General features: G+C 43.4%; 5 protein-coding genes and 1 long non-coding RNA gene across 26 annotated transcripts; 4 read left to right on the top strand and 2 right to left on the bottom strand.

The window, feature by feature from the left end:
* The first annotated feature begins 231 nt into the window (after nucleotides 1-231).
* On the top strand, nucleotides 232-108,344 carry SPECC1L (sperm antigen with calponin homology and coiled-coil domains 1 like). 6 transcript variants are annotated; one of them, XR_006172490.2, is made up of 17 exons: nucleotides 232-467; nucleotides 19,622-19,811; nucleotides 23,726-23,882; nucleotides 24,943-26,576; nucleotides 27,459-27,666; nucleotides 40,629-40,702; nucleotides 41,367-41,542; nucleotides 44,524-44,687; nucleotides 47,174-47,265; nucleotides 61,732-61,822; nucleotides 65,633-65,716; nucleotides 67,673-67,829; nucleotides 75,523-75,625; nucleotides 96,668-96,784; nucleotides 98,554-98,613; nucleotides 100,601-106,987; nucleotides 108,024-108,344. XR_006172490.2 is itself a non-coding variant. In XM_005288605.5 (16 exons), exons 2-16 carry the CDS (start codon nucleotides 19,659-19,661, stop codon nucleotides 100,688-100,690), a joined length of 3,360 nt encoding a protein of 1,119 aa, XP_005288662.1. In that variant the 5' UTR covers nucleotides 232-467; nucleotides 19,622-19,658; the 3' UTR covers nucleotides 100,691-108,344. The 6 variants fall into 6 exon arrangements, 5 of the variants coding, with proteins under 5 accessions (XP_005288662.1, XP_042697553.1, XP_065423995.1 ...); XM_005288605.5 differs by having other exon boundaries at nucleotides 100,601-108,344; XM_065567923.1 differs by lacking the exon at nucleotides 24,943-26,576 and having other exon boundaries at nucleotides 286-467; nucleotides 100,601-108,344.
* On the top strand, nucleotides 106,854-163,959 carry ADORA2A (adenosine A2a receptor). 4 transcript variants are annotated; one of them, XM_042841610.2, is made up of 4 exons: nucleotides 122,788-125,193; nucleotides 140,798-140,977; nucleotides 147,134-148,064; nucleotides 157,581-163,959. In XM_042841610.2, the coding sequence occupies exons 3-4, from the start codon at nucleotides 147,715-147,717 to the stop codon at nucleotides 158,545-158,547; spliced, it is 1,317 nt and encodes a 438-aa protein (XP_042697544.1). In that variant the 5' UTR covers nucleotides 122,788-125,193; nucleotides 140,798-140,977; nucleotides 147,134-147,714; the 3' UTR covers nucleotides 158,548-163,959. The 4 variants fall into 4 exon arrangements, with proteins under 4 accessions (XP_065423997.1, XP_042697544.1, XP_005288657.1 ...); XM_065567925.1 differs by lacking the exons at nucleotides 122,788-125,193; nucleotides 140,798-140,977 and adding an exon at nucleotides 106,854-106,987; XM_005288600.4 differs by lacking the exon at nucleotides 140,798-140,977.
* A 25,534-nt stretch (nucleotides 163,960-189,493) lies between these two features.
* UPB1 (beta-ureidopropionase 1) lies at nucleotides 189,494-234,225 on the top strand. 9 transcript variants are annotated; one of them, XM_065567931.1, is made up of 12 exons: nucleotides 192,990-198,415; nucleotides 199,122-199,270; nucleotides 199,583-199,754; nucleotides 203,476-203,563; nucleotides 204,666-204,760; nucleotides 210,157-210,318; nucleotides 214,150-214,319; nucleotides 220,534-220,615; nucleotides 224,225-224,267; nucleotides 226,511-226,665; nucleotides 229,930-230,053; nucleotides 230,469-234,225. In XM_065567931.1, the coding sequence occupies exons 2-11, from the start codon at nucleotides 199,170-199,172 to the stop codon at nucleotides 230,011-230,013; spliced, it is 1,152 nt and encodes a 383-aa protein (XP_065424003.1). In that variant the 5' UTR covers nucleotides 192,990-198,415; nucleotides 199,122-199,169; the 3' UTR covers nucleotides 230,014-230,053; nucleotides 230,469-234,225. The 9 variants fall into 9 exon arrangements, with proteins under 9 accessions (XP_065424002.1, XP_065424000.1, XP_065424003.1 ...); XM_065567932.1 differs by having other exon boundaries at nucleotides 193,011-193,438; XM_065567930.1 differs by lacking the exon at nucleotides 192,990-198,415 and adding an exon at nucleotides 189,494-189,599 and having other exon boundaries at nucleotides 229,930-234,225.
* GUCD1 (guanylyl cyclase domain containing 1) lies at nucleotides 232,954-245,503 on the bottom strand. Of its 5 annotated transcripts, XM_042841615.2 has the most exons (7): nucleotides 245,305-245,461; nucleotides 244,729-244,782; nucleotides 242,498-242,582; nucleotides 240,812-240,977; nucleotides 239,951-240,042; nucleotides 237,870-238,111; nucleotides 232,954-237,377 (listed from the first exon to the last, which is right to left on the bottom strand). In XM_042841615.2, the coding sequence occupies exons 3-7, from the start codon at nucleotides 242,506-242,508 to the stop codon at nucleotides 237,286-237,288; spliced, it is 603 nt and encodes a 200-aa protein (XP_042697549.1). In that variant the 5' UTR covers nucleotides 242,509-242,582; nucleotides 244,729-244,782; nucleotides 245,305-245,461; the 3' UTR covers nucleotides 232,954-237,285. The 5 variants fall into 5 exon arrangements, with proteins under 5 accessions (XP_042697549.1, XP_008170244.1, XP_008170243.2 ...); XM_008172022.4 differs by lacking the exon at nucleotides 244,729-244,782 and having other exon boundaries at nucleotides 234,090-237,377; nucleotides 245,305-245,498; XM_008172021.4 differs by lacking the exons at nucleotides 244,729-244,782; nucleotides 245,305-245,461 and adding an exon at nucleotides 244,587-244,718 and having other exon boundaries at nucleotides 234,090-237,377.
* Nucleotides 245,504-248,375: 2,872 nt separating this feature from the next.
* On the top strand, nucleotides 248,376-251,245 carry SNRPD3 (small nuclear ribonucleoprotein D3 polypeptide). The gene is made up of 3 exons (XM_005288594.5): nucleotides 248,376-248,511; nucleotides 249,776-249,968; nucleotides 251,072-251,245. The coding sequence occupies exons 1-3, from the start codon at nucleotides 248,386-248,388 to the stop codon at nucleotides 251,131-251,133; spliced, it is 381 nt and encodes a 126-aa protein (XP_005288651.1). The 5' UTR covers nucleotides 248,376-248,385; the 3' UTR covers nucleotides 251,134-251,245.
* LOC135975748 (uncharacterized) lies at nucleotides 249,837-258,039 on the bottom strand. The gene is made up of 2 exons (XR_010592765.1): nucleotides 257,820-258,039; nucleotides 249,837-250,046 (listed from the first exon to the last, which is right to left on the bottom strand). It is a non-coding gene; the product is annotated as an uncharacterized LOC135975748 (long non-coding RNA).
* Nucleotides 258,040-266,966: the final 8,927 nt, after the last annotated feature.

The following is a 266,966-nucleotide window of genomic DNA, read 5'->3' on the forward strand; positions in this document are numbered from 1 at the left end:
GCCAAAACCGTTCTGCCATTTGCGGCAGTGGGTCCCCAACGCAGCCGGGGCCCGAGCACGGCGGGGACCAGGCCAAACCGGTGCGAGGTCCTCGCTCACTGGGCATCAGTAAGTGGGAGGAGCCAACACCATGGCGCCTTCAGTGGGCCTGGCTCCGCCCCTCACCGTGGACCAGAGAAACAGGCGGCGCGCGCTAACGTTCCAAGCGGACCTCACCGGACGGAGTGAGACGCCGCGCATGCGCTTTTCCAACGCGCGTGCTGCGTAGTCTTGGCCTGGGCCCCGCCCCCATCCTAGCTCGGCGCTTGCGCAGTGTAGTGGCTCTGGTGAGGTGAGGGGAGGGCAGGGGAGGGGGAGTGACGACCGCCGTGACCACCCCTCCCTGCCCGGTCGCTGCTGTCGGGTCGCGGAGCGGCTTCCCCGGAGCCGGGCGTGTGACGAAGCGAGAGTGGAGGCGGCGCTGCCCGGTAAGGACCGAGCCCGGGAGCCGCCCGCTTTCCCGGAGGGGGCTCCGCGCCGTGCCGGCCACAGGCCCTGCCAGGCCCCGGGCAACTGACCGCTTCTCTGTCCCGCCCGCCGCTGCGCTGGGGCCCCTCCGCGACCTCCCTCTTCTCTGCTCCCCGCCCCGCCGCCTCGCAGCCTGCTCCCCGCTCCGGGAGCCCCCCGGCCGCCCCCCATCTTTGTCTCCTCGCTCCAGCATGTCCCCTCCCCCTCGGTCCGGGCCCAGCCCTCCCCCTAGGGCTGTCCTCCACCATCGCGCTGACAGGCGCCAGCCGGGGCTACAGCTGCCGCTGCCCGAGTTCCCTTCCTGCCGGCACCGGCACCAGTACCCCCTGGCCCGGCCTAGCCTCACTGCCCCTGCCCGGCTGTCATCCTCACCTGGCCCGGCAGACACGCGGCGAGCTCCCGCTGGGGCCGAGGGTGTCACCGCTGCCCGGGACAAGCATTCTGCACCGGGTAGGGCGTAAATAAACCATGCAGCGACAATTGAACCCAGATAGCACCATAAAGCCGGGTTCTCTACCTGTGATAGTGCTTGTGTACACTGTCATGCCAGTCAAGGTAGTGAACTCTCCCCTTCTACTCTGTGCCCTCCTTCCTCCCCCTTAACGCTCTCTGGCTGCCCTCGCTATTTCCTTACTCCTTCCACCCATCTCTTGTTTCCTTTCTTTCCTCGAGATCTTTTCCCTGGCCCCTTACTCCTTTCCCCTTATCTGTTTCTTCTCCCTCCTGTCCTTACTGCTCTTACCTGTATCCCCCTTGCCCATGTACGACTCCTTTCCATCTTCCCCGGCCTCTTCTATACAGCTATTCCCAGGGGACCTGCTGCCTAACAGCATGTGGGCTCTAGAACACTTAACTCACACATCACACTGTTTAAAAAAAAAAAGACATTAAATGAAAAAAGGTTCCTTAGTTATTAACGAAACAAAATCGACATACCCCATGGGCTACTTGTGACTTGATGGAAATAGTTATTACAGTTCTATTTAAATATTTTTATTAAGCAGCATTGTTTTCCCCAAGGTGTTGTTTTTTCCCCCCAAAGAGGCAAAGTTAGCTGAATATGTTTCCAAGAAGAGCAGTATGTCCTAATTCTACCCTATTTGTAGTGGGATTACTGTGTAATGAAGTGAAATCATCACTACCAGGACTCTAATTGTGTGTGTGGCTGCCTTTGCATATTTTTGCAGATGGGGATTCCTAAACTTTTCATGCTGTCTGAGCAACAAATATAGAGAGCAGCCTTACACACATAAATGGCAAAGAACGTACACGCTAAAGCTCATGCTCACTGTATTCCCTACTCTCGACACATTATCAGAGAAGAAATCAAGATGGTGGGGATTCAGCACCCTGCTAAGCACACCGCACTGAACTCCCTTCTCCTTACCAAAAAGCCTGGAATAGGTTGTGGATGAAGCATTCTGTCTGTGCTGGTGGTTGAAATGGTTGGCACCCTCAAAGAGAGCCTTTCTGCTAGAATGGAACTAATTATATTGTGAAGTGGTTTTACAGTGTGAATTTTGTGTGGACCGAGCCCGGGAACCACCCCCTTTCCCGGAGAGGGAAAAAGGCTAATGTAGTGCCCATCTTTTAAAAAAGGAAGGAGGAGGATCCAGGGAACTACAGGCCAGTCAGCCTCACCTCAGTCCCTGGAAAAATCATGGAGCAGGTCCTCAAGGAATCAATTATGAAGCACTTTGAGGAAAGGAAAGTGATCAGGAACAGTCAGCATGGATTCACCAAGGGGAAGTCATGCCTGACTAACCTAATTACCTTCTATGAGGAGATAACTGGCCCTGTGGATGAGGGGAAAGCAGTGAAAGTGTTATTCCTTGACTTTAGCAAAGCTTTTTATACGGTTTCCCACAGTATTCTTGCCAGCAAGTTAAATAAGCATGGGCTGGAAGAATGGACTATAAGGTGGATAGAAAGCTAGCTAGATCATCTGGCTCAACGGGTAGTGATCAATGGCTCCATGTCTAGTTGGCAGCCGGTATTAAACGGAGTGCCCCAAGGATCAGTCCTGGGTCCGGTTTTGTTCAATATCTTCATTAATGACCTGGAGGCAGGGCCTGCGCTTCCACTAGGCGACCCTAGGCGGTCGCCTAGGGCGGCAGGATTTGGGGAGGTGGCATTCCGCCATCCTCGGCGGAAATTCGGCGGCGGAGGGTCCTTCCGCTCTGGGTCTTCGGCGGAAATTCGGCAGCGGGTCCTTCACTGCTCTGGGACCCGCCGCCGAAGTGCCCCAAAGACGCGGAGCGGAAGGACCCCCCGCCGCCGAAGGCTCAGGAGCTCTGCTGCCTAAGGCGGCAAAAACCCTGGCGCCGCTCCTGTCTGGAGGATGGTGTGGATTGCACCCTCAGCAAGTTTGCACCCTCAGCAGATGACACTAAACTGAGAGGAGTGGTAGATAGGGTAGGGTAGGGATAGGATACAGAGGGACCTAGACAAATTAGAGGATTGGGCCAAAAGAAATCTGATGAGGTTCAACAAGGACAAGTGCAGAGTCCTGCACTTAGGAAGAAAGAATCCCATGCACTGCTATAGACTAGGGACAGAGTGGCTAGACAGCAGTTCTGCAGAAAAGGACCTAGAGGTTACAGTGGACAAGAAGCTAGATATGAGTCAACAGTGTGCCCTTGTTGCCAAGAAGGCTAACAGCATTTTGGGCTGTGTAAGTAGGGGCATTGCCAGCAGATAGAGGGACGTGATCATTCTGCTCTATTCGGCATTGGTGAGGCCTCATCTGGAGTACTGTGTCCAGCTTTGGGCCCCACAGTACAGGAAGGATGTGGAAAAATTGGAAAGAGTCTAGCGGAGGGCAACAAAAATGATTAGGGGGCTGGAGCACATGATTTATGAGGAGAGGCTGAGAGAACTGGGATTATTTAGTCTGCAGAAGAGAAGAATGAGGTGGGATTTGATAGAACAAAGAGTAATGGTCTCAACTTGCAGTGGGGGAGGTTTAGATTGGATATTAGGAAAAACTTTTTCACTAGGAGGGTGGTGAAGCACTGGAATGGGTTACCTAGGGAGGTGGTGGAATCTCCTTCCTTAGAGGTTTTTAAGGTCAGGCTTGACAAAGCCCTGTCTGGGATGATGTAGTTGGTGTTGGTCCTGCTTTGAGCAGGGGGTTTGACTAGATGACCTCATGAGGTCCCTTCCAACCCTGATATTCTATGATTAGGGCTCTTGAACATTTTTCTCCCCATGGTTGGTAACACCAGTTCTTCTTCATCAAAGTAAACAACTTTGGGAGACATAGTATAGACTGGCTATTGCTGGTGTTAACACCATGTTGACTATAAAATAGTCCTGAAAGTGGCTTCCCCACCCTTGCTTGGGTTTTTTTGTTTTTGTTTTTGTTTTACCTTAGCAACATAAGGAGTATCAAGTCCAGTCATCCTTGATTTTGTTGGAGGACCTTTGAGGTGTCTTGGGGATACTTGTGAATACCATAGGTGTTGTATCTCTAACAAAGTTTTCCTTTTTTCCAAAAAATGAATTATTGTAGATGTTAATAGAAAAACCCAAACCAGTTTTAAGTAGTTTGCCTAAGAATCCATCTCCCGCTCAGTTTTTACTCCCTTGGCTCTTGTAATGTCACCATTTTGTTATTTCTCCAGTCGCTTTAGTCAGCAGCCTGGGATTTGAATTTCTGTGTAAAACAGAGTTGCATTGGGGTGCATTATATTTAAATGAATGGATTTGGAATTATTATGAGACATGATTGCATGCAAATTTCCCAATTCTGGTTATGCAAAAATCCAGCCTTTTGAAGCAAATGCCCTGAGAAAAGGGTTTTTGCTGATTACCTGTTACCAAAAGCTAAGATCAAAGGCCCAAGCTGCATAAAGAAATGCCTGATCTTCCCATCCTGTGTTCTGGTTTTGAATCTGAGACAGTTATGAACTTGTAACAATGGGAAAAACCCATTTGTGTGTTTTGAAGGACTGAAACCTACCAGAGCCAGGGGTTGCTGTTTGGGTGACCTCTGGTATGTATGTCTAAGGTTCTTTTATTGTTTTTAATGGTTCTCTGTAATGCATTAAGAATAAATGTGCTTGCTTATAAAGAGCTGTGTGATAACTTATATGTAGGGTCATGATGCTGTTAGCCTTTGGAAAGAAAGTAAAGTGCAGATGCTGGCCTGTTTAGGCAGTCTGGCTTGCTGGGAACATCACAGTGTAGGCAGAGAACTGTGCAGACTGGAAATACCCCGGTCCGGAGGGAAAGAGACATGGGTCTCTAGCCAAGAGAGGTGATAGCTGGAGAGCCAGGAACCCAGAATGGGTGCCCTTGAGGGTCCATGGAGGGGGAATACAGGTTCAGTTACCGTGAACTGTGATGCCAGGATCTTTAATTTTTCATGGATTGCTTTTTGTGTTGTACGGTGCTATTCACCTGCCCTGGAATTTATCCCCACCACTCCAGTGTGAACTAGCCCAAATTTTGTAATCTTCTAGGCACTTTGTAAAAGACATCTTTTTGATAGGGTTTGAGGAGAGGGCTGAAGGGTGTGCTTCCCATAATGATGAAGGGTTGGAAATTAGTTTATGTATGTGCCTGGCAGGCCAAGTTCCTGTTGAAATGATTATTTTAGTTCTTCTGGAATTTCACTGTATTGTATAATGTGTTAGGGCACCTAGAGCATTTCATAGGTCTGGTCTCTGTTACCTTTTTAAGTTTAAATAAATAATAGTACTTGTAGGTGATCTGCTTTTTTGGCTGCTTTGTTTTCAAAAGGAGTTTTCTGGTTGCTTTTTACTTTTTAAAGCAAGGAATCCTTTACTATACTTCTGTTTAGAAATTCTGTTCTTTATTTGGCCTCTTGTTTGTACCTTTGGATTCTAACTAGCAAATATTGGCTCTAATCCTACAAATGCTTAAGCAAAGGTGTAACATTACTATTGTGAGTAAACCCATATGCTTCAATGGGAAAAAATCATGTGAATAATGTTAAGCGTGTTCTTCAGTGTTTGTTTTTGATTACCCTAAAGATTTAATCTTTTTTAGTAATACACTTATAATGAAGAAGAAAAAGATAATTGGCTGTAGAGATTGAATGAGTTTGAGGCTATGATTATGTGTATAGTCACAAGGAAAGTGTACTTATTCTGCTTTGATGGACTAATTTAAATTAAAATTACTTGGGAATTCACCATTGGGAGTACTTATTATTTAATACAACTTGCAGGTGGTGGTTGGCTGCTGCATCTGAGCAGACACTGCAAATAATGTGGCGTCTAAACTTTTTACACGCACACAATTACATTCCTCTTCATAAGTAAGAGGACAATTGTGTTAATCATTTTTATTCTCTTATGTGGTAACAATAGTTACTTTGATTTTTATCTTTGTACCTAATGTCGGAATACGTCAGAATTAGTTCTTGTATATAACCAACATTATGTTCCAAAGAAACCACAGAGCAAACTACCCAGAAATTAAACAGGGAAAGAAATGTTGTATGGGTGTAAATTACAGGATCAGATCCTAGGTTTGCTCACTGCATAGAAAACAGGGAAGATTCTAGGATGAGGCACTTCTAACATCTTGTTAGGTGCTGTAAAGAAATACGATCTTCTAGGAAGAATATTTAGGTGAAGCACACCCATGTTCCTTACATACTTAATCTTTTAAACTTGGCTTCATTGCTAAGACTTAGACAAAATTTACATCTGTTTTCATACTGAATGTATGTCAATTTTGCAACTCTTCTTGCATCTTTTTGCAAAATTGCAGTCAAACTAGTGGACATCCTGGCATAAATTGGTGAGTGTGAGTGCATATAAATCAGCATGCACTCTTTTACTGTCCATTCCCTACAGTTGAAATGCTAGATTGTCATATTTTGCTACATTCACATTTTTGATCATGTTAAAAAAACCTAGACATCTGAATAACTATCAGAGGGGTAGCCGTGTTAGTCTGTATCCACAAAAACAACGAGGAGTCCGGTGTTAGTCTTTAAGGTGTTACCGGACTTCTCGTTGTCTTTCTGAATAACTATGTATCTTGAAGCCAATTGAAATGGTTGTTGGTAATTTTGTAATTAGACATCAGTTATGTTAGTTTAATTTTCTTTGTGTTCCCTTTTTTAATCTAAAAGTTTACTTGACTTGGATCATTGCTTGAACCAATGTTCATTACAAATTAAGACATTATGTAATCAATATACACAGAGACTGATGGTCTCTTCATTAAACAATGAAAAGGAATTTATTTTTTCTTTCCTTTCTGCACTCTTGTACAGGGGAACTACTTTTTTGTCAGTGGAAAATAAACCTTTGGCTGCTTGAAAACAGTCTTGAAAAGACTTTTGGCCAAGAGTTTGAAATTCTTAGAACTCTTTGTTTAAATGTATAGGAAAGTTTCATTCTTAATTAAAAGCAGACATTGGTGTTGACACATGGGGCATTCTTTAAAAACTGTGATATGGAATTTCCTCAGTATTTTGGGGGGGAATGGATGAGAGTCTTCAGCATATTTTCCTGTACAAAGGACAATGCTAAAACTTGGGCAATCTTAAAATTAACAAGCCTTAACTGAAATAGAAACGTCTGTAAAAATGATCCAGTAAAGTTTGACGTTTCTAGGGTTAGAGGTAACTGGTTTTACTTTTTCTTGCATTACTAAGTTCCAATGATCTTTTTTCAGCAAGCAGTCCCTGAAGTTTGACAGCAGTTACTTTAACTGCGTATCCATCGAGCAGGAGAATTTTCTTACCTTTTGTTCTTACCCTCCCTTGCTCACTAGATATGGCTTTGCTTTTCCTAAACAAATATCCCTCTGTTTCTGTAATTCCCTACCTGTTGGACATCACAAAGTCATATGGTAAATATTGTCATCATATGGAGGGATTTGTTAGTGCAGTCCCTCAAGTTTTCTTTGGGAAAGCCCATGTGGTATGTTCTACTTTATGGGCATCATGGTCATGCTGTATTGCCACAAATTGATAGAACAAGTTTACTTGCTTGCTCTTCACTGTGATTTGAAGATGAAAAAAATAAGATGAGTTGACCTCTGTTTCTCCCCCTACCCAAAGAAAAAGCAAATAGAATTTTACAAAGCAGCTTTGTCTTGGCTTGATGAGAGTGGGTAAAGACTTAAATATGGGTCTTGAAGATGGTGTATTCGCTTTATTATGGATTCAAATGTTGGAAGCTATACCATCAAATTCCCTTTGGACCCTCTCATCTTAATGATAATCTAGCACTTAGACAAGATAAATATTAGATGGGGTGCACCTCTAGATTCTGTTATTCCTTTGCTCTTTTTGACAAAAATTAAGATATTACAAATGGCTTAATTCTCTTATGTACACCTTCCACTGCTGCCCCATTCTCTCCTGCTTATCTAGTACAGAATTAGCAGGGATGATTTTCTCAACTGTAAGGTCATCCTTTATTCTTTCCTGTGAGAAGGATGAGCCTCCTCTTGGGCTGAATAAAGTTTTAAAGGTGACCTTGCACTACTGCTGAAGAATGGAGGCATATATCATTATTCCACTTTACAAATGAAAACCAAAGCACAAAGAGATAGTGATTTGCCCAGGTTCTTAGAGAAACTCATAGCAGAGCTAGGAACAGAACCCTGTATTCTGCTGTAATAGTTTATATGTAATGATGGAATGCCTCATGTCTCATATGATAGTGCTTATGAGAAAAATTACTTCAATATATATGCTTAATTACACTAAATTAGGTCACTCAGGCCTACCCTCCTTTGTCCATTGCTTTGAATTTTACAGATGTGATAGTATAAAATATTAGGCCCATATTATAGAAAAGAGAATAGTCACTGAAAGGCTGACTGACTTGTCCTGTGGGATAGTACATTAGGCCTCTGCCTATAAGCCAAAAGACATGTTCTACTCCTCAGTCTGATGCTTACTTCCTGTATACTCTTGGGAACCTCTTACCCCATTTATAAAATTAGGATATTTTTATGAGCTGGATGAACCTTGTTATTGGTTCTTAAAACCTTATTTAAGTTGATAAGTGTGAACTCGCCCTTCAATTAACTGTAAACATAAGCCCCACCTAGGACAAAAGGTGTGTGTGAACCTGCCTAGGAGCTTTTGGGCTGAGTATCATTTTGGGTAGGTGTGTTTGGGAATGTGAGAGAACACACAGATACTGAGGTCACAGACAAGAACAGAGAGAGAGGCATAGGAAAAGAGACAAGGAAAAGCCAAGCAGAAGTATGGAAGATCTAGGGAGAATGATTTTTGGGTCTGATGTTGGCTAAAGGGGCCTTGGGGGGCTGGTAATCTAAGAAACTGTTCTTGGTTGCTTCTGCATTCAGAGACCGAGGACTTTGAAATAGTCTTATATACAAGAACTGTACAAAGAAATACCTAGCTACCACCAATTTCTACACCTAACTGGAACATCCCCAGAGGCCCCAACTTTGACTAGCTGCTCAGGTCAAAATGGGTGTAACAATATTAATGCTTTACCAGGGTCTGAATATTAAATAGAAATATTTTATAGTTCTTAATAAATTCAGCAGTTGCCTGCCCTCTACAGGTTGGAGGAGTACAGAACACCGCATGGTATAGTATCAGAGGGGTAGCCGTGTTAGTCTGAATCTGTAAAAAGCAACAGAGGGTCCTGTGGCACCTTTGAGACTAACAGAAGTACTGGGAGCATAAGCTTTCATGGGTAAGAACCTCACTTCTTCAGATGCAAGACATGGTATAGTACTGTACAAACATTCTTTAGCATGTCCTATGTCTGTTTCCTTCCAGACAATCTGGAGGAGGTGGGAGATTTTTATGTTATATAAAAGAGAATAGATTAGGTTTCAGGAAGAGAGTGTTTTTTTTTTTTTTATTAAGAAAATGAGAAGCTATCCATAGAAAAGGAGTGTTCAGGCCTTGTTGGAGGAGATTGTGTAGTGGTCTGAACATAAAGCTTGCTAAGGGGTTCCAAAGAGGATGGATCTAGACTGTTCTCAGTGGTAGCAGATGACAGAATAAGGAGTAATGGTCTCAAGTTGCAGTGGGGGAGGTTTAGGTTGGATATTAGGAAAAACTTTTTCACTAGGAGAGTGGTGAAGCACTGGAATGAGTTACCTAGGGAGGTGGTGGAATCTCCTTCCTTAGAGGTTTTTAAGGTCAGGCTTGACAAAGCCCTGGCTGGGATGATTTAGTTGGGGATTGGTCCTGCTTTGAACATGGGGTTGGACTAGATGACCTCCTGAGTTCCCTTCCAACCCTGATATTCTATGATTCTAAATATTTACTCTCAATGAATCAGTCAATAAAGATATGCTTTATGGGGATGCAAACTAAGCCCAGGAAGGGTTTACTTGCATTCTCAAGTTAGACACAGTAAGTTCCAGGCTGTTTACTATGTAGATTTTTCAGATCAGGCTTTAAAATATGAAAGTCTGTTTGCTGTTTGTGAAGCATTCTGCAAGAATGGGGGTTTGCTTTTGTCATTTCATGAAACTTTTTTCCTCTCCAACTGTTGTGCAGTATTCTGTGTCAGTTGCTTCTACTCCTAGAGTTTCATTGCACTGTATGTACACCTCTACCCCGATATAATGCGACCCGATATAACACGAATTCGGATATAACGTGGTAAAGCAGTGCTCGGGGGGGTGGGGGGGAGCTGCGCACTCCGGCGGATCAAAGCAAGTTCGATATAAAGTGGTTTCACCTACAACATAAGATTTTTTGGCTCCCAAGGACAGCGTTCTATCGGGGTTGAGGTGTATATATAACTTGTAAAGTGTTTTAGGAAGAAAGGTTCTATGTATGTTTAAAATACACTTGCAGTATACTCCATAAGAACAGAACACGTTAGGCAGCTGTTACAGTTTCTCCCCTCTCTCTCCAAGGAAACTCTTAGGCTAACGATAGTGATTAGTAATTACTAATTCTAAATTGGGGCAGTACTGGCATGAATGTAGCTAAAACAAAGCAAGTTACTGGTGAGTAACCAGAGAAGGCCTCTGTCATGGGCAACTAGATTCCAGTGGCCTCGGTTAAGGATCATGTTCTTATGGAATCAGTAAAATAGTTCTAGAATATGGAATTCGCATACACTGTTGTCAGTTCTTTGCCAGCCAGAAATTCCAAAGTTCTGGAGACTGTGGCCTCTTCTTTTTTTTTTTTTTTTTAAATGGAATTTCCTTTCACTTCCTTCTGCAGGGCAAGTTAGAGAGATGCTGGAGGAGGAGCTCAGTGGGTTTCTGTCAGCTCTGTAAGCAGCAGCAGGAGGGAGCAGGGAGCTCAGAGCTGGGTTCAGTAACCAATCTTGAGCCCCCCTACAGTGTTCACCCTCCCTTCTTTGCCATCTTTTTTTGGGGGGGGGTGTTTCTCCCCTATTCCCCAGTCTACACAAAAAATATATCTGCATGTCTGCATAGTGGTGGTGGTGATTTACAAATGCACCTTGCTAGACCTATTTCTCTCCCTTCCCCAATTCTGGGATGGGAGGAGATCATAGAATCATAGGCTTTAAGGTCAGAAGGGACCATTATGATCATCTAGTCTGACCTCCTGCATAAAGCAGGCATAGAATCTCACCCACCCACTCACTCCTGTAACAAACCCCTAACCTATGTCTGAGTTATTGAAGTCCTCAAATCGTGGTTTAAAGACCTTAAGGTGCAGAGAATCCTCCAGCAAGTGACCCGTGCCCTATGCTTCCCATTCCCTCCAGACTGCTCCAGGTTTTGGGATTGGGGATGGCACAGGTGGTCCGTTTACCTGATAAGTCTGTCACCTCTCCCTTGTCGCCCCTCTACAACCTGCATCAGATTATTTTTTTGGCACAAGTGCTCCTTTTACATTGGCCTTAGGGCTGCGAAAGCCTGTTTAGGCAGCAATTGCTGCTCATGCTGGCTTTGCCCCTGCTGCTGATATAGGAGTCTGCCTGGGTGGGGCTTCAGACTGGAGAAAGGAGAGGTTCAGGTATGGGGCCCTTAAATACAGAAATAAAATTTCTTAAAAGGTAAACACTGGCCACTTACTCTGACCATTACTTTTGTGAGGAGTTATGTCAGTGAGTGAAAATCACACTGTAAAGGACATTGTCAGCTTGAAGTCTAGTCATTTAAAAAACGAATTTAAAGTTTTAGTTTTAAGTCCAGCACCTGCCCCTGAGTTATCCTGCCAGTTTTTGTGGTCTTACAATTGCATATTTTTATCTTTTAAAAAATGCTTCTCTTTCAGTTTTGCTGTGTAAAACACTCATACCTGCAGGGGGAATTGACAGCTGGTAAGTGGGGACCTGACTATACACACAGTGCAGTAAGCAATCAAATGAGCAAAAGTGGGGTGGGAGGGGGAGTACTTTTCTCTCTCCTGGTTACCTGATGCTCATCATCACTCATCTTAGGTGTTACTTGTAACAATAGAAAGAAAAAACATTTTCAGAGTGTAATTTTTAGGTTGACCAGGTCCTTTATTAAATTAACAACTTTTTTAGCTAAAGCAGGCCAGTCAGTCATTGGTCAGATGTGTGTTAACATGCTAAAACTGGAACTCTTTTCTACCCACCAGTGCTATTAACCCAGAAAACCCAGTCTTCAGAGTAATCGTTGATTAATTTTCCATGAAAATGCAGCCTAAGGCTCTTGCTGAGGACTACATTTTTTGTTGTCTGTGTAATACTTTCATGACCTGAAATGGAGCTGTAACTGATATTCTGAAACTGTGTGTATGATTTCAACTGCTGGCCCATTTTTGCTAGTTTGAATATAACTTTTAAATCTACCAATGGGATATGGAAAACAATAACATTAAACAGAGCTTTGTTTTGCTGTTGGTATGACAGAAACCTTAAAGGAGAAACATGCCGCACTTTACATTTCTTCCTTCTTGTTACTGTGGGTTTTTGACCATTAAACTTTATTGTTTCAGTTTGCATTATAGTGGGCTTATATATGCATTCAAATACACCTACAAATCTGTATACTAGTTTTGTACTGTGGACTGTATTCTAAGTCACTGGTGTAGCACTTTTGAGTAATAATTATTCCTTAGTTCCATTAACTCACTTGGAATTTTTTCCTCATCTCCAGTTTTAATTCCAGCAAGAAATGGATTTGTTAGTGTTCCCTATCAAATTTTCTTGGAAAATCCATTCAGAAACAAAAGGAAGCCTTCTGTAATAGTTTCTACTGGTGCACTTCCTATCTACAAAGCTGTTATAGGGATATAATCATCTTAAATTTGTTTTAAAATAATATACATTTGGAATCCTTTTGTGAGCATTCTGTATTTTGAAATTCAGTTTCCAGAAAAATTAGCTGAACTTTTTAATGGCAGAATTTGAGTTAACTAGAAGCAGTCACTCTTTTTTCTCCAGTGTCTTGAAATACCTGCTAGTTAAAATATAATACCATCTTAAAAACAAGAATGAATTATTTTGTTTTATTAAAAGATAGAACACAGTTCATCATAAGCTAGGCAGTCCTTTTGTGAATGTTTCTATCACTTGTCTGGAATGCTAAGTATTAGCAGCCGTTAAACATTGCTCACAGTGACATGGGGCTTAAATTTTCTCCAAACAAGGAGTAAGGAAATCAGGGTGCATAGCGTCTAGTTTTTGCGCAGTGATTATTCCACAATTTATAGAGAAATGTACTTTTTAGTTTGTGCCCCCAAAATAAGTAGTAATTCAGACACTTCATTCTTAATTTGTATTTTCTGAAGTCTTGGTTCCCTGTACAAACCTATTAAAAAGAAACTACATGAACTTCTAGGGAGCTCAGAAATGATGAGAGTTTCTTCCTTCCCTGTCTCTCTACTTAGAGGCAAGGTTCAAAGTACTTGTGGAGCTCATGGGCTGAAAGTATAAGCTACATCTGCAACAGCACTAAGAGCTGGAATTCATTGCATTTGTGTGTAGTACATGCAGTCCTTGACTTTACTACATTCGACTTATGATGAACGGCACTTGTGATGTTTCTGAATTGACCCCGATTCAACTTACAGCAATTGGTTTAGACTTTACAATGCTCGGTCCCAGATTGGAGTGTGTTGCGGTTCCAAGTTACAATGTTTCAACTTAAAACACAATTTTCAGGAACCAATTGTGTCATAAGTCCGAGGACTGCCTGTATATCAATTCACTGGGAGGCCCATAGTTTGCCCAGAAATTCCTGTCTATGTTCCTGCATGGGGAGTTTCAGCAGAATGTGGCGCTCTATTGTGAAGGGGGCTGCAAAACCTCCCGTGCCTAGACTTTCCTTCCCCCACCTCAGTAGCCTTCTGTGACTGCTCAGTTGGCCACAGTTTGTCCTTAATTGTTTATTTTGAAATTTTACACTGCTAGAGGTGAATGGCTTTTGGGGCAGGGAATGTATGGATGTGCATATGAAATGACAGTTACTCCTGGGGGAGTTCTGCGCCAGTGCACATATGCAGAATTCCTGTCCGCTGCAGATTTCTTTGCTTCCCTGCAGAAAAATTACTTTCTGACGAGGAAACAAAGGGAAGCCATAAGAGTGGTCACATGCCCCTCCCCAGCAGCATGGGCAAGTCGTTTCAGGCACCTGAAGCAGCTGGTGGATAGGTAAATCGCTGCTGGGTGGGCGGGGCTTGGGATGGCCCAGCCAGGGCTGAGTCAGACCCACTGGGAGCCAGGGCCAGGTCAGATCAATCCCTTGTCCTTCCTTGCCAACTTCCACCCCTTCACCGAGATCACCCCCTGCATCCGGACCTCCCCCCCGCCGATTCCCACTGCTGCACCCAGGCCACCCTCGCTTAGCCTTCCGCACTCAAACTCCCACCCCAACGAGCCCTACCCCCTATGCATCTGGACCACCCCGATGAGCATCCTGCCCCCCTCCCACCCTACTGAGCCCCAACCAGCTGTACCTGGACCCCCATCCCACCAAGCCCCACTCCCACAGCACCCAGAACCACCCCTGCTGAGTGAGTTCCCCCACACCCAGACCCCCCCCCCCCCATACTCAACCCTAACCACCTTCACCTGGACCCCCTGCAGATTCCCATTGCCCCTGTGCATCCAAATCGTCCCGGACTCCCCACTGAGCCACCTGCACCCAGATTGCCCCACATAGAACCCTCTCACCCCACACCTGGATCCTCCCCACACTTGGATCCTGCTGGGCTGAGCCTGCCTGCCCACACCTGGTGTACCTGGTGCAGAGAGCCAGGGCCCTGGGGTGTTTCTGGGGCAGGCCTGGCCCTTGCACTGTCAGGTGCAGCCTCACTGCTGAGTCTGTTTCGGGGGAGAGAAGGGAGCTGCAGGGTGATCTCCCACCTCCATGCAGCCAGTGACCTGTGCTCCCCACTGCCATGCTGGAGCCTCCACATTTATTTATTGACAAAATTTGCAGAATTGTTATTTTTTTGGTGCAGATTCTTTTTTGGCACAGAATTCCCTCAAGAGTCAACAGTATAGTGGGGCCAGCACCCTTAATGGCTTGGGAAGCTCTGTGACCCTTTGTATTTGGTAGGTGTTTTATAATCTGTTTCTTCTTGGACTTTTCATAAGATACTGTTAATATACTCAGTGGAATTTGGGTGGTCTCTATTTTTTTTTCTGCTGTGATTCATGGAATTCTCATGAAAAGGCCATTCTGCCTTTGTCTTAATGGTTCTTATGTAGCTAGAACTATTGTTCAATAATTAGTTAATTTCATATATAGAAGATGTGATATTTTGTTCACTAGGCAAAGGAATATCTCTGGCACTTTTTTCCAAGGTTCTCCTATAATGGCATGATTGACATGAGTAATCTTGTATAATAAAATGGATGAGATGTAGATTACAGCAGCAAAGCCAAGAACTGTTGAAATAAACCACTTGTTAAGCTATAAGTAACATACTTTTAGTATTCATAGGGAAAGATGCCCCTCCCCTACTCATTTACAGATTTCTGGAATGGAACATTTTAATTGATGTCCAAAAAGTAACTCTGAAAGAATCTCGTGCTGTTGGGCAGCCTTACCATATCAGTTTGTAGTACAGAGTCGTGCCTTCTTATTGGGCAAAGCATTTTAAAAATGTTTCTGGAGTTTTATTTGCAGCTGATATAAAAGTGTAGAACTAACTGTTCTAGTGAAGACAGATGCAGAGAGAACACACTAAGAGAAGTCTGGCAAAGGGTACAGGTTAGAATGAATGTTCACATTCTGCTTATTGTGACTTGTTCTTTCCCTCTCTTGCTAACACTAACTTATTTGATGTGATTATTTTTGGCTTGTTTTAGTCTTCCTTTTTGTTGTGATTTATGCCCTAGTTCATAATTCATGCTTGGTGTTGACACTCTCTCTTAGTGCAACATTAACAAACAAACAAAAATCTCATCCTATGATGTCACTTTGGATTTAGCTATATACCTCTTGCCTCTCTCTCTCTCTCAGAGCATTTTTTCGTTCATTGCTAAATCCACACTAGATTCTGATTTACATCTAAAAGAATGAAAAATGGGTAAGTAGACATTTTTATTTTCAGTTCCCTTCATGAGAAGGGGATGTTGCAAGTTTTGATCCTTAAAAGATAATAGCAAAGTGCCTGCATGTGCTTTTCATAGTACGCTCTGAAACTTGTTAATCTTGAATTCCTATTTGAGTGCAGTCTTTGGGTACTTAGAGCATCATAACTGTCTTTCTATTATAAAATGTTTTGGAAGGATTTTTAACTGCCATTTTTAAACAGTAGTGTTGCACTGAAACTTAGTATTTGAGTTTTTGGCTAAGACAATATTTACATAATAAATTCATTTTTATCTCTCTTAATTCAAATCTAAAGCGAGTAAAAATAATTTCAGGTGCTTTTTTTAAGTATTTTTCTTTTTTTATGTTGAAAAAGGAATCTGTGCTTATCCAATGACATTTTTAATCTACATGCGATTTTTATCGACATAAAATGTTTTGAAACAGTTTTCATTAATACTCAATGTTATAATAATAACCAGTGACCCCAACTAGGACTGGGGCACCATTGTGCCATACACTGTATGATTATAGAAGCAGGCATGATCCCTGATCTGAAGGGTGTAATTTTTTGAGTCCTATCTGAAGGTATTTATTTTTTTGGGTGTAAAGTTCTCTTTCCAAATACTGTAGAAATATTTAGTTGCATTACCTTGGTCATGTGGTTGCTATTCTTGGAGCATATACTAGTAATTTTTTAATGAAAATTACAGCAATATGTTTTCTCTGAACATCACTATGAATAAGGACTAATCTGACGTTGAACAGATACTTTATTTTGTTATATTTGCTCTCCTAGGGCTAGATCCTACGCCTATTGAAGTCAGTGACAAAGCTCCCATTTACTTTAGGGCAGGATTAAGCCATAATTCAAATTCAGAAAGTCTAAACTGCATCTTTCTGTGAAAATGTTTTGACAGGCTATATGCGTATCTTTTTTTAGTCTAGTCTGGTAATTTTATTTGCTATGTAATTATATACAAATAGTAAAATCCAGAATGCTGTAAATCTGAAAGGGGCATTGGCTACAGAAAGACCCACACAATTTGGGATGGGAATACTAACACATTTTGAATAGGTATTCAAACTTTACATTTATTTTAATTTCAAAAGAGACTTCAGATTAACCAGGTTTTTTTTAATAGATTAGCAGTCCCTTAAGGCTCATCCTGTCAGTTTCCTTGTTTTTAAATTGTTCATTTCTTCCTAACCATTCTTAGAAAAGGCTAATAACATGAAATTATATCTTCCACATGCTCTTTTGTTACCACCACAGAAGGTACTCTAGATTTCATTAGAGCAATGAGATATTGGCTGTATAAGGCGCTTGTCTTAGATCAAGATATAACTTGAATTTTGCCTGCAACCTGTTTTACAGGTACACAGGCGAAGCTTGTATGCTTCAGAACAATAAACAAAATTATAAGAAGAGATCCCATACTTCATCATAGTGCAAAAGCTTGCTCAAGAAATAATTATCCTCACAGCTTGATTTTTGCCTGTGCCATATATTTTCCACAATTTAATAAAGCACAATCTTTTGTCATAAATGAAAGGATAAGAATATTTCTCATCTTGAATGTGCATATGTAGTTAATATTTGTCATATTTTAAATAGTTGCAAATTATTACTTGATAAATGACAAATGTAGGTGTAACAACTTGATCTTAGCTCTGAGCATTTAAAGGGTAAGGTTTAATGCAGTCTGAGGAATTGGCAAGGTCCATATGTCTCGGTTAACTTTGACTGTTGATTCAGAGTAGTTTCAGTCTCCACCTACAGATCAAACAAGGCGCTTGTAGCAATTATAAATCACTGGTAAAAAATGTAAAGTTGAGAAGGCTGTAGTATCTGTAGGTTTTACCCTGAAATTGTAATTTTTAAAAAATATTTGTCCTTTGAATTCTTCTGTCTTGTGCATATTCATTCTGAAAGGTCTTTCATTGATTACATAATGCTGTCTGTAAAACAGAGCAGAATTTGTTGCACAAATGTGGTGGTAGTTGAAAGCTTTTTTGGCTTTCTGATCCTTCAAAAATGGACAAACTAAAATGTTCAAATTCAGGGATGGGAGAAGAATCTTGCTGTAATCAGCCATACCAAATGACCACGAGGAAGCTTTAGTTTGTAAACAACCATTTAGTTGCAAATTTCTCTTACTTTCTATTTGCTGATCACATATAATTGCCATGGGACTAGAAGTACACTTCAGTCAGAATGGTCAGTTGTAGTAAATTTCAGTAGTTTAAAAATGAAAAGTGCTGCTGCTAACAGTATCTACAGATTTGAATGCATCCAAATAATATGTAAAGGTTTTTAAGTTGTAAGAAATTAAATTTAAAAAGTTGTTTGTGTGCATGTTGAGAGAGGGGAGTAGTGTAATGTTTTTAAATGTTGTTAGTAGTCCTGATCACTGCATTTATATGCAGCATTTCTCCACACTCTGAATCCCATCTAACCATTTGCGTCTTTCAAATGCCCTTTTTTTGTAGAAGGGGAGAAAGATATTCTTGTTCCATATTTCCTGTAAGCACTAGATAATGAGACTCCGATAAATCTGAACACCTACTTCCCTTATTCCCTTGACTTTATGGCTGCCTGACGGGAGTGGAAGCTTTCTTTTCCTTCTCTTCTTCCATTCCAGAGTCTCTTGACTGGGAGAGTTGAGTGGTAATAGCTATTTTTATCACTGATTGGCTCTTGAAAGAGTAAGAATGTTCCTTCCTTTTCTAATCCTCACCCAGCTCCCTGGCTGGTGAGAGTGGTGGATCTCCATTATTCTGCCTTTCCCTCAGTCTCTATTTTGAGTTGTCAGCCCTTGTGAACAGCAGTAGTGCTCACCGCCCCTGCTACTCATAGGTTTGTCATGCCCTAGAGGGTGAAATTGGAATTCTCATATGCTCTCAACATATTGGGAATTGCAGTAGTGAAACTGATTGCTTTCACAAGCAACAAAAGACTATGAGCAGCGACAGAAGCATTGAAGTGGCCTATCTGCAAACTCAGGAAGACGGTAGTGCACTGATTTATGTTTGGCTCCCATTCAGAAGGAAATCTTCCTAATAAGAGCTAGGAACATAATTTCTTCTAAACTCTACATGACTGGACCTCCACGCAAGCCAGAGACAACTTTCTCTTCACAACTGTTTAGAGGGAGAGTGGATGTTCAAGCTTTGAATTTTATATATTAACACGTCTTTCCTCTCTAACTGCCAGAATTTTTTCAGCACTTTCCTTTCAGCTTGGCAGATAGAAACTTCTCTTTCCCTAAGGCCAGTGTTGATGATAAATTATCAGATGATTGGTAGAGAGTACTCCTATTGTATTTTTCTTCCCTTCAGTCAGAGATCAAAAACATCACTATCCTGATGAGCCTTGTTTTTGCTGGTAAGGAGGCAGGATTATGTGGGTCATTTATAAAATGCCATCTGTTCAATGCTATTTGTGGGAAGAGACTTTGAAGATATTTTTTATATATAACCTGGGAGTCCAGTTGCTTTGAACACTTAATTTTTTGCAAAAATCTCTCTACTCTTCTGCCTCAATCATGTGCATACCATTTGGCTCTGGCTTATGCTTGTTTTATCATTGGGGTACTGATTTTAAACAAATCATTCAAAGAACTATATTACATCTTACTTGTCTTGTATTTAACACTTCTCTAACTTGTTTTTGTGTTCACAGATTTGTTTGTAAATGCATCACAAAGAGACAGCCCAGAATGAAGAAAGCAAGCAGGTCTGTTGGCTCAGTGCCCAAAGTGCCCGGGATAAATAAAACTCAAACAATAGAAAAAATCAAACCAGAAAACGGCTCCTCAGTGTCTGCAGTAACAAAACTCTCAAAAACTGGAACATCAACATCCCTGCTGAAGGTAAGCTCTAATAGCCTTGATTTTTTTGGACAGTAAAGGATTTGGAAGGATAGAATTTTAGAATACGTATATTGATGCAGTGGAAAACTGGGATTCATAATCTCTCAGTGACTGAAGAGAATTTCAGTAGTTACACAATGCAGGACAGAATGAGAGATTACTAATGCTGTGGTCATTAAATATTGCTGCTTTTGATGTGTTTATATGTACCATGGTGGAAGGCAATGCACCTTGTGAAACTTAACTTTCCTGACTTCTCTGTAAAAAGGGCAGAGTGGGCACTGAGCTGCCTTCCACTGGGCATCATTAATTGCTCTCTCAGACAGGGAGTGTCATGTGTTGCTCTTGAATGACTTTCTTTGACTGTGGGGGTAGGATGTGATAAGCTCTGTCTCAAGATTAAAAATTCCAGCTGAAATTTCTCAAGAGGGATACTTCAGTGGGGAATTGAGAGGACTATATTACTTTTAAGAGATTGCCTGATTGGTATACTTAAGGTTGGTGACTGGTGTCCAGTCCATGCAGCCACACTGTTCCTGTAGTTTTCCATGCTTTCTCCATTTTGTGTCTGGAGTGGACCTTCAGCCCAACTGGTGTGTGCTGCTCCTACCTTCCATCTTCTTATTTGTCTTGTAGGTTTCTCCTTACTCTCAGCATAACAAGGCACCAGGCTTTGGAGCATATGTGCCCATCACATTGCACCTTTTACATCCCCTGGGCCCTTTAAAATTGAATGGTGTAGTCTCAGGGAACATCACTGGGAGCAAGCATGTGACTTACAGGAAGCCAGGTATAATATTTCCTGCCTCTTAGATGGGTGGCAGACAGGCAAGACCCACGATCAGGGAGATCCATGTCCAAGGGTCTCCAAATTAACTAGACAGGATTACCGAAATCAAAGGGTGTTCCTCTCCCCTACCAGCTGATAGAAATTAGAAAAGTCTTGGATAGATACTACGCGGAATTTTGTGGTGTTTGTTTTGGGATGTTGTTTTGACAATAAAATGAGCCTTGAATACAGGGACGTGTGAAGTGCCTTGTACTTGGGACTTTATTTTCTCTCCCCAGCTGGTGAATCTGCACATAATCTTATGTTTAGAAATAGATTCCTGACAAAACATTGTTTGTATCTTGCATCCTGTTTAATACAAAACCATCATGTGATACGTAACCATTCTGAATAGTGTCCAGTGTCATCGACAACTGTCCTTTTAAGAGCTGACTGGCATGTACTTCTGACTGTGGTGTGTAGCTTACTCATCAAGAGTTTCCAGCTGTCATACCTCTAATCAAAACAAAGAAGAGAATGATCTATCTATCTCTGAAAGGATTTGGCCTACTGTGTGTTTACAATTTTCTCTTTTTATCAGTAGCACTTCAGGCAACTCAAGTGTACAGTTTTAAAAAGTATTATGTCAATTACACGCATCTTAGGCACAGCAAGAAATTCCCTTCTTAACTAGTGACTGAGAGTTGTTGCACCTTAAGGGTTTTAGCTAGGTTTTAGTGACATAGTTGAGTGACTCATTCTTGTGCGGTTGTCATCATGCCAGCTGTGTGAAATAAAACTACGTACATCTTTCAAGTGTTCCCATATGTAGGAGAAGCTGGAAGGTTGTAGTTTGTAGACTTAGGCACGCTGGCGATTTATATGTCTGAGGGAGTTAAAATATCAGTAAGCAACTGTCATTTTAAAAGGAACGTATCTATGTAATTTTATCATTTATGGTGTTGTCTATGAAGCCTCTGGCATGCTGTCTTCTTCACATAGAAAATGTGTCATCTAACCTTTACATTTATTGGAGTCTTCTGTATTTTTTTGGGAAGGTTAATAAAGATTCCCAGACAAAAGTTGTTTAGCTGGAGTTAAGATTGAGAACATAACAGTAATTTAAGTTAAAATTAGGGCTGTCAAGCAATTAAAAAAATAATGGTGATTAAAAAAATTAATTGCAATTAATTGCACTGTTAAACAATAATAGAATACCATAGTTAAATATTTTTGGATGTTTTCTACATTTTCGAATATATTGATTTCAGTTACAACACAGAATACAAAGTGTACAGAGGTCACTTTATATTTATTTTTGATTACAAGTATTTGCACTGTAAAAACACAAAAGAAATAGAATTTTTCAGTTCACCTAATACAAGTACTGTAGTGCAATCTCTTTATCATGAAAGTTGAACTTACAAATGTAGAATTAAATAAAAATAAAAACTGCATTCAAAAATAAAATTTACATTCAAAAACTGCTTTCAAAAATTGCTCAGACAAACAAGTTTGTTTACATTTGCAAGAGATAATGCTGCCCGCTTCTTGTTTACAATGTCATCAGAAAGTGAGAACAGGCATTCTCATGGCACTGTTGTAGCTGGCGTCGCAAGATATTTACGTACCAGATGTGCTAAAGATTCATATGTCCCTTCATGCTTCAACCACCATTACAGGGGACATGCGTCCATGCTGATGACAGGTTCTGCTTGATAATAATCCAAAGCAGTTCGGGCGACTCATGTTCATTTTCATCATCTGAGTCAGATGCCACCAGGAGAAGGTTGATTTTCTTTTTTGGTGGTTCGGGTTCTGTAGTTTCTGCATCGGAGTGTTGCTCTTTTATGACTTCTGAAAGCATGCTCCACACCTCGTCCCTCTCAGATTTTGGACAGCACTTCAGATTCTTATCTCTTGGGCCGGGTGCTGTAGCTATCTTTGTGTTTTGTCAAATCTGCAGTGAAAGTGTTCTTAAAATGAGCATGTGCTGGCTCATCAACTGAGATTGCTGTAACATTAAAATATATGGCAGAATGCAGGTAAAACAGAGCAGGAGTCATACAGTTCTCCCCCCAAGGAGTACAGTCATAAATGTAATTAATGCATTGTTTTTTTTAATGAGCGTCATCAGCATGGAATCATGTCCTCTAGAATGGTGGCCGAAGCATGAAGGGGATACGAATGTTTAGCATATCTGACACGTAAATTCCTTGCAATGCCAGCTACAAAAGTGCCATGTTCTCACTTTGTGGTGACATTGTAAATAAGAAGAGGGCAGCATTATCTCCTGTAAATGTAAACAAACTTGTTTGTCTTAGCGATTGGCTGAACAACAAGTAGGACTGAGTGGACTTGTAGGCTCTGACGTTTTACATTGTTTTGTCTTTGAGTGCAGTTATGTAACAAAAAAAATCTACATTTGTAAGTTTCACTTTCACAACAAAGATTACACTACAGTACTTGTATTTTTCAATTCACCTCATACTATTTCTTTTATCATTTTTACAATGCAAATATTTATAATAAAAATAATATACACTTTGATTTCAATTACAACACAGAATACAATATATATGAAAATGTAGAAAAACGTCTGAAATATTTAATAAATTTCCATTGATAGTCGATTGCTTAATTATGTGATTAAAACTGCGATTAATCACGATTAATTTTTTTTAGTTAATTGCATGAATTAACTGCGATTAATCGACAGCCCTAGTTAAAATACCTAAATAGAGGTGATGTAATTTATCATACATCATTATATAAACCCAGAACACTCAGTTAAAGTTAAACTTAAAGAAATCCAAACATATTAAGGTTTGGAAATGCACAGTTAAGGCACTAAAACACCAACCTGTAGTGACACCATGTAATTAATCATACAATTATTATGGTTCATAATTTTTTTGGTTCCAGATCAGACTGAACTCATTAAGCTGATACTTAATGACACACCTCACTCACCTTGTGTCTCAAATAGTGGATTAACTATTAGTGCATGTTATCTAAGCAACAATGTATTGAATGTGTTTTTAGATCTTAAAATATATTTTGTAATAACAGCAGCTTTGATTAGTTAACATTTCCGGTCCTGCACTTCATATCCAGTCATGTTAATATCCTTTTCCCTTTTCAGACAAAAAGTAATGATGACCTTTTAGCGGGAATGGCTGGTGGTGGGGTGACTATGACCAATGGTGTGAAGGCAAAGAAGAGCAGCTGCACATCCACAGCATCTTCAGCTTCAGGGACCACCATGAACAACCTGGAGAATAAGCCCAAGACTATTACAGGTACAAGGAGATATTAGTCTCAACGGGTTGTTTCCTTGGCTTTTTTTTGTTCTGTTATGAAACCATTGCAACTCTTCCATAGGCAGGGTCCAAAGCACCTAACGAAGAGCTCAGCAAAGGCCAGGCCAAATAGAGCACTCTGCCAGTGACCCATCTCACACAGTTTGTATTGATAATCCTTGTATTGCAAATCCTTACATATACTATTTTTTATATTGGTCATTTAGCTTTTTCTGTAGTGGTATTCTCTGGGACCAACAGCTAGTGTAGACTTATGCTGCTAAAATAATCCCTACTTTGGGCATTAAAGGTTTTAGGTAAGGGATGAATATCTTCAATACTGGGTGTTGTGTTAAGCTAGTAACCTCTACTGATGTACGTAATTAAGGAGAGAGAATTTTGTTAAGCCTTCAGGCAAGTGTGACATTCCGTAGTGTTTATCACAACACAATTAGTAGAAATATGTTTGTTATCCAATTGCTAGTTTTGGGGCTCAGTAAAGTTAATAAAATTGTAAGTCACCTTGAAGTAAAGAAGTGATGATCCTGCTCTCTGCTTCAGCATTTCTGAGTGAGAATGGTGAGAAATTGAATTTGATGGTGAGAATATTTAAATACTTTGATTTCATTCTTGGATCAGAATATACATGTTTATAAAAAGTACTCAAATGGGAACTGTGTTCCCACACCTAAAAGTGAAGATGTATCTATGATCTGTGAACTTAGAGAGAATATCAAGTATCTTACATATAGTTACTCTTCATTTTTTATACAATTTATTAGAAACTTTGGGGGAGAATCTCTTTCCCTCTTGCAAACAGTAGGTTTTTTAATCCTTGTTTGGGGGGGGCTTAACATGTCTTTAGACACTATAAAGACTGTTTAAACCTTTTTGAGACTCTCATAAATAGATTACATATTTCATTTTCAAAAATGTGGTTTAGAATGACAGCCATTTTATAATAGCAAAATATATAGTCTTATATATGTAACTTCATACATGTACTCACATTGCTGATTTTTTTTAAATGAATTAAAATTAAATTTTTAAAAACATACAGGTACAAGCTCCACAGCCAAGCGTAGCACTTCATCTGGAAATAAAGAATCTAGCTCTTCTAGGGAAAGAATACGCGATCGTTCCCGTCTGAACCAAAGCAAAAAACTGCCTTTGACAGGACAGGGGACTAATGATACCATTCTGGCAAAACGCTCCCGTAGTCGTACTAATCCAGAGTCTGATGTTCGGATGAGTAAATCCAAATCGGACAATCAAATCAGTGACAAAGCTGCTTTGGAAGCTAAAGTGAAAGATCTTCTGACTTTAGCAAAAACTAAAGATGTGGAGATTTTACACTTGAGGAATGAACTCAGAGATATGCGTGCTCAGCTGGGCCTTAATGAAGATCAGCATGAGAGTGATGAGAAGTCTGAAGAAAAAGAGGCCATTGTTGTACACCAGCCAACTGATGTAGAGTCTACATTATTAGTGTTACAAGAGCAAAACACTGCCATCCGAGAAGAGCTCAACCAATTGAAGAATGAGAATCGAATGTTGAAGGACAGATTAAATGCATTGGGCTTTTCTTTGGAACAAAGGCTAGACAACTCTGAGAAACTCTTTGGCTACCAATCTTTGAGCCCAGAGATCACAACTGGTAACCACAGCGATGGTGGTGGCACTCTTACATCTTCAGTGGAAGGTTCTGCTCCTGGTTCAATGGAAGATTTGTTGAGTCAGGACGAAAACACTTTAATGGACAATCAGCATAGTAACTCCATGGATAATTTAGACAGTGAGTGCAGTGAAGTTTATCAGCCACTTACATCAAGTGATGATGCCTTAGATGCTCCATCGTCTTCAGAGTCTGAAGGAGTACCAAGCATAGAAAGATCTAGGAAAGGAAGCAGTGGCAATGCAAGTGAAGTTTCTGTAGCTTGTCTGACAGAACGGATACACCAGATGGAAGAGAACCAGCATAGTACAGCTGAGGAGCTTCAAGCAACACTTCAGGAACTTGCAGATTTACAACAAATAACTCAAGAGTTGAACAGTGAGAATGAAAGACTTGGAGAAGAAAAAGTAATTCTTATGGAATCCTTGTGCCAGCAGAGTGACAAGTTAGAACACTTCAGCCGACAGATTGAATATTTTCGCTCCCTTTTAGATGAACATCACATCTCGTATGTTATTGATGAAGATATGAAAAGTGGGAGATATATGGAGTTAGAGCAACGTTATATGGACCTTGCTGAGAATGCTCGTTTCGAACGAGAGCAACTGCTGGGTGTCCAACAGCATCTGAGCAACACTTTGAAGATGGCAGAGCAAGATAACAAGGAGGCCCAAGAAATTATAGGGGCACTGAAAGAACGGAACCACCACATGGAACGAATTATTGAGTCAGAGCAGAAAAATAAGGCAGCATTAGCAGCCACCTTAGAGGAGTACAAAGCCACAGTAGCCAGTGACCAGATTGAGATGAACAGGCTAAAGGCTCAGCTGGAGCATGAAAAGCAAAAAGTGACTGAACTGTATTCTATACACAACTCTGGAGATAAATCAGATATACAAGATTTGCTGGAGAGTGTCAGGCTGGACAAGGAAAAAGCAGAGACTTTGGCCAGCAGTCTGCAGGAAGAGCTGGCTCTCACTCGCAATGATGCCAATCGATTGCAGGATGCCATTGCTAAGGTAGTGTTCAAACAATTATCATTCTATATCTTATACATATAAGCCTCCAAGCCTCCCTCTACTGTTCATTACAGTTTTTCACTTTGTTCCTTGGAGGTATGTGACCAGTTATGAGCTTTGCCAGAATGTGCCTGTATTCAAGATTTTTCTATTGGATCTCATGTACAAAAAAAGTGTATCCTTTTATGAAGCTTTTTACACCTAAACTCAGTTGTACTGGATTACTCGTATAAATGACACGTTTTTAAGGGGAAGAAACCTTAGTTGGAATTAAGCAAATCATTGGTTTTTAAACATTGTCATTGTGGGACATCCTTAAGCAGGTGTAAATAATTTATAGCTGATTTACCGAGGCGGTGCCTCATGTATTGTACTATAATATTTTTTCTCAATAATTGGCATAAAATGATGAAAAGATTAGCTCAGGGCTTAAACCTTGTTCTTGCAATCACGTTTGTGTGTGTGTGTGTGTGGGATGGGGGAAAATTACTCATTTTTTTTGGCTGCTTCTCATTTCAGTTTGTGATTCAGTATTATTCTGTTACTGCTTCACTTGTCATGTGGTGGGATGCTTGGTAGATTCTGAAATAAATTCAGCTCGGAAATAAGAGCTTAACTGTGAAAGTGGTCCAACTTGATAGTTGCAGTGCAGTCAAAAGTTACGTATCACATATCACACCTTGGTCCAGATATAGCAACTCCTAATGAATTCACATAAAGCTTCTCAATTCACATAACACTTCTTGATATTAAATTTAGTTCTTATGAGATTTAAAAAAATATTTTAAGGATGATGGCTGTGGCAGTGAAATGCAACCAATTTTTATTTTGAGTTCATCTTTGTCCTGAATTCATTATGGTCATTTAATGGTTTTTCTTCAGGTTGAAGATGAATACAGAATCTTCCAAGAAGAAGCCAAGAAGCAAATTGAGGATCTCAATATGACTCTAGAAAAGCTTCGGGCAGAGCTGGAAGAAAAAGAGACTGAAAGAAGTGACATGAAAGAAACCATCTTCGAGTTGGAAGATGAAGTAGAGCAGCATCGAGCTGTGAAACTTCATGACAACCTCATCATATCTGACTTAGAGAGTAAGTGATATGAGTTCCTCTTGATGCATAATATTTTAACTTGAAAACAGCTGAAACAGGATAGTAAAAGTATTTTAATTGTAGTTTGCACATGTGTGATTTGAAATCAGAATAAACCTTGCAGAAAGAAAGAATGAATCTTAGGAAGAACGAACTCAGCTTGACTTTGGGCTTGCAAGACTAGTAGTTGGGGATGGGGCCGGCCACATGTAAATTGAGAAAATATGAACTGGCAATCTTGAGAATAAATATGAAGCCTCAGTGCCATTTGGAGTCAATTTTCAAGCAGAACTGCATGTAGTTATAGATTCAGATTATGGCGTATTACCTGTGATACACCTCTACCCCGCTGTCCTCGGGAGCCAAAAAATCTTACTGCGTTATAGGTGAAACCGTGTTATATCGAACTTGCTTTGATCCGCCGGAGCGCACAACCCGCCCCCCTCCCCTCCCCCAAGAAGTGAGGTTCTTACCCACGAAAGCTTATGCTCCCAATACTTCTGTTAGTCTTAAAGGTGCCACAGGACCCTCTATCGGGTGTATTTGATTTAATTCTGTCTAGGAGAACCCAAGTTCTCTTATCTCTCCAGTACAGCAAAGCTATATAAACTTCCAAAAGTTAAATATATCTACATCTGTGGATAATTTGGTTGTTCCTAGACCAAGAAGTCTCCCTGTTGAAGAAAATGTATTTTCAATGGAGAAATTGGACAGGGACCCTAAATAATTTTGCATATACTGTTGTCTTCATGGTCACCATCCATGTGTACTTGCTCAAACTGTGAAACTGAAAATGAATTTGGCAGCTCTGGTTGGGGAATTTGGCAGCTCTAGTTGGGAAAACTTTCTATCCTGCTGTCTCTTAGCGTCCATTTCCTGAATAGCGTGGCTCAAGACTCACTTGAAGCATCCAGCAAAAATCATGCCTGCCAGTCTTGCCTAGTAGTTCAGTGGGGAGTGTGTCTGTCTGAAAGTCTGAATATAGACTGTCATGGTTACAGAGCTGCACCTCTGTCCCTCTTCTGGTCTTTCACAGTGCATTGCCGCAAGTGTCAGGCTTCATGCCTTTTACGTATCTTGGTATGGAAGTCTGCATTTGCCCCACTCTGAGTCCAAGCCCTGGGCTACAGTACCTTGTGGATTAACCATGCTTACCCAGCACATCTGACTGAGTTCAGAGACCTGCAATTCTTCCTTTTGGGAGCCTGTGACCAGTAGTATACAGTGACAAAACATTCTTCTTAGCATCAAAATATATTTTGCTTCAACAGTAGGGACAAAGCATTTAAAGAATAAGGATTTTCAAATCAACATTCTATATGCATGTCTGTCTTACCTAAAGATTTAGTCTTGTGAATGTAACTTCAGCAGGCATAACATCTTTAGATGTCCCAGCAGGTGTCTTCATATCAGTCTACTTTCCCTGAACTGCCATAGTTTTTTATTCTTCTGTGTTCTTGGGCTTTGGTCTTTCTGGATTAAATCAGTCCAGTAGGCTTAGCAGAAGATCATGCCAGAGTTCTTACAGCCAATGGCTCGGCTGTTGTCACTTAACGTCCCTGAAATATTTCCTTAGTGGTAGCTTATCTTGAGCCATTCTTTATTTTCCTTCTTGTTTTGTCTTTACAGTCCCCCATTAAGCAAAATTGTATGGTAAACACTCCAATAATCAGGTTAATATACAGTATCCATATAATATTACCAAGCAGTTCCAATTTTGTCACACAGACCTGTCTCAAAAGGGCTGTGGGCAGTCATGAGGCTGCATACCTCAATTCAGTCAGTTAGCAGACCTATATCTTACTAGGCTGAAAGCTCCATGAGAAATTCCAGATCTTCTTTGATCTGTTATCTAGATACTAATCTGTTGTAGTTGAATTTTATGGATAGTAATCTGATGTAATAGCTTCAGGAAGCAACCTGTATTGTAAGTATAGGCAAGAAGGAGAGTGACACCTTGAGGTAGCTGTAAAGTGTGGTAACCAAATAATAGTATAATTAAAACTTGCCTTTTTGTTAATATTCTTCTCATAAATCTGTACCTTTAAAAACTCTCAGCTCTTCATGGCTTCAAAACTAAAATTCTTACAATAGTTCTTTGGTGACACTGCTTCCCATAGGAAAAAAAAGAGCAACACCTTGAAGAGGAGGAACAAATCTCTTTAGGACTTGTGCTCAGAGCACGGATCTAGAACCTAAAAAATTTAACAGATGGTGGTATTAAAGTGACAGAAAAATGCATCATAACAGCAAATTCTCTAATACTGATAGATTAAGCAATTCCTTTGGCCTTGAATTAGTCTGAGATGCGTGGCCAGATACATGGTGTCCATGTTAATGGCTTTTTAAATGTAGAGAATTCTTCATTACATGTTTCTGTATATAGCACCATTCAGAAAAAGCATGGTTCTCCACATTAAAACAACTAAACCATAGTAAAGAGTAATAAGAAAGAAAAGTCTTTGGTTTAGATTTAAAAAATAGGATAGAGTGACTGCTGTAGCTCTTTCAGGAGAGAATGTGCTGAGTGTCGAGCGAACTGGAAATAAAGGGGATGATGTGAGAAGCAATAAATAGTGGCAGAATATTAATGAACAATTGGAGAATTCATAGAAACAAGTCCATAAAAGTAGGAGGGTGTACTTCATAACTGAAATTAGTAGTAAGACCTTGAAATGAATTCAGTTTAATGAGCAGCCAGAATAAATAATGGAGTGACATATGAGGAAGCTCAAATGCAGGAAGTTGGATGTCATTGCTTTGAATAGCTTCTAGAGACTAGAAAGACGAAACTGGGAATATAGCAAGAAGTGTATTACAACAGTCTGGGCATGAAATACAAGCTTAGTTTCATGAGGAATTTAATTGTAGATAATGTTCAATAGCTTGCGAAACTAAATGATCTAATCAATATGAGCAGTAAAATTCAAATCACTGTTGAAAAAGATTCTTACTATAGGTTCTTGTTTGAGAGGACCAAAGTTAGCACTAGGAGAAAGTGAGGACAAGGAAAAAGTCCCATGCCATCGTGTCTTTAAAAAACAAACTGTGTTTAATCATTGTGACATGACTTTTCCCTTCAACTTAAAAAAAAAAAAAAAAAAAATCCTATTGTATAAGGATGTAAAATTACTTCAAAAGAATGTTAAGGTTCCCAGGTCGCGCACTAAAACGTTAATAAATTTCAGAATAAAGATTGCATGTGTATTTTTTACACCAGTGCAGCATGTTTATACTAGGTGCAAAAATTCCCAGTATAGCTAAGCCTGTATTTTTTAGAAACATTACACTAGGTGGCGTTTTTGCTCTGGTTTTGGATGCTGGCTTTGAAAAATCAAATGAACTGAACTGAAAGTCTTTTGGTAAAATAAGTATGCTAAATTGTCTAGTAGCCGTTTGTTTTTCATGTAAAAAACAACCCCCCTATCTCTCTAAAACCCAGCCAATAAATGTTGAATGAACACTTGAAACACACGCTCTTGGTGAATTTTGTCTTTGTAACAGAGATTAGCTATTTAAATTAGCACGTCAGTTGTCAGATTTTCTTCTTAAAATCAAGATGTTTGTATATACATTTAATGCAAGATATTTTGAAACACATGATGATGATGATCTCTAAAATCTCAGTGGAATTCAGTCTTCTTCACCCTTGCTGCTGATGGGTTATTTATACCACTTTTATTGTATGGCACACAAAATGATTCAGTTCATTCAACGCAAGTGAGTTTTACTAATAGTCACCTGTGTTAAAATCTCAAATTTTACTTTCTACTAAAATTTGACACTGAAAGTGTTAATCTCTGCCCAGTAAGACTGATCACATGGACTTAACACCTTTGTGTGACAATAACAGAAACTCCGACACAAAATGGATAAGCAAAAAGCCCGTGTTTTGATGTATTCATGATCCAACCCATTTTCCTACTCTAGAAAGCTGTATTATTTAAACCGTTATTTTATTATTATTATTTGTATTAATTTAGCACGTAGGAGTCCTGGTCTTGGATCTAGAAACCCATTGGGCTAGGTGCTGTTCAAACACAGAACAAAAGATTGACACTCTTTGGACAGGCACTATCTTAGAATAAGACAAAAGACACCAGAAGGATACAGGCAGAGTACAAGGAAACAATAAGACCGTTTTGGTGAGCATAATAGACAAGTGGTCTTTGAACAACAGTGTTACAACTATTGTCAGGTTCAGCAATATACCAACATAATTATACTGGTATAACTCTGCTAGTGTGATTGCAGTTATACTGGTATAAAGATACTCTACTTTAAGGGAAATAGCTATCCCAGTAAAAGGCTCCTTTATACCAGTATAATGCATGCACACTAGGCTTGTAGCAGTGTAAATATATTGGTAAAAAATCATACCAATAACAGGCAGTTTCACCAGTACAACTTTCAAATATAGACCAAGCCTACATTGAACATCCACAATTCAAGAAAGCTGAAAAGCTTCAACCATGCTGTACTCCTCTGTCATGATTTGTATTGACTGTATATCTTCTCTTGAAACACTTAGGCCCTGTCTACATTACAGGAGACAGATTGATCTAAGTTGCGCAACTTCAGTTACATGAATAACGTAGCTGAAGTCCATGTACTTAGATCTACTTATTGCGGGTTCCAAACTACGCTACGTCGACTGGAGATGCTCTCCTGTCGACTTGCCTTGCACTTCTCATTTAGGTGGAGTACAGGAGTCGACGGGAGAGCGATCAGCGGTTAATTTAGTGAGTCTTCAGTAGACCCACTAAATCGACCACCGATGCATCGATCACCGCACGTCAACCCCCTGGTAAGTGTAGATAAGCCCTAAATCTAGAAGACTAAGGTCAGGTCTACAGTACAGACTTCTGCTGGTATAGCTATATCACTCAGGAGCTTGAAGAGATATGGTCCCTGATTGACATAGCTGTGCCAGCAGAAGGCCCTAGTAGAGATGCAGTTATACTGGCAAATCTGCACTTTTGTTTCCTTTGTGGAGGGTGTATTTGCTATGTTGGTACTTGGCTGGTATAATCTGCGTCCACACTAGGAGCACTGTTCTAGTGTAATATTCTGGTGCTTCTATTGTAGGCATAGCATATGTGTCTTCGGAAACTGAGTGCCTGTGTGTGACTATAGAGGTTTGGTTTAAGTTTAACAACAAGCCTACACTAGAACCTCATGAATTGAGGTTGTTTGTAACTCAGAAATCTTCATAACTTCAAACAAAACATTATGGTTGTTCTTTCAAAAGTTTAGAACTGAGCATTAACTTAATACAGCTTTGAAACTTTACTATGCAGAAGAAAAATGCTGCTTTCCCTTTAGTTTTTAAAAAGTTTACGTTTAACACAGTACAGTATTTGTTTTTTTGTTTGTTTGTTTGGTCTGTGTTGCTGCCTGATTGTGTACTTCTGGTTCCAAGAGAGGTGTGTGGTTGACTGGTCAGTTCATAACTCTGAGGTTCTACTGTATTGTGTTACAGTAGCTACTCAGGGAAGTAATGTTTACTTGTGGGACAAGCATTTATCTTCAGTTGTTCATATTCATCTGTTCTACAATTGCTAGTGTTTCTCAAAGAGTGAGAGGAAGTAAATGCCATGTAATTTATTTTGTGATAAACAATGCAGCCAATATGGCTAAGATTAGGAAAGTTTTGCAAGAAAATACGTGACACATGACTACACATATTTTAAAATTATTGTCAAAAGACTTGAAAAGAGCAAATATCATGACCCAAGAAGAAAGATGGAATGCTTTTGCAGATTGCCTATAAGATTTTGTTTTAGATTGGCCCAAGGGAATAAGAATAATTGACACATACACAAGATATAGATGTGACCAGTTTCCCCCTCCTTGCCCCCTCAGGGTGCCACCTGATGTACTGACGTACCACTGAGCCCACCTGTTCCACCAGCCTGGGCTCCCTTACACTGTCCTGCCGAGCCCAGCCCTCAAGTCTCCTCCAGCCCACACACAGGTAGGGACACACCCAGCTGCAGAAAGACACAGACACTGAAATCAGCTCTGCCTGGGTAGGCTTCAGCTAGGGAATTGCCACCACTCCAGTCCCCCCCCCCTCTGGAGTGTAAACCCAAAATTGTATCGTCTGGCGCTGCACAGAGAACTGTACAGTGTACGCTCGTGACATTCACCTCCTCCCCGAATGTGGAGGAAGATATGCACAGCTTTTGCCCCCCCCTCCCCCCCCCAATTATGAATTACACAAACTGGCTTTAGAGAAAACAAACAAGCTTATTAACTATAAAAGATAGATTTTAAGTGATTAAAAGGTTAGCAAACAGATCAAAGCAGATTACCTACAGGGCTGATTCCCCCGAATCGGGCCCCGTGCCTAAGAGGGCCCCACACCCTAAATTTCTTTCTAATTTCTTTACTCACCTGGCAGCAGTCCTGGACTTCGGCGACGGATCCGTCACTCACTCCGGGTCTTCGGCAGCATTTTGGCGGCAGGTCCTTCAGTGCCGCGGAAGACCCAGAGCAAGTGAAGGACCCACCGCCGAAGTGCCGCCAAAGACCCGAACCGCCGCCGGGTATTCGAATCAGGCCCCGCACTTCCTAAAGCCAGCCCTGTATCAAATGAAACAAATGCGCAAACTAAGCTTAAGATACTAAAGAAACTGGTTACAAGTAGTAATTTCCTAAATGTTGTTTTAGGCAAATTGCACTGGTTCTTGAAGGCAAGCTGCTCTTGTTTGCAGATTAAAACTCCAGGTATTTTTCACAGGCCAGACACCTTTCCAGTCTGGGCTCAGCTCTTCTCCTCTCCCCTCCACCCCCCTTTGTTTCTTAGATGTTTCCAGCAGTCATCCTGGGCGGGGATTCAGTGAAGAATGAACGCTCTTTGTCACTCCCCTGCCTTAAATAGGTTTGGCATATGGCGGGAATCCTTTGTTTTCCGGTATCGAAGGGGTAGCCCTGTTAGTCTGTATCCACAAAAACAACAAGGAGTCCGGTGGCACCTTAAAGACTAACAGATTTATTTGGGCATAAGCTTTCGTGGGTAAAAACCCCCACTTCTTCAGATGCGTGGAGTGAAAATTACAGATATTTATGCCTGCATCTGTAATTTTCACTCCATGCATCTGAAGAAATGGGAGTTTTTACCCACGAAAGTTTATGCCCAAATAAATTTATTAGTCTTTAAGGTGCCACCAGACTCCTCTTTGTTTTTGTTTGCCAGTGTGGTTCTCCCTCCTCCCCCAGTGTAAAAATACTGGTATTCTGTTATGGAGTCCAGTACCAGGCGACTTGATCACATGATCCTGCAGTGTCAAAGCATCCCTGGAAAACTTCTCAGGAAGGTGGGAGCATCTTCAAAGACCTATTGTTCTCCCTAATGGTCCATTCATTGACTTGTTCACAGCTAGCTAGCCAGATAGACTGATTGCATTCTGTCTGGTGGGCAAATACATCGATTTCAATTACAACATAGAATACAAAGTGTACAGTGCTCACTTTATATTTGATTACAAATATATGCACTGTAAAAAACAAAATAAATAGTATTTTTCAACTCGCATCATAAAAGTACTGTAGTGCAATCTCTTTATCATGAAAGTGCAACTTACAAATGTTGATTATTTTTGTTATATAACTGCACTCCAAAACAAAACAGTGTAAAACTTTAGAGCCTACAAGTCCGCTCGGTCCTGCTTCTTGTTCAGCCAGTCACTAAGAGAAACAAGTTTGTTTACAGTTACGGGAAATAATGCTGCCCACTTCTTAATTACAATGTCATCTGAAAGTAAGAACAGGTGTTCGCATGGCACTGTTGTAGCTGGCATTGCAAGATACTTACATGCCAGATGTGCTAAAGATTCATATGCCTCTTCATGCTTCAGCCATCATTCCAGAGGACGTTTCCATGCTGATACCACTCGTTAAAAAAATAATGGGTTAATTAAATTTGTGACCGAATTCCTTGGGGGGTGAACTGTATGTCCCCTGCTCTGTTTTACCTGCATTCTGCCATATATTTCATGTTATAGCAGTCTCGCATGATGACCCAGCACATGTTGTTTGTTTTAAGATTACTTTCACTGCGAATTTGACAAAATGCAAAGAAGATACCAATGTGAAATTTCTAAAGATAACTAGTGCACTCGACCCAAGATATAAGAATCTGAAGTGCCTTCCAAAATCTGAGAGGGATGAGGTGTGGCGCATGGTTTCAGAAGCCTTTAAAGAGCAACACTCTGATGCGGAAACTACAGAACCCAAACAACCGAAAAAGAAAATCATCCTTCTGCTGGTGGCATCTGACTCAGATGATGAAAATGAACATGCGTCAGTCTGCACTTCTTTGGATCATTATCGAGCAGAACACACCATCAGAATGGACACACCTTCTGGAATGATGGTTGAAGCATTAAGGGACATATGAATCTTTAGTGCATCTGGCATATAAATATCTTGCAACACCAGCTCCAATAGTGTCATGCAAACACCTGTTCTCACTTTCAGGTGACATTGTGAACAAGAAGCGGGCAGCATTATCTCCTGCAAATGTAAACAAACTTGTTTGTCTGAGCGATTGTCTGAACAAGAAATAGGACTGAATGGACTTGTAGGCTCTAAAGTTTTACAGTGTTTTGTTTTGGAGTGCATTTTTTTTGTACCTGAATTCTACATTTGTAAGTTCAACTTTCATGATAAAGAGATTGCGCTACAGAACTTGTATTACGTGAATTGAAAAATGCTACAGGTGTATTTGTTTTTTACAGTGCAAATATTTGTAATAAAAAACAAATATAAAGTGAGCACTGTACACTTTGTATTCTGTTATAATTGAAATCAATATATTTGAAAATGTAGAAAACATCCAAAAATATTTAAATAGTATTCTATTATTGTTTAACAGTGCGATTAATTGCGATTAGTTTTTTAACCATTTGACAGCCCTAATTATGACACAATCATATCCTAATATTACTATAAAAATATGGGAAGCAGTGTCAATAGACTCCATGGTTTGTTAGAAGATGACAAATTGGTTTGAAGAAGCTTATTGAGTAATTGATCCATATATCAAAGCCAGTAAAATAACCTTTGATTCTGAATTCATGTTGAAGCTGGTGAGGACTTAAAAAAACCAAATAAAAAAACAACAACCCTGATTTGAAATTGCAGTTAAATGATGGCAAAATTGATGTTGAGAAAGCATTAGCTGGACATTATACCATGTCATTTTCCAGCATGTGATCAGTCATCACATGCTAGTTTCCAGTCACAACAGAGGAATCAGTACTTATTCTTCAAAATGCAGAAGTTTATGTTGAAAGGGGGGTTCTGCCATCAGTAATTCATCTGCAAGCCTTGTTTCCATTATTTCTTGTTCTCCAATGAAACACTGAAAAATGTAACCACTATTTAGTAGTGGAAATCTAGAGTAAACGTCCTGGGAGAAAACAAGGTTATGATCGTGACAGTAGCTGGTGTAGAATTACTGTTTTCATCATGTGGCTTGGGGCATTCAAAACCTAGAAACCTGCATGCAAACAGATAAAACTTCAGAATTAGTTTTTTCAGCATCTTAATTTAGAAAGTCTTGAAAGTATCCTCGGTGGATCTGAATAGTTGGATTTGGCGGTAACTGAATTGTGATTATTGTTCACAGATTGTAATTTGTTTAAAATGAAGTATTATGAAATAATATGGATGTCTTAGCACTGTAATATTTTTAACAAATTTGAAATGTATTAATGTATTGAAATTAATCAGATTGGGTGTTAACATTAAAAAAACTTTGTTTATAGTGACAGTTTTTGTGCCAATTTGGATTTATAAAAAATTATAGATAAAAATACAATTAAGTATTTTTCAATATTTTGTTCTTTACCTTCCACAGTTTTGTAAAATTCAAGTGAAATACTCGAACACTGAAATAAGTCAATTTAAAACCCAGCATCTATAACCTAGTTCGTTACAAATTGTAATCTAAAATTGCAATAGCACTTAATTTCCAGTTACATCATATCCTTGTACAACTGACTTACATATTGATTTATTAAAGCAAGTAATTAAAAATAGAAATAACCATCTCACATAGCGAAAAATGCAGGCGGCTCAGGAAATTTGAGTGATCTAACTCCGGTTTCCCTTTTCTACCTCTAGAAGCTATAGCTGCTGCCTGCGTTATCACAAGGTCCCTATACTGCAGTAGTCCCTTTTTTGAGCTTGGCGGCAGCAGCAGCCTCACTCTCTCAAACCCTGGAGATTGTTGAGGGTCAGGATGGGCTCTGGATAGTGCATGGGGACAGAAGGGGGTTAGCCCAGAGTAGGTACACAGGGAAGTTGGTGCCTGTATATTTTATGTATTTAAATGATGCGCACGCATTTGGGATAGCTAAGGGGAGTATAAAAACAGAAGACAGAAAACCATGATTTTCTTTTCTTAAATTGCATGGTGTTTTAGAGTGCTCACTCCTGATTTTTGAATTTTGGGTGTTGGCAATTCTATGTTCTTCTCCCATCCCTTGATAGAATTTAGAAAAAACTAAACACTGTTACTGTAAAATGTTCTGTACTGTTTATAGTAGCTGGAGAATATTCAGGCCATTGTTTTGAACTTCAAAGCACAAATGTACTAACATTTAATGATGTGTCTCATATCTCACAAACAGCTCAAAACAATGGCATTATCCAATCTTTAACTCTAGGATGCATTTAGGTTTTCTGGTTTGTTGTGATTATTTTTCTATTTTTTGTTTATTTTTAGACAAATTATGACTCATTTTTAGGAGTAAAAAAACAATTGTTTTTAAAAATGAAACCCATTTCCCTTGAGTTGTCTAAAAAAATAAATGGCCCCCCACTGGAGTTCCACACTCCTGGAATCTACTGCAAACAAGTGTGGGGAGCTTGGTAGGGCTTGCTGGCTCCATCAGTAGGCAACTTTCAATATTGAAGAAATTGTACATTTTAAGTAATCTTGAAAATTCTGTTCTCAAATTCTTCAGTTGTACTTTGTCACTTTTAATCTAAAACAGGCAACCTTGCAAGTTAGCTTCAGCCTAATAAGAGTATCAATGCTAATTCCTCCTTTTGTACTAAGACTAGCAAAGGTTTCCATTTTTTTGTAGTTTAAGTAACATGGTACCATGTGATTTGAGTCACCCTCATTGTTAATTAGCTTACCACATCCAATGTTAAAAGGTCAGCTAGATGTGAATCTTAGAATATGTAGTCCTGTGAGATAGCTATAGATGTAGAAAATTGTCTGGTTTGAAGTGTTTGAACTTTTCCAAGCCTGAAATACTGTTTTTCAAGCCACTTAGGGGCTTATGTCATTCTTACAAAGAAATTAGCTGTGGCATTAAAAGTGTCTGTAGTTAGGACTATTGGCATAACAAAGCTGATGAATCCAAAGTTGTCAGCCTCCAGAAGAACTATAGATCAATCTGTCTTTGCTCAAATAGTGTCTCCAAATTAGTATCCAGTTTAAATGATGTGAAATGGAATATCCTCATGTGAATAAGTGTGTGGTTTTGCTTGGCATTTTGATTTAGTCTACCGTACGCTATTTTAAAAATATCTCGTAATGTTAGAAAACAGCTCTCCGCCAAGAAATCAAGGGGATTGTTCTGGGTACCAAAATATAGCATTCAATTTTAAAAATGGGGGGAAGCAGGCAAGAGCATTGTTAGAATTTAAGGTTCTAAAAAGAATCCCGTGTTGCATAATTATCCCTGAAACTAATTGTAAATGATTCCAATGTGTTTATTTGGTTAAGTTAAGTTTCACAACAGAACAAGAACCACACAATTTTACCTTCTGTCAATTTAGTTGTTTAAATTAATGTACATTAAGTGTCTGAATAATCAGAAAGCATGTGCCTACTACTCTAGTTTATGCCAAGGTTTTGGATTTTAAACAGCTTAATACATTGGGTACCTGCAGCCTTCATGTGAGGAAAAGTGCTGCCAATATACACAGAAGATATTTGCTTCACAACTGCTCCTGGTATAATGAACCTGAACTAAAAAACATAATTTATCATAGTTTGCCCTACAAATCAAGAGGCCCTTAATCTTTACAGTTTACATATGCATACAGTACCATAGAAATAGAATGCCCCTAAGAACCAAGGATCAGTGAAGTGGTACTGAATGAGAAATGTATTCCATGTGTATCTTCATCAGTTACTCAATTATAGGAATGGAATAATAAATCATGCTGTTCTCTTGTGCATTGAATAACACAACAAATGAATAATAATCACTGGAGTCAGTCTGTCAGACGCCAGATTAGGAGTTGGTAGTGGTCAAGCTGCATACCCTTTGTGTAGCTGCTGACCTATTTAAATGAACATCTTACTTCCATATTATGATCTCATTGAATATACTGTAATGTTTGCCCCTCATGCTTTAAATACGGCTTATCTCAAACAGTGCTGTGATACACAAGAATCGGAGCTTTTTCAGGGCTAGAATAGGAATTTTATTCCTGTTGAAATAACAAGGAATGGAATCATTCCTGATGGCAGCTATCTTGGAGCAGGGAAGTGAAGTGTGAATCCGTAGGTGTGGTAACGCAGCTTTTATTTTTATTTTTAAATGGGAAAATCCATTTAAACGCTGATGGCATCAAAACCTGTATTCAGCATCCTCTGATGTCACTGTGCTTACCTTGCAGGTAACATTTTAGTGACTAAGGTTTTTTTTTGTTTGGTTTTTTAAAGTTGTGCATGGTAAGGCAGAGACTGGAATCCTAATACCCATCAAGTTAATTTACACTAATTTCCCACTCTCAGGAGTGTGTGCTTTGTTAAATAACTTCATGCTTAGACATTCATTTAATAATTATATAATAAATATAATTTGAAAAATATAAGTGGTGATTTCAGGAAGTCTTAAAATTGCACAAGTGGCTTCAGTTGCTCTTTCGTAGACAAATCACTGAGTAAGGTGTTATCTTAAAGTGGATTTGACTTATCTTTCCAGATACAGTTAAAAAACTTCAGGACCAAAAGCATGACATGGAAAGAGAAATAAAGACTCTTCACAGGAGGCTACGGGTAGGTTAACACCTACAACCCAGTGTGCAACTAAGCACTAAAAGAGGTGGGGGGGACACCGTAAGAGTGGTACATGAGACATCACCCAGCAATAAAAATATATAGTACAGTCTGCCTGTCTTTCCCTGCACAGTGCTCTAAAAATATTCCAGAAATGTTTCAAGGCTGTATAAGAGTGTTGGGATTTCAATATGTAGAGGTAGAAACTGGTCTTACTGGGCATTATTGGTGGTGTTAGATACCAAAGACAAAGCACATGGCAGACTTACTAATGGGCGGAAAAGTGAATATTACTGTGTTTAAAAGCGTTAGAATAATTCTGGGGAGAGGGGCATCAGCTCAAGGATGAAGTTAAATGCTTCATCTTGGGATAAATTTACTAAACCATTAAAGAATTAACTATATCTTTTCTTTTTTAGAGAAAAGGAAATTTTAGGACCTCCCCAATGCTCCTGCTCCAAAACCCCAAAGCTGATTACTGATGAAATTATCTTCATATTTAAGATTTGTAACTTTAGTGTTTTACTTTTGGACTGTCAAATCTGAGTACTTTTACCACCCACTTAAATCTTCCACTCTGAGAGTTCAGTGGAACTTTGCATCGGGATAATTCTTTGATTTCAAACTCCTAGTTGCTGCTGTTTACAGTTTTGGTTATTTATAGGAGGAGTCCGCAGAATGGCGTCAGTTCCAAGCTGATCTACAGACTGCCGTGGTCATAGCAAATGATATCAAATCTGAGGCCCAAGAGGAGATAGGGGACCTAAAGCGTAGACTGCATGAGTCTCAGGAGAAAAATGAAAAGCTCACTAAAGAGCTGGAAGAAATAAAGTCACGCAAGTATGTTAATGAAAATGGAGTTATGTATTTCTATTGCTTTTACACAATTTGAGACGTTAATTTCTTAACTGTCACTGTTGAGACTCATGGAAAGTCACAGAGCGAGACTGTCATTTTGAGGCAAGATCATTTCTGCCTAAGATCTCTCTGCATACTTCTAGGAACAATTCTGAAAGAATGGGCAAACCTGTAAGAGAGTGGTTTTTTCATAGCTGGCTTTTTAATTTTCTGCAATGGAGGAAATGTACCTGTTTTGGCACTTTCGCGCACACACAAAAAGGAAAGTCATTTGTCTGTTTTTAGTCACAAATAAGAGTCCATGACTTGGGCTTAGCTTCCCTGAGTAGAGCATGGAAAGCAAGCAATGAATCTCTCTTCTGTGCTGTTGCAAGTATATTTTGCTTAGCTGCCAGGCTCTTTAGAGGGGAGCAAAACACAAGCTTATCTTACTATGGAGAAGAGAGGGTTTGTTTCTTGACAACTAGGCTACTCAGATAAAAGATGTTAGATTCTCACTTGTGACCTGTTATAGCTTGAATTGAGACAGAAATCCCTAGGAGTTCTACAAGAGATGATTACTTCTAGGTAGTCTACATAGACTGGTAATGTGAACCATATCTCTTGGAATATTAGAAGGCATACAACCTACTTAAACCAGGGCATTCTCGCATCTGGTATTTGATTTCTACTTATGGCCTTGATTTTTTTGAGGCTAGAGTTTACAAATGACTATGATCAGTCAGTTTCAAAGGAAAGGAGTTTGTCCCAGTCAGATACGTAGTGCTTAGTTTCTTTGGAGCAGGGGATAGGCTTTTTGCTGACTTTATACAGTGACTAGCACAGTGGTGCCTGTAGTTGCTACTGCAGTACTTAATTTCTGCAGTAATTAATTTTTTTTCCAAAAATACCATCAGAAAATAATCTTAGTATTACTGCATAGCTCATTCCATGAACTTCCAGCAGTGTGCTATTTAAGAAATATAATGAGAAACCAATCACTAAAAGCCTCACCTGTAAAAGAGACTTTCCTATATATTGAACAGAAGCTGAAACAGTATGCTTCTTATCTAAAATTAAATATACTTACGGCACTTTGGAAAACAGGCAACTAGGATTTTATGCAGTTGCTGTCAACTTTCTTCAATAATAAGCCTTTGCCTCATAATCAACTGGTTGTGGAGGTTTTTCTGTAGTAGTGATTTTTCAGTGATCCTAATTACATCAGTCGGGCATCTTTCAAAAAAACACAAAATTCAGTCTTCAATGAATCCATAGCACATACAGCATACAGCTCAGACACAATCCATGTTTTTCCCAGTCCTGCCAATCTACCTGAATCCTGACTACTAGTCCTCTCTAGGAGTTGAAGAGTTGTTTGGATCCATGGCTATTTGGTCCTTTTGATTCAGACTGGAGACTCAGCAGTTACAATTACGATGTTTGTGATGTGTATACATGTTCCCATTATTAAAATCTTCGATAAAGTGCCATGTAAATTAACACTGATAAACACTTTGTAAATACAGATATAAATCTTTGAGGCAGGAAACACTTGAACACCAGAGTGGGCTGAGAGAGATTATTTTTGCAGTGGAATTTTGCACAGGCTGCATATGTGAGATGTAGAGAGCAGACTGGAGGAGGATATAATTGAAAATAAGAGATGACCTGGATGGTGAGGGTAAAGCAGATTAATTTGAAGTGAAGCTACTCCTGATTACTATTGGCCTAGGAGATACTCATACCAGGAGTTTAGAGAGATTAATGCCTTAAGTCAAAATGTCATAGCACCCACTTTTGATAGGAATTTCTAACCTAATCTTTGAATTTTCAAAATAGGAAGTTTGTAATTTATGCTTTGCATTACAAGGATCCGTCATCTCTAGAAAATCTGTTCATTAAGTTGAAATGAATCAGACTAATTGTGAGGTGTTTGAATCCCCTTGTTGACGCTAAGGCTTGACTTTGCAGTATCAATTCACTACCCTGGTGGGTAAAATATATTGCAATAATAAATGTACTGGCTGCAAATCGGCTAGAATCGATTTCTCCTTGGAATCAGTGTTAACAATGTAACAGAATCATCTACCAAATGTCAACTTGAAAACAAGCCTTTTATGCAGTAGTCACGCTTTTGGATGTCGGAAGCCTATTGCTTGGTTTGTTCTGATACTGTTTCCAGAACGGCTTTCTAAATCCATGTTGCTTGCAGATAAATAGGTAAAGGAGGTAAAATAATCTACCGGTAATTGATTTCCTAAGAACAAAGAACTCAAAGGTAACTGAAAATGATTCTTAAAAAACTTGTTGTAAGATTCCAAAAGAAGAGAAATGGTATAGCTGCTGTTGAAAAATGTAGTTAGCATGGTATTTGATCTGAAACTGAGGCAATGAATAACCCCTCAGATCCGCGCCGGGGGGGGGGGGGTGGCTTTCTCCAGACAGAAGGATGGTTTCTCCATCAGAGTGACAGTGAATGTCATAACCAACATAAACTTAGGTTGAAAGGTCCCTTCCATTCTAAAACCTTAGTGTCCTTTGGGTTGCAACTAGAGTTTAGTCTCAATTCAAAGCTGAACTTTAAAAATATATTCCCCCCCCCCCCCCCCCCCCCGGCATAAAAAAGTTTGTCCCTTTCAAAAATAATTGTAAAGGTGTTTCTTATTTTGATGATTTCAGTGGATTAGTTTTTAATCTATGGCAAATTTGAAGTTTAACTCACTAGAAAACACAAGACCCTAAACTTGACTCTTGATAGGTAAAAAGCCTTTCAGTTCACTTAGGATCTCTTGTTGACAGATATTAAAGAAGTTGACTGGTATTTAAGGCTGTTAATCTAAACCTAAATTACAACAAATAGCAAAGTAGGTTAATATAATGAGTAGAGTTATGAGCTCAATTCCTGTGTTTACATTTAAGCCTTTTGACATAAAGAAAATATTTTTCTGATGTGGCTAAGATGACCTAGCTTTTGTTTACAGGCAGGAAGAGGAACGTGGCCGGGTATACAATTACATGAATGCTGTAGAGAGGGATTTGGCAGCTCTGAGACAAGGAATGGGGCTGAGTCGCAGGTCATCCACTTCCTCGGAGCCAACTCCCACCGTAAAAACACTAATCAAATCCTTCGACAGTGCCTCACAAGGTAATTACTTCTAGCCAGTGTAGTAGCTATACAAAGTTAGAAGTTTGTGTATGCTGACATGTATGCTTCTGATGTTCTGGCTGATTCAAAATTCAGCTGGATGATCGTACAATAGCAAGGTCTGAAACAAACCCACGTACACTAAATTACATTACTGGGGTACATTACTGTTAAGTAATTATCCTTTCTCTTCCTCTTTTCTCCTCAACCCCAGGGGTTGAATGTTCTCTATCCCTCACTGTCACTTACCTAGTGATTTGGACACTAGAGGCTTTGTGATTCAGCACTGTCACTCAACAGGAATATAATACCAATTGTACACTCAGCTGTGTCCCCAGCTTAAGGATATTCAGTACTCCCATTAAGACACTGACATTAATACATGCCCCCAAATGAGCGTCCTAGAAGCTATATAATGACTAGCACCAAGTTTTTTAAAAAAAAAAAAAAAGCCTGAGCTCCTAAAATCCATATTTTAGTGCCTGTCAGAGAACTGTCGACCCTACTTCTCCCATTTAGCTCAGTGGGAACTATTGGGCACTCAGCACTTTAGGAAATGAGACATGTAGATTTAGAGCCTGACTTTAAGGTCCTGTTTGTGAAGTTGTTATACAAATTTAGGGCTTATCTACATGGTGAAATAATGCATTTTCTGGGCTTGTGATTTCCAAATCACACTAATGCATTGCGCATTAATTAGTCTGTGTAGCTCCTGCTGGTGTGTACTAAAAGTTTCCTAGTGCACTATACCAGTGCTTGAAACAGTATTACATTAAATTGTACTAGGGAACCTTCAGTATGCACCAGTAGGGTCTACACAGACCAATTAACGTACAACGCATTAGTGTGCTTTAGAAATCACATCCCCTGTAGAGAACATTACCCCAATGTGTAGACAAGCCCTTAGTCTCATTTACATTAAGACAGCTTTACGTTGCTCTGGTAGTATAAAGGGGCCTTAATGTGGGTGTAAATTACATTTTAAATTACATTTACATGCACTTTAAGGTCCCTTAGCGGTACCAGAGTGATATAAGCAGCCGTAATGTAAATGGCAACCCACTTTTATGCTCACCGCCTGAAGACCTGTCATATGATTCAGTATAATCTATAAATTGTATGGAGATTCTGTAGATTGTCATATTTCTACATTTGTGTTCTCCCTGTTAGTGTTTGTCTTTGTCGTGTTCAACCTCCTCAGTTCTAATTTGAGGGCTGTTCATGTTTTTGTTCATAATAATTGTGCAAAAAATTCTAGTAAAAGGAGGAAGTAACATGAGTGAATTAGCAGAAAACTTGCTCATCTGTGGCTTTGGATAAGGATCCGATTGCTCAGACAAATAAAAACTATCCTTCTGGTAAGAAATTTACATCATTTGCTAGTCATGCAATTAGGGAATCAGCTGACTGGCTTGGCAAAATGAGGTTTATACACAAGTTGATGGCACTTGTATCTGAAATTTGGAAAATTTGGAGGGGGGAGATGAAGGGGACTCTCAGTTCCTTGCATCTGGTTAGCAGACCCAGCAACTACAACTACCTCTGTGATCGTTTGTAGATGAAATAACTGGTTGGTGACAGCCGTTAACATCTTCCAGCAGAACAGTATCCCTTATCTTAGCTCTAGCCTTTTTCCCAATATAGTGTGAAAATGCTAACTCCCTGAATGCTTCTCCAGAACAGAAAGAAAGGAAATTAGAATGGTGGAGAGGTAATAGGTGGCATGGTGGGTGCAATGGAAGTGTTCACAGAGCTCCTACCATGTAGAGAGAGGAAATAGGGTTCCCTGGTGATGGAAAATGGGGGACCCTGATATGGGGGTTAGTAGGGAATGAGGGGGGCACACAGCCCTTGGCATGGGTGGCGAAATGGGGGTGATGGTATGTGGGGAGGATGACATGGGGGATAATCCAACCCCCTGAAATGCTGCAGAGGGGTTAATGAGTGGGGAATGGAGGACCCTAGCATGGGTGAATGTGAGTTAGAGGCTCTGGCATGAAGGCTGGTTGCAGGGAGTATCTGAAATAAAGATGGATGGGTGGGTGTCACAGACAATTTGTGGGGGAAAGGGAGGAAAGTATGGAGCCCCGATACGTGCAATGTACACTTCCTAGAGGTGCAACGAAGAATGTAACCCTCTAAATTAGAAAACCAAAGCCACTTTTGGTATGTAAAACTTCCAGTTAAGGGGGGGAGCGGAGGGATTTTTTTTGTGAACAGCTAGATACTGTAAATAGTTTTATATGGTTTCTATTTTTGATATAGTGCAGGCTCATGTTAGGAGGTGACCAACATAGTACTCGAGCATTTTTGAAACTTTCAAAGTTGCTTTCCAAAAAATGAGCACTGCACAATGTAAGCAAACAAAACACTTGTTAGGTTCTGCCCTTAAACAGTTGTCTTGACATGTGGCTATACGGCCACTTCTCCATTTGACTGAAAACCATGCGGCATTTGGGATAGCTTCCTTTTTATTTTTCCATTAGTTCCAAGCCCTGCCACAGCCACAATTCCTCGCACTCCTCTCAGTCCAAGCCCGATGAAAACACCCCCAGCAGCTGCAGTGTCTCCTATGCAGGTAAGTCCATGTGCTGGTATTTAATCCTTTATTTGTCAAAGAAATCATGCAAAAGGTGATGATGGTATTATACAGACACTGATTGACTTTGTTGGCAACTGTAGTAAAATATTGCCTCAGGTAAATAGTTTCTGAAATGTAGAGTTGGACAAAGGGACTGATACAGCCTAAGGGCACTTTTAAAAAAATTATTGCCCTTAAAGCCCAATTCTGTTAGGGTGAAACAACTTCTCCCCCATATCTTACTGTTGATACAGAGGCAGTCTGTCTCTCTTCCCTCCCCATTTCCAAGGATGTTGTCAGGGCCAACTTTGCTTCCCATGTCGACAAATCACTTCTGACTGCCCCTTTAAGCAATAAGTTACTTTCTTTGGGGGTATATTATAATGAAGGAACATCTTATTGCATGCACTGTTTGGTTATGTGCCATCTTTAACCAACTGGAGTACTAAAAAAATTATCAAAGGTTTGTTTAATGCATGTGTAACTTGTAGAGGTTTTTTGGGGGGAGGGGTGGTGGGCGGGGGGGTCATTGAGTAAGAAACACTGAAAAACAAAATTCTGTAGTTGGATACTAAGTATTCCTGTGCTACTGTGAATTGATATTCTTGTAACATGGAAGGCTAACTTCAATCTTTCTGAACCCATCTGTCAGTTTTCAGTCCTTTGTCTCCTTTGGGCGATAGAGGTCATGCATCTGTGTGGGATTGGTCATCAGCCTTTGATACCAATTTATCAGTGTTGCGGGCCTCACTATAGGATCTGTATTAGGGGGATGAAGTCATAAGTTGGCTATTTTTATTCATTATATAGGGATACAGAGAGTTATGTTCAACGTGTTGATGTACCCTAGATTCTCTGTCCCCTTTCCAGCCTCCCACCCCTTCGTTCAACTGCAGGGGAGAACATCAAGTATCACAGGATTGCATAGTTATCAGTATACTGAGCATGTTGCTCGGTCTTGCTTTCTATGAACCTGGACACCATTGTTTTGTTTTCTCAGTATCAGGATGAGGTGTGGACGTGGACGAAAGCCAACAGGGTTAGGCTCAGAACAGATAAGAGTAAAGGTAGAAGTTGCTGGCAGGATGAAGCATTTTGAGGAACTGGCAGTGCTCATTTCCTTCAGTGACAGTGTATGCTCACTTATCAGTACTTCTTCTATTAGATTCAGAGTATCGCAGGCCAGAAATGCTACCAATTTATTGTAATATGTGGTGGCACAATTTTACAATTGTTGACGTGAGAGGAAGCACCTTTTTGAACCCTGACTTGTGGCAGTGAAAGAATAATGTTTGAAACCTGTTGTCCAAACATGGCAGCATTTTATAGTGCAGTTATTGATAAGTCATATCCCTTCACACTGAGACTCAAATAGCTTCACAACAAAAGGGGAGAAATTAGGTTTTTTTAATCAGAAAATTTGTTGCTTTCTGTGGTTAAGTCAGCAGTGACAGTGTTTTCAGAAGACAGCTGGATCTGACTAGCTTTGTGTCAGCTGGGGGTTCAGTCGGCATTTATCTGCCTTTATATTTTTTTCTTTGTTCATGAAATGAGCACACTTAATTTCACATTCTGAAAGGCTAGACTAGAAGTTTGGCAACACCAAAGTCTTTTCACTGTAGCCTGAGGCTTATTTGCTTTATTTATTCATAAATTAACCATGAACCTCAGTTCTTTGTAACCAAAATAACATCTTAAACTAGTGGGGAGCTAGCGCATGCTGCTTGCTACTCTTCATTTGAGGTTCTTTGTCTGCCATAATTTGAATCTTGAATTGCACTTCTGGTGCACAAGCAGAATGTCAGAAGTGGGATGTTCTCTGGAGTGGAAGTAACTCCCTGGAAAAGGAACGTAATAGTGTAACAGAGCAACTTTGCCTCTAATTTCTTTTGAAAATATGTGGTTTTACTGATTGTGTGTAACTATGCAAAGAGAATTTTCTGTGTTGACCTTATTTATGTTGTATTATATCTAAACAGCCAATTATAGTGAAGGAATGATGTAATGAGGTTCAGAGAATGTCCATCATGTTACCACGTTGATTTCTACGGTCTTCCCCTTCAAGGCACTAAATAATTCAGTTCAGCCTACTTCTTAGAATTTGTCTTCTATCAAGTCTCCCCTACCAGTGATGTCAGCCTTCATATTCTGTTCATTATTCATAGATTCATAGATTCTAGGACTGGAAGGGACCTCGAGAGGTCATTGAGTCCAGTCCCCTGCCCGCATGGCAGGACCAAATACTGTCTAGACCATCCCTGATAGACATTTATCTAACCTACTCTTAAATATCTCCAGAGATGGAGATTCCACAACCTCCCTAGGCAATTTATTCCAGTGTTTAACCACCCTGACAGTTAGGAACTTTTCCCTAATGTCCAACCTAGACCTCCCTTGCTGCAGTTTAAACCCATTGCTTCTTGTTCTATCCTTAGAGGCTAAGGTGAACAAGTTTTCTCCCTCCTCCTTATGACACCCTTTTAAATACCTGAAAACTGCTATCATGTCCCCTCTGTCTTCTCTTTTCCAAACTAAACAAACCCAATTCTTTCAGCCTTCCTTCATAGGTCATGTTCTCAAGACCTTTAATCATTCTTGTTGCTCTTCTCTGGACCCTTTCCAATTTTTCCACATCTTTTTTGAAATGCGGTGCCCAGAACTGGACACAATACTCCAGCTGAGGCCTAACCAGAGCAGAGTAGAGCTGAAGAATGACTTCTCGTGTCTTGCTCACAACACACCTGTTAATACATCCCAGAATCATGTTTGCTTTTTTTGCAATAGCATCACACTGTTGACTCATATTTAGCTTGGGGTCCACTATAACCCCTAGATCTCTTTGTGCCGTTCTCCTTCCTAGACAGTCTCTTCCCATTCTGTATGTGGGAAACTGATTTTTTCTTCCTAAGTGGAACACTTTGCATTTGTCTTTGTTAAACTTCATCCTGTTTAACTCAGACCATTTCTCCAATTTTGAATTATGACCCTGTCTTCCAAAGCAGTTGCAATCCCTCCCAGTTTGGTATCATCCGCAAACTTAATAAGCCTACTTTCTATGCCAATATCTAAATTGTTGATGAAGATATTGAACAGAGCCGGTCCCAAAACAGACCCCTGCAGTACCCCACTCGTTACGCCTTTCCAGCAGGATTGGGAACCATTAATAACAACTCTCTGAGTACGGTTATCCAGCCAGTTATGCACCCACCTTATAGTAGCCCCATCTAAATTGTATTTGCCTAGTTTATCGATAAGAATATCATGAGAGACCGTATCAAATGCCTTACTAAAGTCCAGGTATACCACATCCACAGCTTCACCCTTATCCACAAGGCTCGTTATCCTATCAAAGAAAGCTATCAGATTGGTTTGACATGATTTGTTCTTCACAAATCCATGCTGGCTGTTCCCTATCACCTTGCCACCTTCCAAGTGTTTGCAGATGATTTCCTTAATTACTTGCTCCATTATCTTCCCTGGCACAGAAGTTAAACTAACTGGTCTGTAGTTTCCTGGGTTGTTTTTATTTCCCTTTTTATAGATGGGCACTATATTTGCCCTTTTCCAGTCTTCTGGAATCTCTCCTGTCTCCCATGATTTTCCAAAGATAATAGCTAGAGGCTCAGATACCTCCTCTATTAGCTCCTTGAGTATTCTAGGATGCATTTCATTAGGCCCTGGTGACTTGCAGGCATCTAACTTTTCTAAGTGATTTTTAACTTGTTCTTTTTTTATTTTATCTGCTAAACCTAGCCCTTTCCCATTAGCATTCACTAGGTTAGGCATTCCTTCAGACTTCTCTGTGAAGACCGAAACAAAGAAGTCATTAAGCATCTCTGCCATTTCCAAGTTTCCTGTTACTGTTTCTCCCTCTTCACTAAGCAGTGGGCCTACCCTGTCTTTGGTCTTCCTCTTGCTTCTAATGTATTGATAAAAAGTCTTCTTGTTTCCCTTTATTCCCGTAGCTAGTTTGAGCTCATTTTGTGCCTTTGCCTTTCTAATCTTGCCCCTGCATTCTTTGTAATCTGTCCTAGTTTCCATTTTTTATATGACTCCTTTTTATTTTTTAGATCATGCAAGATCTCGTGGTTAAGCCAAGGTGGTCTTTTGCCACATTTTCTCTCTTTCCTAACCAGCGGAATAGTTTGCTTTTGGGCCCTTAATAGTGTCCCTTTGAAAAACTGCCAACTCTCCTCAGTTGTTTTTCCCCTCAGTCTTGATTCCCATGGGACCTTACCTATCAGCTCTCTGAGCTTACCAGAATCCGCCTTCCTGAAATCCATTGTCTCTATTTTGCTGTTCTCCCTTCTACCCTTCCTTAGAATTGCAAACTCTGATTTCATGATCACTTTCACCCAGGCTGCCTTCTGCTTTCAAATTCTCAACGAGTTCCTCCCTATTTGTTAAAATCAAGTCTAGAACAGCTTCCCCCCAGTAGCTTTTTCAACCTTCTGAAATAAAAAGTTGTCTGCAATGCAGTCCAAGAATTTGTTGGATAGTCTGTGCCCCGCTGTGTTATTTTCCCAACATATATCCGGATAGTTGAAGTCCCCCATCACCACCAAATCTTGGGCTTTGGATGATTTTGTTAGTTGCTTAAAAAAAGCCTCATCCACCTCTTCCACCTGGTTAGGTGGCCTGTAATAGACTCCTAGCATGACATCTCCTTTGTTTTTTACTCCTTTTAGCCTAACCCAGAGACTCTCAACACTTCCATCTCCTATGTCCATCTCTACCTCAGTCCAAGTGTGTACATTTTTAATATATAAGGCAACACCTCCTCCCTTTTTCCCCTGTCTATCCTTCCTGAGCAAGCTGTACCCATCCACACCAACATTCCAATCATGTGTATTATCCCACCAAGTTTCAGTGATGCCAACAATGTCATAGTTGTATTTATTTATTAGTACTTCCAGTTCTTCCTGCTTATTCCCCATACTTCTCGCATTTGTATATAGGCATCTAAGATACTGGTTTGATCTTCCCTCCCAGTTTTGTCCTGACTCTCCTTTCTCTCTGCCAATATAGCCCACACTCCCTCTCATTTCCGAACCATCTCCCAGGTCTCCATGTTCCCCACTTACCTGTGGGCTTTGCTTACCTGTCCCCGTCGAACCTAGTTTAAAGCCCTCCTCACTAGGCTAGCCAGTCTGTGTCCAAATAGGGTCTTTCCCCTCCTCGAAAGGTGAACGCCATCTCTGCCTAGCAGTCCTTCCTCGAATAGCATTCCGTGGTCTAGGAAGCCAAAGCCCTCCTGGCGACACCATCTTCGCAGCCAGGCATTCACCTCCATGATGCATCTGTCTCTGCCCAGCCCCCTACCTTTGACAGGAAAAATCGAAGAGAATACCACCTGCGCTCCAAACTCCTTCACCTGTACACCGAGCCCTGTAGTCACTCTTGATCCACTCAGTGTCACACCGCGCAGTATCATTTGTGCCCACATGGACGAGTAGCATGGGGTAGTAGTCAGAGGGCTGGATAATCCTCGACAATGCCTCCGTAACGTCTCGGATACGGGCTCCCGGCAGGCAGCATACTTCCCGAGATGAAATGTCAGGGCGACAGATGGGTGCCTCTGTCCCCCTCAGCAGAGAGTCTCCGACCACCACTACCCCATGTTTCCTATTCGCAGTGGTGGCAGCAGACCTCCCAGCCTTAGAGGTACGAGGCTTCTCCTCCTTTACTGTAGGGGGTGATTCCTTCTTTCCTGTATCAAGAAGAGCATAACGGTTACCTATTACCACGGCGGGAGGGTTTGGAGCAGGGGTGGAGCACTGCCAGCTGCCAGTGTCCACCCTGAGCCATCTCCTCCTCCACCAGTGGTGTATCAGCAGTCCTGTGTACTGGGACAGCTACCTCAGCTGTCTCCACATGGATACTGTCCAGGAATTGCTCGTGGATTCGGATGCTCCTCAACCTAGCCACCTCCTCCTGTAGCTCTCCCACCTGCTGCCTGAGAGATTCCACCAGCAGGCACCTTTCACATTGGATGGTCCCCCCAGCCTGGATATCAGTAAGTGGAAATTGCAAGTTACAGTCTCTGCTGAACCACACCAGGATCTGGGTAGAAGCATCCATGCTCAGGCGCTCTGTCTGGCTACAGGCACAGGAGACAGCAGTAGTGCTGGCACAGGTGTTGCGGGTCTTCCTAACCATCGTAAGCCTCCCTCTGTCAAACTCCCGTCTACAGCCCCCTGTCCGCTGAAAGGGTTGTTTAAGCAAGAAGTTTTGAATGTAGTTGGTTTATAGGTTTTAAGGGGAATAAAGGGAAAACAGATAGAACCGGCAAGGGACCCTCGCCCCCTTCCCAACTCCCTTGCGAAACTCCCTGTTAGCAGCCCCTGGTCACAAAAGCTCCCTGGTCGCTTGTGCGCTGCTTTATAAAGCCCTGGCCTGTATGAATGCCCCGCCCACTGATTAAGGCTCAGCCACTTACCAGAGGCTTCTAGCTTTCAAACCTTCCTTTGAAGCTCACAGCTTCCAACTGCCAGCCACAGCACACAGTCCAACCAACCAACCAAACAGACAAACACAAGCTCAGCACACAGCAAATAACCCCCAAACACAAACACACACACACACACTACAGACAGTCACTTACCCCAAGAGGGTGCTGTATTGCTCCTCCTTCACCTGGAGAACTCCCTTGCGAAACTCCCTGTTAGCAGCCCCTGTTCGCAAAAAAAAAAATTATTCCTTCTTTAGTTACAGTGGGAAAGCTAGGGTTACCATATTTTGTGCCTCCAAATGGAGGACACTCCACAGCCCACAGCCCCGCCCCAACCCCGCCCCCTCCCCAAAGTCTCCGCCCCCTCCCCTGCTTCCCGCGAATATTTGATTCGCGGGAAGCCTGAAGCAGGTAAGGGGGTGTGTGGGGGGAGGAGGCGCGGCCCAGGCTGGCCCCCCGGCGTTTCCAGCCTGGGTCGGCTCGGGCCCTGGGGTGCCAGCCCCGGCCGACCACCCCCGGCCCGCCCAGCACTGCCGGCCCCCGGCGGCCCGGCGCACCCCCCCCCCCCCCCCGTCTCCCGGCTCCCCGCCCCGCGGGCTCGGCTCCCCGGCTCCCGGCTCCCCGCCCCGCGGGCTCGGCTCCCCGGCTCCCGGCTCCCCGCCCCGCGGGCTCGGCTCCCCTCCCGGCTCCCCGCCCCGCGGGCTCGGCTCCCCTCCCGGCTCCCCGCCCCGCGGGCTCGGCTCCCCTCCCGGCTCCCCGCCCCGCGGGCTCGGCTCCCCGGACCCCGGCCCGGCACTGTGACCCTGGCCCGGCACTGCCCCACTGGTTCCCGGCCCGGCACCATGCCCCCGGCCCCGCGCCGGCCCCGGCCGAGCACCACCGAGCCCTCCTGATTTTCCCGGACATGCCCGGCTTTTGGGGATTTCCCCCCGGACGGGGATTTGAGCCCCCAAAAGCCGGACATGTCCGGGAAAATCCGGACGTATGATAACCCTAGGAAAGCAAGATTTAAGAGTGTAACTGCCTGGGACAGTTCCAAGGTTGTCATCGTGGCTGTGAGATCTGAGTTAAGCTAGAAGAGTTGTCCACTGCCCAAGTACTGAAATCCTTTAGAACAAGTAACCTTGAGCTAGCACACTAAAGATATTGGTGTGGCTGCAGTGGTACGAGCAGTAGCTTGGGCTAGCTGCCTCAGCTCAATCATGCCTGACCCCCTGGTTCATACTTGGGTACCTAGCCTGAGTCACTGCCCATGCTGCTGCAGCCGCGCTGCTATTTTTAGTGACCTAGCTTGAGCAGAGCTACCACATATCTACGTGCTGTGGAAAGCATGCTGTGTGTGGCAGGGTAGACATCCACACCCTTGCGGACTCAGTTTCTTTGTGGTAGCACTTAGCTGATCAAGCGGAGACTCTGGGTCAGTGTGACAATCTGTATGCCAACACAAATCCCATTTATACCCATCCTGGTATTCCGGTAAGATGGACAGACTGTCAAAACCAGGTTTTGGAGTGAGACCCATCTGCATTTAAGACCAGATGCAAACACAGGCATACCTCCCTTAACCTCCCTTGATGATCCGAGTCAGTATCATTGTGTGATAGAACATCACAGCCCAATTATAGCATGTTGCTGTTTAATATTTTCAATGCAATATCTTACTACACTCTTCCAATTCAGAAAAGGAAAATGTTAAGGTATCTCTCTTGTTCTTACTCGTATTCTCTCTTCAGTCCAGTCCTGGCTGTTGGGAGAGGTATTTCTCCTCTTTTCCTTCTTCTGCTGAGCTCCTCGTTTCCCTAGACTACTGGTAGGCTGGTGTCTGTGATTGGATCCATTTTATCAGCACTCAAACTATCTTACGTGTGTCAGGCATCCCTGGCAAATCTAATGTGTGAATATTAAACATTTTGTATAATTTAACATTTTTAATCTTACTTTATGCACCTATAAGGATTACAAAGCATAGTAATAACTGCAGCATATCTAGGAATCGTTATGACCTCCACTAAAATGCAGTCAACATGGTGGTGGAGTAGAGCAGCTGTTTAGCAGTGCATACCTATGTTGCAAAACACTTTAGGAAAAGAGGCATCTATCTATACTTCAGTGTCACTTCAGTAGGAAGATGTCACCAATATTGGGTTTAAATGCCAGTGTCATATTTAACTTTGAGCAAACTGGGGTTATGTTTAATCTAGTATTAACAACATTCAAGTCTTACATGCATTTTCCTGCTCTGTGCTGATAAGTGACATCGGCAAGTGCAGCCCAGCCTGGTGTTTCACCCCTCCATTTTCACCTCAGCCCAAAGCACATAGGCAGAGCGATAAGATTTAGTCAAAGTGGAGTATTTCTTTGATTGTCACTGTTTCTCCTTAAACTGTGATAACAAAAATTCCTCAGTTTCTAACTTTTCCCTCGCTCTACTGGTGTTTGCGACAATGGGAGCCCTAGAGTTGACTTGCTACTTATATTGTAATCATTGCCATCTAGCTCAAAGCAGGTTTAGTTGACAGCTGGCAGCCCCGTTACACTAAGGCTCCTACCATTGATTTATCTGAACTGGTGTTGACAATAATGGGGAATTTTTGCAAAATTTCCCATGTGTAGATGAGGTTTCATCTGAATGTCTGAGTGAGGCACTCAATGTAAAAGTACAAAAGATATCTCCTTCAATGGGGAATTAAGTGTAGTATATTTCCCTCCCAGTAGCTAGAAAACTGATTAAACAGGGTTAAGAGAAAAAGTGAATACATAGTTTTTTCTTTTTTTTCTTCCTGGAAAGCACTATTTTTAAAAATGTATATTTAATTCTCGTGAACCTGGACTAATAGCACTAGGGTCTTAGAGTGTAAGTTCTTCATTGCAGGGACCATGTCTGCCTCTGTTTGTACAGCATCTAGCAAAATGGGACCCAGTCCTGATTAGGCCCTCTGTAATTAGGCTTTACTGTAATATAAATATATAATAACTTACAGATAAGCAGACAGCGATTGGTAATGTGTGCTGGCTTCCCCACACACTTTTTACAGCTAACCTCAGGTACTCAGGATTATGGTTTAGCGATGTTTACCAGTGTCCACCAGGGACTTAAAATACGATCTTTGGAGGTTAACGGTCTAACTCAGTCCATCACCATTCTGCCTCTCAAATTGAAAAAACTTTGTACATACAGATTACTTTCCTTTTTTAAAAGGATCGGGTATGTTTCTATTTCTCTTTATGAATTGATTAGTAACTCCCATTGTTCCACCCTGGGTGATTTCCAGGAAGCCTAACTTAATCAAATTGTTTTCTGCATGATGGATTTCTGTATTAACCTAAGAAAGTACCAACACCATAACATTTAAAATTAGATTTTTGATGTCTGAAACTGTTAACTTAATTATTTATGCTAACAGATAAAAAGCAGGAGATCCTTACTATCTAGCAGAACTTTTGCCTTCAGCTTGGAAATGGCAGTGAGAAAAAAGTAACTGACCCTAAATGTTCTTATTGTTAGTGAGATTGTGCACTTGCTGTTCCTCTCCTAGCATAGTAAATCTTATTTGTAATTCTGAGACCACTTTTTTGTTGTTAAACATATTAGGCCAGATTCATCCTTACTCCAGGGGTAAATTAATCTGTACTTATATTTGAAAGTAAATATCAATAATACTTTTCCCCCCACTGTTAGTGTTTCTAGGCATTTTTAGTTTTGTTTTTAGCTCTCCACTGTGGTTTAGAATAAGCCTGCACCCTCACTGGCAAACAGCAATGTACATTTTTCTGACTCCCATATAGTATCTGGTATATTTATATCAAACTTATTTTTTATATAAAGAGCAAGTATAATTTTACTTTTTATAAAATACCATTACTTTTTGGGAACAGCACTGAATGGAAAGTCCAGTTTATTTAAGACCGTGGATATCTTTCATTATACAGTTCATTCAAATGAGCTTGACTTCAACGCCCCCACCCCTTTCCTCCTGCCAGTTCTTAATGTAGTTTGAAAAGTGACCAATAGGAGCTACAGAATACAGATTGCGAATAGTCTTTAATATCAATATTTAACATTTATGGCTCACATCTGTGCGCCCTTCATTGTCTATATTGAAGATGTGTGTATCCCTTTTGTCCTTTTGATAACATTTTGTTTTCGGTATTGTGGGCTTTGACTATTGATGTGTCCAGTTCCTCAGAACTGGCTTGTAGGAGACAGTTAACGTTACACTTAAAGCGCAGTTCTAGTGACAAATCTAGTCTCAACAGTGACTGGTGGGTTTTCTTTTGTTTTTTTTAAAGTCAGGTTCTGTACTGGTGTCTGATTCTATATCAAACGAGTGTAGTTTACAAGGGTGTAACACCATTCCTTATGCTCATCATAGTCTCAGTCAAGCAAAATTGTTTCTTGCACCTCATCATGTGTAATTAAGGTTCTGCAGGGCAGATTATTCCCTTTGTGACACCTATGCTGCATGTCACTGTCTTAGTAGGCTAGTACAGATGTTGCTGGTTGGAACTCGGTAAATAATTCAGTTGATCCATTTCCCCCTAAAATTTCCCAGAATATCTGTGGCCTGTCTACATTAGTGCAAACACTGGTGGGATGAATGGTTGAAAATTCTAGGGGAAATTGGCTAGAGTAGACATGGCTGGATAGAATGGTATTGGCGCTGGAGTACCAACAGAAGTAAAAAGCAGAAAACCTAACAAACTTGTTTTATGACCAGTAGAAATGACAAACATACCGAAAGTTACCAGCTGAGTAAGACAGTCACTTTCCTGACCCTATCTCAAAGAATGTTTGTTTTTAAAGTACTGTACGTAAGAGAACATGGGGGTTGGGGAAGTAGTACTGAAACATGGGTAGGTGGAGGTGTGGAGCTGTGTTCCCTTGCTTCCAGGCTAGGAGTACTGTGGAGGCTCCATGTTTATATAGGCTTTAGCAGGAGCTTTCTCCTGGAGGTGGGGGAGGTTTCCACTAATGTGGAGTCTTTGAGAATGGTAGAATTGGAAAGGGAGGTCTTCCTTCATCCTCTATGCCAGTGGTTTTCAAACTTTTTAGGCTGCGTACCCCTTTCCAAATAATATAGTCTAATACGTGCCCTCATCTGAAATAGGGTCATAATATGCCTATGCTTAGATTGCCAAGTCTTACTAAATAAAATGTATTATCCACCATGACAGGATTTTTCTCACATACCCCCTGACAAGAGCTCGCATAACCCAGTTTGAAAACCACTGCTATATGCTGAGAGGGCTGGAGTGCTCACAGGGCTAGCCCAAAGATAGGCAATGCAGCAGGCGATTGCCTGATGATCCTTGGTAGAGGAAAGTGTTTAAAAACAAGCCCTAAGAGGGTTTTTTTTTTCTTTCTTTTTGTTTGTTGTTTTTTTTTTTAAAGACGGTGAGGGGTGAGGGATCGTAGAGAAATAAGGGACAGGTTTAGGTTTAAATCTTACAACCCTTACTGCTGTACCACCAAGAGTTTTGGCTTCTCAATTTTGGCAGGCCAGATACAATTATGTTTAATATTTGGGAGGTGCATAGCCCCCAAATGATTGAGTTGAGACTGTGTGTGATCTGAGTACACAGTGCCTAGCCAAATTAAAATGTATTTATTCCTCTTTGAATTTTATCCTTTTCTTTCAGTTATAGCTGTTATTTCCTTGGTAAAATAGGGAAATTCACTCTGACGTGATGGTTAAAGTTTCTGAATAAGTGGAGAACATTAGCTTTTAAAATGAGCCATCAGAAGCAATTTCATGCATGGATTAGAACTAGCTCTTCCAGGGCTTCCTTGATCTGCAGTTGACAGCATGTTTAAATGAAGAAATATCCATCTTTATAGCATTTAGGATCCCATAGATAATCTGATAATGAAGTGATGAAATACAATTCCTCTTGCTGTATTATGGGGGTTAGACTCCTGGACACTGGCAGTTTTCTCATTTTCTTGCCAGTGCAAAAAGGTTGTTATATATGAGAGCCACGCTAGAGTCAATAGCCTGGTAATCCTGTGTATGCAAGCACATGTTGCGAACTCTATACTTAAGGTTTAATTTTTTTATCATATCTTTGAGTTTAGCTTGTCTATATGACTTGGCATGAGAAGCACCTGAGCCTTTAATCTCCTGAAGATAAGGGGGCCGACTCATTTAGCCATCTTATCTTAGCATGGGCCAGATGGGAAACTGACAGGATGTTCATTTTAAACTCTTTAGTGGGCTGATCAAATAGTTAAATGTGAGAGGGACAAGGTAAGTAAATAATGAAGGTATACTATAACTTGGATTAGATATTTTGAAACCAAATATAATTTTCCAGGAAATAATGCAAATAATTTACAGAGGGAATCAGGAAAGACTAACAGCTGGTCTCAGTGAATGTAGAGAATGATTATCGAACTGTTCAACTACTGAAAGAATAGTGTGTGCATCCAGTAGGTGTGTTTTGACTTCATTGGAAAATACTGCAGATTGACACTTCTGTAAACAAGGCAGATTCAGACCTGTAGTGGCGGAATGACAACATGCTGCATGCAAAATCCAGATTTCAGAATAAATATGTATTTCCACAATATAGCCTATTGGTTCCAAAAAAGTAGTCCATACATGATTTGCATGTGATCGGTGGAACACTATCGGATCACACAATGCTGGCTTTCCTTCTTTTCAGAGAGTAAAGATTCATTACAGCTAAAAATATGTAAATGTTTACAAAGAAAAATACTAGGAAAGTAGTTGCTGTAGTTCCTCAATGATGGTATCCAGGAGGCTGTGCTTGAAGGGAATGTGAGATCTCCCAAAGACAGTATATGGGACATACAGTGGAGTCAACATATCAAAAAAATCAACATTAAAGTGCAGCTCTACTCTGAAAGTGAGAGTAGAAATGGCATTTTGGAGTTCCCCTGGTTTTTTTCAGTGAGTTTCCATGGGTGAAACTGGTTGGAATTTAGTAAATTCAGTTGAACAAGAAAAAAAATAAAATCCAGCTCAATTTTTGTTGAGTAGGATCTGTAAAGAGCAGTGAGAATTTACTTGTATCACTAAAAAGACGGGACATTGAATTCTCACAGGTCAAAAAATCTATTAAAATTGTGCCAATTTTACATAATTACCTTTCAGAGTAGAACTGCAGTTCAGAGGACCTTCATATGGAAAATAATTAGATTGATATCATAAAGGTATGATAAATGTTTAACAAAGATATTTACTTTCAGCTGTTTGTAGAGTGCTTCAAATTAAATAGGTGGTAACAAAACCTAACTCATTCTGAATAAAAATCACTCTTTGATTCAGGTTTCAATTCCTTGGTGCCTGGAATGTCAAACCCACTATCATTTGGTAAATAAGACTTAGGGCTTGTGTACACATAGAAGTTGCACCGGTTTAACTAAAGTTGCAATATTAAACCCGTGCAGCTTTGTGTGGACTCTTTCCACATTTTATACACACAGCTGCATGGGTTTAATATTGCGACTTTAGTTAAACTGGTGCAATGTCTGTGTGTAGATCAGGTCTCAGGTAAAAAGTAACATTCAGGCCTTCTTTATATATCTCACAGAAGCAAAAATGAGCATGAATTCTCTTTGCATGTTGCCTTATACCAACCTGAACGTATTTATGCCACATTCTGACACTACTATAAGGCCTGGTCTACACTGGGGGGGTGGAATCGATCTAAGATACGCAACTTCAGCTATGAGAATAGCGTAGCTGAAGTCGACGTATCTTAGATCGACTTACTTCGTGTCCTGGCGGCGCAGGATCGACGGCTGCCGCTCCCCCGTAGACTCCGCTTCCACCTCTCACAGCGGTGGAGTTCCGGAGTTGACGGGGAGTGCGTTCAGGGATCGATTTATCATGTCTAGACGAGACACGATAAATCGATCCCCAATAGATCGATCACTACCCGCCGATCCGGGTAGATCTAGAGGTTACTTGCTTTACAGTCCATTTTGATGGTTCCTCTTTATCTTCAAATTAAATATGTTGTTATATGATATCTTGCTATTTCAGAGGCATTCTATAAGTGGACCAATATCCTCCTCCAAACCCCTTACACCTTTGTCAGACAAAAGACCAAGCTATGCAGAAATCCCTGTTCAAGGTATGTATTCTACTTCATTAGCTTTACTTCTTGTAAAACTTATGCTACTATTGGCTTGTAATTGGTATCTTTAATATAAAGAGTAAAGTGGGTAGTGGTGCTTTCACCTTTTTTTTTTTAATTGAGGAAAGAATACAAATACTGAGCATGACTTGGATCCACAAAAACTAGGAATTTCAGAGAGGCTGAAACACAAAACCTTGGTTCATTTCAGTATATATGTTCGTTATCAAAAAGATGCATGTATGATGAGGAGAGAGACTAATTCTCATGAAATGTACATTTTTCCACTGGAGTTCAAGAATTGCTATCCCGAAGCAAATAATTCCTGGTACTTTTCTGAATGTAGTAGCTATTTGCACAGTTACTCTGTCTTTAAAAAATTGCTGCCAAAGTTTATTAAACATATTCCATAGATAATCCCAGTTCAAAAGGTTGAGGGTATCCTGAGCATCTGTATATTTTTCTTTACTTTCCCTTATAAAGACCCTTGAAAGGATTCAGTTTTTGTTTGTATGGATTTCAATAGCTACCTGTTTTGTTTGAGTGGTTTTAATTAAATTGAAATTATATTAATTATTCAGAACAGTTTCATAAACGAAATCCGAATAGTCATATTTCATCATGACTTTTTCATTGTTAATTTGACATTAAAAGAATTGTTAGCTTTTTCTACAAATGCAACATGTAATTAACAGCAAATTGATTTGTGTGGAATGAACATTTACTGACATTGGCCAGTTTTACATGCAACTCTTCCAGGTCTGACTCGTGACAGTAGATGGCCTTTTTTATGAGCCACCTCGTTTCTGTCTCCTGAATGTGCAGCAATCAGCTTTTAGAAACTCTTCACTTATGCAGCTTGCGCCTGCTATTAAATTGTGATCATTCCTTTCATTTTCATTCTAACAACTTTAGCTTGTAATATATCAGAATTCTAATGTTTCACTATCAACAGCCTTGTCAATTACTGTAAGTACCATTCATTTTTATAGACTAGTACCACGCACAGGCTAGTACAGTGCGATTGGTTACCTCAGCCATTCCCAGCAGTGCATTCTTCACCCTAAACACTGGCTTCCTCCCATCAAATATTTGACACACTATATCATTAATATTTAAATGAAATTTCCAGGTGTGTATCTTCACTCATTAATTGTCTCATGGGTTATAGTTAAGGCTAAGATTTTGTCATGGTTATTTTTAGTAAAAGTCACGGACATGTCATGGGCAATAAACAAAAATTCACGGAAGCTGTGACCTGTCTGTGACTTTTGCTGCTGCGGCTCCTTGGTTTTCAGTGGCAGGGAGCTGTGGGGTTCCCCCTCTGCCTGTGGCAGCTGGAAGCTGCATGGGGGCCTCCCTCCACCCAAGGCAGCTGGGAGCTGAAGAGAGAAAACCGGACACTCCCAGCCAGTCTCCCGAACTTTTGATCTCTGTTAGTGGAACACAGAGCTCCAGTGTTCCCATATGTGTGTTTGGTAAATTGCTAAAAAAATATTTTAACAGGTTGTCTCGCCCATCTATGAATTCTGTAGAGTTGATGCTCATCTGGATTTTTGACAGAGCCATCCCATGTCCTGCTATCAGGCCTTTAAAAGTGTCAAAATGTATTGAAGTCAAATGCAAAGCCAGACCAACATGGCACTCATGACATGAAGTCATGCTACTTTGTCCCAGAGGACTATCCAAAGTCTTAAAAAGAGGACGTTTGTATGTACTTATTGTATTATTGTCCATGGTTTCAAGATTAAAAATACAGGGTACGCCATCACATGTAAATGAATTACATTTTCTTTGCTATGTTATCAGTATTCAAGAAATGCTGCTTTGACAGCAAGACAGAAAACTGAATTAAGTTAACGAGTGTTGATATCTCTATTTCCTAATAGTTCCCTGTTCTGGTAACTTTGTTTTGTCTGTCAAACTCTGTTCACAATGTGCCCTTCCTGTAAGAATGAATTATTTTCGTATGCTGGGTGTAGCTGTCTGATTTATGCCTGTTTGGGAGCTTTTTTGTAGATGTTTTCTCAAGATAATCCCCATATGACTCCAAGCGGTATATTTCCTCTTTAACGATGTCTATATATGCCAGACTTCTTTCTGTACTTTTGTTGAATGCATATTGGGGTTATTTGCTTAGTAAAGTGGGGGGTTTAATTTTAGAATACTTTGATTTTTTTTTTTAAGTAAAATTGAAATGCCTTACCAAGTAAATGATTTAGCAACTTAAATTGTTGTAACAGAATACATGGGTAGAGATAAGCATTAGAAATATATACATTCTCAAAGTAATCCGAAAGGCTTGTTGCCTGCCAGGACCTGTGTTCAGAGTTCTTTGTTTCTCCTGTAAGAGTTAATAACCTTAATATATTAAGTGCTCATAAAGGCAGCTGCATTCTTTACATTGTTTTATGCGTATAATATAATCAGCTTGTACCAGAGAGAGACAAAATTCTGAACACTAGGCATGGTAGGTAAGAAATCTGTTTACTTTTTAAATGTATATATTTGTATTTTTTACATCTGTCTATGTTGCTTATATACCAATTTCTGTTAATGAATTAGGTTCATTTATATTTTTTAAGCATTTCTGTTCATTTTTCTTCAAAAAATTACTGCCTCTTTGGATTTTGTGTACTTATTAACTATATATTGCTGTATAACTCTTTAAGCAGATGTCTTTTGTATACTCATTATTTTAAAGAATTTGATTTAAAAATTATTTTTTAATCTAAAAATTAGATCAAAATAGGTCTTATGTTTATACAAAATCCCATTTTATTGCTAGATTTATCTTATTAAAAAAATAATTTTTCATTACTTCTGCACACTGGAAGTCAGTCTTTCATCATTTTAGCATTTAAAGCAGTTTCTTGCTATTATGCATGGAATGATAAAAGACTGTTACAACAACAATGGATTTGAACTCCATAGATAGGGCCCTACCAAATTCACAGTCCATTTTAGTCAATTTTGTGGTAATATTTTAAAAATCGCAAATTTCATTATTTCAGATATTTAAATCTGAAATTTCAGTGTTGTAATTGTAGGGGTCCTGACCCAAAAAGGAATGGGGGGGTCACAAGGTTACTGTAGGGGGGTTGTGATACTGCTACCCTTACTTCTGCATTGCTGTTGGTGGGCGCTGTTTTCAGAGCTGGGCAGCCAGATGGTTGTCGCTGTTGGCCAGGCGCCCAGCTCTGAAGGCAGCTCAGAAGTAAGGGTGGCAATACCGTGACACCCCCCCCCCCCAAAAAAATAACCTTGCAAACCCTCCCTTCCCTCCACACAATCCCTTTTTGGGGCAGGACCCCCAGTTTGAGAAATGCTGGTCTCCCCCGTGAAATCTGTGTAGTGCAGGGTAAAAGCACACAAAAGACCAGATTTCATGGTCCGTGACGTGTTTTTCATGCCCGTGAATTTGGTAGGGCCCTATCCATAGAGGATGACAACAATCTACTTTAGTAGCACCTCCAACTTCCTGACTTATGGAGTAGTTTTTGGCGTGTACTAAGACAGAGTTTCTTGCCCAGCCTTGTGTTTACAAGCTTCATTATAACAAATCATAGCAGCAGTCTACTAAGGGGTGTTGTGGGGGGATGGGTAGGATGGCTCCATGGTGAACTCTATGGTAACGGACAAACCTTCGGCCTCCTTCTAGGCAGACATATAATCAATTATCTGTCACGGTAAGCTAGAGGAACCGATTCTATCATTCATAAATGACGATCACAGTCTCTGCACTAATCACATCCCTACAACTGAAATCTGCATTAGTGTCGCATCTGTTTTTTTTCTCCTGAGCAGAACATTTGTTGAGAACTTCCTCTACCAGCAGACCAGCCTCATTGCCAAGAGTACCTGCCATGGAAAATGCCAAATCTATTTCAGGTAATAACATGTATCTAGTTGCCTGATAAAAGCAGGAACCCTCTGTTTTCAGTGCTGTAGTTACATGCCCAATCTACTATTTTTAAAGAGAATTTCTGTCTTCTGACTGATAGATTCTACAACCACTTATCAATTGATGTATGCAAGCACCACTTGTTTGTTTGGAATTGTTTACTTTTAAATGTCAAAATGTAATCTTGCCTTTATACTTGAAAATAACATAAAAGCCCTTGATAAAACATTCTGACCTATTAGATTAAACAGAACTGAGCAGCTTAACTCTGTGGAACAATTTCCTCCTGTGGCATATTTTAATAGTTGTATGTATACACTAGAACCAAGATTCATGCATGACTCATCTTCAGCCATCCAGGAAATGGGTATTGCTCTATAACCTTTCTTCTCAATGTTGCACAGAATTTTGACTTGCAAGGTACACAGAAATGTGTGTTACGAGTTTTTAGCTTTTATTTTTTGGATACAGGTTTTTTAAGTGATAAAACAATGGCAGTGCACTCAGACTTCTGCCTTATCTAGCTAATTTAATAGATAGCAGTTTAATATGCCTTTCATTATTCTTTTTCAGTTATATACAGGTCTTCTCCCATTGCAAAAAATTCCATCCAGCTTATTTGTTTTAAAAATGAGACTGCTAGGTTTTGTGGTAGCATATTATCATACATTAATACATGAAATGGTTACTATTATATAAAAAAAACCCAAATCCTAGATTTAATAAAAACAAACCTAAGTAAAATATAAAACCATGAACCTATTTCTAAATCCAGTGGATATTTTCAAACAAACCTTCCCATGCAATATGTGCAGCACATACGTTGCAGCACTGAGAATCTGGAAGTAATTCAGAATACAAACAAAAAGTGGGTCTGAATATGTTCTTTTTACCATCCACGTTGAGAGAGAGATGTTGAAAATCAAGTAAATAGTATAAATGGTGAAAAGTACATAGTATTTTTAAAGCTTTCAATCTTCTGACATAGGTAAGAAAATATATTTAAATCAGGATTTTTAGATGTCTTTTAACCATCCAAAAGAGTGCTATTTTGTCATTTTTATTTTAATGTCTTCCTAATTTACGGTGTAAGGTATTTATAAATTAACATAGTCCCTGATACCAGTAGAAATTAAATCTCTCTGGAAGTATTTGGGAGCATTTTGTATTTTTCTGTCTTGCACAGATGCAATCAGTAGCTTATTTGCAGGTTTAGGAAGCAAAACTCAGCTTACCTACATTTATTTAACTCGAAAGTACTCTATATAGAGGAAGAACATGCTGCTACACAGCCATTCTGAGTTTTGACATACATTCAGGTTGTGGTGAAACGCAAACTGTTTGCCCTGTGGTAAATCACTATTTCTTTTTTCTGTGTAAAGTCACGGATTGTCTTGGTCACTTTGTAATTAAAATCTTCATTAGGCAAACTTAATGGCAGTCCATACTGTTCTAGGGTGTTACATGTGTACTTTTCATTGTTAATAAGAATCTCCCTCTGACCACTGATAAGGTCAGCTGTCAAGCTAATAGGATTCCTTCTTCACATCATCTGACAACTTTCACTCAGGTGCCTGTTTTATTTTACTGAACTTTTAATATTTGAACAAATTATGAAAAAAACCAAAATTCTAACATCATAGCTACTTTTGCATGGACCGTAAGAAAATATAATAGTTTGGTTTTATGTAATATCTCCCCTACTCAAGACATTTCCAAGACTATTAGAGAGATGGCATAAAGTCATCCACTCAGCAAATTGCCCTTGCTTCAGGTAAAATTTAATCATACAAAACTTTGGTAATTTTATCAATTTACCCCTTTCCTAAAACTCTTCATTAAGGGTGAAATATCAAGAATTACATGATATAGGCTTGTGTTTTTCTTCCTTTATGTGAGGTTATATATTTGGTTCTAGAGCGTTTGAATTTTCCCCCATTCAGTGTCTAGACGAAGTAGTGAAGAAATCAAACGGGACATTAGTGCACCTGATGGAGCATCTCCAGCCTCTCTCATGGCAATGGGAACCACCTCACCACAACTCTCTCTCTCCTCCTCTCCTACAGCGTCTGTCACCCCTACAACACGAAATCGAATAAGGTACAACCCATTATTACACAGTGTGTTTTTAAACCAGTATTAATTTCAGAGCTGTGAAACACCATATTATTCAAGCACAGAATTTAGTCCTAGCATTAAACACCAACGTTTGACTCTTATCTTTGCAATAATGCTCTTCAGTAACCTCTGGAACTTCGCATAGACTGTTTGTAGCACCATAAGGCACGGTGTCTTGGGAAGACCGGTCCCAGGCCACTTATGGCTTAATGGGTCAATATCCACACCTTAAAAACTCCACCAGGAAACCAACAGACAGCCAGGACAGATCACTGAGCTTTGAAGTCATGTGTTTGTAGTGAGAAACTACATTTAACAAGTGACCTGTAACATTCTGAACCAGCCTCAGTTTTGCGTTAATTTAAGATTTGGCAATTTTGGCTCCATGTAGAGCGTGTGGCAAAGGTATAATTCATCCTACTGATGCTGATATTTTAATATGCTAGAAAGAACAGCAGTCTTCTTTTATATGGTGGGATATCATGAGGAAAATATTCTTCACTTTTATAGGGTCTTCTATACAAGGACTCAAAACATTTTATAAATATCAAGTCCAGGGCCGGCTCTGGCTTTTTGGCCGCCCCAAGCAAAAAAATCCGGGGCGGCCAGAACGGCAAAGCAAAAAGAAAAAAGAAAAATTAAAAAAAAAACCCTGCAGCGCAAGTGCAGGGGGACCGGCTGGGTGGGGGAGGGAGCGGGCGGGAGAGAGAGAGAAGGGGGCGGCCAGGGCTACAGTGGGGGCACTGCCATGCTGCCTCTCCCGCTGCGCCGCCGCCTGCCGCGAGGGCCCCGCTCCAGTCAGCGGGGAGGGAAGGAAGAGGACTGCCCTGGTTCTCCGCGCCGCCGCCCCATACAGGGCGGCCGGAGCGGAACAAGAACAAAAAACAAAAACAAAAGCGTCCGTGCCACCCTAGGATTGAGTGGAATGCCACCTCCAACAATCTGCCGCCCCAAGCACCAGCTTGCTCAGCTGGTGCCTGGAGCCGGCCCTGATCAAGTCTTACAACACACATGTGAGCTAAGTACATTTCACAGGTTGGGAAACTTGTCCACAGAGGTTAAATGACTTTCCCAGGATCATCTGACAGTAAAACTTCTCATCGACAAATAAATAAATAAATAAATACATTATAACCCTGAGAAATTGTTTGCAGCTCTGGACATTATCCAGAGCAATGATTTCACTGAGATTAGTTGAGGCGTACTTCATCAGACCAGACTTAGTCATTCATTGTGTGAAGTTCTATGCCTATGTAGAGTTTGTCCATTTAATTGACAGGTAATTTACAAATAACACTAAAGAAACACAGTTTATTGGCAATCCCACATTTCGATTTTGAGTAAGGTTAAAAATGTCACTAAGATTCGTGTAGAAACGTTAAAGTCTGAAGATTTACACCTGCACTGTTTGCAGACCAAAGGTTGCAATGAAAGCATGCAATTATGAATAAGGTATAGATGGAGACTGACCATCACAATAGCACAACTGCTCTGTGTGAGTATGAAGTAGAGTGGTAGGCCCTGTGGGAAGAAAACCTGCTGCTATTAGAGCAGTGGAGGGGCAGTACAGTAACTCCTCATTTAACGTTGTAGTTATGTTCCTGAAAAATACAACTTTGAATGAAACTATGTTAAGCAAATCCAATTTCCCCATACGAATTAATGTAAATGGGGGCGGGGTTAGGTTCCAGGGCAGCTTCCCCTACTCTGCAAGCACCAGGGGCGGGGGTTCAACCCTCATCCCGCCCACTCCACTCCTTCCCTCAAGCCCCCACCCTTGACCCGCCTCTTCTTCTCCCTCCCACCTCCCCCCCCTTTACTTCACACGCTGCGTCCTGGCTCCTCCCCCCCCCCTTCTAAACGCCACAAGCCAGCTGATTGCCGGGTTACGGAGGGAGGGGGGAGGCGCGCCGAGTCCTCGCTCCTCCCCCCTCCCTCCTGCCTGGGGCAATCAGCTGGCTTGCAGTGTTTAGGAGGCAGGGGAGGGAGGGGGAGCCTGCGTGCCGAGTCCTCGCTTTTCCCTCCTGCCTCCAGAACGCCGCAAGCCAGCTGATTGCTGTGGGCAGGGGGAGCAGGGGGAAGGCGCTGATCTGTGGGGTCTGCCAGCGGGCGGGAGGCGCTGGCGGTGGGGGGCGCAGGGAGGCTGCCAGCTGTGGAGAAAGCAGGCAGCCAAACAACGTAAGAGTGGCACATTGCACAACTTTAAATGAGTATGTTCCCTAATTGATCAGCAACATAACAACGTTAAGCAGGACGACTTTAAGTGAGCAGTTACTGTATAATGAAAAATAGTTGCCCCATGGGAATCCTCTTCAGAAGAGAACTACTGTTGGGTTTTTAATATATTGTGTGTAGCTTGCAAAATTTTATTATAGGATGTAAAATAAGGATTTTAAGAAAATAAACCTTTGCAAATATACACAATAACTGTGGGCACATCCCTGGGCTCCAACTTGAAACCATAAATCAGTTCTTTGATTTGGAATACAGTTGGCCTAAGATATTCACTTTAAAATCTATAACAATCACAATCCATTTCTTTTTGTCTCCCTACAATTCATTTTCATGTGTTTCCTTCCACACTGTTTTCATAACAGTAAGAACTTGATATAAACCATGTGCCTTACTGGAATTTGGGAACAAGCTGTTCAGTTCCTTCATGGCTACCCAGCAAGTTTAACATGAAAAGAGAATTTTGACTCAGGTTTCTTATGTTGTCACAAATCTTATAAGGAGTTATCTCCATTCTTTTCTTAAATTATAGTGGCATTGCATAATCTTCATTCTAGTGTGAAAACACAAACTCCAAATTAATTAACTTAAGCAAGAATGTGGGTTGCTAAAGTATGTGCTGATCTGGAGATATAAGAGAAAAGATAATTCCTTAACGCCCCAGTCTAGCAGCATAGAGTCATAGAAATGTAGGGCTGGAAGAGATCTCGAAGTAAAGCCTAGCCCCCTGCTTGCACTGAGGCAGGACCAAGTAAACCTAGACCGTCCCTGACAGGTGTTTGTTTAACCTGTTCTTAAAAACCTCCAATGATGGGTATTCCATAGTCTCCCTTGGAAACCTATTCTAGAGTTTAACTACCCTGCTAGTTAGAAGGGTTTTCCTAATATCTAACCTGAATCTGCAGATTAAGCCCATTACTTCTTATCCCACCTCCAGTGGATATGGAGAACAATTGATCACAGTCCTCTTTATAACAGCCCTCAACATATTTGAAGACTGTTAGCAGGTCCTCCCTCAGTCTGCTTTTCTCAAGACTAAACATGCTCAGTGGTTTAACCTTACCTCATAGGTCAGCTTTTCTAAACCTTTTATATTTTTGTTGCTGTCCTCTGGACTCCATCAATATGTCCACATCTTTCCTAAAGTATCGCGCCTAGAATTGGACACAGTACTCTGTCTGAGGCCTCATCAGTGCAGAATAGAGTGAGACAATTACCTTCTGTCTCTTTTGACAGGTTTCAGAGTAGCAGCCATGTTAGTCTGTATCCGCAAAAAGAGTAGAAGTACTTGTGGCACCTTAGAGACTAACAAATTGCATCCGAAGAAGTGGGCTGTAGCCCACAAAAGCTTATGCTCAAATACATTTTTTAGTCTCTAAGGTGCCACAAGTACTCCTGTTCTTCTGTCTCTTGTACACAACACTTCTGTTAATATAACCCAGAATATTGGCCTTTTTCACAACTTCATCACATTGTTGCCTCATATTCAATTTGTGACCCACTGTAACCCCCAGTACTACCACCTAACCAGTTATTCCCCATTTTGTAATTGGGCATTTGATTTTTCCTTCCTTAGTGAAGTACTTTGCACTTGTCTTTATTGAATTTCATCTTGTTGATTTCAGACCAGTTCTCCAATTGGTCAAGGTTGTTTTGAATTCTAATCCTGTCTTCTAAAGTGCTTGCAACCCCTCCCAGCTTGGTGTCATATGCAAGTTTTATAAGCATACTCTCCACTCTTATCCAAGTCACTAATGAAAATATTGAATAGTACCAAACCCAGGACTGACTCCTGCAAGATTCCACTAGATACGTCCTCCCAGTTTGACACTGAACCGCTGATAACTGCACTTTGAATATGGTCTTTCAGCCAGTTGTACAACCATTTTACAGTAATTCAGCTAGACCACTTTTCCTTAGTTTGCCTATTCAGTTAAATATGACTCAATATTTGAGTCTGATTCTGTTTGTCTTTTAGTTCTAAAATAAATAGTGTATATAAGAAAGTTGATTTCTTTAGTATAACTCTAAATTTATTTATTTCTTTTCTTGTTTAGCATAAGTAGCTAACACGTTTCAAGGCACCATTCACTTTTCAAGGGGCCAGTTCACCTTGAGTGGTCCCTTGAAATGTGTTAACTACTTGTGCTAAACAATCTGTTCCACCTTGTATTTAGCTGTGACACTGAGTACCTTTCCCAAACCTGAAGAAGAGCTCTGTGTAAGCTTGAAAGATTGTCTCTCTCTCACCAACAGAAGTTGGTCCAATAAAAGATATGTCTCACTCATCTTGTCTCTCTAATACCAATGTCTGGCATTTGAGTTGCCTGGTTCTGAACAACTTTGCATTAGGACTTGATATTACACTGACTAATCTAAGAAACTCTGATTTTCTTAAATATTTAATTTGACATTGGAACATAATCTTGTTTCATCTGAAGCCAGAGTTCATTGAACTATTACACAAAGTACGTGGCATCTGGAATTAAATTAGATAGTCAAGTCATGTAGAATAGTCATTTGTACTGAGGTATCAGTGCACATGTGCAAAGAAATTCTGTGAAATTCAGATGTCAAGATTTTTTTTTTCCAGCAATGCTTGCGAAATTGTTACATTTCAGGGGCTTGTCTACTGTAGCACTTCAGTGTAGATGCTATGTCAATGAAAGAATTTGTCCATCTACCTCATGCTGTTTACCCCAGGGATTTAGGTCAGTATAGCTACTTCTCTCAGGGATGTGGATTCTTCACACCACTGAGAGATGTAGCTGTACTGATGTAAAATTCTAGTGTAAACCTGCAGACATAGGCCTGAAGTTCCACTGGAACACTATTTCTTGCTGGGGTTGAAATGGCGGGTCCTAAAGAACTCAGAGGCAAGGATTAAGTAATTCGTATGAACTAGCTGTGTTTGGAAGGCAGGTGTCTGAAGGGGTAATTTTTTGTAGTACTGATGTGGGGACCTGAGAATCTTATTTAAATATGCATAGAATTATTTCAAAATAATCCTCCTTTACCATGCAGAATACTAGATAGCCATAGCGTTATTTTTCTTCCAAATAGGGAACATTAGGATTAACTGCAAAATCTTTTGAAATATCCCTACCTCTGCTCATTAAGCTACTTAGAATGCATAACACCTCAGAGAATCATAGAAAATTAGGGTTGGAAGAGACCTCAGGAGGTCATCTAGTCCAACCCCCTGCTCAAAGCAGGACCAGCCCCAACTAAATCATCCCAGCCAGGGCTTTGTCAAGCCAGGTCTTAAAAACCTCTAAGGATGGAGATTCTACCATCTCCCTAGGTAACCCATTACAGTGCTTCACCACCTTCCAAGTGAAATAGTTTTTCCTAATATCTAACCTAGACCTCCCCGACTGCAACTTGAGACCATTGCTCCTTGTTCTGTCATCTGCCACCACTGAGAACAGCTTAGCTCCATCCTCTTTGGAACCCCCTTCAGGTTGTTGAAGGCTGCTATCAAATCCCCCCTCACTTTTCTCTTCTGCAGACTAAATAAGCCCAGTTCCCTCATCCTCTCCTCATAAATCATGTGCCCCACTCCCCTAGTCATTTTTTGTTGCCCTCCACTGAACTCTCTCCAATTTGTCTACATCCTTTCTGTAGTGGGGGCCCCAAAACTGGACACAATACTCCAGATGTGGCCTCACCAGTGCTCAATAGAGGGGAATAATCACTTCCCTCAATCTGCTGGCAATGCTCCTACTAATACAGCACGATATGCCGTTGGCCTTCTTGGCAACAAGGGCACACTGCTGACTCATATCCAGCTTCTCGTCCACTGTAATCCTCAGGTTCTTTTCTTCAGAACTGCTTTCTTAGCCAGTCTATCGTCAGCCTGTAGCCATACATGGGATTCTTCCGTCCTAAGTGCAGACTCTGCACTTGTCCTTGTTGAACCTCATCAGATTTCTTTTGGCCCAATCCTCCAATTTGTCTAGGTCACTTGGGACCCTATCCCTACCCTCCAGTGTATCTACCTCTCCCCCAGCTTAGTGTCATCCACAAACTCAGGACAGACCCCTGGGGCACTCTGCTTGATACCTGCTGCCAACTAGACATCAAGCCGTTGAGCCTGACGAGCTAGCCAGCTTTCTATCCACTTTATAGTCCATTCATCCAATCCAGACTTTTTTAACTTGCTGACAAGAATACTGTGGAAGACAGTATCAAAAGCTTTGCTAAAGTCAAGATATATCACATCCACCGTTTTTCCCATATTCACAGAGCCAGTTATCTCATCATAGAAGGCAAAGAGGTTCGTCAGGCATGACTTGCCCTTGGTGAATCCATGTTGACTGTTCCTGATCACCTTCCTCTCCTCCAAGTGCTTCAAAATGGATTTCTTGAGGACCTGCTCTGTGATTTTTCTACCTAGCCCTTTTAGTTGCATAAGAAACCCTTTATTACAGAAAGACTTACTGCAACTACAGAAATGTTAATTTCAGTAATAATACTATTAATGTAGCAGTTTTTATTTTGAGCAAAGTGATTTTTAGTCTAATAAAACTGATATTTATAATTCAAAATTGTTATGAAAACATACCAGCCCAGGAACAGTTTTCTCTCCTGATCTTTATCGTAAGGAAAAAATTAATATTTCCTTTCCCCCAAAAAAACCCTCCCTCCCTCTCTCTGGGTGAATGGGCAAACTCAATTTTCAAGGCTTTCAGTATTCTTATTTGTCTTATTCATAAATATACCAAAAATTATGCATTACTTATGGATACTTATGGGCCTATATGTATAATAGCGCTTATTGGGAATTGGACACCATTCCATTATAAGTAAGGTAAATAATAAAGATTGTCTGCATATAAAGTAGACCAGTGAGCATGTCCTTCCTACTGAAAGGTCCAGATCTTGGGACAAACAGTCTGTTAGCAGTAACTGAGTGCTATTAATATTCAAATTTCTTGCTGTTTCAAGGTTACATTCCTAATCAGCCATGAGGTGCAAAAGAGATACCATCAGGTTGTTTTAAAACACAAATTAAAGTTGTTTAAATTAGCTTATAGTTCAGGTGGGTTGTAGTGTAGTCTAGCAGGTTAGCTTAATATTATGAACTCTTAGAAAAAAATCTTGTTTGTATATACAGGTCTAGAAAGGAGGCTTTAATTTAAAATAAATTAATCCTAAAGTAAGTGGTAACTGACTAACACCAGTGGTGAAAACGCCAAAAGGTCTTAATACAGTCACAATCAGTGTTTTTGTCTGATCAATATGCACAGTGATTGCCAGTGGAACAATTGATTTGATCCCACTTAACAGAGAAAATTTTGCAGGCTTAACTGGGTATATTCCTCCTTCAGACAGCATTTTGAGCCTCATTCTTCTCACTGGGATGAGTACTCACTTTCCTAACAGTTATTGCAAAAAGTGGCATGATATCAAAACTTTACTGTTTTTCCTCTACTCTCAGGGAAGAAAGGAAAGACCCTTTATCTGCTCTTGCAAGAGAATACGGAGGTTCCAAAAGAAATGCCTTGCTGAAGTGGTGTCAGAAGAAAACCGAAGGATATCAGGTAACTGCAAAGTTGTTTAATACTGCACACTCTTAACTACAACACATGAAAATCTGCCAGAGGCACAAACCAGACTGCTCCACAGTTCACTGCATAGATCGCAATGAAACTGGCATGTGCTGTACTTTCTTACAGGAACACATGCTACAAGTCCTAACCTAACTAGCATGAATAGTTAATTAGTCACTTTTCAGCACAGTGCAAATGCTGTTTTGTTTTTTAGAGAGGCATCTGACCTTCCATTAAGGCGCTTTTAAACAGCTATCATACATATTACACATTTGAAACTCAGATAAAGGAGTAATAATAATCCAGCTATTCAGAGTTCACTCTAGATTTTCATCTGACAAATACAGCTAATGTAACACTTTTGAGTTTAAAAGTAAATTATTAGTAAGTAAATAGTGAGGTTCTATGGGCTTGTCTGCACTTAAAATGCACTCTGCTATAGCTCTTCATTGTAGACATTACCTATGCCGATGGGAGAGGTTCTCCATTGCGGTAGGTGATCCACCTCCCTGAGAGGCAGTAGTTACGTCAACAGAAGAATTCTTCTGTCAATCTAGTACTGTTTACATGGGGACTTGGATCAGCTTAATAATACCGCTTAGGGGTGGACTTTTCACACCCCTGACTGACATAGCTAAACCAACCTAATTTTCTAGTGTAGGATGGGCCTAGGTGAATCTTTCATTTAATATCACTGTTCACGGTGACAGATGTTGCTTATTTTTTGGAGATTGCATTGTTTCACATACACACTGTATTTGGTTTTCTACTGCATTTTCAGCTTTCTTTTCAATTAGTCCTAATGTTGTCAGAACCCGAAAGAACTAACAAGATAGTTCCCCACATTTCTCCTATGATTACATAATTTTTCAGAACAATAGAAGCTTCAGCAAATTGAACCAGGATGTTAAGAGTCTAGCCATGATGTATTTGTTTGGTTAATTGTATTGAAAGTGTTTTGAATTCCCAGCACAGGCCTCAGTTTAAAGACTTCACTCTTTCAGTGACTTGAAATTCACAACACAGGAGGAAGCTGAAAGCCACGTAACAGGATGGTTGACCATCCATAGGAAAAGTCGTCTTTCAGTACAATAGAGAGTCTTGTGCTATAAACCCAAGGTGCCCCTCTCCCACTTCCTGTGGCACGTCTGTGATACCAAATTGTGCTATTTCTGAGTGTAAGTTTCTTTATGGAAATGGTCCTTCCTCCTCACTTTTTTTAAAAGGCAGGATGTTAGATCTTTTTCTTTAAAGCCTGTAAGTCTAAATGGAAAAATATCTGAAGCTTGTTATCTCTAAATGAAAGATGCATCTGACAGCTTCCTTAATTTATCAAGACAAAGTTATAAAGTACTCAAGACCTTTCCTTCTCTGGCTGTGCACACAGACAAGGCCATCATCTTGTTCACATTGACTAGCTGCTTATAGTCAATCGACATGGACCCTTGTAATCACTAACAGAAGGAGGGAGGGATGACACCTCATGTACTTGCCCTGACAGCTATTACGTGACTCTCTGCATGTGCTGCTGCTGCAGGACTATATCATCTCATGTCTCTGAGCTATATAAGCCTCTTTCTGAAGGAGCCAGACTAGTACTATTGGAATATATTAAGTTAACTATCGCAGAAGAATGTATTTTGTTTAGACATCCACATTTATCATTTCTCTTTAAATTGTTGTACTGTATTAAATTTGTTTTTCAAGATCCCCCTGAAATTCAATTCTGGTGTACATGTGGGGTGTTGCTGCTATGCTTTTTGTAATGCTATAAATGTATCCTGAATTGTGCTCACTCTGAGTAGAGATTATCCAGACATCTCAGCCCCATTATCAATACCTTATAAGTATTAGGGTCTCTCTGGGAAACAAAACCTTAAACTTTTACACCACCACCCCTTATGGAGAAAAGGCCATTACATAGTAACTTAAAGATAAATAATGGATGGAGAGAATAAAAATAGTCTTTAAAAAACCTCCTAAAGAATACTACTTCGAATATTAGGACTGTAATATTAGCCCCACTTCTGAGCAAAAATTCCTTTCCCTCTATTGGGTCTGTTTGTTTTTTGTCCCTAAAGAAAACCCCAGCCTGATTTCACATCTTCTAAAAAGGGGGTATTATCAAGTATTTACAAGAATTTTTTGTAAAGTTGTGTCAGTTAGTGGGAGACTTCTAATAACAAGCCTAACCCCCCCCCAAAAAAAAAAAAAAGTTGGGAGGGATTTGAAAGGGGGGGGGGGTAATAAAGCACAGAAATCAGTACAGCCATACGTCTACCCAAAAAAGGTAAAAAATTGTATTTAGGAAGGAGAAGCTCTGGATGTCCTGAAAAAATTTAAAATGAATAGCACATACACTGCTACCTCAATATAACACCACCCGATATAACACGAGTCAGGATATAACGCGGTAAAGCAGTGCTCCGGGTGGGCGGAGCTGCGCAGTCCGGTGGATCAAAGTAAGTTCAATATAACATGGTTTCACCTATAACGTGGTAAGATTTTTTTGGCTCCTGAGGACAGCGTTATATCGAGGTAGAGGTGTATAAAGAGGGGATGTTCTAGTGAAGCCAAACAGCAAATGAGGCATTGACTTAGGGTGCGTGCTTCCACAGGAACATGAGGATCATCAATTTATTTTCCTGATTCTCCCATCTATAATATAAAAAATGTATATTCCACATCAGGAATTTCCAGATTTGTCCAGAGACTGGTAATTTTGTCAAGGATACAGATCCCAGAAGTTTATAACCCCCAGGTTGAAGAGGGGGGGACTCTTAATTAGGTGTTCAGAAATGTTAAAAATCACTATCTAGCATAATTAAAGTTGAAACAATTTTCAGTAACACATATACTCTAGATTAAAAGAATAAAACTTTCAAATATGATCCAATTTAGCTTCTAAATTGTGCTGAAGGTTTTAAACCATGATTTATAATGAAACAAAAACCTGTCTAGATCTCTTATCATGCTGTATAATTATTATTGCTTTCATCCTAACTGCATTATCTCAGTTTATAAGATTCCTTATTGCAGTGTCAAAGATCATGGTAGCACAGTATAATTAAACCAGACCATACTTTATCTGAAAACTGCTGCTGTTTCTGATTATGATGGAAAAATTAGAATGTTAGGCATAGTCTCTTCTGATTTAATTTTCATTTGTGTTGAATTAGTTATTGTGATAATGTAAAAGAGGGACTTTTAGTTCTTTTGTGTTCAATTAAAAGCATTAGCATAAGAGTAAAAGTGATTATTCAGACCCTATAAATCTGCATTTTCTTATTCTGTCACTGCTAACTTTAGGAGAGGTTTGTTCGGTCCAGCATCATAATGGTCAACAAAAATCTGCTTCTCCAATCTCATTCTCGCACCTTTTATACTTTTTCCCCTTTGAAACAGGTATAGTTTCTTCTATTAAATAAATATGGGCCAGAGCCCTCCAGGTTGTGAAGTTGATTGCCTGTAACTAGAGCAGGTATTGAAAGGGGATGTGTGTGTAAATATATAAATAAAATAACTGCAGCTGCTCACGTTTGGTAGAGAGCATAGATCCTGGCATAATTGTTGGGCATTTTTTGTTTTGGAAATATTTTATCTGTGAAGCCCCTGGGATGATTTGTCCCAGTAGAAGTGGAGAATGGTTGAGTTTGTGTATCTATAAGCTGATGAACTAGACAAACTTAACCAGAAAAAAATAGCCAGATCCAGTCTTTATATTATTTTTTATTTAAAGTGCCCATACAAAGGGTTCCAAGTACCCTGCCAATTACAAAAACAAAATCCAATGCAATCAGCTCGTCCTTTGTACCAAGCAGCAGCACATGGTCAAATACTAAAACCCTCACAGATCACTCTTCTCATCCGTTCACCTCCCTCTCTTCAAAGGCCAGATGAAAGAACTAAGCCCTGCAATATGCCCTGAAAGTATTCATAGAAAACAGGTTGGGCTGTTTCGTACCAGGGCAGGAGGATGTTCGAGTCCTGTGACTCTTACGGCGAATGTCTTACTAATATAGTTCCATTCTCGGAGTACAAAGAGTGGAGGAGAACTTTTTTGCCACTATGAAATTATTTTTGAGACTTTTAAAAAACATTTTTACCATCTGAGAAGAAGGTGGTAGAAACTTGCAGTTTGGTGGGATATAGTCTCTCATTTGCAGAGGTGCCTTTCTAATTTCAACCAAATCATAATAAATTTTCACCATAGAATAAAATGGTTTAAAAAACTTGTACATGCTGACACACTGTTTTGTGCCAGGAAGCGCATCATACTCCTATCTAGCAAGTAATTCCACATAATGGATTTTTAATTTGTCTTAAATAAAAACACTGTAGAAAGTGATACATAGAAACTGTTAAAAGAGCCTTTAGGGATCGAAAGGAAACACTCAAGTCAGGAAATGCCAATGTAAGATTGCCCTTCCAGTTTTAACTCTGCCTCTTTGTCAGTACAGTGTTAGTTTTTGGTAGGATCACATACTATTTTATCCACGGTACCTCTATTTCATTCATTGTGCAGCTTGAGTAGTGTGCAGTAATGATGGAAGGAGTGACACATTGAACAGAATAAAAACCATAACTGAACAGCTCTTATTCACTAAATCTTTTTTTTTTTTTTTTTGCCAATAAAATTTGAATCTATTTCTTACTGTCAGTTTGTTTTTGGAGATGAAAGAATTTACCTCCAGAAACATCATACAAAAAGTGGCAACCACTAGATCCCTGCAAGTGTGCTGCTGGAGGGAGTCCTCTTTAAGATGAGATGTAAAAACAGATGACTTGGCCATTTGCTGTCACTCTAGCTCTGATAAATGCATTTTGTTTATCCATAGTTCCCCCATCAGTTTCAATTAGAAGAAATTTTTTTCCATTTGCAATGTTTTTAGTGGTTCACAGTTTACCCCAGAGCTGGCAGAAGTGATCAATAGAAGTGATATCAGTGTATGGTTCGGGATGTTTCTTCTCATATGATCAGTAAAATACTTAATTGTTACACTTAAATCTTCATAAGTAGGTCTCAGAGTTAAGTCCTGTGGAGGAATGGGGCATTTTACAGCTCTCAGACCTGTTGTTCCAGGCTGCCTAAAGATTTTGGAAGACCATGTTCCATCTTACAATTTATTCACATTTAAAGTTTTCTTCAATTTTAAGGGCTAGAAATTGAATCTTTTTAATGAAAGCCTAGATTCTGAAGCACAGTTCTCGAGTGGATCTCTGACCTCAGAATACATGGAGCCTTGATAGCACACTTGTTAGCCAGTTAAATGTCCAGATACTGAATGTGATCTTACTGTCTAATTTGGCCAAATAAGATAACAAAGGATAGCAGATGAGGTATGCAAGTCCAGAGGTATCTGTAAGGAGGTCAACAATTACAGTGTGTGCAGTGCGCATAAGTTAATGTTACAATGAAGGCTTTAACTTCTAGCTTCCTTGACTGTTGTTTTTAAAAGCATAAATATGTATTAACATAATTGTATGTGGAAACTAGATACAAACTCTGTAATCCAGAAAGAGATTATAAACAACTTTAAACACAAAAAACTACATGGTCAGCACTCCACGGTATCTTGGGCCTTGTGTACATATGTCCCTGTTGCTACTAGCTTCTAAGGTACAGAAAATAATTAAGAATGTATGGATTCTTCAGTATTACTCTGTCACCAAAGCATCTCAGATGCAGACAGAAGATGGCAGTCATTAACATTCCTTTATTTCCATTTTAGAAAAATAGCAATAGAAAAAGGCATACAAGTTTTCCCTCTAACTTCTATGACCCACATGTAAGAAGAAAGAAGAAAACATGTGCTTTCTCATCAAGATACTGTCTGTCTAGGTCAGATGTTAGGACTCACAAGTAGAATTAACAATAAAGTTTCTTGGATGTTACAATGGAGTGAGCAAACTGTTTCCTGTTTGAAAGGAATTCCTTTTCATGCTTAACATAGCAGCTTGTTAAAAAGCTTTCCCAGAATCTTCTTTCACAAGCTGTCCTGTGAATTTAGTGGTCTCCAAAATTTTGACAGCAAATTTCATATCTATTCTCAGCAGGCTTATGTCTTTAAAACTCACTTCTCAGCTGGTCATTCTTTGACATTTTAAAGAGCATGCTGATTAGCATTTATTGCTGGTTCCTTTCTGCTATAGTTGAGAGAGGAGCTGTGCTCTTGTACCTGATTTGATGTATACCATACCAACTATTCCATCTCGTAACTCCCGTTAACTTTGATACAAGATAGTGCTTTCAATCATGTGGCATTATGCAGCTCAGCAAAAAAAAATAAACAAATGGATATTCTTTCTGATTGTATATCTAGTTCTTACTACTACACGTAGCAAGTACCCCATCTAGACAAGCAAACAAATTTTAATTTTCAGGCTCCATGAGTATCAGTATTTATTAATATTGACATATATTACTCAAGTATCAGAGGGGTAGCCGTGTTAGTCTGGATCTGTAAAAGCAGCAAAGAGTCCTGTGGCACCTTATAGACTAACCGACGTATTGGAGCATGAGCTTTCGTGAGTGAATACCCACTTCGTCGGATGTATCTGACAAAGTGAGTATTCACCCACGAAAGCTCATGCTCCAATACGTCAGTTAGTCTATAAGGTGCCACAGGACTCTTTGCTGCTTTTACATATATTACTGTAAGTATGCACACAAGTGATTTAAATGCATATTCTCTTCCAAGAACTTTACTTAAATAACAAACATAAACCCAGGAAAGCAGTTAGTTCTATATTCAAACAGGGCACCCAGATTATATTTAATTTGCCCCAGTACAGACACCTACTGTCTTCCCTTCTTTGCCTGTAGAGTTTCAAAAGATGTACAGGTCTGTCGCATCTTACGCGCATTTAACATGCGCAATTTCAGCTTTACGCGGTCGGCAAAAACAAAAGAGAAAAATAACAATTTTAATACTGTATCTGTAGTGCGGGCGATTCCGCCCGTCATTGAACTCGATGTAATTTTGACTATACGCGGTTTTTGCTTTACACGCTAACCGCGGAACGGAACCCCTGCGTAAGATGAGACAGACCTGTATTCCGTAATTATTAAATGTATTCTCTTTCTGTGTGAGAGAGTTTGGCCCCAAGCGTGCTGCTTTGCCACACTAACCTTTCATCTTTTTTTGTTAATGTTCTAAATCCGTGACACATGAAATTTGTTTATAGTAATACTAATTCTGTGTACTGACAATTGGATAATTGCCCGCAAAATGATGTTGGGTGCCATGAGAACCTTACAGGTTTGGGCTCTTAATAGGGTTTTGGGAATGATTGCCTCAGTATGCTATTCGTCTAATCAGGACACTGTAAAATTCTTCTCTGTGTATTGTGTGGACTGTAAAAAAAAGGCTGCAGAGCGACTTGATCACTGTGCTATTCAGATTAAGGCATGCTAGGTTTTGTGGTCCGTGGTAAAATGAAGATGTGGCTAGAGAAGATAGTCTAAGATTCTGACTCAGGGGACTACTGCAGGGGCAGAGTTGAAATAGTTTTGTGTCTGGTATGACACCTAGAACACTGTGCATTAGAAACATGATGAAGTGGGGAGTGTAAACTAGTTGGGTTTATTTTTAAAATCTGTTTGTGTACAAGGGAAGTCTTTGGAACACTAAACTAGAATGTAAAATAGGGAAGAATGAAATGGGCAAATTTCTCTGTCAACATAAGGCTTTATTCAAATAAAAATATTTTAGGGTTTCACATAACTTTCCTTGGTCCTGGCTGGCTGATTCATCAAAGTATTCAGACTGCCAAAACTCCACTCTCTGCATTTCCATTTATGATGTTCTAGTCAAAAACTTCCAAAAAAAGAGACTACTCCTAATGGGTCTTGTCTCACCCAACTGGAGTGTAATGAGTCTTCGGCATGAAAAGAAACACCAGTGGGGTAGTTAATATTGTAATAGGGAAAGATAAGACAAACAATGGCTCTGGCTTGGAATTTGCCTTCTTTCAGACTGCCTATCTGCTGCTTACTTTCATGGCAGATGGGAATAAGGTGATAACTGGGACTGCTCTGGATCCCAACAGTAATTTCCAGAAATGTTTGTTTCTGCTCCCCCTAATGTCTGCTTTTATGTAGGGATTGGGAGCCAACCACTCCCAACCGAGTAGAGATTGGATAACAGTTTGCATTAACTGCAGACGGTCACCCTTGCAGTATCCCAGTGCAAGACTGAACATGGAAAACAGACAAACTCAGGGACAGTTGTGAGGACTGACAGGCAAAAGAATCACATCAAGGTTTAGCAGCAGGCACTCCTGGCTGGAGTCTGAAATAAAAGGGTCTGGTGGTGATAGTTGAATCTGATCCCAGCAATGGAGGGAAGTGGTCCCAAGCATGAATAGCACCAGGTGGGAGAAGGGAGGAAGTTTTAGGGGTTGCAGCACCCAGGAGCCTAATGGATAATGTGCTGTTGGACCTGCAATAGGAACAGGTGGAAGCACAACTCAGAGGAATACAGGATTGATCAAGCTGTTGGTAAATGAAGTGTGGTGTCTTGCAGTCATTCTGGATGTGTCCGAGGAAGTTGGAAAATAAATCAAAAACCATAATGTACCTACCTGGTTGTTTGGTATTAAACATTGGTGAAAGGCCAAAAATTACTTCCTAACCTCTCTGGAAATTGTTTATGCTGTGAAGCATGAGATTGGATTTTCCCTTATTTTAACATATCTTGCAAAACTATACATGTTGGTCATAAAATTATTGAGCTCAGCTGGCATTGCTGGTTAATGTAGTAATGGGGTTTCTTAGCCTGTGCAGAGTTAGGTGTATACCACTGGCAAAGCTGTCATTTTTAAAATGAATCATTGATTTCCAGTGCCCTATCACCAGCTCCCACAATGTGGGCAAAGGGGAATGGAGCCTTTGTCTTTTACTCATTCCCTTCCATCTCCTAAGTTAGGAGCCAAGTTCAGTTGTGTGTGGGAGTCTGGATGGTGCCTTGTCTCCCCTCGCCTATTTACACAGAGCTGGGTTCAGAAGACTAGCTGATGTGTAAGCATGTCCTCCCTCCTCTCCCCTTACCACACACACACACACACACAATCAAAGTATAGTTAGTATCTGTAGTCAAGTGAGACTGAAGACAGCTGTGGATATGTACTGAGGAAATAGTTTACCACGTTTCCTGCTTGGTTTGTAACTTGCAGCTATGAACTGTGTGGGATCCCCATGGTTTTTAGCCGTGGAGCTAGCCAAAAAGAGGCTATCACTGGATAACCTACTTAACATCAGTCTTTCATAAATAATGCTGTTCTGCTCCTTAGAAGTTATACAAGATACTATTACTTTTAAGCATACATAGGGCCGAAGGAGAAATGTGAGTGAGACCAGTCGCTGATTGCCTTTGCTGCAAATTTTAGAATTAGCACTATGTTAATGTGGTATTTTGTACATGTAAGATGATGTAGTTTAAAAATAGTTCTGTTGTTCATTTAACCAGTAAAATGCATTTATCCACAGGTGACCACACATTTTGCTTTTCATTCTTGTCGGAACAGCTTCCGGTCTCTTTCTGTGTAAGTGTGCTGCAGAGCAATGTTTCGCTTCAGTCAGACTGCTGCTTTGCCTTGTACCGTTAAACAGGAATTTTGGCTCACAATGGAAATGCTTGAAATTTAATTACTTACGAGAACCGCAGACCCATTGATTAGAAGCTTTTCAAATGTGATGTGCTATAAAAACTGTTACCTGTTTGAAATGTTAACTCATATTTTCTCACATGGCCCTGCCCCCAGTAAAGATTTTACAAAACCAGAACTTAAGTCTGTTCTTTCATCCCCATTTTATATATGCCCTCCACAGAGAGCCTGTTACAACATCCGTTTTTTTGAAGACTAATCCCTTTTAGTAGAGTTGATTTTTTTCATGAACAGTCTGTCTCAAATACTAGAGATGATTTCACATAACTACTAAATATTACTTAAACTACAATACAGTTGCTAATTCCTAAAATGCCAATAATACTCCTACAGATGCTCTCCCGTCTTTTTTATGTAAATATACTCCAACCACCCTGACCCACTTTCTCTATAAAAAACATCCAGCTCTGAAGAGGCTTATTTCTCGATTGACAGCTTCCTTGAAACCCAGCTCTTTGTAGTTATTGCTTTAACTCTGTATGGTCTGAAACAGCATCCAGAAAAGTTCTGGATTGGATTTCAGTGGGAAAGACTCCTCTTAGTTTAGCCAGTGATACAAATCTACAACAGAGGAAGTTTTGTTGGAGGTCTTAAATTGACATCATTCTGTTATTGATTCCCTGAGGAATAGTTTAATGCGAGTTAAATAGAAGAAAGTGGAGCTTTAAAGTAGATTGAGTTCATCATAACGAAGATTCTCCAACAATGCTACTATTAGGTGAAGGTATTTGAAAAAAATTCTGCTGTCTTTAAATATGCCAGTTTTGTATTCGTGCTTCCTGAAAATATAATTGGATATGGTTTTGGGCATAGATTTTCATTCAAATGATAACTTGTCCCTTTTGTGGATGTTCAGTCAGCCCATCAGGCCATGCTGTACCTCCTGTTAATTAGATGTAATAAAAACCATCCATAACCTACAAAGCAGCTGGTAAACAGAAGCAGGTCCCCTTAATTGTTTCCTTCCATTGTGGCTTTTTTCCCCTTCCATTTGGCTTTTCTGGCTCTGTTAACGTTCTTGAAAGATGGATTTGTTTTCTATGTGCTATTTAAGAGAAGCTGGGACTGACAGGAATGGTTTAGAGAGATGGGGATTGCTCTATATTTTTTCTGAACGTTGGTCTTACTCCTACATAAAACTTTTGGAAACAGTCGCTTTCAGATTGACTTACACTTTGAACTTTTTCTGTAAAATAATGAAACATTCCTAAAAGATTCAAAGTTGTGTGTATTGAAGGGAAGCCCTCCTCCTAAAGTGCACACATCTGTGTGAAAATTTTTACCTACTGTTGATACAATTGACATTTTAAGTTTATTGTAACTACAATATTAAAGGGAAAAGTAGCTTTCTCCATTTTTTTCAGTTTTATTTGTGCTTCTGGTAGTGCGTTGCATGTAGTCAGTTTCCCCCTGTCTTTCGCATAGCAAGAGGGGACAGAAAAAGGCACTTGAAAGAAGAGGGAAAATATAATTATAAATCCATAAAAGTTTCCAGCGGGACTCAGACAGGTGTAGGATCTGAAACTAATTCTACCTTACATTTTGAAATTCACTAGATTTCAAATTGAGTGTTTCATCCCATGGAGAGCCAGAGCTAGTATAATATATTTCTCCTTCCCTTGATGAAAAAACATTTCATAATTAATCCCTGGTTTGGATTCTGGCACATTCAGTGATCTGGTTTGTGTTAGCATAAGTGAAGTTGGCTCTTTGTGTATTGGAATGAATAAGAGAAAGGTAGTGCATTTGACACCACTTTCATAATTTTTGGTTAACAATAGGGTCCCTCCTTTTGCCTCCACCTTAACCCTATAATTCTGTGATGTTTAGCACTAGAGGCTGTACAGTTATTGGACTAAAATAATGTATGTGCAATACACTTTCATTTGAGCAGATTGTTACTAGTAGACTAGAAGCTAGTGGTTCCAATTAGAATGGATTTTTTTTTTCTGAAATAAAACTACTTTTAGTATTGCATTTATAGACAAGAATAAGCAAAGAGTAAGTAATGTGCACTGTTTTTAAGACTAATATGAAGGTAAATATTGTGTCATATTCCATTAGGAATTCATTTTATCAGAATAATTTTATATACTACAAACATTCTAGAAGGGATTCATGTTTCAGAAAAATATGAGAGCAGCATGGCTGAAACAGGGCTGAGAGACTAGAAAACTTGTTGTATGTTCCCAACTCTTAACAGTTGCTGTTTGTGTTTTTAGATGCATTATTTAACTTATGCCTCAGGTTTTTTATCTGTAGAATGGGGATACTGCTTGTCCTCACAAAGGTGCAGAAGATTAATTAATATTGGCGCTCAGAAGATGAAAATACTGCATGTGATAAATATTTATCTTAATATTTATATTTAAATAAATCACGTTTATATTTATTCTTTGGGAAACTATGGCATCAGAAGGCTTCTTCTATTTTAAACTTTATTATAGTGACAGTTTAATCAGCCAGAATTAGAGAATGCATGCATTGCTCTGGGTATATTTATAGTTACCAGAGAGCACATAGAGGCAATAAAAATTAAGGCAAAAAAATCTGTCCATAAATCTTAATTGTGGCTTCATAAATGACTATTGGCTTCTTGCCCAATGTACATAAAAATAATGCATTGTCTCTCTTCAAATTAACCTGGTGCTTTTGTAAATATATAAAGACCAGGTGTGTGCATTTAGTTGCCCTTGAAACCAGTGAAAAATATTGATTTTTCTATTTAAGGTTTCATTTTTATTCAGTTGATTCATATTCACAGGAAAATATAGCATGCAACTTGCAGAAAACACTGATAACAGCAGTTTCAACTCCAGTAATAGAAATAGGATCTGGATCCTGTTTCTTTTAATAGTCAGTCATATGACACTTCTCAAGAATATTTATTTTCTGATTTATTCAAATCTGCTTATCTGATAACCTTAAAACATATTAACAAAAATTAAAACACATTCCATCCTCACCAAAATAACTCCCTACAATCCCCATGCATCGCAGTCTCTCAAAACCCCAAATAAATAGGAGAACTTTGCCGGGTAATCTGAAGGCAATCAGACTTGGTCTCTGATGGGCCATTTGGGGTAGTATATTCTGAGGGCTTTGCTCTTTTAGAATTTAGCTGTTTCTAGTTACTTTTTGTGTCAGGATTTCTTGGTTGGGATTCAGAATGGCTGGTGACCCATTTATAGTTTAAGACCCATCAGAGAGTTGCATTTTGGAGTGTTCTGGAGAGAGAGAGAGAGAGCAGCTGCATTGCACCCATAACTGATTCGCAGAACTGAGATTTATCACGGTTCACGACAGGGAGACAGCCAGGAGGGAAACAGGCATCTGCATTCTGCACTGGTTTACGTTTCTCAGTGTTTTTTCAAAAACAGCCTCATGTAAAGGTGCACTGATTTGAGGTCACAAAGACACTACACACAGATCGAAAGAAGGTGCTCGTGGCTACTTACGCAATCTTCCACTCCAGAAATTATCAGTGATTTAGACGCAATCCCATATTGTGGAACTAACGCACCTAGTCATAGGGTCAGACATCACCCCTGCTGCCCTCTCCAAATTGTCCCCCTATCAGTATCATTTCAGTTTTGTAGTACTGATCATCAACCAACTTGAACTCAGTTGAGCCCCAACTTCTGGCAAGCACTGGGCGAGTCAAGAGACCTTTTGTGTGGATGTAACAAAAGGCTGTGTCATTTGCATACTTGGCATGGCGGCCAGAATTGTAGCGTCGGAAGGGTGGAGTTGATTTAAATCACTAGTCAGAAAGACTCGATTTAATCATGGTTTTCTACATAAAAGTGCATTCTTGTTCGTTGTTATAACCTTAATACATATTCTTCACAACTCAGAGATAGATGTAGGTTTCATTTTTAGAAGGTACACACTCTACATTTTTAAACAGTGATTTATTTTTAAAACTTTTCAGATTCATTTTCTGATATAGCTGTAAAACTAATGATTGTTTGGTTATTTCATTTACCAAAGGTAATTGAAGCAGATATTTATGAAGTCATTGGGAGGTGAGCTATCTCCAATTCAACAGGTTAATCATTAGTATTTGGAGGATTTTCTTGCCATGCTGTATTAGGAGGAGAACATCACCAGACAGACATTGAAATTGTTGTATTTAACTAAAACAACAACATTAAGTATTCTGGATTTTTTTCTTCAACAGCAAACATATAATATTTTAACAAAACAAGCGTATATCCCTCGCTTCTTACATTTATCTCCAGACTTCTTCTCCTTGTCCAGATCTATTCCGCCCCCAACAATCTTCTATTCATTGAACTTTTTGAAACTTTGCACTTTTAGAGATGTAAGGGATTGACTCTGTGTACACAGATTTGCAGAGGGGGGACAATAGGGTTGAGGTCTTATTTCTCACCTCTATTTATTTATTTATTTATTTATTTAAAAACATTTTTGTTATTAACAAGCATGTTACCTCTGAAGACACAAATCCAGTTTGTGAACTGCAAAACTAAGCATCTCTGATGGTATTTTCTAGACTGAGCACTGAGTCCCATTGGGTAGATAGAAAGATTAACCTAAATAATCTATACAGAAGCTCGTGGAACCCCATAAGATTGGGTCCCTAATCCATGAACTATTAGAACTCATTTACAAAACTTTTCTTAAACATTACATGAATATATTGTCTCATACTATAGAATTAGAATTTATAATTCCTATTCTATGATGAGATCTTTGAGCTATAATGTATCTTAGGTAAAACTATCTTTAGATAGATTTTTCCTCAAAAAGCATTTTATCAAAAAAATCCAATTTAAATAAAAAAATCCGATTTTATTTATTTATTTTTTAAATCATTGATTTTTATCCACCCTGAGCGTCAGTCTCATCTAGTGGCCTCCCATATTGAACAGGAAGGATGAGAGCGCAGAACCCTGCAAAACAGGAGAACCTTTGAGATAGATGAGTCCAATACTACCCTTTGGGATCTCTGAGAGGAAAGAATGAACCACTCCAGCAATACCATCTACCACAATCGGAGTTCAGTAGTATGTGATTGTTGAGAGATGTTTTTTTTTTTTTTTTTTTTAAAGTGTGGACAACTGACTATCATCCATTTCTAGAAGACAATTTTCAGGAGATGAGACAGACATGGTTTTCTTTCCATATTCAGGCCTAAACTCAGATTGAGAAGGAAGTCTTAAGAAGTCAAGAGAATTTCAGAAAAGAGTTGCCTCTTCACAAACAATACATATATTTTCCCCAAAAAGCAGTGTGAGACAGGGAAATGTGTGCTTGGGAAGACTGGGGTGCTGATTTGGAGGGGAGGCTAGTTACATAGTCAATATTCATAACTTCATATACAAAAATGATACATGCGTACAACATGCAAAACAAATAGAATAATCATATCCAGCAAAGCAATTCAGCAAAAAAAAAATTTCCAATGACACCTCACATGACTTATCTTGCATAAAATCATAATTATGTCATAATCATATCATAATAATATCACTGTGAAGAATGAGGTGCATTGTCACAGTGGTAGTAAGATTTTTTTTTCTTCAAAATCTGATGTAGTGAGCACATTCATCATGTAAATTGAATCTTTTCATTGATCTGTTTTCATGAGTCACTATTTGGTTATTGGGGAGCTAGTTCAATTTGTTCTGCTTGAAAAGAAGAAGCTTTAACAAAGAAAACAATTACGTTTTCTTTTTGGCGGACACCTTTCTCTGAGTAACATTAGGAAACTTCTTTCAGCTGTGCAACCAAAAGTACAGATCTGTGTTTTGTTATACACCTTTTGGCGCATATGGGAACATGGGTATTGCGATACTAAATCAGACCTGAGGTTCATCTAGTCCAATATCCTATCTCTGGTGGTAGCCAGCATCCAGCATATCAGAGGAAGGTATAGGAACCCCACAGCAGGCAGATGTGGGATAATCTAACTCTCCAGCCCACCTCCTCCAGCGCCTACATATTAAGTCACATCCTAATCTCTAATAGTTAGAGTGGTTTAAGATCTGAAGCATGAGGTTTAATATTCCTTCCAAAACTTTTGTTTTGGAATTATAATTCTGGATGATATTGTTATCCAGGTAGTCCCTGTCAATTTTATGAATGTACTGCTGGCCAGGTCCTGGATCAAAAGTTAAGGATACCCCCAAAGAAGAGGATCTATAGTTACATTTCCTTTGAGCATATTATAGATCAGTTGTTTCTCCAGAAATCATTTTGAGGGTGCAATTTCCCAAGGTCACTATTCCTACTTTCCACTTGTTTAAGTGTACTTGGTGTGCAGTAGAAATATAGGGGAGATAAGAAAAGCTTTATTTTTTTAGAGAGACTTTGTCAATAAATATGTCTCACTGTGTTCTAAGGTAATATGTCTCACTGATAGTTTTTAAACTTTCCCTGTTAACAAATAGTAACATGGTCACTTCTTCAATTGGCGAAATAAGATTCAATTCCTGTTGGTAACCAATGAGACTTCATTTAGAATACAACCTCTGTATTAGTGAGTTAGCCAGCAGAACTCTTCCTTCTGTAATAATTTAGCTTTATTTAGGGGGGGGAAAAACAAACATAAACCCCCCCAATTTAAGTCATAACATTCAGGGGAGAGTCTTCGTATCCTAGGGAAAAAACAAGAGCAAAGTTAATATATTGACTACTTCTCAGAGTAGTATTTTTGAAATAAGCCTGTTGCAAAGGGATCTGACTATATAACCATATGTAACCATTATAAGCAAAGCGTGACTCCTCGTATATTTGACTTTTTAAATCTCTTTACAGAGAATTAAAATGGTCTGTTTGTTGGACTTAACGATATATCTGAACACTTTCCTGAAAGCAGTCCAAAAAGGAATCGCTATTATATATAAACGTTGACACTTTTTTTGCTTCTTTTAATGCTTTTACTCTGAACCAATAAGCTAATTTATTAGCGATAATGAATGACTAGAATTTTCATGATCTGATGTACACCCATATTATATTAATATTTAGTTAAGTCATAGAAGATAGAGTTCAGTGTGTTTTTGGATTGTCCATTCCCCTCCAACACTTGAAATAATACCTAAGATACACTCATCTGTTGTTAAACTGATATTACTCTTGGTCTTTATTTAAAAAAAAAAAAAAAACATTTATCTTTTCATTTGTCTATCAGAAACACTGCCCAAGAGACGGTTTCCCCCAATAAAGGAATAAAAATCTTTCCTTAGTAGCAATAAAGATGAAATCCCCACCTCCATGTCAACCAGATCCTTTAGGTCCCTCTTGGGCTCCATGATGTAATTCCAGCCTTTGGGATCCCTGTTCACTCAAGTGAAGTGGTGAGCATGTGAGTTGTCAGTTTCTGCAAAATGTAAGTTTTCATTTAAAAATTGTGGCCTTTACAGCTGCAAAGAAAAGTTGTTGTTTTTTTCAAATAAAAACCAAATCCAAACTGATGCCTAAATGGACAGATATATCAACCAAACCCATTTGGCTGAGTGTACGTACAAATAGCTAAATTTACTGCAATAACCACTTGAAGTGAACTTTAAAAGCAACTGGGAAGAGACTGCTTATCTGATTACCAGGCAACCTAATAGCAAAATGCTCACATTCTCTATATTTGAGCACTTTACAAAATAAGATAAGACCAGAGCACTTATTCAAAGCTGGTTTAATGAATCACAGTAAATGTTGAAGACTGTAGCAGGCTAACTTGTCTTATTTTTTTTACTGCTGTCATAAGCTACATAGTTATTTGGAACAGTCAGAGCTCCAACTTCAATACTAGGCTCTTGCAGCCAACTATTACTTATATCAACTAACTATGAGCTTGTGCTTATTAGGGATATTGGTTGAATGTTGCCAAACAATATTAAGTGGCTACTTTTTCTGTAATTCGTTGCTAAGCGTCTCACTGGTTAGATAGAAAATCAAGACCACTCCATTCAGTGGTCTGGTTAAGTGAGGCATCCACAATGGCATTAATGGGGAAAAATGACACCCTGCAGTAAAAGGTGGGGGAGGGGAGAGGAATAGAGAGATATGTTCTTACACGAAGCATCTGCATTTTTTAATTCTTCGATTGTACGTAACTTTCATCTCCTCTTTGTATTGTACTTGTTTTTCTCAACGGTTGCCTCATAGACTTCACAAAAGGTGTGATTGGACCATTCTGTGGCCAAGTCCAGGGTTAAAGAATTTTTAAAGCCATGTAATAGTTTGACCTTATGCACACATGCCGGACCTTTTTTTGTTATCACTTGGTTTGGTGACCACTCTCTCCCCGAAAAAACCATGGCCCTTGGGGAGAGGTTTGAAGGATATTTATGCGTCTGGTCAGTCTTTTCTATTGTATTGTCTCTGTAGTTATGGGATGGGCACCTTTAGGGACTTTTATCAATTTTAAATGAATTATGGTAGCCAAACATGGTTGTTTTGGGAGGATGGACAGGACTTACCGTTGCTTTCTGCTGACTAATTGGGGGGGGGGGGCGGGAATTAACATCAAGTAAACAGAACCACCAAGGGATATACAAGGGACTTTCACACACAAGTTAGAAGACCTCGACTTTGCAGATGATATCAGCTAGCTATCCTATAGTCAGATACATGCAAGCCAAAATAAATGATCTCCGGGTCTGTGCACAATTAGTACAGATGAAAATCAACAGTGAGAAAACTAAAACCGTGAGAATCAACACACAAGAAGCACCGATAACACTTTCTGGAACTGAAATAGAAGAGGTCTGATATTTCACGTAACTTGGCAGCATTGTAAATGCAGCAGATGGAACAGATGAAAATATTAAAGCCAGACTAGTGAAAGCCAGACACCCATTTGTAACAGTAAAGCTAATCTGGAGAAACAGAAACCTTGCCCTCCCAAATTAAACTTTGAATATTTAATGCCATTGTAAACTTGGTCTTACTGGATGGTGCTGACACTTGGAGACTTATTAAAACATTGCTGTCTAAACTCCAACTGTTCATAAACAGCTGACTTAGACAAATCTTCAATAGCAGATGGCCAGAAAAAATCACAAACGAAGAAATCTGGAGGAGGACAAAACAGAAACTGATAGGACAGGATATTATGGAATGAAAATGGAGGTGACTAGTACATACATGGAGGAAAGACCCAAACAACATAACAAGACAGGCATTAGACGGGAACCCCCAGAGCAAGAGGCAACAAGGTAGATCAAGCTTAACATGGAAATGAACAATAGAAGCAGAATAGAAAGCTATCAAAATGACATTGGAAGACGCCAAGACTGCAGCAGGAGACTGGCAAAGATGGAAGGCAGCAGTGAGGGTCCTTATGTTCTGGCATAAGAGAGAGAGAATTCATTTTAAAGCTAGGCTACTTAGAAGCATTTTGACGAGGAGAGCCCCTCCCTGTAGCTTTATCTGTGTTCTGTGCATAGATGTGATGGGGAAGGTGAGTTCCAGGGAGTGCATGTAACTTGGGGGGTTAGGGGGCTTGCGGGGCAGCAGGGCGATGGTCTCATAGAGCAGCTTAGAATAAATAGATGGCAAGGAATTTGTATTAGCTTTGACTGTGAGCTGTTTTGAAGTTTGGTGCTGTCTGTTGTATAAAATTTGCTCAATTATTATTATTATTATTTTTTTTTTGCTGAAATTGAAAGGACCCCTTCTTCCTTAATTCAAGTAGCGTTTAACTAGTTTTGACATCTGAAAATAACCGGAATCAAATTAATTCAGTTGGATTCCAGCTTCCTGGTGGTTTGGGGGGCAAGGAGGGAGAGCTTTTTTTCCATTCTGTGTCTTGAGGAAGTTGAGACTATGTAAAGAACATATTCCCACAGCACTGAGGGGTTCAAACAAAGCTATTTCCGTTTGGAAGCAGGCTGCTGGATTGCAAAGCAAGGCACAGGCTACTGCCTGCAGGCATTGTGAGTCCAAGCACGTACACTTACATCACCATAGTTTGAACTTGTATTTTGTGGAGTTTGTGTAAAAAGAGCTGACACCGGGTAGGAAATGAAGATTTGGGGGGGTCAGTAGGGCACGGAGAAGCAGCATTTGTTACTTTGCATTTGTAATGCAAAATCTTCATTGGTTTGACAAGAAACTGTCTTGCATGATTTAAGTTGCATTGTCTTTAGTTTTTATCCTGTTTGGTATTGTACATTCTTTTCTGATCGAGATTAAATAAGAGGGAGTGATTAGAATTAGCCTTTTGTGAAGAGGTGTGATTGGTATTACTGTTGTGAGGGAAAAGGTTGATTTATCTGCTGTTTCTTGGATTCTGTGACTGCAGATTGTTTCAGTTTTAGTGTAATATCAAATATAAAGCAATAGCAGAGCTGTCTAGTCCAGTTAAGGGCGGGGTTCATTTGACATATAGAAGTTTACATTTCTTCATATAGGTCTCAAATGATAGGTCGGTAGATGCAGTTTCCAACTGGTTCTAAACTCACTGCCATCCATTTGGGTGGCAGTAACCTCTTTACCATTATTTTCCTGACAGCAGCCAAGTGCACAGTGATTTAGAAAGGTCACTCAGGCATCTTGTTCCTAACTTCCTTTGGCAGAGGCCGTTGACTCTTTTCAACAACTTTGTGTACAAACTCTTGTGGAATAAAGGGAATTGTTTAATTGTTCCACTTAGCTCCTGATTGGGACAGAAAGATATGGGGTGTGTGGGATGGCGGAGTGCAGAAATAAGGATTTTACATTTCAGTCTTACTCAAAGAACTGGTTCCCTGCCATGTTTCATGTCCGGGTATTCCAGTGGCTCATCTTTTGAACAAGAATTAGTATTGAGTTTGTATAATATTTTGTATCAGCTACCTCTAATGAAAATTATCACCTTATTTGGAAAGGAAATATCTGTGCTCATTGATTAGTCCTTTTGCGTAATTAGTAATACAGTAGAATATGAGAAAATCCGATCTTCCCATGCTTTGAAAACACATCATAGCAGCTTGGCATATTATAGGAGTTCCAAAATGAGACCAGAAGTATGTATCTATAATTTGTTTCTGCTTGTGTCTTAACATGTTCTTCACTTAAACATTACTATCTAAAAGGAACACAAAAGCATTCGCTAATGCGTATCATGTATCTTTTGCGGATAAGAAGGCAAATTAATTTCCAGAACTAATCTGTCTTTCCTGTGCTGGTCTATTTCTCACCCTCAGTAGTGTTGGATTCTGATCTCTGACCATTTCAGCACTGAGGCTGAAGTAGTTTTCAATTGCATCTCCATTTCTAAAGTGCTTTGGCATTCTTTTGGTAAAAGGTACAACATAAATAATATTATTTTTCTAATCACTTCAGTCAAATTCTAAAGCAGTATTAAATGGTAATCTACTATCATTTATAGACTCCTTTTTTCCCTTAAAGAATATTGACATCACAAACTTCAGCAGCAGTTGGAATGATGGGTTGGCCTTCTGTGCAGTCCTCCATACTTACCTCCCAGCTCACATTCCGTATCAAGAACTGAACAGCCAGGACAAGGTACAGTATTATAATATCCAGTTTAGCCTATGCAAATTGAAAATATAGTTAAGCTTAAAAAAAAAACTTAGGGCAGATAAAAAAATACATATAATGGATGGGCATGCAACAGGAGAGAGACAAAATTGGGATTAATTCCTTGCATTAAAATTTTAAAAGGGAGCATGACTATATTACTTAAATTAGGTAAGGTTGGTTATAAAATTAAAGTTTATCAATTATTTGAGGCCATTGGACGAACAAGAACTTTGGGACAAATGTAAGAAGACTTTAATGAGCGAACATAAATTTAAGGTGAGGAGATAACAAACGGTGGGTGGAAAAGGCTTTCAGTTGAGGTGATAGCATTCAGTAGTCTTTAACCAAAATGTTCCCTGTCATTTAATATTAAAGGTATGAAATTCAGGAACTTGTGTGCTTTGGAGTAGTTTATTCCCTTTTTTGGGTGATAGGAGGATATTTTTTTTTGTTGAACATGCTTCCATCCCATATTGCTCAGGGTGTTTATTGCTTTCCTCTAGAGCAAAATTTAAAATCAGTGTTTTAAAGGATAAAAAGTTAAAGATAAATTGGGAAAAAGAATAATCTCAATTTCTTCCAGTGTGTTGTAATTAGTACCCACAGAGACATCTTCCAGAGATGCATTGTTAATAATCTCCGTAACAAATGCAAAAAAAAATTCTTAACACACACAAAGAGATAATTTATTACTTTGGCCATTTTTGTGGACAAATAACTAATTTTTTGCCTTAATGGATCCCCTGATTCTTATTGTTCAGTCCATTGGTATATATTAAATAATCATTGTTTCGTAATATCTTATGTTTTCCTTTTTTCTCTTTAAATATCCTCTTTACAGTCCTCTGTTTATTCTAAGACTTAATGCTGCAGATTTTTACTTGTGTAGATCTATATTTTACTTGAAATTCAATTTAATGTTTATCACATATCCATATGGATATTAAAGTTATATCTTTGGTTTTACGTGAACACTAAGGCTGGTAAGAGCTAAGAGAAGAATCCTCCATGAGGTGCATTGGACATTGGCATAAAGATTTATTTCACATGGTATCTGTTACTACTCTGAGGAGTGCTATAGGATTACCTAGAATAGATTAATAAAGGTATATACTTCCCCTGAGTGCATCTCTACCACCTCTATAAAAGTGGCTACAAGGACCTCTTATTGATTACCATTGCCAATCTATTGTACTTTTATCAAATGAAGTTTTAAAATTTATAGTTACCTCTTATTTGAACAGTTCCTCTAATGGTTGAAGTTTAGAATCTTATTAAACGTACTATTTCCCAAACTTTGCTCAATAGTCACTTATTCTCCTTATTTGATAACATATAATTTAAAATGCAATCCCTTTTAGCGGCATCTTTCTTATACATACAGATGTAAAAACATAGCCCTCTCCAGAATTAACAAAATCCTTTCCCTACTTATCATTTGATGCTTTGGCTTTTGGGTCTTTTTGTATTTTATCTGTGGCAAATTATAGTCCCCAGTTATCACTGTCTATTCTAGCATTGTTGAAAAATCTTTACCCCAATCCAGCAGGTAGTAAATACTTCCTACAGGCATTCAGGTATCCCTTGTACAGAATGATGCCTGAGACACATCTTTATAAATGTGGTTTAGTTATAAACCGTAGCTGAAGTCAATACAGGGTTTTATTAGAAATGTTTTCAAGCAGCAAGTCCGTTTACATTTTAAGTAGTTTTCCTTCTGTTTTCATATAAATGTTGCATTACATTTACAGAGAAGAAACTTCACTCTGGCCTTTCAGGCAGCTGAAAGTGTTGGCATCAAATCTACTCTGGTAAGTGTTAAGTTAAGTGGATAATGTCCTATTTATAAAATGTCTTTTATACCTTGCACCATGAAGTTCTGTGACAGAAAGATTACTGTGTTTTGGGCCTGAAGCAATACAATGAGGAAGGTTCATTTGCCCCAGAGTGATTTGAAAAATGGTTGTATATTTTGTATGAAGGCTACTTCTCCATGCAAACATTACTGTTCTCCTGATTTTTTTGTTGTATTTCTTGGCTTCTTCCTTGACAGGGCAAGTATTTTGTCTTGTGACAAACTATAGCATATAAAGAAACCATTTATATTCAGAACAATACAGCCAAGCTAAAGTAGAGTCCAGGTTAACTGCTTGCAGATATTCTGGCCTGAAAAGTCTGCAGGGCAGACATACCAGGCTTTTTACACAGCCTGGTATGTGTCTGTGCGGGTGGCTTAAGGAACTGTGGGTACAATGTACATTCTAGATTTGTGTTTACATTTCAAATGGTTTGAATTTATTAGAATTCTGAAGGTACAAATCAAACCCATGAAAGTTGGTTTCTTATTCAATAAAGTGTGAAGGCATGATTTCTGTGGTCCATCTGTTAGACCAGCAAATGGTCCAAAATATTGTTGGATAGAGAGGCTTTCTTTTTCTTCATAATTGAGCACTGGCAACATTAATAGAAAATTTGATACTAGCTCTGTAATGAATTAAGTTTTTAACTGTGGCCTGTCCACACTAACCCCCCACTTCGAACTAAGGTACGCAAATTCAGCTACGTTAATAACGTAGCTGAATTCGAAGTACCTTAGTCCGAACTTACCGCGAGTCCAGACGCGGCAGGCAGGCTCCCCCGTCGATGCCGCGTACTCCTCTCGCCAAGCTGGAGTACCAGCGTCGACGGCGAGCACTTCCGGGATCGATCCCAGAAGATCGATTGCCTGCCGCCGAACCAGGAAGTAAGTGTAGACGTACCCTGTGAAACTGTTTCTCTAACTAACAATAGTTAAGAGGCTTTGTAATTCCTACAAGAAGAAATTCCTGGGCAAAGTTGAAAAGAATTACTAACTGTCATTATGAACATAATTACCAGAAGAGGAAGACTTTTCTGAAGCCATGGAATTGGAAGAAACCCAAGCCCTGGTAGATGTCTCCAGCAATTCAGCTAGAATTGCCAGGACCAGAAAAAGGATTTAAATAACTAATTAGGACTTGTGTAACTAGAATTCTAGCAAAGCTGCCATTGAGTTAGCGACTCACAATGCTATATAGTCAGACATTTAAAAATAACACTTTCCTTGATCCTTATCAAAACCTCTGACCAGCCATTGTATTTGTTCACAATGGAGATACAACTGCTGAGTATTTTTAAATACCTCAGAAGCTAGTGATTTTGAAATGTGAAGTTTTTTACCAAATGCAAATGCAGATGTAAAAATAGACTATTGAGAGCAGCTGTAGAAATGCCTACATGCAGTTAGCTCCAGTAAAATGGCAGTTTCCTCTCCTTTGACATTACAGTACATAACAGTACTAGAAAGAGGACTTTACAAGGTACCTGGAACTGGCTGACCAAAAACGATCTTAAAATTTAATCACTGCACATGCAGACACTTTCATAGGCTCAGGTACTTCCAAACTGTATTAAATCTTATAAGAGGAAATCGTATATTTCATAGGGAAAGTTTATTAGCAGTACATGCAGCATACACTGTGTGTTTTGTGTGGCAAATGGTCATTGTGTATAGAAATGTTAATGAGGGTAACATGAGGGGAAATTATTACAGTTGTTCCTTGACCATAGTGTTTTGACTACTCACAGCTTCTTTCATAAAGTGAACTCTATCACAATAATTGCCGCTTCTGTTTGAACTCTCTATTAAAAATGAATATTGGGAAGGTTTAAGAAATAGTCACAAAAAATAAGGAAGGTTTAAAAAACATATATTGAATTCTTTCCCTTCCTTTGTGGGAAAGGTGGTCATTTTTAATTTTGATCTTCTTTTTGTGACAGGACATCAATGAAATGGTGCGAACTGAGCGTCCAGACTGGCAGAATGTCATGCTGTATGTTACAGCAATTTACAAATACTTTGAAACTTGAAACCTTGTTAATCCAAAAGATTTGCAGAGTGGAATCATCACTAGCTGCCAGACAGAAACGTGACTGAAATGCTAATCCCAGATTCATTGAAATCTGGCAACGTTCATGTCCCTCAACCTTCAGTGATGCTATCATGGATTGTCTCAAACTATTTCAGCCAACAAACCTTGGAACACAGGTTAGAAGCAAGAACTTTTTACCAGTGTGCTAGGCATATCCCATGGTATTGAGTTATCCAAATTAATTACGTAGCCTAATAAGACTGGCCTTCTAGGAACTGCCTTTACATCCAGACTTCCTGAAGTTTTCGTATTTTCTTGAGAGACTGAGGTGTATAATGCTGTAGCATATACAAAATTGAATGTACAGCTAAAACTATGAGAAGGGAAAGGATGAAACAGCATCAAAATGGATTTTCTCTACTATCAGAAACCACAGAGTCTGGGTGAATATTCTACCCACTACATCCCAATACAGTAAAAATCTTAATAGTAACTGAAGTTATTGCCTTAATTATTTTTCTTCCTCTCTAATGTGCACAATATTCAAGGGAAAGGAGCTTTTATTCTGTCAGGCTTACTTGACTGCAGAGTGCTCTCAACACCTGGACAAACCTGGCACAGAAGAATTCTTCAGTGTAAAGCTCTGTTTAAGCCTACCTCTGACACACAGTAACGTGGCTTCCAACTTTATCTAATGGATTATAAGGACTAGCACATACAATTCCTGGCTTGAAGAGTATACTGTTCTTACATGGAGTTATATTTCATATAATTTTCTGTGCTTCCATTATAACTAATGAGATTAATCAAGAATTTATCCTTGTGGAACTTGTCTCTATCCTCTTCTTCCTTTGCCTGCATAGCACACGGAGAAATGCCGACCTTTCCTTTACAGCACTATAAGCATACAGTATCTCTGATTACAATGGTGGAATTATACCAGTGGGATATCTCCCTCTACAAAGAAGATAAATGTCAGTAATGGGATGTCCAGTTTTGCAGTGTTCCATGTACACTTTTCTTTGGATCTTGCAGATACTGGTCTGACTGAAAGAAAGCAAAACACGCTACGAAGAGAACTGCAGTGGGATTTATTTTTATGTAATCCTGTTCCAATCTGGAATATTGTATCACAAAGACTAATGCTCCTGAGGAAAGAATGAAAAGCTTTGGTCTGCTCAGATTGTATTCTCCTAAAATGCACCTCAGTTCATGTGGCAAAACTCTCTGGGCAAAAGAGCTCAAGCAAGTGCCTTAAATATCCTTGAGTTGGTAGACCCTGGAGCTCCAGGGCACTGTGCAAAACCGTAGGAACTCAGAAGGATTTCTAGTGGCAAACAGACATGTATTCTTAAAATGATTTTTGTAACCCTGTACTTGTTAAACCAAGGGAAGGCTTTCACCCTACCATTGTGTTCCTGCCTCTTACTTCCCTACATGGTTAGCAACAGTTAAGCCACAGGAAAGAGCCTCTCTTTAATGTTGAGCTGAAGCTTTCATTTAATGACCACCTTTATAAATACACTTAACCTACCAACAGCCCTGTTCGAAACAATGATTCTGTTATTCCTATTGTGTGCCTATAACTCTTATGGACAGTTTGAATGAATAGATGTTAACAGCTCAGTGAATGCAACTGTGCTTGGCAACTATTAGTGCTGTCAGGAATGAAAAAAACACTGATTCAGATCAAAACTGTATAGCCAGTCAGAATAGCTAGCGCCCTGAAGAATGTAACCAATCTGAAGAGGGGGCATTTCAGCATGCCTCTGGCATTTAAACAAACCTTGCACCTCTTAACTCCTATATTATAAAGCTCAACTAACTCTTAAATTCTGATCAGTGTCTGGACAAATGTCTTGAGTGATGGGGGCAGAGGGAAGGGTTTATTAAATGTCTGGTAAATAATCATTTAGTCCATAGAGAGGACAGTTGGAGAAGTTTCCAGAGAAGCTGTTTCTGGTGACTACTTCCTCTCTGATTGGGAGGCTAATGTTAGGCAAGTAGCTAAAAATTCTCAGGCTGTGAGTAAACAGGCTTGAAGATCCTCGGCAACCAAGAGAAAACGGTTGCAGAAGAGACTTCAAATAAAAAAATCTTCAAAAGATTTGAATAGAAAGAAGTGGGAAATGTACACTATCACTATCACAAACTGCTGAAATCCCATTTCTGCACATTTATGCTACGGGAGGCTGTTCTCTTTTCCTTATGAATTTAAGTTGTCTATTTACAGTTGCATCATTTTATTTATTACATTAAGATTGAAAAAAAATTATAATTAAAAAGATAGCACTCCTCCTTCTAAATTCACTAGTAACCTATTGCTTTAACATAGTTTGAGCCAAGGGCTAATTTTAGCTATTTTTTCTGCAAAGTGGTGTCTGAATTTTACTTGCCTGGAAATCTGTCATTAATTGTAATAATATTGATCATGTAAACATCCATAAAAAAGGAACTCCAGTTTTTTCAAATATATCTAATTAGGCAACATGACAGAAGCATTAAGAATCTGCAGAGATGGACGTTTTAAAATAATAAACACAGACCTTCATTAGAAATGAAGAAATCTACAGATTGCTTCTTGGCGCGATCTGTCTGTTTTGGTGGGTTTTGTTTTTGTTTGTTTTTTTGTTTTTGTTTTTTATCTGAAGTTTTCCTTGGTGTTGATGGTACACAAGTATTGGAGTCAGATCTGGAAAGAGGTATGAGGCTCCATAAAGAAATTTCCTAGAGACACATCTGAGCCTTTACAAATAAAATACTGTTCTTCTGACACAATGAAAGGATATTCAAGAAAGGGATGCAAGAAATAAAACAAACTGAACCCTGGTACACAGTAACAGAATGTTCAGAAAGGCGGAAACAACAAATCTCTCCTTTTGCTAATTGGAAGAATGACTTATGTAACCTTTCTGGATAGAAATAATACACTTCAGTATGGTTCCAAGTCATACTTCACCCTGAAAGGGCCAGTTCTGTTACACATTGTAGAGCGCAAGCTTCTTGCTGTTTGACTTGATTTTTTTTGTTCTGTTTAGTATATCTAAATGTACTCCAAATGCCAAACAATATATGGTAGATTTATTTTTATTGCATTTTAGTATGTGCCTTGCAAATGCCTGTGTTTTAGTAGGTCAGTGTTATTCATGTCCATCTCTATAAGAGGTGCACATAACCAAAACTGCTTGGACATGTTTATGCAGATTTGGCTCTATTGCTGTCTGGATAATGTTAAGTGAAACACATTCCACTGAATGTAAAGATGTCAGTATCCAGTCAGGTGTGTGTCAGATTTGTTTAATGTTCATAGTACATCAGCAGCGAACTGAATGAACAGTTGAAGCTTTTTCTTTACCTTCAAGTAGCATCAAAGGAGGAATAACTTATTTTTTAATATTCAGACAGACGGTCTCCAGAATTCTTTGATGTCCAGAGTAACAATAAAAAGGTGATGTGAGCCTTCAGAATCGATGATACAACTGATTGGGTTTTCAGGTATTTAATATGTTTAACTGAAAACATTTATCCATTAGTTTTGGCCATGTAACTCAGTGGACCTCATAATGACCTTTCACTACAGCAATACCTGCTAGAAATTCTAAGCAGAAGCTTCTAATTGAAACTGGAGCCATGGAGAGGCAACCCAGAATGCTGTATTAATAATTACATGATATCCTGCTTAAAGAATAAAATGTCATTCTTTGCCTTATTTATATTAAACATTGTTTCTGCCAGTTATATATTGCATTTATCAGAGAGCGATAGATGTCTTCAGATTAATAATATGTTGTCCCTACCTTTCTGTGCTCCCGAAAAGTCAGCCAACCTGCTTTGAGAGGTCTCTAACTTGCCAGGGCGATGAAACCAAATTCAGCTGTTACACGGGTGTAAATCCAAATGAACCCCATTGACTTCAGTAGTTATTCCTGTTTTACACCTATGAAGAGAGCAGAATTTTGCCCACTAAGTCTAATATGGTGATGCGCGCACAGCTGTGGTTTAAATAGTTGTAATAAAGATGTGCCTCAGGAGTTGTCAAAGTGACAGCAAAATCTCTATGGTGTTTCGTATTTGTTCCCTGTCAATGACCTCAACATCAAATCTCATCTGCCCCCGCCCCACCACTCATTCTACCTCTGACATTATCAACCATTTCAGACAATAAAGAACCTGGAAGTGACAGCAATTTTGTTGATCGTATGGAAGGTAGAACAGAATGTTTTATTGCTGCATCTCTAGTTTCTGTACAATTCTGACAAAGGTATAAAATGTTCTGACCATAAACTCTGCTTTAAACTAACAAATAGGAGCACATGCTTTTTCAAGATTTTGTTTTACCAGCTGTGTTCTGCTCATGGTTGTCTTAAGAGCACTGCTTGCCTGTCCATTGACAAGCTGACGTCCCTTTCACAGCTTGCTCCAAGAATGTCAAAACCGTAGTCCATTTCTGCCCTGATTCAATACACAGCCCCAAGTAAACTACCTGTGGAAAAGGGCATTATAGTCGTCATATATCTACACAAATTGCTTGCCCCTAAGTTTTTATGATCTTCCTAACTTGATGTGATCAATGATTTTTAACTTTGACTCTTTTTATTTCATGTCCCTCCAAACCACATTGTTGGCTACTGCTACAGTGCCTTGCCTCAGCTGAATGGCTAATGTATGAATCCCTGGGAAAGTGGACACCAACCTGAATTTTAAAGTAATTGTCATCTCTGTGCCCCAGAGATGACACCATTCATTGTGCTTCCTCTTGCCCGTTTACATTGATTGGCCAAATATAAGTCAGATCATTTCAGCTCTTCAATTGACACCTATTTCCCCCTCACATCAAGAAATGTAGTACATAGAGCTTACATCTCACTGTAATACTTGTCTGCTGCTTTTGCATTTAAATCCTTAACTCTTCAATAAATGAAAATACTGTTAGACATTTCTAATTTAATGGCCCCAATTAAAAAAGTGTATCTAATACTGAGTGTGCCCCTCAGTAGTTTTTCTGCTTGTTTCTCAACGAGAGTTCCTATGCTCAAAGGATGAGTTGCTTGCTGTAGTAGAAAGGGTTATGAACTGCTATGTTTAATTTAAAATAAAAAATCTGGTAGGGTTCAGCTGGGTTTGCTGGACATTTCTAAGAATTTATTCAGCTCTGTCTGCTCTTAATTTTATCCTGTAATAACTAGGTCAGTGTTGAGTACATTTGGTAACTGTCAAAAGGTCAATGTGCTCGGGTCTGGGAACATTTGACTAGTTCATTCTGGTGACTAAGTGATTTAAAAAATCTTTTTTTAAAATGTGATTTTGTATGAAGGGCTTGGCCATTAAGCAGAATACTGAAGTGAGTCTCTTATTGTGTATTCCATGCTTCCCAGCTTTTACAGTTGGAAGATCTTCAACTGTTTCAGCTTGACAGGATTACTCTCCTGGTCTGTGTGAATTAATTACCAGTATATGTAATTCTTTTCCTTCCACTAGAAGTTGTTTCCCTACACCTAAACTTGAATAATACTTAGCTATGGAAGCCCGGGTGCCTTTGCATTTTTCTCCAGTTTGAAGTGCTTTATTTTACACTTAAAAGGTTCCTGACCCTAACTGATACAGGGCTGTATCTGCCATTGAGTTGCATGCAGATTTCCTAGTGACTTCAATGAGAGTTCTGAGTGCAGAACAATAGTAGGACAAGTCGCTTACAGAATATTTTGTGGCACCCTTATTGTGGTTAAATTTATTTCCCATTGTCATCCCCATTTTCAGAGGTTTGTAGTGTGGCCAAAATCACTCAGTCTAGGCTGAAACTTGGTATATAAGCTCTCACCTGGGGAGTATCCTTCAGTTTAATAGTATTTTTGAAGAAATAGTTTGTATTTGTTATAGAAACTAAAGAAAATGTCATGGGTTTAGAATCGTTGTGCTTTTCTAATGCTTTTGAATTTTAAACTGAGAATTTTGCATATAGTGCTAGAATATGAACTGGACTTTTTGGAGGGAAAAGATTAAAAAATGACTCGCTGTGACTCCACTGTGGATAAGCAACATGTTAAGTTATGTGCATTTCCTCTTTCCAGTGAATAATATGTGTAATTTTAATCGTGTGCACTTCGTGTGTTTGTTTGGTAGCTAGAATGCCACAACAGACAGTTATTGCTGCATAAGAGCCCCAACAGTCTATCATATACACAGGTCACGAACCAAGATTTTAAAGGATAGACTGAATTGGCAACAAAGGAACAGTTAATGTTTGGTCAAAACTCCACTTCACAAAATCTCTCTCTCTCTGCTTCACTTCTTTCAGGTAAATATGTATTTACATTAAGGTGAATTTCAGGAAATGGGACATATGCATGACAACATACCCAAGTAACTTATACATGTAAAAAATACATAGTGTTTCATGAGTGTTTCCAAACTATTTTAAAATGTGTATCATTAAATATTCAGTTTGTTACAACCTATTCTTACTAGTTTAATGTAGATTTGCTTTTAAAATCTGCACCTCTTCCATGTTTCATCTGCTAAAGTTTGCTTGAACAAAAAAAAGCCTTTTTCCCATTGGTTAATACAAATGAAAAGTATGAAACTGCTAACTGGGATATGGAGCATTTCCCCTCTAGATTGCCAATTCAAATCCAACTTAGGCAATCATGACTATCTGAAGGTTGTTCGGTCAACATGAAATGAATTGGTGATCCAGTTAATAGTGGGCAGGTGTCAACATCAGGAAGTCACAGAATGACACTAATTTGCACCACCGAAAAGGATGGACACTGAACTGCCTTCTGACCCTTAGAAGTGGTACCTTCAATTCCAGTTTGAGGTAACTGGCAGAGCAGTGTGGGAAGCTTGTCCCATCCCCACCCACTCTACCCCCTGTGTTGAGAAAGAATAAGATAATTTTATTGCCATCTCCTTCAGTCTGGCATCACAAGCATTATATTTGCTTACAAAGTGGCCCACAACTTTGATAATGACACCACTGCTTGGAATATTATCACTTGGCATAACTGCTCTAGAGAGAATTGGAATGTTCCATAGCTTTTAACAGTCATGAAAACAGAAAACTGATTTTAAAAAGGCCTTTCCATGCCTTCTTCCTAAATTTTATTTATTTGTGTGCTTTTGAAACATGACTGATCACCCTAGCAGTGATTGGGTTGAATGAGGGTAACAGTTCTAGTTCTATGCAAAAAGCACTTTCCCTTCGTATTTAACCACACATTCTATTGATAAAACGGAAAAGGCTTCAAGAAATGTCTGAGCTTTAAGTGCATAGTTGTGTCATAGATTTGACTTTACAGTTTGAGTGGGGGTAAAATAGTATCTTTTCTCAGCTTCCCTTCCAGTTGGATCTGAGACTTGGAAGCAGAGGAGGAATCCAAAATTGTGTTTCAATTAGACTGAAGCTTGGTTCCAGTTTGAAAGGCAAAAATCAGTAATCAGTGGGACTTCCGAGGCTGGCAATCCGACTTTAAGTTAAAGCCTTTGGAGAAATAATGTGCTTTTAGTTTTGCAAGTTCCACAAAGGATCTGGGCATTTGCTTTATACAAAACAATGTATTCTGCATTTGTATTTAGTATATATGCCTTCAATTTGCCAATGTTACCATGTTTTCTTCTTAAGTTTGTGAAATAAAGATTTATAGATATTAAAATGTGTACTGTATTGACTGAGATGGGCCGTACTACAAACTGAGATCCGGTTAGCTTTTAGTACCATTCTGTCACCATTACTGACTTTCAGGAGCAATATTTAGAAGCAGTAGTTTACAGCGGTGTGTGTGGCATTCACGTAATACGTGGGGGGTGGGAAGGTGTAACTAATTCCTGATTTCTGTATGTGAATTTGTCTCCGAATTTTAGCACTAGCAGCACAACTTAAAGCACTTTATATACTATAGTGATGGGTATCCTTAGATATTGTGATGCAAGTGTATACTTGATGTATTGTCTTTACATTGGATTGTTCTGGTCTTGAATATTCAATTGATAGAGAATGGAATTGCTGTTTTTTCTTGTTATAGGCTATTGCTATTATCCATTCCTATCCTTGCTATGATCCTCTCCTCCCTAATGGGGATTAGTGTGGAGGTGTGATTATCTTAGGACACCTGCACAGAAGAAGATTCAGTGCTTTACAGAAACAAGGTGGGTGAGGTGATATCTTCTATTGGACCCACTTCTGTTGGTGAGAGACAAGCTTTTGAACTTACACAGAGCTCTTCTTCAGCCTGTCTCACCAACAGCAGTTGGTTCAATAAAAGATATTACCTGTTCCACCTTGTCTCTAATATCCTGGGACCAACAAGGCTACGAAAACACTGCATTGTTTTACAGATTTTGCTATAGAGGAGTGTCATTGCACAGCTGTATGCAAAAAGATTACAATAGCTAAAGATAAGATTGAAATTTATAAAATTGGTTGGGCAAAAAATTTTTTGTTAAGGGATGTTGTTGAGTCTGGGGCTAATTAAGTGTGGTCAGTGCTTGGATAACGTGGTGATAAGGTGTATTAGAAATGCATGTTAGATATTCTCTACCATGAAAAACAAACACGTGGCTTAATGTGATGTGGAGAAGTGCAGCCTGGAGTGTATAATATGTTTTAAGATGGATTCAAACAGAAATCGGTTCACTTTTCCAAGTCCCCAGATTTGCTTTTTTAGAGAGAAGTAAAATTTAGTACCTGCACGGGTTGATTGACCACGTTCCTGCATTTTTTTTGTTGAACTATAGGCATTCTTTTCTCTATGCTTAAATTTTCATAGCGGATCTGAGCTCTGTTTTTTTTAAGATTGGCTTGTTTTATTATTAAATGCTTATATTGTGGAGCACCAAAAGGACATAACCAGTTCTGCTGGGCCCTGTACAAACATAGATGACAATTCCTATCCCCAAGATCTTCCAGTATACAAGACAAGATATAATAGGTGAATGAGACAAATAAGCAGACTAGGGTGGGTAGTGTGACCATAAGATCAGTTGTTTAAATGACATTAGTGTTCACTACCACATAAATGCAGGGACCAAATTTTTTAATTTACTACTGTAAATGGATGGTCATTGTGAAGGAGGCAAACTGTTAGAACTGTATTTTAAAATCATGTTCTAGCCTAGACCTAAGCAAACTCACTCCAGTTGAAACCATAGGCTGGAACATGATTTGGCCTCATTCATACTAGCTGATAACTGAGTTGCTGTTTTATCGGGAACATGTATAAACAGCTGAAGTTTGGCTCAATTGTTCCAAGGTTTGTAGGTGCTGGGATTTAGGGGTTTGGTTGGGCCCATCTTTACTGCAAATGTGGTTCCCAATTTGTGTATAGACCAATATAGATGGATATTTGGAGTCCCATCTGATTCCCCTTGGAGTTAGAGGAAAGGCTGGCTCAGGGCTTTTCTAAACTACCGCTTAAATTGAGGTAACGTATGTCATTCAGGGTTGTGAAAAAACTACCACTTTATGTCGGTGGGAGATGCTCTAGCATAGCTCCCTCCTCTCATTGAGGTGGGGTAATTACGTTAATAGGAGAGCGCTCTCCCGTCGACGTAGCGTGTCTTCACCAGACGCACTGCAGTGGCACTGATGTAGCGCAGTAGTGAAGACAAGCCCTCAGTGAGTCAGAGCGGGCCCCTACTGGGTGCTTTCTAACTGTCCCACAATTCATAAGTATGCTTTTGTTATGGCTCAGTAATTTTACTCACAGCAAGTGCATCTTGCCTCCGTTTTACTGTAATAGTGGCTGTCCCTGAACTTGCAAGTAGAGCGAGTTGGAAAAAAAAATCTGATATGGAAAATGTCAATATTTTTCAGTTTTCAAAATAGAATAGCTCTTCACAATTTTTCACACCTTTTTTGTTTTCAGAATAAGAAATTTAGAACAAAAAAATAAATGGGCTTTTAAAAAAAAATTTCAAAACCATCACACAACAAAACTGATCAGTCAAAAGTTCATCATGAACAATCCCAAAGGAATGTGGCTTGGCCGCCACTTGGATCGATCTGTGGCCTAGGTCCCTATGCGGGAGGGGAGGGGTCTACCTGTATATTCAATTAATGTTCATTCTTGGCGATCTTCAGTCACAAGTTACATAAATAAGAAAAAAAGGGAATAAAGGTGGAGCAGGGCAAAAAAAAAGTCAACTTCTTGTGTTGACTGGGTAGTTTAGTTTCATGGTGAGATTAAATCGTGAATTTTATTTAAAAAATCTATTTTGAAAAAACAAAGCAATAAGTAAAATGTGGGAAAGGCTTTTTGACAGCTTGTTGCAAACTTTAGGTCAAATCTTTTTCGAAAAAAACTTTTCGTTCAAAATTTTTTAGCCAGGTCTGCTTGTCGTTTCACTAGTACAGTGACATCAAAATTAATAATGATGATAATAAAAATTTAATAAATACCCTTGTGTACAAGATTATGCTGGGCTGACCAAATTGTGAGGACACACTTCCTGTCATTGTCTTGGGTATCAGTTTGTGTTTCTGGAACAACAGAAGATCATAACGAGGTACCAACCTGTATGTAACTTCTCAAACAGCCACATCTGCAGGCTTACATATTTCGGGGAGGGCAGGCAGCTGAGGAAAGGAACACAAACATGCCTCCATCAACCTTAAAAATGTCAGAGTAGCCAAATCTGAATGAAGGGCTTTGTAAGGGGGAATAAGCTGAGTATGCAAGATGGATGAAATGGAGGTCCTTAAGCGCTCCAATTTATTTTAAACCAGGGATCAGTAGCACAATGTGTTAATACACAAGCTATCAACTTGGACATGAATTCCTGTCTTCTATCAGAAGTAAGATGTTGGGCTGTCTCAGCCTGGTCCCTAGTTGATGTTTATCAACGTAACAAAACCAGTCTCAGCTGTGGCATAGTTGGAGGGCCAGGACAGAAATAGCAAGTTGACTGCACATAAAGAGTGAGGTACGTTGATACGCTGAAAACTTGCACATCACATCCTTTGCCTAGCTCCAGCCAGTGTTTCTATTCTTTTTTTTCTTTGCGCATATTAGATAAAATAAGTGTTTTAAATATAGTTTTGTTCCTGAACAAAGATCTGGTGGATTCCAATCCAAGATGAAGACAGAGGGCAAGCTTTCATTTAAAAAAAAAAAAAAAAGTCTGTAAACATTTTGGTATTTTTATTTATTTTAAAACTGTTTTAATTTCAGTTCACTTAAGCAATTGTGATGCTAGGATGAAGTATTATTGAAATCTCTTACCACTAATGCCAGGTGAAAGGTCTGCAATAGGAAACAAAAAACAAGAAATTTCAACAATACTTTTCTCTGTTATATTTTGGGGGTGGACATTATTTTAGTGGTGGTGGGAATTAAGTTTTGTGATTAGATTAGGATTTGTATATAGGAACCAGTTTAACAAAGCTTTCTACTAAATCCTTATTAAAGGAGGAGCTCTCAATTAAATCTTGATCAAAGGCGCAGATAGTTTAATGTATTATATTGTATATGTCTTGGGCTCTGATCCGGCCAGTAGCTCTACAAATAGGGTTCCTTGCAGGATCAGAGCCTTAGTTTGTTATGAAAACTGACTTTCTTCCCTGGGTAGAAAGGGTTATTCCCAACACTTCCTTGCCATTGCATTGTAACTTAGTCTAACCTCTTGTAGCTCTCTCCCCGGTGCACTGCTTAATTTATGTTTCCAACGGTATCTTCATGTAGGCCCAGCATATGATTTCTGCCTGGTTTCACCATTCTACTCCCCACATCTTAAATTGATTTTTATTTTGTCTTTTTGTTTCCAGTCCAAAGTGGAATATGATACAAAATTTCTCCTTTAATTAGACTGTGAAAGGAAGTGGCCATGTCTGGAGGGCTCTTAAACTGTCCATGTAAACTAGGGCTTGCTATGTGAACCATATACTAAAAAGGGGAAATCTACTGATTTATAATCCCAGTGCCCCGTCTTGTTAAAGATCAGAAGAGTGTTTATTTCCAGCTGAATGGCTTTGTTTTCTTCATTTCTTTTCTCACAAATAAATTCATTCTAAAACTTGTCCCCCAGATGTCCTTGCTTATAAAAGTCCCTGGTTTCCATTCAGACTTCCAAAAACGAAGCTAAAGAGCAACTTGATGCCACTAGTCTAGTCCAAGTTAATAAGGTTTTTATTTGCTCTTATACCTTCAATTGCCATCCTGGTCACTATGGTTTAATTAAATTCTGTTTATAGAACTTAATTTCTGCATATGAAATAGATTTTTTTTAAATGGTCTCCATCTTATTTTTCTGAAATCTTATTCCTTCCATCTTCAGGGTGTCCTATCTTCAGAGGCCTCCTTAATCGCCTTACAAAACTAAAATTAAACAAACCAGTGGGGTGTATATCTAAATTGCCCAACTAGAATTTTGTACTGAATAGATATTGTGGAGAAATATTTGTGCTTCTATACATTGCTGTGGATAGCTCATTCCCCAGTTGTTTATGCCTCCTTTTTGCAAGTAATGTTAGGCTCTCTTGACACCAGAAGACTGAAAGTTAAGCCTTCTAAAATGAAAAAAAATCGAGTCCTGAGAGTCTGGAGACAGCTTCACAAGGCTGTTGACAAGATCATATTTTTCAATAATAAATAATCTGCAGTGCACTAAAACTTTTTCCTACTCCTGGCTCCCTTCCCTCCCCCCCAGTGTAGACCAGCCCTTTGTGACAGAGGACGCTGTAAACCTTACAAGCCATGCAGGAATGGACTAAATTTCTTTCCAGTTTTCTTGCTCCTTTCATCAGACATCTTCTCCAACATGTGGCTCTTCTTTTCATTCTCTACCCAAAGTGGATCTTCCTGCACCATGACGGACCACATCCAAGCCACGCACATTTATGGAGATGCAGCAAGTGGATGCATGCATAATGCACACTCTGGAAGTGTGTATAATACGCAAATCTTAAATGCATTTATCGGTGTTGGATATGTAGCTATCAAAATGAGGTTTTGTATAAATGCTTTCTGAACTGCCTCAAAAAGTAGTGAAAGGCACTTCTTTTGTTAAGCATGCCAGGAGCAGTGAATTTTGTCTCAGAGATACGATGAACTAAGAAAGTGACAGGAAAATATTTGGAATATGAACAACACAGATCATTAAAAAAACCTCATCACATAATGAGTTTTGGGGGATATTTGGCACAAATTCTCCACAAAAATTCTACCCTAGGATGAGATGTGAAATCTGAAATTTCAGGTGGATTGGTTTGGTTTTGGGGAAGCCTGGGGGAAGGTGGCCTTATAACAAGAAATGTACTCATTCTTCCAAAGGGAAGGTAAAATCTCTTAAAAGTTTTTAATCAATCTTTTGAAACTTCCTGCATTCTTCTGTCCATTGCCACTCCACCTGCAATGACCCCCAATAGTAAGCTCCCACTGCCCCCCACTTACAGAGATGCTCCTGGACCTCCCCTGCATTTCTCGCCCACTTCTACTGGCTCCCCTGCACAAACACATTCTGCTTTTTGTCCCGCCCCCTCCTGCATTTCTTTTGTTAGGTTTGTGTTACGCTATCCTTTCAGATATACCCCAGTCTGCTACTGCTTCTTCATTGTACTCCCCAATGTGTTCCCCATCACTCACCCTTGTAAGTATGCCTGGGGAGTCCCTTAAATCATCTGTGGCAAGGACTTTTCCCCTCATTTCCCATCAACCAGGAGAAAGCCTCATTTAAAAATATTCTGGAATAAAAGTTAGGAGATGCAGGATTTTGCTCTTCTCTCTTTCTGATATTCAGGATTTGAACATTACAGTAAATACTTGTAAGTAATGTTGGGTCAACTGTTTAAAACTTAAGTGAGACTATCGAATAAGAAGTAGGTCCTTAAGTTACATATACAAAATGCTTGGAGGAGTGCTTAACACAGGCTTTTGTGTTGCACAACATGGCTATAGTGACAAACCACCCAAAGGAAATTGTCTAAGTCTAAAGACTTAGACATTCATAGAAGCCATTTAAGACTAGGATAAAAGATGACCATATTTACATAATCTATTACAAACGAAGAGTGTAAGCCAGGGTCCAGGAGGACATCAGACATTTTGTTGCAGATGTTCTCAAACAAGAATTCCCAAACACTGAGCCATCTCACTGTATCTATCCTACCCTATACCTCATGGCTTAGGCATTGGGGAGAAGATTTTCTAAAGCCCCTAAATCACTTAGGCATTTCTGAAAATCCCATGCCTGGTGTTAAGGTTTCTCCTCAGCTATTTTGTTACTTAATTTTTCCTACTGCCCTCTGGCACGTAGTCAATTGGAAAGATGTTGTTCAACAGTAAGTTTAGGTGCTGTTTGTGTACTATTAATAGAAAACTAGTTTGAAGCATGAATTACCATATGCGTGTCACGGAGCAATAATTGTTTGTGCTCTCACAGTACACAGAATTCACTTTTGCACAATAATAGCTGTTGAAGTTGCAGTGCCCCAGCAGGATGATGTTAGCAAGGATCAGTTTTTTTCATACACACTATTTCCATTTTGTTTTCAAGAGCAATGAGAGGGCACCACTTATTAACTAGGATAAGTTCAACATTATGACTGGCGCTTGGCAACACAAATTCATAGACACAGAAGACAAAACAAAGCCACCCACCTTAACTATTGACCTCCTATCCCACTAGGGATGATTGTGGTCTCCAAATACTGGGAATGTTGATGCGAGATGATGGAATTTTATTAGTTCATAAAGTTTTAGTGTCTGGGCAGCTTGTTCCAACATATTATCATCACCCCTTGCCAGCAACAACACTGCCTCAGACCACCCCCAATGTGTTTTATTTTGTTTTCTGGCCTGAGTCCGTAACTCAGCTTTCACCATTTCCAAGAAAAGAACAAAGTCTGATTTTCAGAAACTCTGTGCACCCAACACCTTTGACTTAAGTTAATTGGAGCTGTGGGTACTCAGTACCTCTGAGAATCAGATCCTACAGTGGGATGTGCCTGGCTCTTTGTGGCCCCCTGTTGAAGGCCCTGCAGTCCTACTACATCCATCCTGGAAAGGAGCAGCAAAGGTTGGTCCTCCAGGTCTGGCTATTTCCATGAGGTGCCTCTAGGAAATGAGACCCCAGCTGGCTCAGCAGGGCCTGAGCAGGTCAGTTCTTGGCTGGGACCAGAGGGTGGAAAAGGGTTCTCCTCTCTGGCCAAAGGAGCTTGATAGCTGCATTTACTGGGGGAGAGAGGACCTGAGAAGTGTAACCCTAAGGTAACAGGTCAAAGGAAAGGGAGCAGGAGATAAGATACCCAGGGAAAACAGCAGCAATTAATTCAAGGAGGGAGTGTGTGGCTGCTGTGGATAGGATCCCTGGGCTGGAACCAGGACCATTGGGTGGGCCCGGGTTCCTCCACTGGCAAAGGAGCCTAAGCCCTGAAAAGGGGACAAGGCTCTTTGGGAAGCCCAAGCTAAGGGCTGAATTTACAGGGCTCGGAGAGGGATGAATACCCTGGTGAGGGCAGACAATTTGTTGAACTCTCTTTCCCCAGAAGGGGTTCATTCATTTTTTTACTGACACACCTGGCTGGAGGGCTGAGCCACTGAAAAACAACCTAGCAAGATTGGCAACCTATAGGGGGAGCCAGGGGTACCTGGATTAGGTGCCATAAGTGCATACAGAGCAACTTAATTACCTGGGGTCCACACGGCGCGGGATCAACGGCCGCGGCTCCCCCGTCGACTGCGCTACCGCCGCTCGCTCTGGTGGAGTTCCGGAGTTGACGGTGAGCGCGTTCGGGGATCGATATATCGTGTCTTAACGAGACGCGATATATCAATCCTGGATAAATCGATTGCTACCCGCCGATACGGGTACCCAAAGCAACTCTAAAACACCCTGGTCCTATCTCTGATACAGCATGATTACAGTGAGAAGCTTGTTTTGGTCACTGATGTATATGAGACTCCAGACTGTAATGGAATGCTAAACTCTATTATACTGTTCAGCCATGAAGAAGGGAGGACAGCAGACGTACTGAACTTCAAAGACGGTATGATAGTAGAAATTTTGTAAATGGTTGAAATGAAGAACTTATGGGGGGGGATGGAATGGAATGCTAAACTGTATTCTACTGTTGGCCACTGGGTGGTGCTGTGTCACATACCTTATTTAACCTAACTTAGACATACCTGGCAGAGCATTAAAGGATCTTAGACTGAACACCTCTAGTGTGCATCTCTTTGAGATGGTAGCTCTATGGCCAGTCCATATTTGATACAGAAGCCTGATCTTCTAACAGAACCCTTGCAGCCTACCATGTACAAGTTGTATGTGACATAGACCACGACCATTCAGTCCTTTGCCATTGTTGAACCTTGCAATTGTAATATGAATACCTCTCCACTAGAAGCTGGATGTCAGAGCAAACTTTACCCAGAGCTGAGTTAGCTTGGTGGTTTAACTAGCAGGTTCACTTCCTGTGTCGACTAATATCTCTAACCGCTAGATAGCTCTGATACCTTTAGTCAGGCAGAAGGTTATGTTAAGGCACAAACAGAAGTGTTTATCAATGCCACAAATATCTCTGGATCCACAGATGCAAGTCTGTTTATCAAAAGCACTATTCTGTTCAAGATGAGCTGAGTGATCACACTTTCAGTAGGAGTCTATGCTCACTCCCATCTCACAGCAACTTCAACATTTTGCAAAAAGAGCTCGGAAGCGTGGGGGTTTTTTTCCACCACCTTGCAGACGGAGTATCTGGAGTGATGCAACTTTGTCTGGCCGGAAGTAGCTGTTTTCTTATTGGAAAAAGTAGTACAAAATAATATAACAACTTACCCGAGCAAGACATTGTTATTGGTGCATCAACTAAGCTAGGGTTACCATATTTTAATTTTTAAAAAGGAGGACACTCCATGGGTCCCCGGCCCTGCCCCAACTCCGCCCCCTCCCCTGAATGCTCCGTCCCCTGCTCCTCCCCCTCCCCTGCTTCCCACGAATCAAATGTTCGTGGGAAGCCTGAAACAGGGAGGCAGCAGGTAAGCTGGGGCGGGGTGCGGTGCAGCGCAGCTCAGTCCGGCCCCCCTGGCCGAGCGGCTCCCTTCGGTGGCCGGCCGGCTCAGGCCAAGAGCCTCTGGCCCCGGCGTCTCCCGGCCAAGTGCCCGCACCCCCAGCCGAGCACCGCGCCGGCCCCCAGCACTGTGCCGACCCCCCGGCCCCAGCCCCGGCCGAGCACCACGCCAACCCCGGCCCACCACTGCGCCGGCCCCAGCCACGGCCGAGCACTGTGCCGACCCCGGCCCTGGCCCCTGGCCCCCAGGGCGGCCCAGCACCGCGCCGGCACCACGCCCCTGATCCCAGCCCCTGCCAAGCACTGCGCCGGCCCCCGGCCCTGCACCGCCGGGCCCTACCTCCCTATTTTCCCGGACATGTCCGGCTTTTTGGGATTTCCCCCCAGACGGGGATTTGAGGCCCAAAAAGCCAGACATGTCCGGGAAAATCCAGACGTATGGTAACCCTAACTAAGCAGAGAGTACATCATAGAGAGTAGTTTGCATGGCACATTTCAAAGGTCAGTGTTTCTTTATACAGAGTTCACTGCTGTCTTGGAGGGAAACTTCTTCAAGATTCATGTTACACTGGTTTCCTCCAAACTTTAGTACTTTGGGTCAGTTGTTATGGCTGAAAGGTCTCTATTGTGATTTAAGAGTAGTGAGTAGGTTAACTAACATTTTATTCTAGAGTTATTATTCTTTTAGTTTTAGAGAGTAGAGTATCTTGAACTAAAAAATGAAGGTGTAACTGCTTGTGATCTAAATCCATTTTCTATGTTCAATCAGAACATAGTGCCTACCCCAGGAACATGCACGGGCATACACACACCAATTTCCCAAAGCTTAAAACAATGATGGGCAAAATTGAGGGAGAGTAAATATTTAAACAAAAAAATGTGAAGGATAACTCAGTTATTTAAGAATGCTTTATTAGATGCTCAGGAAAACACAATTCTGTAGTCACAGAGGAAGGCTTCTTTGCTGTAAAAGCTATCCTGATTTAAGAAGGCAAGTGAAGAAAACAATATAAAAATTACAAATGGGGATGCTGATAGCAATTAATACCTATCTGCAGTGAGGAAATGCAGACACTTGATAAAAGAAGCTTATGGTCGATAGGGCTTAAGGGCTTCTTTAAATATATTGAGAACAAAGTCCTAACCATGGGATAGGTCTAGACAAGGATGATAAAATTAACAATCAGAAAAAGCAGAAATATTCAACAAATATTTCTTCTGTATTCAGAAAGAAACAAGAGAATCATATCTTAGTGATAATGAAATACTTTCTATTCCAGCAATAACTAAGAGGATGTTAAGCAGCAACTATTAAACCCTTGAATCTGTGGGGCTAGATAACTTGTGCCCAAGAGTATTAAAAGAATTGGATGATGAGCTGTCTGGACCATTGCTGTTGATTTTTAACAGACATTGCAACACTGGGGAAGTTCCAGAGGTCTGGAAAAAGCCAATGCCCCACTATTTAAAAAGGGATAAAGGGGATGATGTGACAATCTATAGACCAGTTAGTCTGAGAACGATCCCAGGTAAAATCATGAAAAGGCCAATATGGGATGCAAATAGTAAATAATTAAAAGATGTAGCATAATTTATGCCAATCAAGATGGTTTCATGGAAAATAGGTCTTGTCAAACAAATTTATTGTTGGTTCTTGAGGAGATCACAGGCTTGGCTGCTAAAGGTAACTGTTGACATAATAGACCTAGACTTTTGTAAGGCATTTGACTTAGTTCTGCATGAGATTCTGATAAAAAAAAAAAATAACACCGTTCAAAATCAATGTAGCCACTAGTAAATGGATATTGCTAGATTACAAAAAACAATTGTAAATGGGGAATAGTCATCCAATGGAGGTGTTTTTAGTGCAGTCTCCAGGGACCTGTTCTCAGCTCAATGCTGTTCAAGATCTTTATCAATTATCTAATAAAACTTGCGAATCACACACAAGTTTGTGGAGTGGTAATCATTGAGACAGGTCAGTTATATAGATCAACCTGGATTGCTTGGTAAAATGGGCTTATTTGAACGTGTGTTTTAATACAGGCAGGTCCTATATTTAGGAACAAAGAATGTAAGTCACACAAGATGAGGAACTGCATCCTGGAAAGCAGCAACGGAAAAGGACTTGGAGTCATTGTGGATAAAGAGTTGAATATGAGCTCCCAGTGGAAAGTGGAAAGAAGGCAAAGAGGATACCAGCAGAGCCAGCACCAATGACTTTGATACCAACCTATCAATGTGGGTGAAGTTCCCAGTGCCAAAAACGCTGGTGCCGAAGACCCTCCCCCTCCCCCAGCCATACTGGCACTCCAGGCAGCAAAGCTGGCACCTGTGCCGCATAAAGGTGACACTGAATCACTGAGCCAGACAGAGCTGCAGCATGAAGGAAAGTCTCAAAAAGAAGACATAAAACATCACTTCTCCAAGGACAGAGCCTCCAAGTCCTGGATCAGAACTGGAGAGCCACAGGAGTGAGAAACCTGACACTTTCTAAAGGGCAGGCCATCTCTTCAGAGAGGATATTGAAATGGGTAACGCAATGTATCTTGCTATGTTATCAGCTGGCTGATCTATCTCTCTCTCATCCAACATTAGCAGAGTGAGCCTTAGAGCTCAAGTGGCATCCTCTGCCTGCTTCAGGAATGTGCCCAGATCAGAAATCTGCCAAGCTGCGACCCACTGACCTTTGGCAAGCATTACACTTGGGGCTGAGCAGCCAAGTCCGGGAGAGCAGTACTACAATTGTTCAGCTGATGCAGATGGCACTCCTCATCCCAGGACCCATCCTCCATCCCCTCTTTCAGAATCCTCAGCAACATTGACTTGCAATGGTGAGGGAATTGAGGCCTGGTCTACACCTAAAACAAATCCACCTACTACACCTGACGGTTACTGTAGGGTGAGCAACCATTTTTTCCTGATAATTCTACTGTAAAGAACAAGCAGGAACAGAGAGAGAGAGAGACAACCTTTCATACCTTCTTTATCTATCATAAAGCAGCAAAAACACTTGAACCTAATTTTCAAGGGCTTTAAACTAGGTTCACCGGGGGAAGGAGACCAAAGCCCTGAGGTAAGTGGGGAAATGGGATCCTGGGAGGAAGCACAAGCAGGAGAGTGCAAGAGGGGAGGACTCCTGTCTCATGCTGAGAAAGAGGGACGATGGATGAGTTATCTTAAGTGCCTATACACAAATGCAAGAAGCCTGGGAAACAAGCAGGGAGAACTGGAAGTCCTGGCACAGTCAGGGAACTATGATGTGATTGGAATAACAGAGACCTGGTGGGATAACTCACATGACTGGAGTACTGTCATGGATGGATATAAACTGTTCAGGAAGGACAGGCAGGGCAGAAAAGGTGGGGGAGTTGCATTGTATGTAAGAGAGGAGTATGACTGCTCAGAGCTCCGGTATGAAACTGCAGAAAAACCTGAGAGTCTCTGGATAAAGTTGAGAAGTGTGAGCAACAAGGGTGATGTCGTGGTTGGAGTCTGCTATAGACCACCAGACCAGGGGGATGAGGTGGACGAGGCTTTCTTCTGGCAACTAGCAGAAGCTGCTAGATCGCAGGCCCTGGTTCTCATGGGAGACTTTAATCACCCTGATATCTGCTGGGAGAGCACTACAGCGGTGCACAGACAATCCAGGAAGTTTTTGGAAAGTGTAGGGGACAATTTCCTGGTGCAAGTGCTGGAGGAACCAACTAGGGGCAGAGCTTTTCTTGACCTGCTGCTCACAAACAGGGAAGAATTAGTAGGGGAAGCAAAAGTGGATGGGAACCTGGGAGGCAGTGACCATGAGATGGTCGAGTTCAGGATCCTGACACAAGGAAGAAAGAAGAGCAGCAGAATACGGACCCTGGACTTCAGAAAAGCAGACTTTGACTCCCTCAGGGAACAGATGGGCAGGATCCCCTGGGAGAATAACATGAAGGGCAAAGGGGTCCAGGAGAGCTGGCTGTATTTTAAAGAATCCTTATTGCGGTTGCAGGAACAAACATCCCGATGTGTAGAAAGAATAGTAAATATGGCAGGCGACCAGCTTGGCTAAACAGTGAAATCCTTGCTGATCTTAAACACAAAAAAGAAGCTTACAAGAAGTGGAAGACTGGACAAATGACCAGGGAGGAGTATAAAAATATTGCTCAGGCATGCAGGAGTGAAATCAGGAAGGCCAAATCACACTTGGAGTTGCAGCTAGCAAGAGATGTTAAGAGTAACAAGAAGGGTTTCTTCAGGTATGTTAGCAACAAGAAGAAAGTCAAGGAAAGTGTGGGCCCCTTACTGAATGAGGGAGGCAACCTAGTGACTGAGGATGTGGAAAAAGCTAATGTACTCAATGCTTTTTTTGCCTCTGTCTTCACAAACAAGGTCAGCTCCCAGACTGCTGCACTGGGCAGCACAATATGGGGAGAAGGTGACCAGCCCTCTGTGGAGAAAGAAGTGGTTCAGGACTATTTAGAAAAACTGGACGTACACAAGTCCATGGGGCCGGATGCGCTGCATCCGAGGGTGCTAAAGGAGTTGGCGGATGAGACTGCAGAGTCATTAGCCATTATTTTTTAAAACTCATGGCGATCAGGGGAGGTCCCAGATGACTGGAAAAAGGCTAATGTAGTGTCCATCTTTAAGAAAGGGAAAAAGGAGGATCCGGGGAACTACAGGCCCGTCAGCCTCATCTCAGTCCCTGGAAATATCATGCAGCAGGTCCTCAAGGAATCAATTATGAAACACTTAGAGGAGAGGAAAGTGATCAGGAACAGTCAGCATGGATTCACCAAGGGGAAGTCGTGCCTGACTAACCTAATTGCCTTCTATGATGAGATAACTGGCTCTGTGGATGAGGGGAAAGCAGTGGATGTGTTATTCCTTGACTTTAGCAAAGCTTTTGATACGGTCTCCCACAGTATTCTTGCCGCCAAGTTAAAGAAGTATGGGCTGGATGAATGGACTGTAAGGTGGATAGAAAGCTGGCTAGATCATCGGGCTCAACGGGTAGTGATCAATGGCTCCATGTCTAGTTGGCAGCTGGTTTCAAGCAGAGTGCCCCAAGGGTCGGTCCTGGGGCCGGTTTTCTTTAATATCTTTATTAATGATCTGGAAGATGGTGTGGACTGCACTCTCAGCAAGTTTGCAGATGACACTAAACTAGGAGGCATGGTAGATACACTAGAGGGTAGGGATCGGATACAGAGGGACCTAGACAAATTAGAGGATTGGGACAAAAAAAACCTGATGAGGTTCAACAAGGACAAGTGCAGAGTCCTGCACTTAGGACAGAAGAATCCCATGCACTGCTACAGACTAGGGACCGAATGGCTAGGTAGCAGTTCTGCAGAAAAGGACCCAGGGGTCACAGTGGACGAGAAGCTGGATATAAGTCAACAGTGTGCTCTTGTTGCCAAGAAGGCTAACGACATTTTGGGCTGTATAAGTAGGGGCATTGCCAGCAGATCGAGGAACGTGATCATTCCCCTTTATTTGACATTGGTGAGGCCTCATCTGGAATACTGTGTCCAGTTTTGGGCCCCACACTACAAGAAGGATGTGGAAAAATTGGAAAGAGTCCATCGGAGGGCAACAAAAATTATTAGGGGTTTGGAGCACATGACTTATGAAGAGAGACTGAGGGAACTGGGATTGTTTAGTCTCCAGAAGAGAAGAATGAGGGGGGATTTGATAGCAGCCTTCAACTACCTGAAGGGGCGGTTCCAAAGAGGATGGAGCTCGGCTGTTCTCAGTGGTGGCAGATGACAGAACAAGGAGCAATGGTCTCAAGTTGCAGTGGGGGAGGTCCAGGTTGGATATTAGGAAACACTATTTCACTAGGAGGGTGGTGAAGCACTGGAATGCGTTACCTAGGGAGGTGGTGGAGTCTCCTTCCTTGGAGGTTTTTAAGGCCTGGCTTGACAAAGCCCTGGCTGGGATGATTTAGTTGGAAATTGGTCCTGCTTTGAGCAGGGGGTTGGACTAGATGACCTCTTGAGGTCCCTTCCAACCCTGATATGCTACGATTCTATACAAACAAACCTTTGCAGGTTGCCTTTAAGCCTCCCAAGAGCCAGTGAGGCTCTTTTCTGTCATCCATTTGGTTACTATTGACACTCTATTAATAATCTCTGGACAAAATCGATTTTTCCCTGCTTTTAGTACCTATATAATCAAATTGCCTCATTAGCAAAATGTAAGCATGTGCTGGCTAGATGGCTGAATAGAAAAGAGGAGGATATTAGAGTAGGTCAGTGACCACTGCATCCTGTTTCAGATTTCCCATAATCAGAGTTTAAAGTGCTATGTCTGCTTCCACCTTACTTAATAGAACAGTGTTAAGGTTCAGCTACCTTGTTCAATGTATATGTTATCGCTTCATTTGGAGCTGAGGAAGGAAGCAGGAAGAGTTTAAAACAAACAAACAAACAACACAAACAAAACTTGACAGCGGGAGTGACCTGGGTACCAAGTGGCTTGCTTTCTCAGGGTGCATGTGAGAAGTTGTTTTACAGCACCGGTTTCCAAGGGGAGCAGTGAAACATTGCTGTGAGATGGCATAGAGAAAGTGGAAGGCAGAGTGTTTACTTTTATGGAGAGAGTCCTAACCCTTCCAGAGGCTGTTTGGCACACCCCTTCGATTTTAACAGACAATGATAGCCCGGCTCCAGAAAGGATGGCTTAAAACCGCCAGAAAAGTTAGCTCTAGGTTTTTAAGATGGAAGTCAATCTTAGAATCCAGTAGGTCCAACCCCCATTCAGATCTAGACAGCTTTCCCTAGGTGGGCTCTGCTCCCTGGGAGAATGGCATATTTACAAACTGTATTTAAATAGCTACCATGTATTGGCGCATAAGCTTTCCTGGGTGAATACCCACTTCGGCAGTCGCAGATCCAGACTAACACGGCTACCCCTCTGATCCTTGTATTTAAATAGAATTCCTCCGGGTCCGTGTTTTTCCATCCTTCTCCTTTTCCCCCTCTTCTTTCAGTGACATTAGTCCCAGCGGCGAGGGTGTGACTGAGCCGACAAAGCGGGCACTCCCCAGGAAGTCCGGCTCAGAGAGCGTGGTGTGCCTTAGCCAGCCGCGGCCAGTCCTTCCTTCAGCTTGGGCGAGCCCCAGCGCATGGAACGTGGCTGCTGCGGGGAGAACTCGCCGGGCTCGCGTTCCTGGGGCGGTGATAACCTCCAGGGGGCGCCCTAGAGCCCCCCGCCTGCGTCTCCCGGCCCCGCGGCGCCAGGGCTCAGTCCGTGGGTTTGAATTTCATCCAGGCACTAGCCTGGAGCGGGCGAGCGAGTGGCCGGCCACGCTCGCCGGCGAGAGGGGAGCGGCCAGTTCGCGCGCAGCTGCCGGCGCGGGAGCAGCCCCGGCCTTTGAGAAACTTTCTTGGCCGGTCGGTGGCGAGCACCACAGCGGGCTGGGCAGGAGCTCGGAGCCTGGCTGGCGAGCCCCGGAGAGCCCGCCTGCAGCGCGTGGGGCGGGCGGAGGAAACACCCTCCCCAGACAGGTGGGTACTGTGCGGGGGGGAGGGGTGGCTCTGTGTGGGGCGGACCCCCGGGCCGGGGAGAAGTACCCCCCCGCCCCGTCACTCACTCCCCGGGACTTTTCCATGCGTCCCCCCGACACCCCATCCGGCCCCGCGGGCATCGCTCTCCAAGCCGCCAGGGTGCTGGGGAATTGCAGAGACCGGGCAGGGGAGGGGAGCCTGCAGATGCACTGCGCGTGGGGCCGGGAGAGTGTGTGTGTGTGTGTGTGTCTGTCAGAGTGTGTCTGTTTGTCTGTCAGAGAGTGAGTGTGTGTGTGTGTCTGTGTCTGTCAGAGAGGGAGGCTGGATCCAAGAATCCTGATGCTATTTGTCCCCCAGTCCTCAAATTGTGCTATTACAATAGAGAACAAGTGCAGCCTCCCCTACTGCCCCACCGCAACGTGGATCCAGCCCCCCCCCCCCCCAATGCCTAGACAACAATCGAAGCTGCTACTCAGAAAATATTCTGGACTCTGGCACATCCTGGTAGGAGTGTCCCGAAAACCAAATCTGGCCCCTGGATCCTGCCAGATCCACCCAAGTTTTAGTCCTCTCCTTCTCAAGTCCAGGTCGTGAATAGAGCAGCAGAAACAGTCTAGACTAGATGCCTCCCGGTGTGTAAGTGCCTCAAAACCTCTGGCACTTGGATCCAGCTGGATTGGTATTTTTTTGGCCCCAGACTCAAACCGAGCTATAGGTCAGAGGCTGGGCTTTTCTGGTCAAGTGGTAGCGGCACCTTGTTTGTTTTAACAATACAACTTGGGAGCCTGGAGCCAAAAATGCAAACTCCAGCAGAGTCCAGGTGCTGAATGTGTCTGTGATGCTGTTGTGCAGGGACGTAGTGGGGTTTGGGATTTTGCGGTGGAAATGGAGTAGCTGCACTTCTTGTCTATTTAGCTGGTTTAAGTTTTGGGTTTGGGATAAAAAGCTCGCTGTCTCCAGAAAAACCCTGGTGCCAAACGCAATCGCTTTTCAGTGGGGCTGTCAGTTTGTAACAAGATCTGGTGAACTAGGATCTGCTGAGGTTTTTTTTTCTTCTGTATTAAGATCAGTAGAATTTGGGGGATTGGGGTTGAAAATTGGCCAGACCCAATAGGATCTAGGAGCTAGTTATGTATTTTCCCAGTTCTGTTGGGCTGAGATGCAGCCAGATCCTGATTTTTCCTGAGAAATAGGACAGCTAGATTTGTCTTCTGCTTAGACTGTACAAGGTGGGCTTGTGGACCAAAGCCTGCCAAGATCCAACTGCCAGACCCAGGATTTTGTGCAACTTAAGGCACTAGAATGGGTTCAAGTTGGGAACTGTCTGACGGGGTAGGAGCAGCTGCCCTTGTTCTCAGTTCATGCCATGGAATTTGGGGGCAGAGGGTGGAAGTTGGACAGACTCAGGAGGTTCCATGCACTGGATCTGAGGTTTTGCCGCACTCATGTGCCAGCACCAGAATCCACACTCTTGTGGTGAAGTAGGAGTACCTCGGCTTCTCTATATGGGTGTTGGAATTGGGGCCAAAATTTGGCTAGTTCCAGCAGGATCCTGGTAGATCCAGCTTTTACTTTCATCCCTCTGAGGGATACTGGTAGAGTTCGCGTGCTGGCTTCAGAGATGGCATGGGTGTTGAATCTGAATCTCTCCCTGTTCCCTTTGGGGTGTTAGTAATACAGTCAGGCATGCCCTTCCATTGACAGCCTTTGAACATTGCGGGAAAGGCAAACAACTGTCCACTCCCCCTTTTCACCTAAATCCCCAACTGCAAGACTGGGACAATTCTTTGTCATCAGAATTCCTAGATGTCCACAACTTTTGATTCCCTCCCCCCGGATTTCTCTTGAGTTTGGAGTCTAAGATCTTCATCCCCTTTGTTCCCCTAGCCCTCTCACTGCCACCCACTGCTCAAACTCTCAGCTTTTGTTCCCCCCTCATCCTCAGACTTCTAGTCCTTAATTTTGTTCCCCTCAAACCCAGCACTGCTGGTGACTCCTTGAATGTACATGCTCTTAGTCAACTGGAAACAGTGGTTTCCCCAGGAGTATCAGATACCAGTAAACGTGCAGATAGCATTTAACGCTGGTGAGTTTCAGTTGTTTAACTTTGAAATCAAGAGATGTGACTAAATAAACAATGTAACCAGAAATAAATGAGGTGGTTCATTTTTCCTTGGTGATATTTATAGTAGGCTCAATGCTGTCCAGCATTTCAACAACATCTTCAACTGCTGAAAGTAGAGAGCTCTGAGCTTTGGTACATGGAAATGTTGTTAGTGAAGCTGTCACAAGAGGTGGCCAGTAACTCAGCAAGTGGGAGAGGATCATGAGTGGGGTCAGATCCAAGTTATGGTGGTTCTGAATGGACGATACTTCGTGCTTTCTGAATCATCTGACGTTATCAGCAAAAGGGCCACAGCTTCCTCTGTTCATCCCTCCTGGTCTGGTGTAAGGAAAAGAGGGTGTTTATAATGGGCATCCAAGGTGCTGGATGGTGGAGGGTGTGATTCCAAGGCACTGAGAAGCCAGGAGATGGGTGGGATTCCTTCAGCCCATCCTTTCTGTTAGGAGAAAGACCCCATCAGCAGCAGCGAAACACAGGCTGTGGCACATGCAGAGGCTGATCTCGTGCAAGATGCCTTTCAAATATCACACTATAAAGCACTATAGTTTCTCTAATGCTGGTTTTGAGCACTGTGGGGTACAAACACTGGTCTAAGCCACGAGTGCAATGCGCCTCTGTCTTATTACCAACCTAAAAACACCATGATTTTAAAGAGGCTGCTTGACAGAGTCTTTCTGGTGTGTCTGTATGTGGCACAAAGAGAAAACAGAAGGGGTTAACTTTAAAAGGTTAGCGTGAGTCATTTGGGTAAATAGTAGTTAAGGCAACTTTTATTAACTATTTAAACCAAAATTATTGTTCCAAGCAGATGGTCATCAATTAGGTAACTCTGTATTTGAGCGTATTTGTTTTCAGGCTTTTAAGTCCCAGCCTTGTGGTAATTGAAGAACTGTAGTAATTGACAAATTCAACTTCCTGTATGCAATAGAGACATGCAGTTATACAGAGGGCACAGTCCTCTCTGTTTTGCCTTTAAAATGGAAAACTACAAGATCAGAGTGTCACAGCCGCCTACAAAAAGATTAGGTAGAATGACAAGCAGGGATATGGGAAATCCTCAAATTGGATTAGATTTGTGGAAGAATTCACTTATATTTAATCTGTTAAAAAAAAAACAGTACAAATGTGATTAAATATTCAAAGTACATGAATAATATGAAAATAAAAGAGAACCTTTCTGATGTGGCAAGTAGCTCAAACTGTAAATTAACAATCACAGTTTGTAACCCACCCCCCAAATTTATATATAAAAAACAATGGCTACTTGCGTGCACACAGGTGTATAGAAAATAAAAACTACATATGCCAAGCAGGATGAGTTCATGGAAAGCAGGTGGGCAGTCTTTCATCCCTTTCAGTGGGATGGACTTGTAATATACATATAAATATCAAGCCCCCAATTCCAAGAAAAGATGAAGGGAACATACCTTCCTGCTTTTGATGAAAGGCATTAGAACCCTGCAGCATAGGTACTGGGGTGCTGCAGTACCCCAGGGCTTGAAAAGTAATAACTGTGACAAAGTTCCTCCTCTGTCTTGGTGGGTCCTGCGCTTATTTGCGGATTTTCTTGCCTCAGAGATTCACCATGTGGGTTGTGGAACAGCCCAGAGACCTTCCCCTCTGGAAGAACCCACAGTCCAGGTCAATTGGGAGGTTAGGGGGGTTCCAGCCCAGGGCCCTGTGGACTGCAGCTGTCTATAGTGCCTCCTGTAACAGCTGCATGACAGCTACAATTCCCTGGGCTACTTCCCCATGGCCTCCTCCAAACACCTTCCTTATTCTCACCACAGGACCTTCCTCCTGGTGTCTGATAACGCTTGTGCTCCTCAGTCCTCCAGCAGCACACCCTCTCACTCTCAGCTCCTTGCACCTCTTGCTCCCAGCTCCTCACACTTGCACCACAAACTGAAGTGAGCTCCTTTTTAAAACCCAGGTGCCCTGATTAGCCTGCCTTAATTGATTCTAGCAGCTTCTTCTTAATTGGCTCCAGGTGTCCTAATTAGCCTGCCTGCCTTTACTGGTTCTAGCAGGTTCCTGATTACTCTAGTGCAGCCCCTGCTCTGGTCACTCAGGGAACAGAAAACTACTCATCCAGTGACCAGTATATTTGCCCTCTACCAGACTCCTGTACCCCACTGGTCTGGGTTTGTCACACACCTAAATACATGGCTTCCATCTTCAGCACCCCACTATAAAAAATGTTCCAGCACTTCTGCCCTGCAGGAGATTTCTGGACTGTATCAAACTGTCAGAATGTGGGGGAAGGGAAGTATAGATCCAAAATGAGTATTTTTGCCAAAACTTCTGTATTTGCATCTTTTGTTGCTGATATTGTAATAGTTTTCCATAACAGCCACTGCTTGCTCCCACATTTTAATATAATCAGCTTTTAACAACTTTTCTTCTTACTGTTTAGTCTAATCTCTTGTAATGAGGTTCAGGTTGAGCCCTATGATTAAATCCTGATAAAAACAAGCAGAGAAAAAATGCAGCCAAATATGAGAGCTTTGGGGAGAGTTTTGTTTTGGATTTTCACCCTCTCCAACCCACTGACAGCCTCCGGAAGAACCCATTAGTTTTGTGCAGTCCAAGAATCTTTGCTGTTGGGCCTAGCGTCTTTTTCATCCGTTTTTATGGGGTCGGGAACAGAAATAGAAGAGGAATAGAAGAGACAACTGTAGAACTGCTCAATCACTTTATAACAAGTTCAACCTATGGACTTGGAAAATCTGAGTGAACAATAAGGGTTGTGACTGATGACTCCATAGAAGATAACCTGATGAGCAATAGACAGCATGAATTCTATAAAAAAAAAATGATAAAGACACCCTGGCAGCGCACTCTGATATGATTACAAATGTAGGAGACAAGGGAATTTGGTGGACGTGATATTTAATAAAGGCCTTTTATAGTCACATGGGAATTGAAAAGTTAAAAAACATTTGTTTAGATAAACATACTGTGATGAGAGAGGCTGCTGAGCCACAAACAGAATGATCTCGAGAATTTAGCGAAACGGGCAAACAGAATTGTGATTTAATTATGTTATTATAAAGACTGACTTGGGAACTACTCTCACTAGGCAAAAGACTGAGGGCTTGGCTACACTTACGAGTTAGAGCACATTAAAGGAGCCCCGGGCGCACTAGCTCACTCCCCGTCCACACTGGCAAGACACGTAGAGCGCTCTGACTCCGCGGCTACAGCACTGCTGGTACGCCACCTCGGCAAGAGGAATAACGTTTGCTGCGCCTTGGCTACAACGCCCAGGCGTCAGTGTGGACGACGTGTTGCATTAGTGCGCTCTGATCAGCCTCCGGAAATGTCCCATAGTCCCCTTAAGTCAAGTGGCCACTCTTGTCATTGTTTTGAATCACTGCAGGAATGCAGATATGCCCTTTGAAAGCTCCCTTTCTGACAGCCGGCTGCTTATCTGCTCTGAGACAAAGCAACCTTTAGTGTGGAATGCTGTGTGTGAGAGAGAGAGGCGGGGGGGACGGGGAGGTCTGCTGCTGTCTGAACTTATAAGACAGCATGCTGACATGCTCTCAGCCCCCCAAAATCCCACTCCCCCTCCCCCCACATACACACAACACATTCCCTGTCACACTCTACTCCACCCCACCCCATTTGAAAAGTACATTGCAGTCACTTGCATGCTGAGATAGCTGCCCATAATGCACCGCTCCCAGTGCCGCTGCAAGTGCCGCAAATGTGGCCACGCCAGTGCGCTTGAAGCTGACAGTGTGGACAGACTGCCGTGCTTTCCCTACTGCACTCTACGAAGGCTGGTTTAACTCAAAGCACTCTACATCTGCAAGTGTAGCCATGCCCTAAGGCTCGGATTTAGGAAAGGATTTAAAGTCACTTTAAGCATGTTCTTAAGTGTTGGGCTGAATATAGATGCTTTCCTCATGGCCTTATCTGGGAACCTGTTGGTTGGTTAGAGAGCAGTAATATAGAAAATGGCCTAGGGATGATGAGACTGTTGCACAAAACATGAACATTCTGCTGCGAAGTTCACTAGGAGTGGCAGATGTAAAACAATGAAGAAGCCATGCTTTGAATTCTGTGACTAGGGTTGGGACACCTACTATTAATAAAGACAAATCCATTGACAAATTAGAAAGGTATTCCCAATCCAAAAGGGAATAACTAAAATGCTACAAGTACTGGAGGGTGAGGTGTGAAGAGTGACTCAATTGATTTTATTCATCTTAGTCAAGCGTAGGGTGGGACATTGTAACAGTTGTAAAACATTTGAACGGTAGTAAAATAAAGGCCAGGGTGAAGTACTTAATTTGTGCCAAGGCTTGACTGTTCCTAGCCCCGGCACCTCTGGGATTGGCCGTTCCTAGCCCCGGCACCTCTGGGATTGGCCGTTCCTAGCCCCGGCACCTCTGGGATTGGCACATCAGTTATGAAAGTAAAAGAAATTGCTTGAGCTTCAGCACCTCTTTCATTACAAACAGGCTCACAACGGGGGGGGCAGCAAAGGGGCAATTGCCCGGGCTGCAGGGTGCCTAGGTGTGCGAGACCGCTTTGGGCCCTGCACTTTGGGGCGCCCCACAGGCCGGCGTGGGCAGTCCCGGAAGTAACACATTCGTCACTTCCGCCCCAGGCCCCGCCCCCCCAGGGATGGCCCTGGCCCTGGGGCTCAGAATTTCTGTCGGCAGGCCTGATTACAAATTAAGCACTGCCAGGGAGGAATGATTCCAGGTGTTGCAGGATGATGTAACAAACCCTGAAACATGAAGAGAACATTTTGTTTAGAGTTGTTTAGGGAACATTTTACTAACAATGAAATTGAGACAATGGAACAATTTGCTGTGAGCGAGACCCAATCACTAGGGAGGTTCAAGCATGGACTGGATAGTGGAGGTGAAGACCAAGCTCCTACTAGTGCAAAGGCTTGAACTAGCCAGTTAGAGGAACGGGGTGAGGGGTCTCAGAGAAATGTGGTGATGTGGGAAATGACTTGCTGGGCTGTTTCCTGCAAGGGGCTGAGTGCACTCCACACTCTGTATCTCCTAGTAAGTGCTCTCTGTACTTTGCAGGATCAGGCTTGTTGTATCTGCCAACTTGTTGCTAGACTCTTAAGCCCCAAATCACTAGTCACTTAAAAAGCCCAGATTAGTCCTGTCTTTACAGAACCAGATGGGGCTCATTTGGACACGTAACAGGAGTTCTTCTTCGAGTGATTGCTCATGTGTATTCCACAATAGGTGTGCGTGCTCGCCACGTGCACTGGTGCCGGAAGTTTTTCCCCTAGCAGTACCCGTAGGGGAGCGCCCAGCAACCAGTGGCGTCTCCATGGCGCAGTATAAGGGGAGCTGCACGCTCCCTCCACCCTCAGTTCCTTCTTGCCGCCAGTGAAGGTGCTTTGGAACTGCTCTGCTCCAGCTTTGCTGTAGGTCGTCCCCAAAACTGCTTGTTCGTTCAGTGTATGGTACCTGTAGTTAGTTAGTTGTTTAGTTTAGCTAGAGCGCCCGGGCCGGGGCATGCCCCGTGCCCCGGGTTTTAAGTCGTGTGACACTTGTAGGCGATCTATGCCACTGAGTAATCCATAGGCAGATTGTTTACGCTGTTTGGGGGAACTCATCTCAGTAATCGCTGCAAGATTTGCAAGTCGTTTAAGCTTCGGACCAAGAAAGAAAGGGACATTAGGCTCCAGGCTATCCTGATGGAGTCGGCACTGACCCCGGCTCCGGCACGCCACTCCGAGTCAGCACCGGGCACCGCGGTGTCGGTGCACGGCGACCCTCCAGCGCCAACGACTGGTCGGCACCGCTCCCCATCCACGGGACACATCAAGAAGGCTAGGAAGAGGCCTTCCTCAATCCCCACTGGCCTCTGGGCCTCTGACTCAAGTCGAGCGGAGTAGCCCGGCCCATTCAGAGCAGGCCTCCCCGGATGTCCGGATGCCCTTCACACCGGAAGCCCTGCAGGTGACCCAGGATGTTATGCCCATGCCTGTACTAGGAGCACCGCCGATGTCGGCCCTGCAGTCGCCCCTGGTTCGGTACTGGTCTCAGTCGAGGGAATGTTCCTGATGCCATTTGCTGCCCAGCGACTGTTCAGGGCAAAGTCCACGTGGATTGCCCTCCATGTCCTCCACCAGGCTGTCTGGTTGGGTTCCATCTGAGCGAGACTCTCGGCACTGCTCTGCCTTGAGGAGCGAACGCCAACGGGACCGAGGCAGACATCGCCAAAGGTCCTTGTCTCAGAGGGGCTATCGCAGCCGGTCATGGCAAGAACGTGGATGTCATTCCCGATCAGCGTCCCACTCCAGGACCCTGCCACGGCACCGCCTCCGCAGCCCCGGGCATCAATCACCAGCGTCTTGCTGTTGCAGATCCACCCGCCGGAGCCGATTGTTACCGATGGTACCGGTCCTCCACGTCGGGATTGCGGTCCCGTGGTCGGTATCACTCCCAGCACCAGCGCTCCTCCCGGTCCAGGGACAGCAGTGGGTCGTATGTCAGCCTGGCCTCCCTTTGTAGTCGTCCATCTATGGGCCAGGCCAGCCAGGCTGAACAGCTGGCTCCTCCAGTGCCACAGCAGGTGTAGTGGCACCGGGCCCCGTGGCCAGCCCAATGGTACCAGTGGGCACCGTGGCCCCTGATACAGACCCCGGTGGGGGCTCGCTCGGTGGTCGGAGCCTCAGAAGGACCATCGGCCTCCCTCTCCAGACCTCCGAGGAAGGAGTCGGTGGGACGTACATCCTCAGCACCGTGCCCCGAGACCGACCAGGTGGTGGACCCTCCGGTGTCAGTGGACACCCAAAGTACCGCGCTGACCTCCTCACCCTCCCCAGATGAGGCGATTACGTCCCCTCCGTCCCTCAGGAGGACTTTAGGGCCCACCAAGAAATCTCAAAAAGGGTGACATCAAGCCTCCATCTCCAAGCAGAGGAGTTGGAGGAGCCCTCGGACTCCCTGTTTAATGTGCTGTCCTCCTTGGCACCGGGGAGGGTGGCCTTGCCGCTCCATGAAGGGGTGGCAAAAATTTCAAATGCCCTGTGGCAAACCCTGGCCTCATTGTCCCCCATCTCTAAGAGAGTGGAACGTAAGTATTTTGTACCCGCCAAGGGGCATGAATACTTATACACCCACCCTGCTCCTAACTTCCTGGTGGTCAAGTCGGTCAACCACAGGGAACGGCAGGGCCAGCCAGCCCCCACCCCTAAAAATAAAGATTCAAGGAGGCTGGAATCTTTTGGAAGAAAAATGTATTTGTCCTCGAGCTTCCAGTTTCGGGTGGCAAACCACCAGGCTCTCCTGGGCCGGCATGAGTTCAATCTGTGGGGCTCTCTGCCCAAGTTCGAGGACTCCCTTCAGGAGTGTGACAGGAAGGAGTTCAAAGCGCTGGTGGAGGAGGGTATAGCGGCTGCCAGGGCAACCCTGCAGGCAGCTTCGGATGCAGCGGGCACGGCCGCGCGGTCCATGGCCTCCACGGTGTCCATGAAAAAGACGTTGTGACTCCTGCTCTCTGGGCTGTCCAGCGAGGCGCAGACCTCCCTGCAGGACCTCCAGTTTGACGGCAAAGCTCTGTTTGCGAAACAAATAGATACAAAGCTGAATGGCCTGAAAGACTCCAGCACGACTCTCCAGACTCTGGGTCTCTATGTTCCGGCTCCGGCTAAACCTAAGTTCAAGCCGCAGCAGACTCCCGCTCAGGCCACCCAGTCAAAATATGAGACCGCTTATAAGAAGTTGCGGGTCTATAAGAGGCGCCTGCAGAGGCAGTCTCGGCCTGCCCCCAGGCCTGGGTCCTCCAAGGGCAAGCAAGTGGGGAAAAGGCGGTTTTGACGGGACACCCGGGGGCGCCCTGCCAGTTCTCATCAGGGATCCACCCTCAATAAAGCTTCCCTTCTCCAATCGGTTGTGTGCTTTCCTCCCGGAGTGGTCGCGGCTGCCCTCGGACCAACGGGTCCTCAACACCATCTCTTGGGGCTACACCGTCCAGTTTATTTCCTTCCTGCCCAACCACCCCCCCACCCCCATCCCTCCTGGGGGACCCCTTGCACAAGGCTCTGCGCGAGCAGGAGGTGGGGCAGGAGGGAGGTGGGGACTGGCCGATTCTTTAAGGGGTTAGATCACATCTTCCCATATGTTAGGCTCCCTGTCCCACAATGGGACCTAAATCTGGTGTTGGCCCGTCTCATGGGGGCCCCATTTGAGCTGCTAGCCACGTGCTCCTGGTCACACCTCTCGTGGAAGGTAGCCTTCCTGGTTGCGATCACGTCGGCTAGGCGGGTCTCGGAGCTCAGGGCCCTGACCTCCGAGCCCCCGTACACAGTGCTTCATAAAGATAAGGTCCAGCTCCACCCACACCCTTCATTCCTCCCGAAGGTGGTCTCCGCCTATCACATGGGTCAGGACATTTTTCCATGCGTCCAGTGAGGAACGCCGCCTACACACGCTGGATGTGAGACAGGCTCTGGCTTTCTACCTGGAGCGGACTAAACTGTTTAGAAAATCCTCGCAACTGTTCATCGCCTCAGCTGAGCGCATGAAAGGTCAGCTGATCTCCACTCAGCGGCTCTCCAACTGGATCACCTTGTGCATTCGTACCTGTTATGACCTGGCGGGAATCCCTCCGCCACCAATTGTGAGGGCACACTTGACTCGGGCGCAGGCCTCGTCGGCTGCCTTTTTGGCCCATGTCCCCATTCAGGACATTTGTAGGGCTTCCAAATGGTCTTCAGTTCACACATTCACCTCGCACTATGCGATCATCTCCCAGACCAGGGATGATGCTGGGTTCGGCAGGGCTGTGCTCAGTCCCAAGAATTTGTGAACTCCTACCCACCTCCAACAGATACATCTTGGAATCACCTATTGTGGAATACACATGAGCAATCACTCGAAGAAGAAAAGTCAGTTACCTTTTCTGTAACTGATGTTCTTCGAGATGTGTTGCTCATGTCTATTCCACATCGCACCCTCCTTCCCCTCTGTCGGAGTTGTCTGGCAAGAAGGAACTGAGGGTGGGGGGAGTGTGCAGCGCCCCTTATACCGCATCATGGAGGCGCCACTCCAGGGGTCGCTGGGGCACTCCCCTATGGGTACTGCTAGGGGGAAAACTTCTGGCACCGGTGCACATGGTGAGCACACACACCTATTGTGTTGCTCATGTCTATTCCACATCTGGAAGAACACCAGTTACGGAAAAGGTAACTGTCTTTTTCAGCTGCCTGTGTAGCTGGGGTCCAAGGTAACTAATGCAGGTCGAGAGGGAAGATTGAGGGGAAACTTGGGAAAGGTTATGTAACTGTACAAAGATGGAACCACTCTCGGGGTGGCTGGGCAGTACCAACTTTTAATGGATGGTTGCAGTTGTTAGAAGATGAGGTAAAATTGCATCCTTTGGGTCTATGGGCTGAGGCGGTCTTAATGGGATTGTCCCTTTGCTATAGTTCATTTTGTTGTCTGTTCTCCCTAACTACCCTGAGAAGGGGCAGATACTTAATCCTCCTGAGGGGACCAGTGACTTCTCCCGTGCATTCATACTACAGCCTTACTGTATAGTTTGTGTTTGGCTTCCCCTTCCATTTACAGGGGTTGGTACAACCAAGGTGGGCTCAACACTTCTGAATTCAATCTTCTCCAAACTTTTAGGGTGTCTGGTCCTGGGGGTGTTGGTTTGGACCCATCTCCATTGTAAACCTCCTTGTACTTGAGAGCCCACTTAGAAATCTGTTTTAGGAATATCTTCTCACTTCCTATTGGCTGACAATAAGGACTGGGCTTGGGTCACGTATTTGAGAAATGGATGGGAATTTATTTAAATCAAGGGTTGGAGACTTTTTAAAAAAAATAGTCTTTATTGTAAGCAAGAAAAATATTTAGAGGAGCAAAGGACCATTCTCTGGAAGTCACTATTAGAAGGAATCCGTGCTTGCTGACCTCTTTGCCTTTCCACTTCCTTTAGACAAACATTTTAGCTCATAAACAATTAACAAGAAATTTGTGCTAATAAAAAATTGTATAAAGTGATTTGTGAAGGGGCAAGCTAGATCTCCAATCTGATAGTCTGCCAGGAAAACATGGTGCTTCCAAACTTTTGAAGTCATATGTAATTAGCAATATATGCTCTCCCCAAAGTGCAGTATCAGTGTCTACTGGCTGAGCAGATCCAAAGGAGGGAGTTAGTAAACATAGCAGAACGTAATACATAAGCAGGCATGATTTTACCAAAGAGCATGGAGACCCAGAGAAAGAAGGGACGTTTTTGTTAGATCCCTGAATGCACAGGCTGAGCACTGTCACTTTGGAGTTAGTAAAGAACACTTGAGATTTTGTAGTAGTTTGATTTTTTTCTAAAAGTGTTGTTCAAAATCCTATCTCAGCTCTCTCTAGAAAAGATGGTGTAGCTGGCTCAGCAGACTGTGCTAGTGAAAATGTGTTGTCCAGCAAGAAACTATTAGAATTGTGGTGCAAGTAGCAGAAGAATAAATTCCCAGGGGGAGAATAGAAGCATCATTTAAAAAAAAAAATCTTAATTGCACTGAGTTCATGGGGTAGAAATGTTACAGGTGTAACAAGGGATAACACAGGAGGGATTATGCATATTAAAGAAATGTAAGGGAAAAAGACACTGGAAGCAAAAAACCTAGGGTGATAGTACAAACAGTGGTGAATGATGCCTACTTCCTGGGAGTCATGTCCAAAGCTAACATTCATGGGCAGGCTTGGGCTTCTAATCTTCAATAGTGTTACATTTACACATTGATCCCAGGGCAGAGTGAAACCAGTTTATAAAGAGACTTTTATGGAGATGCTCCCTAAGTTGGAGCAGCCCAGAGTATTGCTCAGTAGCCTAGCTGTGTCAACTAAAAGCCCATCCTCACTCTACAAGGCCCAAGGAGAGTGGGTTTGACACACATTAATTGAGCCAGCACCAATAACCTCCTAGACCAAACTACAGTCATTGAGATGGGCCTGGTGGAACACACAGAGGAAGCAGGTACGGTGTGCAGCCAGAATGTCCGTCCACCTTAAAGATAGCAGGGTGGATGTGATGAGAGGGGCCAAGCTCCATGTACTCAGTCTAGCCTAAAAGGTGCCAGTCCCCATTTCCCAATTGAAGGAAGAGCAGGACAAATCAAGGAGAATGGTGCAATAGGGCATGTTACTGACCTAGCAAAGTAGTGTGCCCGTCATGGGTAGGAGGAGGGCACATCCAGATCTGCATAGACCTAAAAAGGCTCAGTGAAGAAGTAAGGGGGGAAAGGTGTATTCTCCCCACAATGGAAGAAACAATCTCAGTTTAGCTGGTGCAACAGGATCTTCCGCACTGGATTCTGACATGTTTTTTTCCACCCTGACTGTGCCAAGCAGAGAACTTTCATAGCCATCTGAAGGATATCGCTCTATTGCCATGCCAGAAGCTTTCCAAAGGAGGAAAATGAGTGAGATTCTGCAAGGCTGGAGGGCATTCTTCATGGATGACACTTCAGGTACAAAATGGTGAGATGAGCTCGGAGAGCAATTGGACTAAAATTAAACTGAGAAAAAATATGTGGGTGGGTAGATGAATAGTATGGCAGACCCCGCTCTGAATGATATATACCCTGAGCATTCTAAAAAGAGAGGAGGGGACAGCCACAGAGAGGTCAATTCCATCACCTGAAAATACACTGGAACAGATGTGTTTCAACAATATGGCACTTTTTTTTTTTTGAGCAAATTCCTACAGTGCTCCAGAAAGGCCTGGCTCTTCATGAATTACTTAAAACCCGGTCTTTTCCTTTGCTCCTTAAGTGCTCCTGAGTGGAGCCATAACTGTCTGCAACTGGTGTACTGGGTGTAATAGGAAAAGAGGAGTCTGACAAACAGAACTGGCATTGAGTCCAATCAACAGCCATGCACCTTCCCACAAGAGACCACACGTTCTTCTGACCATCGTTGGAGATAACTTGTTAGTGATCAGGGCACTTTCTCTAAACCAGTCTTCTCTTTCTGTGTTTTCATTAGGATTCTCTTCAGCATCTTTCCTACGCTTGTGTGCAACTATCTAGCCACTCGCTTTTTTTAATTGACACTATATGAATATTAATATTTTGTCTACTCTTGACCCAAGGGCTCAGTCCAGGATCTTCATGTTACTGAGCAGGACAGTGCGGCGTTCCTGCTGTCTACTGCAGTTATTGAGACTCGGCTAAAGTGGACACCAAGGAGCCTTTTTCTTTGCGTTTGTTTTTTAACCTAGCTTTGGTGCGATCGGTTGCCTGCTGTGTCCCTCCTGTACCTTTACTGGCACTGGTTGGTTTGGTGCACATTACAGTTGGAGGAGTCATTGTGGGGGAAGTTTCTTCTTCTTTGTTTTTGTTTAACATTTACAGTATCCACTTAGAAAATAATGATCAGGTGTTTTCCATTCCAACCCCTCTTCCAGTGCAGCAGTAAAGATTAATCCACTTCTAGCTCTTGGAGGTTGGGGCACCAAGCCCAAGACAAGGTTTCAGATTAACCGTTCTTGTTGGCTGGTCCATCCAGAGCCGATGCTAGGCATAAGCAGACTAAACAATTGCTTAGGGCCCTAAGTAGCTCAAGGGGGCCCCCTATTAATTATAGGTATGTGTTGGGGGGCCCAAAAATATTTCTGCTGAAGGCCCCCAATGGGCTACCACTAGCACCGGGTCCATCCTGCATCATGGGCTTTGCTTTCAGGCTGGTACCTGAGATGGTATATCCCCCCCACCTGCCTTAAATTGTGATTTTCACTTTAGAGGTAAGTAGAGCAGAGAGACCCTGGAGGGTTTTTGCATTCCTCTCCAGCATGGGGCACAGGTCACTTGCAGGTTTGAACTAGTGTCAGTGGTGGATTCTCTGTAACTTGAAGACTTTAAATCATTATTTGAGAACTTCAGCAACTCAGCCAGAGGTTCTGGGTCTATTACAGGAGTGGGTGGGTGAGGTTCTGTGGCCTGCCATGTGCAGGAGGTCAGACTAGATGATCATAATGGTCCCTTCTGGCTTTAGAGTCTATGAATCTATAAATAGAGGAGGGAGGAACAGTATATAGGCCAGTGGGGTAGGGCTTAATTATTATTTTATTAGTTATGGATAGTTGCTAAAGTTATTGATAGTAAATGAAGTCAGGATGGGCTGGGGTTGGGTGCAGCACAACCTTCTGAAGGGGGGGGTCTCTTTGCCCCCGTCAACCAGGTAGAACAGAGGAGTTGGGTTGGAGTGCAGGGACAGGCTGTCATTGCCCTGGGGGAGAGCGGAATGGACTGGCTCGGTCTTAGAAATGGCTGAAACCATCTTTGTTCCGAACACAAAGTGAAACAATGGAGGGTTTGGTGGAGCCCTTAAATGAACTTGGTTGTTCAGCTGGGGGTTTCTACATTGCTTCATTGAAGAAGGACTTCATTCATCGATGGGATAGTAGCCTGGGCACGTGTGCTCCATACTGCCAAGCCTCAGGAAACCCAAGTTGGAGTCTAAATCTTAGTCTCCTCTTCCCCAGGTTGCAGAGACAGTGCGCAGGCCCCGGCCGTGGGAGTGCCACACACTACTCCTCATCTGGCTGAATACGGGACAGCACTGATGGGTTCACAAGAGTGTCTTATCTACACTTTTCTCAGCCAGAAGGATGATGACTTAAAAGATTTTTGGGATAAAAAGAACGAGGAAAAGTTCTCTCCAGGTCTGTGACAGGGATGTTGACTATCCCCTGTGGGGGGTCAGGATTTATATAAGCGCACATACTGTGTGTAGATAGCTCAATCTTTGTTATACTTGTCTAGGACTACATTTTCAAGGAGACCAAGCACCCTTGCTCCAGTTGAAGGTTATGGGAGCTGCAGGTGCTCAGAGCACCTGAAAATCAGGCTCTTAACATGCTGTGGTATTCTTGCCTGCTTTGTTTTATTTTCATCCTTTGTTAATGACGAAAAGTCACAAGGGAAACAGTCTATTGTTAATATTTAATTTCCTCTTATTACTGGAAGCAGATGACTAAAAGATCAATTAAAAATATAACCAATAAAAAGCCAATAAGGAAACCAGAAGAGCCACATCCTGCTAAGATAGAGCAACTCTTCCTCCCGCCTGCGCATCCCAGCCACCTCTTCATCCGTTAGCCAGGATGTAGGGAAACCGGTTCTCAACCACGCCCCGGCCATTGCAGCGTGACATGAGGTAGATGGGGAACTTGTGAAACAATTGTAAATAAGGCATCTAAAACCTTGGTATCTAAGTGCAGGAAACAAACTGGTGAGCAGCATTTAAAAGCAATTCACAAGGAACAAAACCCAGATTTTTCAGTACATTTGTTGCCTAAAATGTTTCTCAGCTACAGGTAAAGAATGGACAATGGTTAATTTGTGTGATAGATGATCCTCTAAATATATGGCATGAGGCAATGTGTCTTCGACATTTCAATAGATTTTAAAGATATGGAAACTTCCCCTAAGTTAAAGCACCTTCAAAGGGAGGAGAATGTTCCCAAGTGGCTAAAAGTTTCCTTTCTGAGTTCTGAAAGCAGGAAACATATGGCTTATTAACAGCACCAACCTGCTGGCTCAATTTCAGGGTTAGGGTAGTTGGGAATAATACCCTGTACAAGTCCTAGGTTTTGCCCTTAGGAAACTAGGCACCTGGGACTGTGTAATTTCCCAGGGATACACTAGGAGGCACTGTGCTGGGGAGGAGGTGGCGTGGGGCCAGCTCAAGACTGTTGTCTGTGGAGTGAGTCCCAATTATGGTCGTCTCTCTCTTGGTAGGGACACCACCTCTTCCCTTCCATGTTACCTTGACATGACCCACTTTCCCTAGTACTGGTTTTCACTGGTCTGGAACCGGCCGGGAAAACCCATTCTGGTCCTGAGACCCGGCTGGAGTGGGGAAGGACCAGTCAGAGTCCAGAATGGCTCCAGGCAAGGAGGTGGGATCGATAGTGCTGTGAGGAGGCTGGGGTGTGATAGGCCCTCAGCCTATCAACACGGGCTTGGGGACTAAAGGAACAATAAGGGGCTGAGAGAGGTTCTTGGCTTTGTTTTTTCTTCCACCTCAATCCACGCAGTGTTTGGTCACAATAGATCCGGCTTCTGCATGTTAGAAATTCACATGGTTCCCTGATGCATCACACTGCTAGGGAGGTTCCCCTGTGCTGAAATTCATTGCAGCATGTACCTTTACCTGGCCAGTTCATGCACTGCCTCTAGCTGCTTGGCCCTGCACTCTGGCTACAAAGGCAATGGACTTGAAGATTTTTGGCTCCCAGGGAGGGGTCACATTCTGATGGCTGGAGGATCAGAGACTGTCTGAGAAATCCTGCACCCTGTGGGATATTGCTAATGCCCTTGAGATTGGCTACCAAATTAAAAATTGTGAATATTGTCAAACCTGTTACTCCACAGCTGGAAATAAAATGTTCATCGAATAAGGAGGCTGGGTCGTGAGAAGAACAAGTCCACTCATCACCAGCATGATGATGCATAATGCAGGCATGTGTATCCAAAAGCAAGAGGTCTAAACTGAGCCTCAAGGGGGCAATGGCAGGAAAGGAATTTGTCTGCGGAATGTTTGAATCAACACTATCTGAGCATTCGCTCCAGATAAAAACCCCCAGCAGCTCAGGAGACTGCAATGGCACTACCTCAGTCCAAAGTCAGTTGGAAGAGCTCAAAACAAAAGCTTGTTCTGCCTCCAGATGTGAACAGCTTCATTGGAACATGCTGTTCAGATTCTTTATTCAGTTTTCAAGAGACAGATTCTCATTGGGGCTGAAATCTGAGCTAGAACAGAGTGTTCCAAGTCATGAAAAATGAACAAGGGAGCAGCTTAGGGGGTTTGTGAGCGGCAAGAAAGGTTTATTTAATAATGGGAGAAAGGCAGGAACATAGCCCAGGGTAACAAGGAGGGATTAATCCAATTAACAGAACAAGACATGAGTTTGAGAAGCAATATTAATTGTCGCTGTCCAGCAGGCTGCATGGTACAGGTTATTTTTCCCAATTCACAAGAAGTTCACAATGTTGATCCCTTGAGGACCTAACTGAAATGTTAAATATCCGACCCCCAATACCTTCGTAAGTAAAGCAGGCTTGTGAGTAAATTAATCTCATCAGTGCTGGCTGCTGGACTGTTGTCCTACATGGAATATATGCTCCTCAGAGAAATCAGTACCCACAAAATATATGTCTTCCCCTTTATGTCTGTATTTATTTTCATTCCTGCTCAGTAAATTCTAGCAATATGAACTGAACAAACTGGGGCCTGGTTTGCAAACTAATTTTGGAACTAAAGCAAGCTTCAAATACTTCTGCTGCCAAAGAGTCTGGCTGCCGGCGGGCTGAAGGTAAATCCTGCCCCACCACATGGAAAATGAAGGAGATGGGAAATGAATGGGTATATGGCACTTGCACCTCAGAGCCCATTGTACCCAGTGAGCTTATGGCAGTCATGATGCTGGAATGTTGTAAATTCAAACACTGTATCTAATGCCAGTTGCTACCTACCACAGAAACATTGGTGCTGAAGGAGATGCAATGCTGGCATGTCATGGCTGGAATGTTTGCTCACCTCCAGTCATTTGTCTTCTGAGATATATCAACTCTACCCAGGTCTAATGCTTTCCATCCCATGAAAAAGCAGAGTGTAACAGAATATAAGAACCAGTTGTCCTCCTTCTGAACAGAACACTGAGGTGAACAGAGAAGATTATGATGGAAAAATAAGACTGCAGCGTGCAAACAGAACCAGAGAACTAGGCATGAGCCAAATTCAAAGCCTCCGGAGACTAATTTATAAAAAGGAAATCAGTCAGTGATGCAACTGGGTGAAGTAGAATGTACAAGAACTCTCGTGACATAAGACAATTAAAGACAGTCATTACATTTTAAATTACAGCATCTTTTTCCAGGAGGATGTGCTCAACTGCAGAAAATTCCATCTCTCCCTGCATGGATTTGAACTAGGTGGGACTTATCTGGAATGATGAGCATCAGGGAAATCCAATAAAACCTTGCTATCTATCTCATGCCTAATCTGATTAAAGATAGCCATGTTGGACAAAGATTAGCTGGTGAAGTGGTCAAGTTAAATAAAGCACAATTAGGATTAAGATGGGTTCATCAGCCTACACAAGGAAGTGATGATTTGGGAAAAGATATCCTATTGATCCTGTTTAACTTGATTACTTCAAAGGCTAGTTCTTTTCGAGCACGGCTGTTTTTATAGCTGTCGTAGCTTGATGTGATAGATCTTTTCTTTTTAAAGTTGGCTTTTTTATGGGTCAAAGGTTTTGGCTGAGATACTCCATATGCAGTTGTTAAATTTCACTAAGTGTTTATTTAGCAGAGAGTTGGTACTTAAGTTTGAGTTTCATTAATTTTATGTGTCTGGCGATATGAATGTAAGTTAGGAAGCCTCACATCGTTTGAAAAAAAGGCCTACAAAGCTCAACGGATTAGTCATACTCAGGATTTGTGTTTTGCATTCTTGGAGAGATGTGAACTAATTTGATGTCCCCTTCCCCACTTCAAAGCCCTCATTTGTGGGCTCTAGCTGTGACCGTTCAATTCAAATGACTAACCTTTTCATAGCATGGGACTTCCAATAGACACACACATCATAACTCTTGGAGCAATTTTTTCCTATCCCTAAAGTTGCCACTTGTTTCCCCATTTTTCTTCTATACTTTTTCACTCTGTCATCTCTGCTTCTCTTTCTCTGTCTCCTGTCATCTCACTTTTCTGCCCTCTTCCCTGTATCTCTGTCTCTTTCTTTCTGCTCATCTGCTGTTAACTCTATTACCCGGGGCTGGATTTCAGGATAGAATGCATTTTGGCAAGTGGGCCCTTCAGTGTGTTTCAGGCAGGATTTGAAATGGATAATTAATGACATTTGGAGAGGTAAAATAGGGCTATACTTTTAACTTTATTGACATACGGTGGAGAGAAGAGCTTTTGGAGGGACTGGATAGAGAAAGATAATAGAGACTGTCCCTCCTCAAGGTACTATTGGTAAAACGGAAGATCCTTATCTGCCCCTTACCGGCTACATTGCAAGTTCATTTCCCCTATTGACTTCCCCAAAATATACATATAAAACAAAAGGGGATATCAGGAGTTGATGAAAAGGAACAGTTTTAGCACTTCTAAATCCAAAAGAACCACTCCCTCTCCGTTCAAACACAGCACTAGCAATAGGGATCTAAACCAATGAAAGGTGCAAGATTCGCTTATCTCCCTGAGATGAGATGTGAATCACAAGTTCATTGCATTTTCACTATCTTTACTCCTTTATTTTATTTTGAGAAATTCTGTTTCCGACGTCAGATCAGTCTATCTTTTGTGAAGATGTGAAAACCGGCTGTTCAGGGTCATCTGTTGTTCTAGCACCAAAACATTCATTTTGGGAGGCTTATCTGCATTTCTGAAACTGAACCCGGTGGTGATTTAGCAACTGACACCAAGGCCCCTTTCTTTCCCATCCCTACTTGTGTTCGTTTGTCATAACTGTACTCTTCCCTTAAACAAAGGACAAAACACCGGCAATCTTTTGCAGTAAATGAGGCTTAAAACTCACTACAGAGGAGCCAAAGCATAACATCCTGTAGTCACTTGTGATGGACTGCGAAGGACCAGAGCCTTAAACTAAGCTCAGCAAGCGTCATTCTTGATCGTGACACTTTGGAGTTTCTGTCTGGGTGCAAATGTGTGTGTGTCTCTGCACAAGAGAGGGTGTGATGGGAGCGGCGGTAAGTGCTGTGCATGTATCTGACTCGTGCGGACAGTGTGGGTGTGTCCAGGAATACAAGTTCATGTGTTTGTGTGTATGGCGTTAAGAGCTTCTCCGTGCATGGGAATGTGTGTTCTTGGGGCCCCGCTTGCCGCTTTTTGCAGGGGTGGGTGGGTGGGTGTAATACTATGTGAGCATCTGTGCATGTACCTTTGTGCAGGGGGAGTGTGTGTATACCCATGATTGTATGTCTGCATAAGTATGTGTGTATCACTGGTTGTGTGGCCATCATTCTGATACTGACCTCCTTTGTAAAGTGCTTTGAGACCTATGAATGAAAAACGCTATAGCAGAGCTAGGAATTACATGTTTGCTTATAGTGTCAGGGATTGTGTGCGTAGGCAAGGGTGTGTGTCTGTGAGAGGATGGGAGTCTGCACTGTGCGCGGGTCCTTGGAGCAGTGTGTGTGTCTGTCTCTTCTGGGTAGGAAAGTACTGAAGGATGTTACACTCTGAGTTCTCTGGGGGGTATTTCTTGTGTTGTCAGTCGTGTTTTGGAATTTCCCCTGCACTCCAAAGAAATGTCAGAACTGCTACCTATGCAAACAATATAAGCATCCTTACATTAGACTGAGTGGTTTATATGTGATCATGTGGTGTTATTCCTGTGCAAGTGCATGCAGCATTTATATAATCATAAAGTACACACGTGTGTTAGCGCAGGTAACACGTCATGTATGTGTGATAGCCTGGAGGCAGGTGCATGTGTGTAAATGTCTCCACCTTTTTCCGATCCAGGCAGAAAGCTGTCTAAGGCATAATTCGCTGGGCTCTCATGTTTCATGGCAAACTATCAAGCAGCTGCTGAATTGTCAGCTCCGTTGGTAGCCTCAGAAACAAAACAGCCCTTGTGTTTCGCATCATCGCTGTGCAATATTGACTTCAACCAGGCAGCTTTGGAGGGGGACAAAATATCAGCTTTTTTTGCCTGTGATGTTCATGTTTGTCTGTTTTATTACTAACATCACTTGGATGTGTCACTTGAATGAGATTTTGCTTTTCCCATCTTGTCACTGGAGCTGATTACTTAGCATGGTTATTTTTGTTGTGTTTTTTAGGGAAACAAGTGGAGAAGTTGGATGTTTGCAACAGCTGACGAGAAGATTCCCTGAGTCCTAGAGCGTTCAGCAAAAGGACAAAAGGGAGAAGATGATGATGTTCCTGAGAGGTGGCAGGAAATAGTGAAGAGAACTGTGATTGTCAACAGGAAACCCAAGATCCTCACCACACAGGACTATACCAGGCAGTACATTTCAAACACTCAGCATCTGCAGGTCTTTCTGATCTGGAGGGTGAAGGTTCGTCTACATGAGGTTTTTCCTGGGATCGTATCTGTCGGAACTCAGTGGACTACAAATGTGCTTCTGCATTATGGTGAACCCACTGAGAATCTGCAAGGTTTATCCTATCTACTGAAGCTGGCAAACCCTATACTCCGTCTGTCTGTGCCCTCTGTAGTAGACAGCTAAATCAGCTGAAGGGAAAAGGGGGCAAGATAAGCCTCCGGCCAACAGCTGGCAGCTGAGTACCCTTCAGAACCCAGACCATTTTGAGGTGCCTCGGTGGCTGTTTGCAGCACTGCAGATATGGACACTGAGCTTCTCTGGCACCTTCTTGCATTGGCCTGGTCAACCTCACCATGCTAGTATATGGGAATGAAAACTTCCTCTCGGATGTAATTTACATCATCCTGGAACTGGTCATTGCAGTGCTGGCCATCTTGGGGAATGTCCTGGTCTGCTGGGCAGTCTATCTGAACAGCAACCTGCAAAACGTCACCAACTACTTTGTGGTGTCCCTGGCTGCAGCCGACATTGCCGTGGGCGTGCTGGCGATCCCCTTTGCCATCACCATCAGTACTGGCTTCTGTGCCTTCTTCTATGGCTGCCTCTTCATCGCCTGCTTCGTCCTGGTTTTGACTCAGAGTTCCATCTTCAGTCTCCTGGCTATTGCCATTGACAGAATCATTGCTATCCGGATACCCCTCAGGTAAGCCCAGAGTGGGTGGGACCTGGAGTGGGGGGGAGGGGGAAGCGCAGATGGAATGGGCATCTCTAGAGTGTCCTACGTGCTATAATCAAGGAGGAAGAGAGAGTTAAAGGGAATGACGCCACTTTCACTGTAATCTGAAAATGCTTTTTAGACCTCAAAACTTGCCCCTTCCTGCTGGATTTCCTGGATGTTGCATTTTTATTTCTGGCTCCTCCTTGTCCCACGAAGTATGTGCCCGTGGCATTACCTGGACCCTGCCCAGGAGCTTCCATTCTGCACTGAGACAAATTCCTGACTTAACCGTAATGATTTGTGTTCTGAGTTGGAGCAGACAGTGCCAGACAGATCGCTGTGGGAAAGCTGAGCACTCACTCGGTATCACCCCCCTCTGGACAGCAGGGGCTCTGTCTGGTAGGCAGAGGTTTGCTGTTACAGTGAGATTCTCTAGGGCAGCGTTTCTCAAATGGGCCACATGCAGCCACCAGGGGCTTTTCTTGCGGCCACAGCCTCTTGGGCTGTGATTGCGGGGGGGGAGGTGTGTGGAGGGGACCAGCGGCCCCTCCCCCTCTGTGGTGCTCCCGGATGAACAGCCTTGGTGTTGGTTGCTGGGGTTTCCAGCAAGGGTTTGTCAGCCGGTGAGTTCCCCACCTTCCCAGGGGTGGCGGGGGAGGCAGGTTCTGGCCGCAAGGCTTTGGGCTCCAGCCATGGGGCTTCAGGCTCCGGACCCCGATGCCTCCCTCGATCCCCCATCCAGGCTTAATTTGTCCCCAGACTTCCTGGGGCTAGGTAAGTCTTCTGTGAAAAGTGATACTTGTATGTGGTTATGTTGGTTAATATCACTTTTCGCAGTAGAGTTACTAGCTAGCAATAAATAAATTACAATGATTTGGACGTTGTGTATGTGCATATTTATTTGTTTTTCCTAAAGCTAATTAAGTATTTTAGGAAAAAGTGTGAGAGTGGCCACCAGCAAGAGTTGGTGGCCGCACTCTGAGGCCACCAAATAATTTGTTCTGAGAACCCCTGTTCTAGGGCGAGCATGCGGATGGGAATGGGAGGCATTCTCGGGGGCTGTGGGCAGGGCCGGCTCTGGCTTTTTTGCTGCGCGGCAGGGGAGGGCGCCAAGCCCGGCCATGGGCCGCTCTCCCCGACCGGCCAGAGCGCCGGGGGGAGGGCGGAGAGCCTGGCTGGGGCTCCGCTCTCCCCGGCGGCCAGAGCACCGGGGGGAGGGCGGCGAGCCCACTGCGGCTCCGCTCTCCCCGGCGGCCGGAGCCGCCGCACCGCGCCTCCCCCTCCAGGTGCCGCCCCAAGCACAAGCTTGGTGGGCTGGTGCCTGGAGCCGGCCCTGGCTGTGGGGGTGCTTTAATCTGACACAGGCTAAGAGGGAGAGTGCGGCTTTTTGTTCAACATGAGCAAGAGGATCCAGCGTCTCTCCCAGAGAAAGTTGTTTGGCAAAGGCTGGGTCCTGTCCCAAGTCCATCCCATAAGTGGGCACCCCACACACACCATCCTTCTGGGGAAGAAAAGGACCTTCAAAAATAGAGCTTGCAAACTAAAACAGAGTGGCTGCTGCTCTATGGACAAGCAACCAGATTCACATGGGCCAGGGGGACATTTTACCTTGTGTTTGGGAGCTGCCACCCTATCTGATCATCACAATCCTGCAGATAAATGCTGCCAGTTCAGTTCAAACCCTGTATGTTCTGGGTTTATTACAAAGTGGGGAGCTCTGTGGAGCAGTTACCTGACAATGCCTCTGCGTCATTTCTCAGGCATTTAAGTCACAGAGGAAGCCTGTATCTGAGTGACACCCTCCATTCTCCAGCAAGGGTAGCCTGGACCAGAGCAGAGCAGGCGGTGACTAGTGACACCTCTGCTCTGTCTCTCCGTTCCTATGCATCATTCTCTCTCTTTTTCCCCTCTCACTTGTTCCTCGCCACCTCTCACCCCTGCGCCCCCCAGCAGATTATTCTGATGCCATCTGCAGAGGGAAATTGTAATGGCTCTTGCTTCTCATTTGCCACCCAGACGCTCCTGTGGTGGTGACTGCAGCCTGATCCTGCTCAGTGTACGTGGGCTGTTCTCCTGCCCTCTCCTCCCCTCCTCCCCCCCAGATATAAAAGCATCGTGGAGGGATGGAAGAGGAACCTGGTGGAAGTAACCTGGCAGTGGGGAGAGACACTGAAAGCCCTGTGGGCAGGCACATTCAGTATTCCAGCTAATTGACTATTTGATGAATTGAAGTAATTTGCTGCCCGTTTGGTAATTCTTTGACTTATACCCCAAGCAAATAACGAGATAAAGCCTGATTTCCAGGTATTGTGCCTTTCTAGCAATAAGGAAACCCTCAGGGGCCAGTTCGTGGCTGAACCTTGCAGAGATGCACAAAGGATGGGGAAGGGTAGGAGCAGGAGACAGTTGTCATCCCTTTGACCATTCTCTCACAATGCCTCTGCAGGTGTTTGCCAGACCAAAGAGAGCATGGAGGAGGCAGTCCTCTTCCTCCAGCCTCCACTGCAGCACCAGCCAGCAAAGCTGGCTAGTCACATCGGGAGCATGCTGTAACCTCTAAGGCTCTGTTGTCACTAAGAATGCTGCAGCTGTAGCGCTTCAGTGTAGATGTTTGCTATGGCAATGGGAGGAGTTCTTCCGTTGCTGTAGGTAATCTACCTCTCCCCGAGAGGTGGTACCAAGGTCAGCAGAATTCCATTGACCTAGCACTGTCTACACTTAGTTAGATCGGCTTAACTGTGTCTCTCAGAGGTGTGGCTTATTGACATCCCTGAGCAACATAGCTGGGTTGATCGAACTTTTTAGTGTAGACCTGGCCCAGAGGTGGGGAAGGATACAGCTGCTGCCTGTTCTGCTTAGGAATAAATATGGCTGCACAATTTAGCAATAGGCTTCTGATTTCTTAGAACAATCAGCCAAGTAGGCTGCAGAATGGCTAATTTCATTTGAACAGCACTCTTCCAAATGCTGTGTCCCAGGCAAATGCCACAGAGAGACACAAACCTCACTGAATGAGTCTGAATTATTCACTCATCTCTATTAATAGTGCATCAGATGAATTTGAGCATATTTACTGGGGAGCAGAAGGCTTGGAAGGATTAAATTTTTATCAGTAAATGTTGATTTCACCGTATACAGAAACTGATGAGCAAATATAATAATCAACATTTACTGATAGACAAAATAAGAAAAATGTTGCTTGAGAACTTACTAAGTTTGATTTAAGGATATTTACTTGGTATATTTTGACATGTAATGTTGACAATTTGTGTTAGTGGGTTATAAAACTTTAACTTTTTAAATCTCAATGTCTGCTGTTATTTAATTATTGTCTGATTTCCCCCACCACCACCCCCATCATTTTCCGCAACTGTGAAACTTTAAAGCAATACGAATTTTAAAATGCTTAAAAATAAACATTGATATTGTCCATCAAAATCTAATTGTGCCAAGCCGATATATAATAGAAAGATTGTATAATTTCATGTAACTGGTAGAAGACTAACATGTGGAGTAGCTAATTTCCCCCTACAGCAGAACTTAGTTAGTTGAAAGTCTGACACCTGGATGCTCATGAAAATCAGGAGAATGCAAAATATGTAGCACGGTGTGCAACCAAGGATGATGGACAACAGCACGCCACGTCAGGCCACACTGTATTTATTTATTAAACCAGGCAGTATCCAGGATACAAATATTACCATCTTCCCCAGAAAGGTAGGATCTCTTCCCCCAAATTACACTGGCCCAAGGCACAGAAGTGGTAAATATTCACTCTTGTATAGGTTTAGCATCTTGTGATCCATGAGGGCTAGAAACTGAAGGGGCATTAAAATCCCATCATTATTAATAGGTTGCCAGAATTAGATTTTTATGTTTTATAATTCTGACAATTAAGGATGTTTAATTTTTAAGCCTTTTTAAAATTTTTATTGATTTAAAATTTTCACAATTGCAGGAAATTCAGGGAGGGTTAGAAAATAATTATTTAATGACAGTAAATGTTGAGATTCAAATAGTTAATTTGCGTTTTAACTATTATAAAGCTTTATCAACATCACATGTAAAAATATACAAAGTAAATATCTGTTAAATCAAACTCTAAGTTCTCAAACAGGATTTTACTAATTTTGCCTATTGGTAAACTTCAGTAATTATAGATGGAAATATGTTTTCGTTGGGGTGTGGGGGGTAAAATAAACATTTACCAACATTTATCAATAAAAATCAAATCCTTCCAAGCCTAATTATTATGTCTAGGAAAGCTGTTTTACGCCACTTTTAGAGGTTTCTAGAATGTATTAATTATGTTTTTCTCTTCCTTTGAGATCTTCACAGTGGGACTCATGGTGCTAAGGGAACCTGGCCTGTTACAGGTGGAAGGATATAAAAATAGTACCAGGCTTAAAGTTAAGTATGTGAGTAGTCCCCTTAGGACTATTCACATGCTTAAAGTTAATCATATGTAAATATTTGCAGGACTGGGGACATAAGGCTTAAAGTCTCTCAAATGTATCTGCAAAACCTCTTTTTAGTGTGGTACGTAACAATTCCATGGTGATGTGATAAATTTTGCCTTTTGAAGGGTCTTGTGCTCCTGAGTCACTTATGTGCTTTTGAAATCACCACCTCTGAGTGTGAATCATTTGAGATGACCTGCATGGCTTAGCTGTGGCTTTGCCACTTGTGAGCAGTGTGGCCATCCAGAACTCCTGTTGATTAATAAAATCGTTCTTTTAAGAATAAAAGGCTTCTGTCCCTCATAATTGTGAAGACATTCTCTGCAATGTGAGCTAATGCAGTGCTCTTCGCCTGAAGGCTGGTCTGTATGGCCTTTTGTACCACTATAACTATATCCTTTAGCAAATAGATTTGGAAACCAGTAAAGCCCCCTAGTTTGGACACATTTATAGGATGTAAGCTATACCATTATATTATGGAAATAAGCTACATCAATATCAGCACCTTTATATCAGTACAACTGTGTCCACACAAGGGGGCTGTTCCAATTTAACTATTTCGGTAACAAATGAGCAACATCACTGAATCAGTACAAAAACCAGTGTGTAGCTTGGTGTACAAAAGGGCCTGCATGTTCCCCTTTCTGTTTGTCTTTTACAGTAGCAGTGGTAGATCTTGTCAACTCTGTTTCCCCTGGAACAATCTATGGATCAGTAGATACCTTAATAGATTTCTGACCTCAGACATGAGGAGAAAGCGAAACCTGGTTAATGGAAAAGGGAAGTGATATTCACACTGTTCAAAATGTTATTTTTCAACACCTAAGTAACACAAACATTTGACAGACAGTTGGAGGAAAAGAACTTTTGTTAAAGATTCAACATTTCTGACCTGTCTGAGAGCTGGTGGGGAAAATACGCACGCTTGGGTATAATTATAACTATAAAAAAAAAAAGTGTGTGTCAAACAATCAGTGATGAATTATGCTTAAAAATATCCCACAAATTCTAACCTTTATTTTCCAAATTTTTTTTGATGGAAAATGGTGCAAAATTTGACAGACTTTCCAAAAGTTTTTCTAAACGATTAGTCGATGATGCGAGGAATTATGGACTAGGCTACAAAGTCTGACAGGCGCTAATACAGGTACCGCACTCCAGAAGTGGTATGGGGCATGTTTGAGGTAGGGAGAAGCACTAGCTGTTGAATGGTTCAGGGGTAATTCGTTCATGTCCCTAATATGTCAGGTGCACTGAGAGCCTTTGCTCACTGGTACAACAAAACCTGGGTGTTATAAATAAAACTGGTTGGTATTCTTAGTCCCGGGGTGAAGCTGTTGGCCAAGAACAATAGGCATTTCCCAGCTCAGAGGGCACAATGTGTGAGGGGGACAGGGGGTATAAAAGGTATTCCCATGATGAAATGGCAGGTAGGTGAGGTGCACTGGATAGAAGAAGACAGGGTTTCTTCCTGCAGTCAAACAGAAAAGTTCTCAAATTACCATTTGTCCAGCACATTGTCCCCATTCTCAAAGGTAGCAACCTTTTATTTGTGAGACAACGTGGGCGAGGTAATGTCTTGAACCAACTTTTGTTGGTGCAAGAGACAAGCTTTTGAGCTTATACAGAGCTCTTGTCTCTTTCACCAACAGAAGTTGGTCCAAGAAAAGATTTTATCTCATCCACTTTGTGTCTCTAATATCCTGGGACCAGTACAGCTACAACAACACTGCAAACAACAATGGAAGAAATCCTTTTATTTGTGATGGTCGAACGTCAACTATAATAATATGCTGAACTGCAAATCTTTCTTCCCACTCTGATTTGCGCCTGGATAACCTAGATGTGCAAGTAATTGTGGGCACCCTTTTTCTTAGGATTGCTGAGACCCATGTTCCCAGTCACTTGGAAGTTCTCTGTAAGGTGTACCTTCTAGCTAGTGTTGAATTTGCAGCTATGAGCTCATATTGGAATGAAGGATCACATTTTCACCACCACAGATTGAAATTAATTGGATGTAGTGAGCCCTGCTTGAAACCTGAGATGCTGAAAAGTCCTCTTAAATGTCCACTTTAGTTGCCCTCTTGCTAATCTTGGAGTTCAGATGTGAAACGGTAGCTCACGCTTGATAATTGAACCCTAAGCGAGTAAAGTGGCTGCTGAAATGGCTGATTTTCTGTTTTAAATCCCATGTTTTGGATCTGAGCAGTCAGATGTGCCCTTGGACATCCCTGGGTTCACAGCCTTTTTTCAGTCCATAGTTTGTAATGCCCTTCCCTCCTGATGTAACCTGTTTTGGGACAAACATTGTTTTTCACATCCTTGTTTCTGCTGGTGTAGAATTAAACAGCCCTGCTTAGAGTGAATGTAGGTTATTTCCTCATTTGTACACTAACACCATTAGCCACGTGTTAGTTACGGGCTGCTTGAGAAGCACCGGAAGAGTTCACTGTCACAAGGCTTTTGACAGTCTGGAAGATGTTCTGCCTTGGAGTCTCACTTGCTATTAGATTCACTACTTATTACCCATGAATGGTCCCACTGAAGTCCATGGGGGTCAAGCCTCGCAGTAACTGTCGGTAGGATCAGTCCCTTTGATTATAACCTCTTCAGGGCAGGAATCTGACTTTTTACATGCTCAGAGCCTACGCCCTCTTGGATGCTATATTCATGATTTTATTCCTGTCTATTTAAACATACGCATTTGGTTCCCATCTCTAAGGCACCTGGCTGTGTTACAGCAATAAATCTATTCTGTATGTAGTCCTTCAATCTCTACAGACCTGAGTTTACCTTCTTACTAGGTTACAGGGGCAGTGAGGTTTGTCACCTTGTCCTGACACTTTCAGAATTGTGGTGAACTTGTTTGTAGATAATGTGTTTTCATCTCTCTCTGTTTCTATGGACCTGTCAAAGGGGGATGTTACCGTGTGAGGCACAACTCAAACCTCTGGGGGATCCCTGAATGAGAGGCGCTATAGAAGGACCCAGTTCTATGCTGATTAATTCTACTGCCAGCCCAGTGCTGTAGGGCAGTACAGCAAGGAGGATGCTTGGGTTAAAAGCTGTTTCACAAGCTTTTAAAGCCTGTTGCATGGAAATCCCCAGAGGGTAAGAGCACTGAGAGCTGCAATAAATATATTTTTAGTGTCAGGGAAGGGACCTCTCCAGCCGTGGGATAACAGCTGTACAATTTCAAAATTCCTCCTGACAAAGATGCAGCCAATTCTAGGTTGTTGGGTTTTTTTAAAGCTTCAAGTGCCATCCTCCAATCTCTTGTTCCCTCTTTGTGATTTTAAATATACATTTTGAAGCACAGGTATAACTCCACTCATGTCGGTTTGATCTGAATTTAAGAGTAACTCCACTTCTCTCCTCCTGGATAGGCAGTATTCTTGACACTTTCTGAGGATTCACACAACTGTCACCAGTTTCTAGAGAAACCTTCTCTATCTTCCAGATCTGGATTGAGTCCTCTCGCCAGCTGGTAGAGAAAAGAGTTGCACCATGCTTCTGTTTTTTTCCCCAGTCTCCCACTTTTTATGCTTTTGAAAGGCGATTAAAGAATGTCTGAATGATCAGCCTGCCCTCCCATCTCATGCCCAGGGGCTAAGAACACATGCCACCTCCCAGTTCTGTTCTCTGGCTGAGACAAGCAGCATTCCTCCTCCCCTTCCCTGCAGGACTTTAGTTTGCTTTAGGAGAGGAGCGTGTGTGGGAAGAACAAACCCATTGAGAAAGAGAGCGAGTTCTGGGTGGGTTTTTTTAAGTTTGTTTGTTAAAAGAATCCGACATGGGGAAAGAAGTAGTGCAACTGCTGGAGAACATGGGAGCAGCCCAGAGTCAGATCACGCACGCACAGGGTCAAGTACAGTGTGGGACCCAGCAACGGACAATGTGGGAATCCTGCCATTCCCTTTCTGTGTGAATACTACGAGGGGAAAAGAGATTGTACTCACATGTGACACACACTACTACAACTTACATTTTCAAAGCATACAGCTGGTGCCTTCAGATGAGGGCTTACAGCAGCATGCTAGATCCATGGATCAGCTAATATTTGAAACAAACAAAGGCCTTTTGGTGGTGTGTCAGGTTCTTACTGCGCTTCAGTTTTTTCTCTCAAAATAGCTGGGTGGATTTATTGCCGAAAGCACTGGCGTGAGGGGTAGAGTGACATGTTGACCACAGAGCTCTGCCAGACCACAGTGTGTCCTGTTATTCAGAGTCCTTGATCTTTCTTCAGCTGAGGCTGCCAGCCATGCTGAATCGGTTATTTTGTGAAAGGCACAACTGTCAGCGTTGCTCAGCTTGGTTATGGATCCCGTCTCAGTTGATCAGCGTTGGGTTGGCAATACTGACTTCCCTGTGACTGCCATCAAAGGCGTGTTGTGCAGCCTGAGCTCTGATACTGAGCTAATGGTGCCCTTTCTCTGAGACCCTCATCTAAGCTCTATGACATTGGGCGACTAGCACAGTATCCTAGAGCTCTGTGATACCGGGCAGTTGTACTGTACTTGCACTCAGCTAGGGAGCAAGCAACACTACACTACAGGGATCCCCAGTAGCTATTTCTGCCTCTGGCAGTGCACAGAGATAAAGTTAGAGCAGCAGCTCTGGGTGTTTCAGTTCCCTGCGGGCGGAGGGGCAGAGCAGGACGGTTGCTTCCTCTATGCTTTGACAAGCAGGCTCATAACCATGAGTGAGTATTTGTAAGGCAGAGAAGGGAATTGCTGATCGGCTTTATGTGTTGGGAGCTGACCGGTGCTGCTGGCACCCACCCTTCGCCGCGCAAGAGTGGATAGGATAGATTAGAAGGGCTCCTTGTCCAGGTCCAACATCACTCTGGCCTTCACTGGGTTGAGGGAAACGGGCTCAGCACTGCAGTTCAGTGATGCTTCTGATAAGCACGTTGCAGCAAGCTGGAGTATTCCCTGAAAGGCTTTACTTCCCCCATACCGTCCATGGAGATGAGCATTGGGAAGTTACAGGGGCTTGTACCAGTTACACTGTTGTAATCCTCCTCTCCTCTGCTTTCCAGGTACAATGGTTTGGTGACCAGCTCGCGAGCCAAAGGTATCATTGCCATCTGCTGGGTCTTATCCTTCATCATCGGCCTGACGCCCATGCTGGGCTGGAACAAATGCTCCCAGAGGGAAGCTCAGGACACCAATAACGCCTCGCTCAGCAACTGCAGTAAAAGCATGGTAGCTTGTCTCTTCGAGACAGTGGTCACCATGGAGTACATGGTCTACTACAATTTCTTTGCCTGTGTGTTGGTGCCCCTCCTCCTCATGTTTGGCATCTACCTGAAGATCTTTCTGGCAGCCAGGCGGCAGCTCAAACAGATGGAGAACAAGATGGTACATGGGGAACGCTCACGCTCTACTTTGCAGAAGGAAGTCCATGCGGCCAAGTCTTTGGCCATCATCGTTGGGTTGTTTGCCGTCTGTTGGCTTCCACTCCACATTATAAACTGCTTCACACTCTTTTGCCCGGGTTGTGCCCGTCCTCCGCTCTGGCTGATGTACCTGGCCATTATCCTGTCTCATGCCAACTCCGTAGTGAACCCATTGATTTATGCCTACCGGATCAGGGAATTCCGACTCACCTTCCGTAAAATTCTCAGGCAGCATATTGTAGGCAAGAAGCAGTTCAAGACTGGTACTGCCAGTACTAGGACTTCCACTTATGGTGGGGATGGAGAGAATGCCAGCATTAGGATCAGTGAGTACGCTCTGAACATATATGCCAATGGGGAGTTGGGTGCTATCCACAAAGATACTGACATCCAGGACTTGAGTAAATGCAAGGCAGGTTTGGAATGGCACCACAATGGGAATTCACTAGACATGGAGATAAATGGGCATCTCCCACATTCCTGCAAAAATGGGGATCTTTCAGATGCATGCGGGAACATGGAACTTCTTACTGAAGAGCTAATTGGCACACGTGTCTCTTACTCTGAACTGGAGAATTCAACCTTGGCAGCAGCTGACATTTCCTGATGACTCTCACAACGTCTTCCCACTGGAATGAAATCTGTTGGGTTTTTGTTTGTTTGTTTGTTTTTTTCTGTTGGCTGCCTCTGTTATGGCAGAAAGGGAGGATGAGGGGAAAAGTGGAGTGAGGCCAGGTCACTATCAGGTCACTATCCCTACCCAGGACTGATGAGAAGATCCAAAGAACTAGACTGGAGAAAGATTGAGAGGCACCGTTTTGAACAAAGGAAGAGGAGGGACACTATAGCTATCAAAGGCCCAACTCAGAGACACAGAGAGAAGAGAGCAAAGGTCAAATCTGACATCTGAATTTTAACTCTGCTCCAGCAGGGTGTGTTATGACATTATGCTGTACTGTGTATCTGTGGTTGTTCATCAGTTTAGTGTCTTTACCAACAGAAATAAAGGTGTGGCTGAAACATTTACTACTTCATGAGGAGGAAGAGGGGGCAGGGCTTTTAACACTGTGGCCTCTAACAGAAGTAGAGGGTATAGCAGTGCCTACTGGTCAGGAAAGATGCCTATGCTGCTTGGAGAGTGAAGGGATTCACCTGGTGGGAACTTTCAGCATCTTCAACTGTGAGATTCTGTTTTAAAATCAGTTTTTAAAGCTTACTAGTGCAACAGGTTTCCTGATTTTCCACTCACTGCTAGATCAGTTATGAATTATATTCCAGTGAGCTGGAATATGGACAGAAGGTTTTACCTCCTGTGTTCCATGGAGATGGGCCGCTAGGAAGTTACTTGTGCGTAAGGAGCTATTATGTTGTCAGTTATGAATGTATACAAGAGAGGGTGGCTCTATCCAAGCCTACAGTGTCCAGCTATGTCCTGGCACATTGAAGCAAACTGGTAACTGTATTTCAGACCCTTCCATTTCACCAAAAGAACAAAGAGTATATATGATGATTTGATAGTTTTATTATGGGACAATGGCAGGTGTCTGTGTGCTGTGGGTAACAGCAGAGCAGGGGCAGGGCTGTGTGGGAAGGGCTGATCAGGTAGTGATGGCAGGTTTTGTGAATTGCTGGCAGATGTGTTGGTAGCAGTGAGAGATGACCACAGGCTGGTACTAGGTCCATATTTGCAATGTCTTTGTGGCTGGTTCTTTCCTCTGTCTATCTTTGTATCTCTGCACCTGTGTACGCAGAATGGCCATTCATTCCACAGCCTTAGTTACGTTTTCTCTAGAATTCCTCTTTTTGGTGAACTTTAATTTCTCATCTTTCCTGAAAGTAAAAATAACTTTTAAAACTGAACTTGGTTTTAAAGTCTGGAATTCATATGAGCCCAAGTTCATTAAAACCTTTTTTTCTATATTGTTTCAAACAACTCCTGGAATCTGGTTAACCGTGAAGCCCTGTGTTTCTGTAGCATGTGGGTGTGCATTACAAATGAGTGCACATGCATATGTGTGCACCGGTAGAAGTGGGGGCATGTGAGTGCAGTTTGAGAGAGAAAGAAGCTTGTGTGTCAGAGAACTGGAAAACAACCACCAGTGCAGCCCTCCCCGATCTGTGTAGACACAGCATTAGCCTTGCCTGCCTTTCTGATAGACCGCGATCTAATCTGTCTCTAATACAGGGTACATGACGGTGTGGTGTGTTACAAAGGGGTTTTACATGTGTTTGGAATGGCCCCTTACTTGTAACTGGTGAAGCCACTCATCCTAAAGGAGGCCAATACAATCTTTATCCAAGCCCAATCAGCTTGTATGCTGCATCTGCCATGTATGGTTACATAAAAAAAACCGATTCCAAAGCTCACCTAAAATAGCTATTACTGTAACACTGGTGTGGAAAAAGGTCTAGCACAGGGCCTTCTGGGGCTAGAGGCAGGTGTCGTCTGTCCCATTGGAAAGCTAGGAATCTCCCCTTTCCAGTGATCCATTCTTTGACCTTGAAGCATTTATATATCGCCACTCAATCCTGTCTCTGGTCCAGGTCTGAGCGTTGGCCATCCCAGACCTCAGATCAGGGTAACTTTTTTTGAGGGGAGAGATTCTGAAATTTGGGGGGAAGAGAAGGAAACCCAATGCTTATTCTTATTCATTCCGTATTGACAAGCTATTTAAAGGGAATTTCCTTTCCGTTGTGCTCCCTGGGTGAATGGGGATTGGGGGTTTTATTACTCTTGATCTTCCCTGGTGGAATATATTCCTCTATGCTATGTGGGGGATTGTGCATCTCCAACCTTCTGTAACCTTCCAGCAGTGGAGGAATACATGAAGGGCTTTGATCTTTTCAGAACTCTGTTAGGCGCTGAAATGCTGCTAAGAATAACACAAGATGACATCCTGCCTCCATAGCATAACAATTAGGTCCACACAGAAGCGGAGCAGGGAAGGAAGTGTGGGAAAATATCAGCATTGCTCATGTGCTGGCGCACACAAGTGCAGATAGTGTGTGCTGTCACGTTCTGGTGGCTGTAACACAGGGATCTGCCTGGTGCTATATTACATCAAACTTTACAAGAACCAACACAGGCTGGCTGCCTTCCACTACTCCCCGAGCTTCCTCACACCCAAACGTGCAGTTTGGTTACTACAAGGACAGAGTTGATCTATGTGGGTTTAACAAACTTGGGAGGGTCCCACTGGAAAACTCTCCAGCCTAACTGGGTTGTCATATAAGCTCACTTGGTCTTCAGCAGTCTCGGAATTGGCTCCAGTATTGCTGTTCAGGGCATTCAACCAGCTGCGTCAAATGCGCTTTCATTAACATCCAGACCTGAAAGGAAATGGGGTCTCTGTAGCCCCCAAAAGCTGAAGGGAAGCTGAGGCTGGGATTGATTCACGGGTTGTGGGCAGGACTAGGGGAGCTTGCACTAGATCGGCATCCCTTCCCCAGGCAGAGGGCAGCTCAGCTTGTAAGGATTTAGAGATGATGCAAGCTCCCCAGGGCAGGGACCATCTTTTGTTCCGGGTTCGTACAGCGCCTACCACAATGGGTTCCTGGTCCATGATTGGGGCTTGTAGGTGCTATGATCGTCATCATCCAGGAAAGATGACTAGGGGATGACATGGAGCCCATCAGATTACACCCGGCCGTCTTTCGGCTGATACGTGTTAGAGAGAGACCTTTGGGATATCTTGCTGGGGAAATGTCAGACAAGCAGATGAGGGCTGCCATGCTCAAGTGTCCCTGTGCTTACTGGACAATGTTCAGCGGGACATCAATAGCTTTAGGAGCCAGCATTGCTAGCACACAGTGACATTGACAGTAAACGCCACAGACACAGTCTTGGACTCCCTGTCAAGGTGCTGCCAACCCCAAGGGTTGATAAATCCTCAGTCAGGCCCCCAAATACTAGGAGATTTTTAAAAGCAGGGCATTTGGAGTTCTGTTTATTTGCCTTCCTCTTTTTGATCCTTTTTAGGGTTCGTGTTTTCAGGTTTGTCTCCATATTTGTGAATTGGAAGTACAGATTTAAATGTGAGACTGTGACTCCAGGAGCTGGGGCTGTTGTGAGGCTCTTTGTTTGATTGTGATTGGCAACACTGGGCATCAACACCGTAATCAGACTGTCTGAAAAGATCCAGAGAAGAGGAGTTCTGTGCAAAGTATATGCTTTTCTCTTGACTCTTCTATCTGTCCTTTTCAACTATCTATCTGTTATGCCACTCTTCTCTCAACTACAAAAATCACTGGTCAATACAAAGGTCAAAGATGATGTGCTTCTCCCCCTCCCACATCCTCCTCACTTCCTTTGCAGTGGAGAATGTTTAGCTGATGAAACACAGCTGTTCTGAAGAGAAGGGGCCTAGGTGTCCCTCTCCCTACAGAGAGAGATATCTAGCGTCTGATTCTGTGTGAGGAAGATTCCATGAATTTCATCATTCCCAGGAGACTAGTGAATTCCAGAGTTTATTTGCCTTGCACAGTTTTAGATGAGGTTCTGCCTGGTTGCCAGGATTGACTTTATCAAGAGCCATTGTTTGGGCCTTTTAGTTGATAGTGCGCTGTCTGGTTGTGTGTGCGCAATACGTCACAACTTTATTCGGTATAGCATGGTTCAGACAGCCTGTTTCAAAATCCTTTGCAGGTGTGAATAGTACAGTTGCAGAGTTAAATAGCAGAAACCTATGTATCGACAAGACCAAGATGTTTGAATGACAGATAACGTTTGAAAACTGGTGGAAAGAAACAGGAAGAGCTATTTCAGACAATGAGTGTTTACCAACAAAATTGTAATTTGTGCTGGTCAGTAAGTGAATGCTTGTGTTTAGGGACAGGTTTGGAAAAAATAGGGAGATTTTGGAGGGCTCGGGGTGGGGGGGCAGAAGTGTGCTGGAGGATTCTGGGGCAGTCAGGGGGCTGGAAGATTTGGGGAGATGCATTGCGGGTTCCGGGGCACACACAGGTGGCCTGGCTATCCTGGATAACCCATGCGTCCCATATTTATGCTTGATTTCCCCAAGCAGGTGTAGCTGATTGTTCCCATCTGGTCATTATGTGGCAGAATAGATTTTCGGGCGGCTCCCCCTTCACAGATGCTGCTCATCTTCTTAGGATGTCCAAAAGTCGCAAAGGCCTTTCTTCTTGATCTGCATCTGATGAGCCCTTATTTAAAAATAAATAAATAACCTAACAATGTTCTACAGGAATGGCTAACCAAATAGCAGCAATGCTACGGAGCAGGGTGTGGTGTCACAGCTGCAGAATACTCCACTGTTCTTTGATAAGGACGCTGCCTAAAGATCAGTCCTCTCCATGGTTACCATTGGCAGGGGAATCAGCCCTGGCACCTCGCTCCAGTGCTGAGTGGAAGAGCTCAAAGGCCTGATTTTGATCTTCCTTTCACCAGCATGAATCAGGAGTAACTAAAATGAAGTTTCACCAGTGGGAAATTGGTGTGAGAAGAGAATCTGGGCCCCAAATGCTTAGAATGCGAGAATCAGGCCTGAACCTGTTTCTTGTACCTCCCAGCCTTACTTTGGAAGCTAGGTTAGTTCAAGCCACAATGTACCAAATTATCCCAGAGCAACTGTTGCATTCACTCCTTGCCTCCTTCCCACTCACAGGAGAATTTTTCCTCTTTCCTCTGCTTTTCAGAGCCATCGTCTCCATCTTGTATTACACCTTCCCACTGCCCCATGGGGCAAGGGGACCCAACGCTCCAGTGCCTACGTGGTATCTCTTACCCTTTTAATTTAAATATTTTATAAATGATTTATTGGCTGCTCCCCCTTTCCCTCTATCGATGTCTATCACTTAGGAGTGGGAGCAGCGTGGCAGAAGAGGGGGTGGATTCTGCGCATGTGATTATATTTTAAGTGCATTGACCAATGGTTTAGAATGTGATGAGTCATCAGACAGCCAGGCACTGAGGAGCCCGCTGCTGGTGATGCTACTGAGTGTAATGTCTTGGTTACATTTTTTTAAAATGAGCATTAAAATAATAACCTATATTTCTAAAGGAGTGTGAGTGCCTTTGTGTCCTGGGGTTGCAGAAGCTGGCCTGCCCTCTGGTTTTGTTTAACAATGTATTATTATTGTGAGCGTTTCTGCTGGGCTCATCTTGGCAGAGCGTTTCCTCTGCCCTCTTCCCATTTCCGGCTCCTTCTGTTAGTCTTTCCCTGAAAATATTAACGTGCTCCAAGATGACAGACCCAGACAGAGGCCAGAAGCCCTTTGCATCCCTGGTTCACTGGGATCTGTTATCCTGGCACCCAGAGGGATAACATTAATGTGCTGTGTAATATCTGTACATTGGTCTGCCTGAGCAGCGCACTGTGGTTTGGCCAAGGTACAAGGTATATGTCATGGCATATGGCAAGTTGTTAAATAGCCAGACACCTGAGTGGGGGAAACACCTGAACCATTATACAACCCTGCTGGCTGTGACTTTAGCATTCACTTCCTGTCTGGCTGGGTGCCCCTATGTTATCAGTGCACCTCATTGCTTTATCAGTACACCTTAGACCTCCTGCCTGCAGTGCCCTTGCTATTCCATTGCTGGATCCCCATATGGCTGTGTCAATGCACCTCAATCCTGATCTGCACCATCCTTGCCTCTCCAGTCCTGGCCCTTTGCTAATGCTGGGAATTCTAGGGAGGGAGAGACCCCTGTTCTGCCTCTCAGGCTGGTGTGAGACAGCGTTGACAGGCTGCAGAAAGAACTGTGTCCACGTCCCCTCCACTGGCAGCCAGGAAGGGGGGGCTTAGTGAAAGTGAATATGATTCATAACTTCAGGGAGCAGGAGGTGATGAAGTGAGCTGGTGTCCCTGTGGACTCAGGGCGAGCAAGGCCTGACCTGCTCAGTCAAGGGTGAAATTGAAAATGTTTTTCATAAACACTGTTTTGTTCTGAAGCATCAAAGAGAGAGAGCTTGGTGGAACAATGGGAGTCTGCCGGAGTACAGCGGGAGTACCTGGAGGAAGAATGGGAGCCTGCCCAAGTACAGCGGGAGTACCTGGAGGAACAATGGCAGTATGTGTCCTGCAGGAAGAAAGCTGAGTCCTTGGGAGAACAAAGGGAGCACCCAGTTTAAAACACTTGCTCAGGAAATCTAACCTTCAAGGCCCACAGCTTGGCTCGTTCATCCAAAGCAGCATAGGCAATGGCAGAAAACAAAGGGACTTCACAGTGCTTTCATTGCAGTCCCGGGCTGAGATTTACCCCCGTAACAGTGTAATATGTTATGTGCTTTGTGAGAGACGATTACCTGCCCTGCGAATGGGGAGGCAAGATGATCTTGAGTGTTTTTTCCATCTCCAACCTCTATGTGCCTAAGATGGTGGTGCTGGTATTAGCCAACAGCCAGCATCCTAAAGCTATCACTAATGCAATTTCCCTGGTTCTTCCCTGGTCTAGGAGCCCATTGATGGTTCTTTTAGGGACTGAACCCATAAAAGTCCAGAGCCTCCTCAGCGCCCCCTGATTTCAGACTGAAGTCTGTGGCAGTTGAAGGGGTTCAGCATGAGAAGTGGGTGAAATTTTTCACTCACGTAGCTTAATCGCTGAAAAATGCTGCTTTAATCGACCTGAAACTATTCATGAATTTGACCCGATTAGTTTTGGTTGAGGAAAACTTTTTCCAGGCCAGCAAAGTGTGTGTGTGTGTCCATTCCCCCCTCCCCGCCTCCCCCTTTGGAGGACAGAGGTTTGAATCCCCGCTCTGGAGCAGGGACTTGAACCCAATCGTCCCTCCTCCCAGGTGAGCATCCTAGCCCCCAGGCGACAGGTTGTTCTGGGGTGGGCTGCTCTCTCTCTGCCTGGTTCAGAGGAGAGATTTGAATCCACATCTCCTACCTCTCAGGTAAATGCTTTAATCAGCAGGCTATAGTCATGCTCACTCGCTCTGGCCCACTGAACAGTCAAGTATTTATACAAAGCGGAACAGTTTCAATAGGAGAGATTGAGAGCAATGCACCCCAGACTAGCCTGTAGCCTTCTCCCTGGGGAGCAGGGAAGCTCTGAGTTCAAGTCCCTGCTCTGGAGTGAGGATTAAACCTGGGTCCATACACGGGTTGTTGACCTGGGTCACAGGCCGTGCCATTGTGTCTTCACTGCTATTGATACGCTAGCGAGATGAAAGCATCCTCAAGGTTTGGAGTGTAGACGTACCTATAATGGGTAGTTAGAGGACCGTATTTTCCCCAGTCCCTTCTTTGACTCCCCTGAGGACCATGTGTGTGCCATGATGGGCACTTAAAATATCTGAGATTCATGTTCTCTCCTCATAAAACGGGGGGTGGGATTTTCAAAGGAGAGCTTATGGGAGTTAGGCCCGTACTGCTCCTGTTGACCTCCATGCCTAGCTCCCATATGCTTCTTTGAAAATCCCAGTTTAAATGTGCAGCTGAGGGGCAAGCCTCACTAGCCTGTAAAGGAAGCAAGCTCAGCACTTTGATGCTACAGGGAAGCAGGACTTCCTTTGAAAGCCAGGACAGACCGACTGAGTTTGAGATCCACAACAGGAGCAGGATGGGATCAGAGGGCTGCAGTGCCAGCCAAGTAGGAACTGTCACTGGTAAGATCCTGCAGGGAAACAGGAAGGGAAGTGCAGCGCAAAATGTCCCGGTGAGAGCTGAGGATGCCCCAGACAGGTACTCCGAGATTCCGGTGAGTTTACATCTGGACTAAGGACTTGCAGCTGCATCCTTTGGGAGGGAACTGGCACTCCCTGGGCTGCAAATGTCTAATGTGTCTGTGTTTGGGTTTTAGGGTGGCGTCAGGCTCTTATACTTACCGTAATCTTATCCAAGAGAAATCTAATGAACCGAGAATTGAGCAGTAAGGATCAGCTATACAAGGAATGAAAAACAAACCCAGACCATTTAAGTGTGAGCTGCACTGATGGTGCCTCTTGAACCCGTGTCCTGTTATTGTTAGTGTGGAACGCAGAGGCCTGGGCCAATGAAAATAAGGAAGGCATCCTGAGAGAGACAGATTTTTATCTTTTGAGATTTGTCGTGACCTTTCCTAGACTATAATAAATAAAATTGACTAGGGAGTTGGCAAGTGCCCTATAAGATGTAGTCCTGGTGGCAGGACTTGGCAGAGAATGTTCTGCTTAGCAATGTATTCTGTTTAGCTTTAAATGCCTATTTCAGAGGCATGTTAAAGGACTGAGCTGTGGTAGGTGCTGAAGCTGCCTTCTGTAGGACAGAGGCACTGCATTTGGTGTGTGCATGTGTCTGTTGCTTCTGATCCTGGATGGAGAAGGTTGCTTAGGCTCTATGCTGATTCTGCCTTTAAAACTGAGCCATAAACAGAAACTAATGAACAAACCAATAGTTTTCCCAGTGGTCTGAAAGCTGGTGGGGAGGAGACCCTCCAGCCCCTGTGGCTGAGTCCAGTCCTCGAAATTATTGAAAGTCGCAGGTGCTCAGCAGCTCTGAGGATTAAACAAAACTCCACCATTATTGTTTCCTGCCTTCATTCCTTCCAAACAGCCCTTCCCTTGCTGCACAATGGACACCAGTGATATTAAATCACTCAGTCATTTGGAAAACTTGGCTCATAGCAAGCAGCACGAATTGTAGCTGTGAAACTTGCTAGCTTTTGGATGAATTCCTGCCACATCCCGTCTTCTGTTAAATATTGGCATAAGTAAGAGTGTGCCTAATCTGTCTGATCCTAGACATGGTGGCTGGGGTTCTGATACATATGGATCTTTATAAAGAGGGCTGGGAATCATATAATGAAATAGTGGAGCAGTTTCTTGATGCTAATTGTGTATTATCCCTTTTGAGCCATAAGTGACCTTGTGGACTGTTGTGTGTACTTAAAGTACCACTAAAGCCAAAGAAGGAGAGTTATATGGCTATTGCAGCTAACTCATGAAGACATTTGTCTCCAGTACCACTGTCCCAGTGAAAAGACTTCTGGTTCCATCCACAGAATAAGCAATTTGTAAAGTCCGTAGATGTTTCTGGCAGAACTGAAAAATTTGAACCAGCACTGTGAATCAGGAGCAAAGTTGGATGATGCTTTGGGTCACTTGGGTGTGCCCGCAAACATGAACCCAGACGGAAATGCTTGCCATTGGAGACTGATCTTGTGTTTTCCTGAAGTGTGGATTTGCTGTGTCAATGGAAACTGCAACAGAAGAAATGGAAGAGAAATTGGTCAACTTCTTAGCTACATACAGAAATGTTCCACACAGCAGCACTGTCTAAGCACCATGTGTGTTATTTTTTGGATGAACACTTCATTCTCGAATGGATTGCCTCAAACCAAAGATCCATTTGTAAGAAACAAGTAAAACAAGCTGCCAGTTGGCCACATAGCATCCTATGGAAATTGTAAATGGCCACCGTGGACAGGAGACTTCCATGGAATCCAAAAATGGTCACAGTTAAGTTCCACGCTACACACAGTAAGTCATGTTGACCAAGCCCCATGCAGACACACAGATCAGTTTGAATGGCAGAGCCACCACCTACTCCAGGGGTGCCCAACCTACAGCCTGCGGGCCGTATATGGCCCACCAGAGCATTTCATAAGGCTTCACCATAATATACTAACGGCCGATTCATTAGCGTTTTGTCTTCATGTTTACATCACTTTAGTTTACACAAGTGTGTAAATAGATTGTCTATGTACAGTGTTGTCTATCTAAATACATATGAAACAAGCTGAACCTAAAATATAAATCAATACAGGTCACTTTAAATCTTATTAAAAGATTTATGTAGACTCTGTTTGGCCCACACAAGGTTGTGCTTAGGTTTATGTGGCCCTCTAGTGTAATAAGGTTGGTCACCACTGACCTACTCTAACCAAACTGTTGTTAGAGAGACTCCTTTTTTAACCATCTGCAGCACTGGGTGTGGAGTTATAAGTGAGAGATCCGGTGTCGGGAAGGGGAGCAACAACTAATGACACATTCCTGAACTGACACCAATCGCTATTCTCTCAACCCTGCAGCAAGAGCAGATGATCCTTGAGGAGAGACGTGCTGCTTTCAGTGTTAAATCAGAGGGCTCCTTAGCCAGGCAGCTCAGGGAGGGTGCATCTAGGTAGACCGTACAGTGAGGCTCGGGGGGGCAATATGTTCAGAGAACAAGCATTGCTGTGGGCAAGTAACCCCCACACACCTCTTTGATTACAATAGCCCAGAACATGTTGGAAAACTTCTCTGTATTTTGGGAAGCTGAAGACCTCATTGCGATGGGTAATCAAACGATGCTGCATTGGCTGTGAATCTACAGACACCGGTATGTTAACAAGCAAGTTCAGATGTTCGGCTGCATCCACATATGTCTATACAGCCCACTCCTCACCCAAATTCAGCCCTAGCACAAATGACCTCCCTTTCCAGTGATGACAATGAGAGTGTAACCCCAGAGCTGAACTGGGATCTTCATGCCCAGCTTTATACCCAGGGGCCTAGTGCTAAAGGTGCTGAGCATCTCCTGTAAGGTGCCCTCAGCATCAGAGACTGATTTTGATGGGAGACGAGGGTGCTTCATGCCTGCCAAAGGGGTGCTTACACCTTGCAGCAACACACTCTGGGCTCCTTCATTACTAAGGTGCTTACCATTTGGGATTGGCACAATACTGTAGGTATTCCCTGCCTTTCTCTAAATCCCTTCTGAAGACATTAACAGAAGGGGGGAGGGGGAGAACATCAACCCCTCCCAGAGACCCTTCTACCCTCCTTTACTTCCAACAGGAGACAATGCTAAAGGTTGCATAAAAAAATTCTCTTCTCCCATCACTAATAACTCAACACCATAAACAAAGTCTAAGGCCAGCTGCTTGTCCTACAGCTGTGTCTTTCTGAATTCATCAGACCCAACATCTTGATTTCCTTCCAAAGGAAATTCACAGTAATATCTCTCATTCGCACTGAAGCCTGTCAAGCTGCAGAACTAACCAAGGCAACATACATGGGTGTAATCAAAAAACAGGGTCTTGTGTTCTTTACATCTGCCCCAACTCTGTGGGTAGCAGTTGTCTAAAAGGCAGTTTTCAGCTGGTTGCTGTCTCTTAACACCTGCTCCCCAAAGACTTTCCTTTCCATACTGATTCCTGCGTTTTAAAATTATGTCAAAACTTAACGCTTTCCACAAACCAGATCCAGACAGCATAGCCTGTGTTATCAGAGATCCCCAGGATGATTGCACCTCCCATGATATTAATGCTGCATGGCCTTCTTGATGATCATCAGAAACAATCTCACAGTAAGATTTCACTGTGCCACTCAAGTGTGAGATGCCATGTCTGCATGTTGATTTCGCCTTCTGTTTCATTTCCCCCCCTGGGGATCTTCGATTCACCGCTCATTCTGGAAAATGGTGTATTCAGCATGGAACCCTTACAATGACAGATTAACCTTCTCTTCCCTTCCATCCCTGGGTCAAGCTGCTCTGGGCTTTGGGCCTGCAGGTCTGTAAAACGCAGATAGCTCAGAACCAGTGAGGCTAAATGTTGAGGGCCTGGATCTCATTTACATTAAGGCCTTTTTATGAATCAGGCCCTGATAGACGTACTACTCTGCCCCCAATACAGCCATGTTCTTCCTGTCTAAGAAGGGAGCTCCCTAGGTGTTTAGCAATGTATTTGCTGTTTTTCCATTTGGTCCGGTGCTCCGTGTGTCAGCTCTCTCAGTATTAAAATGTGTGTCCCTGTTTTTCTCCCTGAATAGACACAGCCGCTGACATCGCCTTCAAGATGAGGAAACAGGTTCCTGTGCATCTTTCAAGATCCACACCCTTTGACTTCTCCTTGCTTCTACGCATCCTAAGGTCGGTAGAAGCTGCTTCATGTAGTTCTTTGCTGATTTTTGGTCAGTGCTGCAGTTAGGGATGCAATGGCTTTCCAGCAGGTCAAACCTGACCCCCCCCCCCAACCCCTGTCTGGATATTTGCACAAGAAAAATAAACACAGGACATAGCATCAACATAATCAAATAACATAGCGCTGGGACATACAGCTCTGTGCTATGAAGATACCATGGCAGGGAGCTCTCTGCTATGTCTTTATGCCTCTCAAAAGCCTTTATACTAGTGAAAACTATCCAGTAACTCAGACTCACCCATGAACCCCATTCCCCTTGATGGGACCTGTGTGTCAGCCCAAGCCATGAACTCCCTCCCCAGGCTCTGTGGGTTTTTGAGACCCTTGATGTGATGCCAATGTTGTATTTGGCTGAGCATTTATCACTGGCTAGCGTTTGCTTGTTCTTCTCTGGTGCTCGGTGAGAAGATGGGCATGCCATCTGTGTCTCCCAAAATAGACCGCCTCAAACGGGGTGGGGAGAGAGGAGTGCCCCATGTTTCATAAGGAAGCTTTTGTTATGAAGATCTAACACTGCAGTCCCAGGCTCTGCCAGCTGTGGAGAGGAACAGATGGAGAAGGAATATAAAAATAGATCTAAGCAGGCTCACTCAGCTACTTTCCCTCGCTTGCTCAAAGTGGAATCTCAGAGGTTCTCTGCTTAAATGAACAAAGTGGAGAGCTGGGGGGTGTGCAGCTCGCTATCTGGAGCACATTCAGCCCTTGTTGGACTCAGGGACGCCATCTCTAGTAGGGCCTGTCCACACCACAGCTGACGCATTGAACAACCCTGTTTGCTCACAGCTGCTGTGAGCACATTCCAGCTCAGCTTCCCCGGTGCAGCATGGACAGCTGTGGTGGTTTTCCCCCAGAGACTCCATTACTAAACTGTGCTGTATCCTACCTGTGGGGCAGTGGGGTTAGACTGCAGCATGGATCTCAGGATGATAACTTTATACACAACAGCTAGGAACACAGTGTTAGTTCCCTGCTCAAGACTGTTGATGCTAGTGTGCTTTCAGCCACAACATGGGCACAGTTTTAGACAGTTAAATTAGAATCAGTGTTCATTATTTGCACGTATCTGGGAAATGCAGTGGGGACTGGTGAAAATGTTCACAAATCTTCAACGTTTCTTGAGTTTTAGCACAAGCTGTTCTTCAAAAACTTAATTGCAGAAAGTGCAGTGTTTGTTGTTCTCTAGTTTAAAGAGTTTGTCATCTAATCAAGGAACAGAAATAATAGTACGTGAATAAAGATTAGCAAATGGAGTTAGTGAGCTGAAAATTGTTCCTCCAAACCACCTGGGGAATATTTACAAATAACTACTGTGTTCTTGGAGCTTAGGGTCTGTTCATGAACAGAAACAAGGGCTAAAGCCTACATTTTCAGAAGTGACTACTTGTTTCAGGTGCCTGGATTTTTGAGGGCCCAAATTTTCAGGATGTGTGAGCCACTCATCCTCTGAAAATCAGACCCTTTTGAGGTGTCTCAGGTTGGGCACTCAAAATCATTAGTCAGTTTTGAAAATCTAGCCCTTAATTCACAGTAACTAATCCACCCTTCTAATAACAGTGACTTTTGGTCTTTCTCCTTGGGATCCCAGTAAGGTCTCAGATAGTAGAAAAGTGTCAGCAAAGGAAGGAGTTGCTATGAAACCATCCAGGAAAGGAAACGGATGTAATAGGAGCCACAGGCCATGTGTAGCTATCCTGGAGAAAAAAATGTCATTGGTCTATGCTGGCCTTGTCACGTGGCCACCAAATACAGACTTAAAGTAGCCAAGAACAAGCATGTTCTTTAAGAGTAATAGGGAGGGGTATTTCACTGTCTCTTATCTCCCTCCTATCCCCTCTCTGAGAGTATAAACAAGGGTGAAAGCAGAAAGAGGTGATGGAGATTGGCAATGGCAGCAGCAGCATTTGGAAGACAAGATGACACCGTGGCCCAGAAAGCATATGTCTAGGTAGAACAGTGTCCCCTGCCTCTAGCTTGGCATCCACACTCTGTCATCTCCCGTTAACTGAATAAGGATCAGATGGACATTTCCTGACTGTATTTTCATAATGCGTTAATTTGATACATTCTGAGCATCTTCCTGTAGCAAATGTTCCTGAAGGTAATTGAATGTGAAGGCAGGGAGGGGATGGCAGGGAAAGTAGAGAGCTGGATGGATCTGCATAAAGGGGAGAAGGGGATAGAGAACTAAATTTTGGCATAAATTGGTGGACAGGTGTGTGTTGTCCCCTTATACCAGATCCTGACAGTGGCTGCTGTCACTCTTTTTTCTGTCCTTTTCTCTCTTGTTGTTTCTGTTTTTCTTTCTTTTCTTCTTCTTCTTTCCCCTGTTTACATTGTGTTTTGCCGCCTTTTGTCCTCTTCCCTCTCCCCATTCTCCCACTTCCCAGAAAGCTTCCTGCTACGGGAGATGAGGGTGTCTGTGGAGGTAGCCCAAGGCTGGGCTGAGCAGAGCTTGAGCTAGCTGGGTGCTGCTGGAGCCTGCACACCTGGACATGTGAGCGGACCCCACAGCTGCTTTTCTTAAGGATCGTAGTGGGAGCAGGGTGGGAAGATGCCTGGTTTTACCTGCAGACTTAGTAGCATGTTTGCTGTGAGTGAGTGTGCGTACTTAGGGCTGGATCAGGGGGCCTGCAACTTCCCCTCCCATGCTGTTCCCCTCTACTGCCAGTGGACAGAGAAGAGACCTGACTGGAGAGAAACGGGGTCACAGATGGACCTGAATGGAAAGCAGGGAGAGTGAGAACAGAGAGCACAGACACGGAGGATGTCATCTTTGAGTCAGACTGGTCTGGGTACATTTCTACTTGTTCAGTGCTCCTCTTTGTGCTTTGAGCTTCCTAATTCATCCCAGCTGAGGTCAAATGTCAAGGTTTGACTTGGTTACCACCGTTTGCTTTGTACTAGAATGGCGCCTTCCGTCCAAAGAGCTCAGTGTGTTTTACAGATAGCAACTAAGGCTTGCTGATGCCCCCAGGAGAGAGAACTACCCCCCGTTGTGGCAGAGATGGACATAGAACCCAGAGCGCCTGATTCTCACTCTTGTGCTTTAAGCACAGCAATGATAGTTGTGTTCCTGTTAACTCTTTAATGTACAAGGTCTCATAGTCCTCAACATTCCACCCACATTCTCTGCATTCACAGGTCTGCTCTCCTGTCCATTCCACTTCCTTGTCACCTTCCCCTCTGACCCCCATCTTTCTTGCATTCCTCCCGGGACTTATACTCAGAAGATCTTCTCCTCTGACACTTTTTATAGCTCATCAGTCGCTGCTTACAAGTTTCTTTTTTACATGCCTGCCGCCATGCCCTCTCCTCTCCACAGCATCATTCTCACTTACTCCTTCAGGATTTTTTGCCAGTTGTCATCTCTGCCTTCCCTTCCAGCTGCTCACACCACAGCTGTGCCTGTCCCATCAGCACATGACAGCATCAATGGAACCTTGTTTGAAAATTTGACCCTGAACATGAGTGATCAGGAACATGAGACAGGAATGGGACTTACTCCCATGAGGCCTCTAGGTGCTACCACAATATAAATGTTTAACAAATTAATTTTTCTTCTTACAAACCCAGTTGGGTTTGACCTGTGAAGAATCTATAGCACACACACAAACACGCCCCAGATCATACTTGTATAGACTAAGACACATACACTAGTGCACAGAAGATAAAACATGCACAAAATCCAGCCCAAGTAGAGTTTGTGTATTTTAAACCCCGAGGCTTCTTTTTTCAGAGGAACGTGAATCATGGTCAAAAAGTTGGTTGTGGGGGGGACCTGCGTCAGGGGGAGATCAGCTCATCACTTCTGTGCAGGTTCCTCTGTTTAATGCCTTATTTCCAAACAGTTTAAAACCACCGTTAGCTCCTTTCTCTGAAGCCTCCAGTACAACATGTGGTGCCGGAGTCAGAATGCCAGGCTAGAGAACTATGCGTCTGTTCAGCGAGGGCAAATTCCATGTCCTTTTGGCAGGGCTCCTTTAGCTAGAAATAGGATTTCACAAAAGGTCAGGAGTGGTGTTAGTGGAACATTCTCTCTGACCAACACCTGCCACCAGGAACCCTCCACCCCAGACCTTCCTGGGCTCAGCCTGCTTCTCTCTGAGTCCTGAAGGAGGAGAACTACTGGTCTGCACACAGCTGCAGTCCCCTGGTCCTGACTCTTATTTTAATAGTTATCTTTAGGAATCTTTTCCTTCTGTAAACAGAGCCATGAAACAGACTCTTAACTTGCTGGAGGGCACTCTCATTTGGACACTTACCAACCATCCCTCCATCAGCAGCAGTGAGTTTGCCACTGCTTTGATGTGCCTGTTTGATGTGCATTGTCAGGAACAGCGGAAAAGAGCTGTCTGAACCTGCCCTGGCTTTTCCTGTGGGGGATTTTCAAAAGTTCCTACGTGATTTAGGAGCACAAATCCCATTGACATAGGCACTTTTGAAAACCTAATGCCCCCACTTTACTCTGAACATTGGGCCCTTTGAGATTCCTAGCCAGTCATTGTGGCCTCACTTGTCTAAGTTTAACTGAAAATTTTGAAAATGTTCCCTCTAATTCAAGTGGTCAGCCTCTCCCGGTGGCACTTACGATATCCTAAGGGATGAGCCATTCTCCTCCTTTGCCTTGGGAAGGCCAGGGCGTCCTTTCTCTCAAGGAGGGAAGTGGCAAGGTAAACGTGCAGCTACCTCAGTGAGAGCTTCCTCTTTCATTCTGGTCTCAGTCGTGGGCAGTTTTTCCAGATCTTTCTCTGGCAAGGCCGGACTCTGGGGCAGGATCAGTGAGAAGTTTCCAATCTCTCCTATAACACATTTAAATCTCTCTCACTTAGGCTGGGCCTCTGCAGTCTAAGTAGCTCTGAGATCACAAGGGCCTTCTCTACAGCTTCCTGACACCTGCTGTGACTCCTCTCACTTACCTTGCAGCTCATAAAGGTGCCATTTTCTTCACCTCAGTAGAGTTGCTAACATGTCACAACATGCACAGGTTGTGCTATTTTTACCTGGAGGCTCAACAGACCCAAAGGACTGATCATTAAATAGGGTAAATCACCTTAATAGGTCTGGCACTGGATGGTTTTCAGTGCCTTTCCCCATCTTTTGTCATGGACTGGACAATAAGGTGTCATTGCAGAACAGTCCAATACATAAATAGAAAACGCCAGATTCCAGTCCTGTAAATGGGTCTGAGAAAAATGCCCTGGGTTCTTTCATGTGGCGGATTGTTGCTGAACTAATAAAGGGAGAGAGTCTTTACTGGTTAATCCAACTGTGTGTGTAAGAAGGGAAGGAAATGTATTAAACACTTGTATTGTGGTAGTACCTCAAGGCCTCAACAGTCTCGGTTCCCATAGTGCCAGGTGCGCCATAAACACAGAGTAAAAGAGCTTACAGTATAGAGACCAGACGTGGTCGCTGAGATAGACAAGCAGGAGGAGGGATGGGGGAGCACGAGTAACAAGTGCTGGGATGTTTTAGCCCAGACTAGTGGTGTACAGTTTGTACCCAGTCAGGAGCAGTAATTCCCTGTATGCATTACGGAAGGTGTGAGCTCTGAGGAGGGATTTGGGGGAAGATAAGGTGGTGGCTTTGTGGATTTTGACTGGAAATGTGGGAGCAAATACAAAGGGGCTTGTGGGTGAAGCCGCCAAAGAAGTGATTTGAAGCTGGCAGAGCAAAGGCAGGAGTTAGCCTTGCGGTGGGATGGGAAGATAGGGCAGGGCTAAACTGTGGAGGCCATTGAAAGTCTGGACAAGAAGTTTGTGTTTGATGCACTGGAAGAAAGGGAGCCAATGAAGGGACTAAGGGTGGGGTTATCAAAAGGGCTCATCCTTGGCCTAACTCGGGTCCCACTGAAGACCATAGTAAAACATGCGTTGATTTCAATGGGAGCAGAGTTAGGCCAACAGTGTGCACTTTTGAAAATCCCACCTTTAAAGAACTTGTACATCCATCACTGTCCTCTCCCCTGAATTGCTCTGCCAGGAGGATTTCATGGGCTTCTAATGCGTCAGAAGCCCAACACTGAGAGGCTCTGACATCCTGAGGATGCATGAGCTGCAGCTTTGACAAATAGAGAGATCCTGTAGAAAGGCCATGTGGGTATAAAGAACAGGAGTACTTGTGGCACCTTAGGGTACGTCCAGACTACCCGCCGTATCGGCGGGTAGCGATCGATTTATCAGGGATCGATATATCGCGTCTCGTTAAGGTGCCACAAGTACTCCTGTTCTTTTTGCAGATACAGACTGACACGGCTGCTACTCTGAAACATGTGGGTATATTTACCATTGGATTTAAAAAAAAAGTGTCCCCCTGCCCCCAAGGCTGAATACTACATAAAAAGTCAATGTGTTTGATGCAGTCAGTAAACTGTGTACACACAGTATATTCACGTACATGGTGCTGACAGTTGTGATGAATTACACTGCCACGTGGTACACAGCATTTACAGGCACCTTTGACTTCCTCCCCTAGGCACTGACCTCTAGTCCATCTCCCCTGGAATTTATTCTAACATTCCAAAACTCTCTAACCAGATTCAAACAGATGCTATTTTAAAATGAATTAAAGGGTTCCTTCTTTCTCTCCCAGCAGTGAATTTCTACCCCCATCTCTACTTCTCTCCCTTATCTAAAACACTGCACAGGGCTGCAGTGCAGGATGGGCAATTTTCAGTCTTGGTCCACTAATTCAAAGTCTGACAGCTTGTGATTCATCAGGGCTAGAAATGTGCTTTTTATACCCTTAGCCAGGAATTCGCCCCTTTCAATGATATAAGACTTTTTGCTTCAAGCCAGGGTAGGGCACAACATTTCTAACTCAAAACTGAAGTATCATGCAAAAAAAACCAAAAAACCCTATTCTGTATAGTTTTTTGAGATTACTACCATAGAGGGCTTTTTACACTGGAAAATTCAATTGTGTTAGAAAGCAATCTTGAGGAACTCTGTTAAACACTCAGAATAGACTAAGACAATAGGGTTAACCATGACAAGCTGACATGATGTTAAATATGACAGTTCCTGTCTAAACTGAGGGCCAAATCATATTTCACCTTATTTTAATTGCCAAAGTTCCTCATGATCAACACGATGTAATTTTCTAGTATTGACCAGCCCTTTGTTATGAAAAATATTCTACAGAAGACTAGAAAATGTGGGCCCATGTCAAAACATGAAGGGGGTGAATGAACACTGCAAATAGATGGCTGGATTATAGTTGTTATAATTTTCTTCCCAAGGCCTGTATCTGGATGTACAGTAATGAAGGGAGCTGAACAACGATGGAGAGGAAAAATAGTACCCTGTGTATAAGAACTGAGGTTGGGCACGAGCCGAGTTGCAGAGCACTGTGAGATGCATTCTGGCATCCCCTAACGACAAGGACACCAACGTTGCTGACTGGCTCTCTTAGGAATTGTTGCTTGTGGGCAGCGGTTACTCAGTGTAAAACATCTTGGCTGTTCCAAAGCTGGATTTGCAGATACAGCCAGCTACGGGATCATCTGTAAATGATAATCCATTAGCCTCTCTCTCCACTACTATCCCTGCACTAGGAGCTGCCAATAGTAAACTCTTTCCTTTGCCACTGGTTTCTGCTAATTCATTAACTTCCCACGCTCACCCGTTAGATGCACGTTTGTTAACTTTTACCCATCACATCCCACTCTCTGGGGGAACCATGCGATCCCCTGCCTGTCAGGGCCATGAAAAATTCCAGCTGGAGTGAGTCCAGCAGCAGAGACCAGCAGCTCGGTCCTCTTGGGACATTCCAGCCTCTTGGTCCTCCTGGCAGAAGCCGTGTGTGTGCATGTGTCTTGCTTCTCCACCCCCATCCCCTGGCTCTGAGCATCAGATGGTGCTCTGCCAGTGAAGTGATGTGTTGGGGTGAGGTGGGAGAACTGGGCTTGTGTGGAGAGGGGTTGTTTTTTTCCTTCAATGACTCTAATTATGTCAGAAGAAGGCTCCCCCCACCCCCGCCTCCGAGCCCAGGCTGGCTTCACGGGAGCATCAGGAAGATGATTTATGTTGCTCAGTGGCTGGAGCTGAGCTGATGCTGCTAGTTCTCATTATGCTGGGGCCAGGAGGAGTTTAATTTAATATCAATGTGTTTGTGGGTGGAGACATGGTCAACTGCCAGTTCCCTAATGTGGAAGGCAGGATAGGGAAGTGTGGCTAGGTGGACAGACCCACTTATGAGTTTTAAGTGGCTTTGTCTGAATGATCTCTGCTGACTCCAGCTGCATCATTGTCATTTGGTGCAGGGGCAAAGAGAATTCCACAAACAAGAAGTGATCGGTCAAGCCCAGCTTCAGGGTCAGGGAAGCCAGCCAGGAATGTTCTCTCTCACACCACCCAGGGGGACAGTGTGGGTTCAGAGGGAAAATAAAGGTGACCATTACCCCAATTTAAAAGTCATTGCCCTGAGTAAGGGCCATTTCCCAAGATTCTGTGCAATCAAGGCGGCAGTTCTGTAATATAGTTTCCAATCCTGATGGGAGGGATAGGGCGAGACCTTGAAATAATGCAGCGTTAGCAAATGGCCATCTGAAAAGATAAAGCAGCAGGAAATGTTCTTCCAGAGGCTTCGAGCCAACTAGTATTATTCATAAGATTTTATACATACATGAGAAATAACATAAATGTGACCTACTTAGTCAGGGAGCCTGGCATCGAATGACCAGAGTATCGCCTCTTAAGGCCCGAGCACAAGACATTGCATGGAGTGAGAAGTCACCTGTGCCCCTTGAGATACAAGATCACCCAGCTGGTTGTCTACAGGCAGAGGATCTTCCCCAAGGAGAAGGGGAAGGGGTGGCAGTGCCTGTTGGATGCACGGCTTCCTTTGCCTGTGACTAGGGCTGTCTATCTCCAGTACGATTGATGTCTTAACAGCTCTTGAGGGAGGAAGGACATGTTCAACCTAATGGGATAATGGAATAATATGCAGAGCATTTCAGCATTGAGACAGGCCAGCTGGTGGCTACAACCATAAATAACCAAAGGAAAACAAATTTATATGTTTCAGGAAGCAGCACAGTGCATGGGTGTGTGAGTGTGTGTGTGTGATTTGTATATAAAGAACAAAACCCATTCTATTCAGCCATATCAGGGATGTCAAACTCATTCTGTGGAGAAGACCAAATTCCATCTTTAATGATGACCTCAGCAGCAGGCTATAAATTTAGGGCTATTTTCCCCTCTGAACCCACAACAGAATTCCCACTGATGGCAATGGGAGGGCTGCACAAAGATCAAGGGTAGAATCTAGTTAGCAACTAAACCTTTAGTTATTATCATCCTTAATCATTTGTTCAGAACCTTACTGGCACCTTAAGTATCATTCGAAAATAGCCCTGGGCCTAAAGAGGAGGATCTCTGGCTTTTGTTTCTCTCTGTCCCCATTCTTCTTTCTGTGCTTCTATTTCCCTTCATCTTTTTGTGTCTCCTCTTTTTTCCCCTCTGCAGCTAGTTCTAGTTCCTGCCCCCATAGGCCTCCTTCCAAAAATGAAGCCATTAATGCTGGCATTTGAAAGAGTCATCATCAGCTTTTAGAGTTCGCACCCTGGTGAGATTTCTGGGTTGGGGAATTCACTCCTCCCAGAGGATTTGTTTTAGGCTGTCTACTGACTCAGACGGACAACACTGCATTAGTTACACTTGGGTCACATTTGGAAGGTTGTCTTTGGAACCCTGAGGGCTAGAAACTTTTCTCTTTAAATGAAAGCTGAGGTCGCGGAGGCCACATAGATACAGCTAGTGTCTGAATGCTTTACCCTCTGGGCAATATGTGTGTCTCATGGTTTTATCAGCCCAGGGCCCCATGTATGGTTCCTTCAGATAACATGCTGGCTCCTGGGTGGTGACTGTAACTGTTTTTATCTTACTGCTCTAACTGGCCAGATTCCAATCTCAGCTGCATGGCATACATATTAAATAACTCTAAATTTACACCTCTGTAGTTGAGACCACAATCTGGAACAATGACAAGAAATTAACGAAAAAGCCAATGATATAAGATGCCAACATGTCCCAGCCCAGGACCACAGAGAGGCCAATCTCACCCTTTTCTCCTTTCCACACTGCTTGTTGGCTATAGGCTCATTCCCCTGGGTCTCACTTCCCCCTGGTTAGCTCATGTCTTGGCAGCTGTTCTCATGTGCTGGGGCAGAAGCGTGGGGAGAGTGTCACACTTTCACAAATGGAGTTTCCTTTCCTGTTCCTCGTTTACCATTCAATTTAGCAGCATGTGCAGCTTTCATTTGAGGAACCGGCTTTGGGTAAAAGATAAGTTGATGGAATTCACTCTGTTGAAGTTATTTCTGTCACTAAGAGAGCTGGAAGGAAGTCAGCTTTACACACATGTTACTGTTTGGCCTGGGAAGGTCTGAGAACCCTCTAAACTCTTGGCTGAGAATTGGCCCTCTCCTTTTTATCTAAAAGCTTTTTGCTTTCCTGTTAAGTTAACTAAGCTTCTATTTTGTCTTCCTTGTACCATGTTGCCAGCCCCTAGCCTTTTCATCGGGACATGGGTTCAATAAGCATCGTTTACAATGTCAAGCTTAGGTGACTACTGTTTGTTTTCAGAATTCAGTCCGTCTGTTCAATTCCATGCGTTACTATGGAGCCAGCAATATTAGCCTTAAGAAGCCAAAGGAAAACCTCACTGGGGTTAGCGAACATCCCTCACATGAGAATTGCTTTTAAAAAAGCTATCACGCTCAGTGTTTCTTCCACGTCTCCTAACGTAAGAGAGAAGGTATGGTCTAGTAGTAATAGACAGAAAATTAGGAGTCAGGGCTCCTGCAGTTTTGGACGTCAACTCCATGGAGTTTGAGAGATTCGTGAGAGTTGAACAGTTGAGAGTGGATGACTCTGGGGAGGTTTTTTCATCTAGGTGATTGAGAGGAGTCCGCAAAATGTTGCACCTTCCTGCAGGTCCATGCAATCTGCCATGGAGGTCTACACCTGAGAACCCATTTGTAGTACTGTGACCTTTTACTGGACACCTTACCGTATCTGAGAGGGTTGAGTGATGCTGCTGTGGCTTGGGGATATAAAAGTTCAAGGGGGACTAGTTACTGCAGTTTGACTCTGTCAGTTCCAGTTGGAGGTAGGAGTAGGAACACAGTGTTCTTTGGGAGTTGAACAGGCCCAAGATATTTTGTTACTGATTCCTTTGGTCACAGCTGAAGTGTTTTCTCAACAGTTCTGGGTGTCAGCTGATAAAGACCCTGTTCTCCATTTCATGCTGTTCTGTGGAAGATCAGAGGCTAATGAGATTAACATAGTCCATGATTTGATTATGGATAAGGCGTCTGATGTTGCAACTGCAACCCGGTTGGATGCTGCTGCAGTGCCAGGGTAGCCCAGATGTCATGCCGAGGGTACTCAGTTCAGCATGGTGATGAGGAGGAGGTGTTGTCATGTTGGAGACAGTTGATATTAAACGTAGTCCTCCCACCCAAATCCAAATCCAATACAGCATGTTTAATATGTGGGATGGAGTTAAAATAGAACTGGTGCCTGGTGTAGTGCCTTAGAAATGCCTGTAGATTAGATGTAAAGATCCCCCACAGCTCCAGAGTCTCTGCTTGAGCTGACAGTTCCTCTTCACAGAAGTAACACAGAAGCTCCCCAGAATGGTTCTCGGGCTAGCTCAAAATTCCATGGTTGCCATATACCATGGTCCAAATGGTTGCCATGGGATGTGGAGGATCTTCAGAATTCAGTGGGTCCTGCAGTTTATCTTGTTAGACCACCACACTCTGTTATACTATGATCTAATCGCAGTAATAACAAGTAACCAGGGCTTTGGAGCTGTGCTCCGGCTCCGCTCCAGCTCCAGGCAAAAACCTGCAGCTCCACTGCTCCGGAGCTGCTCCGCGCTCCAGCTCCGGGCTTCGCTCCAAAGCCCTGCAAGTAACAGTGAAAGTCGGCATTCTCCTTTGAGCAGTTCCATGCCATATGCCCATTGACAATCTTGCCAGCAGAGGTATAGACTAGAGATCAAACAAGAGCTTCCCCCTTGAACTGAGCAATGAGAAAATGACTGAAAAACAGCTGGGATTGGGGGCTGCCTCTAATCTCCTTTGCAGCATCACAGGATTCGGGCCACATTTAAGAGCTCAGGGTGCCTGCAGCAGATGACTGACACCCTTTTGGAGGAAGAAATAACACAGACAGGGATTCTGGTGGGCTGCTGAGCTGGATGGAGAATGGGAGTGGAGAGCACAGGAGGAAATCCCCAAACCCTTTTGTCTAATAGTAATGTAGATAGGTTTGACCCTTCGTTTCTAATTACTACTCAACAAATATATGCAGCCATATGCCCAGCATTGCACCATAGAACTGAAGAGCAAGTGAGGGCTGGGGAATCAAACTCACAGTTTATATTGGCTACTGACCATCTCCAGAAAGGTCAGCAGTATACAGGATAACCCCGGGACTTGAACGTCTTGGTCTTTCTGACTCATGGAGGATGTTAAAAAGAAGCCAGCACCCATGTTACTGAAAGCAGCTTTCTAAACTCTGCTCAACTGAATGTGAAATTGCAGTTAATTAAAATGGGTGTTTGAGAGCCCTCTGCTGGTGGCTACATTGCTGAAAACATCAGCTTGTAAAATATTTTCCATATGGCTTTAGCCAGCTGAAAACTGTTCTCTCTAAATATTTGGGTTAAGTACAGAAGAAAAGAACTTTTATCCTGAGTGCTAAACACGCACAATGCTGCAGCAGATAAATAATTACTAGCATTCCTCATCTTCACAGTGCTTTACAAACATGAGCTAATTAATTGTCATAGAACCCCTGTGGACTGTAATATTAGCCCCATTTTATTGATGGGGAAACTGAAATAGAACTTGTGACCAAACCCAGGTCACACAGCGAGTCAATGTGAGAACTGCAATTACAACTAGTTTCTGGCTCCAATCGTGTGCTTAGATCGCTATCCCATGGAACCTCTCACTCCAGTTAAACAGAAATGTTTTTCTAGATAGAGACAAGCCAATGCAGTGTACAGAACAGGGCTGGCTCGAGCATTTTTGCCCCCTCCCCCCCCCAGCAGCAAAAAAAAAAAGCTGCGATCACGATCGGCGGCAGCTCTACCGCCACTTCATTCTACGGTGGCAATTTGGCGGCAGGTCCATCGCTCCGAGAGGGAGTGACGGCCCCGCTGCCAAATTGTCGCCGAACGTGCCGCCCCCCCTCTTCATTGGCCGCTCCAGGCACCTGCTTGCTACGCTGATGCCTGGAGCTGGCCCTGGTACAGAAGGACCCCTCAGAAGCTAGATTGGCACAAACTGGGGCCCACTACCCACTATGAAGACTGTGGGTAGGATTCTGACACCTGGCTAATCTGCAGGGCCTGTGGAAGAGAGGAAGTGGCTTGAAGTCACTTTTCACTTCCCAATCCAGAGGCTGGCTGGGAGTTGGTTTGGTCCTTGGCATGCTTTAGAACATCCCAACTTTTATGCCAACAGTAACGGTTTCCAAGGGGCTTCAGCCACTCTTCTTCTGATCTCCAACATGCCGCCTACTCTGGCAGGAGACCAAGTAGATGGGATAAAGCCAACTATGTCAGGTTTCTGATATACAGGGCTTCCCCCAACCCAGGAGTGATCGAATCTCGGGCTTTACTGTGGTCCATTATAAAGATAAGGGATATCTGAAAAATTCTGATCTGGGTTTAGATTTTGAAACCACCACCATAAACCCAATTTTGGCCCTGCCCCAAGTTGGGCCCATCTCTAAATCTGACACAAATACTTCTCACATTTGAATAAAACAATTAGAAAGAGACCCATTCAACTGTACTGTATAAAAAAATCCATATAATCAACAAGAAGCCATGTTGTAAAGGGGACAGTTTAAAACAGAGCTAAAGGGAATCTTCCCACACCACAACTGCCCCACATAAGTCCCCTAGATTGGTTTGTGAACCAAGGAGGGGCAGGAAAGAAGCTAGTTAGTATTAGTTACACTTTGACTAATCTAATACAGCTAATCCTTTTCTCCTCCCCATGTTATTTTATAGCTGTCATACCTCTGATTTTTTCCTTTGCTCATTTGCTGCCTGCCCACCATCTCTTTTTAAACATATGGAATTACTGTGCTCAGAAATACCGTGTGAGGGATTTTTTTTCATATCTGCATTAGAAGGAGTGGATCCTGCCAGCATATCTGCTATCAAAATCCATTTCAGTGGCACATTCCATATTGCAGCACAGTACTTTATTTTTTTCAGGTGAAAAGGGCAATGGCACCATAACATAGAAAGCAGGGGTGAAGTTAAGCATGAGCTTACGTGACCCCACATGCAGTGAAATCCCTTTGCTGATGTTAATAAAAAGCAGCATAACCCTTTGGAAGGTAAGAGGGTGTTGCTGGGTCAAGGGTGCCAGTTGTTAGCATTCTAGTCTCTTTGGAGAGATCTTTGTGGCTTGTTTCAGGGAAATGATGGTGAGAGAAATTGTTAGGAAACGTGAGCTAGGAGAAAGCAACAGAGTCTTGGGAGGAACACAGGCATTCTGGGGGAGATAGGAATGTACATACTAATTATGCAGAAGGGAAGACAGAGATTCTACTTTATAAATACAATCCTGTCTGCTGGTTCTGACCTGCAGCCATGTTCACCCTTTGCTTATGACTTAAGTTACAGTGGAAAGATTGTTTGAATCAGTTCTTGTTTTTTTTCCCAGCCTCGGCCTGACTTCTGGGTTTGCTTGGCCCTTAATTCCACTTGGTGCCTCAGGGCTCTGAGTGTCTCAGTTATGCTAGTGACACTAACCTGGAGCTTGTGCGGAATAATAAGCATAGCTGATGACTCCTGGCTATAGGAAGCTTCTGTTAGGAGAATCTTGCCGCAAAGAATCTGGACCATTTTAATCAGACTTCAGTTTTAGCACTGGAATGCTGTCTGCCCAAACTGGGATTTCAAACTGGGGCATGCAGGTGAAGAACTGCTTGCTGTACACATGGCATCCAGGTGGTACCCAGTTTTTTACTCTGGAACCTGGCATCACTGGGCATTTACATCTGGACCAGTCCTGTCTCAGGCATCTCTGACATCCAACTATTTAGTAAAAATATCACGTTGATAGAAAGGAAGTGTGTGCACCCTTTAGAATTTGTTTTGAGGGAGTTGTCAACCATTTTAAATTATCCCTTTGGTCAACTATCTCCATCTGAGCTGATTACCAAAGCAACCTCCATTCATATCAGAGGGCTCCATTATTTCACAGAATATTAGATGGTCCAGGTAATCCAGAACATTGGATGCAAACCTCTTTCAGAATTTTGGGGAAGTTCTGAGTCAGCATTCAGAGCTGGATTCACGCATCATAACTCTGATCTATCTTTGTAAGGGATTGAGTCGGGATGTTCAGATTAGGATCCAGGTTCTCTCTGTATTTGATCTGCCATCATCTGGGGGAGCAGAAATCATATTCCTTTATTAGGTTATCTTCCTGCTGAATTTCAATATTTGGCGCTTTGGAAATTTATGTTGGCCATTCTATTCCTTTATCTGTACACAGTTCAAGAGAAATTGTCTGGTCTCTCTCCATCCGTATTACTACTTCTAGTTCTGTCATTACCCTTAGTAGCAATGAATAGGAATGTCTACATTGCCCATGTTACAGCGCAGCTGCATCAGTGCTGTGACATGGGCAGTGTCAACACGCTTTATCGCCGGGGGAGAGCTCTCCTGGCAATAAAAAACCCACCCTGAACAAGCACGGCTCCTGGCAATAAAGCACTGTCTATACTGGCGCTTTTCAGCGCTAAAACTTTTGTCGCTCGGGGTGTGCTTTTTCGCCCCGCAAGCCTCTTTCCCCCCCCCCCCCGAACGACTACGTTTTAGCGCTGAAAGTGGCAGTGTAGACACAGCCTAGGCCTTTGTTGTATTGATGCAGGGTGGTTAGTCTAGTACACAGGAAATGTATTGTTTTTTCAGGTCTCTTCCCTACACAAGTATTCTTTTCAGAGGCTTCAACTTTATTGCTCTGAAGTCAATTTCCTACACGTAGTACACTTTAAACAAGGCTAAATTACAAACAAACAAGCCACCAAAAGAGAAGTCACTGTGAGTTCATGCTAAGATTAGAAAAGAAACTTGGAGAACAGTTCAGCTATGTGACCTTATTCAGGAGCTGGACACGGAACACACTTGCTGCTATGTTGTTCTCTATCGTTTGCAACGCACACAGAAAAGAACTTGGTCAATCCCAAAACAAGGCCAGACCCTAATCAGTTTGTTCCCAGGATGGGCTCCAGCAATAGCACAGCTAGGAAATGCTTTCCCAGCTCACAGCCATGCTGGGTATTGACATGAAAATAAGCTGTGTGTCGATCCCTTAAAAATCCCCCCGTAGTTTCAGCTGGATACAACATTGATTTTCTGTTGTGCAGTGTTGTTGTGCACTGTTAAAATACCTGCCACCTTCCACCCAAGAGGTGGATAAAGTGATTCTTTATATATTGCCTTTAAATCAGCTAGTAGAGCACTTTAGGATCTTCAGATGAAAGCTTCTATGTAAATATCAGTCATTATTATCATCACATTGCAGGAAAGCACTGGGAAACACTGGGAAACAAATATTTCCTCAAAAACCAATTCTCCAGGCTCATGGCCCTGGACATTCAGGTAGAACTGCGGTGATGTGTCTAGTAGGAAGGCTTAGATAAAATAGATAATCTGCTAACTACCCTCTGTCTAAAGGAGTTCCTCCCTTCCCAAACTGTTCCCTTTTTCCATTTGCAATTTGTATTTGTCACCTTTTGTGTCACAGCATAGCACCATCCCAACTATTAACAAATCTTGAAAATTCCCCAAAAGACTAGAAAATTGGTTAACTAATTTCCTGTGTCCTACTTCCACGCCCCCTCCTCTACTCACACAAACATCAAACCAGTGCCTTTCCTCCTCTACAATTTGCACATAAGTAAGGCTGCATGTCTGTCACAGAGGTCACGGATTGCGTAACTTTCTCCGTGACTTATGCAGCAGCTGGTGCGGCTGGCTCCAGGGCTCCCCGAGCAGATCAGGCAGCCCCTGGGCCAGCCGCACCGGCCGCTGCTGGGGCAGTTTGGGTGTGGGATGGGGCTCAGGGCTGGGGCAGGGAATTGGGGGGCAGGGTGGTGCTTACCTGGGGGGGGCTCCCTGAAAGTGGTCAGCAAGTCCCTGCAGCTCCTGGGTGGAGGGGCCAGGGAGCTCTGTGCGCTGCCCACAGGCATCGCCTCTGCAGCTCCCATTGGCTGCAGTTCCTGGCCAATGGGAGCTGCAGAGCAGGAGTTTGTGGCAGGGGAAGCACATGGAGCCCCCCTGGCCTTCCCTCCCCCAGGGGCTGGAGGGACATGCAGAACTGGGTAGGGAGCCTGCCAGCCCTGCCCCCACTCCACCCCTTCCCCCAAGCCCCTGTCCCGCCTCTTCCCACCCCTGCTCCCCTCCATTCCACCCCTTCCCCCAAGCCCCCACTCCACCCCTTTCCAGCTTCTGCCTCCTCCCCTGAGCGATGCCAGAAGCCGGCGGGGCAGGCTGGGGCTGGGTTGCTTGTTGCTGCCAGCGCCAAGCCCCCTGCTAAACTCCCAGGCCGCCCTGGACCCCACATCCCGAAGCGCAGGGCCCCCCAAAGCACGGAGCCCGGGGTGGTTGCCCTGGTCCATCCCGGCTCTGGTCACCAGCAAAGGTGAAAAACAGGTTTCCTGTCAGAGAAGAGCTGTATATCTATCTACCTGTTTACATGTGAAATGAGTACGGTAACTCCTCACTTTAAGTCTTCCTGGTTAACGTTGTTTCGTTGCTACGTTGCTGATCAATTAGGGAACGTGCTCATTTAAAGTTGTGCAATGCTCCACTCTTACGTTGTTTGGCTGCCTGCTTTCTCCATAGCTGGCAGCCTCCCTATGCCCCTCTGCCCCCCATCCGCTGGCAGACCCCGTGGATCAGCGCCTTCCCCTTCCTCCCCCGCCTCCTGCCCACGGCAATCAGCTGGCTTGCGGCGTTTAGGGGGCAGGAGGGAGGGGGGAGGAGCGAGGACTTGGCGCGCAGGCTCCCTCTCCCTCCCCTGTCTCCCGAATGCCGCAAGCCAGCTGATTGCCCCAGGGAGGAGAGAGGGGGAGCCTGCGCACCGAGTCCTCCCTCCTCCCCCCTCCCTCCTAAACACCGCAAGCCAGCTGATTGCCCCAGGCTAGGAGGGAAGGGAGGGGAAGCCTGCGCGCCAAGTCCTCGCTCCTCCCCCCTAAACGCCGCAAGCCAGCTGATTGCCCCGGCAGGAGGGAGCGGGGAGGAGCAAGGACTCGGCGTGCCTCCCCCCTCCCTCCCTTGCCTCCTGCCCGCGGCAGTCAGCTGGCTTGTGGCATTTTGGGGGCAGGTGGGAGGAGTGAGGACCCAGCGTGCAGGCTCCCCCTCCCTCCCCTGTCTCCCGTGGCAAGCCAGCTGATTGCCCCAGGCAGGAGGGAGGGGGTAGGAGTGAGGACTCAGTGTGCAGGCTTCCCCCTCCCTCCCCTGCCTCCTGCCCCAGGCAATCAGCTGGCTTGCAGAGTTTAGAAGGGAGGGAGGGGGGAGGAGCAGCGAGGACGCAGTGTGGGAAGTAAAGGGGGACAAGGTGGGGAGAAGAGGCAGGTTAAGGGTGGGGGCTTGGAGGAAGGGGGGAGTGGGTGGGCTGAGGGTTGAGCCCCCTGCCCCTGGTGCTTGCAGATTAGGGGAAGCTGCCGCTGCTGCACAACGTGCTTCTCCTAGCCTACAGCACCTTCAGCCTCCTTGCCTGCCTCATCTCCAGTGCCAGTGGGCTGTGCCTGTGTAGGGTAAGGCAGGGGCACCTCCCAACTATAGTACTGTACCTGTATTAAACTGCTTGTTTAAAATTGTTTAAAACTTATACCTGTATTAAATTGCTTGTTTAAAATGTATATAATGCCTTTTGTCTGGCAAACATTTTTTCCCTGGAACCTAATCCCCCCTATTTACATTAATTCTTATGGGCAAATTGGGTTTGCTTAACATCGTTTCACTTAGTCGCATTTTTCAGGAACATAACTACAACATTAAGTGAGGAGTTACTGTATTGTCTTGTTCACAGTGGGTCTCCCAACACTAGTCTGAACTGAATGCAAATAAAGGTTTGTGGGGACATCAGAAAGAAACTAACAGAGAAAAACAGTTTGGGGGAGAGAATCTTATCTGGTGGTACAGATCAAAGATCTGGCTGAGTATACGTGGGCAATAGAGAAGACACTCAGGCAGCCTTCTCTAAGGAAGTAAGAGAAAGACAGCAGTTGTGCTTCATGAAAAAGGGGTCTCAACCAGCTTTGGTTGAAAATGCTGAAGAGAACTTTGAGTGAGATAAACTTCTTTAGAGGTTAAACTGTTACTTAAGTTTAGTCTCTAGAAAGCAAGTTATGATTTTGCTTTATATGTAGCCATTTGTTTCCAATATTCTTACTCACTATTACTTGAATCTCTGTTATGATAATATAGTTATAGTGAAAACAAGAATAAATTTAACTAAGCAATAGTCCTAAACTGAATCTTACAAGCTTGAGTGTACTGTTCCTTTGGGAACAGCAGGCCTGATGATTGTGTGAGTGTTCAGTGGGCTGGATGCTGCAGAGAATGCTCTGAGTATTCAGGGGTTGGTGTGTGCCTATGTACAGAGAGAGCAAGGCCTGGAAAGTAGTGTTTTGCTGGTGGTTTCAGGGCACAGACCCACAACAGGCGCAGACCAAACTATTTTGTGCTAAGGGCAGGCAGTGGTGAAGTGCCTCACAACCCTGGGTACTATCACAGGAGAGCATATGAGGGGATCTGCAAAGGCTGGCATTTCCAAATGCAGATGACCCCTGGATTTTTTTTTTTTTTAGATTAAAAGTTAATATAAGTTACTCTTCCCTTGCAAATATTTAAAGAGCCTTAATATTTAACTTAGTTAACATTTGCTATTATCAGGGTTTTCAAGTGCTATGTGTTGCCATGTGTCACAGACTCACAGGTCATGCCCACTCTTGGTCCCGTACAGTCCCTGAAGAGAACCCCCTTCAGTATGACAGCCCTTTTCAGGGGTCCACTCTCTCTTGGGGGTTAAGCCCCTCCACCTCTTGGAACTGCTCCTCTCTGAGCCTTTAGCATGCCTGTCTCTTGCCGTGGGCCCCTTCAGGGAGTCCACTCGCTCTGGAACCCCGGGGCCTCCACTCCCAGAGGGAATAATGCAATCCTGTTCTCTAGACCAGAGCGACTCTCATCCAGCGTAAAACAGGAGGGTTTACTGAGCATCTGAACACAGCAGAGGAAACTCTCTGGGGCCTCAGGCCTGGCCTCCCTCAGCACAGTACATCTAAATCGCTCCTACATCCAGGTGGGCTCTCCTTCTCTCCATCTCCAGCCCAGAGACCTCCTGCTTTCCAACGGGGGCATCCGATATCACCTGCCCCCAACCTCCGCCTCTGTCCTTTGTCTTCTGTCCAGGTAAACAGGGTCGCCTGGGCCTCCTCTCCTCTCAGCCATCCTTTGTTCCCCACTGGCTGGAACCAGCTGGTCAGGTCACTGGGGTCCTCTCTCTGCAGCCCATTGTCCTCCCATTGGCCAGAACCGGCTGTGTCAGCCAAGCTGGGCCTCCTGGTCACTAGGTCACCAGTCACTGGGGTATCCATTCTCCTGGCCATTGGCTGGGGTCCCAAGTTCTGTCGCTGGGCCTCTGTAACAACAAACTCCCTCTCCCATCACCTCGTTAAACCAGTAACACCCAGGGAAACCGAGTCCCACCCCCTCTGCATGCAAACCCCTGAAAAAAACAAGAAAATCCCCCACTTCGTCACACCATGTCTTGTAGGAGACTTAAAGAAAAGACTCTAAAAGTCATAGTTTTGATCTATTAAGACATTTGTAACAGTCACTGGACTCTGTAATCAATCTTCTCACGGGAACAAAATGCTTACACATAATTCATTTCACAATAACACCTCAAAGCAGAAAGCATGGCCAGTAGTTATTGACTCTGGTGGGAATAATGAGGTTTAAACAGGATGGCCTCTTGGTACTTACTAAAGGAACTATCCTTTATTCATACCCACTGTTCCTTGTCCCAGATTGGTGTTTAAATGGAGGCTGGTACATTGCCTCCTTATTTTGTCTGAGCTGTCCTTTGTGTGGTAGATTGATTCTCTCTGGCTCTGGGATGATTTTCCAGTGATAACCTGGGGCTCAAAGCCAAGTTGAGGACTAGGTTAATCATTACTGTTTCTGGCTGCTGTGTGGTGTCTTTTTGCTATTAAAAATGATACACATCATGAGATGCATGACATTTTGTGTAAACTGTGATGCTCCCTCTTTTCCTCCCCTGCCCATACTGTGGCTTTGCTTACTGGGCATCTTCAAAGTTCTTAAGTGTATGTTATGCCCGTGTGCTGGTTCTAGGTTAGCCAGGGATTAGAGGCTGAGTGGGTCAGATGGGACTTTTGTGACCATCTTGTCTGACCTCCTGTATAATCCGGGCTATAGAACTTCCCCCACAATAGTGCCTAGAGCAGATCTTTTAGACAAACATCTTGGGCATGGCAGGGGCTGTCGCCCCTTAGTGATTCTAACAGGAACAGGGTGTAAGCGGAGGGCCTGCACGACTCCAGGCAGTTGGTAGGAGATGCAACTGTTCCGCGCTGGGGGCCGGTTCCAATCCAGCGCAGGCTGCTTTCTACTCAGCGACAGGCTAGGCCAGAGAGGCACAAAGGGGTGCACAGGCCATGGAGATGGAAGGTGCCCTCACCCCGCCTCTATGGTGGTGCTACCCCTAGGGCGCCATGAGTGGCAGGTTTGTTGACGTCACTAGGCCTCACCCTAGGTAACTCGGGAGGGTGGAAGGCCACTAAGTGTCAATGAAGCCTTCCTGCACTAGGCCTAAGTGAACCAAACTCTATCCTTCCATGTTTAAACTCTAATCAACCTCAAAAGCCAGGTGCAATTGGAATATGTAAGCAACCAGTTATCTGTGTGCAACCCCCTGCTCAAGCAGTAATAATGAGGCCTGCATGTTTCTGGCTGAAGGGAAAAAGGACAAGATAACAGTTTAAAGAAGTTACTAACAAGCTAGGCTTATAGCTGCCAAGAATGACTTAACTATTACCAGGGATGGGAGGGGTAGAGGGAGGAAGGGGGGGGAGAAAGGGAGGGCTAGAGGGGAAAGGGGGGGGGGTGAGGCTTAACTGCAAAACGTATAAAAGAAGAAAAACTGTTCCTGTTAACGTGCTTGATTTGAGACTTGCCAGTCTCCTTGCACCGCTTTGGGATCCCAAATAAACTTTGTTTGCTTCTCCCCCTGGTGTGTTTATTGGCGCGAAGCACACCGGGCAACGGACCCGCTGTTGCTTTGCCTCGGGCACTCTGTGCTGGCAACAGTTTTGGCGCCCAACGTGGGGCTCGAGGCTGAAATTTAGCCTTGCCCGGACCCCTCTCAGAGGTCGACAGATTGCGGCGACGACCGACGCCCAGCGCGCACCGGTGACTTTACCAGGGGCCTCGGCGAAGACGTGGTTTGGTCGACCCCGGAGGGCACAACGGTGCAACGCGCTCGAGTAGTGGAGAAGCAGCTGCGGGCGACGGTGGGGAACCGGTCCCGTGGATAGGGCGACGGTGCAGAACCGGACCCTTGGATAAGGTAGGAACAGTCCAGTGGGGACTTTATCTGTCTTGACCTGGGGACGCCCAGTGTCTACCTGTTATGACCTGGGGACGCCCAGTGTCTCCCTACGGGGCAGGGACAGAGTATGGCAGGCAGGGCAAGGTGTACACCCTTGGAATGCATTCTGGTGAACTGGAAAGTGTTTGGATCGGATCCGTTGGTTAAAAGTAAACTGAAAAGGTTCTGTACAGTAGACTGGCCTCAATATCAGCTAGAGGACCAGGAAAGGTGGCCACCGGAAGGATCACTTAATTATAATACGATCCTTCAATTACTTCTGTTTTGTCAGCAAACGGGTAAATGGAATGAACATATGTATGTACAGTTGTTTATGTTGCTAAGAGATAGGTTAGATATTTTGCAAAAGTGTAATTTGACTCCGACAGGTTCGGTAGTAACTACTGTTAGTCCCCAGAACCCCTCCACAGCTGTAATGGCAGGTCCGGTGTCCCCTTCGGCTATCACACCCCCACCATATAAAGACAAGGTGTCTCAGGTCCCAGAGATTGCCCCCTCGGTGGAATTTTATCCGTTGATCACTGAGACTGTGGTGTCCAGACATGGCTCAGATAGGAATCAGGCCACTACTATGCAGGTTTACACCCATGTGCCTTTTAACCCGGTGGACCTAGCAGCCTTTAAGGCACAGGCAGGGGAATTCTCTACGAACCCAAGCAAGTTTATCTCGGTCTTTGAAGGGTGCCTGGCTAGCTGTAACCCTGACTGGGATGATTGTAATGTCCTTATGCGGACCCTGCTGTCTGAGGTGGAGCGTAATCAGGTTGTGTCTAAAGAAAAGGAAAAGAGGCAAGCGAAAATGATGGTTGCAGCAGTACAGGCCGGTGGCAGGGGAAAATTCCAGGAAGGCGGAAGGGGCCGGGGAATGAGAGGACGTGGGTGCCCTGGCTCACAGGAAAGGCGTCTGGGTCGCAACCAGTGTGCCATATGCCGGAAGGAGGGACATTGGAAAAATGAGTGCCCCGAAAGGGAAGGTACCCCTATGATGGCAGCGGAGGATCAAGAATAGGAGTGTCAGGGGAGACGGACTATCCTGCCCCCGGAACCCCAAGTAAAAATGCGGGTGGGAGATTCGGACATAGACTTTTTAATAGACTCTGGAGCTGCACGAACTGCCGTAAACCAACCCCTGCAGCTGCCTGTGTCAGAGTCCCTCACTGTGGTGGGTGCCACAGGGAAAGGAACCAAGTGCCCAGTATATGCCCCAGCGGAATGTGCTTTGGGAAACAGAACTCTATCTCACAAACTGGTTTACCTCCCCGATTGTCCAACGCTTCTACTAGGACGGGACCTGCTTTGTCGCTTAGGAGCCACCCTGCATTTCACCCAAGATGAAATAACCCTCACCTTACCCCCAGAGAATGCCTGGATAATGACCCTTGCAATTAAGCCCTCAGACATGCAAGCCCCAGAGTGGAGCAAGTGGGAAGACAAAAGGAGGGTTAAAAAGCAGGTTTGCTGGACAGTGTTGGCCCAGGGATTTAAAAATTCCCCCACCCTTTTCGGCCAGGCCCTGGCCAGAGACTTGGAGGAGTGGGACAATGAGGACAGGGTCCTCCTCCTGCAATATGTGGATGACTTGTTAATGGCTGCTGTGGGTCTCATCCCTTGCCTTAAAGCCACTGTGAGCCTCCTGAACTTTGTTGGACTCCTCAGAAGTGGGTGTGCTCGTCCTGGTTTGTTGCTCCAAAGCTCTGTATAGAAGTTATTTTACTGGAAAAGTTCATAATGGCAATGTGTATGTGTTCATTGTTGGGAAAAGGTGTATGAGTGAAGAGTGGAAGTTTCCTTTGTAAGTTAAAAGAAGCCAAGAAGGAGAGAAGGAAAAAGAACAGAACGAGTTAACTGAGGGAAAAAATATAGCTAGCAAGCTCAGTCCAAAGATAAGATGCTGGCACCATCCAAGGACACTGCCCAGAGCTAAGACTTGGCCGACAGCCAAGAAAAGGGGGGGCCTGAATGGGCCCAAGCAACTATGAGATCTGCAAAACACTGTCAGGCATTAATGAAATGTGTTAGGTTTCTTTTCTCACAGATAAAAGAAGTGCTACCCAAAGACCCTAGCAGCCCTGCCATTCATTGAAACAAGGAGACTGAGTCTACGTAAAGTCCATCAACGAAAAACTTCTTTGGCTCCACAGTGGAAAGGCCCTTTCCAAGTCCTGTTCACCACCAACACCGCTGTGAAGTACCAAGGACTGCCCACCTGGACCCAGGCTTCTCACTGTAAAAAGACCCCTCCACCTCGGGAGGACTCTCCGACTGATGATAAGCCTATTTAAAGACAGGGTGATGTGCTAGTAACCTCTCCCCTGTATGATGCTGTTTCAGGAAAAGAGAAGAAGGAACACTTGCTTCATTGAAACCACAAAGTCCAGGAATTCATGACTACAAAAGACATTAAGAACTGACCCTGGTGAAGAAACAAAGAATTATACGCTGGCAGGGAGGCTCTTACACCCCTGGCCTCCCAGGTACAGGCTGAATGTCTAGTCTGCCAAAAGAACAACCCTCGAGCTGGAGTGTCAGTGCCACCAGCCACTCTGGAACCTACCCCAGGCCCAGGGCTGGTTTGGCAAATAGACTTTACTGAGTTCCCCCGGACCCAAGGATTCAAATACCTTTTCGTCTTGGTGGATCGATTCAGCGGATGGCCTGATGCCTTACCCCTTGTTTTGCTCCACATTCGCGCTCTCCCAAAGGGCAGGTTAGGGCTCAGTCCCTTCGAGATTATGTTTGGAAGGGCATGGCCTATGAAGGGTACACCGGTTCTGTCAGGGGAGTGGGAAATGGGGTGTGTTTTTTTATCTCAGTACATGTGCTCTCTGTCTGCTGTTCTCTGTTCTCTCCACAGGTATACCAGAGATTTGCAGCCTCTCCCACTGGATGCCCCTGTCCATGCCTTGCAGCCAGGCGATTCCGTTCTCATTCGGACCTGGAAGGACAAGCCTCTCCAAGAGAAGTGGAAGGGACCCCACACCGTCCTGCTGGTCTCCCACACAGCAGCAAAGGTCAAGGGACACAAGAACTGGATTCAATCACTCCCGTCTGAAGGCAGTGCCCGCTCCTGAACGGTGGACCGTCCAGCCTACGGAAAAGGACTACCAGCGACGACCTGAGACTTAAACTGTTATTCAAAAAAACAATAAGGCCTGCTGGGAATGCCCTGTGGTCTCTCTGGACAGTCGCAGCGCACTCCCCGTGAAAACTCTAAGCGTTGGTTGTGTTTACTCTCACAGGGCCGGCCTAACCTGGTGGCCTGGTCCTTTTGTTTTTAATCTGCCTACTATTGGAAATTGATATTTTGTGGGTATTTGGGGAATTGTAATTGTTAGGCCCTAGGGTCACCTGCCCAGCATGAGTTCAGGTCCAGGGTCTGCCACAGTGGTACTCTTTGCCATAGGGACACTCCTTTCGTTACCTCCCTTTCCCCCCAGGCACATGTGGGATAGAAAGGGATCCCTACTAACTTAGAAACAAACACATATGAGTCCTTGAAGGTTTGCTTTGCCCAAGAGTTTAACCTCTCTAACTGCTAAGTATGCTCCCAAATCCTGCACCACGCAGCAGGGTTACCCTGGAGGATGGTCCCCCAAAATTGGTCAAATATCTGTTGGGGATGGTTCAGTAGGGGAAGAAATACCTCGGGTACCCCCTTGTGACAAAACTGTACCATTGAATACCAGTATGCATTAAGGGACAACCCCTGGCCACCCCAGGCAACATAAATCTTTGTATGCCACCTCAGAGCCCATTAAGGAAGGAGACAGGTTGGGTATAATCCTCCTCCCATCCCATGGGGTGGGACGACTAACCCAATTTTATCGCAGGCTCTCTGTGTTTCTCACCACATTCGCCAATGAAACCTTGGCCATAGAGAAGAGCCTTAACTCAGAGCTATACCAGCTCCGGTTGCTGTCCCTGAAAAACAGACAGGCCTTAAATTATGTTTTAGCCTCCCAGGGCGGGGGGTGTGCCTTTATTGGGAATGAATGTTGTACTTAGGTCCCGGAAAACTCACAGGACATTAACAAGCACATCCTGTTGGCCAAACAGGCTTTCAAGCAGTGGAAGGCCCAGGAAAGGAAACCCACAGTTTTCAATTCCCTTTGAAGTTGGTTGCCCAACCTAGGAGGACTGGGGGGTGGCCTTGTGCGTCTCCTCCTCACCGGTGTGGTATTGTGCCTGGTCACTATCCTCCTAATTGCTTGTTTTAAATTGCTCCTCCGTAAGCTTTGTGCCCCCCGTTCCTCAAAAATCCCGGCATACCCTCTCATTGAAAACCCCAGCTTCATAGCACTTAATCATATCTTGTCCACAGAATATGAGAAAACTCAGCCAAAAGCTTGTTGAGTATTCTCAAAGGAGGGAGTTGTTGACGTCACTAGGCCTCACCCTAGGTAACTCGGGAGGGTGGAAGGCCACTAAGTGTCAATGAAGCCTTCCTGCACTAGGCCTAAGTGAACCAAACTCTATCCTTCCATGTTTAAACTCTAATCAACCTCAAAAGCCAGGTGCAATTGGAATATGTAAGCAACCAGTTATCTGTGTGCAACCCCCTGCTCAAGCAGTAATAATGAGGCCTGCATGTTTCTGGCTGAAGGGAAAAAGGACAAGATAACAGTTTAAAGAAGTTACTAACAAGCTAGGCTTATAGCTGCCAAGAATGACTTAACTATTACCAGGGATGGGAGGGGTAGAGGGAGAAAGGGAGGGCTAGAGGGGAAAGGGGGGGGTGAGGCTTAACTGCAAAACGTATAAAAGAAGAAAAACTGTTCCTGTTAACGTGCTTGATTTGAGACTTGCCAGTCTCCTTGCACCGCTTTGGGATCCCAAATAAACTTTGCTTCTCCCCCTGGTGTGTTTATTGGCGCGAAGCACACCGGGCAACGGACCCGCTGTTGCTTTGCCTCGGGCACTCTGTGCTGGCAACAGGTTGGTGGGGCCCTGGGGGCCAAGCTGGCACTGCTCCTGCCCAGGCTGCAGCCAGTGAGCGAACGTCCCGTCACCCCACCAGGCCTCACACGTCCAACCCCACAGCAGGCCCCTCACTAGCAGGGGAACGTGCCAAAACCGCTCTGAGGGGAAGAGGTGGGGGCGTGTCTCACAGTCCAAGGGTCCCATTTGGGGGGGCGTGTCCGGGCTGGCCGCCAGGGGGGTGTAACGGTCACTTAGCCTTAGAGGTGAAGGTAAGCTGGTGCGCCCCAGTACGGCGAGGCGGCAATTTAAAGGGCCTGGGGCTCCCAGCAGCGGCTGGAGCCCTGGGGTAGCGGCAGCGGGGCTCCGGGGGTAATGCAAAGGGCCGGGCTCCCGCTGCCTCTACTGCCCTGGGCCCTTTAAATAGCCGCCGCTACCCCAAGGCCCCGGGGGCTATTTAAAGGGCTGGGGCGGTAGAAGCAGGGGAGCCCTGGGGTAGCAGCAGCAGCCGCCACCGGGGGCTCCGGCAGCGGTTTAAAGGGGCCGGGGCAGTAGCGGCGGCCGAGCCCTGGGACCTTTAAAGCGCGGCTGGAGCCCCTGGCTGCTGCTACCCCGGTGCGGGGCCTGGCTCTGACCCCCCCATCCCCGTCCCTTTCGGGGTCCAACCCCGGCCCCCACCCAGCCCCCTACAGGTAACTCCCTATGTCCACTTTCTCCCGTGCAGTCCGCTCAGCTGTCGGCCACCGCTGCCTCGCTCGTCCTCGGCGCCGCCATGGCGGGGGGTCTAGATTCGCTGGAGAAATGCCTGGAGCGGCACCTCCCCCCCGAGGAGCTCGGCGAAGTGAAGCGGATCCTCTACGGGAACCTGAGCAGGTGCGGGAGGACTACAGCTCCCAGCAGCCCCTGCGCGGGCGTTGCTGTGGGATTGAGGGGGCTGTGGGGGGCGCCTTAGCTCGGGCGGCCTTTGGGGGGGGGGGGGGGGGAGGGACCTAGTTTAGGGGGCGTGGCCATTGCTGGAGGCCTTTGGGGCGCAGGTTCGCCCGAGGCGCTGCGCCTTTGCCGTGTCCAGCTGCTGTTGCCCGCCCTGGCGGTTGGCAGGCGCGCGGCGCTCGGGCTGCCTGCGGGGGTGGGGGGCGCGGGCTGTCCCGCGCGCGCGCCGTTGATTCCGCGCTTTTGCCGTTTCAGAAAACTTGCCTTGCCGGCTGCGGCGCTGTCGGCCGCGAGCCAGAGGGCGTTTGAGCTGCAGGGCTGTGGATTTGGAGCTGCGCCCGAGCAGCTGAGGCAGCCCCGTGTTGTTCGCGTGGGGCTGGTTCAGAATAAAATCCCCCTGCCCACAGACACGCCCGTGGCGGAACAGGTACAGTCACCTGCAAAGGGGGCTCTGGGTCAGCGGCTACAGCTCGTCTGCTGGCTCAACTCCTGTCACATGAGCCAGCCTGGCAGCTTCAATTCCTAAAACTCGGGCACTGAAGTCAGGGGCTCTTGAGCGCCTGTCTTCACTACCGCCCCACATTGGCCCAGCTGCCACGTCTGGTAAAGACACACTATGTGGCAGGAGCGCGCTCTCCCCTGGAGGTAATTGCTCCACCCCAATCATAGACTGTCAGGGTTGGAAGGGACCTCAGGAGGTATCTAGTCCAATCCCCTGCTCAAAGCAGCACCAATCGCCAGACAGATTTTTTTTTACCCCAGTCCCCTAGAAGCTATCTAGGCGGGAGATAGGTTTGCCAACTTTGGTTGGTCCTGTTCCTGGAGGTTTTGTCACGTAACAATCTTTTAATTAATCTTTAATTCCTGGAGACTCCAGGACAATCTTGGAGGGTTGGCAACCCTAGAGGAGAGCATCACATCACACCCCTGAGCGGTGTAAATTATGACTGTAAAAAGAGGTCGTGTAAACAAGCTGTTAAGACTGAGAGGCTGGTCTTGTGTCTCATTACAACAGTATGTAACCCCTTAACACTTCTTTGTCCAGTGATTGCAGAGGTGATAATTGTGCACATCATCCTGAATGGTCTCTTGCAACATGTGTTAATTCCTCATATTTATCAGTCTGTTCTACCTTGTACTGAGCTGTGGCACTCTGAGCTGAGGTCTATGTTACAGACTACGTTGCTTAGGGGTGTGAAAATCCACACCCTTGAGTGATACTGATCTACAATTTCCCCCCCACCCCGTGTAGACAGTACTGTGTTGATGGGAGAGCTCAAGGAGGTGGATTAACTACGCTGCTCTCTCGTAGGCGTAGGAACATCTTGGCTACACTTGCAGCTGTACAGTGCTGTGAGGTAAACCTGTCTTCCTACAGCTGAGTAGGGAAAAGCGCTGCAGTCTGTCCACACTGCCAGCTGCCAGCACATTTGCAGCTGTGTTGGGAGCGGTGCATTATGGGCAGAAACAACAAGGAGTCTGGTGGCACCTTAAAGACTAACAGATTTATTTGGGCAATGCCCAAATAAATCTGTTAGTCTTTAAGGTGCCACCAGACTCCTTGTTGTTTTTGTAGATACAGACTAACATGGCTACCCCCTGATACTTGACATTATGGGCAGCTATCCCAGCATTCATGTGGCTGCAACGTGCTTTTCAAAACGGGGTGGGGTGGATTGTGACAGGGAGTGTGGGGGGAGAGTGAGTGCTTTTTGGAGCATGTCAGCTCTCTATTTTGCAAGTTCCGAACTCCCGGCCCCCTGCTCATTCATTTACTCACTCAAAGCAAGCTGCAAACTGTTTGCTTTTCTCTGTAGTATGAGCTTTGAAACCGGCACTTCCGCATTCCTGCAGCCCACAACAATGGAAAGGATTGGCCACTTGACAAGGTGATTAGTACAGCGCTGCAAGTGTTTACACTCACACCCGTGAGTCGTAGCCACTCCGCTGCAGCTGTTATTCCTCTTGGAGATGTGGAGTACCTGCAGTGGTGTACCCAGGGAGATACAGCACTGTAAGTGCCCTGCCAGTGTGGACGGGGCGTGAGTTACAGCGCTGGGGGAGGCTTTACAGCGCTGTAACTTGCAAGTGTAGCCAAGGCCTAAAACGCTACCGCGGCATAGCTGAATTACTGTATGTGAGAACAAGCCCTGAGTACCTTTCCCAGACCTCTGCGTCTCTCAAAGCTTGTCTCATTCACCAACAGAAGTTGTTCCAGTAAAAGATATTACCTCACCCTTGTCTTTCACATGTCACACTATCAGTTGTGCATTTCTTGTGTTGTCCGCTATCAGTTTTAGGGCCTATGTTACCTAATGGCCTTGGATTTGACTTGTTGAATGGTAAATTGCCAAGAAGTCTTGTGACTCAAAGTAGAACACGCAGCTCCATCAGAAAATCTCATTTCTATTGTTTACTTGTTGATTCGCCCAACCTATTTGTAGTTTTCTTGAAGCTAAATATTTAGTTGTTGGCTTTCTAAGCTAAAAGCCTTTACCTGTCAAATAAACCAGAAAAGTCTCATGTTCAGAGAATTGAAGTTGGTGACTGCAGAATGCAGGGTTGGTGATTTGTATAAATTCTACGCTCTAAAACTCTTTATACCGCAGTAAGTCAAAGGTTTGAGGGGAGTCTTTCACCAGATGAACACTGGTGTGTCTGTGATACAAGATGCACACCTTCAGGTGCAAGTTTTATGTAAATCTATAAAGTCTTTTTAAAAGCAAAATGAAGGTGAATTTCACATTTGTGAAATATGCTGGACTGATAGTCCAGTTTATCCACAGGGCAGAAAGTTCACTCAGACACTGTGTTTTGGAGAGAGAGAAAGTAGCTCATTCTCTGTGTTAGTCAAGTTCTTCCTTTATCTGTGCGGTCTGCCAAAAAGTGCCAGTTGCTGCCATTTGTTATGTGGATACCTCTCCACTAGAAACTGGCCCGAGACCACCAAGTCATTGTGCATAACGTATCCATCTCAAATCCAACCCAGACTGATACCGACCAAACAGATATAACAGCTGTGTAGCGTTATGCACAATGACTTGGTGGTCTCGGGCCAGTTTCTAGTGGAGAGGTATCCACATAACAAATGGCAGCAACTGGCACTCTATATATATGAATGGCTCCAAATCTCATTGCCACTGCCCCTATGCCTCCTTGTAACTAGAGTTCTCCAGTGAGAAGAGTTCCTGTGTAAAGATTTTTAACTAATTAAAGAAAAATACAAACTGTCCCTCACTGGTGCACTGCTTGGTTCTTCTTAGGGATGCACTAAAACATGCTTTGAGGGTAATAACGTGTATATTGCTGATTGAAGCATGTTTACTAACTCTGTGTGTGTGCGCATGCGCATTTCAAGCCTCAGAGGATGAGCTTCTCTCATTAGACCCAGAGCATATGCCAAAAGGAGGAGCTTGTCTGCATTTCAGAAGTAGCCAGTCCATGGCCATCCCTGCCCCCGATCATCCCATCTCTTCTTTATCCAAACATAAGCAACTGTCCTACGGATAACCATAGGGCCGATGGCCTAACTTCTAGTCAAAGAACTTCTGGTCGAAGTTGTCAGATGTATGGGGCTCAAGAGTGAAGCAACATATTGCTCCAACAAGCATTTTGTCAGTTCACAATGGCTAGCTCCAGGGCTGGTATTTTAGGGGAAGTTCTGGAATCTACATGTGCTTGTAGGAGGTACAGCTCTCTCTAACCTCTGGTGGTGGTATGCTTACTCATTCACATTGCTAAGTGTCACATCTCAAAACAGCATCAGCAAGGTTTTTTGTGTGTGGCTCTTTTAAGGTTTATAGATCTCTAATGCACGTGTAGGGACTAAAGGCCAGTTTTTTAACTGTATCTAGAATAGAATGCCTAAAGATGCAGATATGTGCTTTTGAAAATCCCATTAGGCACCTATCTGAATGTTTAGGCACCTAAATACCTTTAAAAATGTCCTAACACTTTAGGGCCTAATTCTGCAACCATTGCTTGTGTTGAGCAGTAACTTACCCTAGAAGTATTCTCACTGAAATTAATGGGGTGAAGTGCCAAGCAAGGTACTACTTGGTGTGAAAGGTGGCAGAACCAAAACCTTAATGTTACAAGTGAATTATGATGTATGAGTTTTTTTATAGAGTCAGATTTCTTACAACCAGGTGGCCGCACTGCACAGGCGAATAGAGGAGATTGTGGAGGTGGCTGCAATGTGTGGGGTCAATGTGATCTGCTTTCAAGAGGCTTGGAGTGAGTATTTTCTGTAGCCTCCCCAAGTCCAGATTCTTTGCCTTTAAAATGCTTAAATTTCTGAAAATAGCCAATTCCTCTCCATTTAACAGGTACCCTATATTTTAAAAATGTTCCACCGCAACTATGAAACAGGATACAATCCACTGATCGTAATCTTTATTTTCTGAAAGAAACTTAAAAGAATCCTTGTTAACAGAGCTGTGTGTAGGTCCCATGTAGGTCTGCAAAGGCAGGGCCTGCATCTCGGCGATGCTTTTAGTTATGCTTACTGTGTGTTCTTTCACCTACTCTTCCCCTTTTCTTCCTTGGAAGTTTTGTTTGATTTAGGAAGCTTCTCAATAGCAGAAAAATAATATTTAAATTAAAATGGAGGATGTGTGGGGTTAGGACTGTGGCCAAAACCAAAATTGAAGGACCTCTTGTGAGACTGTTGGGGGAAATACGTCTTAGTCATTAATTTGTAGGTTTCTTCCTCAGACACTCCTTCAGGGGATCCTCTGCCTCGTGTGAGATAGTGGGTAATCTTCCCCTCTCATTTCACCTATACTAATTTCATCCTCCTGATCTCTAATCATAACCACCTCTCTTCTGGCCAGCCAATCCTCCCATTTCAAATTAGTAGGGACTCAGCCTGGCTTCTTAATTGAACAAATGTTGGTTGATGACAAGGTGCTGTCTTTGCTCCATAGTGTTGAGTGATAGTGTGACACTTCTTGTCCTTCCTGGGCTGGTTGTGTGGCACTTCTTGTCCTTCCTGGGCTGTGGAGTAAGAGGAATTTAGATCCTGGTCTGCTGCATATAGAGCACTGGAACTATACGTGGCTGGTCTTGTCACGGTGTCTCTGTGAGAATGCAGCCTAGAAAATCTAAAGTTTAGAGACCCCTAAATGACACATTCTCAAGAATCAAACTCCTTTGTACAGGGAGAAGGAGATAGCAGTACCATACTCAGATGTGGTAATTATTTCTCAGTTTTCACAAAAGCAACTTCTGAACACATTTCATTGACCTGTTTTATATGAGTAAAGCAGAACCCATCCCATACCAGCTCAGTGATCTGAAGCCTTTGTATTGACTTCTCATGTTGGTATTTTTCTAGCTATGCCCTTTGCATTCTGTACAAGAGAGAAGCTTCCATGGACTGAATTTGCTGAGTCAGCAGAGGATGGTCTGACAACAAGGTTTTGCCAGAAGGTAAAAAGCTGAATTCATACCATTGTGTAGTGATCACTTTTTGTATATCAGTCTTATATGTTGTAAGAATTAAAGAACCAAAAATAATTTTCCAGCACATTCAAAGCATGTATTGTGAGAGCTAGTGAAAATGCAAATGGACAACAACACATGTGCAATATGAAACAGTTTTTAAAAAATCTTACTTTACATTTATTTAGTGCCTTTTACCCTGTAGGATATGTGAGACTTCCTATCCTGATTTTTTCCATATTTTTACAAGAAGAAAATAAGCTTCACAGCCAGTCACCTTTAACTTCTAGCCAAGAAATTCCTTTTGAATGGAACAGACTATGCATTAGCAAAGCATTACACAAAGAATATTAACTGATGAGTTAACTAATGTTCTGAAAAGGAAACACTTTCATATGATTTTTCTACATCCTTCTTCTGACATGTAACACAGAATGCCGCTTTCTGTGCACTAGAGGTGACCTTTTATTAGCTGGCAGTCATTCGGCCAGGGATCGCTAAGTGAAAGAATGATTGTGGGATAATTTTCACCTTCTGCCATTTTAAATAGTCTACAGCTCTTTTGTTTTATAAGGGACGTTGTATTTTTCTTTATTAAATGATTCACTGACATGATCAGGTTTGTTGTGGGCCTGAATCTATCCAGATGTGATCTGACCTACTAAGCATGTATGTGTAACGACCTTATAGCTTCAGTCTGACCTAGGCCAAGTGTGGGGCACTTCTCAATGTGGGGTTAATGACCTAAGGGCAGATTCTGCAAGAAATATTCAGACTTATGGAAAAGTAAAATGACATGAGGGGAAAGAAGAGAAAATGTCATTTAACCAAAGATTAAATAACTTATCAGTACTAAAATTTAGTGCAAAATATTCTTGCTAGAATATTAAAAGGTACTGTGATGCTATGATTCCTGTGGATAAGGCAGCACCTATACTTTTTAACATAAATGCATTTACATGTGTAAATCCACTACATACTGTATAACTACAGTAACTCGTTGATCAAAGGCTTTCTTATATTTGATCTATTGCAATAAAGAGCAATTTAGGCACAGGAGCCAGCAAACAGAGCTGTAAACAGGGGAATTTGAGTAGGCGTTCTTAAGGGGAGTTTGGGAGGAAGACTAGGAAAACCAGGCAGAGGAACAGACAGGCTAGTGAAGGGAGTGTGTGGTGTTCTGGCAGCGTTGTGGTGCTCGTGGGAGTTTTGTTTTGCTGTGGGTGGTGGTGGTTTGGTTTGGTTCCTGTTTCCCGGACCAACAGGACTTAGGTGGGAAGGCTATGACAGATACAGAGGCAGCAGTGGTAGTGACCCAAGCTAGGGTTACCATATCCAGCAAATAAAAAAAGAGGACCCTCCACGGGCCCTGGCCCCGCCCATTTCCCCGGCCCCGCCCATTTCCCCAGCCCCGCCCCAACTCCGCCCCTTCCTGCCCTAACTCCGCCCCCTCCTCCCAGCCACGAGGAAAGGGCTGCCCCAGCGCTACCGGCTTCACGGTTTGCCGGGCAGCCCCCAGACCCTGCGCCCCCCGGCCGGCGCTTCCCCAGCACAGCTGGAGCCCGGGAGGGGAAGCGCCCAGGCGGGGGTGCAGGGTCTGGAGGCTACCCAGCAAACCGTGAAGCCGGTAGCGCTTGGGCTTCGGGCAGCCCCCTTTCCTCCAGAGAGGCTCTGCTCCTCCCCTGACTCTTCAGCTCTGTTTAAGAGCCGAGCTGCCCCAGTGCTACCGGCTTTGGGCAGCCCCCATGCCTCCGGACCCTGCGCCGCCGGAGCCCGGGAGGGGAAGTGCCCGGCGGCGCAGGGTTTCCCGGACATGTTCGGCTTTTTGGCAATTCCCCCCGGACGGGGGTTTGAGTGCCGAAAAGCCGGACATGTCCCGGAAAAAGAGGACGTATGGTAACCCTACCCAAGCAGTGGAAGACACAATGAAGATGACTGGATGTGGAAGCTGTGGTATCTACATGATCCTGGAGGGGGTACCTGAAAAGAGTTCATGCAGACAAAAGTGTTGCTTGATAGAGCTGATGGAAGAAAAGATCCGAGGATTGGAGATGCAGGTGGAAACTCTGGTTGAGTTTAGAAGGGGGTTTGAGTGGATGATGGAGCAAAGACATGAGGAGGCTGAAGGGAAAAGCTCAGACTTACAGATGGAAGCAGGACCAAAGAACTCTGAGGGGAGACTGCTGGGTGAGGAAAGTGGACAGTGGAAGCATGTGATTAAGAGAACCAGGCAGAGGAAAAGATGGGCTAGTGAAGGAGAAATAGAGCTCAGGAACTGGTTTGTGGAATTGGAAAATGAAGAAGGGGCACAGCAGATGGTCACTGAAGGTGAGAGGGCAAGGAAGAAGAGAAGAGCAGCTAGTTCTATAGAAAGAGGGGAAGAGTCAATGGAGATGATAACACCAAATATGAGCCCCAGGAGGATACAGGATGGGTTACAAAGGATTGCAAGGGAGAATAGAAATCAAGAGGACTTGCAGCCAGAGGAAACGGGATAGACCAGAGAATCGCACCATCACCAGGAAAAGGCAGGTCTACATGACTGGGGATTCCTTACTGAGAAGAATGGATAGGCCTGTAACCAGAGCTGATCCAGAGAACAGAAGGGTGTGCTTTCTGCTGGGTACTAAGATACGGGATGTGGACTTGAGGCTGAAGGGGATCCTAATGGGAGCGGGAAAGAATCCACTGATTGTCCTTCATGTGGGAACAAATGATACGGCTAGATTCTCGCTGGAATGTATCAAGAGAGACTATGCCAGGCTGGGGAAGACGCTTAAGGAAATAGAGGCTCAGGTGATCTTCAGCGGGATTCTGCCTGTTCCTAGAGAAGGATAACAAAGTTGTGACAAGATTATGATGTTCAACAGATGGCTCAGACAGTGGTGCTATAAGGAGGGCTTTGGGATCTGTGTCTAGGGTTTTTGATTTCAAAAGGGCAAACGATAAAAAATTAAGGAAATTAAGGAAGTGGATTGGACTGAAGAACTTGGGGATCTAAAGGCAGAGGAGGCCTGGAATTACTTCAGGTCAAAGTTGCAGAAATTATCAGAAGCCTGCATACCAAGAAAGGGGAAAAAATTCATAGGCAGGAGTTGTAGACCAAGCTGGATGAGCAAGCATCTCAGAGAGGTGATTAAGAAAAAGCAGAAAGCCTGCAAGGAGTGGAAGATGGGTGGGATCAGCAAGGAAAGCTACCTTATTGAGGTCAGAACATGTAGGGATAAAGTGAGAAAGGCCAAAAGCCATGTAGAGTTGGACTTTGCAAAGGGAATTAAAACCAATAGTAAAAGGTTCTATAGCCATATAAATAAGAAGAAAACAAAGAAAAAAGAAGTGAGACTGCTAAACACTGAAGATGGAGTGGAGGTTAAGGATAAACTAGGCATGGCCCAATATCTAAACAAATACTTTGCCTCAGTCTTTAATGAGGCTAATGAGGAGCTTAGGGATAATGGCAGGATGACAAATGGGAATGAGGATATGGAGGTAGATATTACCACATCCGTGGTAAAAGCCAAACTCGAAAAGCTTAATGGGACTAAATTGGGGGGCCCAGATAATCTTCATCCAAGAATATTAAAGGAACTGGCACATGAAATTGCAAGCCCATTAGCAAGCATTTTTAATGAATCTGTAAGCTCAGGGGTTGTACTGTATGACTGGAGACTTGCTAACATAGTTCCTATTTTTAAGAAAGGGGAAAAAAAGTGATCCGGGTAACTACAGACCTGTTAGTTTGACATCTGTAGCATGCAAGGTCTTAGAAAATTTTTTGAAGGAGAAAGTAGTTAAGAACATTGAGGTCAGTGGTAAATGGAACAAAATACAACATGGCTTTACAAAAGGTAGATTGTGTCAAACTAACCTGATCTCCTTCTTTGAGAAGGTAACAGATTTTTTAAACAAAGGAAACGCAGTGGATCTAATTTACCTCGATTTCAGTAAGGCATTTGATATGGTTCCACGTGGGGAATTATTAGTTAAATTGGAAAAGATGGGGATCAGTATGAAAATTGAAAGGTGGATAAGGAACTGGTTAAAGGGGAGACTACAACGGGTCATACTGAAAGGTGAACTGTCAGGCTGGAGGGAGGTTACTAGTGGCAGTGCTGGGAAGTCCCGAGTGTAGCCAAGGCCTATGAGTCTAATTTAAATTCCTATTCAAAAAAGGATTTGCTCTTGGTGCACAGTGCCACAGTTCTATACCTAGCATAATTGGGGATCATCAAATTGTGTAATGTCTTTCTGCTATGTTACTAACACTAAATTTAATGGAAGGAAGAATACAAGGACGAACAATGCTTAAATGATGAGCAGCCAGTAGAATCCGGGATTTAGTTCTAGAGAGTGATTCCTGAGACATCCTTGGAAGACTCTGCCTTGCCTGAATCCTTTTGTTCCCACCTGTTGGAGTTCAGTTTCACGTGCCTCTGTATTGGTGCTGAAGAGAACCTGAATGCTTTATCCCATCACTAAAAGCCAAACATGAGATGCTTTGCAAAGAGAATAAAAATGACTAGTAGGTCCAGACTGATTTAATAAATGTCTGCATAGAGTTGTCCACTTTCCATACTGTGACTTCACATGTCAGGCATTCACAGGAAGGCCTTAGCAAATGCATTCATTAATCCTTTGCTCCGGTTCTTTGTAGAAGGCATCAGGAATCAGCCCCAGGGTTTATGGGAAGCTTTAGAATCTGAGGCTCAGATGCAAGTTAAGTAGAGCTGGTCAAAAATTCTGAGGAGAAACATTTTTTCAGTGGAAAATGGCTATTTGAATGAAAGGAGAATTTTCTTGGAAAATTTGTCACTGGAAAATAAGGGTAAAACAAAAATTGAAAAAAAAAATCAGTTTTCTGTTTTGTTTTTTTTGTTGAAAAACTGATTTATTATTTTTCAGAAAATAAAAAATGTTCTTTTAAGCATGTCCCATATTTTTATTTTGTTTTACCTTTTTCGACCAGCTCTTGTTACGCAAATCCACTAAGCAGTGTACCAGAATGAAGGAATGAGAGCAGGATTACACCCTCTCCCCCTGCTTATTTCTCAGCAGTTCCTTATGCCCCTTTTGGGTGTGGGTGGATCTGGCCTACAGGTTAAAAACTGCTGTTACAGCAGAACTCATCTAACTGGAACTTGATGCTTCTGCTAGAAGGATTCAGCCTGGAAAGTTTTCACTGAGGTATCCCTCTCTGAACAAGAAAAAGGTTGTAATACTAGAGTTCCAGTACATCATATATTCATCACTAGTGCTTAGCTGAGGTCAGAATAATGCACAGAATGAAAACCTCTCTTGTATTCTACTTTGAGGAGAAAAAGATGAAAACAGAGTTAATCATAACAGGCTTTTCTGTAATAGAGATTTTCTATTCATTTCTATAGCTGGCAAAGAAGCACAATATGGTTGTGGTGTCTCCAATTCTGGAGAGAGATGATGTACATGGAGGAACTTTGTGGAACACTGCAGTGGTGATTTCAAACTCTGGATCTGTCCTTGGGAAGAGCAGGAAAAATCACATTCCAAGGATTGGAGATTTCAATGAGGTGAGATGTAGCATTGCTTATAATAAACTGTACTCACTTTGTAGCTCTTGCTTGTCTCTGTATGGTAGAGTGTTGGAAAGTGTAGCTGCATAACTGTCCTGTCCATTTTGTCAAGGTAGAATTGTGTGGCTATGATGATGCCACTGAGGGGTTTCTGGTGCACTCATAAATCACAAGTATGGAATATGATGCCACCAGAATCCCCAAGATGCTATTGTAGCTTTGATTTATTTTAAGTTATTTTCTTTGTTTTATAATATTTCCCCAAAATAATCTGCTCTTCTCTATAGGTTATCAACCCAATGGGCTTTTCTATACAAAGCAACTTCACACACGGGGGGAGGGATAGCTCAGTGGTTTGAGCATTGGCCTGCTAAACCCAGGGTTGTGAGTTCAATCCTTGACGGGGGGCCACTTAGGGATCTGGGGCAAAATCAGTACTTGGTCCTGCTAGTGAAGGCAGGGGGCTGGACTCGATGACCTTTCAAGGTTCCTTCCAGTTCTAGGGAGATAGGATATCTCCATTAATTTATTTATTTAAATATTGAGGAGCTTTATAAAAATTGTGTAATTCATAGCTATGGTGTGTCAGTTGTGGGGCACTGATGAAGTCATACTCCTGGTGAATTTCTTGTAAGCTGACGAGCCTTGTATTATATGGTTCAGGGATGAACTGTACCTGTGATCTCTTTGTATCTCTCCATGGGCGCTTCTTTCAGGTGACAGGCCTATACCTGCACTGCAATTCATCCCACTTTTGACTGGACCACGAGTTTACAGCACCTTTATTTACAAACCATATTACCTCCAGCAGAGTCAACTGGATTTGACCCTGATCCAGAATTCTCTCAGGGAGCTGTAAATGCAATGACAGAGAGCAGCTTGTTCAAAACAGAGTATGATTTATTTATCTGTAGGAACATCACAAGCAGAGAGAAAAGGGTTAAAAATAACAAATGCCTAAATGCATGTTGTCTTACCTAAACCTAACCTTTCCTTGCTAGTTTAAATAGATTCTGCTTAACCCAGGCAGCCCCAAAGCATTGGGCTGCATGAAGCAGGCTGCACCCCTGCAACTATTGCCTCTCTCATAGTCAGCCCTTCCCCTACCATCCCGTCAGCATGTTGTGTCCCTCAAGATCCAAGCTGCCTTTTATCCATTTCAAAGTTCCTTTGTTTGAAATTTCCCACCCAGAGATCTCCTGATGTTTCAAGCCAAGCCCCTGGAGCTGATGAAACTGGTGTATGCATTTCTCCAGAGCGGGTTGGAGGTAGCCTTCATACAGTTGATTCATAGTATTGTCTGAGCACCAGGCAACTGACTTATGTCTTCAGTGATTGTTTCAGGTTCCTGCAAGATTTAACCCTTAGCTGCCTTTTAGCCAGCACTACAGTAATCACGAAATACTCCCCCTTACACACACACACACACACACACACACACACACACACACACACACACACACACACAAATTAATACACATACCTTCCATGTTCTTCACACCTTACTTAACAGTTAAATCCATACATAATAAATACCATGTTCATACTGTATGGGCCTAGAACACTCTGTCTCAGAGGTTCCCAAACTGTGGTCTGTGCAGCACTTGCTGGTTGCATGTTTCTCTTCGTTTCCAGCTGTGAAATTTCAATGAAAGGCAGTTAAACTATATATATATATATATATATATATATATATAAAGTACTTTCACTTTTCTATTCATGCAATTGCTGCAGTTGCCACAGGGATGTTATGTGATCACCAATGGGAGGTGGTCCATGTGATCATGGAGAAGCATCAAAACAATCGATTAACATATTTAAACAATTTGACAATTCCTACTCTATCAGCTTCACTGTAAAGGGTAAGAACACCCCACCTTGTTAAAAAGTGTTGATCCTGCTTGGAAGGGGTTAAGGATATTCTGCTGGTGACTTGTTACTCTGCCTGGATATAACAGAGGTGGTTCTGGCTCTCTGAAAAGAGAGAGACAGACAGACCTGGGGTGAGGGCTGAGCAGCTCAGACTAGGAAGAAGGATTATTCCCATCTTTATTAACAGAGAAAACAACAATAAAGTAACAAAACCCAAACCTGAGGAGGGCAGTGAGTTGGACTTCTCAGACTGGGTGGACTGTCTCTGTGGAGCAGGTTGGGAAATCTGCCAGCTTGCAATCATCCATGGCAAATCAATGAGAACTAAATGTAAAGGGGAAAAAGATTGGTTTCTAACCTTTTCAGCCCTGTGTGGGAGGGTGTATAAATAAACAAAAATCAATCCTCCTTGAGACATCAGTTAGTTGCTGTGGAGATGATTATGACCTCTGGTGAGGAATAAAGAGCAAGAGCTGATGAATTCCCTCAAGCAATAACAATCTTGTTTTTCTTCTCCAATCATAGTAGAAAAAACAGAGGACTGAGAAATAAAAATAAATTAAAAACTTACAGAATAGGCAGATCTGTTTTGAAATAGAATTATTTATTAGAACATAACTGCCATGCTGGTCCATCTAGCCCAGTATCCTGTCTCTGACAGTGGCTAGTACTAGAGCTTCAAGGGGAATTTGGGAATGATTCACCTTGTCTTCCACTCCTGGCTTCTGGCAGTCAAAGGTTTAGGGTTGCCTGGAGCATGAGGTTGCATCCCTGCCCATCTTGGCTAATAGCCATTGATGGACCTATCCTCCAGGAATTTCTCTAAGTCTTTTTTTGAACCCAGTTATCTTTTTTTGTCTTCACAACATCCCCTTGCAATGAGTTCCACAGGTTGACTGTGCATTGTGTGAAGAAGTACTTATGTTTGTTTTAAACCTGCTGCCTATTAATTTTTTGCTCTTACCATTTTGACATGGAGGGTAGGGTGATCAGGTTATAAAGTCTGTAGAGAATGCAGTATTGCTACAGGAACATGTGAAAAAGCCAGGTGGCACAGTACTTATGTCCAGCAGTGAGTAAAGAGAAGTAGAAATGGAACTGGAATTTAATCTCTACAGCTCAAGAGAGCCATTTCTATTGGATCTGTACATACAATGCAGGTATTTAGTGGCTGAGGGGTGTTGTCTTTTCACATACTGTTTGTGCCTCAGAGATCTAGTGAATTTTAAAGGATGGTAGTGGGGGGTGGGTGAACTTGAAGACAATACCTGAAGACACCTGTGTGACGAAGTGGGACTGTTCTTAACGTTTCCTCTGAATACTGTGTGTGTGCCTCAGTTTCCCCCATGCATTTCTTAAGTCTCCAGTGTGCATAAATGGCCGACACTTTCTATCCTGGCAACAAATGGCTGGGGCCCTTCCCCTCTGCAAGGGGATAGCTAAAGGTGAACAAAGAGATCAGGTGACCTCCTGGCCCGGGAAAGAGACAAAGGCCAGAAAGGAGGGGCTGGAGGGGGTTTCAGTCTGGGGCTGGCTGAGTGAGTGCAGACGAGGTTGTCTGGCTTGCTGAGCCCCAGAATGGACCTGGTTGAGGGATCCCATTCTCTGTACCTACAAGCTCTGTTTTAGACCTTGTTCCTGTCATCTAATAAACCTCTGTTTTACTGGTTGGCTGAGAGTTACGTCGGACTGCGAAGTTGGGGGTGCGTGCAGGACCCTCTGGCTTCCCCAGGACCCTGCTTGGGTGAACTCGCTGTGGGAAGTGCACGGAGGGGCATATGCTGAATGCTCCAAGGTCAGACCCAGGAGGTGAAGCCGTGTGAGCTTCTTGCCCTGAAGACAGTCTGCTCCGAGGGAGAGGAGGCTCCCCAAAGTCCTGACTGGCTTTTTGGGGAGCAGTTCCAGAGCATCGCCCGGGGACTCCGTGACAACCTGCTTGTGTTTTTTTTCCCCTAGTCTACTTACTATATGGAGGGCAACACAGGGCACCCTGTGTTCCAGACTCAGTTTGGAAGGATTGCTGTGAATATCTGTTTTGGGCGCCATCACCCCCTGAACTGGCTCATGTACAGTCTAAATGGAGCAGAGATTATCTTTAACCCTTCAGCTACTACTGGAGAACTCAGGTAAAGTACAAACAACTTGTGGGCTGTCCATTGCTTGGGATGAGCTGTATTGTGGAGTGAAATACCTGCTCATCCCATGTTTCCTGAAAGAGGAAAACCATACTTGTTTTTCCTAAATGTTTCTTTTGGACAGCAACATTTTAAAAATGTTTTGAATTACACTTAATTTTTTTTTTTTTTTTTGGGGGGGGGGGGGGAGGATATCAGTTTGGAGTGGCTCACAACGGTGAGTGCCTACAACAGGGCAGACTGTCAAAAGCAGGGCAGACACCCCAAACTTATGGTGTGTTCTATAATTAGATTTCACCAACCTAGTAACAAATGTGAACTCCTGGATCACTATATCAGTCTTACCATAGAGTCACAGACAGTCCCCTTAGACTCTCTAGTCTATCTTGCCACCCAGACAAACTGGACTTTCTGATTAAAAGGTCACTGACACCAAAATCACACCAGATTCAGGTTGCTCCCAGTCCCAAGAGAACCATCACTTACCCCAGATCAATTGGTATCCTAGATCTTACACGAAAGGCAACACTAGTAGCCAATTCTAGAGTAAACTAACTAAAGGCTTATTAGCTAAGAAAAGGAAATAAAAGTTATTGAGAGGTTAAAGCAGGTAAAATATATGTAAAGGTGAGACACAGTTTGTAATTCCAAATGGTGGTAGTGATGTAATAAATTTCCAGTTTCCCAAAAGTGTTTTCAAGGTACCGAGATTGTCTCTAGGGATCTCCACTTTGCATCTGGTATCCTTCCCTGTAAGAGTCCAAACACTCCAGAGATGAGGGATTTTTCCCTGAATCCATACTTCTAGCTTCTTCTCATAGGAAACAAGCGACAGGGTCACTACCCACGTGGGCTTTTTGGAGATGGAGAGTGAAGAATGCATTTAGAGTCTTTGATCTCCAATCACCACATAAAATGACCGCTTGATTTGAAATTAGCACTTTGCTATTAAAGTTCTTCATTTGCATTCCATAAGGCTTCTTTCTCAGATTGATGGGTTATTTAGTTACAGGGGTATAGACGATGTAAATATTTGCTATTACAATGGGATACAGATAAGTTAAAACAGAGCATGTAACATCCCATTACTTTTTATGACGTTTAAACATCAAATACACTCTCATACGTTTAGCAGTCACTTTGCTCTATACTGTTACACAAGTGAATTGGCCTGGCTTCTGGCTATGCATTTGTAAACATTCAGTGAGGCCTGGGGCTTTGGCATGAGCTGGCACATGGTCTGCCAGTATCACAAGTGCATCTATTAGCTAAGGTCCAGTATTCCAGAATGTGTCAATGTATCATCTTGACACACAGTATAGTACATGTACTTTTTCATTTATCCAAATGACAGTGGAGTCTGAAAGAAATCCAGTTCTGTAGGATTTACACTCCTCTACTAGTAAGCAGTGTTGCCTGACCTGTTGATTATGTATTTATTATATTGATTCTACTCAGAGGATTAGTAGGTTCTCATTCCAAGATCAGGCCCAGTATTATTAAAATTACTATCCAGTTGGGAGCTCCGACATGCATGGTTCCAACACTCACACTTAGGAAAACCTTTTGTATTTGTAATAGTTTTATTAATTTTTTTTTTTAATTAATGGAGATATCCCATCTCCTAGAACTGGAAGGGACCTTGAAAGGTCATCGAGTCCAGCCCCCTGCCTTCATTAGCAGGACCAAGTACTGATTTTGCCCCAGATCCCCAAGTGGCCCCCTCAAGGATTGAACTCACAACCCTGGGTTTAGCAGGCCAATGCTCAAACCACTGAGCTATCCCTCCCCCCCCAATTAGTAAAGTCACAAACACTCCAACCCAGCAAGGTAGCTAAAGAGAATACAGAATGTGCATCTGAACATCCATATACTCATACTATTCTTTGGAAAAGGATCCAAAATGTTATTAATCACCCTCACTGTCAGATTCACTATCGCCAGTGGCCACCATCCTGGCATCTCACCAGCCTCACATCTCACCAAGGTATGTAGGCTGGGATACAACTTTGATAAAGTTTTACGCTGAAACCACTATGCCAATGTATATTCAGTAAGGGTTTCATTCTCTTTTCCTTATTTGTATTTCCTCACCCTACTAATGTTGGGGTGCCCTTCTCCTATAGTTACTAATCCTTTTACCTCAAGTTTATTAGCATATACATCAGTTAATTATTGTGGCACTTTGGTGGTCAGCCATCTGCTGATGTTCGTAATTTAAAATATACCAAGCTGGTATAAATTAGCATCTTGTGGTTAGCTTGTCAGCAGTTTAGTCATTCTTGCATATTACACCATTCTATCTTGGGATATCGTGTGATCTAGGGATACTCTGGGTTAGCTGTTTCTGCTAAGGCTTTTTGAGCCTTGTGCGTTGATTAGTTTAACTAAGCTATTCTCTTAGAGGCCTTGAGGTTTGTGGGCTCATTGCAATACTATCTTAACTTAGACCTGTGCCTTATCTATTGGCTACAGATGGTGTGATACTGTTTTATGCTCTGTGGTATAAATGCAGGTATTAAAATGTGCATTTTTTTTTTTTTTTAGGAATTTATACCATATTATCTTTTTTCTGTTCCCTTAATGTTGCCCTCTTTATAAAGATGCTCCTCTGAGTGGGAAATTCACTAAGCTTTATACCAGGAATCAAGTTATCAAGGAGGAAGTTATATGAATTAGTTATTTTGACATAATGGTCACAAATAGAGTTAGTGGATTCCTTGAGTCATCTTCCCTGCCCTACGTCAGGTTCTTAATTAGCTCTGTTTTAATGCTAAGAGTCAAATGGGTTAAGTTAAGTAAAAGCCGAGTTCAAACATATATATTTCTGGGGCAGGAAGTGTCTCTCACTCTTTGTTTATAGAGTGTCTAGCATAGTGGGGCCCCAATTTCAGTTGGTATTTAGGTGCTAATGTAGTACCAATAAGAAATAATAATAATGTTACCCTTTTTGACCTAAGCACTTGTTTCCGTTAGGAGAAATTGATGATGGAGTCAGGTGCAATCCTGTTTATTTACAAAGAACGTACATAAAATCCTGTTTTCCTGAATGCACTAGGAATCAAACAGCAGGAGGCAGCTATTTACTCACAGTTCGAAGCCTCTTTCCAGCCAGCACTCTACCCAAATGTGCTCTTTCTCAGTGTCACACTACAAGTGCTTCTCTGGCTGGCTGGTAGGCTTCCTGGCTACCTTTCCTTTGTGTTTGTACTGCCTCTCTGCCCCCTTCCCACACCCTGCAATCAAATCAGTATCCCATCCCTGTATTTGTGTTCAGACCCCCACGAAACCCCTTGGTCCAGTGGTCTAATCCTTGGGCAGTGGTTTCCATTGCTTCAGCCATCACTAAACAAAGGGGCATTTAGTTTTCCCCTCACTTAGCCTGAATGGAAGGCAACTAGTTTAACATGCCTAACAATTTCATCAAGGTGGGGTGATTGCCCAACCCCCAGCATAACAATAATATTAATATATTCAGTAATGCTAAGCCTGTTTAAGAAGCTCACTCCTTCCCTAGGTGAGGAGCTGTTTGATAGAACATTTTGTAGGCAGCATTAGAGGACTCTAATAACTTAAGCCCCAGTAATGCAAGGAATTCTATAGGGGTGCAGAGCTCCTGGCAGAACTGAGACCATAGTGCTTCCTATTTGAGGTAATAACCACTTCCTGGGCTGAATAAACTGTCTTTGAGTCTGTCAGCCCCAGAATATGGCTGTTATCGAGGTAACAGGAAGCCCTGTTGAGTTGTTTTTAAGCTACTGAAATTTTAAATGTAATATTCAAATTGAAAGTGAAGGAAGAAAATCTTACAGAAGGAATCAACCTCTCCAAACTAACTGAACCCCCTTTAGGCCCCTGCTTTCCCTTCCTCTGACTCAGCAGGGCTTGTCTGTCCAGAATAATTGCAATATATCTTTGCTTTCATTGTCTTTAAAAACAAAGAGAGGGGACAGGCCTCTCCCAGTGTAAACTGTGTAAACATAAATGTCTGAGTTATTCTGGGAACAAGAGCCCTGCTGAACGGAACAGGAGAGAACAGAAAAGTTTTAAATCATGGAGAAGGGATTCATTTTTTTAAAAGTTTTGACAGCCCCATTTTCTGTGCTCTCCGCTGGCTCCCCTTCTCTTTCATGTACATTTGGAACTTTTCTGCATCAGCCGAAGGGATTGAAGCAGCGAGGCCAATCTTTGTTGCTGGCAAACAGCTTGAACATTCTGAATACGTGAGCCACTCGGAGTAGGGAGATTGCAGTAGCCAGAGAAGTGTGATTATGGATAAATAAGTGCATAGTGAATACATAAATCACGCACTCACAACCAAGCCCAGTACAGGGAATTGTATATTTGGAGTGGTGTGGAAGGGAACGATAATTTTGAATCAGTAAGTGTACAGCATCTTGTCACTCAGACTTCCTAAGGCAATTCTGTTTCCCGATAAGAGCTGATAGCTGCTGATTTAGGTTGTTTAATATTGGAAAATGTCCTTCGAAAAGAGTTTAGTAAATACAGAGTCACTTGTAGTGGGCTTTACAAATATCACCATTAAAATAATGTTTGTGATGTTGGTCCATTTACAGCCCATTAGGAGGAGAGCAATCGGAAATTACACTGCCTTCCTGAGGCACTTCATTGCTTTTCTGGGTGCTCCAGGCTCTCCTGATTATTAGCTTTCTTTTCTTGGTTGCTTTTTGAGGGTATAATTTTTATTGCAGGAAGAGGACTCCTGAGTCCCATGCAGAAAAGTGTCCTAGGAAAATGGAAGAAAGCTGTTCTGTAGTAACCTCTTGGCTATAGTCTCTTTTCCCTCAGTATTTCTCCTTCCTTCTGTGAAATTGTAATTTGCAGGAGCCTTTCAACAAAGTCCCTTTTTCTTAGAAGTGCTGGCAGGTTGGCTCAGCAGTTGGGGTGGGGGGGGAAGGGGGAGAAGGGGGGGAATAATAAACCAAGTCCTTTCAATCAAGCCAATGAGCATCTTGTAGGTGCCTGAGTCTTCTTGAGATTTACATATAACAGTCATCCACCCACACTCTCCCCTTGGAGCTCAATATTGGGTAGCTACATGCTGTTATGAGCGTGATTTTGAAGAGGAGTGTACACCCAGTCACACTTGTTTTTCAGTGCTGTAGGTACTGTCAAACCATATCTTCTTGAATGATCTGATCCCTGTGTCTCACTATGCTTAATGAAAGGAAGGCTTCCTGCATTTTCAGTGAGACAAGGGGAGTGAAGTAATATCTTTTATGGGCTCAACTGCTGTTGATGAGAGAGAGAGAGAAGTTTTCGAGCCACACAGCGCTCTTCTTCAAAAGTTAATCTAATAAAAGATATTACCTCACACACCTTGTCTCTCTAATATTCTGGGACTGACACGGCTAAAACTACACTGAGTTTTCAGTGTCTCCAAAATCAAATCCCAGTTTCGAAAAGGACTGAGGGGTTAAGGTGGAGGAGGAGGAATTCTTTCCCATTTCTCAGTTCTTGGTTTTCTATACAGTGTGGAGACTGGTTTAATGGATAATGATTGAAATGTTACAGGGCTGCTTTTGTCAAACTTTTTCTTTTGTTCTGTCAGCCCAGCATAGGGGAATGACTTGTTGAAAATTTCTATGAAACCTGCAAGTAGAACAAGGGGAGCAGAAGGGGTGGAATTTTTTTTTCTAGCTTTCAGATAATCTAGTTTCCCATTGCCTGCCTCAGAAACTGCTCCTGGAGAAAGGGGGAGGGGGGCAATTAGAGCGAGAAACTTTCTACACTGCTGCAAAATATTATTTGGATTCCTGAAAATTAACATATAAGTCTTCCAGACTGTTTTGAAAAAAATTTCTCGCAGTAACTTTAATGGAAGGTGCATATCTAAATTCCCTGGACTGCTTGAAAATCTCAAGCCAGGCATTTAAAACTCTCATCATGGTGGTCACCATTAAAAGTCAGCATTTGCCATGTTACCAGATAAAATAGCCTCTCCCTATATGTGGAATGGAAATAATGTTGGTAACTATGCTGAATCTGGTGGAAAATGCTGACTATTAATGGTGACCACTCTTTGTGATCCAAGATCATTGACAGGAGTTGGCTGTAGTTAGCTTTGGTTTCCCTGATCGAGAGGCTCAAGATTACAGGTGTCCATAGCCCATGAAATATCCAAATTTATCTATGAGCCATGCAAATAAACAATAACCACCACCTTTTTGTTACTATTTTGCAGCGAGTCACTGTGGCCAATTGAAGCAAGAAATGCAGCTATTGCTAACCACTGTTTTACATGTGCCATAAACCGAGTTGGAACAGTAAGTATTTGAATACTTTGCTTTGTAGCCTTAGTTTCAGAATCTATACATTTGAGCACATTTTAATCCTAGCTAATGAATTGTATAGTGCTAACGGGGTTACATGGTAGCACTAGGACACCTGGAAAACTCCTGTATTCCTCTGCATAGCATGAGACCTCCTCTCTCATGAACGTTTGCAATGTGCTTTGAAGATTGAAAGTATGATACCTAATAAGCAGGGAGAGTGTGAGCCACCTGCCCTGCTGCTGGCAGCCTGCATTCTGCTGCGGCTCCTTCCTATTCTTGACTTGTTCTTTCTCTGTGGTGAAGGATTTAACTAAGGGCTTGTTTACCCTTACCGGGGGATCAACGAGTGGCAATCGATGCATCGGCGGTTGATTTAGCGGGTCTAGTGAAGATCCACTAAATCAACCGTAGATTGCTCTCCCGTCGACTCCTGTGCTCCACCGGATCGAGAAGAGTAAGGGGAGTCGCTGAGAGAGCGTCTCCCGTCGACATCGCATAGCATGGACCCTGCGGTAAGTAGATCTAAGCTATGTCAATTTGAGTTACACTATTCACATAACTCAAATTGTGTAGGTTAGATCGACTTTTCCCTTTAGTGTAGACAGGGCCTAAGATGAATGCTTCTCCTCTTCTCGCTAATTCTCCTAGCTCCTATGCAGAACCCAGTGTCTCCTTCACTAGGATTATTGAAAATGAAATGTGTCCTTGCACTTCTGTAACAGAGCTAGTTCCTACTAGTCAGACACCTTCTCTCCTTAACAGCTGAGATCATGGAACCAATTTTACTTTCACGTGCAGTAGGTGAGGCCTGTCTTCAGACCTAGTGACACAAGGTGAATGAGGTGTAATATGTTGTATTGAACCAATTTCTGTTGGTGATGGTGACAAGCTTTCGAGCTGTGCCGAGCTCTTCTTCAGATCTGGGAAAGGTACTCAGAGTGGTGCAGCTAAATACAAGGTGGAACAGATTGTTTAGCATAAGTAGTTAGCACATATTTTAAGGGACCATTTAAGGGAAGTTGTGGTGGAAACCTGTAGGGAAGTTTAGATCATTTGTCCAGAGGATGAAAATAATACCGATATCAACCTCTTTATGGGCCACCATGAGGAAGAATTTCTGGATAAATGCACCATGAAACCAATATAGCTAAGATACATCGATATTCTATTCATCCTCTGGACAGATGACCTAACTTCCTTCTGGATTTCCACCACTACTTCAACTGCCACCACTCATCCATCAAACTCTCTCTAGAACACTCTCACAGCAGCAACAACTTCCTGGCCATGATTAGCTTCAACAGTGGAACCTTACAGACAACTGTATACAAGAAACCCCATGGATGACCGCACTTATCTTCACAGATCTAGTAACCACCCCAAGAAATCTGTTATCTACAGCCAGGCCCTCAGCTACCACAGAATATGCTTCAAGGAGAAAGTCTGGGATACACACCTTAACACGTGTAAAACCACCTTTACCAAACAAGGATACTCCACCAGAGAAGTAGATCACATCATGGAATGAGCCACCCCAAAATCCCAAGAGACCCTACTTCACTACAGGGGGGGGGAAAACCCTCCGACCACACACCCCAAGTTGTCACCTACCATGCTCTACTGAAACCAGTATGGGGTATCTTTAAACAGTTACAACCCATACTCGATGGGGAGCACCTCCTGAAGAAGTCTATCCAACCCTCCTCTTCTGGCCTTCAAACAACCCATTAATGTCTCCAGGCTCGTTGTCAGAAGCAAGCTCCCCACAGACCAGTACCCACCAACTCAAAGCGGCACGAGACCCTGCCATAAAAACAGATGCGAAATCTGCCGACGTATCGCTACCGCTACAATGGTCAATATCTGCCACAACACACGTTTCAAGATGTATGGGTCCTACATATGCCTATCACAACATGTAATGTACCTCTTCCAGTGCACTAAATGCCCCAGTAACAACTATGTGGCTGAAGCCAGACAGTCATTATGCTCTTGAATGAACTCACAGAAAAATGATAAAAGACAAAAATACCATATCGTCCATGGGCAAATACTTTTCACAAAACAATCACTCCACTCCATATCTGACCTATCAGTCCTCATCCTCAGAGGAAACTAGCACAATTCCTTCAAAAGATGAGCCTATGAGTTTAAATTCATAATTTTGCTGGACACTATAAATCATGGTTTTAATAAAGACAGTGGATTTATAGTTTATTACAATAATCTGCAATCCATTAACCCCCTTTTTGTCCTATGACTGGAGGAGTGTTAATGGACCACTTCAGTGAATAGTTCCTTAAAACGTGTTAGTTACTAAACAATCTTGTATTTAGCTGTGACACTCCGAGTACCTTTCCCAGACCTGAAGAAACGCTCTGTGTAGCTCAAAAGCTTGTCTCTTTCACCAACAGAAGTTGGTCCAATGAAAGATTATACCTCACCAAAGTTGTCTCTCTGATATCCTGGGACCAACATGACTTCATCAACACTGCAACATTCAGAGCTAATGCACATGCAAATTCTTTGTTGGGCACCTTAGTGTGTGTATTTTTGTAAGGTGCTCTACATGAATCTGGCTTTGTGTCCACCTGGTTAGACCATACGTTCTTCCTTTCTATTATTTGCAAAGACTACCTCATATAAATCTCTCTTCTCCCACCCCCATACCAGAGCTGTCCTCTCCTTGGATTGTTAACTTGTTGTGGTGGAGGGGCTTGTGTGTCCCAATGACCCTCAGAACTATGTCATCCAGAGTCTTGTACTCCTGGTAGGATCACTTTTGGCAAACAGTTCTGAGGTGAAGTTCCAGATGAAGCACGGTCCAGACTTCACCTCGAACTGGGGGAGGGATAGCTCAGTGGTTTGAGCATTGGCCTGCTAAACCCAGGGTTGTGAGTTCAATCCTTGAGGGGGCCACTTAGGGATCTGGGGCAAAATCAGTACTTGGTCCTGCTAGTGAAGGCAGGGGGCTGGACTCAATGACCTTTCAAGGTCCCTTCCAGTTCTAGGAGATAGGATATCTCCATTAATTAATTAATTTAATTAATTCTCAAAACCCCAATGGTGGAACAGGTGTATTTGAGGACTTGTTAGTTCTCTGCGGCTGTGAAGGCGGATGAGGGCTGCAGCAGGACAGAGACCTCCAGTTGTCTCAGACTCCCCTGCCACCGGGTCCAGGGCTCCTTCCTGTCAAATTTCATGAGGTTGCTGCCTGCGCACCAGCTCCCCCACATTAAAAGATTTCACGCATAGGCCTCTGCCATGACCAGAGTTGTGACACTCTAGTATTACTGCTCATATTCCCCAAAGTGCTGTGAATACAATGCTGTCAGCCAAGCAAATGCCTGTCTTCCAGGCTAGTCCATCCTAAAATTCTAGCAAGACAGTCACTACCTTGAATCTAGAAACTAGGTGACACTGAAGATTCCCTTCTACAGGAAATGTTTGACGGTAAGCCAGACAAGTCTTAACAGATGTATGCCAAGCATTAATTAATATGTTAGTATATTAAACATTGTATTGCAGCAAGATCCTCTTGCATGAAATGAGATTATAGTGCCATCTACAGCCTCATTTCAAACGGCCTTTGTTTCACAGGAATACTACGTGAATGCATTTACATCTGGAGATGGTGGGAAAGGTACGTTCAGCAAATACCTTCATGTGTTGCTAATTGTTGATTTTGAAGCATGAAGAGTTATCTTTCCGGCTATCTGCCAGTAGTTTCCATATCTAAGAGCAGCCTTACTTCCCAGAAATGCCACTGTCATAGAAACTACAGGCAACTAGTAGGAAAGATATCCAAAGTACAGTGGCATATGGTCATTGGAGGTGCTTATATAGGGCTGTTATATCCTTCCTAGGGACTCCAGTCTGTCTGATCCCTGGAAGCTTTCAAGGCAAAGCCCCATAAATTTGCCCTATGTTGTCAGTGAGGTTTATGATGATGCATTAACCTTCATGTTCTGACTTTAAATCCATGCCAGAAATTCTCTTACCAAGTACTGTTGATACATACACAAGTTAATGTGAAAAATGATTAGCTTCATATAGTCCATATCCAGACACACAGATGATCTATTGAGTCTCATATGTTTTTGTGAATGGTTTACATAAAGTTATAGGTTCTGACATGCCGAGCCACATGATGCTGAAGATGGGGTGCGGAGCTAAGACATACAGGAGACTCTCTTACTGGACTTCTCCATTTTACTGCTTTATAAAACGTTGCCTCTTTACAACAGTTGTCTGAGTCTGATGTGGTTATAGCAGACTCCCAGAACCTTCCTTTAGGCTGTCGATTACTCCTGTTGTAATGCCTATTTTATAAATAGACAAATGTGCAATTCCCAACAGATATGTCTTCACTGCAGAGTTAAGATGAGTGATCAGCACCTGGATTAATCTAGCCCCAGCAGGGGGAGTGCAATACCTGTGTGACTGTGTCCTCACTGATACTGCATTCACTATGTTGCTATGACTTTTGAGGGCATATCCCATCGTTCTTTGTGCTGCAGTAAGCTGAGACACCCTATGATTCTTTCCCAGTGAATCATGGTAGAACTTGTCTGTCTTGGGCACATGGGAGAAATTGTGGGAAGCCATTGGAGGTGTCAGTGCATGAGTGATTTAGCCTGCATCTTTACTGCAAAGTGGACGAGTTGTCAGCCCAAGTGGAAGCAACACAGGAGCTCTCGCCTATACAGCCAGCCAGCCTGAGTGTAAAGCACCACCAGACCTAGGAGAGAGGCTTTTGTATGAATGGAAGTGGGGTGAGGGGCAACACCTGACTAAGAGCCCAAATTAATTGCAGTGAAGACATACCTTAGAGGGGTTTCACAGGAGCAAACCAAAATATACTTGGCCAGTTTTATTCTGTTCTTTAATTGATATCATTATAAATGGTGAGAACATGACGGGCAAAAGTAAACACTAATTATAATTCAGAAATAAGAGAAGAAAGAAAAGAATAACCTAATGCATTGTTGTGTTCACTACAGGCTTGAACAAAAGGATAAGTTATAAAAATCAAATAAACTTGTACTCTGTCAGATTCCCTGATTATCTATTCAGAAATCCAAAAGAGGTCTGAGATTCTGAACTGCTTTCTCTTGGGGTAGATGTAACCCACCAATATTCACTTGTAGCCTCAGCATTTGTCCTGTGGGAACCACCATCTTCTCTGTTTATTTTCTGGCCTCAGTCTGAGTCTCAGCCAACTCATTTGCTACAGATCCTTGTATTGGCCTGACATTGGAGCTCAGTATTAGCAGCTGCTGCATGAAGGTGGCTAGTGGTTGCTTTGATTGCCCACACTAAGCAGTGCAGAACTTTCGAGGTGTCTGATGCTCTTGATCTTGTGGCCAATCATTTGATCCTGTTGAAGATATTTGCATTTTTAATAAGATTTTTCTTCCTCCTATCTCAATGTTTTATACTTTGGTCCTGTACTGAAGAGCTAATTCTGTGAACTCTGTCAGTTGCTTTGAAACACATTGCGATGTCACAGTTGGCATTTACTTGATTGTAGGCTAGATGGGAGAGAGAAACAAAGCCCTTATTTAAATGCAAATAGTTTTAATAATTAGCAAGCACAGTAATCCATTATGAAAAGCCTATGAAAGTTGCATGGATTCCTGTTTGTCTATGTGAAAGCTCTCCTCTGTGGGAAAGGTAACTAATGGTTAGAGCTACAGTTTTCCTGTGGCTTCACTGTGGTGGCTTGTTGAGTTAAATGAGGGCACAGCTGGGTGGAAAAAATAGAGGAAGTTATCCTGAGTTTCTCAGGGGAAACAACATGTGAGGTTGCATACTTATTTGCCCATGGCATTCTACGTTGATTATTATCATTATTACTATTTATTATATTTTTTATTTATTAAGCCCACCATGACTTGGGATATTTTTATGGCTCGAGTTATGTGGCTGCGCCAGATGGCAGTCGGACACCTGGACTGTCTCGCACACAGGATGGGCTTTTGGTGACTGAGGTGGATCTAAACCTTTGCAGACAAGCCAGTGACAAATGGAGTTTTAAGGTAAGTCCTTATTCTCTAAAACAGGGGTAGGCAACCTATGACACGTTTGCCAAAGGCGGCATGCAAGCTGATTTTCAGTGGCACTCACACTGCCCGGGTCCTGGCCACCAGTCCGAGGGGCTCTGCATTTTATTTTAATTTTTAAATGAAGCTTCTTAAACATTTTTAAAACCTTATTTACTTTACATACAATAATAGTTTAGTTATATATTATAGACTTATAGAAAGAGACCTTCTAAAAATGTTAAAATTTATTACTGACATGCGAAAACTTAAATTAGAGTGAATAAATGAAGACTTGGCACACCACTTCTGAAAGGTTGCTGACCCAAAGGTTGTAAAGAAACCTGGCCAGTTCTCTAAGAATAGTTTGCTAACTTTTATATGACATTGAATGGGCCTTACACATTAGTTTTTGTGGAATTTAAGCTGTTGCTAAAAAATGAAACCTTCTGGTCCTTATGATTCTGAAGATCACACTCAGAAGGTTAAGTGGTGGATTGCTCACTTCCTGAGCCTGCAGACAGCCTGAAGCCAGACATGAAAACTGCCCCCATTCACCTCTGAAACCTCTTGCTCTATTTCACTTTGGAAGTGAATTAAGCTAAATGGAATTTAGGCCACTTTAATTCTGAATGAGAGCATCCACACGGGTTTACTGTGGTTTAACTAATCTAACACATCTTTAGTTAATTTAGATGAACTTTCCTGAGGGTAGGTCTATACTGCAATTAAAAACTCGCAGCTGGCCCATGCCAGCTGACTTGGGCTCATGGGCAAACAGGCTAAGGCTCTGTTTAATTGCGGTGTAGATGTTCGGTCTCAGGCTGCAGCCCAAGCTCTGGGACCCTCCCACCTCACAGAGTCCTAGAGCCCGGGCTCTAGCCTGAGCCTGAATGTCTACACAGCAATTTTTTCAGCCCTGGAGCTTGAGCCCCGTGAGTCCGAGTCAGCTGACCAGGGCCAGCCACATGTTTTTTCACTGTGTAGACATACCCAGAGAGTCCACATGTAGTCAAGCACTTAGTTTTAGTCCTCAGAAGTTCTATAGGTCTGGAATTTCGATCACCCTTTCCTCCTGAACCCAATATGCACCTTGACTCCTGGCAACAAGTAGGATAAACCCTCTAGCTGGTGACCTTTACAGTCTGTCATCCTCCTCCTGCTTGAGTTCTTCAGTAATACTGTATTCCAGTGTCTAAACCAGAGGTAGGCAACCTATGGCATGTGTGCCGAAGGCGGCACGTGAGCTGATTTTCAGTGGCACGCTCACTGCCCAGGTCCTGGCCACCGGTCCGGGGAGCTCTGCATTTTAATTTAATTTTAAATGAAGCTTCTTAAACATTTTTAAAACCTTATTTACTTTACATACAACAATAGTTTAGTTATATATTATAGACTTATAGAAAGAGACTTTCTAAAAATGTTAAAATGTATTACTGGCACGTGAAACTTTAAATTAGAGTGAATAAATGAAGACTTGGCACACCACTTCTGAAAGGTTGCTGACCCCTGAAACTCAGACATGGTAACAAAGAATTTTAGGTCTTTATCTGTACAAAAATACATCCAGCTTCCTTGTGGTTTGCTCTTGCATACGCCTGTGCCATATGGTTTTATATATTCTGTGACATACTGGACCTAGCGTCTGTGGAAAGGACTCTTGGTGGCTGTGGTATACTGGTACTGAATTTTACATCCTCAGTAAAATGAGGGGTCATTTCAGCAGAACGAAGGTCTTGGTCATCAGAGAATACACAAGGGCCCCTCAACTGTAACAGCACATTTTAGATACATTCAAATGTGGACATTATTATTGCAGTATGAAAATGAGTAGTACAATATCCCTTGTGCTGTTTTTATATTTGGTTGTTTATTTTATCTGCCCCCACGTCTTCTGTTTCCAGTGTGCTGCAGTTTTGTATTGACAGTGCAAACCGGCATTGCTGGAAGTTTTGGAAGCTGAGTAGAGGACAACTGGGGCTTTTGACAACCAGAAAGGAGTAGGAAGCAGTTTACATTTTTGTCATTTGATGGAAATACAATATCCCCTTTCTACTTATGAACAGCCAGAGGTGGCTTGACATTTGGGGGTGATGGGCTGACCTTCTTGCTCCCCACCCAGACAACCCTTGACAGCAACCACATATCCCCATAACTTGCTCCAGGATCTGCCACTGCATCCAGAAACAATGGATAAGGACATTAACTGTATGTTTCTTCTAAAATTATCAGCAGTGAAATAATTAACCATTGTCCTCATTACATTTCAGAATTCACTCTATTGCTGTGAGAGGAGCAAGTTCACTCCCCTCAATGTTTCAGGCTGCTTGCACACTCAGGAAGACAGCAGTATCAAGTTACATTTAGAAAGCTTTCTTCACAAGTACAATGGCTATAAACTTAGTGTGAAAAGTGACTGTAAAAAGAGCAGCATGGAATTCATGTTTTATATGGCTATTTCACACACGCACACACACACACACGCACACACGCACACACACTGTTCTTTCTAACTATCATCCCTGAACATTCTGCCTGGGATCTGAAAATCAAGATGGGTTCTTCCCTTACTGTGCATCATCACCAGATGATCATGCTACCACAATGGGAGCTGTATAGGTTCCTACATAGATACAGGTTCTGCAGACCAAATGCTACAGTGACACCTGTGCAAACCCATTGAAAGCAGTGGGGTTTTCAGGTGTTACTGGGAGCATCATGTGAAGACTTCTCACTTGTGTAGTTCCACTACCTTCATTGGATGTACATTGGTGTAACTGGAATTCAGTACATAATTCTATCAGTGCACAGCAAAGAGACTCCAGCTCTCACACTCACCTGTGTTAGCCCTGCAAAGGTAACACAGGTTAAAAAAAGCTGTAAGAATTTATTTTTGTCACTTGTCAGCAAATGTGACTCTGAAAACACACACAGGGAGTACATGTGCTGAGCAAGACGGTGCCAATTTTACATAGTCACTTTGCACCATAGAACTCCATTTGTAATGTGTTTTTAAATGAGAGCTTAGCTTTTGCAAGAGACTGCTTGTGCCAGGGCATTGTAATTTTTGAAGATTGATGGAATTAAGACCTTCCATTTCTTGGTAGTTAATGTTTCTTTTTTTAAAAGTGATGTAAATCAATATTTTCTATTGAAATTCCTTCAACTGATCATCTGTAATCCTCCCTGGCAGTGGGGAGGAGAAGGAGCAGCTAATGGGAAGTTACTGAAATAGGCTACAGCTCTGCTTTTCTTTTCCAGATGACTGGTAGATACAAGATGTATGCAGAGGAACTCATGAAGGCTGTCCAACTTAACTTCGCACCCAATATTATTAAAGAGTAGCTGTGACGGTGTCCTCTGGTAGGAGAGCTCTTACACCAAGGTGATAGCATCTCCTTTACAAAACAAAAGTGATCTATGTATGTTAGTCTGCAAAAGTCTCCATCTTCGATTATCTTACAGTTGGTACTGCAACTGAAACTTGGCAAGTGCAGGTGCAGTCACTGCCAGTCAAAACTTACTATACATTTTTATAAAGTACTTGCTGCAAAGCGATGAGCAAATGATAGCGGGCTGGGTGAGGAACTTACCTGGTCAGATTTAGCTTAAATTCTGAAATGTGCATTATACTGTGTGAGTGTTGGTGATATAGCATATACAAAACCAATCTGGCCCTGAGGAAATGCTAGTGCACTTTCCCTACATGCTTTGTTTCAGTGGGATAAAAATGTCAACACTTAAAGGCTTTGTCTGAGACTTTCTGACACATGTCTCCTTTTCTTTGTATGCCGAATCAGTCCTATCGTTCAGAAGAGTATCAGGAATACAAGCATTGACTCTTGGTACTTCCCAAAAGGAAGCGCTAGATAAGGAACTGACTGTATTTCCCCTCACTTCACATGATAACTTTACATTGTTACAAGTGGCTGAACGCCCGTGCTGTCACACAGGTGTAATTTGTTAAGTCATGTTTATGAAAAAGCCCAAAATGGCTCTAAACAAAAACTACCATCCGCTATTCTTGTAGCTGTTTCCATTGCTTCATATTGCTGCAGACGGGGGGAGGGATAGCTCAGTGGTTTGAGCATTGGCCTGCTAAACCCAGGGTTGTGAGTTCAATCCTCGAGGGGGCCATTTAGGGAACTGGGGTAAAAATCTGGGGATTGGTCCTGCTTTGAGCAGGGGGTTGGACTAGATGACCTCCTGAGGTCCCTTCCAACCCTGATATTCTATGATTCTAAGCTTCAGAGTGGTGTTTGGGGTTAGTGGTGTGTGTTGGTTGTGTCTATTTGTGTGGGTTATGTTGTGCTAGGAGATTTATGTTGATTTTTGTGGCTGTGGCAATTGGGCCAGGTAATCCAGCATCTGTGCAGTTTCCCTAGTACAACCAATGAAATTATTGCATGCAAATTAGCTGTAGAGTAAGGTGGTTGCGTTACCTCTGATACCACAATGGTCTAGAACCCTTGGCATAGCCTAGAGATGCATGCCTTACTATAGCTGTACACCACCCAGGTGTAATACGTAAGGTCAAAATGGCTGAGAACTTAAAAATTGGATGGTAGTAGGCCATGAAACCCAGTGATGATGGAACCTGGTGATATTGTAAACAAACAGAGCTTTCAAGCCATGCTTGGACCTGTTTTCATTGCTTCACACTGACTCAACAGACATTTTAGGCTTCAGAGTGCCATTCCTAGAATCTTACTATATGGATGCTGCCACACTACGTATTTCAGCTTGTGGACATTGTACCCCTTAGGTTATTTATCTTGCTGGGGAGGTAATGACCTTAGCATTGCTGTTCCACCATCTGACTCCTTAGAGCCAGGGTACCCAACATATGGCCCATAATCCTACACAGCCCACCAGAGCATTCATAAGGCTGCAGCGGGGCTCGGACTATCAGCCCCGGGTGGTGGGACTCCTGCTGTCGGCTGAAATCTTATTAAGATATGTAGAATCTGTTTGGCCCACACAAGAGTGTGCTTAGGTTTATGTGGTCTTCTAGTATAATAAGGTTGGGCACCATTGCCTCAAGAGAATTGGTGTATCTAAATTGGTGGTTTAAAAAAAATGAACTGCATGTCCCATGTATTAGTTTTACAGGGGAAAATACGGAAGGAAAAGGTCTGGCCAAAAACAGAGTGGTTGAAGTTAGGATCTTATGTCGGTGCCCAAATAAGGATTTAGGAGCCTAATTTTTGGCAACCATTTTTAAAAGTCTTGGCCTCTGTCCTGTAAAAAAAGATTTAAAATGAAATGTGTATGGTTTGGCTTGACTTAGTAAAGATAAAAGGGGCCTGGGGGCTATTGAAAAACCTTTGAAGGATAAGTAATTTATTTAAAGTGAGCCAAGGGTCTAAAAGTATAAAGGATGGAATAAAAATAAGAAAAAGATTTGTTTGTAGAATTCCCAATAAAAAAATTTAGTGGTAAAATTTTCTTAAGAGAATTGGTGGAAGTTCCCTTGTTTGGGACACTTATGACAAGTGATCAGTAAACAGAGTGTGAGAAAGTAATCCTACAACGGCAAGGGGTAGCACTGGGTACTTTGTAGACCTTTTCCAGTGCTAAGACCAAACTTGTCTGTAATGCCAGAGTAACTCCATTGAAATCAAAGGCATTATTCTTTTTTATACTAATAAATTTTAGTTCAGAATCTAGCTCTTAATATCCAATTTGTATCTTAACCATCTTAATGCTCTACAATTTAAAAAATCTCAGTCAAGCAGGATTAAATGCTACACATTCTATTAGGGCTTTAATCTAAACTCCATGAAGCTATTATGAATGTTGCTTTCTAGAGCATTGATTAGTTTGGCCGTGAAGGACAGACAGCTTTGTAGCGAGACATCTTTTTAAATTACAGCTTTGTAGCGAGACATCTTTTTAAATTACAGCCAAGCCAAAAAGACCTCTAACAGTGTTCAGTACTTTGTAATGGAATGTATTACTATTGCAGACTTTCATAGCACTTCAGGATTTCGTTGTCTTATGTTCCTGTAGCCAGTTTTTAAATACAGGAAACTAAAGCTTCTAAGCAGGGCCCCAAATTACATGAACAAAAAAAAGTAAGAAGGCTGCCTAGGAAGTTTTTTCTGTAGTATAGGTGAGTAGCTTCCAACCTTCAGTCTGGTGACTGTTCCACTGGAAATACAACCATTGCATAATCCATGGGTATAACAAATGATAGTGGAATTCATTCAGTATCACATGCAGGAACAGACCATGTGATGTGAGTGGGGAAAAGGGGGGATCAGTAGCGAGAAAGAAATGTAATATTTTTAAGCTTTGTTCATAACATGCATTGGATCGGTCTGCTCACTTTTACTTTCCTGTCTCTCCCCGTGTCACACCCACAGTAAGCACTTAATCCAAGCAGCACAAGAAAGCAGGGAACCCCAGCTCTGTGGCAAAACAAACTGCCTGAAATGCTTGTAAGCAGCAGGACTGGTTCTCTCTCTGCAGGGGGGGTATTTCTGCCTATCTTCTGTTATCTCTCTCTATACCACCACCTCCTGGTTGAGATTTGGCCATATTTATTTTTTATACAAATTAACTGTAGAGTCTGGGATTTCATTGCTTTTCTTCTATTGTTTTGTATTATAAAGCATTTAATACAGCCCACCTAGAACCAGATAGTGGCCCCCAAACAGGACGTGACCTATTAGTTGGGAATCATTGGTGCAGATAAGGCTTCTGTGTATTGATCCCATTAAAAGTATGTAAACACTAACAAAGGAAACTATTGCAAGGATGATAGGATGTTATGGTTTATCACATAGTTTGACCTTGCAGCAGTTTAGCACATATACCAACCCCATACCGTACCACTATAGTTCAACAAATGCCTTTGGGTACTCCTGTAGTACCCAGTAATGGTGCTAGAGGCACAGAGGCTTTTAAGGAACCTCCAAAAGCCCAGCATGGCATTGTGAGATGGAATTAGAAGGAGCAGCTGAATTGGTGCAGCAGTTGCAATTCTTGTGGCTTCTTTCAAACCATGCAGAGAAATTGGTGTAGATTGCACCAGTGCAGAGCTGAAGATCTCAACCAAAGAGTTGCACTCAGCTAGGATACTCACTGGTTGTGTGATGCCTAAGACAACTGTAGTGTGTGGATAGCAATGGTACATGGAATGCTTTGAGCTTGGAATGTAACCAGTTTTGCTTCCCTTTTTGTTTGCCCAGTATAGTCTGATGTAGTGATGTGTCTGGGAAAAGTGAAAGGAATACGAACCTAAATACTAATGACAGCATACCCACAGCTGAAGTAAATATTTGTCTCTTAAGAGTTTCAAAATGGCAGTTTCAGCTAATTGTATCATTTCTAGTTTAATACATACTTCTTTTAAAGATCTTCACACATTTTTGCATAATAAACTGGTTGACAAATACAGCTGCTACACTGTGCTATGGGGTTCACTTAAAACCTTTATTGAGAATGGCTCAATTACAGACAAAATATATTTATGTATAAAATTTCTCTGCATGTAAAATATCCCTTTCTTTGCTGTGGACAATATGAATAAAACAAGAGATTACACAGAAACATTTTCAGGGTGAGCTTTTTGATAAGCAAATTTCTAACAGAAAAAAGATAAGACATTCTTTATTTTTGCCCAATTAACTGCTTTCTTACCCTAAAGTTTGACTCATGCCTACTCAATATCAGCTCTACTCAAATATGGCCTTCACCTCTTCTCTCTAGGCTCATCTTCCAGGGCAGTCTTCACTTGTTTTCCCTGCCTGTAGGAGATCCTGTGGCAGTGAGGGGCTCCTGTTTTCTTCTTTGTCATTTAATCAGCTGTAATTTAATCTTTAAATTCCATTTAACTATTTAAAATCCAGCCACCCAAATACTTATTAACCCAACAGCAGTAAAAATGATTACACCCATATAGCTGCTTCCATCATTTACATGAGGTATTCTTACAATGAGACAAGATTCCATTTTGCCTTTGAGTTGTATACATGCAGTCTAATGTCTGCTCCCAAGTTGGTTCAAGACCAGGATCTGAACACCAGAACCAAAGCTCTATGGCAACATATCATTACTCTTAACCCCGCTGTAAGAACGATTTTCATTGGGCTAAACACACCCCTTTCAGAAAATAAATTCCATGGTGCTTAAATTATATTGGAGGAGTTATGGGATGGGGGGGGAAAAGCACAGATTAACAAAAGATACTGAATAGTTAGTTTACAGATGTGTTGTTAGTAACATACCTAAAAATCCTTCATAGTGAAGCATTACACACAAATGGACTTGGACATACAATTCTCTACGTCAGTGGCCAGCTGGTAGCTTAGCCAGTTTTGTAGGCATTATAAGGCAAAACCTGTTACTGGTTTTGGCCACAGGGCCCCTGCAGTGATTGTAATGGAACTTCTGATGCTTCTGTTCTGTCTGCCACTAACTTGTACCCTAATTCCCAGTCATCTTCACATGCAGCAGGTGCCCAAGTGCATTCCAGCCACACCTGCTGTAAATGAGTTCTGATTGAAAACACATTTCCATCAAACTCGTTTTTCAGATTTTGCAAAGGAACGGCATTCCTACTCACCTGCCACTGTATCTCAGGCACTGAAGACAGGAGCACTCTAGATTATATTAAAAAGTACTTGATGGGGTATGTTCGGGTACTCTCCAGTGTTTGCAAGCCACCTAGATTAGAAAATGTTTTTCCTTACAACTTTTATCCTTTAGCGTGTTGCTAAACACTGACTCCCTGTACTCTGTTTTCACCAGAAAGGGTGCTTTTTATTTACTACCTGCACCATCAGGGATTACAGGATTTAGGCAATGGGTTTAAGATGTGTCTCCTCAGCTGGTTGTCTAGGTACAAAACATATCATGTTATAGTGCTTACATCCATAGCAACCTTTTTTCTTTTGATTTTAAAATCATTTTGGAATTTGGAGGTGAGTTCAAACCAGTTATAATTTTAGAGTAGACCAGATTTTGGGCCCAAAGGATTTGCCAGCGTGACTTTAAATCAACTGTACATTATCTGAATCCTCAGCTGAAAAGACTAAGTATAAAACCAAGCACATTTCTATTGTAGTTAAAGTCATAAAGCTAAATTTCAAGACGCGATGAGACTGGGAGTCAAAATTCGTAGGAAGTGTAAGGTCAAAGCTGAATTACTTCCTACACTTCAGTGCTTCTCTGCCAGGCAGGTGATCCCAGATAATATGTTAAAGGGGCTGCACACAGCCTGCTGCAATCTTACAGTTTAGCTTAAAGCATCAGAATGCAGTGAGGACCCTGCTGCTTATTCCAGAACACAGCTGTAGAGTGAGAAGAGGTAGAAAGTCTGGGCTCCTGCTATAACATCTTTGGACTTCAGCCAAGAGAAGTTTGTTCTCCCTGCCTTCTCAATTTGAAGCAGAGTTCTGAGCCAGGCTACTGGCAGTATCTGTTCCTGGGAAATCCCTCAATAAATCTCAACAACAAATGTTTAACCTCAAATTACAATACAGGCTTCGCGCAAAATCTGTTCTCTCTCCTGCCAGACATTTAAAACAACCCTCTGCACACAAGGCATAAACCCTCAGTGTTTGGGTGACTACTTAATGCATTTGCTTAATCAACAGTTTAAAAACTGTACCTAGACTTGATCCCTGGATACTGCAGAATGTTGTGTGTGTGTGGTGTAGTGGGTAGAAAGATGTTTCCAAGCCTTTGCACACAGACTTAAAATTTCTTAGGCCCAAATAAAATGTCACCAGTCAGCGTTTTGGGGCAACACAGAACTTTGGTCAAGCCATTCCTAGAAACGTTTTAACTCATGCAAGATAACTCAGTAGGCAAAATGACACCTAGGTGCTTACTACTTAGAAGGAGTAGCCTATAGCCCTTAGCAGGAAGACTGGTCCTCCACTGACAATAAGATCAAACTGCAAATTCAATTCCCAGGTACAGGTGGTGAGAGCAGTCAAGCTGGGTTTACACAAGAAGCTTGCTTTGTAAGTGGTATTTCATTCCCATTATGCAGGCAATGCTGATAGAATCTGCCACAGTATGTCAACAGCTGACAAGTCATTTTCTTCCTTGAAAAAAAATAATCATGGGCCAGGTTAATCATTTATCCTATCTACACCCTTCTGACCATTAAATAACTAAATCTAGAGTGAAGATCAGCTCTGGCAGTTTTGAAGGCAAACCAATCTGTATTTCCTCTTTCTTTTCTTGCTTCATGTAGCTGAACCTGTGCACAAATTCCCACGTGTGGACTAAAGTCATGTACTTGGTGTGTTTTATTTCAAGTCTTTAATTCAGAAACAAGCTCCCAGCCAACTGTAAGAGTCGGACTCTGAGGGGATTGCATTTTGAAACTGCTCTCAAATGTGCAACGTTAAAATTAAAATGTGCGTGTGTGTGTGTGTGTTAGATATTGCAACATCAGATATTTCATCATCGGGAATAAAAAGATGAAGACAACACTGCAATATAAATGTCTGAATGTCTATAAAGCATCCCTTGTTTAAGATCCCACTGCAAATCAGGAGCTAAGTCTCTGCAGTAAGAGTCCTGAGACAAGCAGCCAGCTGCCATGCAGGTGCTGGGCAGACTGCGCCGGAAATGACAAAGCAGCAAGCTTGGATGTCAGCTGTCCGTGTAGATAAACAGGATATCCTCATCTGTGCCGTAACTTGTCCTGGCTTCCTCAAAGTTACTGATGCTGGTGCTGCATGTTCCTGTGGGACAGGAGCAGAGTGTTAGTCATGCTGAGCCAGGGGAAGAATTTGCTCATGAACAGCTCTTAGCCTGCCTTTGGGTAAACAGAACTAGATCTCATGGGCTTGATCTTGCAGGCCTTACTCGCTTGAGTAGTCCCATTGATGTCAAGAGCAATGCTTATTTGCATAACCACTGCAGAAGTGGGCTCTGTGTAATTACACACCATGTTGTTCTTTCTTCAAGATACTGAACGTGTATAGTTTAGCTCTCCTAAACTGTGTCCCTCTTAATCATAAGGCTTCTGCAATCCTGTCAGAATATATTTCCAATGCTTCATCTGAATCGCAGCCCAGAAAAGAATGAAATCATTGAATTCTGTAAGAACAATCATGGGCCAATCAGCTGGTGCTGCCTGGTATCAGGGAAACTCCAGCTGGTTTTGCATTATGCACGTTAGTAATGAGGAGATGGAGAATCCACACAGAATGAAACAAAGTTCAGCTACTCACGGTCAGCATAGGCAGGGTTGTTGTAGTAGACACTCCCTGAGGCTTTGTTGTAGCCACACAACACAATGAAATGACCCTGGTAGTCAGGATTCCTGCAGAAGCACTTCTGGCCAATAGGGAGGAAACAGCAATATTTGACGGGACTTGAGCAAAGTTCACACAGCAACAAGACTGCATTCACCAGGACAATGGCTACATGACCTTGGGACAGGTGCTCCTGAATGTCCTGGACAGTCACTGTGCTGCAGAAGAAAATTCAGACATTCACAAAGAAGCCCAGGAGAGAGATCTGTATTCACTGGATTGGGCTCTCCCAACGATGTGAGTGTGGCTGATGTCCATCTCTGTTATGTGATTGCTATGATTATTTTACATATCTTTGTTGTTGAGGGCTCTACTGCAGCCGCAGACAGTAGTTGTTCCATTCAAGTCTATTATACCCTCACTGCCAGTGAAGAGCAGAGCCGTTCTGGCTGAAGTTCTATAGAACATGCATTAAAATGAATGGAATCTCAAGATGTCCCAGATGCCCTGGAGGAGCAGCATTTTTGTCAGAAGTATTTGACAACCATTCAACACTAGGGAAATTAGTTTATTTATGGGGCAGTTAGGGATGCTGTAGAATCCTATCCCATCCCACCCACCCGGAAGCCCAAATGCAGCTAGTCTCTAAAGCACCAAGTCTTTCTCAGCTGAGGGATTGGATGGCACAAGATCCCCAGTCATCTTGGTCTCTGCATCCTAAGATACCTTTGTCAGGTAAGAATAGTTTCCCAATTATAAAGTTGCATTGTTTGGCTCTCTATTCTTGCCAGGATTATTGTTCTAATATTTGATTGTACCCAATTTCGAGCATGAAAATCACCCATGCCCACCTGGCAATCCCATTTATTTGAGTTGAAGTTCTTCATTCAGAGACACAGACAGATGGTGTGTACCATACCAGTCTGCACTCATCCCCTGGATCAGATCCAAACGTTCAGGCTGTGTGCAATGCCTCACTGAACTGATGTCCTTTTTAATCTCTTCCAGCACTGCTCTTCCCCATTGCCTTCTCAATCCTAGTACTGCACAGGCGCATATACAACCGCCTCCCCCTCCCTGATGTGAGCCAAATCTAAAGCTTTGTTTCTGTGCTAGATATGGCCTAGATTTTTGCCGCTGCCGCCTCCTCCCAGGTCACAGCACTAGGTGGATAGATGCTGCTATGCAAACTCTAAGTGCATTAACAGGACACTACAGAGTCTGGCAAATGCAGCTTTAAAAAAGCATGTAAAAGCACAATAAGGCCATTGTTTCCAGGCACAAATAGTACCTTCTCTTTCTTCTCTTGCTACTACTCATCCACCCCAGTAAACAATATACAGAGTCAAATGCAGCCCTGGTGGAAGTGGTTGCAATTCTTTTCAGTTTATACTCATTTAGAGTCAGATTGAATATGATCCAGAGTCTTTTCTCCTCTTCCAAATTTTGCTGTCAACAATAAGGTTTTAAGCCTTGTGTGTGATTTTTCTCTCTCCCATGTTTAAGTCTCTCTCCAGGGAGGTTCCTTCTCCTATGATGTCATCCTTCATTTGGCAAATATTGTAAATTACAGGGTTTCCAAGGGAGCAAAAGCACGCATGCCTGATTTTGGTTTATTTCTCTCAGCAGTGGCTGAGCAGTGTTAGCACAGCTCTAGGAACAGTGGGTTTTGTGTCACTGCAACATTCGCTTCAGCACTGATGGCAACTTTATTTAATAAAAGCTATTTAGAAGACATTCCCCACTAGTTTAGCTTAATGGAAGACCAAATTTTCAGCCTAAATAAATAGCCAGTTTCCTGTCAGCAAATCCAAAATGCTGCTTTTCCCCTTTTGGGGCTCCACTTTTCTGCTCTTCTTCCCAGTCACCATTTTGCTTCCTCCCTCTGTCTCAATGGAAGTGAAAAGATAGGGGAAATAAAGAGGGGGTGGAGCCTGAATTCAGTCTGACTTACACCACCACAGTCAGAAGTAACTCAGTGGAGTTACACAAGTGTGAAAGGAGACTCAGGGCCCTAAAGTCTCCAAAGGGAAAAGGAGATGAAATGACAAGCTCACCACTTCTCCACCAGCACCTTGCTGGCTTTGGCCTGGGCGAACAGCTGGTTCACTCTGTACTCTTCCGTGTCAAAGTGTTTCCTGTAGAACGACTGAGGGATAAAGAATGATTTATCAACAATTCATCAGAATGAAATTCACCCTAGTAAAGTGAATCTTCAATTAAAAACCGGTTAGAGAGGGACTGGGTGGTTTAGGGGATTGATAATGGTTAAGGTGTCATTCTCCCGCAGGTCACCAGAAACAGGGTAAGAACCTCTCCTCTAGTTCATCAGTTCAAATTCAGTTCAGGTCTATAGTTAGTGCAGTCTCCGGCTGATGGCTATTTAGCTGCCTATGTGAATCTGGTCGTATCAATTTAGTTCCTAGATTTCAGGACTCCACGTAAGAAAAAACATAACCACTACTGGATCGAATTGGCCCTTTTTGTTGGCAATATCAACAGAGGCCAAGGATTGAATGGACATGGAGACTGAATTCCCCTCTCACCTCTAGAGGTGGTTCCTCCAGGTCAGGGTTGAGGCACGTTGGCGGGGGAAATGTAGTGGAAGCTAGCACTGCTGCTGCCCCGGCTGTACCTGTTCTGTAGATAAATAGAGGGCTTCAGTCTCCAAGGCTGTTAAATAGGCTGGAACCTTTCATGAACACTGAATTCGTACTGTTTTTTAAAACGCAAGCTGGAAACTATCTGGGACCACATCTAACCTGGGTTTGGAATTGTTTCATAGACAGTTTGACAATAGGCAAACCTTGCTTACAGGAATGGTGGTTAACCACATCAATAACACAGCTCCACCAGCATGGCCCTGATGGATCATGATGGAAAGTGCCTGATATTTCCCAGTGAATGAAGATGCTCACCTGATTTTTATAGCCCTTGTCCACTCCAAGTGTCTGTGTGCAGAACCTATGCTTAACACCAAAGTGCCGCATTAGGTAGGCCAAGTCAATGGTCCAGATACTCTTTGTTAACCGGAGTTCCCGGATGGCTTTCTGAAATTCTTCATCATTCAAACGATTCAGATACCTAGGGTATTAGAGGAAGTGGGGAAACAAAGACGTTAGCAGAAGGTGTGTCTAACAGTCCAAAACCTCTTAATATCACAAAAGGGAAAACCTGAAACATTAGGGTTTGGTTGAGAAACAACCAAAATACAACCCACAAATGAACCACAAATTCCAAAGCAAAGGAAATGGGGTAGGGAGCATTTCACTGGATTTATCACAGGTGATTGTTTTCCCTTTTGGAAATTTAGTGCTGTCTTAATTATTTTACAGTTCTAAAGATGTACAGGACGCTGTACAAGAGGTGAGCTGTTCTAAACAAATAATGGGGCTCTATCCTGAAGAGTTTACAATCTAAAAGCACGAATTCAACAGCAGGAAGGGGTATGGCAACTATAGCTGGATTGATTCACGGAATAGGTATGTTTCAGAAGGAGTTTTTTAAAGGAGGAAAGGAACTTGGTAAATATTCAAAGGAAGGTTCCCTCAGGCACCGAGGGTGGTGTGAATGAAAAACAGTTGAGGAGAGGCGGGAGGTGAGGGGGAAGGTGATGTGGGAGGGCAGAGATTTATTCAGAGACAAAGTTATGGAGAGCTTTGGAAGTGAGAAAAAATAAACTATGCAGAAAAAAAGAAGGAAGCCATTGGAATTCAAGAGGCAAAGACACAAGGTCAGATTGGCAGGGTAAGAAGATCGATCTTGGCAACTGAGGTTTTGAATGAAGTGGAAAGGAAAAGAGGTGAGGGGGGACGGAGAGGCTAGAGGCAGAGGTTACAGTAGTCAAGATGGGAAATTACCAGCGCACGGACTAACGTCTTGGCAGAAGGGATGGAGAGAAATGAAAATCTTCTGCTTCATATCTACTAAGTGGACATCTAAATAGGTATTTCACTCTCCTGCACCTAAGCTCGTGTTCCTCTGTGGAAGGAAAGACTAGTTCAGCAGGACAGCTACTAGGTTAAAGAAAATGGGCAACACAGAGAATAGCTTTGAAACTCTCATATTCCTGGAAAACATTTACCCCACAGAACGGATGCCCAACTGGACAGTGGCAAGATACTAACTCTTATAAATACAGAAGAAACCTGCTGGTCATTTGAAGACACATAGAAAGGAATTCAAGTGAACTGCTTTGATAAGTAACAGTTCCAATAAGAAACAGAGAGAACATTCTATCACACAAAACATGCTAATCTGCAGGGATAACATTCTATTGGGTTAAACATGCTAATCTACAAAATTCTTAAAGTTAATCAGATATTTTGTATATATCAAGAAACTTGGTTAATTATCCTTCATCTGTGTTTTCTTTTCCTCCTGCTGGAATAGTGGTGCTATGCCCAGCGAGGCAACAGTAATCCTTAGCGGGGCACTGGGGAAAATATGGTCTGATGAAGTTGTGAGGTTAGTCACAGCTGCCCCACCCAACTTTTCTCCTTTGACATTCGATCCTGGTCTTAGGAAGGGTCCCACAGTGGGGATAACATTCCCAACTCCCTATGCTCAAAACCCACCCCTCTGAACCAAAATCAGTTACTTACTGCAGTGCCATCCTGGAGCAGGCTAGCCCACAGTCCCAATGGTACAACTGTTGAATAACTGGCACTTGCAACTGGACATAGTCAGCTGTAGTAAAGATAATGCATCATTAGAAGAGCATGATATGTGAGTTAGCCCAGATATGTGTATACTTCCACACATTAGTATTGGCAGTCCTCTTGCTATCACAGTTAGTGTTGTACTGGGTTACTTGAGAAACACTTTTTATTTTGTCCCATTAGCAGGTTATGCTTCTCGGCATAATTTTTTTTTGTAAAGGTCTTTTTCCAAATTGTAAAAGTAAGAGAACCATCTGTTTTAACCTGACACTCCCTCTTTGCTATAGGTATGGCCAATTCTGCAGCAAATTCATCCTCCTCTTCCTCCCTAACTTTTTTCCGGTCAGATCTACCTATTCCTGGTCATGGCCTCTGTATGATCATGAAGAGGTAATCACACCCTAAGAGAGATACCAGGAGAACAACAGACTTTCATCTTTTATTGTGGTGTGTCCAAAACTGAGTGTCTGGGTTTTAACAGATTTTGTGACTGTTGCAACCTTCGGTGCAGTCTGACCATCAACGATGTGCCAATACTCGAGTGTTCATCCAGCAAAAAAACATACCAGGCCACAAGGAAGTGCTAATTGAGTCTGTGATCAACAGGAACAATAGGAGGACTTGTCTCCTCAAGAACACTACACCGAGCTACAGCAAGACTGTGAGAAGTTGTGTCAACACAATGCAATGTGTCTTTGCAGTCAGTGTAAAGACAGGGACAAGGTGTGTTCAACATTATGTGGGCTAGTCATGGTCAACATCAACTCTTCAAGGTTGTACTCTAACTTGATGTAATTTTCTAGGGAAGATATGCCCAAAATGCTTTTAGCAGAAACAGGCCTCCATGGATTTTGTGGCCTCCTTCCAAAATTTCTCACATTCCTATGTATTACATGCTTTCTAGCCTTTCCCGTGTGGCTTTGAAAACTAGTGTACCTGCTGAGGACATCAAGTCTCTTTAGTTAGTCGATGTCTGGCCAGTATAGATCAATGTAGTAACTCATTATACTAAAGGAAATGCTAATCTCCAAAGCCTTCTCACATTAGGAATTATACATCATTTGTCATAAATTCCTGTTGGTGGATTATACTAACCTCATTTTCCACTAAGGACTCTACCCCATTAGGTCCCAAGAAAAGAACACATTTTCTACATCATGATCTCAAATAGTAATAACTGAAGCCTAATGTGTCAATTAATTTCCTTTAATTTATTGAGTTGCCAGCCATCCTGCCTTGCCTTACACACCCTTTGCTGCAACAACTTCATATTACTTTTCAAGCTCCCTAGATGAGGACGATTGCCAACAGTCCTGGAATAAATGAAGTGAGAAAGTATGTTCCAGCAATAAACTGAACTGCATGATCATCGCCAGTTTGGTAAATACAGTACTCAGTGTGACAGGTTTACAAAAAGCATCCATTAATTCCAAATCCCTAGGGGACGGCACTACTCTCCTCCTCAACATGGATCGTAGGCAGGTTGGTACAATCTGATCTGATAGACCTGGAAGTGCAGGGAAGACAGATCCTTGAAGGACCTGCCGGTAGCTTGCGAAGACACCATATCTTCCTGGAACAGTGGTATCTTCCCAAACTGAGTGCCCTAGTTCCATCGTCTGTCCAGAGTGATAAAAATTCAGTCTTAGGACTCCTTTCTTTTCACTATACACTCAAAAGCCCAGAATGTTCTGTTGGAAAATAACGATCTGGTATTTAAATTATACCCAAATCCTCGCACTGAACCCAGTTCAACATGAAAAGCTTCAGCACAAGGTATTGGTTATAGAAGACACTGCAGAACGGTGCTCAGGGAAGCAGACATAGACCCCATCTTAGCTGTTTAATTCTAGCCCCCAACACCAATCATGCAGTTACATTCACCGGCAGCATCTGATTTCAAAATCCCGTCCATGCGTCTGTGCAGAATCAGAGCCTGAATATCCCTGGGGTAATATCTCTTATAGGGACTGGTAATTTTTTCTGGATTTTCTCAGGCCTTTAAAATACTGCTTTAGCTCTGAATCTTCACCTGCTGTATTAGTGATCAGAGTGTGCACAACAGCGGGTGTGTAGAGGACTATTGCCGACAAGGGCTGCAGACCAGCCAGGGCCTGTGAATGCCTCAAATTTCTCATGAGAGAGTCAAGGTAGGCATCTTTTATTGGACCAACCTCTGTTGGTGGAAGGTACAAGCTTTCAAGCTACGCAGAGATCTTTCCTCAGGTCTGGGGAAGGAAGCAGAGACGTGGAGCCAAATACACTTTGGGACAGATTGTCAAGCAGAAGGGGTAACGCATGTTGGAGGCAGTCGCTTGAAATGAAGTGGCCAATTGGGGGTTAGTGTGTTATGCAGAAAGGGTCTGAAGTGGGCACTAAGGAGTAGCAGCAGGCACCATGTTCTCATGACACCCAGGCAATAGAGGGTGCCCAAAGCAGGAGAGCTGTGACAAACACAACCTGGCAATGGCAACGAGCCTTCTGCTGTGGAACGGAAAGGGGATCAGATGAGAGGAAGCTCAGATCCCTGGGGGTGGGGGTCCGAGGCGGCTCGGCTCCCCCGGGCAGGGCGCCGCGAAGGGGGGGTGGGGTAAGGCGGCTCCGATCCCCCCCGGGCAGGGATCCGGGGCATCGGGGCGGGCTGGCTGCCCGGGCAGGGGCTGGCGAGGGTGCCTCGGGGGCGTCACTCGGAGGCGGCTCCTTTGCTGGGTCCCGAAACCCGTCCCGGCCGCGCCCGGGGACACACTGACCTGAGGACGGCTCCGAGTCCGCGGCCTCCTTGGGGCTTTTCATGACGGCGAAGAGGCGGCCAGGCCGCTCAGTGGGCGGCCGCCGGGCCCTGGCCGGGCTGCGGGGCTTGGCGGGGCCGGGCCCCCCTCATGTCTCGGAGCGGCGCTGCTCCTGCCGGCCCCGGCGCTGCTGCCTGGCAGAGGCGGGGCGGGGCGGGGCCCGGCGGCGGCGGCAGCTGCTGATGCGGCGGGCGGGGAGCGCTGCGGCTCCGGGCCCAGCCCCGCACAGAGGGGACCGGGGGAAGGCGGAGAGAGGGGCGCTAGCCGCGCTCAGGACGGCACCGCCATGCCCGCCCCCAGGGCAAGGCTCCTTGGGGACTATTCCCGCCTCCCCCCGACAGCTGTCAGCAGCGCGCTCCCCGGGGCGGGGGTGTCGGCGAGGCACTCCCCGCAGGGCAGGCGTTATGGGGGTATCTGCACCCCGGTCACATGCCCTAGTGGGGGGCGGGGATGGCTTGTCACTCCTGCCCCGGAGCCGTGTGTGTTCAAACTCGCAGCGGCGGAGCCATGCGGCATTGTCGTGTCGCTCCCCGCCTCGTGGGCCGGGGAAGCAGGCGGAACCCTTGTTCCGGGCTGGGGTATCCCCGCGGGACGCCCGCTCCTGAGGCCCGTCGGGCGCACGAACCATAGAGTTGAAAGGAGAGAGGCGCTCGCTCTCTGGGCAGCGAGGCCTTTCCGGATCCGGTGCGCGGTGCACGCTGGGATACCGGTGGAGGCCATTCGAGCGCTAAAGCTGAGCCCACGCTGAGCAGCGACGTGCCTCGCGGAGCGTAAGTGGCGGGCGGGAGCGCGGCCCCTCGCCGGCGGGTGGGTGAACTCAGGCCGCCCTGTGTGCGGGGAGCTGGGCTGGAGGCTCCGGGGGGTCTCGTCTCCTCAGCGCGCTCCCCTCCCCCTAGTGACCCGCGGGCCCGGACTCCCGCCGGCGCCCCCCGCCCGCCTCCCCCCGGGACACTGACGTTGTCAGGGCCGGTATTTTGCGATCAAGTAACGCGGGGGCCGTGAGCGTTGCAGATCGTCTGGTGTTAGCTGCTCCGGACGCGGGTGTGTTTTGATACCGCTCCGTGCGTGTGTCGGGGTCTCCGTGAGCGCTGGTTCGGTTGGATGCTTTGCGTTTCCGGCCCAGGAGACTGGCAGGGTATCACTGAGCACAGCGCTTGACGGTTTTGTACGTCTGACTAACCTGTCCCTCTTCAGAGGCTCTCCTTGACTTTTAATAAAACAAAAAAGGGTTAAAGTTTTTTAAAGCTCCTTCAACGGAGCATAAAAACATTCCCCTTCACCCCCCCCCCCCCCCACCACCACCACATACCCACACACGAGTTTCCCACCATCTTTCTTCCTCTTCCATCACAACAGTCCTAGTTACAATGGGGAAGGGATGGGGTGAGAGGAGACTAAAACAGTGAAGTGTAGCTGCCAGGCGAGTCCTTCATCTATTAAATTAGACACAAGTGGGTTTTTTACATAATTCAAAACATATCCTCTAGCTCAGGGGTTCTTAAACTAGGGGTTGGAACCCCTCGGGGTCATGAGGTTATTACATGGGGGGTCGTGAGCTGTCAACCTCCACCCCAAGCCCCGCTTTGCCTCCAGCATTTATAATGGTGTTAAATATCTAAAAAAGTGTTTTTAATTTATAAGGGGGGGGTCGCACTCAGAGACTTGCTACGTGAAAGGAGTCACTAGTAAAAGTTTGAGAGCCACTGCTCTAGATGTTTAGTAAGAATTACTAAATGATTTTTTTTTTAACTCACATAAATAGTTTCCTTGAAGGCCGTGAATGCATAAGTAAGGATTTGCAGGATCAGGCCATAATGCACATCAATGGCCTTGACATATCCTTTTAATAGGCTGCTTAGCCATTTCTTTCCAATTCAAAAGCGGTAATATCTCTTGTTATACCAACTTCTGTTAGTGAAGGAGACAAGGGTTCGAGCTAGGGTTCTGGAGACAGAGCTCTTCCGTTAATAAAGATATTACTTCACCCACTTTTTCTCTCTAATGTCCTGGGACCAACATGGCTATAACAACTCTTTCCTGTATGGTAAGGTAATTCTTCTAGTGGAGGCCAAGTATATTCTCAACCTCAGGCATTTCTGAAAGGAAATAACTCTTGTATCAGAAACGTCACTTTAAGTTACATTGCTTCTGTGTCACTTTAACAGAAAATGTGTGTACTAAACAGTGCTCCCAAAGCTTGAGAAAATCCCCTACATGGTATAGAGGCCTCCATCACAAGCTTGTAAGACACAATAACATCTATATCTTGGGGAATATCCAGCATGTTGTATGTTTTTAATATGATGCTCGGAAATACAGCAATGTAATATGGAATGCTCTTTATGTAGTTCCATCAAGAAATGAGATTCTGTGAATACACTGTTTGAAAGTCAACATCTCTCATTGAAAGAAAAGTCGTATTTTCTTTTGCTAGTAGCAAGCAAGCGTTTTGGCACTGCTGATTCCTCTGCTTTGGTATTCTTACGCTGGTTTCATTTCGCTGGTATGGGCCATCCCAAAGTTAGTTATGTGTACTTATCTCTTCTAAAATGATTATAAAAGAGTCTCACTCTTTCTTGACTAACCCATCAGATTCCTCAGTAATTCTTCTGAAAATGTAGAAAATTTGAAAAGTTTTTCTTCCCCATCCTCCATGACTCTCTGAGTTCCCCATTTCTTTCCCTGCTACCAAGATTTTGAGACGATTTTGAGACCAACATGGTCTTTAAAATAAAACTATCTGGCATTTACATAGCAATTCAATGTGCACAGAAGCCTTAATCCTGATTACTATGATTACTTGTTCTGGGAATAGCCATGGTGACAGAAGTCCTGTTTATCAAGTTGACACTTTTTAAGGCCACTGAATTAGTAGAAAAATAAAAAAACAGGAGTAAGTAGTTCTTTATTTTCTGGACTAGAAAAGTTTGTTAAAGGCTTCTAAGAAAAAATCTGTATTATGTAGGCAGAGCTTATGGGCAAAGAAACTTACTATACTATTCCTCTTTTTGGTCCTAGGTTTAGAACTGTACTGCTGCAAAGATGTCCATCGGAGTGCCAATTAAAGTGCTGCATGAGGCAGAGGGCCACATCGTGACATGTGAGACCAATACAGGAGAAGTCTACCGTGGCAAACTCATTGAGGCCGAGGACAACATGAACTGCCAGGTATGTCTGGGAAAAGGGGGTGCGAATGGTGTATTTTTGGAAAGGTCAATCTTTGGCTGATTGTCGGCTTTACTTAAATATTAACATTTCTACTCAGAGATATAGAAAGATGAGTTATCCTGCTTCATAGCTTTGCCAAAATGACATAGTCTCACTTGTGACATTCTAGAGAAGGGGACAGCTTAAACTTTTTGGTTTATAGGCAGGAGCCTATCAGAAATTCTTATGCATTTTTCAGAGCTCTGTTCTGTGACTAGTTTGAGATAATGACATTTCTGCTAAAACCATTTGTTATTTCAACAGCTAGCTTCGACTCTTTTGACTCATTAGCTCAGGATATGTTTTCTCCAAATCAGTGTTTTGAAAAGCTTTTTCTTAAATATTTTTAAAGCACACACAAAGCCAGGTACTTGAATACGGTGTAATTCTAATTGATTTTTAAGACTAGGGCTACATGTTCAAATCACTCTCATCTCATGAGAAATTACTTTTGTTAGAATAAACTAATATAATATATGTGATGCTATAGAAGGGAAGGTATTTCCCCTTGTCAGTGAGTTCCCAAAGCTTATTTTGGGTTAATGTAGAAATACAACTCTGGGAGTGATCAAAATAGCCTACGAAATCCACAGGATTAGTAAAATTCAAATAGTTTAAACTCCATTGTCTCTCATAAGCAACTGCAATTGACAAAGGGTGCCAGAGTTAACAGGCCTTCTGAGTACTGATTAAATAGTCCTTGGTATTATTGTTCTTTGTGTACCACGCTCCATAGCTTATTCTCTTCATTCTCTCTTTCCCCTCCCCCCCCCACTCAATCATGTTACACACGCACGCCACTCTAATTTAAATCTGCTCTGTACTTATATGCTGATCTGATCTTGAATGTTGAATCTGATTTTTGCTGGCTAGATTACTCTAACAAACACTATGCACACAATTAAAAGGCAAAACTTATGTAAGGCTATGATGTCTTATTCTCTTAACTGGGATTCCATTTACATTAGTCAACTTGCTGCAGCTTCTGAAAAATACCAGTCCATGTTAGCACAAAACAGATGAAAACTTCTCTCAGAAATCAGTTTCAAAACAGTCCTGGAAAGCTATTCTGTTTAACACATATGTTCATGCTATTATTTGGCCAGACAGCTTTCTGTATTAGAAAGAAGACTTCCTTGAATCAGAATTCAGTAGCCAAAACAAACTGGAACACTTCACTATTTAAGAGGCCCTTATAGGCATTGATCAGTTTCATGTCTTCCAGATGTCCAACATCACAGTGACATACAGAGATGGGCGAGTGGCACAGCTGGAGCAGGTGTACATTAGGGGTAGCAAGATACGGTTCCTCATTTTACCAGATATGTTGAAAAATGCTCCTATGTTAAAGAGCATGAAGAATAAAAACCAGGGTTCTGGGGCCGGACGAGGCAAAGCAGCTATTCTCAAAGCCCAAGGTGGGTACCTCTGTGTTTGGTCATTACATTTCCTGTCAATTTGTTAGGAAACTGAAGCGGGTGTCATCATCAGGAGTTCTGCAGTACAAAGAGTTTGGTTTATTACATCACTTAAATATGAACATCACAAGGAGTAAGAGGAGTTTATTTGGCAGGCAGAGGGGAGAGTTAAATAATTGTGAAGTTTGCATTTTGTTTTCCTTTTTTTTTTCTTACCTTGATTTTATTGTAAAACTTCAAATGTCTAGTGCTTTAGAAAATTTAAAAATAGTAATATTCGTTCAGAAATAACTAGACACTTAGCCTGGTAAAATCTCTACTCAACCCTCCCACATAAATATCCAGATCTTAGTGCTCCCCATGTATATGTGTGCAGATTCTGAAGCAGTTATTTGAATCACTTGGATCTTATATGCAGTGATCTTTTTCTGGGCATTGGGTTAGTCAAATCTACTTCAGTTATCACTGAAGCATTAATTTAAATATAAAAACGGCACTTAAATACACAAGGATTTGAACTTAAAAGCCAGAAAAGTCAGACTTCCTTTATCTTTGCTAGGCCTAAATTATGTGGCTTGATGCATAATGATTAAGAGCAAATATTTTGGGTCTGTTTATGCTTATATAGATTACTTTGAAAAGGTTTTTGCTCATAGGAATTAAGATGTTTGTAGAGCACTTTGAAATCTGTTCCAGCATGGTATGTAATAATGGTGATGGTAAAATGTTATTAAAAAATGTCTCTGGCATGGCACTGACTTTTTAATACAGATCTCCTGGGCTGCAGGTTTGTGCCGCTAAATGGAATGAATACAAAATTTTCATTTTGTTTTACTGTCAATCCAATATTAGTTTCATCTGTTTCATGACTAGACGCAGGTAAACATTAGCTTCTGCTCCCCATCACAGAGCACTCTGGGAATTAGAGAAGTACATCACCTTCTGAACCGTACAGGGTAACCTAGTTTCCACGCTGCTAACTCAGCACAAGAGGCTAGATACTATAGTGATTGGCACCACAAAAATACCTTTGATACAACATATGTAGATTCTTATAAACATGCAGTTATGTCAGATCCACATGATCTATTTTTTTTCTTCAGTGGCTGCAAGAGGAAGAGGTCGTGGAATGGGCCGTGGCAACATTTTCCAGAAGCGAAGATAATTTTGGACTTAACTTACTTACCTTTTTTTTTTTTTTTTTTTTTAAGGATTTAATTTACTACTGGTGCAGCAGTTAGGGTTCTGTTTAAATAAAATCTGTTTCTGACAAAATAGAGAGTTGTGTGCTGTTGTATGTTGACAGGTCTTACTTGGGACATATCTGATGAGGTGATGGCTTTTTGTAGTGGGAAGAGTATTGCATATTGATAATAGAGCAGATTATTTCTAAATCCAGCTTGAAATAGAGACACTGGTACCTGGATTTGTGTTCTTTGTATTTTTTGTTACATCTTGAGTTTCAAGAATGTCTGTGTCCCTCACTTTTCTCACTAAATCCTGTTGCCATCCACTCTGCAAAAAAGAGTTAAGCCACTATCTAAATCGGGACTGGGCAAGCGTTTTGGCCCGAGGGCCACATCTGGGTGGGGAAATTGTATGCAGGGCCATGAATGTAGGGCTGGGGCAGGGGGTTGGGGTGCAGGAGGGATGTGGGAGGGGGGCTCAGGGCAGGGGGTTGGGGTGTGGGAGGGGGCTCAGGATGGGGTTGGGGGGCAGGAGGAGTGTGGCAGGGGGCTCAAGGCAAGGGGTTAGGGGGCTCAGGGCAGGGGGTTGGGGTGCAGGAGGGATGTGGGAGGGGGGCTCAGGGCAGGGGGTTGGGGTGTGGGAGGGGGCTCAGGACAGGGTTGGGGGGGCAGGAGGGGTGTGGCAGGGGGCTCAAGGCAAGGGGTTAGGGGGCTCAGGGCAGGGGGTTGGGGTGTGGGAGGGGGCTCAGGACGGGGTTGGGGGGCAGGAGGGGTGTGGCAGGGGGCTCAAGGCAAGGGGTTAGGGGGCTCAGGGCAGGGGGTTGGGGTGCAGGAGGGATGTGGGAGGGGGGCTCAGGGCAGGGGGTTGGGGTGTGGGAGGGGGCTCAGGACGGGGTTGGGGGGCAGGAGGGGTGTGGCAGGGGGCTCAAGGCAGGGGGTTAGGGGGCTCAGGGCAGGGGGTTGGGGTGCGGGGTGCAGGAGGAGTTTGGGCTCTGGCCTGGCGCCACTTACCTCAAGTGGCTCCAGGGTAGCAGTGGCGTGCAGCGGGGCTAAGGCAGGCTCCCTGCCTGCCCAGGCCCCGCGCCGCTCCCAGAAGTGGCCAGCATGTACGGCAGTGGCTCCTAAGAGGGGGGTGGGGTGGGGCAGGCGGCTCTGCGGCGTGCTACCCTTGCCTGTGGGTACCACCTCCTAAGCTCCCATTGGCCATGGTTCCCTGTTCCCGGCCAATGGGAGCTGTGGGGAGCAGTGCCTGCAGGCGAGGGCAGCGCACAGAGCCCTCTGCCCCACCTCACCCCCAAGTGCCGCAGGGACGTGATGCCGGCTGCTTCCGGGAGCGGCGGGGGGCCAAGGCAGGCAGGGAGCCTGCCTTATCCCCGCTGCGCCACAGGGCTGGCAATCCCATGGGCCGTAGTTTGCCCTCCCCTGATCTAAATGAATGTTTTTAGGTAAGAGAGGATTCATTCTCAACTGGCAGAGTGTTTGTGTCCCATGTGGAGTCTTTCAGGGGGTTGCTGTGGCCTTAAGTCTCTCTGTGACCCAATACAGGATCTTGGTGAGGATGACTGATTCGTTGCTGACAGTTCTGTAAGCGCCATCTCTTGACTTTTGCTCTAAATCACCAAGTGAGCTGTTGAAGAAGCTGCTGCCTCATTTTGCAGTGCTGTTAGCAGTAGGGAGGGAGTGAAGGAAAGGCATGCAATAGATCATGGGGAGGACAAGAGAATTTGGGGACTGGCTACCTTATTGGGTCATAATAATATGATTGAATAAACAGCTGGATGGCTGAGGATTTGCTGCCAAAAATATTACACTACGTTCAGAGAAAGGGCCAAACTAAAAATAGATCCTTGCATCTTACATTTTGCAATGAGAATGCATCTGGAATCTGAGTTGTGATTTTCTCTGTTGAAAGATGCAGATAGCATAAGCATAGTTTCTGACTTTGCAAATATGAAAGGTTTGTCAGTTGGCATTGTTTTCTAGTTCCCTCCAGTCAATATTTCAGTAAAGTGAATTGGTGTGTCTGGAGAGTTTAAAATGAGACTGTCATTGCTTAGTGTCACAGCTGCTACCATCTGACCTGTAGTCATAAGAGGTTAAAAGAATCATTTTGATTTGCTGTCAACATAATTTTTAGTGGTTTACCAGGTTGAACTCGCATTCAGTTCTAAACCCATAAGTATAGGTGAAGAATCTCCTTAATCTGCAGTCATATTTTGCATCTTGCTGACTTATTTCCAGTGATCTTGTGATAACATTGGCAATTTTTTGTGTATCCTTCCCATTAGCAGGGGACTATGACTTTAGTTTACAGTTGCTTTTTTGTAACTGGAAGCATGTCATTCCGGCTGCCTGTGGGAAGCGTGCGAGAAAAACAGCATCTTTTAGGGACAGGCTTGCCAGCAGGGGAGACTGGGGCACAGAGAAGTAGGAACAGGAGGTTATCATCTGCAATCCTGGAAAGGGCAGAACCCAAGCACAGGCTCCGGCCCCAGGGACTCAAAGCACTCTCCAGAAAGACCTCCAAGCCCCACTGAATCTCACTGAGAATGTCTATCCCCAGAGAGACCCTACCCCTCAATCCCACTGAACCTCATTGGACCCCCTACCCCAGCTGTGCCTCCAGGCTGCGGTAGACAGACTTCCACTAGCTTGTCTTGAGCTAGCACACTAAAAATAGGGGATGTCATGGTGCTGGCCAAGACTCCGACTAGCCACCCTAGCTCAGACCCAGGGGTCAGGTGCACTTGAGAACCTGAGATGAAGCCCAAGCTCCAATATCCACACCACTGTTTTTAGCATGCTAGCTCGAGCTGGTCTACCCAGGGTCAGAGGTTCACGTCCATGGGCAGTGTAGACCTACCCAGAAAGAGCCCCAACCCCACTGACTCGTTGCAATTCATTTGCAAACTTAACACCATTAATTTGGGCTTGAATATGGACTAGGAATGGCTGGCTCACTACAAAAGCAATTTTCCCTCTCTTGGTATTGACACCTCCTCATCAATTATTGGGAGTGGACCACATCCACCCTGACTGAATTGGCCTTGTCATCACTGGTTCTCCACTTGTAAGGTAACTCCCTTCTCTTCATGTGCCAATATATTTATGCCTGTATCTGTAATTTTCACTCCATGCATCTGAAGAAGTGAGGTTTTTACCCACGAAAGCTTATGCCCAAATAAATCTGTTAGTCTTTAAGGTGCCACCGGACTCCTTGTTGTTTTTGTGGATACAGACGAACATGGCTACCCCTCGGATAATAAAATATAATTTACTCTCTGAAAGCAGTATTTTTTTTAAAAGGGCATTTAAAGGAATTTGCCAACTTTCTCAATCACTTTCACGTCACAGACTGGGGTGGTGTAAATATAGACTCCACAGTCAAAGCAAAGAATCTTAATTTGCATACAACCCTAATGCCCTCAACATTTCACCACCCATTGGTTGGAACACACTCCCTTTTGATTTGTGAAAGTTCTGCTTAAAGCTCTGTAGGGTGAAACTGTACCAGTGTGTTCACTGGGGGTGGCCTTTCTGATCAGAGGTGGATCATGCAGCTATTTTGCCTTTTTTAAAAAGCTGTTTAGTAATCAGCCTCAGCGATAATGGTTTTATTGGGGAGGAGAGGCCATCTGCTGTCTTCCTGGCTTCCCTTAGCAACAAAGACCTGAGTTTCACAGAGACAATCCTCACAGGAAGATTGTAAATTTAAAATAATGCAATTTAATTCAGGTTCATGTTTTTTATGGGAGGGCAGCCATGCTGCATATTTAACTGCAGGTTAACTTGGGGGTTTTAATAAAGGGAAGGATCCTATGCCTTAGATAGTAAAGTTTATTCATAGGTAAAAGCTAGGTGGTGGTTGAGCCAGCCACACCTTACTAATACACGCCTTGGATGGATTCAGCCAGGCTGGCATTGCATGTGGCTGTTGGATGGCTACATCCGAGAATGAAGCTGATTTGTAAGTATGTAGCGCCAGGTGCTGTACAAACAGAATGAAAAGATGGCGCCTGCCCCAATGGGCTTATGATCTACGTGGGACAGACATTATCACAGAGCAGGCTCATTTTGTCCTTTCGTTTTAGTCTCTTAGCTGACTCTGGCTCTTGGTTTGTGAACCCTTCAGACCTGTGTCTGGGAGGCTGGACCAGTCAGAGCCCTTGCACCGTGGAGCTGGAAAATCGTGGTGTGACATATGCTATTGTCAATGGATGAAACAAGGCATCAGGAACCTCGGTAGCCTGTCCCACCTAACCTGCGTGACAGGTACTCCTCTTGACTTCTGGAACTGCCTTCCTCTTTCTAAGGTAAACAGCTGCTGAAAGCCTTAGCTTAGAGCTGAGTCAGCAGGTTGCCTTATAACTAATTTCATACAGGCTGCAGTGCCGAGCTAATGCCTGAATTGAGAGTCAGTAGGAATTCGTCTTCTATTTTAACTGAAAGAATGGCAGCTTCCCTGATGCAGCTAAGGAAGGGTGTGCCGTCAAGGAGGTGACAACTGGCTGTATCTCAGCGGGGTGTCCGTTGCTTCACTTGGTCCCAGATGAGACAAGATGGCTAGTATCAAGTGGGTTCAAGGTAAATGTTCCTCTTCACATATAAAACTCTTTTAAGTAATCTTGGTCCAGCCTCTTTTTAGATTCCCTCTGATCTCCAGGAGAAGCGAACACTACTATCAACTTACTAGCAGTCAGGCTAACCAAGACATAATTTTACAATGAATCTCAAAGGCTTGTACATTTTCTCTGCCAATCAAAATTTTGCTCCCCTTCCTTTTTGGTGAATTTAGCACTTTTAAATGGTGCCAGAGTGACAGCCTCAGAAAAGGGAAGTCAGTTGGAGGGAGGGCACTGATCAACTGGTTTTTTGAAAGCAGGTTCAGCATGATGTGTGCTGAGCGCTTCTGCAAATCTGGCCCTTGGAATGAAAGATGGAGCTAGAGGTGAAAGGGCCTCTCACTTCGCATTTTGTTCTGAAATAGTTCATCTGAGGTTGAAGCCTCTTACGGAAAGGAGAGGGAAAATCAAGGATAGCTTTGTGACAACAGATAAGTTTACACTGGGGCTCTCAGCCTTTATGACTCGCAGCAGCTCCTTTAGGCAGAAATATTTGGGACTCTGGTAGATATCCCCAACGGTCTGGCCTGCCATGCTGAAAATGCTACTTATCGGGATTGCCTTTTAACAAGTTTCTGGGTTTTAAGTTGTCTGAAGAAAGTTTTGTGCTGAGATTCTAGGAAGAGCTCAAGTTGGAGGCAGATCATGGGTGGCGAAGTTGATCATTTGCAGGAGGTTGTTGGGGAACGGCAACAACATAAAAGGCCAAAAGGAAAATCCTATAAAGGTATTAAAGAGTAGGGACAGATTGGGACCTTCCTGAGCCCTCAGCCAAGCCTAGAGTATGTTTCATTGATCAGCAGAGATGTTAAAGTCACTGATAGGAAATCAGAGGGTTAATTAGGCACTGAAGTCTTTCGTAGATAAAGGTGTGATGTACGTGCTACTGCGTATCTTGTTAATGGCAATGCAATTCATCATGTCTTCATTCTGGCAAATGATTGGCCATCCACTAGGTGGCTCTGTGGCCAAAACGCCAAACAAGCGAGGAATCAAGTGCAATATGTGTATCTATCTATCCTAATCTAATCTAAATTATAAAAAAAAAAAAGCAAGGAATGGATTTTTCTGAGCTCAAATCCATAAACACAATAGTCTCCATCCAGAAAACAAGGTTGAATTTCAGAAATTCCATCACAGCATCAGGTGAACCAAAGAACCCCTGTATGTGAGTCAGAAGACTTACACCTCTGCAGGGCTAGTGAGTGGGTGCAGGTCTTTTCTCTTGAGACTTCACCCAGTAATTCAGTTTCACCTGTTGTTTTCCCTCTGGTCTTGCATCTAGACCTCATCTTCACTGGCCTCAGAGCTGTTTAAATGCATATAATTACAGCAGAACCTGTTTATAACAACAGTTTGGCTGGCCTGTGTAGAAAGGGTTTAAACTAGAGCTGGTTGGAAAATGGTGAAACTTTTTTTATGGGACAAATGTTGACTGGCTCTACAACTTTAATTGAAAACTTGAAAGCATCTACCAGATCTAGTTTGCGTGCTAACCTAGTACTTTTGAAAAGCATGCTTGGAAGGGGGGTTAACATACATGTCTAACAAAGATGTCTTCTTATAAGTGTGTGACGTTGTAGGTAAAGTAGTGGAGTGGGGCAGCTTTAACCACGCCCAAGAAGTATGGTTGTGTTTTTTTTTTTTATTACTTTAGAAAAAATTACTTTGGTTTCTGCTTGAACAAATTACGAAGTGTTCTAGGACACTAACCCAGGATAAGCTCTCTGGATTGCCAGAATAAATGTGTTCTCAAGTCAAACCATTTTTAAATAATAATTTAAAAAATACAGGTTGGTACTTTCCCCCCAACTGTGAATGTGGCAGCTTGTACTATTTACTAAAAGCTGTCCTAAAAAGTGAGGTCATCAATAATGGATTATAGCAGGATTGAGATCTCTGTTAAACTTTGCAGCCCTCTCCCCTTAAAGAAATACAAGTATACTCCCATTCTTACCTTCTGTGTTCTCCTACAACCTCACTGTATGCACAGAAAGAGAAAATATTTTCCCATAAAAACTTAGCAAAGCGGTAATGCAAACCTTGTGTGTAGTTCTCCCCCTTCTAAACAAGGATTAAGCTTGTGCCTCCAAGGCCCGTGAAGTCCATTAGAAACTCGAGCATGCTAACTTGGCTTTCCAGAAGAGCGCTAGAGAGAGAGAGCGAGCCCTGGACTTTGCAGCTGGTGTTTATTTGACCTCCAGATGCTGTGTTACCTGACTCAGGCCAGGCTCGGTTCCCCAGGCATGTGTGCTCTGGCATTTAGTGCATGTTTTTGTGGTTCAGTAACTTGACAAAATTAAATGATTAGATTCACATGAGGTTTTTATGCTATAGATAGGATTGCTGAGCAGTATTTTAGTCTCCCTTGCTTTCAGCTCAGGCTTTTGTATTTCTTTTCATTCTTACAGTTGTCGGTGGCTTTTCATCAGTGCTGGCTGATGGCCGTTTTCCTCTTCCATAGGCTCAGAGTAAATTCCCCACATAATTCCCGATGACAGGAATAGGCCGTATTATTGGTATGAAGTTTCAACATGGCTAGTACCAAAAGGATGAGTCCATGTGGGTTATACTGACGTATCAATCTGTGGGCCATAGAGGCTGCAACACCGGCAGCTGCAACTGGATATGAGGTGGTGTGGGGAGGAAGCTTGAGCAGAAACTCATCCAGGCTTCTAGAATCAAATAGGGGGCTCTGCCCTGGGGCACAAACCATGGAGGTTTTGAACAACAAAGAGCCAAAGGTTGTACGGTGGGGGATTTTCTATTTTCAACGCAACTTTTGCAAAGAACTTGATGTTTCTTCCTCATTGACCCAGATGTGGGCCAGCTGCAAGTCAACCTCAAAGCAGCACTGCTGACGCGGATTGCTCTGGAGGGAATTTTCACTCTCTCTCCTGGCTATTTACAGCCTAGTGCTCTCAAAACTGTGCATGTCTCATTCCTTTCCCACTCCCATCCATACAACGTGCACACCCCCGCCTGAAAGTCATAGGCTTTATATGATCCTGAATCTTACAACACCCTGCCATGCTTGTACTCAGTCCTGCTCCACAAATGTACTTCTCTCCACTGTGTGTGTTCTTCACCGGGCACAATGAGAGGCATTTTGCTATGCCTGGGAGGAGGCAGCAGGGAATGGGTGGCAAGCTACCGCATCTGTTTTGTTAGTCTAATGATATACCCCAGTGTAAAAGCTACTTCCTGGTTGGTGATAGGCTTTGGCTTACATACAGACTTGGATGGCTGTGGGACAATACACAGCAGTCTTTAAACCCCTCCCCACGCCTGTAATATCCTTGATAGCCCACGGATGTGATTCCAAAACCTCCAGTGCTTTCTTTAGGAGTCCATCCTGGTCCCTACCCCTGCTATGCATAGCTACCGTATCACGGGATCGGTCACAATATGCTAGTAGATGGCACTGCCTACTCAGCCAGACCAAGCTGTGTTTTAACTGTCTCGGGTATCTTGTCATCTGGTCCTGCAACACAAGAGCGTTTGGTAGTGTAGATGGGCCTCAATCAGATGGATTTAACTGGACTTGGTTTTCTTTATTAAAAAGAAAATCCAGTCCCAGCCTTTTACTGATGGCTAGAATTAGCAGAGAAGAACAATAGAGCATCTCTGCCATGGAAGCTGAGGAGGGTATGTTGTGCATGACATTCAGGGTTTTTTGTCTACCTGCTTTTTACATTCTAATGAGAGAAGTCTGTATTTTTTGTGTATTAATTGGCTGTTCCTGCTGCAGACAGATTATTAGCCATGGCTCACGGCCAAATCCTTGCACAAGCTAGCATAGTGCAGCCTTCTCCTGCTCAGCAGAAATGTTCTCCAATAGGATTCCATGAAGAGTGGAGGTTTCCAGCATCAGTAATTAGATGGAGAATTTTGCAGCCCTGGCTGATAAAGGGGTTTTGTAAGTTGTATGTATGTGTTGAGGGAAGCTAAGAGACTCACAGGAGAGCACTTTGCTGCTGCTGCTGTTATTGGATTGTATGCACTGAGCATTTAATTACAGTTTTTTCACTTTACCTCACCTTGGAGCAGGGCCGGCTCCAGGCACCAGCTGAGCAAGCTGGTGCTTGGGGGGGCAGATTGTTCAAGGCGGCATTCTGCCCAATCCTAGGGCGGCACGGCCGCTGTTTTGTTTTGTTTTTGTTCTTGTTCTGCTCTGGCTGCCCTGTAGGGGGCGGCGGCGCGGAGAACCAGAGCGCCCTGCAGAGCAGTCCTCTTCCTTCCCTCCCCGCCGACCGGAGCGGAGCCCTCGTGGCAGGAGGCGGCGCAGCGGGAGGGGCCGCGTGGCAGCGCCCCTGCTGTAGCCCTGGCCGCCCCCTTCTCTCTCTCTCCCACCCGCTCCCTCCCCCCCCCGGTCCCCCTGCACCCGCGCTCCAGCCGCGCCGCAGGTTTATTTTATTTATTTATTTGCTTTGCTGTTCTGGGCACCCCGTCGTGGGTTTTTTTTTTTTTTTTTTTTGCTTGGGGCGGCCAAAAAGCCAGAGCCGGCCCTGCCTTGGGGCGTAAAACACACTGTCTGCAGTGATGATTTCGCCTGGTTTCAGCTCAGTAGCCAGACTGTGGTGTAGCTGCACCAATGCAAACTTCCAGTGTCAACAGAGAAACCACTATAAGCTGTGATTTGCACAGGTCCTAGTGGTTTTGCCTGTCTAAACCAATGCCTGTCAAGCCTTTATTTATTATTTGTATTTTAGTAGCACCCACAATGTGCTGAGCGCTGTCTCCAAATGGAAAAAGACAGTCCCTGCTCAGAAGTTTTGCAATCTTCAGTAAAGATTTATTTGATTCCACCTAACCCCAGTGAAAGTAAGGGTCAGAGAGGCTGTATGATGGAGCGGCAAAGGGCACATTATGGGAAAGTCAGTGTTTCCTGAGGAGATACAAGCACTCATTTTTAATATTGATCTGCGTCCAGATTGGTTGTGTAGGCCAATTAGATGGTGTTATAACATCTAACAGATTATTTTGTGTCATACTCTTATGGCCCCTATTATACTATCTGAGCATTTCACCACCTTTAACAGATTCTCTCTCAAAGCCCATGTGAGGCAGAGAAATACTATGATCCTCTTCTTAGACATGGAGATCTGAGGCAGAGAGAGATGAGATGACTTCCCTGAGGTGTCACAGGAAGACAGTGGCAGAGCAGGGAATTGAACCCCAGTCTCATGAGTCCCAGGCTAGTGCCCTAACCACTGGATCAACACTGCTTAGTGCCAAGATCCTCACTTCGCAGCCGTGGTCATTTACAACATTGAACATTCATTGCTAGCATCCTGGTTGGGAAGGCCCCCAGTCTAGAGTAGGCTGCTTGTCAGAGGGCTGTTAGGGCTGACACCTTTCAGGATATCCAGGTCACATTGCTGGATGTCTCTGATCAGTCTTTCTAAAGCTCAGTTTTTTTAAAGGGGTCTGTTGCTTCTCTTGTAGCTTTACTTACCTCTTCTTGCTACTTGGTCTGATTAGTCAAGTTCCCCGGAAACAGCCATTGATCTTCCTTGTTGGGCAGTTTTGTTAATGTACATCAGATCTGCTCTTCCTTTGATTTATTGCCTTACCTCTTTTTGCCTTTATCTCCCTTAGTTTTGAAAACTGTTGGCAAGTGAAAAAAGGAAAGAGTCAATTTTGTGAAAGAGATTCCAGGGGTAGCTGGATATTAACTAGGTGCTGGCTACTGTTTGATCCAATCCTGTTACAGAGTCCTGTTCCGCTAGTGAAGGATTTCTCTCTTACCTGGGAGAGGCTGGAAAGGGGGTAAATAGAAGGAGGATAGTCCTGCGGGAAAGATGCAAGACTAGAAATCAGGGTTCTAGCCCTGCCTCTGACTCTGACACCTCCTGTGTGACCTTAGGTGAGTTATGTGTGACTGTGCTTCATTCCCCATCTGTGAAATGGGGATGAGAGCACTGCCCTCCCTCCTGAGGCTGTTGTGAGGATAAATACATCAAAGATTGCAAGCTGCTCCAATACCATGGTGATGAGCACTATAAACATTACTCTAGCCAGATGAAATTGAAGACTGATCAGAGGATTAGTTGATTTATAGCCTTTCGTTCAAGAGGTCTGATGATTCCTAGGCATAAACGACTCACACGACTGACCAGGCATTGTAGCAGAAGCAGGCAACCTTCCAGAAAGGGAACTTAGGCCACTTCTTGCACCAATACTTTTCTGATTTGAAGTCTCTTTTGAATGCTTTAAAGCATTCAAACGAGAAGAGATGTCCTGGCAGAGAGTGGGCACTGACCGCTTCCTAGAGATTTAGGTGCCTGCTGCGTTTCCTGGCACCTTGTCCTTTGCTGCTAGGGACGTAGATAGGGGTTGAGTGCCCTTCCAGTGGTCATGGTGGCCAGTAGATGTTAGACTATCTGAGTTCAATCCAGCTTAGATCAAGGCCACCTGTAGTAGGGTCACGCCGGGGCTCTACCCTCCGGGACGGAGGGGCGCCACACCGGCTCACTGTACCACAGACAGATAAAGCTCAGGCCCCTTTACACAGGGGCTGAGGGGCCCACAGTTCAGGGAGCTCAGGCCCTCAGGCAGGGCTTAGCAAACACTCAGCTAGCTCAGGCCCTTTGGTGCAGGGGCTGAGCAATAGTCCACAGTTTAAGCAGGCCCAGGCCCTGGGTCAGGGCGGGGCACAAACAGTCACAGCTCAGGCCCTTGGATGCAGGGGCTGAGCAGACAAGCAGTTGGGGTAAGCCCAGGGTCCTACACCTGAGCGTTGAGTGAGGGGGAAGCCTGCCACCCGTGAGCAGGGTGGCAGGGGGGAACGCAGGCCCACCCACTCCACTGCGTTCCAGCCCAGGGCCCTAGCAGCGGTTACTGCCGCTGCTGGTCAGTGGGGTATCCTGACCGAAACACACTGACATCGGCTCACAGGCCTCTGCAGCCTGACCGGGGTCGGCTACCCCTGGGCTACTTCCATGTTCCCCCTCGGGGCCTACTTCGTTGGCGATGCCGGGTTCGGGCCAGTCCAGCAGCATCGGCTCCTCTGGTGCGGGGCTTGGGGGCCAGTCCGGCAGCTCTCCCCCAGGGTAGCTGGCATGGGGCAGACTTGGCTCCTCCTCGGGGTAGCTGGTCCAGGGCAGGCTTGGCCAGTCCTCCTCAGGATAGCTGGTCCGGGGCAGGCTTGGCCAGTCCTCCTCGGGGTACCTGGCGAAAGGTAGGCTCGACCGGCGCAGGGGGGTAACAGGCAGCCTGCGGCTGTCTCCCAAGCGGGAGCTCGGCCCGGGACGTCTGCTCTCTCTGGCGGTCTGGGCTCCACTGAGCTCTGCCGGCGGGCTTTTATACTTCCGGGTCGGGGCCGTGACCTCGGAGGGGCAGGCCCCGGACCCGGTGGCTCTGCCCATGCTGGGGTTAGAGGAAGCTCGGCTCTATCGGAGCCGGAGGGGTGCCACACCGGCTCACTACACCACCTTACTAGCAATTTAGACTAGTGGCCCCCAAAACGTTTGAGCTGCTTAGATGATAATGCAGAGATACTTGCAGGCTTCTCCAGACCTTTTGAGGTTTGCTCATTGCGAAATTAACCTAGCATTTCAGAATCCAATATAGCCTGCAGGCCAACCAGCTGCTGTTTCTTTTCCTTACACATCATTCCAAGGGAGGGGTGTGGGAACAGTGTTTGGTTTTGTTTTGTTTGCCATAACTTGCTTTTCAGCTGCATCACATGTAAACAGGCCCCTTCTTCAGGGGATCTCGTGTTCTTAGAAGAGTTGTGCAGTTAACTAAGTTCTCTCTGCCAGGTCCAGCCATCAGCTCACAGTCAGCTAATGTCTGAAGGATACCGTATAAAAGAGACTGAACAACAGTTAACTATCTAACTAATCCTCCTACAATGCCCCTGTGACATAACCAGATACAATTATCCCCATTTTACAGAGAAGGCAACTGAGGCAGAAAGGGGCCTCAGAGGGAGTCAGGGATAGGGCTGATTTGTCCCTTCTGGGTTGTCTGGAACAGAGCTCCCTTCTAGTTCTGAGCTCTGATTCAAGCCCCAGTTGCAGAAATGTGTAGGGGGATATGGCAAACACAACAGCCTCCTCACTGCTGGTATCTTCCCCACGCATCTGGTTCTCCACCCTGCCACATCATGCTTATGCCTCCTCCGAGGAGCTGTACTGACTAGCCATGAAAATGTGAAGTTGCCTTAGAGGCTAGGTGCTGCTAGGGCCAATATTCTAACTAGCCAGGAGCCCCGGTGCTGCAAAGTAACTATGTGCATGTAGCACCCTGTCCATGCAGGCTTTGGCATCTGCTATGTACCTGTAGGTCTGAGTAAAGCACAATAGCAATGGGCAGGTGCAACATGGCCTGAAATGATTTGCAGCAGTTGCCTATTCCAAGTCTAAAGTCCCTGTAGTCTTTAGAAAGCTGGGCTTCAATCACGGACGTTCGGGTTCCAAGCTTCCGCAGCACCCTCCTTCGGAGGTAAAACACTTGGAGCCAGGCCTTCCCCTGGCATTCTGGCTTCCACTGAGCAGAGACGCTGGGGCTTCCCCAAGAGCAGCAGCTGCTCTGCAGTTGATATCCTAGCTACCAGTTCCCTGAACGTACAGGTGTGTTTCCATTGGAAGGCCAGGTGGCTGGGAGGGCACATGGTGGTCTCAGAGTGTGTGTGTGTGTTTAATGTAACACAGCGAGGGCTACAATTGAGTCTCTGAGCAGATGGAATTAAATGACTCCTTCAGTGTTGTTTGGCTCACGCAAAAAGGAGCTTGTTTAGGCTGTTTCCCGTCACGCTTTTTAATAGTTGCTTCACAAAGCATGAGAGTGAGAGATGAAAATGCCAGCAGTTCCAGCGGGTAAAGAACGGTTGGAGAGAGATGAGTAGGTTCTTCGTAGAGATGGGTGCAAACCCATTACCTTCCTTCCCTTTCCTGCCTAGCTGAGCACTCCTGAAACTTTGGCTAACTTACTTAGGTCTTTGGTTTGGAGGTGGGGGCAGAGGAAATATCACCTGTAAGACTAGTGATGGTCCTGATTATAACTGAATCCAGCAGCTCACTCGAACGAGGAAGGATTAGCCAGTGGTTAGGGCACTAACCTGGGACTTGGGAGACCTGCATTCAAGTCCCTGCTTGGCCCCAGGATTCCTGTGGGACCTTAGGCAAGTCACTTAACCCCTGTGTGGCACACTATAAAATGGGGCTAATAGCACCGCCCTGTCCCACAGGGGTGTTGTGAGGCTAAATACATTAACAACCACACTGTATTCCAGTGCTACCATAGCAAGGGTCAGATAAGTACCTCAAGCTACGTTGATACTACAGTTTATGCCAACATAACTCATGTCGCTCGGGGTGTGTGAATAAACCATCGCTCTGAACGACTTAAGTTATGCCGGCATAAGAGCTCATGTGCACAGCGCTGTCAGTGGGAGAGCTTGTGCCGCTCACAGAGGTGGTTTTGCTATGCCGACGGGAGAGCTCTCCTGTCTGCAGAGAGCATCTTCACCACATGCTGCAGCGCTGTATGTGTAGACATGGCCTAAGGTAGATAGGACTCAGTCCAGTCCAGTTTAGGATGTAGCGGTGTCACTCAGAGCTGAGTTTTGTTCATTTGCATCTTGCTAGTGAATGGGTTTGGGGGGGGTGGAAGGACGTAGGAGTTTGGGAAGAGAGGCAATAGATGTGTGGGGAGGTAGGGCCTTTTCTAGGTATCCGTTGGGATGTGTTGCTTTATTTTTCTTAAGCTTATAATTAGTTAATGGACCAAATTTGCCATGGTTCTATTCCAATGCACTCAGGAGATTCACGAAGTCTGAATATGCAATACAATGGAAAAGCAGAAGCATAGCAGAGGTGAAGAGCAGGGAATAGAAGCATATAGAAATATTGGAATGGTGTAAACATGAATCATGGAGAGAGTTTATGCCTGCATGTGCCACCCTAAATAATCTAAGGGTGAAAGGGAAACGTAGGGTAAATAGCAGGAAAAAAGCCTAGACAGTGCAGGGTATTTAGGCTGTGGCTTAGGCTTTCACCGGTTCCCTTGGAAGCCTATTTGCATGGCTTGCAAGTGCTGGAGGCCTTCATTGCTCTCTGGACTAGACAAAGCGCGAGCAAATGTACTGGCAGGGGAAGAGTTCTGTCCTGGATGTTTTCTGCGTATCTCTTCCATCCCTAACTTCTTATGCGTGACTCTCTGCCTCCCTCCTCAGTTACTATATATAATGGCAGGCTGCCCTGTCACATTTCTCCTCCCCTCTGAGTGTTTCCCAATAGACAGAGGGGTCAGTTGGTAGCATGGATCTGACCCCTCCACGTTAAATGTCTTTGTTCTATTGGAGACAGGATACTAGATCCCTTCATCCCATATTGCTATTGCATTGGTACACAGGCAAATGGGGAAAATACCAACACAACCTGGATATCTGATTACCTAAGAGATTGAAATGTTGCCGACTAGATTTCGTTCCATTTACCAACAGTTACATTAACACAAGAAGCTCAGTTTTCAAATTCTCTGTCTAGTTTAGGACACAAGCTCCCAAATTTCTATTTTCGGCATCCACTGCAAGTGCTATTTCGAGGCCTCCAATGTCATGCTGGGATGCTATGAAAGAGAAGCCTGTGCCTGAACATTGGGCTCACAAAGGTTCCCCCTTCCAAACCCTGAACAATTCCTTGGCAATTATCCTTTAAACTGTGATGTCTCTTTGGAATGTATTCTGCCTCAGGCAAACCGATCATTCACAGCATCAATTATAGAGGACTGAAATACCAGGGGAAGATCAGATCTTATGTTCTTCTTGGGGTATGTGTCAGTGTGGATTCCACACTAGATGTGCAAGACCAGAGACTTTTGAATAGCAATGCCCAGTTGGGGCCACACGTTTGCCCTTTGCCTCTTGAGGCTCCTAGACAAGGGCATAAAGGATGGAGCAGTTACACCCCTCCCTGAGGCCTAGTCTACACCTAAAAATTAGACCAGCCACCTAGCTACCTCACTCATGGTTGTGAGAAATTTCACACTCTGTGCAGGATAGTTAGGTAAACCTAAGCCCCACTGTAGATGCAGCTAGGTTGAGGGAAGAATTCTTCTGTCAACCTAGCTACCGCCTTTTGGAGAGGTGGATTAACTACAGTGTCATAAAACCCCCTTCCATGGATGTAGGACTCAGCTTTGCTGCTGTAGCGTAGACATACCCTCAATTCCTTTGCAAT

The sequence above is a fragment of the Chrysemys picta genome, chromosome 15 (assembly GCF_011386835.1).
Source record: "Chrysemys picta bellii isolate R12L10 chromosome 15, ASM1138683v2, whole genome shotgun sequence".
NCBI classification, from domain to species: Eukaryota; Metazoa; Chordata; order Testudines; family Emydidae; genus Chrysemys; species Chrysemys picta.

What these genes read in the sequence shown, in the direction of transcription:
- SNRPD3 (XM_005288594.5), top strand. Translation starts at nt 248,386, where the DNA reads ATGTCCATCGGAGTGCCAATTAAAGTGCTGCATGAGGCAGAGGGCCAC. An exon ending in AGGACAACATGAACTGCCAG is followed by an intron (nt 248,512 to 249,775) that starts GTATGTCTGGGA and finishes CATGTCTTCCAG; the next exon opens with ATGTCCAACATCACAGTGAC. An exon ending in AGCTATTCTCAAAGCCCAAG is followed by an intron (nt 249,969 to 251,071) that starts GTGGGTACCTCT and finishes TTTTTTCTTCAG; the next exon opens with TGGCTGCAAGAGGAAGAGGT.
- ADORA2A (XM_065567925.1), top strand. Translation starts at nt 147,715, where the DNA reads ATGCTAGTATATGGGAATGAAAACTTCCTCTCGGATGTAATTTACATC. An exon ending in GCTATCCGGATACCCCTCAG is followed by an intron (nt 148,065 to 157,580) that starts GTAAGCCCAGAG and finishes TCTGCTTTCCAG; the next exon opens with GTACAATGGTTTGGTGACCA.
- GUCD1 (XM_008172021.4), bottom strand. Translation starts at nt 244,692, where the DNA reads ATGAGAAATTTGAGGCATTCACAGGCCCTGGCTGGTCTGCAGCCCTTG. An exon ending in TCTGATCACTAATACAGCAG is followed by an intron (nt 242,583 to 244,586) that starts GTGAAGATTCAG and finishes TCTTTACTACAG; the next exon opens with CTGACTATGTCCAGTTGCAA. An exon ending in ACAAGGGCTATAAAAATCAG is followed by an intron (nt 240,043 to 240,811) that starts GTGAGCATCTTC and finishes TTTATCCCTCAG; the next exon opens with TCGTTCTACAGGAAACACTT.
- UPB1 (XM_065567930.1), top strand. Translation starts at nt 199,170, where the DNA reads ATGGCGGGGGGTCTAGATTCGCTGGAGAAATGCCTGGAGCGGCACCTC. An exon ending in CAACAAGGTTTTGCCAGAAG is followed by an intron (nt 204,761 to 210,156) that starts GTAAAAAGCTGA and finishes TCATTTCTATAG; the next exon opens with CTGGCAAAGAAGCACAATAT. An exon ending in ATCTGGAGATGGTGGGAAAG is followed by an intron (nt 224,268 to 226,510) that starts GTACGTTCAGCA and finishes TTATTTATTAAG; the next exon opens with CCCACCATGACTTGGGATAT.
- SPECC1L (XM_005288605.5), top strand. Translation starts at nt 19,659, where the DNA reads ATGAAGAAAGCAAGCAGGTCTGTTGGCTCAGTGCCCAAAGTGCCCGGG. An exon ending in CTTCGACAGTGCCTCACAAG is followed by an intron (nt 44,688 to 47,173) that starts GTAATTACTTCT and finishes TTTTTCCATTAG; the next exon opens with TTCCAAGCCCTGCCACAGCC. An exon ending in AACTGAACAGCCAGGACAAG is followed by an intron (nt 96,785 to 98,553) that starts GTACAGTATTAT and finishes TTACATTTACAG; the next exon opens with AGAAGAAACTTCACTCTGGC.